The sequence below is a fragment of the Mytilus edulis genome, chromosome 13 (assembly GCF_963676685.1).
Source record: "Mytilus edulis chromosome 13, xbMytEdul2.2, whole genome shotgun sequence".
NCBI lineage: Eukaryota > Metazoa > Mollusca > Bivalvia > Mytilida > Mytilidae > Mytilus > Mytilus edulis.
This window is the reverse complement of record NC_092356.1, coordinates 36842813-37122026: the sequence shown is the minus strand read 5'-3', so window position 1 is coordinate 37122026 and position 279214 is coordinate 36842813. Positions and strand designations below refer to the sequence as shown.

The window sequence follows — 279214 nt, the reverse complement described above, 5'->3', positions numbered from 1 at the left end:
AACTGATAGAAATTAAACTGACAACGCTATAACTAAAAAAGTAGAAGAAAAAAACAAACAATAGAACACAACATAGCAAAATAAAGATTAGGCAACACTTACCCCACCAAAAACTAGAGGTTGTCGGGTATTCTATTCCAATCAGAAACTGTTCTTACAAAGAATGACTGTTGGTCAGATTTATTTGAAACAATGACTTTTGTTGTGTACAAATTTATCTACAATGTTTATTGTTTTGTAGTCACTAAATTGTAATTGCATTCTAATGCATTAATGTCCTTGATTAAATTCTAGCAGCGACAGGAAATTCTCTATAAAGGCTTTTTTCCTTGCATTCTTTGGACGGTGACGGAGGTTTCGTCACAAGAAACATAAAGTTGAGTTAGCTTTCTTCCCTTTTTATCAAAGTGGATGGCCTATTTTAGATTTAGATCATCTGAAATCATAACATCATATTCTGTTGTACATGTTGCAAGATGGTGTTGTTTAGTTTGTAGAAATGAGATGATTTATTTGCTGACGCTCAGCACGTTATATTCTAAGTATTAAATCTCATACTTAATTTGGAGACCCATTCCACCAATGATACAAGATCAATTTGTAGTTGTTGGTGGTCTTGCTTTGTTCGGCCCTTCCTGTATACATGTAGTAGGCAATCGTCGGCGAATAATCTGAATTGAGATTAAACAGGTTCAGGTATAACGTCATATGCATTAATGTTACATAAGAAAAGCAGCAGTCCAAGTACTGTTCCATGAGCTGATGCTACACCCAAAGAATTTTCATCATCTACCAGGACTGTCATAGATCGTTTCGGAAGGAACATGTTGAGAAAATCTATAGAATTGGTCCACCATTACCCGAAATTTCGAGGTTGGATAACAGCCCTTTGTGCGGGGCCGTGTCGTAAGCTTTAGAGAAATCTAATATCACAATATCGGCCTAGTGGCTTTCGTCATTAAGTTGTAGTAAATTGTTCATAGTTAACGTTGTTATAAGTTAAATACGAGTATACGGTTCCTTTTTATGTGATTAAAGATATGCTTATACATAAACTATGTACAAGTAGCTTGCAAGTAACGAAGGTAAGAGAAACATGATTATCTTGGGTGTTAAAATTTCCTATAAAGGAGTGGTGTTTGTATCTAACAAAATATTAGGTCGGGTGCCTGAGTTTACGGATTGCTGAAAGATGTGTCTTAGCCCAGGTGCTATTAATCAAAGCATTTTTTTAGGACAATATTCGGTAAGTTGTCTTGTCCAATGGCTTTTAAAAAGTTTTGTTCTTTAAAAGTTTTTTCGACACCTCTGTTATTAACGTCAGTGGTAGTATTGGCTGGTCGACTTTCTTGGATTTAACATATCGCCAGTTGACATTAATACGTGCCGTTTAACTGCTGCATAGGTACAGTAAGCATATTGCTATACCTAATTTTTGTGATCTCTATGTTAGAGTGTAAATTTTGAGTTCGAAAGATACACAGCTACTTTTGCATAGGTTCTATTTTCTGTACCCAAAATCTGTAGCACTGGAGATTTTTTTTAAAATATTCAGTACTATTTTGTTACTTTAAAATTATTGTAATATTTAAGTACCTGTATTTTAAAGTACATGATTTGTACTTGAAATTTAATTACTACACATTTTTGGTTACACCGTTACATTTTCAGCATTTTGAAAGTTTGTCTATTTCAAATCTCTTTCAGTTATGATGTTTATAAACATGAATTATTTAGATCACTATTGGTAGAATTTCCGTACTAAAAATATGTTTTACAATAAATACAATAAAAAGTACTATAAATTACAGGTCTCTAAATATTACAATATATCTAAAGTAATGAAATAGAACTTAATATTAAAAGTGAAATCCTCTGCTGGTGGAGATTTATTTCCCCGAGGGTATCACAACCCCAGTAGTCAGCACTTTTTGTGCTGACATGAATTATCCTTGATATAGTTACATTTATAAATTAACTGTAACAAAATATTGAATTTTTGAAATACTAAGGCTTTTCTACCTCAGGCATAGATTACCTTAGATGAATTTGGCAAAACTTTTAGGAATTTGGTCCTCAATGCTCTTCAACTTCATACTTTATTTAGCCTTTTTAACTTTTGGGATTCGAGCGTCGCTGATGAGTCTTTTGTAGACGAAACGCGCGTCTGGCGTATATACAAAATTTAGTCCTGGTATCTATGATGAGTTCATTTCCAGTACTTCATATTTTTAGTACAGACATAGTACCTATGCAAAAGTACATGTAGCAGTGTACATAGTGTATGCCCCCCTACACAGTTTTTCATATATGACCAGTGTTGTAGAAACTTAATTTGCAACAGCGCCTGCATATCAGTAATATAGATTTTCTATCTCAAGAATAGATTACCTTAGCTGTAGTTGTCAAAACTTTTAAGAATTTTCATCCGCAATGCTCTTCATCTTCGTACTTTATTTGGCCTTTATAACTTTTTAGCATTCGAGCGTCACTGAAGAGTCTTTTGTAGACGAAACACGCGTCGGCGTAAATACAAAATGTAATCCTGGTATCTATGATGAGTTAACTTATATCAGAAATTACTTGACAAGGTTGCTCTCTCCTAATGGTAGAAATGATGTCAGAAGTCTTCAGTTTAAAAAGAAAATTTCATGTACGCCGTCATGATTCAGTTGAATTATGGAATTTGTGTCTGGGTTGACCACGAATATGTTCTTATTCTTGTAGTCACACTTTCGACTTTTTTCATCGTTTAGAATATTTACTTATCATTGCTCAACACCATGCACGGTAGAGCAGGGTCTGGCTTCTATTCTAGAATACATGAGGCCCTCCCGGCTTGTTTTGTGGGGTTTCTTCTTCAATTTGTAGTTTTATGTTGTCTTTCGTATTTTGTTAAGTTATCGACTGTTTTTATTACTATTTGTTATCGACATGTTTTTGTTATCCTTTTCGTATCTTCTGTTTCTTTTTTTCAGCTTTTCAACCTCAGAAATGTCAAACAATTTGTGTATTGATTTAACACGTTTAAAACATAAACCATGTAACTCATACGCTTTTTTTATAATTTTAAATGTAGATGTACACACGCATGCTTTAAAAAGGAAGTTTTAGAGGATTTTCTTCTTAGTTCTCAAATATTTTGAAACGGAAAGCAACAGTTAACTTATCATTACACTTATTGTAATCCTTTTGTGGTTCATCTTTCTGTGTTGAAAGAAAAATCTGGCAAACAATTGAAATTCTCTGCACTCTAGGCTGACATCCAAGATGTTGATCAATATAACAGTGTGGGATTGAACCAGATCTGAGGTGTGATGTATATGTTTTTGTTGTAGTATGCAGGAACCTATACCTTCATCCCTAGATTTTAAGTGTATCAATTTGATATTGGATACTATATTCAGACGTCCTTGACAAATTTTGGAGTAACCAGAAACTATTGCAATATTTAAATGTTTCTAATGTTATGTAATATAATAACAACTATGTGTAAGAGTTTACACTAAACTTTTGATGAAATGACACCTGGTTTTGTTTCACTGTTGTACAATCAAATGTAGCGATATTTACATGGGATAATTGTGCAACAAAACTTTAGCCTTGCGTTCACATTTTGATCGACTAAATGTCAAGCGTTTTACATGTAGCAAGGATTTGAATAGTAAGAGTGTCTTACTATACAAGTCCTTGCATGTAATGCACTAAGTTTAAAAAAAAAATACCAAGCATACTCTAACGAGGGGGAGGACAGGGGGGTACCCTTCTCCCTTCTCCCACCCCTCTTCTCCTTTCTCCTACCCCCGATCTCCTTTCTCCCATTAGAATAAAACATCTCCTTTTGAGATATTTTTTCTTGAAATATTAGAAAAATTTTTAAAAGGAGAGATATTTTATTTTTTCTCCTTTCTCCAACTTTTTCTCCTTTCTCCCAGCCTTCCTCTCCTTTCTCCTACCCCCTTTCTCCTTTCTCCCACCCCCTTTCTCCTTTCTCCTACCCCTTTCTCCCTGTCTCCCTTACCCCTGTCCTCCCCCTCTCTAATGACGAAGCAACAATTATTTTTTTCTGTTTTCAAAACAAAAAACAGTTTTAAAAAATAATGATGCATTATTATTAATTTCTAACTTCATGGGGAAACCTGATAAATTGTTTCTTGTAATCTGTCCGATAACAAATTGTGTCTTACTTTTTATAAATCCCTTAAATAAGTGACTGTGGTATACAACTATTATCGACACGATTTAATGTCCGTACCTGCAGTCTGATCCGTGTCGAAGAGCTTCTCTTTGGCTTTGTGTCATGTAGGCATACGTATAGCAACGGCTGATCGAAACCTCCGTAGGGTCTGTAGAAGTGTTATTTAGGATCAACAGCAGTCCAAAGTCCATTCCGTACTTTTCACTGTGTAGAACCTAAAATAAATGAATTATTGATCAATTTTCTTGTTTTTAGTGTTGATGTTGTGTTGAAAATAGCCATGGTTGTAAATTGGATAAGCAACAATCAAATAAAAGATTAATTTTATTAAACCACGAAACTACAAACAACTTAATGTCAACAGATATCATTACGCACCAAATTTACTTATAATAAACTTATAACAACAATAGAGAAGTACCGAAATAATAATAAAAAAAGTCAGTTGATGGATTTCAATTTCATTTGATGAGGCATAGAACTGAAATGATTTTAATGATTATCTACGGGTCATTAGTTAAATCTGTTAGAATGATAATAAAATGCATAGTATGAAAACATTGATGGATAACTATTTTGGTAGCTAACTGACAAATCTGTAGGTGGCAATATGATCAATTTTGCGAATTAAAAATCATTTCGACTCACTATATCCCAAGATTGCAATATATCAATTTTTTTCCATGTCCGCATTTCCTCTTAATATTGCTGTTAAGTTAAGATATTGCAAAATCAAAGGAAAACAATTCGTCATTAAACAACAGATTCAGACAATCACATCTTTTTAGGGAGTCAATTTATATATACTTCATATGTTAACCAAACATTGTATAACATTTGTTAAAAAATAACTTATGCGTAATATAAAAACTGACTGGTCTTCCAGGCAATTTAGCCATTTAAGCCGACTTCATTTTGAAGATGATAAACTTCAAATAATCGTTGCGAATTTCAAGGAGTATAAGACTTATAAAAAGTTCTGGTTTGTATGCCTTAGTTATATTCCATATTGACTTTATCTTGTAGTTTGTTCCATATGACCGTGATTGGTGATTCCCTTTTCCTCTTAGTCTTTATCTCATCCTAATACATTGAGATGGTATATCTTGTGTTGGGATACAATTAAAATGAAAATAAAGAATGCGGTATAGTTGTATATGGATAACTATCCACCAAAGTTCAAATGAAGTGGATGTTAACAATTATAGGCAACCGTACGGCCTTCAATAACGAAAAGCCATACTATATAGTCGGCTATGAAAGGCGCCAACATAAAAAATATAAAACTTTTCAATTGAAAAAAAAATAACGGCCTAATTTTAAAATTTGACAAATTACGAAAACAAATCAGACATGAACTAACAACAAACAGTCAACTACAAGCTCCTAACTTGGGAAATCAACATACAGAATTTTGCGTTTATTGAACAAGTTTGTTAGCTCTATGGTACCGTTAAAGTCCACAATTCATCTTAAGTCCACAACACCGCTTAAGTCCACAACAAATTTCCGTTAAAGTCCATAACGTCGCTAAATTCCACAAACTTTCCGTTTAAGTCCACAAAATTACCTCAACTAAAGTCCGAAAATTTAACTCTTCAGATCGATACAAAGAAAGACATTAAATAAAAAACACAGACAGGACATGACAGGGTATGTATCTATCCATCATCCCAAACAACAAAAAGTACCATTAAGTACAAATCTGAGAGTACTCGCAGTTACTGACAGCTAGTTCAAAGCTAGTAACAACTAATAATAAAAAATCATGTATCCAATACCTTGTTTGTTTTCCCTCGTGAGACATTCAACAACGGACACAACCAATTGCACAGAGCAAGGTATAAGCTTTCAGACATGTAAAAGGTCTAACAATTCGAAAGAGGAAATTCAATGGACAGATTTATGCACAAAATAATAAACGAATACGAATTATGGTATACAGCAACGCACAAATGCCATGCACTGAATTACAGCCTCCTGACTTAGGATTGCAAAAAACAGAATATGACAGGATTAAACTTGACTATAGAAGTAAGTTTAAGAGCCCTTACTCACCAGATAGTCAAAAACACAAAATACAATAAAAAAGGACTGAAAAGACACACATTGCAGACATGAGATTACTCGCAGTAATCCTGAAAAATAAATTTCAAAGCCAGCAACTAATCGGAATATGATGTTTCAAAGACTAAAATATCATTCATTACCAATCAAATGGATTTTATGTACAGTCGTCATCTTATATGTTAAGGTTGCCTTCTCGTCCAAATTATGTTCAGTTCATTGTCTCCTATTTCTAATATTCTAACACATTGCCGCTCCTAATTTCACATATATGCAGATTTCGATTCCAGCAAATTGTGGATTTCACAGAGTTCTTTCTTTTTATTCATACCCGATGACGTTTAAGAAACAATTGTTTTATGAGCAACCACCTGCGCGTGTTTTTATGTTTCAAACTTCGAAAGTTTATCGTTGGCGGAATGTTTTATTATTGTTGTGTACGAACATTTAAATACCAGAAATGATATATAAAAAAGAAGATGTGGTATGATTGCCAATGAGACAACTATCCACAAAAGACCAAAATGACACAGACATTAACAACTATAGGTCACCGTACGGCCTTCAACAATGAGCAAAGTCCATACCGCATAGTGAGCTATAAAAGGCCCCGATAAGACAATGTAAAACAATTCAAACGAGAAAACTAATGGCCTTATTTATGTAAAAAAAAATGAACGAAAAACATATATGTAACACATAAACAAACGACAACCACTGAATTACAGGCTCCTGACTTGGGACAGGTACATTCATAAATAATGTGGCGGGGTTAAACATGTTAGCAGGATCCCAACCCTCCCCATAACCTGGGACAGTGGTATAACAGTACAACATAAGAACGAACTATAAAAATCAGTTGAAAAAGGCTTAAGACTTTACTTTTTCTAATAGTATTTTTAAACTCAGTACGTCTTGTTTCATCGGCTCTGAACTATCTTACGTATAGATAATTATCCGTTCATCTATGTATACAAGATTTAATCGAAAAGCTTCAGCGTTACCTTTGTATAAAACATACTATTTTACCCTTCCCATTCTTATGGTATATTCACCTTTGCTTTAAGTGATATTACAGATTTTGTAGATTTCAATTTGAGGTTCGCTGTAACTAAGTTATGTACTATCACTAAGAATATTCAAAGATATATATTTTAATGGCTTTGAAATTATCTATTTATGACATTTATATACTTATTTTAATTTTCATTTTTGAATCGACCACCTAGGCACAACAACTGTTAAATTATGAAATCATCTTGATAAAAAAATCTATATCATTGATCAAATATGCTTCAATAACAAATTACCACTGGAATTGCGCTGACTGAATTAGAATCAGGAATAAAAGACTATCAAGATTAATCATGTTTATGGTACAAATTTTGGCTACAATGTTATACAAGTTCATTATTGTATCATTAGTTTTAAAGTTCATGTCGTTTTGTGTTACTTACATTGAGAGTTTGTTCTTAACATTTGTCTGATTCTGTCTTCAATTCTCTAGCATCAGACGATATATAGATTGTTCAATCAAACTTTCAATATAAGTTTAATATATCATGCTAAAGGTATGCACTATTTATAGTACAGAATATTTTGCTGATATTAGTAGATGTTGTTCTTCGGGTTGTTATTACATTATACTAAACACTAAATATCATAATTGTTTAACTGTCTTTGTTCATACCGTTAATAAAATTGCCATTATACTTTTCAAAATCTAGCTCGAATAACATTTAAGAATTCCGCCGAGCTGAGGCTAAAACAATTTTGACATTTGTATGCTAAAAAATATATATTTTCCAAACAAAGTGATGTGTACGTCCCCTATGCACCCTCAAAATGAAAACGCCACTGTAAACGAACATATATGCCATATTCAAATTTAAATTAAATACCGGGGTTTTGAAAGTACCATGGATGAACCTGAAAATATTGAAATATCCCAGATTACAGCTTCATCTTATCAGTGGACAGTCGGGATGGATCCAATTAGTATGACTATTACAAAATGTACTTTTTTTTATAATAGTTACATTATATAGTATTGCACCAAAATTCAAAACAACAACAACATAATAACAGTAACCGCATCTTCAAAATGTACTAGTACAACGTTAAATAGAAAACATTTCTACGTCTCAAATGAGAATGTATTATGCCAGACCAATTATTTAAGTGTTCAATTAAATCTACAACATAGTACAAAAATATAAAAAATTGAATACAAAGACATTAAACTCGAAAATTCATCAACAATGTTTATCGATGTCCAGTATCTTTATCTAAATTGTTATGACTATAATGGATTAGTTTATAAACAACTTACTGACCACACGAGAGGAGAACTCTTAGTAAAAACAAATAAATCTTGTACGTCTATAATACCCATCCTTGTATTAATCTGTAATCTTTAATAAAACTGTATTTTTTCTTGCTAGATTTATTAAATGATAACAAAATAGACTTAGAATATTAGTTGATGGTTATCAGTAAATTAGATGATGCGGTCTTAATAGAGTACTTTACCTCTCACACTTTATTTTATAGTGTATACATTTGACAACTTTGAAAAAGACTTGGTGTTTTCTCCTTTCTTATGGTTGACATGGGTATATTAATACGGTTATCCTTAGTCTTCTGTCTGTATGTCAGTAAAACCTTCATCTTTGGTAAGGCGGTTTCCGTTTATGTGTGTTGGATGTATAAATATGAAGCAACGTTCGATAGGAATGTGGACATAAAATCAGGTTCTTTATGTAGGGTGATTGCCACGCTCTCTGCACATATATGAAAACTTGCAACAGCTCCCAAAAGGGTCCTGTTCTGAGGCAAACTTCCTGGTCCTATCCAAACTATCATATTTTTCTGTTGTCATATCGTGGTTTTGTGATCTTAAGAATAAATTCTAGTATGATCATCATAATTACAAATTAAATATGTGATGCCTATATGTATTGTTTTTCAAATGAAAAAAGTCAACGCTTTATTACATAATAACCATTGAAAATGGCCTTAATGCGAACATAGTATGTAAATGAAAAATTTGTCAGATACATAAACAATTTTAGATAAATGTCAGAAAAATATAAACTTTTAGAATGAGGCTTAGAATATAGGAAAGCGCAATATTTACACGAATCAAAGACAAGCTCACAATGATATAAATGTATAGAAAAATAATCAAGGTATAATTTTTCAGCAATTCGTGATAATTAAAGTGGTAACGTGAATCATATAATTATTTGTTTAGTGAAAAAAGAGAAACCACATAATAATGCATGTCAAAATTGTGGATAATATAGTTTGCAATTGCATGCATTTATTGGTTAGACCAGAAATAACTTTAAATATATATTGAACGTAAGAAGAAAAGTTGCACGTCAGTGTTTCTGTTTTTTCGTTGTTTTCCTCTTATAGTTGATTTGTTTCCCTCGGTTTTTACTACTGTCGGTTCTATATATGGTCATAATTGTAAATAAATAGTTTACAAAACTTTTTAATTTTTCGAAATACTAAGGATTATCTACCCATGGAATAAATTAACTGAGCTCTATTCTCGGCTGTAGCTGGCAAAACATTTCAAAATTTTGACTTCTCAATGCTCTTTAAATTCGTACTATTTTAGACTTTTAATAAAAATGTTTTAAAAAAGACGTCACAGACGTCTTTTTAAGACGAAACGTGAGTTGGCGTACAAAATTTCAAGACTTCTATCTATAATGAGTTTATTAGCACAAGAGAAACAATATAACAGACTTAACGGGAAACAAATAGAAAACGTTGAGGTCCTGGTATAGAAATATAAGGATAAAGATAGGTGTAAAGTTATACATCAATTATATAACAACATAAAATAAAAAAAAACCAGGCAGCTAAAAGGTAACACATTGTCTTTAATAATAGTTAGGTGTTCGTACAATATGTTAATTTCTTGATTGGTATATTCCAAATCGACTTACATGCGTTTGACTGTCCCTTTTGGTATCTTTCGTCCCTCTTTTACAAGTACCTGTGAAGAACACCTGTTATTTATTGTTGTCTATTTTCAAATGAAGCAGGAAAATAAAGGAAAATAATTAACAAGTAGATGGTGCATTGTTTGTTTTTTTTGGTGCATGTTTATTTATGAAGAGACATGTTAAGGGAAGACGACCAAAATCCAGTTTCCCATGTTTTAGTAGTCGAAAATGTAAAGCTACCTAACAAGACACAAGGTTCAATAATAAATTGACATGCAGAAATTGTTGTTTCGAGTTGATACTATAGGGTTATTGCATGAATATTGGGGAATATTGTCCCGAGTAGAACTTTATATTGCACGAGCTTGCGAGTGCAATATATGTTCTACGAGGGACAATATTCCCCAATATTCGTGCAATAACCCTTTTATTGTATAGCAATATAATATTTGAAAGTAAAAAAATTGTTTAAACTAAGATTTTGTCGTTGATGACGTCATGAATTTTGAAGATTTATTGCACTAGTGCAATATTAGAATTTATTGCACGCTAACTTTTGGTTACTTTCTGTGGGAAATATTATATTGCTATGCAATAAAAAGTTTTATATTGAGTACATTGAAAGAGTATGTAAGAAGACGGCAGTTTTTTTTATTTGACAACTAATCTACAAAGCAGTATCAACATAAAGTTGATATCAAGTTAGCATTTAAGAGAAAGGAAGAGGAATAAAGGAATACGTTTAACAAACTAAAACCGAGGAAAACAATGAAACAACACAAGTGCAACAAAAAACTAACGACAATGCAACTTACATAGAAACGAAGTTATAATCTTCAATGGACCAACAAATGGGAACTGTTCTAAAAAGTTAAAATCATGAAGCATTGAATGAGATCCTGTAGATCATATATTAACGCCGAATAAACAAATGCCTTTGACTGTTGGAAATAGCCTTACAATATGCTTGATATGAAGTAAAAATTGAAAACGATTTCAGAGTTTCTGGATGTTTTGCATCCTTATCTACTTGTTTATTGTATAAGATTTAATATTTTCTAGGGATGCAATAAATCAGGAGAGCCTAAAGAGAGGCCGTCATCGACAGTGACAAAATAGGCGAATCATACGGATACTATGAAATGGTGTGTATTTCCTTCTTGAAATAGGTCAGTGTATAACCAACTATAGGTCACAGTATGACTTTTGACAGTGAGTAAAAATTGGATCGATTGAAGAACGCAACAATTGCTCAAACAATTTACTGCAGTTATATTTGCCTATGTTTTGAATGCAACATAAAAGTCCATATCAAAGGACACAAAGAAACAACAAAAGATATAAAAACAAATAAACGTTACTGTCTATAGATACGTTAACGTCTTAAGTATGTCATCCAAGTCCACGTGTGGCAGTTTGCTACATAAAACCAGCTTTAACCAAAGAGCTGTATATAGTTCTCTTAATACACGTCTGTCTAAAGTCATATGACAAAACATTTCACGATGAAAATGGGGACAAGTTCAGAGTGAATTCAATAACTGACAATTAGATCCACTGACATTCTAGTAAAAGGATATTACATTTTCCTCGATTGGCATGGAATAACTACACCGGCAGTTATAAAAAGTACTAAAAATTCATTAAGATCTCACTTTGATGTGTTAAATCTATTGACAAACACTATACCTCCAGTAGAATGGAACGTCACGTGTTGCATAGCACCATACGAAACCTAAGTTGGTAAGTTATTTTACATAAACGGAATTACGTTAATAGTACTGTAATTCCACAGAGAGAAATAGTTGTGGTCTCTGCTGATGGTAACACATGTGTCTTACTTTGTGTTTTGAGAAGGTCGTTGAAATCTGCTAAGCAATCGGAACAATTATTTGTTAATGAATCTATTTACTTTGTAACAACACTAATATATTTGTTGATGACTTTTTTGTCTTGTTACTTAGTAACGGAAAAAGCTTTTAAACGGGTAGATACACGCATCTGATGGACCTGGAGTTAACACCTTACACAGAGTTACATCAGATCCTTGCTTATTTTTCGTTCGACAGTACCGAAGCAAAATATATATACTACTGATTGAATGGAAAGAATTATTCTAAGACAACTCTTTGTTCTGAATACTTAATCCGGGTCTATTCAATCAGCAACACTTGCTTTGCGTAGGTACTGTCGAACAAAAATAGGTATTTCACCTAGATTATTTTGTGCAGAAATGCCTGGTAGCAAAACGTATTTGTAGTGATAAGGCCTTCTCGCATTTTTATAATACTGAATAGTCTTAAATCCACGTTATTTTATACAGTTGAATTAGGAATGCAAGAAGTAGCCCTACAGAAATGTGTATGACAGATATCATACAATATAAATATACAGTTATTTGACATTGAAACATCTCATTGACATTTGAAGGATATAAAAATAAAATCACAAAAATACTGAACTCCGAGGTAAATTCAAATAGCAAAACAAAAAGCTTAAACACATCAAACTAATGGATAACAACTGTTATATTCCTGACTTTGTACATTTATTCAAATGTAATGTAACACAAGGTGGCTGTAGCTAGCCTACTACTTTATAGCTAAATAATACGTGAAACAAAGAAACGCGCATCACAAATTGTATTCAGCTTTTAAAAATTCACGTGTATTAATCTACTATTTCAACGCAAATACACTGATTCATAGCTATTATCGAAACTCATATTTTGGAATTTTCTTTATTGATAACTTGGCTTTTAATTAAGTATTAGAATAACAGACTTACAAAGCAACTCGTGAATCAAGCTTGTCACTGTCAGATATAACGTCAAATTATAACTAATAAAACATTCTGAATTTAAATACATTTAATGCAAAACTGCAGTGCAAGATCAGGGCACTGATTATTAAGTATTATATAGCTTTCATGCACAGCATATAATAATCTATTGCTTTTTCTGACATGAAAATGTGAGAGAGGTTATGAAACACACAGTAAAATAACTTAAATTATAGTTATGCACACAAGTTGTTGTATTGATAATACACTTCCATTAGTTAAATTACAACTAAGATATTACTAAATTGTCGCAAACTTATGACATCTTTTAACTATATAAAAATAAGAGGGTGTGGTATTCACTAAAGAATAATTAATTGAATGATTGGTATTTGGCACCACGTTCAGCATGCACTATATGTGTTCGCCATATGGCCTTCAAAATTAAGCAAAACCCATACTAGATAGAAACCTTTAAAAGGCTTCGGTATGTCAAAATAGGAACAATTCAAAAGAGAGAACATGAGGACTGTGGTGTTGTGAAACATGTTTTCGAGCGTTCAACCCTCCGCTAATCTGGGAGTTTGTTGCAACAGCAAAACTTTACAACAAAATTAAAAATTAGTTTGAAAGGACCCGATTCATCGAATCGTAACTAATCACAGCATAAAACGTTATGAATAGACAGAAGACAAAAATTATAATAGATTAAAGAAGAGCACATGCAGTTACTGAAAGCTAACTTAGTCCAAAGCCAAAATCAAATGATATACAATAAACCAAGTGTTTCCACATCTTATTTCTTATAAGGTGTTATCTATGGCAAGCCGTTCTCGTCAAAACTATGTTTAAAACATTTTTCGAAATTTTACACACTGAGAATTTTAAAAAAACCACACTGAGATTAGAAAAACCTAAAAACACACACTGAGAATAAGAAATTACACACTGAGATTTCATAAAGACGCACTGAAATTACGAAAAATGAAAAACACACACTGAGAATTGAAAATTACACACCATGCACACTGAGAATTGAAAATTACACACTGAGAATTGAAAATTACACACTGAGATTTCAAAGAGACACACTGAGATGAAATAAACTGAAAAACACAAACTGAGAATTTTAAATTACACACTGAGATTTGTGCGCACTTTTTATGCGCAAATATCTAATTAGCATACGTAATCTTAATCTATTACAAGCTTAAAACAATTAGGGGACATAACTCGTTAGTCCTTCAATCTGGTGCCAAATGTTTTATCAAATACATTAGCAATACAACGTTAAAGACTAATAGAACAAGACAAATACCCTCTTACTCTCATTACAAAATATAACCAGAGACATGTATTATATGTCTCTGACATAACCAAATGTTGAAAACTTTATAAAAATTTATAAGAAATCAGCGGATCAATCTACAAAAAGACAAACAATGCAATGACCTGTTCACCCAAGTGTCTATTATAACATATAAACGTAACAACAAAAATATAAAAGATTACCTTGCGAAATCAGGGTAACAGTTGAAAGATTTTAAAAAAAGGACCTATGCTTAAACAGTTTTAAGCAAACAATCCCGATACACCGTTAGCAATAATAGTATTCTAAATCATATTGATAAATAACTTATGAATATTAGTTAGCAAAAAACGATGTTAAGTCTTGAAATTTATTATGAACGTTGGTTGAAGGAACCGCATTTCATTATAATGACAAGAGTTCTAGAGACCATGATATTAATCTGTTGAATTATTCATCTCATGAATATTCATAAGTAGTTTGCATATTAATCTCAATGTGTATTTTTGAAATCTCAGTGTGTAATTAACAATTCTCAGTATGTGTTTTTCAATTTATTTAATCTCAGTGTGTCTTTTTAAAATCTCAGTGTGTCATTTTGATTTCTCAGTGTGTGTTTTTCATTTTTTTTAATCTCAGTGTGTAATTTCGATTTCGCAGTGTGTAATTTCGATTTCTCAGTGTGTTATTTTAGGTTTTTTAATCTCATTGTGTAATTTTTTCGAAAAAAAAGGGTTTAAACATAGTTTTTGACGAGAACGGCTTGCCATAGTTATCTTCATTTTCAATTACAAATATTATATATATATCTTTAAAATAGATAGCAAATCAGTCTGCTGTATGACAACTTTGATAGGATTTATTTTACAATATAAGAAATTCTGATACTATTACTTTCCTAATATGAAGGCATGAAAGAACAGTTATCAACAAATATAGAACGCCTAGTTTTTACAACTCTTTTAGTAATGCTGGTGTGCCTACTTAGTAGATTAGTTTCATGAGTTGTAGTTGTTTGCATGTAACGTCCATGTTCCATGTATATTTTAAAACAGAAGAACTAATTGAGCAATTAAAATAAAATAGATCAGTTTTAAAAAGGTTCAACTAGGATGTAGGAGAAACTAAATATAACGTTTGAAGGATAATTTAAAGTTTGTTTTAATACAACGCCTGCAAATCCACAGAATGTTGCCCATGGGAAATTTTAAAATTGTTTATATAAACATTGAACGACAAAAATATGTGACGTACAAAATTTTCTGACGTCAGACACGGGAAGCAATGTATTTCCTTTTAAAATTGTAACACGATGATGACTGCTGTACCCATATTTTGACTATAATATTTATTTTGTGTGTTCACGCATCATTTGTAAATATAACGGAATTTGATGAGACTGTCGTACAAAATGAGAGGTTTAGCGCTATAAAACCAGGTTTGCCATGTGATTAGGGACTTTTCGATTTGATCTTCCTCGGAGTTCAGTATTTTTGTGATTTTACTTTTTAATACAACGCCTGCGAATCCCCAGAATGTTGCAAGGAGCGTCGCACTTTTCCCGATACACCGGATGTTGGTTGGTTTGAAGTTGTAACGAAAGTAATAAAAGCGATTTTTATAGCAGTTAAATTCTTGTATATTTGAAATTCAAATGATGAAATGAATGTAACACTTCTCAGTGTACTGTTATTTATGGATATATATAAATTTTATCAAAATGTCATATTTTGTATATCGCGTAAGGCTATGAAAATGACACGCACAAAGTACTATAAGCACCTTCTAAAATGCTTTTTAAATGACAAATTGTTAAATTATTCAAAATTATTGATGCTAAATGAAAATTAAATGGCATGCATTCGCTATCTAAATCTTTCATCATATGCACTGAGGCGAATGTTTGTTTGCTTGCCGTAAGAGAACTGCACTTAAAAGCTCAAATATGACAACAAACAATCTCTTAAAATGATACAATTTAAAAGAAAGTTTATTTTATTTTTATTGCCATTTTGTCCATAAGTTCCATAAATTTTCACTAAAGTGTTCGTTATGTATTTGGTATGTTATATTTAAAACGGTATAATGTTGTTTATAATATTTAGTTCAAAGTAAAACGTATAAGAAATGTTAATGTTGAAATACCGGCAGGTGCACATTCCTTTTGAAAGGAACTGCAAAGATTCTGCTTTTGTAAGCACTAACTAAGGGTAGTCACGGGATTTGTTTTCACATATGATCTCAATTTTTTTGTGACATAAATATTTGTTTTGCTGTCACATGTTTAAAAAAAGGTTTTGTGTACAAATTCATTCACCACAATTATTTTATTCACTCATATGTTGGAAAAATAATGTTGCTGAAAACAAACCAGATGTGCACCGTACTTCATTCAAAAATGTGAAAAAAATATCGTATTTGTAGCTCTAAGAACACTACCCATATAACAAAATGTAAGATAACTAACTGCCTAATTTATGTTTAAAACAATAACCTAAAATCAAATATGAAAGAGAGCAAACCAACGACAAACACTGAATTCCAGGCTCATGACTGTGGCGAGGATTTATATATTTGCGAGCGCTCAAACTGGACAATGGTATAACAGCACAACATAAGAACACAATAAGACAAATTAATTCAAGTTAGTTGATGGTGTACTTTAAAGTATAATGTTACAACAGGTACTTGTAGCAATACTGTCTACACCAACAATGTATATAGTGCTGGATAGGATTTTGATTTATTGAATTTGTTTCTAAAATTGTTATAAAATCTGTTATGTATATGATTAGGTTAGGATTCAAAAGATTTTATCTTTGATATTCTAGTTCCTTTAGGTTTTAACAACTACCAGATTTTAACTCTAAGTAAATAAAATAGGGGGAAATGTGTTTTCCCTAATACGTATATTTTTCAAATGAAATGCAAGTATTAGAAATTCATTATATTAATTGATATTTGTTTGTTTTACGTCATGTGGTAAATATTTCATGCTTTTTCAGTCGGAGAACAAATCAACGAATGGGTCTTCCGGGATGAAAACCGAAAATTTGGTCCGTCACAGGAAAATGAGTGTACATTGGATATGGACAGAAATTGTGTTGCGAGGGTCGTTCTTAATGTTTATAAGACACGACAACCTTTATACGAAGCATCGGTTTAACATCCAAACTCTGATCTGACATGACTGTATATTCATACCTCCTACACAAACAAACGTTTGACCATTTTTGGAAAGGGGTTAACTGCCGATGGGAAGATGACAACAAATTTTCATATATTTATTTTACGTTCACTTTTGTGCGGAAATATATCATACAAATGTCAATTAGCTAATAAATAAAGATTGCGAATTCAGTTTATTCTCAAGTCGCGACCTTCCAAATAGATATGACAATAACGTCTGCCCTGCAAATTATTGAAGTTGATTAAAACACACAGTACATATTTTTTCTTATACTTTCTTTTCAATATTGGTCAGAGTGTAACCATTTTTGGACACCAAACTGATAAATTAGCATAAAATTGCTAATGAAAGTTTATCCGATAACTTTAACAACTTTCATCTTAAGAAGATTAATAATGTTTCATAATTATTGATTCCGTCCGGAGCTATTTTCTGGAGTTACCTCCATTAGAAGCGCTTAAACCGAAAACGTTGAAAGCCAGGGATTTATTAATACATAGACTAGTTCACATATGTGTTAATGGGCTAGCTGAAGCCCGTCTGCGGGTGTGGGATTTTCTCGCTGTTTTGAAGACCCATTATAGGCCTTTGTCGTTTTCTGCTCTTTGGTCGGGTTGTTTATCATATTCCCCATTCCATTCTCAACTGTATTATACTTTTAAAAATTATGCAGTCGTGGTAAAAGAGACAAAGGAATAAGAATTTGTATTGCATCATTTATGTTTTGTCCCCTTAAAATCATAACAGATTCCTGCAATGGCATTTGTTATATATATGTGTGTGTGTGATTTTGAAGTCTATGCTATTACCTCGGCAAAACTTATACATTATTCATGATATTCATTTTCTCTCATTTCACATTTTCTGAAAACTGCTTGAGATTTTAAAAATAAATACTGATGACATCAAACTTTGATTGATTGATTGCTAGGAAGTTGCTTAAAAAGGTTCAGTGGCAAATATTTCATATATGTTAAGAACAGGACGATATCATACAAAGTAATGGTGGCAAACATGAAGCGTTTATCTAATCATCAGTGATTTCTTTAAAACAAATAATTTCATTATGTTTTGAATGAGAATAAAAGTAAAACCCGAAATAACCTGCCATCTATTCCTTTTTGACAACGATTTATTTCTGGTCATATTTCACAAATTATGAGACGCGTAGAAAGTCATATCTATATCGAAAGCGATATTTGGATAAGTGCCTCGCTCTCTGCACGCGAAGAACCCCGCAACTTTCAATGGGATGACACTAACTTAGAAACCTTATTGTTTTCAGGAGAAAAAAATCTTGACATACACATTTCCAACAAAGAAAAACACATTGTACTTAATTTCTGCCATGTATCGTTTCGCAAAGCATGTTTGCGAAAGTTGAACCAGGTTCCAGTACGTTTTTTTTCAAAAAGGAATATTATTATTATTCAACAGTTTCTTATAACTCGTTTACAAATCAAATTTCAAACAAAGGATTAAACTATCTTTTTAATGTACACCTTTATTTTTACTTTTCTAATCAAATTGATGAGGAATCATTTGTATGATGTATATTGTACATATGGGTTTCAAATCAAACTATTTTAGAATCAACAAAGAAGTTCTCTTTCTTAGGATTGGGAGTTACATAACATCAATCTTTGTCAAAAAACAAAGAAACTTTCAATTTATAAATGAATTTACAAAAGATTAAAAGTTTTGTGGGTGACCTATTGAAACCTCTACCAGTTCTTGCAATACACAATCTCATTTAAGAGGTGCAAGTAAGAAGAGAAAATAGCATGATATTTTGACGAGCCAAACATGCGATCACCTACACTTGTAGAGGCAAAAACTCTCCAAAGTACATACGGAAGAACATGTATACATATAAGAACAAGATTTGATATATCAGCACATTCTGTATTAACTGTCCCAAGCCTGTAATTCAGTTATTCTCTTTTTTCGTTGTATGTCATATTTGTTTTTCGTTTATTGTTTTGTTCATAAATCAGGTCGTTAAGTTTCTCGTTTGGTTTTCTTAAACTTGTGAGTTTTTTCTAGATGCACTATGGATTTTGCTTATTATTGAATGTCTTACAGGGATCTACAGTTGTTAACTTGTATTTCATTTGATCTCTGGTGGAGTGCTGTCTCATTTGCAATTCTATACCACATCTTCTTATTTATATATATTTCAAAGATCCATCACTAATCACCGTACATCGACAGACTAAGCGTTTACAATATACATGTATAGGTGAAGCAAGTCTATTCTTTATGAAGAAAATACAAAAGGATTACCAAATTAATCTGAAAAGAAATTATGTCTTTGTAAAATTTGATTTTAGGAAAGCAGAAAACCAATGTCAAATAAAGCAGGTTTGTTGTCTAGATTTGATTTTAACATTACATGCATATTTAACACATGGAACCTTTATTTTAATTTTTAAAAAACTTTCATTGTCAGTGCTTTTGCCAATTGCACTGTGAAAATCTGTTTGCTTACATTGTATTTTCTGGCTTAATTTTCTTTATCATTATGAAATGTTAAGAAATTCGTTACACAATGACGTAGGCTTTTTTTTTTATCTGTCAGCAAAGACTCAGAAGGTCCATACCTGACATGTTGATATACAGACTCTGTTCGTTTACTAATATCAGTCCGGACGTAGAGACCTCTCTCAATTTTATGTTGAATTATCATTGTCCTGTATTTACAAGAAATATTTGCCACTGAAATCTGACCGAAAGTATTCAACACAATGATGCATGACCTTAGTTTATTTAACTGTTTCTTTTTTATTTGTCAATGAATACTTACTTTTTTAACCATGTGACATAGTTTTGCACTATTTGGTTTTCAACTTATGAATCAGATTATATGAATTATGTTAAAAGTGATTTTTTTAATTCACTTGACGACCTAAAATATTCTCCAACGATTCTAAATGAAGACGAAATTTAGGAAAATCATTTGTTTTTGTGCCTTAAAATATTTACAATATAGATAATGAAATTCACCATACATGACTTCTTCTTTGGATGTATAAATGTCGTTTGGAACTATTCGGTGTTCTAGTGTCTGCAAGATGCCCTCCGGAACATCTTTCAATATTATTCACATCTATAATGTTAGCAAATACAATTAGGCTTTCTGAATTTCTGTAAAGATACCTAATATAGCGATGATGTGAAATATATTCCGGTATCACAAAATTAGATAGAGGGTGACATACGACTTAATTCCATTCCCATCGTTTAAACAAGTATCATTCTGTCTTGGAAGTATACAGTCCCTCCGTGTATTATAAAATGAAAGACCAAATTAGATATAGATCTCTTTTTCTAAAATAGGGACAAATTATCGCTGTTTTGACAAAAAAGTTATGTGAAATGGAAATCTTCATGAATCTATATAACTTGATTGACATATATTTGCTTCCATTTGTGAACATGTTTTTTTCAGCAAACAGAATTAGAAAAAAAATTACCGCAGAACAAGAAATTAGAAAGCACAGAACTAGAAACAAAAGAAACCACAGAACTAGAAATCGAAAAACCACAGTACTAGAAATTAGAAAAAAAACAGAACCCTAAACTTAAAAAATAGAACAAGCAATTAGAAAAACACAGAACTAGAAACAAAAGAAACCACAGAACTAGAAACAAAAGAAACCACAGAACTAGAAATCGAAAAACCACAGTACTAGAAATTAGAAAAAAAAAAAACAGAACCCTAAACTTAAAAAATAGAACAAGCAATTAGAAAAACACAGAACTAGAAACAAAAGAAACCACAGAACTAGAAATCGAAAAACCACAGTACTAGAAATTAGAAAAAAAAACAGAACCCTAAACTTAAAAAATAGAACAAGCAATTAGAAAAACACAGAACTAGAAACAAAAGAAACCACAGAACTAGAAATCGAAAAACCACAGTACTAGAAATTAGAAAAAAACAGAACCCTAAACTTAGAAAATAGAACAAGCAATTAGAAAAACACAGAACTAGAAACAAAAGAAACCACAGAACTAGAAATCGAAAAACCACAGTACTAGAAATTAGAAAAAAAAACAGAGCCCTAAACTTAAAAAATAGAACAAGCAATTAGAAAAACACAGAACTAGAAACAAAAGAAACCACAGAACTAGAAATCGAAAAACCACAGTACTAGAAATTAGAAAAAAAAAAAACCAGAACCCTAAACTTAAAAAATAGAACAAGCAATTAGAAAAACACAGAACTAGAAACAAAAGAAACCACAGAACTAGAAATCAAAAAACCACAGTACTAGAAATTAGAAAAAAAACAGAACCCTAAACTTAAAAAATAGAACAAGCAATTAGAAAAACACAGAACTAGAAACAAAAGAAACCACAGAACTAGAAATCGAAAAACCACAGTACTAGAAATTAGAAAAAAAACCAGAACCCTAAACTTAAAAAATAGAACAAGCAATTAGAAAAACACAGAACTAGAAACAAAAGAAACTGCAGAACAAGAAATAAGAAAAACATTGAACTATTATAGAAGTAAAAGAAAGGTATCATGACCTTCAAGTATAGATTGTCCGTTTAGGTCAATTAGAAAATGCCAATTTCTTATTTTTATGTAGAACCGTTCTGGTTGCACCTGCCTTTGTAGGCTTTGCCTCCTGCAAAGTGATACGATATTACAAGGCTTGCATCCAGTGCACCGTTTCCCAGAAAACACGGAACTTTACTCAAATATACATTTTTAATTTTTTGTTAATTGGATTCTTTTATTTCGGTGTTTGCCATAGCACATAGTCTGGTGACACTACGTGTTGGTGTTCCTTGTTTTATTATTCTTATATATCTCTTTATATTCATAATATAGAGATATATACACTGAAGATGTAGGGAACTCTACAAATTAGTGAAGGGTTTCGGGAAAAAAAATCATGTAGTGGCTAATCTTAATAAATAGAAAGTTGCTACTTAAACGGAAATTGTTAATAGATAGTTTTGGTAGGGAATTAAAGTCATCTCTTCAAAGGTTTAACGCGGACATGATCATGATTTGAATAAATATATTGAATAGCTGTCTCAAAGGTGATATTATGTTCCATTTGTGGTAACCGGAACCCCTTGTCTCACTTCATCTTTAGGGACATCACCGGATTCTGCCTTGTCATAAAAAATACACGATGGATCAACTAAAGGAGAAGGAACAGTTCTTTCCACGCAGGCACCTGAGTTCATCTATATAGTATAGTTCGTGTGGGGTGTTATTTAAACCCTATTTGTCTTTTCATTTTCTTTTCTTTCGAAAGATACATAGGAACAATCAAAAACCAAAAGTTGAAGAAGATACACAAGATCTCGGATGTTTCATTGTTATTGATATCTTTTACTTTTTGACTTTACATCAGACATAAGCTAGATTCACATATCTTTCTCTTGTAATTTATAAATCTCCACATGTTAGAACATTACAAAAGTATCGCATCAGCCAGAAGAAACAGCTGTAAGACTCATTTATATTATTCTTCGTTGATACCTCATTTCTGTTAATCCATAATCCATCGTTCTTGAATAAACATAGGAAGGTCGTTAACAACTGCGTGCTAACTCTTCTGCTGTAGGCTTCAAGATGCAAACGAATTATTCAATTGTAAACAAATTAAGAATTCTAGCTAAAATTATTTCATCTAGAGAAAACAACATTATGAGATTCACTGATGTTTCAACCTGTAATTTACGTTTGTGAAGACAGACAGGATGGAAACTAACGCGTTTTATAGACTATTAGAATACATTTCTGTACGTTGGTGAAATTGGTGGAACTTTGATCTTGATAAGCAAAAGGACTGCTGAACAGAAATAAGAATGTAATCAATGGGTAGGTATGGTCAACATATTTCTTAAATCAATTCAATGTCTTAATAAGAACTATTCCGTACGTCGTATGATTACTAACATTAAGGATACCACTGTCTTTTTTTTTATCAACAACCATGTGGTTTTGATTAAATCTTCAAGTAAGACTTGTTTTAAATACTGACAAGATGGAAAGTAAAGCGTTTTATAGACTACATGTATTAGAATATAACTTTGTACGTTGATGAAATTGGTGGAACTTTGATCTTGATAAGTTATAGGACTGTAGAACAGAAAAAGTATGTAATCAATGGGTAGGTATGGTCAACATATTTCGTATTTTTCTATCAAATTCAGCTTCCTAGAGAACCTTTCAATTCATATCAGCCTAGTACTGGTGTTCTTTTTTACTTGGCCATTATGAACGAAGTATTGCTACTAGCAAATTTAACTTCCTAAAGAACCTTTGAATTCTTAACAGTCTTTTACTTGTGTCCTTTTAAATTTCAGCATTATAAAAAAATCCACAATTTTCTCAGCTGCTAATGAAATATGGTCCCCAAAAAGATTGTTCTGTACAATTCAGTGTTTTAATACGGACGATTCAGTATTGTCCGAAATCGAATGATTGCTGTTGAAGCTAAAAAATTATGCCACTTTTTTTTATCAACAACAATATGATATTCATTAAATCTTCACTAAGACTTGTATTAAATACTCAGTACTCTGCAGTGGCGGATTCAAGAGGGGGTCCGGGGTTGGAACCCCCTTTTTTTGGACAATCAATGCGTTTGAATGGGAGCATATAGTTGGAACCCCCCTTTACTCTGGGTACCGAACCCCCCTTTTTAAAATGACTGGATCTACTCTGTACATGTGCACGTCAATGTTAATTGTGAAAGCCGAAACGGATCATTTCACCATCCTAATTGTCTCATAAACTAAAATCCTTACAATTTAAGGTAAACAGTTTTGTTTTAATAAAGTTCAAAACTTTCTATTATGACCTTTCCCATTCTCGTGTGATTCTCTTGTTCTGTTTGAACCGAATGAAATAAGGGGACCAAATCCAATGAAGTTACAACTATAATTGTCTAAGCAGTGTGGAAATCGAACGGGTGACTCTTAAAACCGTAAAAAGATATGGAAACACAACAAGCAATAAACTTAAGAACAAACTTTCGTACATGCATGCAGATATGAATATTCCAATCTTATTTACTGCTAGCATAATACTTATCTTCTCTTTAAGCATGCAGTAATCCATGAAAAATAGATAAAATTGTACATTCATAAGTTTTAAACAGCAACAAATTATAGTAACTTAATTTCTTATGTATTACAAAATATCAAAGTTTAATGCGTTGGTATGAATAAAGGGAGATTTTGTGTTCGCTTTATTGTTTTCTTTCAAGTTTGAAGTGGAAACAATCAAGTCTGTCCATATTACCGCCTAGATATTGATAACTTACACCCATTTACTATCATAGTATTACAAAAGTGTGATTTCTAAAACAAAAGCAGTTAACTTTGATAAAATATGTGCAATAAAATAACTTTAAAAAAAGTTTTAATGATTATAACTTACACACCGATATTAAAAAAGTTAACTTGACGACTCAAAGCCAAAAACAAAAACAAATTTCACAAAAAGATATCCCCCAAGGTTTTGTAGACGTTAGATTTGGAAGTATTTGTGAAATCTTTCAATGGGTTAAATGTTTATTCGTCGTGATAATTGGGGGGTGTATAAAGCCGGGTAGTATCCATAAAAGTCCGTGTGGAAATGCCTTTCATTGTCAATTGACATAAATGTATACTCCAGCTAGTTATTTATCGAGATCGAGATGTAAGTAAAGGATACAAGAACCTTCAAAACTTAAAATATAGGACGAACAAGAGAGCAACCTTGACTTCTAATGTGACCTTGACTTCTAATGTAACCTTGACTCCTAATGTGACCTTGACTTATAATGTAACCTTGACTCCTAATGTGACTTTGACCTCTTTCATTCCTTTTAAGGTATTATAGCCAACAACACTCGCTTTTTACATTGTGATGATTAAATTAAGAAGATCGTCATTGAGACCGCTGACTATACGCCCGAGACCATCGGCTTTGGTGTAATAAAATATTATTAGTTATCGTACAGCCTTCAACAATGAACAAAAAAGGCACTCTGTAATCCTTTATCGGGTCCGACATGACAAAATGGAACAACAATACGAGAAAACCAAGTCTGTTTATGTATAAACCAGGCAGTATTGTGTGTTTTTGTTGTGGCTTTTGTTTTAATTTTGAGTCATTGTTTTTTTTATTAGCAAAATGGAGAATGTGTCAAAGGCACAACCCGACCAAATAGCAGAAAACATGTTTGTTATTCCCTTTTTCAAATAAAATTGGTTTTGCTAAAGGAACGTGTTCGGTGTATTTTTTTTTTTTTTGTATTGTTCTCGTGATATTTTTACAAGCATTTGTGCGGTTTCTTTGTAGTGATCGTTTTTGGATGCATATAATCAACAAAGATAATAAAATATCCTCCATATATATACATGTAGTGTCAATATAAATACTCAACGGAGGAAATAGATACAAATATAACAAAATAGATATATTTTATTTTTTCTATATTTTTTAACTTCATGAGACAATTTTACAACAAAAACATATCACATGTTTCAGAGGTATATTATATACCTACATACTAATATATAACAGCACATTTGATAATGATACATTTTGATTTTAATTGGGAAATGCTGAGATTTTGTTTGGCCCTGTCAACCTTTGAACATCTAAGTTAGAAATAAATGAATACAACTTATGAAATGAAATTCTAGATCATGTAGATACTTATACAAATTTATCAGTAATTTCGAGTAACAAATTTCGTGGAAATAATTTTGCTGTTTGGCATTTCTGTCAATGACAAAGATGAATGCATAGGATTACGAATGTTATATAGTGAAGTTATCATTAATGTATTTCCTCTTTTAAATTTTTATTTTTTTCACATTGTTTTTTGAAAATTGAAAATTTGTTGAAAACGAACGAACTGTTTAGGTATGATCATATACTGGATATTATACAATATTATGAAAAAAACTAAATTTCTAAAATTTTTATTTAATTTTCTATAAAGGAAAGAATTAATTTTGAAGGCAAGAAAAGGGCAGTGTGCTGAAACATACTTAACATAAATTAACATAAATATTAACATTTTTAGTAATAATCACCACCAGTGTCACAAAAGTAATCGAAATCGGCAGTATATGAAAGCTAACTGATGTTACGAAGAAATAAGTATTTTTACATACATAGATACTTTGTAAAAATTTATAAAACAAAGTTATCTATTTTAGTATAAAGATATCTGTAATATGGTATGATGATGGTTATTGCAGATCCGAAACAACCGTTGTGACACTGGCGATATATGTGTTACCACAGACAATAGCACTTACAGTGATAAGTTATTGATAACACGTGAGTGGTTTCACGAGATGAACCGGAAACCACTTCTGTGCTACGGACGATAATAATGATTAAGGTGAAGACCAACCTACAGTCGCACATGATACATTAACAATAAGGCACATGTATTTAATATCTACAGTATTAACATGTTGAACATAATCAAAACACATTTGCATACTGTCGAGGCACATGTGCTTAAGTAATATCGTATATCATTTACAGTATTATTTACGAATATTGTGTATAAAAGTCGTACAATGTTATTTCATTTGACTTTTCTTGTATTCGTAAATGTACACAGAATAATCACAGCCTTTTTTAGTCTTACTGTAAATGATAAGAAATTGATTAACCTGAGATTTCTTAAAAAGAAGACATTTGATCAATGTTCCTTCCATCTTCATACTTGTCATACTCGGAGCTCCTCTTCTTGTATCGATTGCATACATGTAAATACTTTTACAAGCACTTTGTGTGGGAAATGACTTTATGACTCGTGATATATATAATGTTTGGATTTCTTTTTACTGTAATATCATTCTGGTGAATTTTGTAGTTCCTTAACAGCCGATGATTTTGATTCTTTCATTTGCAATAATGTTCCTCGACTTCGCGCACGCACTCCTGACATGATACGTAACAGCACCAATGAAACTTGCAGTAACATCTTTCTACGATTCTCTTCTTCCGGGATTCGTATCCTCGTCCGCAACACAACAGATCACAACCGTCAATTGCTTTGGAGTTTTTATTACAAATTCTGCCTTTTGTTCCCAAAGAACCTGACTTTGGGTCTGGTTCACAAAAATCGGGAGAAGCAACTAAATAAACTAAGTCTGAACTTGTATGTGCTTTGAATTCTGGATTAACAGGCACAAGTCTTGGTAAAGTGTTTGTATAAACTAATTTAACTTCTGTTGCTCCGTCGAATTTTTCTTTTATTTTGGAGCCGACTTCTCTAAAAGTTGGCATAGCTCGCCAACAAGTCCGTAATTCGCACGATCCTGACACACCATGACACTTGCATTCTATTCTCATGTTGTTTTCGATACTCTGGAAATAAAAAAAGACATAAAACCATTAATAAATCTTACAAAAAAGTATCAATGATAAAAATGTAAAATTGAAAGCATGTACACTGTCTTGTAAGTCGTCAAAAAATGTTATGTATGCATGAATGCGCGGTCACTGTAATTTTCACGACGACAGCACTATATTTTGTCGGATGGCATGACAGGAATTTGTTTCTTTGTGTTTTGTATAGGTCAAATATACAACCATGTTTTAGCACTTTTTCCAGACATGGAAGTGAAATACTCCGGAAGTCATTAATTCTGTTGTTTCGTATAATCTATGCTTGATTTGATAAACATTTCGGTTTGAAATGTTTATTACAACAAAACACGATATCAAACCTTCTTTGATAAATTCTCGACATATTACTGACGAAACATTTTTCATATCCTATTTTTTTTTTACTTTTTACATATAGTTTATTTACAGCTACTGACAGATATGATATAACCTTGAAGCTCTTTTGCACCTTAGATTTTGGCTACCGGTGATAAAATTCTACCATATGTCATATTGATAATTTATAATAAATATGTATAGGTAAATATATAAATAATATGTAAAATTTTGACCTCAGTTTGTTATTTATGTGTCTTATAATGTATCCAAAGAAAAAAACATATAAATACACTTTTATATATAGTGCGTAGAGATTTGCCATGATAGTAGAAAGTCATTACTGACTATTAAGTTTCTAAGTGCTGAGACAAGTGTAATTCTAAATCATATGTTTAAAATGCATCGGATTTAAAAGCTACAATGTGGTAACTCTGCGGCTTTCATTTTTAACCACGCTTTCCCGCTGAATCTGACTTTCATGAAATTCAATAAAAATTATACACAGAAAAAGCTAAATGGGTACAACAAAATGTACACTTAAAAAATGTCACCACCTTTCCCCCATACACATAGCAAGCAAACAGTAGCTTCATTGCTATTATTACACTTCTTAGTTAGAATCAAGACTTGCACATATTCTTCCTCAGACTGCTGCCCTTCAAACGAAGTGCAACAGCGTGCTTTGTAACAGTATATGACGATAAAGGTACAAAATAAATGATCAGATTGCAATTTGTTTATATTGGAATATAAAGTAAATCAGGTTCAACCTTTGAAGATTTAACAGCTAATCAATTAAAGTCGAAAACATTTGGCTAGCTAGGTGCAATATTTGAAAATTATTAAGAGTATGAAAAAATACAATTAAAAGTAAATACGTCCTTTGAAAAGGAAATTGAAATTTTTAACGTGTATATCACGGTCATTGAATATAACATGTTGCAATATGAGCGTTAGAAAAACTCCAAAATATGCTGGCGTTGTTGTCTTTGTGTATAGTAAGAGATACCGATTCTATTAATTTCTCTTTCAAAACAACTTATACTTAATCATTGTATAAATAAACTTTTTTCAATTTCTCGTCAAGTGCACCCAGAATTCTATTATTAATTAAATATAAGGAAAGTTTGGATTGACAATTAAGAAATGGTGCCAAAAATATAGAATTATACGTATAAATATTTGAATTTGTATATCTCCAGAAAAACACTACTTATTGTTGATAACACAGACGGCGTTCAGCTATGATGATTACGATTTAATGATGATTGAAAAAACAGACTTCACTGAGAATCGATGCCAACTTGATGTACCCACAGTTAAAAAGGGTCCTTAATCTAGTAAAGAAGGGGGGATAATCACGCAAATCCTGACCGGATTCTGTGGTTGCCTACCGTTTTACCCTGTATCAAATCTACCCTTCAAATAGTTTTGATGTTAGATGTAAACGGTTTTAACTTTATTTAGTGGGGGGATTTTCCACAAACGACAATTTTACCACAGTGCAATATATCACTGAATAAAGGACGAGGGTATATATACTATTTAAGGACTAAAACACCGTTCACCCGGCATTCAAGGGGTGTACTTTTTTAATAAATAACTATTTCATTTCTTTACTTTCATTATCAGAGTTCTCAATAACGTACTAAATGTACTATACTAGTATTACTCATTGTTGAATAACATCATACAATATCAATGAGTTTCATTTTTGATCGAAAGTGACAATGCAAAAAAAAAAGTGAAAACAATAATAATAAAGTTAACTAAAAAAAATCTTTCAAAAAATTTCAAAACCAAGGCCTTGTTTCAAAAGTAATTATTAATAATTTTGCCATTGAAATTTTTTAAAATACACATGTCAAAATGCTTTATATTAACCGAGTGCATGTCATATTAATAACTATACGACACGTATAACCCAGTGATCACCTATCAATTTATCTTTGCCATAACTGTTAACTTTGATTTCCTTACTGCGGTGATTGGCATCTAAGTGTGAATCGAAAGGTCACTTGAAAAGGAAGTCAAAAATGTATTTAATCCAAAACAATTTGTCACATTGTTGTGTTGACCGACTAGTACAATTCATGGCATATTTTGTAAAAAAATATTTATAGATCTTCATTTTGAAATTCTTGGTATTATTTACCCTTTTTTCAACGTTCGAACGGAATGTTGAGAATATGTTAGGTTACTGTCTCATTGACGTTAACCCACATATATTTTGCCTCATTCATAAATAATTCATGGCATTATATTTTGTAAAAACTTATTTATAGATCTTCATATTGAAATACATCGCAAATATGTTACCCCTTTTTTCAACGTTCGAAAGGAATATGGAGTATCTGTTGGCCGGTTGCTGTCTCTTTGACGTATACCCACATATGTTTTGTCTCCTTCATCATGTTTTAAAGTATATGTTTTACGTGTCAGTGTTTGTGTTTACAATCGATGAAGACGTTTTTCTGTGTCATAATTACTATTCCTGACACATTTTTGGAATTTACATTTCAACACATATTGAGCAATGTTTATAAATATTTCACTACTTACAAACATAAACTGACCCTGATCACGTGACCTGACATCAATCAAGATATGAACGTAATAACTAAGACTGGTATCATAACATCTTAGAATTGTATAATTAGCTTTTATAAATATGTCTCCTGTTCGCTCTACTCCTAAGTTAATATTAGTTTTTTCAAGAATTTGATTTGATTGGAGTAAACTTCAAGTCCAGTGGCAAATATATCATCAGTATCTAAGACAACTGCTGTTTTTTCTCAAAATTTTAATTTGATTGGTGTGTATTCAATGTCCAATGACAATACATATGTATTTGCAGTGTCCAGTGACAAATATTTCAGCCATATTTAAGACAATTGACCTTTTTTTCAAGAATAAGATTAGATTGTCAAATTTTTGAAAGTTCAGTGGCAAATACTTCCATCCATATTTAAGATTTCTTCTCGTGGGAATTTCTTACAGAATTTTTATAAGCATAGTTCAGGACGTGTCATTAACAAAAGACATTATCAGCCTTGGCGAGGCGTTGTTATTTGGACAAAATTGCATTTTTATCATAATGTTAAACCCCCCTGTCAACAAATCGGAATAGACATACACAAGATGATGAATGGAATAGAACTGAAACGTATCGTCATGTATCTAGGCAATTCTTGATAATCATAATATAAAAAGAAGTGTATCTATGTGATACTATATAGTATGTTTGTAGAACGAATATTTATGATCGAAAATGGAAGTCGTAAATCCTTTCACTGAATGGACCTCGATAATCCGTCCATATTCAAGAAAATGAGTGTAGAATCATTTACGATGTAATTACTGCGTGTACATACTATCGGGTGCGAGGGAACAGTCTTAAACAAGATAATAACCAGTCTGTTGGTACAACTATGTGACATAAATCTTTAGATTAGTCTAATAAGGAAAATATATATCTAATATGTTAGACTAACTTAGAGATAAACTTTTATTTGAATATTTTAGTAAATGTGTAAGGCACTTATGGATCAATGTTAATAGTTTTAAATTCCTTCACTCTACTTTAATGATTACGTATTTGAGCTGAAGAAAAAAAGGTTATTTTGTCTAAAAGTCGAACAGTTTCACGAGCATGACTCGACAGCTCAAATAAGTCTTACATCGAAAATTAAGCATTCCATAATAAACTTCATTTGTTTAATTCTGATAAAGCAGTTCAATTATATGAACAGATGCATTTTTAATGGAACGGTAGAGATGAAAGGATAGTACAGTCGTAATTTTAAAAATATGTGTTTCGTATATAAACATTCTACAATTTCTAATCAACCCCGTAATTCAAAAAGCTCTTGCATTAAAATTTAAAGAGAGTAGAGACCTTAACTTTTGACATTACTAAAAAATAAAATTTCAATCCTTCGAAATAAAATTCAACATTAAAAATTGAATTTTTAGAATTTTAAAATTTGTTTTGATATTAAATTGCCCGTAAAAGCCAAGTTAATCGGAAAAAGTAATCTTTTACATGCTTCATTACGTACAAAAATATCAGTTTTTATACGTTTTGTTAGTTTGAAGTAATGTAACTTGAAATGGAGTTTATATAAATTACATTCGGATCCATTGAAAGTAATCATCCAGCGTTGTACATTAGACACAAAACTACCATTGACTGCCACCAACATATTTACTTGCTTGAAACACGGGGGGACATGTAATCAAGTACTTTGACGCCATTACCAAGATATAAAATTGTCAAGTTCATCCCATCAAATTGGCATATATTGTAATTTTATATACACGAACCACGATCATAATATTTCAATAAGCCCCTAACATAACATTCGGAACCTCTTGCATGGCATCGATGTGTTGAATGTTACGTAGTGTAAAGAAGAACCTCTCCTAAAGCACGAAACGTTCGTCCCTTGTTTTGGGTAATTTTCGTCAATTACTCTGAGAAAATTTTAGTACATCAAAACTTATCCCTAATCATTTGCATGGAAAAGAGTATAAAATCTTTTTCGTTCATACATTTTCCTTCCTCTTTATTCTGTTTATATTTGTTTAAAAAGACATAATCTATTATATATACATTGAAATGCATTTGAATGGAAAGTAGAGTAATATGTATACTAGTAAGAAATGTTGTCTAATATAGACATCAGGCTGACAGTTGTGGGTTTTAGGTGTAAAGTCCTTACATGTAAATAAAAATCGACAACAATACGACCATGACATAAAATATATCGAGTGTATTGTATCCTCTAACATTAGTCGTAAGATTTATGTTAGATTTCGTATTATTATTCCACCTGGGAAACATCCCAAATTTGATTGAAACGGAAAATGATGGGGGTAATGTGTCCAGGTATCTAATAAATCATTCGCCCAGTCTCATCTTAATAAAGGCTTGGTGGTATTAAACTTTAATCATATTGTATTAAGAAATCGACATGAGGCCATTAAATTGTGCTTCACTTGTTCAAATTCAATGCCTGAATTGAAATTCCTTCATATTATACTTTTACATTTTAACCTCGTTTTTGTGGTTCAGAAAAAGTAGTTTTCATCAAAGAAAGTCGTACAGGTTGCGCAAATCTTGTTATAAGTAATCATGTTTATTTAGGATGTGCAGATGTTTGCAAAAGTTCAATATATATTTAATATTATGTTAAAATAATATTATGTTAACCTTATGTACATTTCATTTGTGACAGACCTAAGCTTTGCATATATAACCTAATCCGGAATGTTTTTTTATACTCAAAAAGCTGTTATATATTTTAAATATACGTATGAATATGTGTTATGTATGGATGGTATTTACATATTTAATAGTACATTCGATATAAACTCACCTTTCTTCCAGCTTGATTATTATGAATATTCATTAATTGTCTTCCTATGTTTTTATTGTTTTTTCTTTTGCGCTTTTCTCTAGCGTCAACAAATGTTTTTGCAAATGCTATTCCAAAAGCAATATTGTCTGAACACCCTGACCATTCAAATCCCTGGTCACTGGGCCCACTAACTGTTCTATCACAACCACATTGTGTTAAGCGACCACTACTACAAGCCCTAGTAACGGCATGAGCTACACCTGCAGACGACAGCGCGTGCACAAACGATGCTTCTCTCGTGCCTGAAAATATCAAGATGAATATGAGGAAACTAAAAGTATATGTATTAAAATGATACAGTAACCCAAATAAACCAATAACGCCCAAAAAAGGACATAAAAATAGCAAATAAACTATCGTTCTAATGAAAATGTGGAGCTTTGAAGCGAACCAACCTTGCAAATCTTTATAAGAACCAGGATGTCTCTTAAATTTACAACTGTAAATATTCTAGTTTAAAAATCTATTTTGAAGTATTAATATGTTTAAGGATTATCAGTCCACCTTAGCCAAAAGGCGAGTTGAAATACAAAATGTTATATATAAAATGCATTTATTATCGGAGTAGACTAAAATCTATTTGTCGTTCTTGCTTTTGGCTAAAATACAAGTTATATCGTGTGTTCTGAATAACATAGATTGATTTTAAACACGATAAATGGCAAATTTTAAGTATCTTATGCTTAATGTAAGGTGTTCCTATTTGCAAATTCACGAATTTGTGAATATATCTGTCTTTTCATGACGAATGTATCATCCAAAATCGAAATACTGTAAAAACAAGACCACAAAACTCTAATAAAGTCCAAATTAATGATAATATATTAACTCCCCCGCATACACCCAACTACTATTTACAAATTTACGTCGTTTAATTGTGCAAATATTTACACGATTAACTAACTATTTGATTCTGGTTTAGAAAACAATGAAAGTCGAATGTTACTTTTCAGCTTCATTCTGTCTGTTTTAAAATGTAACTAAATCCATGACGTTTAAGAACTTTTTGATAGATGTTGTCAACACCTTTTTCCTTTGATCTTATTTGGTATTTATTTGTTTTAAAGGTCATAATCATACGTATGTGGGATTTGTCAAATCCTAAAGTTTAGAACAACTTTTCAATCAAACACTTTAGTTAGAAAAATGAATGTAACGTAATTTTCTCGTATCACATTTATGTATAGCGTATACGAAGTCTTAAAAAGCAGAAGAAAGGATATGAAATGATTATTGAAAATACAGGCATTTTTTATTGTGTTGTGTTCGTCGTCTATATGTGCTTTTGAGTTTTCAACACTCTTTGGTCAGTTTCATATGAATTATTACTCTTAAGTACAAGAAACATACATAGAAAGGAGGTAACACCTACCTAATTTTAAAACATTTCCAAATATATTTCTTGTCTCTACCATGCTGCAGTTCCATCGCCTATTTCTAAATTGATATTGACACTCTAGTATAGCGTTATTAGCACCGTTTTTAACACTGTCCATAATTTCAATATTTTTACGACAAATTTTTCTTTGTCTTTTAACAAGTCCTACGAGTGAATCACATGTTTCTGGAATCTGTATAGTTGAAAGACTTGACATTTTGGCCAACGACCTGTAAAAAACAAAAATTAAGAAATTATAATTTTACTAATGACAACACGTTAAATTGAAACGAAACGATACAAAATAGTACAGTTGAGGATTTTCAAATTTCAGCTTCTGTTTTCGCTCTTAAAACCTACCCATAGTTTTCATAGTCTATAAGTGGCTTATCATTCTAAGCTATAATACCAGTTAAAACTCCTCATGAAAATCAAATATTACGAATATATCAGTATTTTTTGTAATGAAATGAAATAATGAAAAGATCTTGATACATCTATTCTAAGACTAATCTTTTAGAAGATCGAAAATCAGGACAGTATACAGTATTAAACTATGCAAGTAGTCTTTGACGCTTCTTATGAATAATCTGGAACCTCACATTGTGAAGTTCTGAGAAGGGGGGGTTTTAAAAAAAAAAACGGTTAGACAGTAATCGTCTTATAAAAGGACTTGTTGAATTGTTTGTCTAACATCTTTTAACATGTTGTTTCTTTGGCATGTTGATGTTAATAGGTCGGGTGTCTCTTATGCTGCATTATAATTTGTAAGATCTATTTATAATTAATTGGTGTTGTCAATCAGATGAAATTGTCAGCAAATTTCACGCCATTAATATCTGATAAATGAAGAACTTATTTCAATAGTTTGCCAAATGTATGACCAACATTTGTTTACAACTGTCAAGAAGTAATTTTTAATGTGCTATTCGGACACCTCGGTTCACATTAAACGCGTAATAAATGGCGGGATAAATTATGATTTATATGTCGTCTGCAAACAAATGTGCAATTTGCTGTTCTGACAAAATAGTTAGCTGTTTACAAATGTTATCCCAAACCATTAAATCATATAATAAGTTGTGATTTGTCTGTTAAAACATTTTTCTGCAAGGCTTATATAATTTCTGTTTGTCAATCACCGCTAACAAAATACGTTTTATGGCCGTGCAAATGTAGAAACATTATGTTGTCAGATTTTATTCTCCATTACTGTATCTTCAATAGAATATCACTATCGTCAAGTATATAAAAATACTGACTATTGGATTTTTAAAACATTAACCAATCTTCAATAAATACATGATTTTGATACAGAACTCGAGACGATACTGGACAAAATTAAAGAAAGACAAAAAGGGTGATATTTATAAAAACAAACTTAACAAATTAAGATGACAAACTTTTAAAAAAGGTGTTGATATTTTATGAAAAACGATTTGTCAAGATTTCATTTCTTGAAGGTAAATAAAATAGTAAAATTTCAAGTGTCGATATCAGTGATACATAGTTTGCTGCCAAATAATTCCTTCTGGTTATACAATTTGATTGAAAATGTACAATTAACAAAATGTAAAATCTATTATCTGTTTAGTTTTTGTTTACTCGTTACTCAAATCTAATGACAGATACTGACAAAGTTAATTATATTATTTATCAAAAGCCTTTGGTTATTATTGTAAAACATAATTCATATCATTTAATATCCTTAGGACAATGTGTTACACAAAATTTTCTAGTTTTAACACCATCACTTCAAATATGCCGTCTTGTTGAGGTCAATGTACATCTGTAACTTTCATTTATTATAGTGAAGGAAATTTGGATGAAAACGGAATAATAAAGAGCACCAAGCTTTTGAACACAAACATTTGTAATGTCAAAAAAGTCATAAAGTTTTTAAATACAAATAACTCAAATGTCACACGTCCGCCTTTCCCAGGGCCTGTACATTTTTTAATTTGTATTTGGAGCCTGGGACGCTGTCGCCATACTTTTTATTAATAATTTGAAATTGTCACTAAAACATCATTTTATTAATATCTTATGAGTTTATTGAAAAGTTTCTCCCAGTTCTAACTGTCAAATTTCAAGGGTGTGTTAAAATAAAGTCGGGTCGGTCGACAGACTTGAAAAGAACCCGTCATGTAGATTTCACTATTTTAATGCACATCTGTGTTTACAAAAAAATCTGTTTTTCCTGTATTTAATAAAAAGTGACATCAAGTTTTGATACGACGCCCTTTTTTAGCTGATTGTTTGTATTTTTCTTAAATTCATCTGTACCTTTGTTATATTTTAATAAAGCAACAAAATTTGAAGTATTTTCTGTGTTATCTGACTATCAATATCAAACAGCCCTATTGATAACGTGTTGAATTGAAGGGGGGATAATTCGATGAAATATCTTCATTTAAATAAGCCTGTCAAATCCATTTTACATTCATTGATTCATGCTCTTACTGATTAGTTTTGTATGTAAAGAAATTCTCCATATCATTAAAGGAGAATACTTCGATAATCAACAAACAACTATTTAAATCAAGACTCCACGACATTGATTGTGGTTCGCCGAAAAGAGGTGTTCTTTCGTTAAGTGCGGAATTAAAAACTTTATTGGAAACCTTGTAGCTTTTGTTAAATTAATGCTAAGTTCTACTTTAATTTTAACAAAAGCTCTTGATTTATCTCCCTTATCAATAACCCCTCATTGTCAAATCTATGATAAAATACCAAAAATATTTTGAAAGAATAGTACAATTTTACGGTGCACATTTCAACAAAAAGTTCATAAAGTAATGGGTTAATTTAAAATTATTAAAAAGACCAACATCTGTTTTGTTGATAGAAAAATGTATTCAAATCAGGTTAAAGTTTGATTTTCTTTGTTAATAAATTTTAATTTGAAAATAAATCTTCAGTGGGATATTTTTGAGATTAAAAGTGTGAGAAATTTTGAGAAACATATGTAAAGATACCGAGACAATTCCAATAATCAACCAACAGTGAAAACAAGCGAAACCTCTTGTAAATTAAGTACATTATCATATTTATGTTTAAATCAAACACATGTATCGAAATGAATATATGCTAATTCCGAATCAAGTACTAGTAGGTTAAAGAAAGTTGAGTCCCTATCTAGGAAGAAAGAAATTGATTTTGTTGAGTGTCTAGCTTGTTTAATTTTTTCAAATTCAAAATATGAAGAATCACCTAACGTTTAAAGGAATGAAGCTCTTTTATTGTGTTATGAGGGATCATAGTAGAGGCTCACACTCATTCTATCTCTCTATCTCAGTTTGTCTAGTAAGACTACCGGCGAGACTAACACATTTGTAAATAGCATTGTTTCATTAGTAGGTACATCAATTTAGTGGCCTTAGACAACCTGACCCCTGTGTACACTATCTGAATAAAAATATATCAAAGTCAACCGTTATTAATCAAGAAACTGATATCTACATCTCTTATCCTGGCTAGCTTTCGTTCTTAATAAATGATATTTGTTTTAGTAGATACGAATGTGTACCTGTTTTTCTGTGGTATTTGTAAGCTTTAACCACCTCTTTATTCACAACTGAGCAAAACTTGTCAATAAAATCTAAGTTTGTGGCTTAAAGCTGTAGGGGTAGAGATTTCAATTTTAATGCCTGAAAGATTAAAGTATCAATTGTATGTCAGCTTGTATATAATCATTTCAGATAAGTTGTGGAATGCAGATATAAGCTAGTAAGTATTTAACACTTCTACAATGTATGCTTAGAATTAGTTGCATTTTAGTTAACAATTTGTGAACCGTTGTGTTTTGAAATCGTATACGCTCATTTGTTGCAGTCAAATCTATACTTATTGAGAAACTGGTACGTACATGTATGTAGATGCCCTCAGAATTCGTCAGTTAGCTTCTGCTACATAAAGTTTAATAAGTTATTGCAATACTTTTATAAAGAGTGCAGCATCCACTGTATCTTTAAATTGTTTTAAAAATCATTGCAAAATTATACAAAAATATAATACTTACAGCCACTGTATTCCACCAACAAACGTTAAAAACTGTAACAGAATACAAAATCCTGAAGAAATAGTGTTCATATCCAAACGGGTCATCCTTTTAGCACTTTTGATAAGAATCACGTTTCTTCATAAGAAGTATATTCTTCACAATTTACACAAGTTCCATATAACAAAGCTTATTTCTATCTAAGTGTTTCTGTGTAAAAGCCTGCAAGTCTACATTTTCAGTTCGATAAAGTTGTGTGATTTATATAGTTTTCCATCGCTATATTTCGAATAAATACACTTATTCCTCTATTGAAGTTTTACTTCTTTTTCATCACATATTGTGTTTCAGGATTATATAACCAACACGTTTCCTGAAATAGCACGGACGATTTGACAAAAATAAATAACTATTTCACTGAGGATATCGTATACTATGAATGAAAGAAAAAGTAAGGACATACTTTATCACATAATCGTTTTGATTGCTCGTCCTCTTTACTCAATCGCTCCGCCCACTTGACAAAATATTGACCCGTGATTGGCTCAACTCAACCGGAAAACAATCACCGTCATGGTTGGCCGGTAATGGATGTCGACAAATTGAGTAAAAGTACAATTAAGAAGTCGATGTAAAAATGTAATTATACAATAGATTTACAATTAGATAAACAGTTTCCGTGAATATTTATAGAAATATGAATGAATGACAGATTTTTATCTCATAATTGTACACCAGAAACAATATCAATTATGAGAATTGCATGACATTTAAAATTACGTCTGTTAAAATTTAGAATGAAATAACGTTATCATATCATAAACAACTATTTCATTTTTGTGATGGAGAAAAATCGACATTGTATATTTAGAAACACTTTCTTTCGTGTCCTTATTTATATTAATCCCTTTAAAATCGATCTCAACAAAGTTAGCATTCATTTCAGTTATATTTGCATAGCAAATTTATATTGAATTTTTCATTCAGAGGCGAGCACGTTGTGTTAATATTCGCACATTCAAACAAAGTTATTTAAATATTCAATATGTTCAATGTGTTATATTTTACATCCATTTGATTTCTTAAAAACATCCAATTTAATTAATAGTGTATACAAAATATAGATTATAGACTGTGTCAATATCAACTGTCTATTCCTAGAGTCCAATCCGTTATATACATTTGACCCGATGTCAAACACTCAAAAAAATCTTTAATGCAAAACAAAGAAATTTTATGCGAAAATTATTAATTCCTATGTGTCTGAGATAATGACATAAAAAGTGAAATCACTATTTACACATCATATGATATGCACTATAATTCATTCCATTTCGCGTAAAGAATTTATATCCTAGATCCTGATCTAAATAATTTGTGGTTATAACATTTATGCAGCACTTCTCCTATATATCAATATGTATATCAAAATATGTATTTTCTCCTGATCTACATCAATATGTACCACAAATAAATTGATTATATATTACTTGGATGTTAGACTACGTTTTGTGATTTTTCTTGATATGATCTGCAAAGTAAATAACCAATTTTTCTTTTAAGATCACACGAATTCAACGTATGTTATTGTAATTATAATAACTATTAATATTATATGTTTTTCAATTCCCCATCTGTAATCTTGATTGCAAATATGAAAAAATAAACTACAGTAGGAAATCGAGTGTTCGTCTGAGGAGGTTCGATAGACGGCTAACGAGTTATTTTCCATGTCTACGCCTATAGACATGATAGATTGAACTTTTTCTGTAATGCTGAATTCACACGTAATTCGAATTCGATTGGCATTAACTAATACGAATTAGTTTAATTCGCATTCGAAACTTTTAACGTCCATTGTAATTCGAATTGCAATGCGCATCAAATTCGCTAAATTACTGTCCAAACGACGTTAACTTTTAATTCGTATTAACAAAAGCGTATTTCTAATGCGAATTAGATAATTCGAGTTAGCCAATTCGAATGAAAAAAGAAAATTGTGTGAACGCGATAAGGGAATTCTATTCGCATTCGATTCGAATTCAATTCGAATTAAATGTTCTTGTGAACGAGGCACAACACTTGAGAACTACACAGTGATATTCAGAGTGTTCATATAACCAGGAATGAATACATTGATAGATATATACTGTTCCTAGATCGAACGTAGTTTTTACTTTACTTCTAAATATCTACATGTTTCAATAATGAGTTCTGTCGACATCTAGATATCAAAAACATTATCATATACATATATTGTATACAACTCAAAGATTTTCCCAAAGCCCTATGTAGTTTAAAACTACAATTACGTACTCTGATCATCCTCTGACGAAAAGATATCTCAGGGTACGACCTATTTCCTAAAACTCGATTTTTGTATTGCTTCATCGAAAGTTTGTAATTATTTTCCGATTTGTCAATTTTTGACTAAAGATAATCTGAGAGTTGTACAAATATGCAGTAAACTTTGTACAAAGGTTTTATTTAAACATCACGAGCCCTGTTGAATTGATTATAAACAATATTGTCATCTGTGTTTACATTCAAGAAAAAGGCTCGACGGTCATGTACCTCCTATAACTTTATTTTTCAAATATTTCACGATTCGAAATGATTATGTCACCCCGTTAAATTTTGTGGTAGAAATCAGAGTTCGTTGTAAAAAGTTTATGTCATTTGGGTAGAATAACTTGGAACGGATGTGTACTTTCTCAAAGTAACTAAGAATATATATATATATATTTTCGCCATTCTTTCATTAATTTTTATTGCTGCTGAACATCTATAGTAATGCTTCTAGTAATTCTTCGTTTGATATAGAAAGGGAAATAAGTTCATAAACTCTTCTACATCATTTCTTTTCTTTTTTTCTAGCATGCCATAATATGGGTGTCGGAAAAAAGGAAAAAAAAGCAGTTTACTCATCGGATTGTTAACTTTGAGAATCACTTGACTTCTTGCATAATAAAATAATGGGTATACAACCATGCATTACTGGAGTGTGACATTCTTTAAGATGTGCGGTACATATCGGCATAAATACACACCAACGTGTCGTCCGTCCAAAATGGAAACGTTAAACCCGATGCCTTGTATTGTTTCAGTTTCAAGCTTTCAGCATAAAAAATAATCTTTGCATCCAGCTCCTTTTACTACCTTTTTTTTAGTGGAGATTCAAATTTTCTGTCCTTCACCACGGTCGAACTTGCAGAACATACCAGTATTATTTTAATAAACTCGTCATAAATATTCATGAAGTATTTGTCACTGGACATAAAGCACGACACAGTCAATCAACCTACTCGAAAGTAGACGTGAAAACAGGCCTTGAATTAAAGTTTTAGGATACAAGTCAAGTACAAGCAATCATTCAAAATATAAAATTTTAAACATCCATGCTACTTCGTTTTTAAAAGTTCTCCGACGGCCCTCCGTGAACTATCTCAATCTTATTAAATACATTTTTTAGTTAACATAAAACGTCTCAGCGCGACATCTTTAAAAATAAATTTAAGTCTTCATAGAACTCATGCCGAGTTGTCGTTCATGATTAATAGCCCCGTACTACATAATGTGCAAATAAACTGTGTGATGTTTAGAAATCTCAACCATTTTAAATTTAATTTGAAATTATGAATTTTATGGAAAAACTTTTTCTTTTGACTTCGCTTGGGTTCATTCTTTGAAATTCTTCCCAGCTGCTGAAAGACTGGGAGTTAATAGGTTATATTGTAAACTAAATTTAAGAATTTGTAAAATACGGAGACCTGAAAATAATTCAAGCATGCATGTTAATGTATATTCAACCGAAATTTTTAAACGTTTTTTTTATGTTGATAAATATGGTAATATATACATACATGTAAGAACTATAACAAGTAGAAAGAATGGAAAACTTCAGAAAGATGACAGTCTTTTTAAAATTTCATTTGTTCAAATCGGCCCACTTATGATACGGTAATCAACAGTTCAGTGGCAGGTATTTCTGATTTGATAGTGACTGCAAATTTCACTCTTGACGTCTAGACTAGAACAAGAAAATCGACTCGAAATTTTAATCAAATACATTGTTTTAACATGTTGGAGATGTCAAACAAATTATATGCGAAAGACTTCGTTTGTCAAAGAAAATCACATACTTGTACATGAAATGTGGAATCAGGGTCGCAGAGATACGAGCAATAAGAATGGAAATGTGAATTATTATTGTTATGCATTTATTGCTCAAATCTCCTGTTACTTATAAACGAATTTCGTCTTTAAAGTTAATCTACAGAATCTAATGCAAAACGTTAGTATTGGTGAATTTAGTTGTTGTTGCAGAAGTCACCTTTATGTATTTATGCATGGATGTAGTATATAAGAAATCAAACTAGGAAATAATTAGCAACTTTGGTCAGTCAGTTTCATACTTCACAGATTTAACTGATATGTTCATTTTCTTGGGACTTTTTCTCTCTTCGTTTTTAATATAAGAGTTGTTCAATGGAGGGGACCACAACAAAAACACCAAATTAAACCTTGTAATTTCTAGATTACATCACTAATTTACATTAGTTTAAAAAATTAAGAGTAAAACTTTTTTCTCTATTTTCATATTTACTTTTTTCCCATGGAAGAAATGTTCGCGTACATGTAAAGTGACTAACAGGTGTAAATTAATTAATTGGTTTAATTAAAGGTGAGAAAAAGACATTGATTAAAGAAACAAACAAAAGAACATATGTTGATTTCTTGTATTGTGTGATTGTTATTAAAATCACAATATTAATTAATAAACAATTTAATTATCAATACTCATGAATAGGTTAATCAAATCATAAAGGTTACCGCGCTAATTCCCCTAGCTTACGTTATGGCCTCACTCTAGAAAGGGAAATCACAACTCAATTTCATTAGAAGAGTACTCAAAATTTATTATGGGCGCATGCACCTTTGGTGTTTTCAAAACACAGATCAAAGAAAAATAAAATACATTAGCTCAATAGAGCAATGCTTTCTTTTTTCAAATTAGATGCACTTATTTAGCTTGTTAAAGTAGTACTCAAAAATAAAAATAACGATCCATTCATATATTATGCATTTCTTACGCTCTTAAGCTTATTTATTTTTAAACAATTGTTGTTATTGTGATATACGGTGCATGTATTTAATCACCTGCATAGGTGATACAAATTTGAAGAAGTGTGAAAGTCCATTTATACGACTCTGAAAAAACAAGTTTTAATAATGATTTATACTAATAGATGCCATCGCCTTGATAAAGTAAAAAGCTACATGTAGCTTAATACTTATAATCATTTTGAGCACTTTATAATTTTATTTGAAATACAGTTGCAAGTCTTATGCAAATGATACAAATGACAATTAGTGTCAAGGCATGTTGCAATAGTCACTATGCAAAGTTATAAAAGTAAATATCACCAGCAACATTTTGGAGAAAACCATTAGAATTCATATTCATATAGCTTAGGATACTTTGAGTGGCACCCGAAATAAATAAAAAAAAATATTACGAGTCAAAAATACTTTGAATCCAAATTTTTCTTTATCCCAAAGAATTGAAAACCTTCTTGTGTTATGGAACTTTCATCAGATTTAACGGAATCTCAAAAGAAGATAAGACTAACACGAAAAAATAATACACCGATCTTGTGATATTCAAATCTGGATTCACAGTCATTTTAAGTCAGCTAAATATTTTAAACAATTTAAAATACGAATTTAAAATCGCTTTGTAATTTTAATCCAGTGATATTGGTATGGTTGTGTTATGTTTTTGCAGATAGACTACTCAATTATTCAATATGAATTAGCAAAGATTAGTTATATACAGACACCGTTTTTTTTACATAGAAATATATGTCAGAACAAGATGACACTAATGATTATCTAAATAATTAAATAAATGATAATAATTGTATAGTGTTGATACATTATCTAAAAATCAGTACATGTATTATTAAGCAGGGGGGCATAATCCAAAGTAATTGTTTCTACATACTAGGTAGACAAATTAATTAACTACGTCTGTATAGGTTCCGTTATACCTCGTGACACAACCGAGTAGTTTAAAATATTCCACGAGAAATAAATAATTATTAATAATAACAAGAAAATAATAATAGTAATGATAATGAATTAGTTTTTGAATTCCTAACCACATTTTTACAAACACAAATTGAAAAAAAACCAGAACAGAATGGGGAAAAAATTTAAAAAAAAAGACAATGATAACATTAGGGACACAAGAAAATGATGTTCTTATAAGACCCATAATGGTACACCAACCTACGTTAATCATTTGAATTACTATGGTAAGGCCAAAAGACATTTGCCAATGAAATGCAAGATAAAACAAAAAGAAAAGTTCGTTTTTTGGTGTGCGGGATGTATAAATACGCAGCCACGTCTGTCCAGAATAGCTAGGACGACGAATGCAATGCCTCGTGTAGATATATATGAATAGTTAGCCCATGTTCCCTCTGCAAGTTAAAAAAATCAATGCCACATCTCGTTAAATACGTGGTATGTTACAAGGGAAAATATCTGCCCCTTTGAAACATACCATATGTAGTATTTGCATCCCTTAGACATTAGTCGTTTTCAAACCACCTTGCAACACCTTATATTGCTTTATTGCTAAATTGTTTCGTGTTGCACATGCATGAGATATTTCCCAATGGATGCAAACAGACAACGATAAAAACTTGATAGTAACCCCCTCTGTTCAAGATCTATGAATGTGAATAGACTTTGTTTAGAAGTCAATAATGAGAAATATTGAGTATATGAAAACGTCAACAGGGTAAACGCAAGGAGTAATACTTGAAAGGCGGATTTAAAGGATGCTGGATTTATATATTTATCTTTTATTAAATTATTAGTAAACCGTTCCCTGTCACAAGATCTGACATTGCATAAAGTCAATTATTAGAAATATTTAGCAAAAGTTAGATCCCCCTCCCCCTTTCTTCTTTACTGGTGATCTACCATTGCTCATTCAAGAAAGAGACGAAAGATACCAAAGAAACATTCAAACTGACCACGCAAGGGCTGAACAAAAAACAACAGCAGACAAACATAGAAAGCTAAAGACTGAGCAACACAAACCCTCCCACAAACTGGGGCTGATCTCCGGTGCTCCGGTAGTGTAAACAGATCCTGCTACACATGTGGTACCCATCGTGTTTCTCATGTAAGTACAGACCCGGTAATAAGTCTAATTCCGTTGGGTCACATCGGAGAAAAGGGTTTGGAATTGTAGGTACGACATTTGGAACATATCCGCTATAATCTTTGGAACGGATATTCCATAACGGTCTATCAACTTTTGATGGCGTCCGTAAATTTTACAAAGGGCTGATTTCAGCTTCATCACTTGATACTCAAATATTGTCATGATTTTGTGTGAAATATTTGCAACTGGTTGTAAAAACAATTTTGGTTATATCAACCACATTTGTACAAGTTTGGTCTTATTATATTATATATTATTACTTTTATAACTTAACGAACAAACAGCTGGTTAAGTTATCTTCTCTTTGGTTGGGTTGTTGTCTCTTTGACATATACCATTCTCACTTTTTACACTATATACTTTGATCTTTTATTCGTACCATCATCCTAAGGAACTACAAACACAAATAACCATTGTAGTTAAAAAATAGTTAAAAGTAAGTTTCTTTGTTAAAAACTTTCCTCAAGATGATAGCAGATCTCATTGGAACAGATCTTAATATAAGTTCAACGCTTATATCGACCAGAATTTATGAGAACTTTACTTCCTTTCAATGTTTACAAAAGTTTGTGACAAACTGTCTTGTTTACAGCCATCAATCACATAATAAGGCAAAAACCCAATATCGAAGGTTAAACACGGATCATGCTGAGTATTCAAGTGGTGTCAAAAATAAATGAAAATTATTTCACGATTTCGGTTTTCATAAATATGTCAGATTTATGACCAGGAACAGGTGACAGCCAAAAGATCAACCAATAACAGAACACTTAAGTCGTTCCAGTATGTTATTCCATGTTTCCCTGGAAACGAACTTGATGTCTACTAAAAAGGGAACATACGATTTTACCGATGTACGATACAGATGTTTAAGATATTTTAAAGGAAGATGATAAAGTTGTTAGTTTTACAACAGTTAAAAGAAATAAAAAAGCCCAAGAAGATTGCCAATGAGACATCATTTACATGTGCTATCCACAAGAGACCAAATGACACCTATATAGGTCATCGCATAGACTTCATCAGTGAACAAAACCCATACAGCAAAATAAAATTAACAAATGTATAACAATTCAAACGGGAAACTAGCGGTCTGATTTATGAAGAAAACAATACACAACTAAACCAAATATGATAGGCAATTGTGAAAGTGTAAATTAAATACTTTGCTGTGTCTATATGTGTCTTGCGTACTTCGACAATTCACAGAACTGACAGGAACCTATCTACTTAATTAAATAAATAGGGACATTTGTAAAGAGGTCAAATACAAACAAGTGCATATTTACTGCATTTGTTGTTTTGTACTAATACTGGAAGTTCTGTGGTTACTTAGGAAATGCATATTTTTTTTAGGAATCCAAATTGCAGGTGTTAAAACTGAATTATCTCGCTGCATGTCCCGTTTGTAATTGACTCATCATTTAAAAATCATAGAACAATTCATCATGAACAAAAGAACTGGAACCCGCCTACACCGCCATCTTGAGGAACAAATGTCACCGCTATTTTAATGACCTACCTAAGTATTTAATACCCAATTCCACAACGGTTTGTGAAACATTTAAAATACATTAATATAACGTTTTATTGACTTAGCTTTCAACGTTAAGATTCGCCTATGTTTAGTCAAGATAGTTATAATGAAGAAAGTTCTGATATAAGAGATATTTTAATGTTTCGTTACGACACTAAACGACTTAGCGTTTCAATAGATCAAAGATGATGCACAATACAGAGTTGACTGGTCGATCGAAAATCAATCCGCGACACAATAAAACGGAACAAATATTTCATTGATGAATACATTCTTACGACAGTTTTAATGTACCACAGAATCTTTTCTTGTTCAAAAATTTTAATTTTGTTATCGCGGTTCGTACTATATATTTACGTACAGAAATACTTGAAATTCATTGCTTATTATAACGCTAATGCACTCGGATCGAATTTGGACGTCTGCTCTACACATTAAATGAAACGCAATAATTCAAAAGCATAGAGGAGACATTAGACCATATAAAACAGTTTTGGGCAATTGATTATTTAATGATGCACTACCAATTTAATTTCCTTAAGCGAACTGTGACACTGCAAATATTTGACAAATAATGTTATCATTAACCAATAACTACTTCCTTTCTGGCTCCAAGGAGTTTCACTAACGCGCCTATGTGTACATTCATTTAAATGTAAGATTTAAAAAAGGTTATATAAAACTATGATACATGACGCTTACACATAAATTATTAATCATCAATGGCAACATTTTAAAAAGGAGTTTCTTTGTACTATATATAGATACTTGCATCTCTATTCTTCTTTTCGGATAGCTTTGTTGTGCAATTATTATATATTTCTTAAGTAAACGTTCAATAAAGTTAGAAACTATTATTATCAAACAAAGTTCATCTTGGATGGATTTGGCTATTTTTTAATGTTTTCTTTCGGTCATAATTATAGCTTTCAAATTTTTTGGTTTTCATACATCCTAAGTCTTGTATTTCAATCATTCGGCTTTTTGAGTTCCCGATTAGGGCAAATTTAGGAATTTAATTCGAACGTATGCAAGTTATATTTTTTTGTTTCCCATTTTTGGACTCTGTCTAAGTCTAAGTGAATGTTTTACCCACATAGAATCGGTAAACGTTAATGTCTCATTTCAAGTTAATCTTCTATCCATGGAGAGAGATAGTTAACTATAACGTCTTTCTTTGTCTGTATCTTTCTTCTTTTGAATTTAGTACTTGAAAAAATAGTTTTTGTTCAAAATGAGCATTTCGGTACATTTTAACTGATCAATGTCTAAGATTGGTTGATAAATCTACTGATTTCGTTTTCATTGCTCCATTCAACTTTTGATGATAGTTGCATAATTCAATATAAAAATCACTTTTAAGAATCAAGAAATGATTTTGATATGATCTCAATCACTATAGATCAATTACCATTTGAAGTGTCTGATATACAGGAACATTTCTCTTTAAACTCCAAGTACTTGGTGGTATTCCATGTTAACAGGGTGCATTCACACTAGCAAATGCATAGTTTAATGGTAAGAAAGATAAATGTAAAAACCAATCATGAAAAAAATCGGACGTAAAAGAACATTATAGGGAAAACATAAAGAAATGTGTCCGACCATTGAGTTTAATTGGTATGAACATCAGTAGATGTGGTATGATTGCCAACGAGACGGCTTAACACAAGATATCAAAAGACACGGATCTAGTGTAAAAAACGATAGGGCACTTGATGACCTTCAACACTGAGCAAAGACTAATACACGGTTTAATCTAAAACAAATAAGTCGTACTACTTCATTTGGTAACAGTTCACTCTAAAACTGGACACAATATTCTAACTTCGAACCGGCTTATCTTTTCCGCGAGCTGACATGTCTTTGCTCTCAATCCAAAAATGCCGGACCTACATTTGTAAGCGGAGGAACATCATATTTACCCATGTTCGAATCTGTGGTTTTTCCAAGACGAGGATTTAACCCACGACCACCAGCACCCATAATCGAGCACTATATATATATGAAACTAACAAAGCTTTTTAGTGTGAAGTCGATGTAACGCCATAGTTAACGTTTTTAGCTGCATGCATCTGTTATGATTTGTGACTAGTCATACTTGATAAACACAGTGGTAAATGAAGTATGTTTAAAAGTTTAGAAATCCATCTCCGAATGTTCACGTATTTGTACATGCTTATTTTAAGATGTGATAATCGCCGATTACAAATATATTGAGACTAGAAGATGGCACAATTTACCAAGAAGTGGAAGAGGATTTGGCTCAATAGATACGGTGGTGCCACTATTTGGATAATGGTAGATATTTTTTACCCAATTCTGTCACAAAAATGTAAACATCTTGAGTTAAGTTTGATCAACTATTTTATTCGAATAATTTAATGATATTAAAAAAAACAAGAACGTCTAAGAGAAGTTCGTTTCGTTCATGTAAGAACCTTTTCGTGTTAATTATACATGTATATGCAATTCACGATTGATGCACTGGATATTTCTAACTGTTTTTGCTTTTTTTAATGAAAATATAGTTTTTATTCATTTATTATAAACTAAATCGAGTTCAAATTAACGCAATTGTCAGAATTCTCGAGTCAAAGTCGAACTGAAAGTTAAAGTGGTAATCTTGAGTGTTCGTTAAATCTAGAGTTAAAAGTGTACCTCTTGAAAGTTTCGAGATAGCATTTAAATTGCTAATCTGTTATTTAAATTTTAAAAAGAATACCGCCATATGAAGAAAAGTTCAAAAGTTCGCTACAATCAAATAAATGCGAAAATAATACGCAAATACGTACACATTAAACAAATTACTTTTATGACGGAAGCTTGGTGATGCCCAAGATTTATGTGAAGCGCAGATTTAAAGAAATATGTACAATAATATACAAGTACTTGGCGACATTCTTTATACAAAGAAGCAGGCGACAAAGTAAAACATTTAGGTAGTTGTATTTTTATCGTTCGCCGGAATAGTATAAATGATAAAAGCATCCTGTGGGTAATTTGAGATAGTGAGGACTATTATAGTACTTTTAAATTGATAAACACTGTGCAGAGACTATATATATTGCGGTGCATTTCTCTCTCAGATAAGTTGACCATGATAAATACGTCGGAGTCAGCTGAAGTGAGCTGTTCCATGAAGCTATCAATGGATGGTGACTGGACAAGTACCACAGGGAGATGGTTCCACTGTAGTATTGTATACGGAAGGTATGAATGTTTGTAGGAGTCCTAAGATGTATGAATGTGCCTTTATAAGAGTTAATGGTTTTGTCTTGCTCTTGAGTCTGCTTTAATGAGTATGATTGATGGAAACACAACAATATGATATGATATGTTATGTATCATTATTAATCTTGTGCGTAGCCTACGGTCTGCTAGTGATGGTAATTTCAATGTTGTGAGCATGTTTGTAACGCTGTACGCGTAATATAGTATGTATTGCAGACATACCGAGCAGCTCTTCGTTGGACCATCTCAATTTTGAATACAGATTTAATCGATTGTGTGAGGGTCCCAAACAGAACAAGAATATTCCAGTCTGGGTCTGACGAGTGCTTGGAATGTCTGGGATTTTATGTATGGGATTGTTGTTTTTAGATTTCGTTTTAGAAAACCCAGTGATTTGTAACCTTTTGGTGTAATGTCATTTATATGTATGTCCCATTTGAGGTTTGACTGTATTGTGACACCAAAAATGCAAGGTACTTAGCTTATGTTACTGATTCAAGTGTATGCTCTTTCTAGATCTTCTAGCCGACCTTTATTACAGAATATACCATTTATGTACTCGCGTCCTCAATATACATGTAAAATTTACCACCGGACGTTATAAGCAAGCAAATAACAATCAGTATGTGTATCAATTGAATCTCTGCCATCTTATTGACGTGCTGCGCATAATAGTTTTTTTTGTGTGTGAAAAACTAAAACGTTTGATAATTGATTAAGGTTATAAATAAAAATCAAGCTATCAATGTTCTTAATTGATGTACTCCATTTATACAATTCCGCTAATAACCAAACATATTCAAATAAAGGTTGTATTATTAGATATGATGCATCTTCATATTCCTTATGCTAATAGGGCTTGTTTGTAGTACAATAGAATTTAAACATTTTTTTTAGTTAACTTTTAAAAATTATCAGGATTATTTTTTTAGGCCAGTATCGTCTACAAAAGTCTCACAAGTTCCGCTCGAATAAAAAAGTCCAAAAGGGCGAAATAAAGTTGAATAGCATTGAGGACCCAAATTTCGAAAAGTTTTACCAAAATAAAGCTAAGTTATCTAGGGAGTATATATGTATCAGTCAGTTACTGTATGTAAGATTTACCGTGAATTCCTATAATATGGAATTTTTTGATAATCATTAGTTTTGTGTTTCTTATACTTACAAAGTTTTATAAGAGAGGGGCGAAATATACCAAAGGGATATACAAACTGGAATATCGACAATAAGCTGACAACGCCATGGCTAAAAAGAAAAAAAGACTTAACACAAAACAATAGTACATAAAACACAACATACAAAAATATAAACTAAGCAACACGAACCCCACCAACTAACTTCTTCATTTTCTAATGTTTGAATTGGTGAAATTTTCGCTTTCATCATTTTGATTATCTTTAATGATTTTCAGTCTAGAAATATGAAATCCGGAAGCCTATCCCGAAATAAAATGGACTATGAAGTAAATGTGTGTCTAGTTATCTGGAATGCGGAAGCATGTCCCATTATAGAATTGAGTGTTAAATGTATATGTTACTACGCAAAGAACGTCAAGGATTCGTTCACATGCAATAAAAGTTACACGAGTGTTATTACCATGATAAAAAAAAAAGAAGATTTGGTATGATCGCAAATGAGACAAATCTTCACAATAGACTAAATGACACAGAAGTAAAATCTTCATCGGTTAAGAAAAACGACCAACGCGTTATATACACTGATTGATTGCGATAACAATGACAAAATTGTGTTCCGCGGAAACATATAGTACAAAATTAGGATGAACAAGATGAACAGAAACATTCAATGAGTGAAACAGAACAATTGCATACTATTGAAAAACCCACTTGGATGTTAATCTAAGATAATTAATTGCCCTACAATCCTTAATATATAAAATTACTAAAAAAGGATGTTCGCTTCTCTTGTTTTGGGGTTTTGCCATACATTCAGAATCCTCTGGTTTTTTTCTACGTAGTGCCATTTCAAAATTTTACCCATTAACCCCTCACTACCTTTTTCTTAATAATATTACAAATAGTTTTAAAAGTCGTATTTTTAACTTTTACAAAATCCTTGTTAATTTTTCTAAGTTGTTTTTTGAAAGAAAAAAGGTGCCAAAGTTGAAGGAAAATCTAGAGAGAATCAATTCCCACCAAATTTTCAATGGCTTATATATCGCTAAAACAAGCACATGGACCCTAAATTAATTGTTTCTTTTTTTTTTGTTCCTTTATTAACATACTATTAATTTATTACAGTGTTTACAAAAGCTTGTTATTTTGAAACATAGCAGCGAACATCCATAATTTCAATCTATTTAAAACGTAAAAAAGAGTTTGGAGATTGCATGTTTACCAACTGCTTTTTAAGTATGATATAATAAGTGAGCAATAATGACAATTAATTTACAACTATATAATTGCAATCAGAATAGTAAATAATGATTCATGGCCCTTTTATTTTCCACATTGAATAAAGAAACGAAAAAAAAGGTCTTAGTTCCCCTTGAGAAGGTAAATTGGTTAACCATTCCGCGATCAATTTCTCTCATTTTCCAATTAAACAAATTACTTTTCTTGATAATAAGGAACACACCCTGTAATTGTAAATGTCATCTTAAAACTGTACGAAATTTAAATGCCATTTTCAAATTGATCAAATTAAATTGAAAGTAATCAGTAAATATACATGTTCTAAAACACAGAAACATGCTTTTCTGACAACTACGTCAAAAAAGTCCGAGTTGGCATAAACATGACGTAATTATTACAAAGATAAATTAAGCATGCTTATACTTCCGGTAATTTAGTAACCGATATCTCAGTTTGGAAGGTAATCAGTCGAAGTAATCAAAGAAGGAAATTGTTATTAACCTGTGATCCAGATTGACATGTAAATAAGCATGGCATCTATATTGTTATTGGTTGTTGACTTGGACATCCTCGGTGTGGATGATGTCGTAAATATATTTTGCTGTTGAATTTTTTTCTATAATCGTCCGTCTGCTTTTACAAGATTCTATATTTTGCCATTTGTTTTATGTATTTTGCTCCGTCATAACTTTAATTTGTCTGGGAAGAAAACAGATCAGAATGGTTTCGGTTTACATGGTGCTGACTGAGCATTTCTAAATATAACTATAGGTCACTGTAGGAAAACTCGAACACTGATACCCTCGCCTCAACAGCGGGAGTTTAATAGTATGCCGTCTATAGTACGACTCTTACTTAGGAGCCAGATGAAGCCCGCCTCTGGATGCGGGATTTTCTGGCTGGGCTGAAGACCCATTGGTGCCTTTTTTTGCTCTTTAGTCGGGTCCCCATTTCCATTCTCAACTTCAGGAGTGAAGAATGAATGATTTGCTTAGGTACACCCTCCCCTTTTCCCCCAATAAAAATAAAATCAGAGGACAAGACAAGATGAGAGGAGCACACAAATATTATATTGTTACGATTGTGAGAAGGGTTCAATAAATTCTAATAAAGCGTTTAGTAGGAGTGGATTAGCCCCAGATAAAGCAACGAAAAAGTCCACGATTTGCTAAAGTAAACCCACAAAATCAGAATTGCAAATTCAGATTGATTTGATTAGTTGTTGGTTGCTTTACGTCCAGTGGCAATATAATTTTAGTTGAAGGGGACAGCAATTTTGCTTTGCAACAGGCCACATACGGACCCCTCATGACCGGACGTGGTTGCGTACTTCTACATCCCGCACAGCCAAACGGACACATTGGTAAGGGTTTGACTGTCGATTGGAAGAAGACCAAAGTGACTACTATACTATAATTATATTCCCAGGTCATCGACACAATAAAGAAATTCCATTTTGTATCTTTCGCCTCTCTTTTAAGATGTGAACATTCTGAAAAAGAAGATCGACATTCATTCCAGATCTTCCAACCTTTTTGAGTGTATTTTCTGGAGATTTAACAATTATTCGTTATACTATATATATTATGATATTATAAACCTACGATAATGAAAATTCAGACTTTTTTTTTTATAAATGTGTTGCATCTGAAACGTTTCTCTTGATTTACCTTCATCGGGAAAGCTCACACCTATCAAGTTAACATATCAAAATTCTCAATATAGGTCAACTTTGCTTGAGGGAGTTTGAAGTTAGTTTCTTACAATGATTGCAATATATAAACAGAATTGTTTTGCATAAAAATAAAAAAGAGGGTGTGTAGATACCCCAAAAAGTGATCTGCAAACTCATTAATTGATGGCAAACTGATAACGCCATAGTAAACAGTAGAAAAAGAACAAACACAGTGTAAAAAACACAAAGACTGAGCAACACAATCCCCTCCAAAAACTGGAATAATTTCATGTGCTCAAAAGTGTTAGCAGTTCCTGCTCCATATGATACACTCATTGTGTACTATGAAATAAGTTGACAAGTTGTATTAGGCATCATGCGTAGAAGTAGAATACTTGTATGAATGAGCAATCTCAACAAATAAAACGTTTACGTTCTGCAACTTCTTGTTGTATTTGAATACAAATAGCGTTTGTTTTATAAATATTAGTAGAAGTTATACGAGGATATCTTTGACTCAACATGTTCATTATTATAGATCATCAATAAGATAACTTAACTTTAGAACAGTCTGCTTTTATGAATACTCGTCAGAATGTGACAAGATGTGTCAGACTGCACGTTTTGGGCTCATCTAAAGTACCTTTAGTAAGGGATATAAAAGAATATGGAATATGACACAAAATCACGTCACACACCACAAGAAAAAATAACAAAAGATATTTAGTTTAAACATATTTATTTATAGTGGATTGGGAAACAAGTTTTGCAACTTTTTTTAATCCCTTTCCACTTTGCGGGTGCGAGTGCTGCCTTGTAGCGGCATTAGCTTACTCTTTTTCGAAATCTACAAGGGTGTCTTTAACGTGCGAGAGATATGGCTCTTTCTTAACACGGGTCAGCCATTTATCGCCCCCTTCCGACGGACTATAATCGGAAAAAGATATTTAGAAATGTAATAATGTAATCATGCGAATTCTTTATACAGAGTATACTTTTATTTACTGACAAATAAGCGTATAGTGTATGATAAATCATATAAGAGACACTATATGAAAAAGTCTAATTTCCATGTCCCACCCTTCACCAGCAATTATTTTTAATCGGGCATCTTTTGGGAAAATTTTAAGTTTCAGTCTTAACTGAGTATATAATGCACTAACTGCAACCAATTAAACACTCTTTTTAATATTTCGTCTAATAAAATATTATAATTTAAATGGTCACTCCCCCCCCCCCCAAAAAAAAAAATAATCATAATTGTCCCCTGTTATTTTCTGAAAATTAACTCATTCAAAAAATATCTAAATTAAGTAAAGAGCCTTCCGATTTTCACAAATCTGATAGATTATATAAAAAAAAACTTCTCCATTACTGGTATGATTTTGTTGTAACTAAAGCATGTAAGAAAATTTAGCATTTTTAAGGGTCTTTTAAATGTTGTCCCCAAGGGTAATTTCCCTCCTTTAACCGCTGGACACGTTCATAGACCAACAATTTATTTCTTGTAATGCAATGTGAAGAGCATCATTTCCTGAATGTATGACTCCATATGTTTATGTGAATAGCAGCCAGTTAAAAAAAACTGAACCAGAATTTGGAGAAAAATAATTTTGTTGTTCTCTCCTGTTACAGCTTTTTTGTGTACCTTTTGAGAATATTTCCTTGTCAGCACTATAACAGTTCATGTGTTTTTTTTGTATCTTATCAAATTAATATGTAGATGGAAGTAAACTTCTACACAATTCGAGTAACTGCGTAATTCCTTTTTGTTACGTTCTGTCATATAACCTGATAAAAAAAGTAACAGCATAACCATAAACAGTAACAGGAAGGATGTTCATAACAATTTCACTGATGAATTGAAAAGTTAATCTACTATATGCCAACCATTTCATTTAATATAAGTTATCATCACCATATTAAATAAATTTCAAAGTAAAATACAGTATATTGAATGAAAAAAAATTTTTTTTTACTTTTGATAAAAGCAGAGAACATTGTGCAATTCTAGTATAGTAGATAGTAACTTATTTTAGAATTTTTCATTATCTAGGCAGATTTTTCTTCTTGCAAATACAGTTTCAAAGGATAAATGACATTGTTTGCTGTTATCTTCCAATTGTGACCAATCTGAAATGATGTATTTTTCTTTAACTACAAAAAAGGCATTTTTTGGAGAAAAAAATCACTTCTGTTACCAACTCTGTCCTGTTACCGTTGTCCTGTTACTCAAGATTCTTTCATGTTACCGACATATCTGACTATATTTTAGTATATTTCTAAACCCTTTGTATTGCAAATGCTAAAATCAATAATTAGCATTTGAGAAACTATTACAGGATATACTAGTAAACCACAAATAGTGTCTTAATAAAATTGAGAATGGAAATGGGGAATGTGCCAAAGAGACAACAACCCGACCATAGAAAAAAACAACAGCAGAAGGTCACCAACAGGTCTTCAATGTAGCGAGAAATTCCCGCACCCGGAGCCGTTCTTCAGCTGGCCCCTAAACAAATATATACTAGTTCAGTGATAATGAACGCCATACTAATTTCCAAATTGTACACAAGAAACTAAAATTAAAATAATACAACTTATTCTTAAACTTATTCCTTATTTCCATTAGAAACTTTTTAAAATTGATTCACTTTGGTAACATGAAAGAACTGGATTTTTTTTATACCATTTTTTAAATTTGCCATTTTTACCACATTTAACAATGGTTTGAATTACAGACAACAGTTCCTAGATCCTCAATGTGTGTTCTTCGATTTGTGCTATTAAAATACCGGGTCTAAAGACATTTTTTTTATTGCCAAAAATTAGACTTTTTCAGATATTGTCTCATAAGCATGAAATGTATTGAAAATGATCTTGCATGGGGCTCATGACGTTTGTTATAATTTGCAGGATACACCTGACGTATGTTATATCATAATGCACAATAAAAATGAATTTTTAGTCAACATCAACAAATAACGTTCATAGTCAAAATTGAATGCAGTCAAATAATTTAATCAGCTTTAGATAATGACACTATATTTGATTCATATTTCATACTATCATGCAATGTCAAAACATTGCCTCCTGTCAAAATGATGTTCTATTTATGAGAATTCATCAAAATTTATAAACACTATCTGGTGGTCTGGATGGGAGAGTCCTCATTTATTTTTTCTTTAAATTTGTAGGCTTTTGTTCTCAAATTTTTATATGCCTCATTTATTGGCATTATGTTTTCTGATCTATGCGTCCGTTTGTTCGTCCGTTTATCCGTTACGCTGTTCGCCCGTCCGCCTGTCCCGCTTCAGGTTAAAGTTTTTGGTCAAGGTAGTTTTTGATGAAGTTGATTTCACAAGTGAAGTTCAAGTAATAAAGAGCTCTGATTAAGTAATAATTGAACTGAACAGTGATAAAGCCTCTTTCTCAAATCTTTAGAAAATATACACATTTTAATGTGCTACCACTGAACTTTAATCAGTGGTGACTCAGTTTTGATGTAATTTTTATCAAAATTGTGTAATCATCAAGAATCGGAATAATGTTGTAACATGTGCAAGTGTTCTAAATCTTTTCAATGACAATGTCTTGGAATATCTAAATTTATATGGGTAAACTGTTAAAAGTTTGTAGTCAACGAATCAAAAGTAATCAGACCTAGCATGTTCTTTCTTATTTCATTAGAAATTTGCATTTTTCATCTCTAATTTGAGAATGTTGATTTTTTAAATTTCATATATAAATCAACTTGAAACTTAGTACACATGTTCTCTGTGATATGATCTTTCTACTTTTAATGCAACATTGGAGTTTTGATCCCAATTTCACGGTCCACTAAACATAGAAAATGATATTGCGAGAGGGGCATTCGTGTACTATGGACACATTCTTGTTATTTATATTTTAGCCCCTATTATACTTATTTTTGTTTATTAACATGGACTATTTTTTCTCTATTTTATTTTTTCCCCATTATTTTCTATTCTGTATAATCAGCCCTATCTTTGCTGTGGTTGATTGGTATTTTACTCGCATGCTCGGTAAAAATTTGGTAATAAAAGGGATAGATACTTATACTTATATCCTTGTTTCAAAATTATATAGAAGATCTTCACTTTCTCCGTAGAATGAAAATTGATTGCATCAGCCATTTTACAATAAAAACAAAACAACATGTTGTGATATTATTTGTTTTAAAAAAAATAGTGCATATTTTACATGTTCAAGACGCAAGGTTATGTCGAAGTTTTCAGCTGATTTCCTTATAAGGTCAAAGGCGATATTTGTGATATAGACTAATAATATTTCAAGTTTGAAACATTAAATCAGTCTATCATATGATAATTAAACGTATCATAGGATGGAACTATGCTTCAGTATGTAACTTCATAGAACGTTTAATTTTTAAGTGACACTTTTATGTTTTTAAAATTACAAAGTTATATATGTTTTAATGGCTAAGTGAAGATATTAGAATATTTTAGTTTTGTAAGGTTAGACACATTATCAGATAAAATTGGCAAATTTGGCTCATAAATATGATTTACCTTTTCCCACTTAATGCACCCTCATTTAGTTAATATATAAATATACTGAATTATGGGATTTCGACATGCCTGAGATGGTATTTTTTTCGTATGCGTACGTATATATGCTTTGTCTTATTTAGCACGTATGCTTTTGTATATGTTTGTCAAAATCTACAACTAGAAATTTGTTTGTTTCTGCTTTTGTACTTTGGTGAGTTTTTGGTCGGTGTTATTAACGAATCCACATATGTTACTTCAGCCTTGAAGTATAATTTCTCATGTCATTTAATCTAATATGGTATATGGAATCTACTAAACTGTATAGGTATAACACAACAGCATTTATATTATTGTTCTGATCAATTATTATTGATACTCTTACTTCCGCTTATTAAGTTCAACTTAATAATACTTTCTCTTGTTTCAATCAACGAGATTGGTAACACTTATCAAAATGATTACCCTAAATACTCCATGGATCAGCTATTGACTCGTTGTGATGACTTTGATTACTCCATTGATCAAATATTGATGTTAACGATTACTTTGATTACTCTATCGATCAAAGTATGATCCTAGCGATTACTTCGATTACTGATTCGATCAGGTATGAACACTAGCAATTTATTTACTATTTCATTCTATTGATCAGAAATTGACTCTATCGATTACTTTCTTTAATTTGATCAGTCATTTACCCTAGCGATTACTTTTAATACTCTATCGATCAGCTGTTTACCATAGTCATTACTTTACTGTATTGATTATATATTGACTCTTGCGATTTCATTGATAACTCTTTCGATCATATATTGACCATATTGATTACGTTGTTAATTCGATCGATCATATATTCAACCTAGCGATTACTTTCATTAATCTATCGATCAGATATTGACCCTATCGATTTATTTGATTATTCCACCGATTAGATACTGATCTTTTTGATTAAGTTGATTACTATATTAATCACACATTGTCCCTTTCGATAACTTATCACGATTGTTCACATTTTTTAGGCGGTATTTTTGTCATTCTTCTTTTTGGATGAGTGGGTAGGAGTCATAGTTAACTTCTAATAAGTTGGCCTTATTTAAAGCAGCTAAGACGACTAAGACATTAAATCCTCCATTCTATTAGTGATCTCTAAAACGAATTGGATCGGGAATGCTTTCTATATTGATATTTGCAAAGTTTCTTATCATGAGCTAAATATCTTACGGTATTTTATACTGAACAGTGTTGCTGTTGGATGCTGTTACAGAAACACGAGTTAGTAATGTTCTTGGTGAAGGTTGTTTCTGAAGTACTTGTTTGCAGTGTTTATGATGAAAGTTGCTCCAGAATTACGTGTTTGCAGTTTTCCCGATAAAGTGGTTCCGGAATTACGTGTTTGGAATGTTCCTGATGAAGATGTGTTCATAATCTTGTGTGTGTAGTGTGTGTAGTGTTCATGGTAAAAGTTTGTTCAGAAGCAGGTGTTTGCAGTGTTCTTACCGACGTCTAGTCCAAGAACACCTTAATGTCGTGTTTTTGATTAAGTTTAGTTCATAAGCAGGTGTTTTAGTGTTATTGAACATGCGACTCTTGTGTTCCTAATGAAGGTTAGTCTCTTAGTTTTTTAAGTGGTTCTGCAGGAATTTAGTACAAAACATATGTCTGCAGTGTTCCTACATGATGTTATTGCAGAAACATAGTTTTGTAGTGTTCCTGCTGAAGGTAAGTTCAGAAAACACTTGTTTGCAGTACTGTTCAAGCAGAATATTAGCACACGTGATGTTTGCACCGATGTCATATCATGATATGGATGTTATGGTCATAAAACACAAACAGCGGTACCTTTCCGGTTCATCTGTCAAAAAAGTGTCCATTAGATTAACTATTAACTATAGGTTTGTCCGCAGTGAAAGTGGTATTACAGAAATACTGTTACATTGTTTACTCGTATAGTGGCATTAACCATATTTGGATTCTTATAACCTCAACATGCTGAGATATATACAACCAGCAGTGTCAATCAGATGTTGATACTAAAAAATTCTAAAGATCTACTGCTTAATGTCAGGCCACAATTTCTGCCATTCTAAACCTTCGATTTTTTTACGCTTTACACTACTATTCCCCATGGTCAATCTAAACATCGACTTCACAATCAAACAGAGATTTTTTCTATAAAAATGGGAATTGAAAATATAAATTTCTTGTTTTGGGGTTATAATAATTCTTATTTTGTGAAGTTCCATACTGATAAGATGTTAGAAAATACAGTGAAGATATTGTCAAAATGCTGGACTTTTAAATCGAAAGTATATTTTTGAGTCTAGAGGATTGATATTTCAGCAGAACGTCGGTGTTCCAATGAGTACTAAATGTGCACCCCTTCTGGACGACTTGTTTTAGTACTCGTATGAAGCAGAACTCACTCAGAACCTTCTTAAAGACAAAAAAGAAAAAGCACCTTGCAAAGTTCTTTAATTTTACTTTCGGATATATTGATGATGTCCTATCACCGAATAACCTATATTTCAGTCCGTACTTGCAACTCATATATCCCAGTGAACTCGAAATTAAGGAGATTAAGGATACTACTGATATATTCAACAACAAATCTGTGGACTAACCTTGTTTGTATTGGATATCAGAGGAACAAGGGATCAGTATGCTGGAGTTTCTTATTGACAACATATGTATTGAATTAGGAGGTAGACTTTTTCAATAAATTGTCGGCATTCTTATGTTAACAAATTGTGTGCCTCACCTTGCCTACATCTTCTTTTTTTCATATGAATCGAAGTTCCTTCAAAAACTTGTCAAAAAAAAAGAAAATCAAAGAAACCAGGTCATTTAATTTCACATTTAGATATATTGAAGATGTTCTTTCCATAAACATCCGACCATTTATGATAGGATTCAAACAATATATCCCCCAGAACTAGAAAAAAAGAAACAAAAGACACGACTTTCTCCACCTTGACTTATACCTCGAATTTATTCGGAATTCAAAAGCACGCAGCTCCTACTTAAACTTTGTAAAACTTCACCAGAGTCTGAGCAGAAAGTTGATGAACCAGCGGTATGTATGTCAAGAACGTCTCGTACTTTCTAAAAAAAAGTTCATCGGAAGATACTAAGACCTTGTTGATGAATATTCCGTATCAACTTTATCATCGTAATAACGTTTTATAGTATTCTTTTATTTGTCTTTATGAATATTACTTTTACTGTTCAGTCTGTTTTTGTTAATGTATCCATTTGACTTTGCTCTGTACTTATACACCCTGTCATTGTGTTATTGGTCTATGGTTAATTTTGTATCATTGTCTTCCATTTTTGTTAATTTGCTTTGCCTATTTCACTTTTGTATTTCTTTGATACATACATAGCTCTGTTTTCATTCCGTCATTCTGTTATTGTGCTATTGTGAACATTTATGTATTATTGTCTTTCATTTTTACTAATGAGCTATTGTGAAAATTTATGTATTATGGTCTTTCATTTTTACTAATGAGCTATGTCTATATGTTTTTTGTGCTTCTTTGTTACATATTTGTTTGATTTAATAGTGCTTAAGATTATAACACAATGTTGACTGCTTTACCCCTAATTTTTTTACATTTACACCTACTATGTCTTTTTGTTTTGTTCACACATCGTTTTCAATATATGGAATTTGATGCTGCTGACATACAAGTGAGAGGTTTAGCTAGCTTAATAAAACCAGGTCTAATACACAATTTTCTACATAAGAACATTTCTGCACCAAATCAGAAATATGACAGTTATTATCCATTTGCATGATGTGTTTGATTTTGTCATTTGATTAAGGACTTTCCGATTTGAAATTATCCTCCTTTTTACAAGATAGACTACTTCATGTCTTGATCGTTTTCCACAATAGAGATAGACGACTTCACACTTTAATCTAGGACAAACGGGTGATTTTAACTTCCGAATTATCAATTTCCCATTTCCTGGTCAGTCGTATAATGCGTACATATCTCAATTGATACGTTATGCTCGTGCAAGTTCACACTATACTGACCTCATACACAGGAGTGTGCTCCGTACGCATAAATTGTGTTATGAGGAGGAAAGATTAAAACTGACTCTCCGTAAATTTTATAGGACATAACTGAATATGGCAGTTGGTATCATATAGTTCGTTTCTATGTAGGATGGTGTTTGTTTTTGTTACACTTCGGTGTTCTGTTGATTCTTTGTTTTCCTCTTATAGTCGATGTGTTTCCCTTGGTTTGGTTTGTAACCCCGGATTTGTTTTTTTTTCTCCATCGATTTATGACTTTTGAACACGGGTATATTACTGTTGCCTTTATGTAAAACTAGGTTATTCTCTGAAATCAAAGCCTGTTATTTTTCTATCCTTTCCACCATTATACCACATGATAAAAAAAAATGATTAACAATGCTTTCCTCCATAAAACATACGCTATACATTTATTTTGGATATAGTACGGCATATTTTGTTAAAATTAACTCGAAAATAAAACGTGCTATACTGACGAACAATTGATCAGTATGCAGGAGTTTCTCATTGACAACATATTTTTTAAGTTGAGAGTGGAATTTTCCAGGAGTCTAAAACATTTCACATATTCTAATCACCCGTTTATTCTTGAAAATTAATGCACCTCTCCTGGCCGATCTTTTCCAGTTTTAAGACACTCGTAAAAAAATAATTAAAAAAGCGAGATCCTTCCATTTCACAAAATCCCTTTGAAAAGATATTAATGACTTTATTTCCATTAACAACACAATTTTTCTGAGGGTGTCTCATTAATACATATATTTGTACTCCTGAACTAGAAAAAACCGAAGATACAGCTTCCATTGCCTTATTTCTAGGCATATACCTCGAATTAAGTCACAGGGGTCAATTCATTATCTCAGTATCCGGGTTTGCAATAACAAGAGCATCACGACCGACGGGTGCCACACCCGGAGCACCTGAGATCACCCCCAGTTTTAGGTGGGGTTCGTGTTGCTTAGTCTTCAGTTTTCAATGTTGTGTTTTTTGTACTATTATTTTTCTGTCTTATTTATTTGTAGCCATGGCGTAGTAATTTTATTTTCGATCTATGAGTTTGACTGTCCCTCTGGTATATTTCGCCCTTCTTTTTCAGTACATCTATGGCAAACGAGACGATTTCGATTTTGAAATTATAAATTCTCTCACCTTAGCAGCAATATATAGACCAACTTCAACAACGTATGAAGTATGTCTCCACGATATTCAAGAGCATTCATCTGCTACTAAGACTTTGTAGAACGTCATCAACGTCGAAACAAAGATTGGTGAGCCAGGGGTTTGTCAAAAGGTGTCTAGTTCTTTTCCAACAAGTTTATTGGAAAGTTTCAAGATAAATATTCATTGTTTATTTCACAAATAATACAAGAAGGTCTCGAGTTATCGTTTCTAGAAGCTGAAGTTGTGTATAATTCTATTTACTTTTATTAAGCCTTTTTTGTATTTGTGTTAATATGTTGTTTTTGGTTGTACGACTATTGACATGACTCGGTATATATGCATCCAGCTATCGGATTTTAGTCTATAAAGCGTTCCTGGAACAGGTGATCCCGAGTTGCGATTCGGACGAAAGAGGTTTCAACGGTGTTTGGTTTTTTTTTTCATTTTGTTTACCCCTGTCTATATTTTAATTATTTGTACACTGTGGATAAAGAGTACAATCACAAAAATACTGATCATGAACTCCGAGAAATATTCAATACGGAAAGACCTTCAAAATCAAAACCTCAAGCACACCAAACAAATGGACAACAATTACCTGTCATATTCCTGACTTGATATGGTATTTTCTTATGAAAACAATGGTGGATTATACTTAGTTTTATAGCTAGCCAAACCTCTCTCTTGTATTCTAGTTGTAGCGTCTCTGTTTGACGTCTTTGTATGTTTGTTTGAATTTTTTTTATCAGTCGTGTTGTATTCTTATTGTCTATTTCTTGACTCTCTCTAACTGATCTAGATACTGTCCACACGCCAAGTATCATTTATATCTTTAAAATATATAGGAGACGTACTAAATTTTATACTTTTAAAGTACTTTTTTTAAATAACCATAAAGAAAGTTGTTTGGAACTACTAATATTAAATTAGCCTAATGTAACAATCAATGTAAATGTAAAATCATCAAAATACTGAACTCCGTGGGAAATTCAAAATGGAAAGTCCCTAATCAAATGGCAAAATCAAAAGCTCAAACACATCAAACGAATGGATAACAACTGTCATATTCCTGACTTGGTACAGGCATTTTCTTATGTAGAAAATGGTGGATAAAACCTGGTTTTAAGGGTAGATAAACCTCTCACTTGTATGACAGTCGTATCAAATTCCATTAATATATTGACAGTGATATGTGAACAATACAGACATAACAGGTAAAAATGTCAAAAATAGGGGCACAGCAGTCGTTATTGTGTTATAATCTTAATTTCTATAAAAACAAATAAATATGCAACGAAAAAGCACAAAATAACATACATGTTTAAACCAAGCATATTGGCAAAAAGTAAAGACAAGAATAGGTAGCAATACACAGTTAGGAGTTTAGTTTCGAATTTTGGCCCCTGTGGATTTTTTAAATAGGAAAGTTATTGTGTAATAAAATTCATTTTTAGACAGATGGGTGCTAATTTAGCCTTCAAAGATGGTTTATAAGTGCATCAAGATTATTTTTTTACATGTTTTATGGGCTGTTTTCTGTTTGACAATCCGTATTTGCATAGCTTGACCGGCCATCGGTCCAGAAATTAATGTACTGTTTACAAACACTCTTTTTCTACACGAAGTTTTTAACGCAATTTTACAAAAAAATGAGACGAAAGACATATGATTTTCATTGGATTTGCTGAATGATATATGTACACAGTTTCAGAAAAGGTATTACTTCAAGCGATTGAAATTCTACTTTTAGCCAAATTTTGGGGAAATATGTGACATCTTTCCCCCCTTTTTGCAATATTTTATAACAAATAAATACAGATTGTTGCCATGGATACACCAAAAAGAAATTATATTTTACCATTTTATATACTGGATATCAAATCTATGGAAGATTCTGATTACATACATATGCCCATATATGACACAAAGAGTATTGATATTGCAAGAAAGCAATGAAAAGGGGATGGTAAAATTCATAAGGGCAAATTTTAGTATTTTTTCCTAACTGTTTATTGCTACCATACACAAATTTACAAAAGTAAAATAACGCAATGACGGGATGTATAAGTACTGAGCCATGTCATATCTGTACTTTAAGTGTATATGGTAATAGTTGAATCACATAGTGAATTGCTTTAGAGTTACGATATGGACAAAAAAAAGAAACCTCTGTATCTAAAAGTTATGTATGTAATTGAGTAATGAGAATGCATACATGTATATCCATCGACAAGAGGTAAAACATATCGAATTTTCTGCTCTGCGTTTTTCTTTACCGGAAGCAGTGAATCGGTATTTTACTGTCTTATAGTTTTTCACCTATTTGGTAAATTTAATTCCAAGACGTCCTAAGTTTTGTATAATAATGTATCACATCATAACAAGATATTTGCTATGATGTGATACACCATAACAGATTTTCGGCTCTCCCTTGACCCCATTTGCGAGTATGGTCTTGAGGAAACGATGATAGTTCGTCGGAAGGGGACGATAAATGGCTTATCCGTGTTTAGAGAGAGCCAGATCTCTTGCATGTTAAAGACACCCTTGTAGATTTCGAAAAAGAGCAGGCTAATGCCGCTACAAGGCAGCACTCGCAGCCGCAAAGTGGAAAGGGATTAATATAAGTTTAGAAGGGAAAAGAAAGGGTACTTGATATCCATCCATGTCATAAATATGAAAATAACCAATAAAAAACACAAAAAAGCAAAGGAACATCGCTTTTCTTCTTGTTCGTTATCTCAAAACCAAAGTGTTAATGAGACCTTCAACCTGGGGCAAATGCTCTCATTTCACTGTATTAGACCGCCCCTATAGAAATTGATGTCAAAGTACTTTAGAGTCGAGTAAGAAAGCACTCATTTCAGGTTATTGGAATCGCTTTTGATAGTGTGAACATTTTTTTGGATAATTAGTAGTGGCAACTGTGATACTCACTTTGGACATGTTATCGGTTTTATAAAATCACTTTAAGTGGAACATGTTTAGATTCATCTATTTGCTTGGATTTTTATGCCACACCTAGTAGTTTTTGATGAAGTTGAGGTCCAATCAACTTGATACTTAGTACACACATTCCCTATGATATGATCTTTTAAATTTTAATGACAAATTATATTTGTATGCCCCATTTATGGGCAGTATGTTTTCTGGTCACATTCTTGTTGATCCCAATTTTACGCATTTTTTCCCAATGTCCACTAAACATAGAAAATGGAATTGCCAGTTTCAGGTTAAAGGTTTTGGTTAAAATTTTTGGTCAAGGTATTTTTTGAAGAAGTTTAAGTCCAATTAACTTAAAACTTAGTATACATGATACATGTTCCCTGTGATATGATCTTTCAAATGCCAAATAAGTTTTTTTACCCAAATTTCACGGACACTGAACATAGGAAATGATAGTGCGTGTAGGGCATCCGTGCACTATGGAAACATTCTTGTTTTTCATTATAGATGTTCTGTTTTCTATTCGTGGTTTTCAACAGTAACAACCATTAAGGGACTTCAGTCTTGTTAACCCTCTAATTACATTCCTTAGCTTTAAGAAACGAATTGAAATGATCGAATAATTTTGTTAAATTATCTACATTTCAGATACAACAAAAATGCCATACATAAATACTCTTTTAATCAATTTTTGAAATGCGTATGCAAATCAGGTAGAAGTACGAATTATTCTGATTGGTCGTTTCCGGTTACGTTATCGTGTTACCACGTTTTATAAAATACGTAATATTAACGTTCAATGAGCGATTTGTTTCATTCTACATGACAATATAATTTTCAACAATAATCCCTTCAAACAAAGAATTCTTACATCAGATTAAGCAATACTTTTCGGATAGTTATTGTGTTAATTCTAGATTAATCATAATGTTGTTGATGACGTGGAATGAAGTGTGGGAGAAAACTGACATTTCGTGTGAATTGTTATGTAATCAGTAACATTTAAACATGATCAGTTTTTTTTTGAAATTGCATGTTCGGTATCATTTTTGTCCTTTCAAAAATGTACAAAATAAATATAGAACTTTAAATTTATCTGTCTTCTACTTCATTTCTTCCATTCATTTGTTAAAAAGTTCTTTTGCTGATAAAACATGTATTAATTTCCTGGGATTGTCATTCGGTCAACTTAACTGTGATGAAATTCCCATGGTCGGATTGCACAGATTGATTCTTAAACAGTTGAAAAATCTAAAAGCTAAAACGTATTTAGGTATTGTTGAATTGAAGATAATTAAAAATAGAGGGGAGATATCTTCATCGTGGGAGTAGCATAATTTTAATCGGTGAGCGATGTAGGAAATGAGGAGCAGGTTAATACACAAGATTACCGTGGCATCAAATTGGTACCGTCAGTTGTTAATTTTGCTTAATACTGCTTAGGTTATCAAGTCTTAAAAGAGAGAAAATCCTCAAGAATTTCGTAATGATGGGTTTACAGCTTCAATATGTGTGGAAAATTTCTGTGAAATGGTAACATGGTCCTGTTTGTTCTTTGTGTTGCGCAAGATTGTAAAACTCAGTACTCTGGTAGTAATGGAGTTAATTGTTTCCTGTATTTGATTATTTTTACCGCAGACTAATCCACAAGGGTGATTGGGGAATAGAAATATGGTCACTACAGGTCTTCTACCAATCGACAGAAAAACCCTTATTAATGTGAGGCGTTTAGCTGGTTGAATTTCGGGATGTACATGTACACAGTCACGTCCGGTCTGAATGGGGACGAGGCAAAATTTCTGTTCCTTTTTCACTGTGCCCTCATTTTCCCAGTAGCAGTCTAAAATTCCCCGGCCTTCATTCTAGACGGCCTCCACGGCATATTTGTTTCAATCAGATTGTCAAATGTCAGCCATCATCGCCATTCTAAAAAGAAACTAATATAATAAATACAAAAGCATGTTACGTGAAACAACCACTGACGAGGTTCATTACATGCACAAGTGAATAAAGCTAACAAAATATATGATTTGAGGTAAGATCTGTCTATTTGGTTTTGATAAACTTTTGGATATAAGTCTTGTACCTTTTTGGAGGAGAATCAAAAAGCTTATTATAGTGTGATAAAACTATGAAATTTAAATAACCCCGCTTTGAAGTTTTACTTATGTCTGTCTGTGTCTTATTGCTCACAGTACATCTTGTTTTTCTGCATTTAAGTGTTTTTCTTACTAGTTTGACATTTTCACAATATGATGTATTTCTTATCACTCCAAGTTATGCTTGGTAAATAAAGGCAACAGAAGCATACCGCTTTTCGAAATTCACAAATCGATTGAGAAAAAGCAAATCCGGGTTAAAAACTAACACTGAAGGAAACACATCAAACATAAGAGCAGAACTACGACACAATAGAAACACTACACTAAAATGTAACACACACAGGAACGCACTATAATATATCAATAGCCATTTTCCTGACTTGCCACGTTACAGGACATTTTAAGAAACAAAATGGTGGGTTGAATCCGGTTTTTTTGGCTAGCCAAACCTCCCGCTTTTAAGGCAATGTTAAATTCAACATTTAAATGACAATATTACATGACAGGACTACAATGCAAATCCATATAGGACAGATAAACACACAACTTTAGCTATCAAAAGGTACCAGGTTTATAATTTAATATGTCAGACGCGCGTTACGTCTCCACAAGACTAACCAGTGACGCTCAGATAAAAAAAAAGTTCGAAAGCCAAAAGAAGTACTAAGTTAAAGAGCACTGAGGACCAAAAGTTCCAAAAAGGTGTGCCTAATACGGCTAAGGTTTTCTGCCTGGGATAAGAACATCCTTATTATTTAGAATAATTCATACTTTTGCAAACAGTAAATTTTTAAAAATGATTATATTATAGATATACATGACAACACCGAAGTGTTGACTAACTACAATATAAAAACAAGTACATAAAACAACCTAAACCAGCACATAAAAAGTCACAGTCGAGTTAGCCGAAGAGGTCGACGCAACTAGTGACGTCGCATTTGAATTTCTAAACATTTCCAAAAATAGGATAGCATTAGGATATAATTCAAGATTAGGTTTGTAAAACTGATATAACATTTATCAATAACAATAAAAATTACAATACTAATTAATATAAAATTGTGGTAGTAATTAGATAATGTATGTCGGTGTTTCTTCTAAATCAAACTGTAAACCAAATATATCGTATAAATTTAGTTGACCCAAACTAAAATCTAATTAATGAACTGGGTGATTAATTATCTACAAACGATTAAAAATTTGACAAAATCCGATAAGAATAACAAATATATCATCGTAACTAAACACATGAATTTTGGATAGAAAAGTACCGTGACACGTCTTATAGCTAACCAAACCTCTCGCTTGTATACTAAATACTGTATATACAATCAACTACAAAAACACGTGTTAGCGTCTCCGTTTGAAGTCTTTGTATGTTTGTTTGAATTTTTTTATCAGTCGTGTTGTATTCTTATTGTCTATTTCTTGACTCTCTCTAACTGATCTAGATACTGTTCACACGTCAAGTATCATTTATATCTTTAAAAAATATAGGAGACGTACAAAATTTTATACTTTTAAAGTACTTTTTTTAAATTACCATAAGAAAGTTGTTTAAAACTACTAATATTGAGATAGCACATTAAGAAAGCCTAATGTAACAATCAATGTAAATGTAAAATCATCAAAATACTTAACTCCGTGGGAAATTAAAAATGGAAAATCCATAATCAAATGGCAAAATCAAAAGCTCAAACACATCAAACGAATGGATAACAACTGTCATATTCCTGACTTGGTACATGCATTTTTTTATGTAGAAAATGGTGGATAAAACCTGGTTTTAACGGTAGCTACACCTCTCACTTGTATGACAGTCGCATTTCATTGTATTGACCATGTTTTGATATGTGAACAATACAAACAGACATAAAAGGTAAAAATGTCAAAAATAGGGGCACAGCAGTCAATATTGTGTTATAATCTTAATCTCTATAAAAACAAACAAATATGCAACGAAAAAGTAAAAAATAACATACATGTATAAACCAAACATATTTGCAAAAATTAAAGACAATGATACACAAATTTACAATAGTACAATAACACAATGACGGGATGTATAAGTACTGAGCCATGTCATATCTGTACTATAAGTGTATATGGTAATTGTTGAATCACAGAGTGAATTGATGTAGAGTTCCGATATGGATAAAAAGGAAAGCTCTGTATCAAAAAGTCTTAAATATTCTACAGAGAACTTTGAATTCAAAGATTAGATACTCAGTTTTTTAGGGTTTTTTTTTATAGACAAATAGCACATAATTGAGTAATGAGAATGCATATATTCATCGACAAAAGGTAAAATATATCGAATTTTCTCTATGCGTTTATCTTTACCGGAAGCAGGGAATCGATGTTTTACTGTCTTACAGTTTTTCACCTATTTGGTAAATTTAATTCCAAGACGTTCTTAGTTTTGTATAAGAATGTATCACATCATAACAAGAGATTTGTTATGATGTGAAACATCATAATAGATGTTTGACTCTCCCTTGACACCATTTGCAAGTATGGTCTTGACGAAACAATGATAGTCCGTCGGAAGGGGACGATGAATGACTGACCCGTGTTAAGAGAGAGCCAGATCTCTTGCACGTTAAAGACACCCTTGTAGATTTCGAAAAAGAGCAGGCTAATGCCGCTACAAGGCAGCACTCGCACTCGAAAAGTGGAAAGGGATTAATATAAGTTTAGAAGGGAAAAGAAAGGGTATTTGATATCCATCCATGTCATAAAAATGAAAATGACCAATAAAAAACACAAAAAGCAAAGGAACATCGCTTTTCTTGTTGTTCGTTATCTCAAAGCCAAAGTGCCAATGAGACCTTCAACCTGGGGCAAATGCTCTCATTTCACTGTATTAGACCGCCCCTATAGAAATTGATGTCAAAATACTTCAGAGTCGAGTAAGAAAGCACTCATTTCAGGTTATTGGAATCGCTTTTGATAGTGAGAACATTTCTTTGGATAATTAGTAGTGGCAACTGTGGTACTCACTTTGGACATGTTATCGGTTTTATAAAATCACTTTAAGTGGAACATGTTTAGATTCATCTATTTGCTTGGATTTTTATGCCACACCTAGTAGTCTTTGATGAAGTTGAGGTCCAATCAACTTGATACTTAGTACACACGTTTCCTATGATAATATCTTTTTAATTTTAATGACAAATTATATTGGTATGCCCCATTCATGGGCATTATGTTTTCTGGTATGTGCGTCCGTTCGTCTGTCCCGCTTCACGATAAAGTTTTTGGTCGAGGTAGCTTTTGATGAAGTTGAAGTCCAATCAACTTGAAACATAGTACACATGTTCCTTGTGATATGATCTTTCTAATTGTAATGCCAAATTAGAGATTTTCCCCATTTTCACGGTCCACTGAACATAGAAAATGATAGTGCGGATGGGCATCCGTTTACTATGGATACATTCTTGTTGATCCCAATTTTACGCAATTTTTCCCAATAGAAAATGGAATTGCCAGTTTCAGGTTAAAGGTTTTGGTTAAAGTTTTTAGTCAAGGTATTTTTTGATGAAGTTGAAGTTCAATCAACTTAAAACTTAGTATACATATTCCCTGTGATATGATCTTTCAAATGCCAAATAAGCTTTTTTACCCAAATTTCACGGTCCACTGAACATAGAAAGTGATAATGCGAGTAGGGCATCCGTGTACTATGGAGACATTCTTGTTTTTCATTATAGATGTTCTGTTTTCTATTCGTGGTTTTCACCTGTAACAACCATTAAGGGACTTCAGTCTTGTTAACCCTCTTATTACATTCCTTAGCTTTAAGAAACGAATTGAAATGACCAATAATTTTGTTAGATTATCTACATTTCAAATACAACAAAATGCAATACTAAAATACTCTTTTAATCAATTTTTGAAATGCGTATGAAAATCAGGTAGGAGTACGAATTATTATTAATTCTGATTGGTCGTTTCCGGTTACGTTATCGTGTTACCACGTTTTATAAAAGACGTAACATTAACGTTCAATGAGCGATTTGTTTCATTCTACATGACAATATAATTTTCAACAATAATCCCTTCAAACAAAGAATTCTTACATCAGATTAAGCAATATTTTTCGGATAGTTATTGTGTTAATTCTAGATTTATCATAATGTTGTTTATGACGTGGACTGAAGTGTGGGAGAAAACTGACATTTCGTGTGAATTATTATGTAATCAGTCACATTTAAAAATGATCAGTTTTTGTTTTTGAAATTGCATGTTTGGTATCATTTTTGTCCTTGCAAAAATGTACAAAATAAATATAGAACTTTAAATTTATCTGTCTTCTACTTGATTTCTTCCATTCATTTGTTAAAAAGTTCTTTTGCTGATAAAACATGTATTAATTTCCTGGGATTGTCATTCGGTCAACTTAACTGTGATGAAATTCCCATGGTCGGATTGCACAGATTGATTCTTAAACAATTGAAAAATCTAAAAGCTAAAACGTATTTAGGTATTGTTGAATTAAAGATAATTAAAAATAGAGGGGAGATATCTTCATCGTGGGAGTACCATAATTTCAATCGGTGAGCGATGCAGGAAATGAGGAGCAGGTTAATACACAAGATTTCCGTGGCATCAAATTGGTACCGTCAGATATTAATTTTGCTTAATACTTCTAAGCTTTTCAAGTCTTAAAAAAAGAGGAAATCCTCAAGAATTTCGTAATGATGGGTTTACAGCTTCAATATGTGTGGAAAATTTCTGAGAAATGGTAACATGGTCCTGTTTGTTCTTTGTGTTGCGCAAGATTGTAAAACCAACTACTCTGGTAGTAATGGAGTTTATTGTTTCCTGTATTTATTTTTGTTACCGCAGATTTATCCACAAGGGTGAATGAGGAATAGAGATATGGTTACTATAGGTCTTCTGCCAACCGACAGAAAAACCCTTATTAAAGTGAGGCGTTTATCTGCTTAACTTTTGGGATGTACATGTACACAGCCACGTCCGTTCTGAATAGGGAGGAGGCAAAATTTTTGTTCCTTTTTCACTGTGTCCTCATTTTCCCAGTTGGAGTCTAAAATTCCCCGGCCTTCATTCTAGACGGCTTCCATGGCATGTTTGTTTCAATCAGATTGTCAAATGTCTGCCATCATCGCCATTCTAAAAAGAAACTAATATAATAAATACATTAGCATTTTGCGTGAAACAACCACTGACGAGGTTCATTACATGCACAAGTGAATAAAGCTAACAAAATATATGATTTGACGTAAGATCTCTCTATTTGGTTTTGATAAACTTTTGGATATAAGTCTTGTACTTTTTGCAGGAGAATCAAAAGGCTTATTATAGTGTGATAAAACTATGAAATTTAAATAACCCCGCTTTGAAGGTTTACCTATGTCTGTCAGTGTCTTATTGCTCACAGTACATCTTGTTTTTCTGCATTTTTAAAGTGGTTTTTCTTACTAGCTTGACATTTTCACAATATGATGTATTTCTTATCACTCCAAGTTATACTTGGTAAATAAAGGTAATAGTAGCATACCGCTGTTCGAAATTCACAAATCGATTGAGAAAAAAAAAACAAATCCGGGTTAAAAACTAACACTGAAGGTGTCATACCACCAATTAAAAGTCCCTATCTGTTCAACCAAATTTTGCAATTTTCACAGCTTTCTAAATATTTTACCTTAAGTTTAACTTCATAGAAACTAGGTATATCCTGAATTGTACAGGTGTCACCTTTCTGCATGCCAATTTTCAACATACATTCAAAATCATATAAGAAAGAAGAGAGCTCCCGAAAGGAGGTACCACTAAAAATAACCCCTGGTTTTCTGGAAATCTTAAATTAGTATACCATGGAGCGCATTGATCCTCAATTTTAAATGCAAACTCCTAGACAGGTAAAAATGTTGCTCAAAATGGTCTTAATATATTTCTCTTTCAACAAAAGTTTCATTTCTGCAAATTTGTTGGTTTGTTTAGGTGAACAATGACATCAAATGCACTATTTTTTGTCCGAGTAGGCCTACTTTCACATACGTTCTAAGTTTGAGGGAGTAATTGGTGGTATGACACCTAAATGAAGGAAACACATCAAATATAAGAGCAGAACTACGACACAACAGAAACACAACACTAAAATGTAACAAACACAGGAACGCACTATAATATATCAATAGCCATTTTCAATAGCCATTTTCCTGACTTGCCACGTTACAGGACATTTTAAGAAACAAAATGGTGGGTTGAATCCGGTTTTTTGGCTAGCCAAACCTCCCGCTTTTAAGGCAATGTTAAATTCAACATTCAAATGACAACATTACATGACAGAACTACAATGCAAATACATGGGATAACATATAGGACAGAGAAACACACAAATAATAGCTATCAAAAGGTACCAGATTTTTAATTTAATATGTCAGACGCGCGTTTCGTCTCCACAAGACTAACCAATGACGCTCAGATAAAAAAAAAGTTCGAAAGCCAAAACAAGTACTAAGTTGAAGAGCATTGAGGACCAATCCTCCCCCCCCCCCCCCCCCCCGAGAATATCAAATGGTCGTCCCTTTATTTACTATTTCTATTTACTGTTCTGATAAAAAGAATTACTATCATTATAAAAACGTTAGAAATTTAATTTAGTATGTACAAAAGAACAGACAGTAGTCATTGGATATTGTAGATCATTTAAATAGTCTTGACCTGTTTATTAGTACAAAAAAACAGCTAGTAGTCATTGGACATTGCAGATCATTCCAGTATTCTTGACCTATTTATTTGTACAAAAAAAACCAGCGAGTAGTCATTGGATACTGTAGATCATTAAGGTAGTCTTGACTCTTGATCCTATTCATTTGTACTAAAAAAAAAACAGCCAGTTGTCATCTTAACTTCACACACACACATACGAATATCAATTATATGCTTAGGAGACATGTTACAATGTTAAACTTATTGCGGTATGTGAAAATTAAGACTTTCATGAATATATCCCAATATTAGAGGCAGTGGCGTCATTTTTCTTCACAGCTTTCAGCTCTTTGATTTGCACTGGCTGGTGCTTGCTTAACAGTTCGGATTATATTATCCATTCCCGGATTAGGGCTCGATTTAAAATTTTCAATATGTCTGCGCCCATGGATTTGATCTCTTATCAGTTGTCGAATTATCTTTACATTTAAAACTGAATTTGGTATCAGTTAAAGACAGATTACGAAAATGAAAGCTTCTTACGCTTTGAGAAGACTGTTATCAAACAATTATAGTTTACAATGTCAAACTAAAAGGACATTTTATCGCTCATTTCTACGTCAAACAGTTCCACTAACAAGTGTACGTTATCCAAATCTAAAGCGCGGTGGTTATTCAGCACTAACTGACAAAGACCTTTCAGTATTTGAGAAATTGATACCTGGGAGGGTTCTGACTGGGTCATCAGAACTCGATGGATACAACACTGATTGGTTAAAAACATGCAGAGGTAAAAATTTTAATCCCTTCTGGTATAATTTCTTTGTCCCGAGTTATTCTCTTATTCGGATGCCCACATCAGTGCCACCTAACTACCTGTAGCAGTAACAATTCTGCTGAAGATTCGGGGATGCGGACCACAGCTTGATCTGGTTTGCAGGTTTGTGAACTGAATTGTACGGAAACGACTGATGCCAAATGTGATGCGCTAAAATAGGAAGCAAGTTAACTCGTACCACGGAAAACTCGTACCACGTAAACTCGTACCAAAAAAGTTAACTCGTACCAACATAAACTCGTACCACTGGGAAGTCGTACCATTAAAAATATATTAAAAAACATGAATGTTTTATGTTTTTTTTTTGTGAACTTAATAAAAATAAAGTTGAATTACTCGAATTTTATACTGGATTTTAAGGAAAGCTTAGACAAAAATACGAATGTTTTTTTAAGCTTTATTTTTTAAACTGATCTTTCAAACTAGTTTTAATCCAGAAGAAAGTAAAAAAAAACCATTGCTTTAACTGTACCTTAAGTTGAATATCTATATTCAATTAAATTAATTAAAGCTGTAATCCATTATCACAAATCGAATGCTATGTTTACAATTGTTGGAAGCCATGTGCTTTTTGGCGGGAAAATTCGGGAAACCCCTTAACAGGAAACAGTTACATTTTATTGTTATTTATAGACAGTAAGAATTTCATTTTGGAAATCATTTTGATTAACCGTTTTAACTGCTAAGATTTATTCATGAAAAATAAATATAGTTTTATTGGGGTGAAACTTTAATAATATTACAAATATAAGTAATTAAAAAACCAGTCTCAAGTATTTTCTATCCAGGACCAATAGACAAGGAACATTAGCTACAAATTGGTCATTGTACTTTCAAATTATATATATTTTACAGACTCAAGAGGTATTGAGTAAAAGTAAAGTATATTTTCTTTATTTAACACCATTTAAATGCATTTAAATAAGTTGGTTCGAGTTAGCAGTGGTACGAGTTTGCATTGGTACGAGTTTTTTTTTAGTGGTACGAGTCGACGTTGGTACGAGTTTACAATGGTACGGGATAACTATAATTCCTAAAATATATCTAAGTAAATGAAAACGAAAAACAGTGAAAACAATATATAATTTAATCAATAAAGTACAACTTTTATCATGTAAAGTCAAATAGTAGAAATGAAGCATTCAATGACTTCAAATTACCCGTACTTAAGAAGGCATGTAGCTGATGCACTAAACGATGGATGGAAAGCTTGGCTTTCCTTGGTTTGACTGAAAGTCAGTCCTCAAAGGATTCAACAGAATAATCTAAAACCAGTTATATAAAATATATAAGTTTCTCGCAGAAGGTTATCAAAGGTTTTGCGACGATGCAAATATTAAACTTTACAATATAAATATATATCTTTAACCAATGAATTCAAATAGCAAAAGCTATGCAATTTAACAAATATATACTGAATAAGCTTCATCCAATTCATCAAATAAAGAAATATGAAATATATAGTTTTAAACAAGGGAAATAATAATGACATGATAATTCTAACTGCCACATTCCTCCCCCCTAAGACAAACAATAAATTTCATAAATAAAGTCTGCACACTTAAATGTCTATCAAATCGATATAACTGCAACACTTATCACGCAAAATCCAATTGTCATGATCAAACATCAAATCAAATATACATCAGTTAAAGTTGAATCACGAGAATGTTCAAGGAGACCACAACACCAGTCTTGTTTACATCATGTACATTAATGATTACTTGTAGATTACAAATTGTACTGTATATGTATGAAAATTGTTTTTATATACAACTTACAAGCATAAAAAAAACAACTAACTTTCAGTATAATTAATCATGGTTCAACCACACCAACACCTGACACTTAAAAAAAATATAGCTCCACAAGCAAGTCCTGTTACAGACATGACAGATATAAACCTGATTTTTCTATTGTACTCATTAAAGTTTGTTAAGGTTAGATTAAAAAAAGAGACAACTCCTTCAGATACATGTAGATTGTTGCCTGTCCAAACATGTGATAGATTTAAACAGCTTTTACATACAAGGGCAATCCTCTTTACTCCAATAACAATGAATTATACATGTTAAAAATTCATATATATACAGTAATATACATGTAAAATTATAAGAAATATGTTAATTTTATATATTCCTATATTTTATATACAATTTAAGGATCAAGTCAGGTAGTTTTGAGACCAAAGACCACAGAGGAAGTGTCAGCCATTTTGAAGTATTGTAATGAAAGGAAACTAGCAGTGGTGCCCCAGGGTGGAAATACAGGATTGGTTGGAGGAAGTGTTCCGGTCTTTGATGAAATTGTTGTTTCTACCCAGTTAATGAACCAAATTATAAGTCTGGATGAGATTTCTGGTAAAAACTTATGGAAATGATAACATTTTCAAAAAGAATCAACAAAATTATTCAACATCTATAATATTACCATGATTACAGCTTGGTGTCTTTTGATGACTTATATTCTAGACAGTCATGACAGTGAAAACTATTTTTAATTTTTTTTAAATTAAGTAACTTAAAACCAGATTCAATAAAAATTTGATAATCTAGAATATTTTTTTTTAAGTTCATATTAAAGTTAGTGTTAAAGTTCAACTAAATCTTGAGATAAAAATCAGATTATTGATAAAGTGTAAGTAGAAATGTGAACAGTAGTAAAATTCAGAGATTGAATAATAAATTAGTTACAATGTAGTCAATTTCTTTGGGTCAGATTGCATATTTCATACAAAAAAAATCATTTAAAACTTAAGAAGTCTATGAAGTTTTGGAATAATAATGTTGTTCATGTTGTTTGCATGAATAATCACTTTGTGCTAAATATGCACATCTCATTCTTTGCATGTTAAATACACAAAACAATTAACCATTTTAAAAAACTCAATAATAGAAGTTTTAATTAATTTTGAGAAGATAGCCAGCCCCTTAGAAATCAATGAGAATACTTTTTTTGTGTTATATGAAAAAATAAAAAAAATAATTACAATACATTTTTTTAATGAAAATGAATTATCTAAGTTATTTCCCCTTCTTTTAAATTTAAAATTTTTGATTGTTCTTTTACTATATGTTATTAAAAGTTATTGCCATATGATATTATGAAATCAAATTGAATCAACTGTTTTTTAAATGAAAAGACATAAAAATAAAATGCATTCAGAAAGTAAAATTTATTCAATAAAAATTCATTAAACAAAATCTTTATTACATTTAACAAAACACATCCATGGCAAATGAGCAGTACATTTATTAGTGTCTTACAAAAAGAAAACATTTTTTTTTCTGTCTTGAAACTATGAACATCATTTATAAAATAATCAAGAATTATCATTATTAAAATAAAGAGATAGTCCAATATATATTTAAAAGTTGTCTCCCTATTTTCAGGAACATTGGTTTGTGAAGCAGGTTGTATTCTTGGTAATCTCAGTGACCATGTGGCTGAAAGTAACCTTATTATGCCACTGGACCTTGGAGCCAAAGGAAGCTGTCATATTGGTGGTAACTTAGCAACCAATGCTGGAGGGCTCCGACTATTACGATATGGATCATTACATGGTAGTGTGCTAGGTCTGGAAGCTGTAAGTCACCTGTTGTTTTAAATATCTCAAAGCTGATGAAAATATTTTGAATTTCTAATTTCTATGTAAAATTCCTGACCTACAGGTTTTTATATGATGAACATACATTTAAATCAGTTAATTTAATCAACTTGATAAGATGCTTCTGGCCATGGGAATAAGATTACATTGTAGATGTCTGATGATGAAAGATAACTCTGTATGAAATGAAGGACTTTTTGGAAGTAAATGCATCAAAGAAAATAAATTGATAAATATGTATTTAATTTGAAGAAAAAAAATAGTTACATATTGATTTCTGACAAAATGGTTTAAATTGAGATATGTTAATCATGTTCTATATGATGGTTTGCTGCTCAGTTGATACAAAATGTTACAAATTTTTATACAACCACAAAAATATTTTGAGGTCGTATATTGGTATTATGTCATCTTACGAAGACACTTGGTTTCCGGACAATAACTTTAGTTTAAGTGAATGGATCTCTATGAAATTGAAACACAAGGTTTGAAACCAAAAAGGAATGTTAGGATTGATTTTGGGGTTTATGGTCCCAACAGTTTAGGAATTAGGGGCCCAAAAGGAGTCAAATGAACATTTTTCTAGTTTCCACACAATATTTATAACTTGTGTGTAATTGTATGGATCTTTCTGAAATTGTACCACAAGGTTCCGTATCACAAAGGGAAGCTTTGGATTGAGTAATAGGGGTAATTGCCCCAAAGGTTCATAAATTAAAGGCAAAAAAGGGACATAAAACAAGCAGTTTTCTAGTTTTCAAACAATAACTTGTGTTTAAGTGAATGGATCTCTCTAAAATTGTAATGCAAGGTACCCAACACAAAGGGAAGGCTGGGATTGAATTTTGGGGGTAATTGCCCCAAACATTCAGGCATAGGGGCCAAAAAAGGGCCATTTAAGCATTTTCTACTTTCCAGACAACTACTTGAGGTCAAGTGTATTGATCTCTCTGAAATTGTACAGCAAGGTACCATGCAACAAAAGGATAGCTGGGATTGAGTTTGTGGGTAATTACTGAAAGGGGGTTAAAATTATAGCTATAGCACAGAATTGCACATAAGCAAGAAATCTTCAATTGAATAGTATTGTGCAATAGCAAGAAATCTTTTTAAAATTTCACAATATTGTACAATAGCAAGAAATCTTCATTTGAAAATTAATACAAATATTTCAACCCATTTCAAATTTTTATGATCTTCCACCTACATTTATTTTATTTTGAAAATTTAATCACAATCCAAATTCAGACAGAATCAAGATTGAATATTGTGTCCAAACTTGCACCAACTGTTCATGGTTGATCACTGCAGTCAATTCAGGCTGCGCTCACGGAAGCATTTTATTCTGTCTATGCTCAAGGAAGCATTTTATTCTGTCTATGAAGAAATAACATCACAAATATGGTTCCCCCTTTAATTATGTGGGTTATTTTAAAGAGTGCACCAATTTATTTCAAATAGACATTGCAGTCATTCCTTATGATTTAATTCTAAATTCCTTTTTAAACTTTTGTAAATCACAAAAAAACCTGACGTCACAGTCACATGACAAAGTTATGTCTATGAGATAATAGACAAAACAGTGTCAGTCAATCAAAAAACCGTGCTACATCCAAAATTAAATTATTGAGATATGAGTGTACATTTTTTGCAGGTACTTGCTAGTGGGGAAGTGGTAGATTGTTTATCAACGTTGAGGAAAGATAATACAGGATATGATGTCAAGCAACTATTTATAGGATCAGAGGGAACTCTTGGATTGATAACAAAAGCTTCCATACTTTGTCCACAAAAGCCAAATGCTGTTAATGTGGCTTTCCTAGGTAAGACAGGCTGTTAGATTTAAAAGGTAAATGGTTCATCACTGAGGTTGTAGTGGACACAATTTGGTTTAAAAATAGATTCCGTGTCCACACTTGGCTTATAAGGATCTGAAAGCAGTTAATTCTAGTTATTGCTTGAAAGACCTTTTGGGATCTTCTGGTTTTATTGTAATGATACACATGTTCAACAATTTGGAGGCAGACTTTTCATGGGCTAATAAATTAATTACCAGAACAGAAAGTAAAAAGTATTGTTTTGAGACACTTGTAAGCAGTTGTCGAACTACTGTATCACTAGCCTGTCAACACTGAGGTTGTGAGTTAGAGTCCTGTACTGGGCAGGTGCACTCAACTCCAATCTTAATTGACAAGGATTGTCAATTTCCTACCTAAGGTCAATTGTTCACTTTGGGCACTGCTGCTTTCTCCACCATGAAAAAGCACAATAATGTTGACATCAGTCTGCACCAAAAACTTTTTCAACTACTAGTCCACAGACCAATATTCTGACATTTTTCTTATTGGTCCAAACAGAGTTTTGCAAAAACTTATTAGTCCAAATGAAATTTTACTAGTCTTGGGCATCATACTAGTGGCTAACCGTGCAGACTTTTTCAAAATTCATGATGCTCTTTGCTGTAGATTTCCTATGTCACAAAGGTTATGTTTTTACATCATAGTTAGAAGTTAGAACCGATTATTTGATGACCTCGTTTTATTAAATACATAAATTCATAACAAATTCATAAAATACAAGAGTGCACACGCTGAAATGTCTTGCCTTCTATATATAGATACTAATCATTGATATTATGTTGATAGTCCTAAGTATAAAGCTAAGCTTTATTACAACTGTCACATAAACTTAACATTAACCAAGATAACTAAACAAAGACCATCTGACCTTGACCTCATTTTAAAGGTCAGATGAACCATGCCAGTCAGACATGTACAGCTAACAATGCTTCTATACAACATATATAGTTGACCCATTATAGTTTAAGAAAAATAGACCAAAACACAAAAACTTAACACTGTGCAATGAGCCGTGAAAATGAGGTCACAGACAAATAAAACCTGCACGACTGACATAAAGATCATAAAATATTTCCATACACCAAATATAGTTGACCTATGGCATATAGCAGTATAGTATTAGATAAAAAGACCAAAACACAAAAACTTAACTTTGACCACTGAACCATGAAAATGAGGTCAAGGTCACATGACATCTGCCCGCTAGACATGTACACCTTACAATCATTCCATACAACAAATAAAGTAGACCTATTGCATATAGTATGAGAAAAACAAACCAAAACACAAAAATTTAACTATAACCACTGAACCATGAAAATGAAGTCAAGGTCAGATGACACCTACCAGTTGGACATGTACACCTTACAGTACTAGTCCTTCCATACACCGAATATAATAGCCCTGTTGCTTATAGTATCTGAGATATGGACTTGACCACCAAAACTTAACCTTGTTCACTGATCCATGAAATGAGGATGAGGTCAAGTGAAAACTGTCTGACAGACATGAGGACCTTGCAAGGTATGCACATATCAAATATAGTTATCCTATTACTTATAATAAGAGAGAATTCAACATTACAAAAAATTTGAACTTTTTTTCAAGTGGTCACTGAACCATGAAAATGAGGTCAAGGACAGTGGACATGTGACTGACGGAAACGTCGTAACATGAAGCATCTATATACAAAGTATGAAGCATCCAGGTCTTCCACCTTCTAAAATATAAAGCTTTTAAGAAGTGAGCTAACGCCGCCGCCCCTGTAGCCGCCTCCGTCGCCGGATCACTATCCTTATGTCGAGCTTTCTGCAACAAAAGTTGCAGGCTCGACAACAACAGATTGGTTATGAATAGTTGATTGTTGTTTAATCCACAATCATACAACATAATTATCTTTACTTTTTGAAGTGAAGTTTTAATTGTACCTCCTTATCATGCTTATTTTCTGCCAAACATGCACCAATGTGACTTTTGTTGATGACTTAGTACTTTTATACCTTTTGAGTATTGGTTGTAGAATACTATAAGTCTGTTGAAATATTTAGATACAAATTGTATGAACTTTAGTGAGATTAACATAATTGAAGACCATATTTTTACCTTGGTTTTCTTATTATTTGTTTTGCATTGTTGCGTAACTGCATTATCTGAGACAACGTGGGGCCAAATGACATACAAATATATAAAGTAAGAAATATTTTATTTGGCAAAAGTACAAAATTGTACGGCCACGGCTTGGCAAAGAATGGGACTGCCGAGAAACATAATTGGCAAGTCCCTAGTATATATAATTAAACCTTATAGTCCATTCCTTATTCCTTATTTCCACATTATTGTCCATTCCTTATTCCTTATTTCCACATTATTCTTATTCCTTATTTCCACCTTATTGTTATTCCTTATAATGTCATTTCCTTATATATCAATATAATATCCTTATTAACATTATTGCTTCCAAAATATATCGGATGCTGGCCCTGGGAAACAGAAGCTCAGCGGATACATAATTCCATTATAAGAAGCATAATATATTTGTAGATGTTGTGTCGCTATTTTCGCCATTAAATGGTCGGAGTCTTTGTCTGAAGCCGTGACGAAGGATTGGGATTACAATGGTCGGAGTCTTTGTCTGAAGCCGTGACGAAGGATTGGGATTACAATGGTCGGAGTCTTTGTCTGAAGCCGTGACGAAGGATTGGGATTACAATGGTCGGAGTCTTTGTCTGAAGCCGTGACGAAGGATTGGGATTACAATCGGAATAAGCTACCAGTTTCAACCTGAAAAATAGAACAAAAACAGCAGAAAAACGAACAACATGATATAACATAATATAACATTTAACACATGTATATTAACTACATTTTAGGAGTATGTCTTTTATCTAAGTGGTGGGTGGGTGGGTAACTTTTGAAACAAACATAAGTTAATTCATACGGAACCCAATTTTTTGCGTCTTCCCTCTGCTGTATCGTACGTGGTAAAGAAAGAATGATGACGTCACAGTTATCAAGGTTAAAATAATTAACGTGACTCATAATACATAACAAGTTCCACCACGTGTTCAAAGCGGGACAACTCCCAAAACGTAAGCCCACTTTCCTCCGATAACCGGATTTATTCTTCATAGGAATAAATCTTATTATCTGAGACAACGTGGGGCCAAATGACATACAAATATATAAAGTAAGAAATATTTTATTTGGCAAAAGTACAAAATTGTACGGCCACGGCTTGGCAAAGAATGGGACTGCCGAGAAACATAATTGGCAAGTCCCTAGTATATATAATTAAACCTTATAGTCCATTCCTTATTCCTTATTTCCACATTATTGTCCATTCCTTATTCCTTATTTCCACATTATTGTCCATTCCTTATTCCTTATTTCCACATTATTCTTATTCCTTATTTCCACCTTATTGTTATTCCTTATAATGTCATTTCCTTATATATCAATATAATATCCTTATTAACATTATTGCTTCCAAAATATATCGGATGCTGGCCCTGGGAAACAGAAGCTCAGCGGATACATAATTCCATTATAAGAAGCATAATATATTTGTAGATGTTGTGTCGCTATTTTCGCCACATGGTCGAATTCAGTGGCTATGCCAAGAGTTATTGGACACTGAGTTCGACCACCGCCACAAATGCGGTAGCGACGCAACACACCCGCCGTGACCGTACTTTTAAATGACCACACACATATATTTATATTTAAATTACCCTGTAATGAAATAAGAAAAAAAAAAAACAATTGCCCACATGAGATAAAGTAACGCCGTCAGATGTGAATATATCGGGCTTATTATATATTTCAGGCTATTTTATGTAACAACCTCCCAATTGTATATATAGCTAAGCGGCAAAGGTGTACATTCTTGTGGCTGCTTTATTCATGCTTATTGGTTTTTACCATATCTCCGATTCCAAATGAAACTGAATCCATTATTCCTACATGTATTCAAACTTTTAAAACTTAGAACACATGAACACTGGTACTTGTCACCAAAGTCAGAGAATAAGGGGAATTTAACCTTTGGTCTTTGCATTTCATATTTTTTACAAATAAATTAGACAATATTCTAGTTTAGTTTCTGTTATTTCTATACATGTACCATGACAACATTGATCCGTTTTTGAGAATGGGATAACAATAATTAATAGCAAAATTTTGCAACGTGATCTTTCTTTACGGATAACAGTTAGCTGTCCTATAAACCCATTTAATTTGTTTCAAGTGACATATAAGCAATAAATATAGTTGCATGCAATAAAAATGCCTTAAGTGATTCTAAAAGTGGTGGCCAAATGATATCATAATTATACAATTTACGGAACGGAACGCTTCGAAAGCCACTAGACATGTACACTATGTTTCTGATGTATCTACTTGATACAAATCAAAAATACTAAAAAGGAACAATTTACAGACACTGTGTCCTATCAATGTATCTACTTGATACAAACTAAATTATCCTTATCAGACACAATTTACAGACACTGTGTCCTATCAATGTATCTACTTGATACAAACTAAACTATCCTTAAAATACACAATTTACAGACACTGTGTCCTATCAATCTACTTGATACAAACTAAATTATCCTTAAAATACACAATTTACAGACACTGTGTCCTATCAATGTATCTACTTGATACAAACTAAATTATCCTTAAAATACACAATTTACAGACACTGTGTCCTATCAATGTATCTACTTGATACAAACTAAATTATCCTTAAAATACACAATTTACAGACATTGTGTCTTTTCAATGTATCTACTTGGTACAAACTAAATTATCCTTAAAAGACATAATTAACAGACACTGTGTCATATCAATGTATCTACTTGATACAAACTAAATCATCCTTAAACGACACAATTTACAGACACTGTGTCTTATCAATGTATCTACTTGATACAAACTAAATTATCCTTAAAAGACACAATTTACAGACACTTTGTCCTATCAATGTATCTACTTGATACAAACTAAATTATCCTCATAAGACACAATTTACAGACAACTGTTTCCTAACAATGTATCTACTTGATACAAACTAAATTATCCTTAAAAGACATAATTTACAGACACTGTGTCATATCAATGTATCTACTTGATACAAACTAAATTATCCTTAAACGACACAATTTACAGACACTGTGTCATATCAATGTATCTACTAGATACAAACTAAATTATCCTTAAAAGACACAATTTACAGACACTTTGTCCTATCAATGTATCTACTTGATACAAACTAAATTATCCTTATCAGACACAATTTACAGACACTGTGTCATATCAATGTATCTACTTGATACAAACTAAATTATCCTTAAACGACACAATTTACAGACACTGTGTCCTATCAATGTATCTACTTGATACAAACTAAATTATCCTTAAAAGACACAATTTACAGACACTGTGTCATATCAATGTATCTACTTGATACAAACTAAAATATCCTTAAAAGACACAATTTACAGACACTGTGTCATATCAATGTATCTACTTGATACAAACTCAATTATCCTTAAAAGACACAATTTACACACACTGTATCCTATCAACATATCTACTTGATACAAACTAAATTATCCTTAAAAGACACAATTTACAGACACTGTGTCATATCAATGTATCTACATGATACAAACTAAAATATCCTTAAAAGACACAATTTACAGACACTGTGTCCTATCAACATATCTACTTGATACAAACTATATTATCCTTAAAAGACACAATTTACAGACACTGTGTCCTATCAACATATCTACTTGATACAAACTATATTATCCTTAAAGACACAATTTACAGACACTGTATCCTATCAACATATCTACTTGATACAAACTAAATTATCCTTAAAAAACACAATTTACAGACACTGTCCTATCAACATATCTACTTGATACAAACTAAATTATTCTTAAAAGACACAATTTACAGACACTGTCCTATCAATGTATCTACTTGATACAAACTAAATTATCCTAAAAAGACACAATTTACAGACACTGTGTCATAGCAATGTATCTACTTGATACAAACTAAATTATCCTAAAAAGACACAATTTACAGACACTGTCCTATCAACATATCTACTTGATACAAACTATATTATCCTTAAAAGACACAATTTACAGACACTGTCCTATCAACATATCTACTTGATACAAACTGTATTATCCTTAAAAGACACAATTTACAGACACTGTGTCCTATCAACATATCTACTTGATACAAACTATATTATCCTTAAAAGACACAATTTACAGACACTGTGTCCTATCAACATATCTACTTGATACAAACTATATTATCCTTAAAGACACAATTTACAGACACTGTATCCTATCAACATATCTACTTGATACAAACTAAATTATCCTTAAAAAACACAATTTACAGACACTGTCCTATCAACATATCTACTTGATACAAACTAAATCATCCTTAAACGACACAATTTACAGACACTGTGTCTTATCAATGTATCTACTTGATACAAACTATATTATCCTTAAAAGACACAATTTACAGACACTGTCCTATCAACATATCTACTTGATACAAACTATATTATCCTTAAAAGACACAATTTACAGACACTGTCCTATCAACATATCTACTTGATACAAACTATATTATCCTTAAAAGACACAATTTACAGACACTGTGTCATATCAATGTATCTACTTGATACAACTATATTATCCTTAAAAGACACAATTTACAGACACTTTGTCCTATCAATGGATCTAATTGATACAAACTAGATTATCCTAAAAAGACACAATTTACAGACACTGTGTCCTACCAGAATATCTCCTTGATACAAACTAAGTTATTCTAAAAAGACATAATTTACAGACAGTGTCATAACAATGTATCCGCTTGATACAAACTAAATTATCCTAAAATGACACAATTTACAGACACTGTGTAAATATTCGTCCTGATAGATATGCCTGAAATATTTGCCACTGGACATTAAGCAACCAACAATCAATCAATCCTATTAAAATATCAACTTAGTACAGAGAAAATTTGTGGTCTAATAAATTATCTGAATTAATGAAATATATTGGAATACCCTTTAACAAGCATTGTAATAGTAATTTCAAACAGAAACTAGAAGATTTCTACAAAATTAAATTAAATTTTGAACTATCTAAGATAAAAGATGGAAACTGTGGTTAACTTTTTATTTATCACTAAATTAAGAATAAGTGCACACTCATTATCAATAGAAAGTGGTAGGTATGCGAGACCAACAATACCCTCTAATGAGAGATTTTGTAAATTTTGCACTGGAAACACGGATACACAAAATATTTTAACATGTATGTATTCGGTTAAGTTAGGTGCATCTTCTAAATGTACACCAACATAAATACTTATGTAAATAAGGAAAGCATCTATCCATGTGTTAATATCAGTAATCGTTTTACTTAGTCTAGTTTGGATAATCAGCTGTCCATTTGTATCTACTGTTCTGTGCCTGAATTTGTATTAAAGCAATATATACCTAAATCTACATATTCACCATTAATTATTTTGTTCCGAGTTTTGTGAAACATTTAAACATAGATTATCATTTGCACTAGTTATTGGCAAATATTAGAACTTTGTGTTATACCTGTATTCGATTGTTGCCTTTCATTGACTGAGTCAGGAGATGTAACACTAACAGTAGCTGGAGAGTGAATAAGGGCATTGCCATTGACAATCTGAACAACTTCATTCCTAAGTTCTGGAGTCATCATACATGTAGCTAAAACTTGCGTGGAAGTATGCTATCCAACGACATTGCTAGATCTGTTTCCCAACGGTGTCGGTACGCCCCTCTGCTGTACCCTTTGCCTTTGGCTGCATTTATAAGGACTTTTAGAGGGCCTTTGTGACATACGATCTGCTTTCCCGATTTCCATAAGATGTTTGGTTTTTAAAACTGAAAAATTACTACAATAATATTAGTGAAACGACCGTTGAAAAGTTATAATATCTATACAACTCGTCTAAACATCAACCCAACAATGTTAGATCTGTATATTTTATAAACTTCATACATTTATTCATTATTGGTTTCTCTTTAAATTGCTTGCTGTGTAGCAGATGAAACATTTCATATACGATAGTTTTAAAATCGCAGACGTCCATGCGACACGTGTCTTTAAAACCATGTGCGCAGTTTTAATCTGAAATTACGGGTCTGTTAAAATTTCTATTTTTGGAAATATAATTCATGATTTCCACTGAATTAAACCAACAATTAAAAATTTACAATGAAATATTTAGAAACTCTTTACAGAAGAAACAACAAAAGATATAAAATCTTTAACACTATTTTATACTGGATCAAAACCATGTGCTTTTCCTATCTTTCAAACTTTCCGAACCTTTTCAGTAAAATAAGATTTTTTGAAAGACATCCATTTCATATACCAAATCAAAGAAATATTATTAACTTTGTAACTTTTGAAACAAACATTAGTTAATTCATACGGAACCCAATTTTTTGCGTCTTCCCTCTGCTGTATCGTACGTGGTAAAGAAAGAATGATGACGTCACAGTTATCAAGGTTAAAATAATTAACGTGACTCATAATACATAACAAGTTCCACCACGTGTTCAAAGCGGGACAACTCCCAAAACGTAAGCCCACTTTCCTCCGATAACCGGATTTATTCTTCATAGGAATAAATCTTATTATTTGTTATATACTTCACATTATCCATTTATTGAAAAAGTACATAATTTTCTTTTTTTCTGTTTTAGGTTGTGACAGTTTTGAAAGGGTTCTTGACATATTCAAAGAAAGTAAAATGAAACTGGGAGAAATTTTATCAGCCTTTGAATTTTTGGACGCTGATGCCATAGCAGTAGCTAGAGACAATCTTAAACTGTCCATACCTATTGATGACTCATTTCCATTCTATGTTCTAATCGAGTCATCAGGATCTGATGGAACTCACGATGAGGAGAAAATGAATGGATTCCTAGAAGACATGATGAATCGAGGATATGTCATTGACGGTACAGTGGCATCTGAGCCAGCCAAAATTCAGGTTTGTAATCAATAATTCAAAATTTAGATGTAAAATGAAGAAGTGAATAAACCTCTGTTTGATGTTAGAGCTTTGTCTTGAAGACAAAAACAGTGCTGCTCACTTTATCTACATGTAGTATCTATAAATCTAGAAACAAGAGAAATAAAGGAATATAAAAGATAACTATGGGAAAAATGAGATGAACATGAGGAGTAATTTCATTGATTAAAAGGACAATTTTGTAAAGCAAGCAGTCACAACACCAATTCAAAATAGCACTTATTTTCTAAAAATCTGAATAAGCTTACCTATTTATCATTATACCAAAAAATTGTGATGCAGATTCATACTCACAAGTAAATTTGTCGAAATATTTTCTCATTCATAGAAAAAAAATTCATGTGAATTCAATGTTTGTCAGAGTACTCAGTAGCGCTTTTATGTATAATAATCGTGATTGAGTGAATTTGTGATACGACACTAAAACACCTAAAAGTCCTCTGCACATATAAGGCCACATTGCTCTCTTGTATGTCCTTTATATAAAGTTTAAGTCAATCACATTTCGTGATTTATAATCCTTCCATGTCTCATTTCAGTACATATGGTCTGTCAGAGAGAGAATAGCAGAAGGACTGATGCATGATGGGTATTGTTACAAGTACGATGTATCTATTCCTTTATCACATTATTATGGATTGGTTGAGGCAGTAAGGGAGAGAACTCAAGGCAATACTACAAGGGTCATAGGTTATGGTCATGTTGGAGATAGTAAGTATAAATGACATGCAACAGTTTTATATTATGTACTAAATATCCTGATTTTTTATGTGGAATTTTCCTATATATTCAGACTACAATGATTTATAAACTGTTTCCTTTCTTTTGCTTAATTTCATAATGAAGTTTCAACCGGAATGAAAAGTTATTGTGATATATTTTCTGTCTACAGAAGATTAAAACTTATTGCAGAAGACAAGGAAGCCTCTATTTCACGTCTTCCTAAATGGGGGTCATGATACACTCTGGGTTTCCTTCTATATTCTAAATTTTTAGAGCATTTTTTTTTTTTTGAAATAACATATTTCTAATAATAAAATTGAGAATTGAAATTGGGAATGTGTCAAAGAGACAACAACCCGACCAAATAAAAAACAACAGCAGAGGGTCACCAACAGGTCTTCAATGTAAATGGTTTAACTATCCACTGTTCAAATAATAGATTTTGATATTTTGTACATTGTATGTACTAAGGTAAATGAATCACAATATTTATAATGGCATGAATTTTATAGAAAACTAGGGGAGATAATTCACAATAATAACCTATTATATTGACATTCTTCTTAAAAATGTTATTTCTATAGCTATTATTCTGTGTTTTTGTACTCTATATGTAACTAGATTTCAATTACATTTGAACTTTTTTAGGCAATTTACACTTGAATGCTACTTCACCAGAATATAGTCAGACAACAATGGACTTACTAGAACCTTTCCTGTATGACTGGGTAGCTAAACGTCATGGAAGTATTAGTGCTGAGCATGGTTTAGGGTTCAAAAAGCGGGACTTTATTTACCACAGTAAATCAGAATCAGCTGTTAGAATAATGAATCAGATGAAACTAGTCTTAGATCCTAATGGCATATTAAATCCTTATAAATTGTTACCAACTGTTGTTAGATAATCATGAAAATTTAGTACTTATCGTTTACAGTTGTAATAGTCCTTTTGTCTAGTCCTTGATATACAATAAGTCCTTTCTTGTTTTATTTTTCTGTTGGGTTGCTGTCTCATTAATATGTAACCCACATATCTTTTTGATTTAATCATCAATTAATGTCCCAAATTGTAGGGAAAAGTTTATTGAGAAGTTTTGAAAGTGTGTTATAAGTGCAACAAGATGATTATTAAATTTGTTTAAATTTCATCATCAATTTTCATTTTATTAACCGGATTTTTGTGACAAAAATGTCGGTTATTGATTTGGGGATGTACGGCGGGCGGGCGGGCGGTCGGGCGGGCGGCAATCAAATCCGTGCATTAACTCATGAACCGTTCAACCAAAGCTTTTAAAATTTTAATATGTTATTCCTGACAACTATACGAAGGTCAAGTTCAATAATGGCGATTTTGACTTTTACCGTTCAGGAGTTATGGTTCTTGAAAGATTGAAAAATGGAGTTGTCCGTGCATTTACGCATGAACTGTTCTACCAAAGCTTCCCAAATTTTAATATGTTGTTACTAATGAAAGAATGGAGGTCAAGTTCAATAATGACGAATTTGACTTTTACCGTTTAGGAGTTATGGTTCTTGAAAGATTGAAAAATGGTTTTTCCCGTCGTGTCTGTGCATTTTCTCATGAACCATTCAACCAAAGCTTTTGAAATTTTAATATGTTGTTACTGATGACAAAATAGAGGTCAAGTTCAATAATGACGATTTTGACTTTTACCGTTCAGGAGTTATGGTTCTTGAAAGATCGTAAAATAGCGTTTCCATTCAGGTTGCATTTACTCATGAACCATTCAATCTAAGCTTTTCAAATTTTAATATGTTGATACTGATGACAAAATGGAGGTCAAATTTGAAATTGACGATTTTCACTTTCACCATTCATCAGTAATGGTTCTTGTGATATTGCCAGGACACAAATAAATGTTAATAAATCCGGTTTGCTGTCGTTGTGACAGCCTCTTGTTTTTACTTATAATCCTGTTTATATGAATGTCTTACTTTTGTTAACACTTACAATTGTATTTAAGTAATTAACTTTCAATTTAAAGATTCTAAATTATTATTATATTCATTTGATATCTATATTATTTGATGAGTGTTTAGAAATTTCAAGTACTGTTAATTCAGAAATTATTGCAACATTTTTAGCTCACCTGGCCCGAAGAGCCAAGTGAGTATTTCCAATCAATTGGCGTCCGGCGTCCGTCGTCGTCGTTGTCCGTCGTCGTTACCTTTTACAAAAATCTTCTCCTCTGAAACTACTGGGCCAAATTAAACCAAACTTGGCCACAATCATCATTGGGGTATCTAGTTTAAAAAATGTGTGGCATGACACGGCCAACCAACCAAGATGGCCGCCATGGCTAAAAATAGAACATAGGGGTAAAATGCAGTTTTTGGCTTATAACTCAAAAACCAAAGCATTTAGAGCAAATCTGACAAGGAGTTAAATTGTTTATCAGGTCAAGATCTATCTGCCCTCAAATTTTCAGATGAATCCGACAACCCGTTATTGGGTTGCTGCCCCTGAACTGGTAATTTTAGGGAATTTTTGCTGTTTTTGGCTATTATCTTGAATATTATTATAGATAGAGATAAACTGTAAATAGCAATAATGTTCAGCAAAGTAAGATTTACAAATAAGTCAACATGACCAAAATGGTCAGTTGACCCCTTTAGGAGTTATTGACCTTTATAGTCAATTTTTAACCATTTTTCGTAAATCTTAGTAATCTTTTACAAAAATCTTCTCCTCTGAAACTACTGGGCCAAGTTAATCCAAACTTGGCCACAATCATCTTTGGGATATCTAGTTTAAAAAATGTGTGGCGTGACCCGGCCAACCAACCAAGATGGCCGCCATGGCTAAAAATAGAACATAGGGGTAAAATGCAATTTTTGGCTTATAACTCAAAAACCAAAGCATTTAGAGCAAATCTGACGTGTTGTAAAAGTGTTTATCAGGTCAAGATCTACCTGTCCTGAAATTTTCAGATGAATCGGACAACCTGTTGTTGGGTTGCTGCCCCTGAATTGGTAATTTTAAGGAAATTTTGCTGTTTTTGGTTATTATCTTGAATATTATTATAGATAGAGATAATCGGTAAACAGCAATAATGTTCAGCAAAGTAAGATTTACAAATAAGTCAGCATGACCAAAATGGTCAGTTGACCCCTGAAGGAGTTATTGCCTTTTATAGTCAATTTTTAACCATTTTTAGCTCACCTGGCCCAAAGGGCCAAGTGAGCTTTTCTCATCACTTGGCGTCCGGCGTCCGGCGTCCGGCGTCCGTCGTCCGTCGTCGTCGTCGTCGTCGTCCGTCGTTAGCTTTTACAAAAATCTTCTCCTCTGAAACTATTGGGCCAATTTTTACCAAACTTGGCCACAATCATTATTAGGGTATCTAGTTTAAAAATTGTGTCCGGTGACCCGGCCAACCAACCAAGATGGCCGCCATGGCTAAAAATAGAACATAGGGGTAAAATGCAGTTTTTGGCTTATAACTCAAAAACCAAAGCATTTAGAGCAAATCTGATATCGGGTAAAATTGTTAATCAGGTCAAGATCTATCTGCCCTGAAATTTTGAGATGAATCGGACAACCCGTTGATAGGTTACTGCCCCTGAATTGGTAATTTTAAGGAAATTTTGCTGTTTTTGGTTATTATCTTGAATATTATTATAGATAGAGATAAACTGTAAACAGCAAAAATGTTCAGTACAGTAAGATCTACAAATAAGTCAACAGGACCGAAATGATCTGTTGACCCCTTTAGGAGTTATTGCCCTTTATAGTAAATTTTTAACCATTTTTCGTAAATCTTAGTCATCTTTTACAAAAATCTTTTCCTCTGAAACTACTGGGCCAAATTAAACCAAACTTGACCACAATCATTATTGGGATATGTATTTTAAAAATTGTGTCCCGTGACCTGGCCAACCAAACAAGATGGCCGCCATGGCTAAAAATAGAACATAGGGGTAAAATGCAGTTTTTGGCTTATCACTCAAAAACCAAAGCATTTAGAGCAAATCTGACATGGGGTTAAATTGTTTATCAGGTCAAGATCTATCTGCCCTGAAATTTTGAGATGAATTGGACAACCCTTTGATAGGTTGCTGCCCCTGAATCGGTAATTTAAAGGACATTTTGCTGTTTTTGGTTATTATCTTGAATATTATTATAGATAGAGATAAACTGTAAACAGCAAAAATGTTTAGCAAAGTAAGATCTACAAAAAAGTCAACAAGACCAAAATGGTCTGTTGATTTCTTTAGGAGTTATTGCCCTTTATAGTAAATTTTTAACCATTTTTCGTAAATCTTAGTTATCTTTTACCAAAATCTTCTCCTCTGAAACTACTGGGCCAAATTAAACCAAACTTGACCACAATCATTATTGGGATATGTATTTTAAAAATTGTGTCCCGTGACCTGGCCAACCAACCAAGATGGCCGCCATGGCTAAAAATAGAACATAGGGGTGAAATGTAGATTTTGGCTTAAAACTCTGAAACCGCAGCCTTTAGAGCAAATCTTACACGGGGTTAAATTGTTTATCAGGTCAAGTTCTATCTGCCCGAAATTTTCAGGTGAATCGGACAACCCGTTGTTGGGTTGCTGCCCCTGAATTGGTAATTTTAAGGAAATTTTGCTGTTTTTGGTTATTGTCTTGAATATTATTATAGATAGAGATAAACTGTAAACAGCAATAATGTTCAGCAAAGTAAGATTTACAAATAAGTCAACATGACCGAAATGGTCAATTGACCCCCTAAGGAGTTATTGTCCTTTATAGTCAATTTTCAACAATTTTTATAAAATTTGTAAATTTTTACTAACATTTTCCACTGAAACTACTGGGCCAAGTTCATTATAGATAGAGATAATTGTAAGCAGCAAGGATGTTCAGTAAAGTAAGATGTACAAACACCTCACCATCACCAAAATACAATTTTGTCATGAATCCATCTGCTTTCTTTGTTTAATAGTCACATAGACCAAGGTGAGCGACACAGGCTCTTTAGAGCCTCTAGTTTCATAAATCTTAGTAATCTTTTACAAAAATCTTCTTCTCTACTGGGCCAAATTAAACTAAGCTTTGCCACAATCATCATTGGGGTAATTTGTTTAAAAAATGTGTGGCGTGACCTGGCCAATCAACCAAAATGGCTGCCAAAGCTAATAATAGAACATAGGGGTAAAATGCAGTTTTTGGCTTATAACTCAAAAACCGAAGCATTAAGAGAAAATCTGACAGGGTTTAATTGTTTATCAGGTCAGGATCTATCTGCCCTGATGTTTTCACATGGATCGGACAACCCGTTGTTAGGTTACTGTCCTGAATTGGTAATTTTAAGGAAATTTTGCCGTTTTCTGTTATTATCTTGAATATTATTATAGATAGAGATAAACTGTATACAGTAATTAACTTTTCAAAACACTAGTTTATATAGATAGGGGATTCATAAAGGAATCCAAAGAGCAAAAAAAATATATAGGTCACTGTGTTTATTTTCAAGATAATAGCCATTGAAATTTTGGCGGGAAAATATTCTCTTTTGACTTTTCATAGCTTTATCATTGACATGTTAAAGTTCTCAAAAACTGTTAAAAAGTAATTAAAAATTTATCAGACTTTAACAGATGGCTTATCATTATACATGTAAAAGATTTACAAAAGGAAAAATGGGGGTCACCAGGCAATTATTTTTAAGGCATTCAAATAGATAAAACTAGAGGATTCCGAAAATCTGACAAAAAATATATAACATGACAAGCCAGCTTCCTTAAATTCTAGGGAAAAAATTCACTATAGAATGGGAAATAACTCATGTAGGAATAAATTTGAATATTAGGTGATTTTTGTTTGTATCTACAAAGGTTTTTAATTTCAGTACTTTTTTATTGAATGCATGTACACTGAGTTTATTCTGTTGTGCATTTTATTTCAATATTATGTCAGCTTCATGCAAAACATTTTTTGAAAGAGTTACCTAATTCAAAATTTTATTTTCGAAGGAGTCAACTTATTTGAGTCTATCTCAAATTTTAACACACCAAAGATAATGTATTAACTGCATATTTTCTTTAGCTACTTAAGAAAAAGTGTTTCTCACCAAAATTGAAAAAATTGAAACTAGTCAATGACCCAATAAAGCTTTGTTTATGATAGAAACAATATATTTATATAGCATTTTATTTTTCACTTCACAAAGCAAAGCAATATTTTTACATTGTCTATTTCATTTACAATTTTCACCAAATTAATATATATTTTAGATTTTGCACCATTGTAGTATTAGAAAAATAAGCATATATAGCAAGCATGTTTTGTTTCTAAGCTTGTGCATTTTTTTTCATTCCAAAACAAGTTTAAATATATTTTATATAAAGATACCTTAAATGTTTTTATATTAATATACAAAGAGATAGGGACAATCAATTACCACATACATGTTGATATTGCACATACCAAAAGGTTAAGATATGTGCATAACTCAAAGTAAGAAGGAAGAAATATTCTTTCCATTTTACCATTTAGTACTTATTTGTTTAAAATGTTTTAAACATCCAAAAGTGATGTTTATTACTTTAAATTCAGAAATTATTGCTTGCATTTATTTTTGCGATTTAAAAAAAAAAGGACAAGAATGAGAGTTTAATTATTGCGATTTAAGAAAAATCTACATACAAATCTATGTTTTTGTTATCTAAATGGGAATTCTTATTATTGCTATACTCACCTAGTAGCATTATTCGCATTGATAAAAACCTCGCAATAATTTCTGAATTTAAAGTAACGTTGTTGTATTTGTATATATCCATGTGGATACAATATAATAATGGTTGAAGGTACATAATTTGTAGTTGCTATTTAATTAATTTTAATTTAAAATTTTGATTTGTTGATTTAACCACCGAATTGATAATAATGTGCCATAGATTTACAAAAATTATATATTCTAGATTGTACATTGTTAATCAGAATATAATGTAGATTCTTTCTTGCCAATCTTTTAAAAGATGGGTATTTGTTAAAATAAAATATGATATCCTGAAAAATGCCTTTCTTTGTCATGCCCATGGTTCATTATTCAGAACAGAAAATTATTGGTTGCTTAAAAGGAATCCTGGAAATAAGTAAATGTAAGTAAATGATTGTACTTTGCATAGGTAATGTGATTGCCTCACAATAAAAGAAACTGCCAACTATTTTGACATACAAACTGGAAATATACAAAATAATTTATTAATTGATATTTGCTTTTTGTCCAGTTGCAAATATTTCAAAAAGATTGAACTGATTATGTAGTGTTCGAAATAGGATTGTCTTCACATTTAAATCTCCATTGAGGGGTAATTTATATTGGCAGCCTTAGATGAATTTTGTTCTTCCATAGCTATGTTAGAAAATGATAATTTGCATTTTGCAAAACAGCTGCTGATGTGAATTTGAACACAATGTTACTGCACATTTTACACAAGAAAAGTTTGGGAATGATGCTATCATGGTTTCACTTTTGTCTCACATGAGTTATCCCCCTTGAAAATGCAGTACTAGCTTTTCTTTGGCTCAAACAACTATAAACTAGGTGCTCCACAGGGCGCAGCTTTATACGACCCCAGTGGTTGAACCCTTAACAGTTGGGGCAAATTTGGTCACAATATTCAAGCTTGATTCTGTCTGAATTTGGATTGTGATCAAATTTTTGACATAATATAGGTTTTTGTCACAAAATTAAGTGGTCAAAGATCTAACAAATCTATTGCACAATACTGTGCAATTGAAGATTTCTTCTTGAAACTTTTCAAAATTCTAAATTTGAAAAAATTTGAAAAAAAAGGAAGCCCTTCAAAAAATGGTAACCAAAAAATCCCCCCAAACTTTTTGAAACCCCCTTAGAGCAATAAACCTTAAACTCAATCTCATGCTTTCCATTGCAGTATCGAACCTTGTAGTACAATTTCAGAGAGATCCATAAACTTAAACACAAGTTATTGTCATGATTGTTTGGAAACTAGAAACATGCTTCTTTTTGGCCCCTTATTCCTACATATTTTGGGCAATTAACCCAAAACTTAATCCCAGCCTCCCCTTTGTTATATGGTACATTGTGGTACAATTTCAGAGAGATCCATACAATTACACATAAGTTATTGCCTTGAAACCAGAAAAATGCTTGTTTTGACCCCTTTTTGGCCCTTAATCCCTAAACTTTGGCCCCATAACCCCTAAAATGAATCCAAACCTTCTACTTGTGGTTTTAAACATTGCGGTATGATTTTCAGACAATTGAAATACTTCTACACAAGTTATTATCCTAAAACTAGAAAAATGCTTGTTTTGGGCCCCTTTTGGGCCCCTAATTCCTAATTGGTTGGGACCATCATCCTCAAAATCATTCCCAACCTTCCTTTTGTGGTTTTAAACCTTCTGAAAAAATTTCATGAAGATCTATTCACTTAAACTAAAGTTATTATCCGGAAACCAATGTGTCTTCGGACGACGACGCAGACATACCATTATACGATCCCAATTTTTTTTTGGGGTCGTATAAAAATTAGACACCCCAGTAGCCCAACACCCAAATAGTCAGCCACAAGCTATAATTGAAAATCTATTTCATGTAAGAAATGGAAAAGACAATTGGCTTCTAAACTGGTACAATGATTAGATTAATTCCATTTGTATAGGGTAGAAATGCCCTTTATTGTTGAGTTTCACATTTTTTTGCTCCCATTATTGGTAATATTTTATTGTGATTCTTCAAAATATCCTAATCATGATTTGTCATTGGTCACAAATATTAGCTATTCCCCTTATCTTTGGAAAGAATTTTGTGTGCTTTGTCAAAATCATTCAGTTGTGTTATTGTCAATGATTGTCAAATAGGAATTGTACATTTTATCGTCATTCACCAAAAATTACAGTTAACGTCATTTTGCAGGTTATTTACTATCTTCGTCAAGAAGGTACGCACTTAATAACCATTGAATATGAAATTATGATAATCACCAATTGAAGTTCTCAAACTTAGGGGTGAAAAATGCAAATTTCTAATAAAATTAGAAAAAAACATGCAAGGTTTATAACTTTTGATTTGTTGACAAGAAACTTTTAACAGAATACCCATATGGATGTAGATGTTAAAAAACATTGTCATTGAAAATTATTCATTTATTACATAATTCAGATTCTTGATGATTGATGATATAATATTGTTATTATATGAATTATGGTGTGAACATCTTTAGATCTTAAAAAGAACTAGTACTCACTCAAGTGAACACACATTTTTGATAAAAATAACATCAATACCAGGTCACCACTGATGAAAGTTCAGTGATAGCATATCAAAATGTGTAATCTTCTGAAAAAATCGAGAAAGAGGCTTATCACTGTTTAGTTCAATTATTACTCAGTCAGAAGTCATTAATTGCTTGAACAGTTATAACAGTATTTGACCGTTGAAAGGTGTCTTACCCATGACAAAATAGACTGAACTGTTCTGGCAGAATCCATTTTAAGTCCATATTTAGTACCTTGAATTTTAATGGACTGAACTGTTTGGGAAGAAACCATGTTATACCTACTATTTTAATAGACTAATCTGTTAAGGAACAATTGTAGTATCTACTTATTTTCATGGACTGAACTGTATAGGAAGAAACCATTCCTAGTCCATATTTAGCACTTTAATAGATATATTTGAATGGATTGAACTGTACTGGCAGAAAAAAAAACCATTTTATATATAAAAAAGATGTGGTATGATTGCCGAAGAGACACCTCTCCACAAGAGACCAAAATGACACAGAAATTAACAACTATAAGTCACCGTACGGCCTTCAACAATGAGCAAAGCCCACACCGCATAGTCAGCTATATATACTTTATTACTACACATTTTTAATGTACTGAATGCGATATTCTCTTGCTTAATATTGTGCTAATGGAGAAAGTTAGACCCCCTTTTTACCTGTTCATACAGGATCAAACACCTGAATGCACATTCTTGGGTAGTATTCTACAACTTCAGAAAATGTTCAACAATTGAGGTTCTCAAACTAAAGGCCATAAGTGCAAATTACAAATAAAATAAGAAAGAAAATGTAAGATTTGTATAAACTTTTGATTTGGTGACTAAAACTTATAACAGATGTTCAAAATCATTGAAAAATGTTCACTTATAGTTAAAACTAACATAACATTTTAGTCAACATTATTCAAATTCTAGTTGAATACTCAATGAACATTGTTATTATTTTGGATTATGGTGTGAACATAGTTTGGTCACATTTAAACAGAACATGTGCTCACTCATAATTTTGATAAACTTAACATCAATATCAGGTCACCACTGATGAAAGTTCAGTGATAGAATATCAAAATGTCTATATTTTCTTTAGATTTCAGAAAGAGGCTTATCACTGTTCAGTTCAATTTTTACTCAGTCAGAACTTATTTCTTACTTGAACAGTTATATCAGTACTTGACCAGTGAAATGTCAGTCTTACCCATTGCAAAGAAGACTGAACTGTTCAGGAAGAATCCATTCTTAGTCCATATTTAGTACCTTGAATTATAATGGACTGAACTGTAGAGGAAGAAAACATTTCAATCCTTATTGTAATACCTGCTTATTTAATAGACTGATCTGTTTAGAACGAAATTTAGTACCTACATATTTTAATAGACTGAACTGTTCAAGAAGAAACAATTTCAATCCTTATTGTAATACCTACTTATTTAATAGACTGATCCGTTAAGAAAGAAATTTTGTACCTACATTTTTAAATGAAGAATCCATAAAAAAACATTTTAGTCTTTGTTTTTAAATTATTGGGATGTTTTTATTATTGAGTAAAATGCGAAGGGTTATATTCACAATAATTTAAATTGCATTTTGAAATTTTATATATGAATTAAGCTGGATTTTAACCAGTATTGCAAATTTTAAAATCGCATTCTAGTGTAAAATAACAAAATCGCAATAATAATTGCACGCATTAATTTCTGAATTTATAGTATATATTTTTAATGGACTGAAAGGAATATATTATTGCTTAATATCGTACAGTGAAGCAAGTTTGATCCCCCTTTTTACGTGTTCATACAGGATCATATACCTGAATGCATCTTCTCAGGTAGTATTCTACAAATTTCCTCAAGAATTGTGCTTTCAAAGTTATGACCCAATATTGTTAGAATAATGAAAGGATATTCAATTTTCTCCCTTTAAGGATGTAGGAAAGGGATATAATTTTAAGCACACCATCAGTAAGTGTTCAACATGAGTGTAATATTCGATTAATATCGAAACAAAATGTTTTCCTCATTTTCTTCAGCGTTTGGAAATGTCTGCTCAATGGGATGTTGCAATTTTGAAATAAAACAAACACAGACACACAAGGAAAACAAAAGGTTATTTTTAACATCTAAGATTTTAAAAAGACAGAAATTCAGTACCAGTTGAGCTTCACTGACAGTAATGAGAATTGTGTTCAATTACATGTATATCCATGTTAGAATCAGAGGCATAGATCATTTCATATGTAATAGAACATTTTACAATTTAACCTCTGTAAATGCATTGTAATGTAAAAGTCAAACAGACTGATTAACAAGTGAAACTGATGAGCTGCTGCTCACTGATGTAGTCCAGTCAAACTAAGATTTAACCTCAAACTAATTGCAACAGAAAATGTTTTAGTTCTAATCTATAGCATTATGCCCTTTTTATACACAGAAAAAAGTCCCATTAAATCTAACTTGAGGAAAACTCAAAATCAGCATTTTTATTTTCCTATGGAAATTAACATTGGAAGGGGAGATAACTCTTGCAAAAATGAGTCTTTTTTGGTCAGTTTTTGGTTGTTTTTCTTGAAATTTATGTAATGTATGATACTTTGATTGGGTTATAAGTTTGTTTTTGACTAAATTATATGATCTTCTGCTCATGAAATGCACAAACCCGAAGTGTTATGGGTAGTTTTCTTTTTTTCTAGCATTTTTCATTAAAGAAATTGCAAATTTAAAGCTTTGTAACCATTTTGAAAAAATAATATGAAGATTTGGTATTGTTTATATCTGTATATGATATTTTTTTCAGCAACTTACTTATCTAAAGAAACTTTAAACCACAAAAAGAAGAATACATGCTTAATTATTTTTATTAAATTTGAGATTCATCACCTTGACATGTTGAAAAATTCAATAAACGGTCATCTAATGAATTACGAAATCTAGATTATAGCTTGATAAAATATATGAAAACACCTTTGGAGTTGTTTGTTATACTCTGAAGACCGCTGAAAAACCAAGAATTAATACATTCTGATTAATAGTAGCGGTAAAGTTATAATTTTGTATCAATTTTTATCGATATTTCTGCCTTTTATGCAAGAGTTATCTCCCTTTTCAATGCAAATCTCCATAGGAATTTAAAATGGTGATTTTTTTAGTCTTCCTCAAGTTAGATTTTATGGGACTTTTTTCTGTGTATATTTGGGGTATAATGCTAAAGATTAAAACTTAAAAATCTTCTGTTGCAATTACTTTCAGGTTAGGGTTAAATTTATGCTAGATTGACTGGACTAATGATACCCCTGTGAATATTTCGGTAAACAGTGAGTTGTTGAGTGATGAATCTGAAAAAGTTTCACACATCATAGCTGACTATAAACACTGAAAACAAATTTCAAAAATCCTTGTATTGTAGTTCCTGAGAAAAATGTGAGGAAAATTTTCAACTTGGCTATTATGTGTAAAATAATACAAGTGTTCGGTAAACAATAAGTTGTTGAGTAATGAATCTGAAAACACATCACAAAGTGTAGCTGACTTATATAAACCCTGAAACCAAATTTCAGTAATCCTTGTATTGTAGTTCTTGTGAAAGATGTGATGACAATATTCATGGGACAGACAGACGGACGGACACCAGTAAAACAGTAAACCCTCACTGTTTTAAAGTGGTGATATAATAAACTAAACTATTGTGAGGTATACATATTTATTGAAATAGGGTGAGTGTACATGTATACCAATATGGCAATAGCCAAACACCATAAAATGTACTGATTATAAATTACACAACACCACAGACTAGTTAAATTTTGAAATAAGCTGAAAACTTTTCTTTCTTCCGCTGTAAACTTCGTCAAAAGTTTTAAGATGAATTTGGTAGATATAAAACCATTAAATTTCAAATATGGATAAGAATAAAAAGTTTCAGGGGTAGACAATTTTTTAAGAAATCCCAAAGTGTAAAATTCCAATTAAAAAATGTCAAAAGTAGTTGTATTAAGGTGGTACCTAACACTACAGGGAGATAACTCTGTAAAATCAGCTAAACGTTTTAATTACGTTGTGTTGTACAAGGAATATTAAGCTTCTCAATGATCAAAATTGATGTTTGTCAAATTGCTATATAACCAGTGTAATTTTTCTGACAAAACGGTTAGTTCAAAATTTTTTATATTTGAATATTTTTGTTAAAGGGTCAAAGTAAATACTTTTACAAAATTTTATGAAAATTAAACGAGCCAAATTAATTTTAGTGAAAGTGTTGGGTACCACCTTAATCATACACAAATACAAGCTACACTAAGGAGATGTGGTAGGATTGCTATTGAGACAACTTGCCACCAGAGTTAAAATTAGTTTTATTTGATCATTTCCATACACAACCATATTTTATCTATAATGCAAGGAAATGTCTGAGCAAGAGAAAAAGTATAATTTTACATATAAATACAATCAAGATAAAATAATGTAAGTATGAAATCCATGATCATGTGAGACACTCTGATTTAAATATAAACAAGATCCAATACAAAACATAATTGCCTGTTAATTTTATGATTTACAATATAATGTTAATGTAATAGACAAGTGGGCAATTATTATTAGCATGATTAAGAGGGTGGAACAATTTGAAAATTTGACTATTATTATTAATCTTTATTAACTGGGTGGTGTGGTAGATATAAATAGTTATCAAAGGTACCAGGATTATAATTTAGTATGCCAGACGCGAATTTCGTCTACATAAGACTACATATAAATAAGAAAAATTTGGGATGAGTTCCAATAAGACAGATCTCCATCCAAGTTGCAATGTATAAAAAGTTTACAATTATAGATCAAAGAACGGCTTTCAACACAGTAGAATCTATGTCATGCTTTATCCTAGGCTTAAATTAAAATATTGTTTGTTTGCCCTTTACCGACCGACCCTATCAATTCGTTCCGCCTGAAAATCTTTTATTTGTATTTACCAGCAAGATTTTATTTTATTTTATTTTTTCGTTCCTACCAAAAATCTTATATTTGTATTTCCCACTCAAAACTTTTTTACCGGAATCCTCGGGTTTTATCTTTACGTATAAGGTCCAGTCCGTTTGGTATCACCTGAGCGTTTGACATGAACACTTGCATTTGAAGTTTCAAAGCATTTGTTTGAAATCGATGTTGAACGCTTTCTGAAATCATGATATGAAGTACGTTATTCTGTACCTTTACACTTAAAGAGCAGGGTTCATTTACAAAAAAGTTTGTTTGATACAAAAGTATTAATGTGTGTACAAACTAATTTGTAAACGGACGTTGTATTCTATGTAGGGATGGCCTTTTGTAATCCGCATATCAGAATGATTATGTTAACGATGCCGCTAAATTATTTATATCTGACATGAACCAAAAGTGACAAAACCCTGTAAAGTGGAGAATATCTGGCAGTAAAATCGCCAAGTTTTCCATACAAATCATTAATAAATGTGATGCAAAATATGTGACAATTGAGTTTTAAGTCTTATAGCATTTTTATTGGAAAAAAAGGCACACACGAAATTTGTAACATTCTTGGGACTTTTTCTACTAGTAATAATGTCTGCCCGGACATTATCGTACCAGTACAAAGTTATCTCTTATATATTTTATTTTCAAAACTAATAGTCTCAGCGGAAAACTTATTTGCAAAAACAAAACAGACAAAAAAATGACATTATGCAGATTTTGTATCTATAAAATAAAATATTTTACCTACCTGCCTACCCATGACAAATAATATACCGAGCCAAGTTATTTTTTTGGGGAAAAAAATAAAATATTTTACCTACCTACCTACCCTGTTTCAAAACATAGGGTCGGAAAAGGGCAAACAAACAATATTTTAATTTAGGCCCTATAATAAGAGTAAGTACTTAAAGACATCTCTTCTTAGCTTTCAAATTGCATAATAAAAACATTGCAGACATACCTAATCAGGCAATTACATAGCAATTTCAAGAGTACATTCATTAAATGCTTTGAAAAAAAATGAGATATGATATTATAATAAAACAGTATCATAGAAAATAAATGCATTGCAAATATTATAATAGTGGACTTCAACTTTTTCTAATCATTTTGTATTCTCTCTGGAGTTTACCTATGCAATGCATTGCAAATGCCCAGCAATCCCTTTATAAATCTGTTTAAAAACATTTTTCACAAGTACATTCTGGATAAGTCATTTCTATTATTTTCATCACACAATTTTTCAATCAAATCCCTTTATACATTTCATATGAAATTTTAGTTAATTTATTTTATAATACTGCTGAAATTCTTATTTTTAAAAATATGTTGTATATCAGAAACCAAATCATGAACCAATCTTATTTTTTGTATATGTTTTTCATCCGTTATGCATTCTACATTGAAAGACTTCATTAATGAAAATGTATTCAGAATTTTAAAATTTACAATTCTTTATAGATGTACATACAAGTAATCTATTTCAAAAAGTCAATAGCAGTAACAAAAGTTTACCTATTACTTTAAATGCTCTATTCCGATTTCAAAAATCCAAAATACTTTCAAACTTATCAAATCATATTTATCTTAGCCTTCCTCTAACTGACAGATATGTTGGTCATGATACAACCTATATGTTAAATTTCCCACATGCCCTTTATTGTAACTATTCCATTTATCATGAGTTTTTTCAATATTTTCCACCAAAAATTAAGTTCAAGTTGACCCATTTTTAATATACAAAATTATTTCATTTGCTGTTATTTGTCAAAATGGAACCAACATTTTCTGTACATAACTAAATCCCTTTTAGACATACAATTAAAAATGTTTTGATATAAGACTTTCAGCAAATAATTGAAAAGTCATTTAGTTTTAGTATGACAAAGAAAGATGTCATGGAAAATCAATTTCTAAACTTATATAACACAACATTTTTTCATAGATATGCATAATAAATTCAAGCAAAAAATAAGAACTTAAGATGGAATGACCTTGAAAATTGATGCTGGATTTCTTAAAACACGTATTACAACAAATTACTGTTCTACTATGCTCTACTGCATAGAAAATCACATATAAAGTCATATCAGCTAACATTTAATGTATATATTTACAATGATAAAATTAGTTACACATCTTATAAATCTCTGAGTAATTCAACAATATGTATATTTAACACTAACACAAAGACTACACACAAAAAATCTTAACTCAGGACTATGCCATTAAAATATACCAAGATATCAAAGAAAGACATTTTAGTAGAAATTTTAAATTTTCATGCGATAATGCACTTGATACCCGTTCAAACCTCAAATACAAATCAACCAGGCCTCCAGGTCCGTTTAACACTAGATTAACTATCTTGTCTCATATAAAAAACACAGTTGATAAAAACCAAACATATTCAAAGCATAAATTTACAAGAGTCTTCCCTGGGTCTTGAGTATATTTTATGGAAAGGCCTTTACCAACAGGAAGATTTATACACCTACTGTTAAACTGACTCTTTGACTGTCAAGTATCGCAAATCTAAAAGTAAGAAAAAGACAGTACATGAAACACATTCAAGAACATGTAGTGATGCTTAATAATATAAAGTTTGATTATGATAAGATAGGAATTTATAAGGTAGCCGGCACATGGGTTCAGGGAAATCATATTTCAATACATGTATCAACTCTCTTCCTAAAAACAAACAGAACTAAACAGACAGGAAAAACAATGACACAGTCATATATCACTTAGTAATTATATACAACTTATTTAAGGAAGTGATTTTTCTAAAGTAAAAAATACAGTTATATTGATTCAGCACAAATGATTCAAATGCTCTGGCTTTTAGTATAAATATTTAGAAAAAAAAAAGCTTTATTAAAAAATAAGTTGACTGGAAACTATTGCTCATATTTTGCTTTTTCAAGTCAATTTTTTTTTTATCAATCCAAATATCCTATTCCCTGGTATTGCATTAGTGACATTTTTTACAACCCTGCCTTAATGACAGAGGATGAAAAGATCTTTTTTGTTAATTTAATTATGCTGGATTTCTTAATAGCATCGCTATTATTTTTAGTAAAACATACACAAAATTGCATTAATACTAACTAAATAATTAAAATTATTACTTTTCTGTTTTGTTTCATTAGCATGATCAAGTTAGTATTTGTTATTGCATAACCCTTTTATTCAACATCAAATGTTTTGGAGCCTAAATTTGGTGCACATTAACTTGTTCAATGTTTTCAATCGTCATGATCGTTACAAAATGTCCAGGGGTAAAAAAGCGATCTGGGTACACTCCAATGAGACTGCAACTCAACTACACAAATTGCCAAATTACATCTTAATATTGTCAGACATATCTAAACAAAAATTTTTGATTTTGTAAAATGCTGCCTTCAAGTATGGAATTTCATCAAAATAACAAAATACTGAACAATCTAGTTTCTTGTTATTTCAAAATATTTTCGAGTAAAACAGATAAAAAATAAAGCTGAAACCATATAAATGAATATCTATTTATAAAGAAGGGATATAACTCTATATGCAGATTAGCAATAAGATAAGACCAGCACTATTTGAAGAATGACAGCACTTTTTGAATATAAATTCTTTTTAAAAAAAATCTTGCAACTTAAATTGTATGAAGTCATATTGAAATGTTCACGACTTGTGCATACACTTACTCATTAATACTTTTTTGAAAAGAGTGGCAGCACTATTTATTTGTAGAAAGAAGCTCCGACTATTTTTTTTAATTATGTGAAAGATACAAAGAGGTCCTGTACAGTATACAGTATACCTATAACTAATAATTCAAATAATTAATCTTTAACAAAATAATAAATACACAATTTGAACACAAAATAAAGATACATGGCACACAACTATGCTGTAGAAAATAAATAAACTTTACCATTTAATTACTAGAGCAGGGAAACTAGAATTATAATTTGTTTAAATTATCATTGAATCTTAGTTTACTTAGATTTAAAAAAAAGTTCTTTGATATGATTATCTTGAAACCAGTCAATTCATAATATTTTTCACAATATATTTTTAATCTACTTTACAGAGACAATGTTTAGCTCAAACCTTTAAAAATGATGTTTAAATTATGCAATTCAAATAATACAATTTATTTATTAATATTAACTATAATCATTGTGATAAACACTCAGATAGCTTTAAAATGTTTAGAAAGCTGCTACAATTTAAAAGTAACAAACATTTACACAGTCATAAGCATAAAAATTCATATCACACTGTTTTGACAGAATGTCAAAGGTGTAATTATAATGATTATCAGGAATGAGTTGTCCAGCAAATAAAAATGAAAGTTATGATGAAATTTCATATAATTTTTTTTTGTACATGTAGTTAAAATTTGGTCTACATGTTGATTGCTTTGGGTGATTTTCTCATTTTTTACTTTCCATTTTCAGCTGAATTAATGTTTTTATGGTTTCTCTTAATTTTTTCAAACAAATGAAGGAACTGAATAAATAAACAAATAAATAAATATATGCTTTACAATCTAAACAATTAACACTGATATAGGCATATGGCCATATTTAAAACGGCTATACATTTTTTATAAGTACCTTTATAATGGGTTACTATTATCACTTAAACCCAATGTACTTTTAAAAAATGAGAATATTTCTATAAATTATTTAATTAATGACAATTATTAAGTGTACATGTATATCATACCTATACGATTAACAGCTGATCCATTTTACAGCATGTGGCCTTAATTGCATAAAAAACCTGATTTCATACAATTTTAATTCAACTATTAGACTCTGTAGCATCTTGTGTTATTAGATGCTGGTATTAAATTGGAAACAGCAATGAAAATATTACATATAAACAAAAACAATCAAAACAATACATGTCTAGAAACAGATCCCGTTCCTGTCCATGAAGAACCCGAGTCCACTCTGGTTGTAGATTAAAGATGAAATACTTGCGTAGCTTTCAATAAGTATAGGACCTTCCAAGATTGTCACTTTCTCTCCAGGTCTTTTCTTCTTGTAACATTCGCTGACAGCTTGGACTAAATGTTCATAAAACTCATCTACGTTGTACGTTACTGTTTCATTTTCCTGTAAAGATATTTTCTTATTCATTTTCTGATTACTTTATTGATACTGAACTCTTATTGTCCTTTTGATGTGTTGTGTGTTAATTCTTCTTTTGTCACATGTGTGTGTGTGTGTTGTGTTTCAATGTGTGTGTTGGTAATTGTTTGCTGAGTTTGTTTTCCTTACACAGGTTTGTACTGTGCACTGATAGTTCATTGTAAAAATATTAGTTATCTGTTAAACAACTGTGCTTACTGTTAATTAATACCTCATGTTTAGTAATTGTTAATAAATGAGTTGCTTCTAATTATGTTCTTTTCACAGACATGGCAGTAAGGCTGTACATATTGTTTGTTTGTAATTGCACTTGTCATACAGATGTGTATGTCTTCTTATTATGTTTTAAACACATGTTTTGCCATACAGACAGATATGTTGTTTGTTATTAATCATATTTGTAGTGCATATATGGAGTCAATTGTGTTTGACATTATTAAGAACACCTACATCTACTTTTGTCATATTTGGTCTCTAGTGGAATATTGTCTACTTGGCAATCATACTGCATCTTTTTTTTTTAACTTTCATCTTGTACTGTTGATTGTACATCACTTAAGTGTGTGTTAAAATAAAAAGTATCTGTATACACATAATTAGAAGTTACTACATTATTCCTACCTTTGGATTATACAAGACAGGGTGATGAGAAAATGTCATGTACGGCAAAGTTGTACAAAATGGATTCCATTTCTGTGCCCAGCCTGGTTCCTCATTTTTGTTCCACCGAATCTGTATTCCACCATGTTCTCTGTCCCTGAAAAGGAGACTAAAGGCAGTGAACTGCCAGGCTACATACTTTGTGAGTGTTACAACATAAACTTGCATATAGATATGGTTAGCATTACCTCCATCATAACATATATATACCAAACAAACATGCAACATTGACTAACACTACACAAACTTTGTAACAACACATGTACATGCCTGTTGATAGTGCATGGTGAGTGGTGTTACTACATAAACATTGTGCATGCAACATCATCTGACAGAAACCTAACAAGTATTGTTACGATGCACAGATGTGACATCAACAATTTCCAACTGCGTCATGCAATTTGTGTTGTTATTGCAAAAATCTATTTTCCAGTCAAACTTGATAAAAAGTTTTTGCCTTTGGAATACATGTACCATGTCAATGGATTATTTCCGACATGTAAATGTAGTTGAGGACAAAATAATCTTCAGTCTCTGCAGTAGTTTCATCTGATTTTCATGATAAACTAATTGACAGTACTTTACTTTTTGTCAATTTTAAACTAATTGACAGTACTTTACTTTTTGTAAAATTGACAATCAAATATTTGATAACAATATTTCTATAGAGATCAATATTAAACGCAGCTTTTAATAATTAGTAGTTGTTAAAACTTTTTCCATCTAAAAGTACTATCATCAGGGTTCTCTTTAAGACGTGTATACGCGTCCTTGAGGCATGGAAATCGAGCTGGACCCGTCCTGATTGTATCTCCTGATTGTTTTGCCTAGAAGATTTATTGGTTTGACAAGAAACTAAACTGGAAGTCGATGTTGAAAAAATTAATTGACGTATGATAATAATAAAGGTTCCAATTAAATCAGCTATTTTCAACAATTAGTAGCTCATCACACAGACAACTTGTTTAAATTCAGAGATTCTAAGTTTCTGTTGTAAGATCATGAAACTGCATGAAGGTATCTTTTTACATAGTTAATTTGTTTACACATACACATCATAAACAGGAAAGTATGTATACTGTTGATTCATTACTATTCGTTGGATACCAATTTTCGTTGTTTCCATGAGTAAAGGTGAACCACGAATTCAAATGTTCAACGAATTAATACTTTCAAAAGGCTTGGTTTGCAGAAATTCGCAAAACAACAAATTCAAATATCCACGAAAATGCAATATAACTACTATCCACGAAAATTGGTACCCACGAAAATAAATGAATCCACATACTTCATTTGTCAGACTATATAGCTAGTTATGATTAAAGTCTGAATAATATGTTTGACTTTTGTCAGTAAAAGGTTGGTTGTGTTTATATTTCATGTATTTTACCATGTTTTCATGAGAACATCTTTTTTAACTTTTTAAACTAAGCTTACGGCATAAGGCTTTTGTCAGGATATTTGAAATCTCCAATAGCAATGTGGTCAACCATGTGTAGCAATAGTCGTCGCCATTCTTCTAGCTTGTTTAATATGAAGTTGTACTTGAATACTAAAATAGATCCTTCAGTTAACAATATAATTTTTTCTCTTTCGTTATTCCAATGGTCAATCCTGAAAATGTAAAATGTACTTAATAGTATTACTCTAATTCTAAATTTTTTTTTACTTTTCTCAACAAGTAATGAAGTTGATCATTTTTTTATAATCAATAAGAAGTTTGTTTGATCTCAGTCCTCCATTTGATAAAATTCAATTAATATTGTGAATTTGTGACAGTCACATTTGAATTTTAACGGACAACAAATTTTCTTGCTATCCTCTGATTTTTTTAATTGCGAGTCACTAAAAAAATGACCATGCTTGATGAAATCGCTTTGGAAGAACATGAAGATTATTCAACAACTGAACAAGAAAGATATATTGGTTTACATGTAGTATAAAATCATTGGACACATACATTTGTAGATTCCAAAACAAACAAGAGGCTGTCAAAGTGACAGTAAACCAGATTTTCCTGCAGAGGTAGAACCCTGAACAGTTAAGCTACTGAATGGTCAACAACTCAACATTGAGAATAGCTAAAATCATCAAAATTGAACTTGTGCTTCATTTAGCATGTTTAGTCACAGGAAAGTCCAGTGTTTTCATTAAGAACCGGCCGCCGGCCATTTTGACCTGTTCAATTCAATTTCTGGCCGGTTCAGTTGTCCTGAATAAAAAAAAAAAAATCCTATTTTTTTTATGAGATCTTTTTATATCAAAATCATGACAACGGAGTTCGAGGGAGTTCGAAGATTTGTGTATATATTTTAAACCGACATGCGGTTGCAACGACGATTTTCATTGGCTGTTATTTCAGACTTCCTGTTTGACACACGTGTTTATCGTTGTTATGATTGAATGAATAGTATGTACCCTCGCAGCTCTCGAGTCTTCATTATGTATGTATGTACGTAGATCCCTCCGTTTACGGAGCACCCAGAACACTACATGATTTTTTTCACTTTAACAACTACCACGTCAAAGAGTAGAAAAGGTTTGGATTACTATGTAGTTTGACAAGATTTGGAACAGTTTGAATGACGTTATAGTTTTACTGTTTAATTGATGTCTACAACTGGCCCCGTCGATCTACCGGCAACTACAGAGCATCCGAAAAGGGGGCAGGGTACATCGATGAAAAGTTGCATTGACAGGTCCCGTTCCAAATCATAGATATATTTCTGGCCATAATACTTTCAGTTGTGAGGTATGTAACCCTTTTAAAAGCTATCAAATGAAATTAAGAAGAAGTGGAAGCTCATGTTTTCTTATAAATGAGCCTGACCAGCACTTCTTCTTCTTCTTTCTTTACACATCTTTTCATACCACCGGGATAATGGGAAGGGGGATATTTAAAACTGCTGCGTGCAGGGGAAGTGCTGTCCAAATTTTTTAGGGGTCCTCAAAGGTAGGACAAGAATCTGGTTTTAAATGTAAATAGCACCATAATTTTCTTATTGTCCCAAGTCCCTATCTAAATAAAATTAACCTCTTGTCAGGTTCAGAGTTTTTGCTACTACATGTACATGTAACCTTTTATCAACAATATAAAGCCAGAAATAAATTATGATGCTCAATGTAGTATTTTTTTATTCTGAGGATGAATCAGATTTTGAGGACGATTGTTGCTGGTGAACTCTATTTTGGCATGGATAACAAGTTGTTATACATAAGTGTCATTGAATTGTACCCATCAATCATTATAATAATTAATCTCTTATTAAAGTGATAAAAATGAAAATATTTCAATATTATACTTTCTGACTTGGTGATGTTAGATAATAATTCATTCATTGACTTAGAAAAACTTTAGGTTGCCTACATTAACAGTATTACTGTAAAAGTGACATTTTAAGAACAATAATAATTTTATGCCATGGCCAGAATTCAGGATTTTGTGTCTAATTTTTTTTTTAAATCATTGAGGGGTAGAAATGACATTTTAAGAACTATAGTTTTATGCCAGGAATGCAGGTTTTTAAGCCTTTTTGTTTAAAAAAACAAGGGGGCTAGTGGTAAAAGTGACATTTTCAGAACTATAATTTAATGCCCAGAATGCGCCAGAATGCAGGATTTTGCGTCTAATTTTAAAAAAATCGTGGGGGGGCAAGCCCCCCCAACCCCCCCTTTTAGGCTTGGGCCTGCTTAAATCTCTAATTGGCCCCTTCAAACAAAATGAAGTGAAACCCCTGCGGAAACAATACATCTAAACTTGAAAAGATTTTGTCAAATGATTTTCATTTTAATGAACAGACACTGTTTGACAGCGGCCTGCCTGCCTAACCATGCTAACATCTCCAAATTAATAACTGATTTTTCATTTTTATGCAATTTTTCCACTCTTTCGTATTCAATTTTGAAATTAAAAATCTTGGCAACCATTAGGGTAAAGTAAAACATGAAAATTTAACGATCATCATCTCCATGAGAATATATATATATTGTATCACACTTAATATTATTTGTTTACAGTCTTATCTGTAATATCAATGAATATAGCCAAACTCATTTAAACTGTTTTTCACATGATTAATGGCCATTAAAAAAAGTTTTGATCCTTAGAATAATAGAATTGAATCAGAAAAAGTCCAGTAAAACAGTTTAAAGTTTAGCAAATGTCATTGCAGAATAATGAGACCAATAGTTATCGAAGGTATCAATACATGACTTTCAAAATATACCCAATCCTTTTTTTGTTCATTTTATTTAGCTGCTTATAGTGTGGTCTGTACATATACATGTACACCTATTTATACTGACATGTGTTTATGTTACTGCATTGCCTTCTTGGGATTTTCCTCTTAATATTTATTTTGCATGGAATAATAGAACACCTTTAACATTTATTACATGCAAAACCAAATATATATAGTTTAACTTAAAATGTTATGTAGCAATGCAGTGTGAAAATTAACATTACAAAATGTATGTTATATTTACATTTGTACTTACTCAGTCAAAAGATACTTTCCCAATATCTTGCCATCTAAATCGTCTTTCATAACTTCCTTACATTTGTCAATAGCCTTATCAAAATTTGACTCCTGAAAGAAAAAGAAAATGCACATACATGTACATGATGACGACATAGAATAAAGATGTTACACATCATACATTTTAAATAGAATCAATCATTCAAGCATATAGCAAATATCAAATATATATTCAAGATGATATACATGTAATAGTGCAGTCTGCACCAAAAACTTTTTCAACTACTAGTCAAAAGACCAATATTCTGACATTTTTCTTATTGGGCCAAACAGAATTTTTCAAAAGCTTACTAGTCCGAATAAAATTTTACTAGTCTGGGGCATCGGACTAGTGGCTAACCGTGCAGGCTGATAGTGTTTCCTGAAGGATGTTTTGGCTTGGTATGGGGCCCTGCCATGTTTTATTGATGTCCTGTACCCATTCTGACCTGACCATGGTATCAGGTCCGTTCGTGCCCAATACACTTTCGCATCCTACAAGTTCGCACCTCGCACCCAAGGTTCATTCACACCCTACATGTTCGCACCTCGCACCCAAGGTTCATTCACACCCTACATGTTCGCACCCAATTTTAAAGCAAATTCTAGTTGAATAATTAGAAAATGATGATTGTTGTTTTAAATTGCTTTGATGTAAATACTGCATGTATTAAGCTTGGTATGAGTAAAAAATTGAAGATTTTAAATGAAAAACACAAAAGATGATTGCTTTTAACAGCTTGACCCCTTTGGGCTGAAACCAATGAAACAAAAAATTATAGCAATACATGCACTAACCAAAACATGATTAAAATGTATTCAACACATCAACACAATTTCACAAAAAAAAAAACGTTGTCAGAATCTCACTTTATATATGTCATGTACATTTATGTATGTTATCATGGTTATTATGCATGTATTGAAACAATGAAATAAAGTTAATTATACACTAACCAAAACATGATTTAGATTTATTCAACAGACAACACAACAACAACAAAAAAACGTTGACAGAATGTCACTTTATTTTTTTAACAATTCACTATCCATGCTATCCAGACTATCCAAAACATGATTCAGATTTATTCAATGTTCACAAAAAAACGTTAATGACAACAAATTACACTTGAAGCAACACTTGCCAAAACTTGAACGATGCATGACGTAACGCCATACTGCCATAATGTCCATAACCCGAATAGATGAAACGGCCACAGTACAAAAACGACCATACTTTGTAAAGACATATCGTCCATGTTTTTTTTTTTAATATGAAATATTTTGATATTCATCATTGCTTATAGATTAATATTATAACTTTTTAATAAACTATACTGTTTTTACATTATTTATCATGTTTAATTTTGTTACATCATTTGTTTAAGCATTATATATATACATAAAAATGTATCATATACATGTAGGAATGTGTATAATCTTATAAAATATTTAAAAATTCATATTGTTTTCTAACTTTTTTTTTGATACCTTGCGTATAACAAACAGAACAAAATGCACAAATATGTTTCCGATGACTAAGTATATCTGAATGGGAGACTAATATCTGTCAAAATTTATAACTATCGGATTAGTTATGAAATATAAAACAAGGTAATCAAGTAATGATTAAGTTTTAAATTTAAGAAGATTTTTAATTGCTTATTTTTACTTCTTTGAAGAACACAAACTTGTATTAATTATGGTTTGGTCAAGAAACTCAATAGGAATCGAAATACAATTCAAGATCACTATAAAAACACAGCACCCAAGCTGAGTTCAAGCGGAGTGCAAACATACATTGATTGGGTAGTGAAATTCTTGTAAAAATACAAGCTGTTTGAGCAGTCTAAAAAGTAACACAGGCTTTGCAATACAGGTATTTACAAATTTATTATTAATTTAGTTTTTCATTTAAATCATATTTCGTACTTTCGGTCATATTTATTTGACATTAGTTTCCACTGTGCAGAATGTATCCGCATATATGCAGTGTATGTCAGTGTTCCAACTAGGCCGTTTTCAGAGGGCGCGGCGCCCGCCCTTTTCCGAGTGGCGCCCTGTGCCCTTTTTACAGTTTCCAGGGCGCCCTGCCTTTTTTGAAGATCGATTGCATATTAATTTGCGTATTGATATGATACGCTAATTACTAAATTTTACCTGGGGAAAAGATTATGACTTTGTTTACCACCCCAAGCTAATCAATGGTTACAACTGGTGTCATAATCTGTTGTTATAGGTAATCCGTTTATCGGATGGGTCATTAATGATCATCAACATTAATTCGTTCAAATAGAATCGGTCAGTCGGCAATTATTTTGAAGAAATGTGCTTACAACAACTTGGGCACAATTTGCGATGTTTACCGTAGTTTCATGGAAGAAACGTAATGACAGAAAGTTTGAAAACCATTATAAACTCGTTGAAGACATTGTTTTACTTGTTTTCTGTAAAATAAACAGAAAATTAAGACGTATTTGTCATTGACTGCCTTCATTTTTGATACGAAAATAACAAAATCGGCGGCCATATTGTGATCATATTAACATCATATTTACGTACTGTTTATAATCCTCCAAAGAAGGAGCACACCCGAATAAAGAAAGATAACTCAATCTGATTTTTTTCCTAGCATTGAGTAACCCATTTACATATTCTAAAATGTGTCTCCATACTTCTTGCATAAGAATATATATGTTTAGGTATTTATTTTGAGTTATGGGAAAAGTTAAAGAGGGTCTTAGTAGCAGTGTTGGTAGGGTGCCTTGGTCATCTTTTTCTGTATTCTTTATTTTTGATACTATTTTTCACTGTTGCTTTATATCCTAAAATTGTGAATTTACTGAGCACAGCTGTTTTGTGCTGTATTGCCATCAAGCACAGCAGGGGTAGAAAGGTGAAACTGGTAAAATGTGGTAGACCATAGAAACAGTATGAAACAGATCTCCTTTCAAAACATACTGCATATAAAGTTCAACTGTGCCAAGCAATGATAAAAAAAACTTGTGTGACAAGCTGCTTGACAAGTTTTTCAGCCTTAAAAGTAGAAAGATAGAGTTCTATATGGGCTAAAGATGTTGTTCTTGTATAACCTGTGATTCAACGAATAAACACAAATGTTTGATTAACATCTTTTATTAAAATATGCCCTTTTCATATTATCATATCGCGCGTTAAATGCCCTTTTTCAGGATTGGCACCCTGCCCTTTTGAAAACCTAGCTGGAACACTGTATGTTATTTATATTAATAAATACTTATTTTATTATTATATTTTATGTAATAACCATGATAACCTTAATAAAAAAAAAATTTAAAGTGTGGACGATACGTTTCACAATGTCTGGCCAAATGTCCCATGGAGGATGTGGCAGTATGGCCGACACATCCTATGGCCGTCGCGCCTTGAAAGCAACTTGATTACATAGACATAGTCATTAAACACAAAACGAATAAAAAATTGATTTGTAACTTTTATTGTCAATAGAAAAAAACGACAATGTCTCCGTCTCTAATGACACACTAATGCGATTGTTGGGTGACTTTATTTGCGAGTCACGCCATTTTGATTAATGAAACATTAATTAATATTTATTTCTTTTCTTTTAAATTTTCTATATTTTTAATTTTTGTCAAAATATGTTAAGCACAGTTGCCACAAAAAAGTATATATTTCAAAGTACAAGTGAGTTGTTTACCAGAGTGATTCTGAAATATTTACATGTGAGACTTGAATATTTACAAGGGAGACAATCCAATGTCAACAGCGACACCTACAGAATACAAAAATTTAAGGCGAACATGTAGGGTGCAACATAATTGGGCGCTAACGGACCTGGATTTGGGTTTCATGGCTATTCTGAAGAAGACCAAAGTAACAATATTTCTGTTCACAAGTCAGTTTAGGAAGGTTTGGGATGGAAAAGAAAGAATTTGTGAATAATTTAAGACCTCTATTTACCTTGTAAGAGAAGTATTGATCAGACATGCGCTCAGTTTTAATAACACCTGGTCTCATTGAAGTTCTGCTTGCTGTGCTTCTTACACTCTGTCTACCAATCACACTACCTGGTCTATTTCTGTTGAAGTTGGATCCGGGTCCAGCATAGCCAACGCCTGGTTCTTCGCCGTTTTGTGTGGATGGAGCATCTATTTGCAGGGTTGCTCCTTTAAATTCTTTGCCTCCTGGTGGCTTGTCATCGTCAAGGTGCTCATCAACAAAATTACTCTGTGGATTTATGCCGTCTGCCATTTCGAAATTGTATGTGCAAGATTTGCGATGCCAAATTTATTTGTATCCTTGACGTCAGAGTCACACTTCCGCCGGAAGATTGTTTACCTTTCAAATGCTAAAAGATGTTTCACAATTCCGTGATCATTTATTTTAGTCCAAGATATTTCCCGCTTGAGTTCTATGATTCTATGTCATCTTAAAAAATAATTTTGAAAAACAAATATTTGAATCACGAACTTCAATTAGCACAATGATTTTCAAAATCCGACAATATTTGTCATTTTATTTGCTAATTAGTGAGACCGATTAGGTTCGATCGTTATCTAGCGGGACTCCTTCGTAAGTTATATAAAAATAATATTAGTCTTATCAGAGGTGGATTTAGATGTCCAGATTGTAGGGTATACATTATCCTGACTTGTAGGAATATAGACAAAGCACTTAAGCAAAAATGAATGTCAAGATTTTTTTTTATAATAGCACAATAACACAATGACGGGATGTATATATATATAAGTACAGATCCACGTCATATGTATCAAAGAAAGACAAAAAGGCAAATAGACCAAGCTCATAAACAAAAATAAATGACAAGAATACAAATATTCTATTATCACAGAACAATAACACAATGACGGGATTTTTAAGTTTAAGTACAAAGCCACGTCATATGTATCAAAGAAACGTAAAAAGGTATATAGATAAAGCTCATAAGCAAAAATGAAATACAAGAATACAAAAATTAGCATAGAACAATGACATTGTGTCATTGTTGTATGATAATTTTTGTATTTTTGATTGACGGGATGTACAAATACAAATTCCTGTCAAATGGATATCACCAAAGTACTTTAGCATCAGACAAAATTGATATCCTTTATGTTTTTAGATTTTGTCGGTTCTTTACCTACGATGAGATCAATCATGAAAAGAAAGCAAATCAAAAGGCCTACTTAAAGCCTGCTGAACTATTAAAGTGAATCGAAAACTAATGACGGAACATCTCATACAGCGGGGTTTTTTAAATGGCGAAAAGATACCACAGAAGCAAGGAAAAAAGAAAAGCTTCTATTCATGACTGATCAACAATGGTCCTCAAAATCTAAATAAAAGCTAAAAAAAAATTGTGCTGCACAAACCCAATCAAACAGATAGGCACTCCGAAATGGTATATTTTTTGGTATAATTCGTTGTTGACTGAGCTTTTCAATTCACATTTTCAGTTTACTGTTTAGTGACTTTGCGTTTTGCATTTACTTTCGTTTCTATTTATGAAATTATTAAATGTGAATTCAAGAAAGTCGGCTATCATGTAAAGTTCAAGATTAGGTTAAGGTCAAGGATCAGTAAATACACCAGTCCATAGATTTTTTCAAAATTTAGAACTCTATTAGATATTGAAAATATACATCAGAAAATGTAAAAAAAAAGTATATGTCACCGACTTCGTTTTCAAGAAAAATCCAGTTTTAAAATGGTCCCAGAGGGTACTAAATTACATTGAATATATAGGGTAAATCTATATTTTCCTTCTACAATTTTCGGTTTCTGGTATAAATCACGAGAACCGCTCCATAGAATTTTTTTTTAAATCAATACTTTTTTCTTCTTTGTCTTACGAATTAAATGATATTAAAAAAAAATATGGTCACCGACTTCGTTTTCCCTGTAGAAGCGACGCAAACACAACATTTTGGCCAAAAAAAACCCATCAAAATTCGTGACGTCGTAATTTTTATTACATAACGTCAAGTTATCATGCTTATAATTTCCAACGTTCTTCGTGTTGATTATGCACGATGATTATGTGTTTCGTATTGATAGATTCTTTTTATCATAAGAGTCTGGATAATTATCATAAATTTTTATTTAGTATTACCAATATTCTTTATTCTTTATATTTTAGCACCCCATTAATCACTTTTTATTTTTATTTTATTTTTTGCATTTTATTCTGCAATTTTTGCCCATTATTCTGTATTCCGTAAACCCCTCTTTTATGGAACATGTTAAAAAGAAATTATACGTTGTAAAAAATGTGGTACATATATGTTCATTAATAATATACATACCTAAAACAATTACTAATTCAGACAAAAATACGTTTTAAGTACATGAACGCAAAAATGGTAAAAACTTAAAAATAGAAATCATCAGGGTTACTGTCAACAAGTTGACGCAATAAAAGATGTAATTGAAGCTATATTTTTTATGCCCCCTTCAACTACCCTTGTACGTCTATCCGTCCGTCATTCCATCTGACCGCCCGTCCTTCCGTCCGTCCGCCCCTTCAGGGGCGGATCCAGCCATTTTAAAAGGGGGGGGGTCCTAACCCAGGACAAAGGGGGGGGGGGGGGGGGGGGGGTTCCAACTACATGTCCCCATTCAAATGCATTGATCGTCAAAAAAAAGGGGGGGTTCCAACCCCCTGAACCCCCCCTCTGGATCCGCGCCTGCCCTTTATAATTTAAAGTTATTCCGCAAAACATCTACAGTTTGTATCATGGAACGTACTTTGCTGTCTGTTTGCATGTGGTCAAGGTTTTGATCTTTTTTAATATTTGCTGTAATGAGAGACAGTTGAACTTTGTCATTTTTGGGTAACGAATTCATAAATCTCTTAGACTATCTTGTAAGTCATCTGTTTACACTTTTTATCCGTTCCGATAATGATTTGGCCACTTTTGAAAAAAAAAAACGGATTTTTTAGCAGCGGAACATGTAATAGCTTGTGTTTTGGTACTATATCAGTACAGAACGTGTTCTGTCCATATACTGCTGCTTAATATCGCATATATAAACAAACATTATATCAATGATTCTACAAATTCTTGAAAGAGTGTCGTGTAGTTATTAATACATCTTCAAGTTAACAAGTAAAACACGCAGACAAACTGTCATCTTTGTTATTATCTTTTTTTCCAGGACAAAGGGGGGGGGGGGGGTTCCAACTACATGTCCCCATTCAAATGCATTGATCGTCAAAAAAAGGGGGGTTCCAACCCCCGGAACACCCCCCCCCCCCCCCCCCCTCTGGATCCGCGCCTGCTATAGTATATTTGAGATGCTACTTTCAGATAGGGTACATTTTTTTTTATTCGGTTAATTTTTACCCAAATATATATATATATAACAATACCTTTGAGAAGACAACCATACGAATCAATACTATTAGGATACTAAGCCATGTATAAATCTTCAAACCATATACTATTTATACATTTATCTATTTAAAGATTTGTGTTCTATTTTTAACATCGAAATTGCGGACGTGAAAGAAAACACCATTACAAGAAAAAAAAAAACCGTTAGAATACAAAATGTAGCGATGGATTAATGATCGTGAAACATCATTTTTGTTTATTTTTAATTTGTTATAGTCTAAAAACTGTGTATGAATATTAAACTATTGTTCCAGCCGTGAACAAGGTTAATTGATTTAAGTGTATTATAGTTTAGTGCCATCTATGACTGACTGACAGCAGCGGCGAATTTATGACCAGTATTAGTTTGTGTGGTTCATTTCCTTTTCTCTAATTTGAAAATATTTTTACTTGTTCCGACTGGTGTGATAATTTTCAAAATATGGGATAAATAGTCTTACCGTACAATACTAAGTTTTTGAATCTTTAGTATTAATGTCCCAAACTTGCACCCCTTCTGCTTATTTTCTGCTAGACGATGTCTTTTCCCAGTGAATATAAGGTTTTTGAAAGGACAGTTTTGACATACAACATATAGAATACTTCCGAGACCACACTGTTTTTTCTCATCACAATTAAGTAGTGAGCAACAGTTTTCACACTTGTTTTAACATGTTTAACTGGTCGGCAGATATGGGCGTTTTTCAATAAAAGCGTACATTTCAGACCTAAAAAAAAATGGAAAATCAACTTGTCTAAAATTTAATTTCAAGAGTTATTTTGAATACCTCTATAATAGACCTGTTTGTAAACAAAAAGTGCAATCTTAAATATTCTTTAAAATGATATTATTTTCATAATTTGTGTACTGTTTCGTAGGGGACTTTTGTCTTTGTCCCCTACGAAACTTCTTCTAAACACACATATTTTTTGCAATTTTAAATGTCTCCTATAGACATTCCAGTTTGTTTACTTTAAATACTAGAAAAATATAAAAAAATTTCTGAATTAGAAAATCATTTTCATCGATAAAGATTAGACAGTACTTCACATATGAAGGTTCAACTCATGTTACGTAGTGGATATTTTGATGCGTTTCGTAGTGGACAAAACCATTTCGTAGTGGACAAAAAGTTTCGTAGTGGACATCAACCCTATTATATGTTAATAAAAACTTAATAAAAATTACATGAAACTAACCCTTGTTATTTGTTTTGCACGAATATAATTGAAAAAAGATTAAAAAAAGACTCCATGGTAGTGGTAGTGTCCACTACGAAACGTTTTTCTCCCATACTTGTTTCGTAGGGGACCGTTTCGTAAGGGACGTATTCGCATGCTTTATTTTTTCCCCACAATCCCTATATTGTAATAGTAACAAGACTGATTGTATTCATCAAAGCATTTATCAAGCTGTACACTGATATTTTTTTCATAATTTTAAAACCAGATACTGAAGGAGATTTGACCCGTTTCGTAGGGGACATTATCAAAAATACGGTATCACTCTGGTCCATTTGATGTGCTCAATTTTTCTTACCAACAATTTAATTGCCGTTATAAAAGTATCACTTCTTTTGTAAGACCCTAATGTTTATATCTCTTGCAAACAAAAATTACATTGATTTTATAAACCTGTTTATTGGCAAATTTTAATGACTTCGTTTCGTAGTGGACAATTTGTGAGGGACACACCTTCTCAAATTAAAAAACCTATATTAAAAGCTGTTTATTAGAATATGTTGGCTCTGAACATACTTTTGAATTATTAAAGAACTTATGTAAAGTAAAAAAAACATTAATTTCTAAAAAAAATTACGATATTTTAGAGTATGAATGTTGGACAGGCGGTCTAGGGACATGCCATTTTGGTTGTTTTGGACCATTCAGGAGTCAATATCTTATCAATCCCTCTAAAAAATAAACTGTTTCTTTGCTTAAAAATGTTAAATCTAATTCAATGTACTGACTGCACAAAAAATTACTTGCAAAGATCAAACACATTTTTTTTAAAGTGGCTAGGACAAGAAAATACGTTTTTATTGAAAAACGCCCATATATACAAACTCTACCACCATACGTCCTGATTTTCATTTTGAAGATCGTCTTCAGGACTGTTTTCATATTCATTTTCAATTTTTAATTTTAGATAAACAAGTTCATTCTCATAGAAGTTACATACTTTCCGTCAAAATCGTTGACGTTGTCCCATCGAAAAGTCGCCGGGTGCAATTTTTACATTGCAAATCTGGTCAAAGGGACGTAATTCGTACAAAACGTCGCAATATTTCGCGGAATCCGCTAGACGGCGTTCATTTACTGTTACTTGACCTTAAAGATCAACCGTACTAAATTAACTCAACATAGATACCAGGATTAAAATTTTATATTTACGCCAGACGTGCGTTTCGTCTACAAAAGACTCACCAGTGACGCTCGAATCAAAAAACGTTTTAAAGGCCAAATAAAGTACGAAGTTGAAGAGCATTGAGGACCAAAAATTCCTAAAAGTTTTTCCATATACAGCTTAGGTAAATAGTTATCAAAAGAACCAGGATTATAATTTTATACGCCAGACGCGCGTTTCGTCTACATAAGACTCATCAGTGACGCTCAGATCAAAATAGTTCAAAAAGCCAAATAAATACAAAGTTGAAGAGCATTGAGGACTCACAATTCCAAAAAGTTGTGCCAAATACGGCTAAGGTAATCTACTCCTGGGGTAAGAAAATCCTTAGTTTTTCGAAAAATTCAAAGTTTTGTAAACAGAAAATTTATAAAAATGACCATATAATTGATATTAATGTCAACACCGAAGTGCTGACTACTGGGCTGGTGATACCCTCGGGGACGAAACGTCCACCAGCAGTGGCATCGACCCAGTGGTGTAAATAGTTATCAAAAGAACCAGGATTATAATCTATTCCTGAGGTAGAAAATCCTTAGTTTTTCAAAAATTCAAAGTTTTGTTAACAATTAAAATATATATAATGATGAACATATCAATGATAACTCAAGTCAACACAGAAGTTCTGACTACAGGGCTGGTGATACCCTCGAGGAAATAAATCTCCACCAGCAGTGGCATCGACCAAGTGGTTGCAAATAAACTCATCATAGATACGTGTACACTCTGTATCTTTCTCTTATTGTAAGATTGATCTATAGTTTCGATTGCCCGTAAAACAGTTATGTACACCCTGGTCCATCGAATAGGTCATTAATTTATTAATTTCCACTTTAGTTATGTTGATATCGTTAATTTACACAGTTTAAAAAGTAATGGATATCAAAATAAGACACAGGAGTTCTATGTACATATGAAACAAAGAGCAAATCGCAGACTTAACAAGCTGATTTCATTATGAGTGTCAAAGGATGCCTTCGACGGTGGCGTAGGCGAAGGAAGCAACTCAATTTACAAAAAAAACCCCGAAGATATTTAATGTCTGGGTTGTTGGCTCTTTCCAACGAACGAATTTTAAACCGCTATCATTCTACAACTAGTTATGTATTGATATATCTAGCGCAGGCAAACATCCGTCCAATTCACATTGGTCCCACTACCGCGCATGAGAAACAAAAGTATCCAGCTACTTTAAAGTATTTGTTTGACCTCATCCTTTTAACCAAACAAGTCCATCACGAGAAAAGTATGTTCTACTGCAGAAGAAGTGTATAAGGACATTCTACAGCACAAGACATCTTTAGAATAAATACGATGAAAACGGGCAAGTAATCAGCATCCACCCTAACATCTATCAATTCAAAATTAAACTCTATCCGCAAAACGTGTATTATTCTTACGGGTTCTACAGATAATTGTACAAATTCGATCATAACTGAACTCCAACTGAAGGTTAATTCAAATAGGGGAAGTCTAGAAAAACTGACAACATCAAGCGGTAACAACGAATGAAAAAAACCTGTCATATTCTTGACTTGGTACAGCATTTCCAAAGAAGAAACATGTGGATTAAACCTGCTTAATAGCTAGCTTGACCTCCTACTTGCATGACAGATATTTATACAGTTCCAATATATTGACATACGTGTCCGTTGGTTGATTATGGGAACTATATCAACACCATGTTGTTTTTAAACATTTTAGTGTGTCTGCCAATTATTTTGAAAAATTTAGAGAAGATATTCTCCAATTGTATTTTTTTACATTGATGGTCATATATAACATTATATAAGATAGAGGCAAGAGTAGATAACCGATTTTAGAATCTCACATATCAATTCAGAATTATACAAATCAAAGTAAAAAAAAAAAAAACCTGAGGGAATCGCTGAAATTTCAATCAGATCAATCGAGACCGGGTACACGAAAAATAAGGATATTAAGACAAGTGCGACATTTTATGAGTCAAAAGAAGATCATTTCACAATCTCCTATTTCAGTCGTTACAAATTGTAAAAACACTTTTTAAAAACAGTTATTAACATGATATATATAAGTGACAATACAGAAGTCCGGACTTATTTATACTGTTCTTACCTATCACTATCAAACATATAAGTATAATTACATTTTTCAGCGCCATGCTCGTACGAATTTAAAGCATTTCTGTACTAAATTCATTAGTATAAATAATGACAAACTCTAACATAGATTCCGCTGCTCACATTGACTTTTTATTTTCCCTATCAAACACTGTGTATACGTATTAACATCAGTTTAATATAATGTAATTACAACATTCTAATTTAATTTTTCACACAACAGATTGCCAAACTCATCATTTGAGGTAAACATGAATAACACTCTATATTATCCATATTTATCAATATGCCACTAAACGAAACATAGTTCTTTGTTGTTACTGTGATCCACTTCAACGAAATTGAAAGCTTAAACATTTCTTTTTCAAGAGGGACGAAAGATACTAGAGGGACAGTCAAACTCACAAATCGAAAATAAACTGACAACACCATGGCTAAAAATGAAAAAGACAAACAGACAAACAATAGAACACATGACACAACATAGAAAACTAAAGAATAAGCAACACGAACCCCACCAAAAACAAGGGGTGATCTCAGGTGCTCCGGACGGGTAAGCAGATCCTGCTCCACATGTAGCACCCGTCGTGTTGCTCATGTTATAACAAATCCGGTAAATAATTCAGTATGGCACATTCATGAAAGGGAAGGGGATTGTAGTGACGACGTAAGGAACATATCCGATATCATTTGTGAAACGGTTATTTCATAACGGTCAACCAACTCGTGATGGCGTCCGTAAAATTTACGAAGGGATGATTTCAACTTCACCATTTGGAACTCTTGGTTTTAATCGCTTCCTTGTGAGCAGCAACCCTCTATCAAGAAAATCACGATAGGAAATGCAAGCACAGGAATATTGTATCAATTGGGAGATACATACCCCGTATGCAGGTGCTGCTGGAATGTTGCTACCTAGAAATGGAAAGTTCACAATTGGAAAGCTGAAATCATCTCTTTTGTCGTAAAGTTCTGTTTTCAACCGACACTCATTGTCAATTTATAGATGTAAGTCAAGATATGAGGCCAACTTATAATTAACTGTATCTGTTGTATCCGTTATCTCTAGTTCGATCGGATAGATGCATTCAACATAGTCACCGAATTTTGAATTATTTAGTGAAAGAACATCATCTATATAGAGGAAAGTAGAGTTAAAGGATATTACTATCTTCTTATCTTTCTTCCTAAGAAATTCCTGTATGAAGTCAGCCTCATAATAATAAAGAAACAAGTCAGCAAGAAGAGGGGCACAATTGGTTCCCATTGGAATGCCAACAGGATGTTGAAAAATACGTCCTCCGAACGTAACAAATATGTTGTCAATCAAGAAATCAAGCATCTTGATAAAATCAGTTTCAGAGAATTTTTTGTTTGAATCAAAGTGATCCTTTGCAAAGTAGGATTTATCCCTCCCTAAGACAAGATACTTGTACCTACGTTGGTCAGTCTTTTTAATGAAACAAAGCAATACCAACTCTTTCGATTTGTCTTTTAGTTTGGAATGCAATACTTGTGTAAAGTGTAGAAAATCAAAAATGTTTTAATACTATTGCAAGATGAAAGAGAGTTATATTGTATGTACTCTAAAAGATCTTTGGAATTTTTTAGTATCCACATCTGATTCACGCCACCTCTAGAATAGGCAGTTTCACAATAACTTTGAAGCCCAAGTTTGATTGCTGATAGAGTAGATGTTAACAGTTTAGAAAGAGGTTTCGTGGAGCACTTGGAAGACCCAGCAATATACCGTTGTTTGTAAGGACATTTATGTAGTTTAGGTATCCAATGCAGTGATGGAAGATCCCGTTCTTCATCTTTAGTTGAAATTCAAGAGGAACATAGAACAGACCAATGATTATCCAGGATTTCCTCTTTGGTAAGTGTCGTGAGGGTATTTGTTGAATTTCCAAGTGAATTGTCAATAGCTAATTCGTTTATCAAGCAGTTAATGTAATGAGTTTTACAGACAAAAACGATGTTGTTTGGGGCTTTATCCGCGGGGACAACAACATATTTGTCATGGAGGTACGATAGGTGTTTTGCAACATTCTGGTCTTTAAAGATTGACTTAGCAAGGGCATTGATAGACCGATTCAGTCTCTAAATTCTGATTTCTATCAACGACCATTCGGAAAGAGTGTCTACGTCTTCCTTCTAGCACATAAAAGAACACCACATTTGATCATCAAAGGATTTCACGTGCATGTGTTATCCCTATAACTAAATATTAAACCACAAGAACTCGTTTTACAACAAAATACTTTTATATTTAAGACAAGGGGATTCCTAATTTAAACAAATATTTTCATAAAAAAGTAAAATAGCAAAAATACCGAACTCTAAGGAAAATCCAAAATCAGAAAGTTCTAATCAAATGTCAATAACAAAAGCTCAAAAACATCATACAAGGGCACATTTCAAAATATATTGCAGTTGTAATGAACGATGTAATGTTTTCTGGTAAATATAAGACATTTCCATCAATTAATCATCCTTGCAAATGTATAAAATGTAATGATATAGTATTACTTAAAGGGCCACTAGCTGTCAAATTCATGTTCACCGTAAAACATTTATCAAAAATTTTAAAAGTCTAAAACAAACAGTCAACAGGGCACTGACATGAATTTACGTAGCTTTGTTTCGTGTGTATTTTAGTCTAGACGCCATCTGATTAACTATCGAGTTGACCTCTAAAGTCATCCGATGACCATATAAGCGATGTTAACATAAATATCAATATAACTAGATTAAGCAAACTCGTGCTGTTGGAATTATCTAGGTCTATTTTATTTCATATTATAGATGAAAATAAATGTTTATCATCGTTTTTACCTGTATAAGAATGATTTTTTGTGGATCGAATCAGTCAATCAAATGATTTACCTTTGTTTCACTTTCAATGTTGACATTCTTTTCCTTTAAATAACTCAACACATACAATTCATGTGTTATTCATCTCAAGCTAATGGGTTAAATCGAAGTTCACATGAGTACGGATTCAATGAGGTAGAATTATTCACTTGTAAGTGAATAATTCACAATCAATGTTGTTTAGCTTATTTTGACAAAATTTTCCTTAAGCGAATTATTATTTCACTATTTGCATTTTATTAATGATTGAGCAAAAGAAATAATATATTAGATTGTTTATATATCTCGTAGCTAGTGCCCCTTTAAGGTCCAATATATATGAAAAGTTTGATTTATTTCGAAAGTGTAAACGATTATTTCAAGTATCAATTTCATTACAATGTCTTTATCGATGTTTTAACAAACTCATCGATTTTAAACATCCATTAACATGTTTAAGGCTAAGGTGAAATGCTGGTCCAAGGTAAACAATAGAACACATTAATTTATCACTACTATAATTTGCAGAACTCAGACACATTGAATCGACATTTTGACAAAATATGATAACTACCACTGTTTACTAATCAAAGAGAAGCAATACAATTGGTATTATTATCTTTTCATATGGGATTTCATAACACCTACAAAATTATACTGATGATTTAATTTATTAAACGTGTTGTTTTATATTTTTAATATACCATTTCAAAATTAAATGTCGATATGTTATATACTCAAAATATTTAGGCCAAGGTCTACACAAAATATACAATTAAACGGGTCTTAAAAAACCCAATTATCTACCTGTGAATGTTTGTGTCGTAACTATACATATTTGATTTATTGTATACGTATGTTTTGTTCCATTTTAGTATATAGTTAAACGACTAAGGTAAGAGTCTACAAATATAGTGAAAAGTGTTTGCCTTTTTCCCTAATCGAAAATGCGTTAATATTCATACAAAACACATTTTATTTACGTCAATTTAAAATTCTAACGCGATCAGCCATTTTTTTTAAGATGATGTTTTCGCTATTGAAATCCATTTTTTATATTATAAAATGATTGTCTCTCTCTTTAAAGCTATGCTATTTCTTTTCGAACGGATCTATTATTATTATTATTATTATTATTATTATTATTATCATTATTATTATTATTATTATTATTATTATTATTATTATTATTATTATTATTACAATTTTTCTATAGCGCTAAATCTAAAACAATATTACTCAAAGCGCTTTACATCACATGTTAAACGAAATATACACACAGACAGTGATAAAAATATAAAACATGAACACACAAAATAAATATTTAAGTGTTAAAACTTTCCTAGATAAAAGGATTAATAATGTGGAAATTTTTACAAAAAAGTGGAATATATATATCAATGAATCAAAATAAAATTATACTGAATAAAGTTGGAAAAATAAAATAGCCAAAAAAGTCTAAAATAAGATTGCTATTAAAAATTATCAAATATAAGTTAAAAATTTGAAAACGTATTCAAAAGATGAAAAAGGAATATTACCATGTAAAAATATAATTACTGAAATGAAAAAAAAATATGTGTGCTACTAAAAACATACAATGTACATATTATAAATGAAACATATCTCTATTATAGCTAATGAATGCACCAAGATCACAACTGTGAGTGTGCTTAAGAAGAAATTATGTATAGTACAATATCTGGACTAACAAGGTAGGGCCTGTAACATAAAACTAATAGGTAAAGATGTACTTCCTTGATTTCGCGCATTAAAGCACATATAAAATATCCAGAAAAATATGGTTCAAATAGATTGACTAACGTTTCACTAAAATGATTTTTCATTGATAGTTGAAAAATAAAGATAAGTCTGGCTAACGTATTTAAATGTATATCCATACGTGTTGGTATCCACATATAAATACATTAATTACACTTCCAAGGAGGTGACAATATAAAAATAGGGAGATGCGGTACGATGCCGAGTAGATAACTATCCAACAGAGTTCAAATGACGTGATTATAAGCAATTATGGGTCACAGTAGTTACGGTCTGTAACAATGAGAAAAACCAAAAACTGTAAAGTCTTCTATAAATTTCTGCAAATATTGTTTATAACAAGAATTGAATTATCTATAATTCAGTTACAAGATAAACATGTTTAGCTTAGTAGGAATACGGTAATGTGTAAGTGGTATAGGCCAATGACCAAAGCTCCCAAATGATACAGAAAATTCGCTCAGTTTTTTCTAAGAGGTAGATATAAAACAATAACAGATATCCTTTGGCCTGGGTTAAGCTACTATTTCCTTTAAAAAAAAACAAAGACTAAACCGGCGGAGGAAATTTTAGCGCATTGATAGGATTTGTGAGGGGGAAAAAATCGGACGTTTAAGCGCCAAAGTAGAACCCATTTTAGCGAAAATTAAAATTGTCAATGCCCATTTTAGCGAAATATAATTAACCTATTGTAATATATAATATATAGATCAAAATAATAAAAGACTCAAGACAGCACAACAGAAAACATATGATCCATAAAAAACAGCACTAAATGTCGAAAAGATTATATCAATTACAAATGCTGAAAGTCCGTTCTAGACTGGAATTTATATCCTAAAGAACGTACGTAATGGGCTCTGAATATATCCCCTATACAATACTGTTGAATTGCATTAGGAACTGTTTTTCTCTTTATCTTGTCTAGTTTGTGGTGCTCATTCGTCTATACTTCGTATTTTTATATATGTTGTTGTAAGCAATTTTATAATAATATCAAGAAAAACGCAAATGACTGGGTTACGACTATATATATTTAACATTGCTCATTATAGTGGGCATTGAACGACTCTGTACCATTATTTGTTCGCTTTGAATTACACAAAACTTCTGCCCAAATAAAGCTCAGTTAGTATTATTCGGGCAGGTTAGTTTTCGCTAAAATGGACTATCGAAAATACAGGTGAACGGATTAATCCGGCGCTAAAATGGGTTCTAATGTCGGCGCTAAAATGTCCCCTAGTAGTTCAACATTTTTCGCTAAATCGTCCTGCACCCGACTGAACACCCTCAAAGGATAGAGAAAAGGAACATTATTCTTCCATACACAAAAAGAATGGTTTTAGGAAGTTTTGGAAGTGTTGATGTATCCATATAATTCATATTCGAATTGCAAACGGATGATTACATCCTGATTTTTATGATGCTGTTGTCTACAACCCATAAATGTAGAAACGCTCTATGTAAATTCATTGGTCCTTTCAGTAAACATACTCCAAAAGATATCCAGATACCAAACACGGTAATTAGCTCGTGTAATATTATGTTATCGTTTCTAACATTGATTTTTTTTTATAGAAAAATACATAATTCGATATATGTTTTTTTATAGTCATATGGTCCTACATATTGTCTGTCATATGTACTCATATTCTTGCATTACTAATCTCAGATTGTTCATCACGTATTTTCCTTTATAAGATAAACATGGTATCACATCTTAATTTCGTAACATTCTTCGTCAATGCTTCATCAACCTAATTTAAAATAGCATTTACATTTTTTAGTAATGCTGATCATATCAACATAATGCAATAATAATTAGGTTTAGCGAAAACCAATAACTCAAATGAGGACACATTTAAAGACAAAATGATCAATGATTCTACCTCGAACAACTTTATTGCGTAAACATGAAACAACCATATCATTTATAGCGTCAAAAAAAGCATACCATTCGATTTCCCCCGAAATCATTGAAAACAAGGAAGTTTCGTTTGAGTTATAAGAATGGAAACATACACCGCTTACGTCTTGTGGCTCCCTGACTTTAAAACCGCTATGTTGATGGTGAATCGACAAAGATTACAGTAGTAATGTCATACAACACACAATTAGTACCGTTAACATGTTTGTAGTAATTCATTAGTTGTAACATCCAAACCATTTAGTCTTTGATGATATTTGTCATATAAGCAATCATATCGTAACTTATTAACTAATCAAACTTATTAAAAGTCACTTTGATTTAACTTTTCTCAATGTTGCAAATGTTTGGTGAATATTTTGTACAATCTGACTGAAATGAATATCATGAGGTCACGCTTTGCTTCATTACACCGATATGAAAAAATCAGGTCTACTTTCCGTTCTGATATATTTTATATCATAAATGGAATACCTGTCTCCAAATTGTTGAAAAAAAGACAAACAGACAAATAATAGTACAAAAGACACAACATATAAACTAAAGACTAAGCAACAGGAACCCCAACAAAAACTGGGGGTGATCTCAGGTGCCCCAGAAGGGTAAGCAGAGCCTGCTCCACATGTGACACCCGTCGTGTTGCTCCTGTTATTACAAACCCGGTAAATAGTCTAATTAGGTAGGTCACATTTGTGGTGAAAAGGGAAGTGGATTGTAGTTAAGACATAAGGAACATATCCGATATCATCTGTGAAACGGTTATTCCATAACGGTCAACCAACTCGTGATTGCGTCCGTAAAAATTAACGAAGGGATGATTTCAAATTCACCATTTTGAACTCTTTGTTTAATAGCTTCCTTGTGAGCAGCAACCCTCTTTCGAGGAAATCATGATAGGAAATACAAGGTATACGATACTGACTAGAAATTCATCTAAAAGTATCTGACGTAATGCGAAAAGGGTACTTATCTTGATTTCTACACATTATTATTTATTTTAAAGATAACATTTATTTGAAATGGAGACAGTTCCTCTCGACGAAGATGAGAGGTATTATATGCAACTTCTGACTTTTACACTTGGCATTGGAATGGAGGTTCTACATCTTTATTTTGAACAAAAGATTTTAAAAGAAGAGGAATTTTACATGTTTTTAGAAAGAAACAAACATTATCTGTTTCACGATTTTTATTCTTATATTGAGTGTTGTGAGTGTTTTAAAAATTCGAATGGAGTGCCTTCTAAAAGAGGATGTTTAAACAAAAGTCAATTTCTAAAATTGTTTGATATCAATCCTCTAACAGAACAGGATCATTTCAAAAAAGGATCACATGATGAGATTATCAAGGATTGTTTGTGCAGGATCAGCGCGAAATCGTCCAACGATGTTGACTGTATGGACATACCTTTGATGTATGAAATTATCAAGTCATGTTTTTTAAACAACAGGAAAACATTCTACGGAAATCCAAATTTTCTCAAAACTATAAAAGACACGAGAAATTTTTTGGCACATGCACCTGGCAAACGTATTTCTAAGACTGACTTTGATAGTTATCTAGCTGAAACTGAAAAAGCGATCTTAGGGATAGCAAGCGCTGTTGGAAGCTTTGTAACTAAAATGTACAAAAGGAAAATAGATGCATTCAAGAAAAACGACTTATCATTGAACAAAGTAAAAGAAATCATCGAGAGCAGTACTGATGAAGTTAAAAAGGTAATGATTATATTGCAAATAAATCTAACTACTTTTCTTAAGTTTTCTCTTTACAAATTTTGTACAACAATAAAAGATGTTGTGTGATTGCAAATAAGACTGCTATCCATAACATGACTTTGATGTAAGCTATTATATATCATCGTATGGTCTTCAACGGTGAACAGAACCGATTGTACAAGGTATATGCAGATATTGAACTTGGTATTGAAAAAGAAAAATAACAAAATACCAAACTCCAAGATAATTCATAATTGAAAGTCCCTTCTCAAATGGCAAATTCAAAAGCTCAAACAAATTAAATAAACTGAACACAACTGTCATATCCCTGGCTTGGTACAGACATTTCCGTATATAGAAAAAGGTAGATTTCACATTGAAATGTTACTTTTTGGTACCTAGAATTAAGTCCTCTTTTTATCAATTATGACTTATAACTGAAAATCACTTATCATTTCTTTTGTATTTACCATGGCAACTAAAATCAGGAAGGTATTAACAATACACCAGGAATTGATGTTTAGGTCTTATTGTGTGACAACTTTGCATAAGAGTGTAGTGAATTTTTGTCTTTGTTCGTCTGTTTCTAGATCATATATTTTCTTTAAGTCATGATGGTGTCTCTCTTTTTTCTTCTTCGTCGTCTTATTATTGTTTCGATTTCCTATCTAACGTCTCCAGCAAACAACTGGGGAGAGGAATACACCGTTTGCTTTATACTTTTAAAATTGTAGACAAAATGCACAGACAAAAACATGTAAATATAGTGTTGTTACAATTGATCAAAAACGTGTAGAACTTCCTTTTGTTTATAACATTAGTAATTGAGATGATTCGAAATAAACATCGTTCAAAATTATTCGGTACTTAATGTTGTGAATTCAGCTTGTCAAAATGTTTCGATGTGACGGTATGAAACTTACGTTAGTCCAGGAGCGAGTAATTTGGACCTGGTATGAACATATGGATATTTTTAATTGACTTTTACTATTATACAATTTGGAAATAATTTTAAATTCAGAAACTTTATACATATGACAAATTTAGAGTTAGATAAAAAAAAAGTATAAATAAAGAAGGTCCCAACTCCCTCAGAAAAAGATAACCTAAGGTAGATTTGGCTGCTATTTTTCTCTTTGGTCGTACAGCTCTTCACTGTTTTCGGTTAATATACATCACGGGCTTTCAAATGTTCAAGTCAGCCTGATACAGGTAAGCCATGAAAAAAGGAAAATAATAAAATAACAAACTTCGAAAAATATTCAAACGGAAAGTCTTATCAAATAGCTAAATCAAAAACTCATCACATTTAAACGAATGGAAAACAACTATCATAACAGGCATTTTATGATGTAGGAAATGTTGGATTGAACTTGAATAAAAGCGACCCAAACGCATAACATTTTATGAAATGTTATTTATGTTTTTTAATTTATTATTAAATATCTATTCTTCAAACATTTAGAACCTGCAACTTCTGATTGACGATCAACAGAAAAATGCAGCTTTGGTGAAACAGGTTAAAGATGAGCTTTTAGAACAGCTTATAAAACACAAAGGTAAATAAAACATAATCATTGCAGCGTGAAAATTCAAAATGTTGCTATTAATTATGCTGCATCTTTACAGATATTGAAATCAAATATGTTTCCCTTCGATGAAAAATCTTTTTCTTTGGTATAAATTCATAAATATTGCTACACAAATGATATTGAACAACATTTTTATTATTATTCGATTGTTTTTCTGTTCATTCATCGACCTATTCCAATATTTTTCTGATCGTTTTCAAAATATTTATTAATTTTGATCTACGGTAATAATTTGCAAAAATCTTTATTTGGAATGTATTATTAAATAGCTTATAATTCACAACAAAACCGGGAATCCAACATATACTCCTAAATCAATGGCAAAAGAGTAATTTCTAGAAATTTACAAAATCACAACTTAACAGCCCTTCTCTCCTTTGGTATATATCTCCCAATTGATACGATATTCCCGTGCTTGCATTTCCTATCATGATTTTCTTGATTGAGGGTTACTTCTCACAAAGAAGCTATTAAACCAAGAGTTCCAAATGGTGAAGTTGAATCATCCCTTCGTAAATTTTACGGACGCCATCACGAGTTGGTTGACCGTTATGGAATAACCGTTTCACAAATGATATCGGATATGTTCTTAACGTCGTAACTACAATCCCCTTCCCTTTCATGAATGTGACCTACCGAATTAGACTATTTACCGGATTTGTAATCACATAAGCAACACGACGGGTGCCACATGTGGAGCAGGATCTGCTTACCCTTCCGGAGCACCTGAGATCACCCATAGTTTTTGGTGGGGTTCGTGTTGTTTATTCTTTAGTTTTCTTTGTTGTGTCATGTGTACTATTGTTTTTCTGTTTGTCTTTTTCATTTTTAGCCATGGCGTTGTCAGTTTGTTTTAGATTTATGAGTTTGACTGTCCCTTTGGTATCTTTCGTCCCTCTTTTGGTATTTATATAAAAAGGAAAAACACATTTTTCTTCAGAAAACATTGTAACGAGGTTTATTCAACAAGCGGTATCATTCAAATGTAGATTCTTTAAGATAATCTAAAGATCTTCTAAAATATCTCAAAGACAAAACCAAAATATCTTTTTAATTTCTGTAATATCCCTTTCTATCATTTTGATGCATGTCTGTAACTAAATAACTTATTTTTCGATGAGTTTTTCATCTTATATATCCATTGAACTTGCGTTTAAGGAACTATAAAAAGAAGGAGGTCTTGACATACCTTTATCTGTTTCTCGCTATTGACAGTTGCACAAACGTGATGATTTCATTTTACAAATGTGAATTTCCCTTTTCTCAGTTGTTACATACATTCTTTTTTATCGTATGACGTTACATTTTCTCAGATAATACGTTAACGTTGTGTTTCATGTGTAATGTAGATTTTTGCAGGGTTGTGCCCTTCACAAAAACTGCTTTTTCGACTTTACATTTTGTACATAATTTTTACGGTGACCATTACGCACTATATACGATGTGTCGGTGTTTTATCGCATAAGCGACATATATGTTTTCGTAGTCTTAGATCTTTATCTGGATTCATATTTCGTCATTTTGAAATTTAGCAAAGTAAAAATGCTACAGAGTAACACAAGCATTTCCAATAATGGCACAGTTATCATCCAAGACATTATGATGATCTGATAATTGTTTTAGGAGGATAACAGGGACAATAAGAAAGTCTGTGTATCATGTTTATCATTAACTTTTGACTTTTGCAGATTGATGTGTTATCTATGTTTTCTTTAATAACCAGATCATTATAGAAAAATAATTGTGAGCAAATATATGAAATGAATTTATAGTATGCTGGCCTATTAGACAACTATGAATCAGGTATTAAATAAATCATGTAAATAACAAAAGTTACACCTTACAATTTTGGAACGAGTTTCTTTACTTAAATTTACATTGAAATTATATCTACATCGCAAAATAACATAACCAAGACCGGGAACGGTTCTGTATTTAGTTTGACATATTCTAAAAAAAAAATAAGTGATAAATTCATACAAAAAATTATTACAACCTGTATATTCTCATTATGTTTTTCAGATGAATTGTCGATTGATATAGGGAATCTTAGATTTGACATTACACAATATAATTTGGCAATGTCAACCTCCTCCCAAAAAGAGACGTTCAATAGTCAAGGTAGTTCAAACACTATGAAATGTATTTATATTTGAAATTGCTATACACTACTAAAAGCACAATGGAGGCTGGCGCTTTCATCTAGGCTGATGTTAAAAACATTAACATAAGCGAGTGAAATATTTGCTTGTGAAAGTAGTCTATTCTAAACGAAGAAATCACAGCAAAACCACTCATCATATAAACATAAATGAATTATTTTTTTTTACTTGAACAGAAAGTAAAAGTATTTTCATGTGAATTTGAATATGATTAAAAAAATTTAATTTTATCCTAAGATTAATATTCTAGCAAATATGTAAATACTTTTATTATCATATTTAATAGATCGTATATCCCAAAGAAATACTGCCTGCAGTTCTGAGGTAAAAGTGACAGAAGAAGGTCAAAGTACGTTCACGTATTTATATATGTTAGTCTAGAATTTTACAGGTTATTACATCTTCCCAGTTAGGTAATGTGACTAGTTTTACGTTTACATATGCGAAATAAGATTAAAAAAGAGACTAAAACAGAAAATTCAGCTGGCGACCGAAGTAATGTTTTTCATTCTAATTTATATGATACCAGCAGTCAAACTTTGAGAGTGAGTATTGTGTTTTACCACCAAAATCGTTTATATATGTTATTACGGTCGAGGGTTTTGGTATATTTGTTAATAAACAAATCTAAAATGAATTTCATTACACATTGAACAACTCACAACTCTTTATAATAACTAACAGGATAATCTTTATCTAAATTGACAACATATACAGTAAAAAGTGAAATAAGAAATGTCAAGACATTATAACTGTTTGATTAGGCATTAATTTGTGTTAGCATAGGTACCATGCGTATTAATTATAAAAGCTATTAACAAACTACACATGGTTCAATTATCTAGCTCTGCACCTTTTTACTTCAGAAGTAAAAAAATGTCGTGTTGAATGGAGACTCCAAACACCAGACACGTGGAATTTGAATGAAATAAAAGAAACATTAGAGAAATTTTCAGGAGTATTAAGACCATGGTTCGAAATAGAATTTGTTCATGTCGGGTCCTTAGTTATTAAAACATTGGTTCCAAAAGAAGTTCTGGATAATCGAGATCAAATGAATAAGTCCATACAAGCATTTTTAGAAAAGATTGTTGAAATTTGCCAGATCAATACCGAGTTATCAACAGTTATTAAAGTCGATTTAGTAGTGTCTGATGAATCTGATGATACCACAGGTAAGATAGATAAGAACAGACTCCTTTAACACGTAAATATCCAGTACTCCATAACTCATGGCGGTTATCTGTAAATGCCAGTTGTTAACTAATTATGTAATTTTTAAATGCAAAATCTTGGGATTTTTTTACACCAAAATATGGTTAAGTATCTGTTACACAGACATAAAACTTAAAAGAGCGGTGAAAGATATCAAAGGGACATTCAAACTCAAAAGTCGAAAATAAACAGAAAACGGCATGGCTACAAGAAAACCACAAAGACACCCAGACAACCAACACACAAAATACAACAAAGAAAACTATAGATTGAGCAATATCAACCTCAACAAAAAAAAATCGATTAGATCATCGTTTTAATCAGAAAAGATATCGTCTGTTAATAAAGCTCATTACATTTATACATGTTTTATTTCAAAATATTTAGGTTTGAGCGATCATGATTAAGGTTCATACAAAAACCTCTTCATTTATCAATTATCTATTTATAAAACTTTACACTTTTGAAAAACTAAGGCTGTTCTTTCTCCAGAATAGATTACTTTAGCTGTTTTTGGCAAAACATTTAGGATTTGTTGGTCCTCAATGCCCTTCATCTTCGTACTTTATTTGGCCCTTTTAATTTTATTTGAGCATCACTGACGAGTCTTTGGAAGACAAAATGCGCGTTAGGCTCAAGTACACACTTTTAATCCTGGTACATTGTGAAGTGTTATTTCAAAATTCTAATATTGAAAACATTTATAGAATAATACCGTTTTATCCTGTCACTCGAATGTTTCAAAGTTTTACTTATCTGTTATTAGTACGTAGTGGAATCATAATTTGAAGTAAAAAAAATATTTCAGTCAAAGAGACGGATATCCAGCCTGAGATAGTTCAACAACCAATGAAATGCAATGAATGTGAGAACTGTCAGCAGAAAGATGACATTATTTCAGCCTTAAAAAAGAAAATATATGGCAAGTACAGCCATGTGCATACAAATTTTCATTCATGTTTATTTCAAGCGTACAACATTTGTTTCAGGAGTATTTATTTTTTATGGAAAATTTTCTTCATGAACGATATTCTGTATTCTTTAAACTTCCTTATTATCCCAAAATCTGTTAGTGAGGTTCTGGATTATTAGTTTAAACATTTGCCATTGTCGATATTTATATGCAAATACCTACATGTTATATTAAGATTCAATTATTGTTAATGAAACAAGCACATAAAAAAGCAAGTTTGGGCAAAAGTATATATATCGATAAAACAATCGGTCTCAACAAAACAATTAATTTAATTACACAAAAGCGCTGTTGCATAAACAGAGTTAATTTATAAGAAAAATAACTAACTTCCTTTCGGACTACTGCATAGCAAGAAAGTGATTACTATATCGACGTGTTAGATGCGTATAAACTATCAACGAGTTAGTTGCCCTTATCGTTAGTTTTATTTATGTTCTCTTTATCTGACATCAGTGTCTTCCAAAATGTTATATTTTTATTATTTGGTCGTGATTATCTATCCTTTTCATCCGTGATTTCCGAAAGAGTAAATAGTAATTCAGTATATGTCTACAAAAGTAATATCTCGAATCCAATGGATCATAATAAACTTACTATTTTGCTTTAGAAATGAGTCAAGAATTATCAGCGTATCATTCGGTTGCATGTGGTAAGTACAGATTAAGTTTTCTTTGCATTGGTGCATCGTCAGTTATGTTTATTTTACTGTCCGCTCATAACAGTACTAAGTATTTAAAATTTGAAAAAAGCACCAAAAAAAATGTTGTACATAAAATTGGAACTCACCAGAAACTTTTCTATTTTTTAAATAAAAATTATACTTGCATACTTTAAGGTTATATTATAGTGGTTTGGAGTTTTCACATTATTAACGACCAATGAATTCCTATTTTCGTACAATAGAAGCCCTATTGAGCAAATGTATCTCTTTATAGAATGTCAAAATGTATTCATGTCATGGAACAAGAACACCTTGAAAAAAGTGACAGATAGTACATTGTCTTCATTATAGTTTCCATATTATCTAATGTTCAGTGAAATGAAAATGAAAACGATATCTGCATAGTAATACAATACAAGATTTCAATTACAAACACGTCCATGTACACTTATTATTTAAATTTGATATTCCACTTGTTAAAAAAATATAAATTTTTAATATTAAACAAAATATCTTATTTCCATCTGAACATCATGGTAATCTATCACGACGTTGTACATTGTTAATAGAGCTTTTCAACGATTTTCAATAAGTGCAGTTGTTGTTAATGTCATGGTTTAGGTATTCAAAGAAATAATAAAGCCAGAAAACATATTTTTGATAAACTCCTCATATATATACCAATTTAGAAATTTGTATTTGCGCCCAACACGCTTTTCGTCAACTAAATACTCTTCAGTGACACTCTAATTAAAAAGTTTTAAAGAGTTCTCAGTAAGAATTGTGTCCTTTTATGCAATATCATTGAAAAATCAAGGAGAAGAGAATTTTCACTTACCTGAATATTCAATTTGATAAACGAAAAATAACTTAAGGTGGTATGGGAGTCTAAATTAAAAGTGATAGAATTTGTTAATACTTTGTTTGCTAAAACCTAGAAAATACTGATATGTGTTCAAAAATGTATCACAAATGAAAGGTAATCGCACATTTTCTCAAGCTATAGGTTGTGACAAAATGCCACATTTTGTATGGATTATACAGGTAAAGCACCATTATGTGATAGGAATTTAAACTAAATGGTAGAATTGTTAAATAAAATACGAGAAGATAGCTTGTTGACCATGCTTTGAAAATATCAAAAGAAAAGATAGGGTCACCGTACGTATTTTTTTCGGCTAAAATACTAAATAGGAATAGTCCGTGTAGATTCCTTCAGAAAAGGCAATATTTAGGAGCTACCTCCTTTTAAAATATAAATTCAAAAAACATTAACAATGAAGCAAATATGATCTACATTTGTCAAAATATTAATATTTATAAGTTGTAATCCTATAAATTTGTTCTTTTACATGAAAATTCACATTAGTTATCTGCATTCCTGCATTTCGGTAACTTGATTGAAAATCTGGACCTAAGGTTCTCTGATTTTTACAAACCAAGATGGCGAAAGACATCCATTTCAACTTAATGCAACAAAACAAACAAACATTTCCCAAGGGATGTCCTAGTTGAGCAAGATTCACCCACATTCAACCGAGCTGTTTTTTTTAATTGTTTCTTCGTATCAACTAGAGTCTTGATGACTGTTAATGCATTGCTATCTTATGTATCTTTAATACGGTTTACCTTCACCCATTTGTTTTTAATAAAATCGGCCCTTGGTAGTATGTCATACCTTAACATTAATGCCATATCCAAATACAACTTTTGAAATGTGTTAACTGTATTAAACGCATTAAGACAATTCTAGCAGAGTCTTCAAATGTAGAAACGAACGTTCTAAGTAGTAATGCTTAAGTAATCTGCTTACTCTTTCGGATAACATAGGACCCTCCGATATTTGGTGGGGTTTGTAAAGCTTATCGTAAGTTTGCTATGTTGTGTTTTGTGTACTGTTGTTTGTCTCATCGTCGTTTTTCCTGCTTCTGCATGGCGTTGTCGATTTTTTTCGACTTATCAGTTATCATATGGAATATTTCGCCTTTCTTTTATAAGTAATTAGAATTAAAAATATTTCTTAAATCATTGTACTAAGACCAACGAAAACAGTAATGCTGATTATCCTCCTGAAGGTTATTATACGGTGAACACATAGTGTTCTTTGATTTCATTGGTCTTCTAAAATTTACCCAGTCTACATAATATATAGAAATATATGTTATTGGCAATATGAGTATTTGGAACATACGCGTATTTAAATAATAAAAAAGATTAACTAAATAAAAAATAAGCAGTTTGACACAGTTAATTTTATTAATAATTTGGAAGTACAATAAGAAGATGTCAAAATCAAATGCACAAATGGTAAAGGAAGTCTTGTTACTTTACGTGTACCGGTGATTTACCACGTTTGTGTAAAGTATATGACCTCGCTGGCAAGGACCATATTTTTTTAGGTTGTCTCGTTGGGATATGGGGTACTGCAGTTAAATTACGATGTTGGGAATTTATAGCTTCTAATAACACCGTGTAACTGAACAGGATCGTGCACATCCAAGACGTGCAAATGGATAAAAGCTATAGTACCGTGTGGAAGTAAATGTCACCCAAAGCATACATACAAGAATACAGTACGCGATCAAAAATAAGATCAACTGGCCCTGGCATCTATTTTTAATGTGTATATAGCCTTTGAATGATAAAATGAATACTTTTCTATGTAACCATCATTGTTTTTTTTTTAAGATAAAGGTTATTGTATTATTGAAACATTTCGAATGTAGATTTGAAAAAAATACCTATATGGTCCAAATACTCATATAGTCCGGCCCGTTGATAACCAAAACTTTTTTCTTGTACACATAGAGGAAGACTCATCCAAAGTCTTAAAGTGGAAGGATTTGAACTATTGAAGTAGAAGCTAGTATAAAGCTAGTGGAGTTGAAACGTGTTATTTTCATTTCTCAAAGTATAAGAGTTCTGTCTTGGAAATCATTACTAGGCTAACTGATATATGTTATATGTGTATATTTGTTTATTCAAGGCCATCGAAAATAGTGGAATCAATTACTTTTGGAGTGTTAAAAAAGCTTTAGAAATTGATAAAATTGCATGCTCATATTGGTGATTTCGAATCTGTTCACCATTTTAATTCTTCTGCTTAGCTTTGATAAGATAATTGCACTTGAAACATTTGCATACAATTTATGACTAAAATCAGCAAAGACCAATTATAAACAAAATCTGAAACAAAGATTAAATAATACTTTTAGATACTTGGATAAAATATTGGCTCTCAATAATGAGCACCTAAGTATGTACACTAAAAAGATTTATCCTGAACTGACTCTGAATAAAGCAAATACTAACAATGAAGACTATACTTTTTTTGATCTTTGAATCTATATCTTGAACGGGTAGCTTAATACTAACATTCTCGACAACTGAGATGATTTTAAGTTTACTATTGTTGATTATTCATTTCAATTGGCACCATCATATAGTGTTGATATACCCCAACTTGTACCATTCGTCTATTTACCAATGTATTTGATTTTAAGGAAAGAAATCTCTGTATAACTGAAAAATTATCACACCAGGGGTTTTACCATAACAAACTCGTCAAAAAATTTACTTAATATTATCAATAGGAATGTTGGCCGCTATTCTATATTATTCTCTCCAACTGATATTTTTAGGACTTATAACCATTTGTAAATTATATTCCAAATTGCATTATAAGCACATCATCACTGATTATTATAAAACTGCGTAGTCAAACTCTCTTCAACTAAGTATATTACTTAGCTGTTATATTATACATTTACATCCCTGTTCAAATGTAGGCTCCCTCAAAAAGTTTTTCTTTTGCAATATCAATTTATATAAAAGTTAAATTATGAATCCAACAAATACACTATAATTGCCCAACAATAACATCACTACCTCCATATTCATTTATGTTACTATTTCCTATAGAGGCATTTTGAAACATTGAAAATTTGGAAGAGTTTTATTATCATTATTGCTCCATGTCTGGTGATTCATAATTGTCAACGGAATTTGTTAGCAAGTACTTAACTATCCCGACAAAAGTTCCCGTAAATTTTGACGTCGTCATAAAACATATCTGACGTCACAATGGAAAAGTAAACAACCAATACAGGAAATACCGGAAGTAGCTTGCACGAGATGCACTAATATGGGTTTTGCGCACGAGATCCCCCTGATAATTGGGTTATCAGCCCTGGTGGGAAATTATGGCTTGTGTACTTCCGCTCATACATATATGCAAAAGCTATCATATCAATACTAAGTATATGATAAACAACCTTATAAAATAATATATTATCATTTGTAGAAAAAGACGATGATAATTCGTCAGCAAGAGCAGCTCAAGCAGCAGTTGGTTTGTATATACTATTGTTAATTGCAAATGAGATTACCATTGTTACCTAACTTACCTAGTACTGCGCATATCGTTTTTCATCAATACTCTATTTCACTGATGAATAAAACATTTGGTGTTAGTTTGTAATTTTCTCTTTTTTTCCAAAAGTGCGAGTCAAGTTCCGTCTCTGTGTGATGCGGGTGCTCCTAGAACAGAGAAAATAATTAAGAGAAGACAATCTAGAAATCACTGATTAGTTGAAACATTTCTACAGTGGTTCGAGATTTTAGTATTTTTTTCTCGAATAGACCGAGTTATGTCTCTGTGTGAAGGAATTTACTAAGAGAAGAAGAAAACTATATAATTAGGAAACACATTTTTCGAGATTGTCATATTAATTTTTTTAGTGATGTGAGTTTGATAAAGTGATACAAGTTGTAATAATCCGTGAGTGTTTGAATTCGTCGAGCTGGCCTTGTGCCGATGTGTCATCAATTCAAATCATATTGAATACAAAACCGCAACATAGACAGTAAGGAACAAGCTGCAGAACATTATTTGGAGGTTAATTAATTAAAGTTCGCTAATAAAATCAATAACTTTATGAAGTTATAAAGTACATTACATACATTAATAATGTACTATCATATAATACTTATCGTTCGTTTGCCTGGAAAACAACCGGCAAAAATATCTTGGATTCCAAATTTAATAGTAAGATAGAGAAACATATATTATACACTTGAATATACTTCATGGTAAATAATTTAATTTTCCATGTAATATTCAATTGAAAAAATTTAAATGATAGAACTTAATTCATGGGTCTTCAACTTGCATTTTATTATCTGGGTTTCTTTTCAAATAAGATATGTATATTGATATAAGTCAATAATAAGAAACATAATGTTCCACCAGAAAGACAGCCAGAATGGATGCAACTTCGGAAGTACCAATTGGAATTAGCAGAAATTGCATTAAGTGGTGAAAACACAATCATTTGTGCGGAATCAGGTGCTGGAAAAACATGTGTATCTTTCTATGTGATAGAGAGACATTTGTTGAACAATCCTAAAGGTAAAACATTAAAATTGATTATAACAATACAGGGATATAACTCTTTAAAAATCAGCTGAACGTTTTAACCACGTTGTATTGGTAAGGAAATAAATAACTTCTCAATGATCGAAACTAGTGTTTGTCGAACTGCTATATATTCAATGAATTTTTCAGATAATTGATGTTCCTTTTTTAGGGAAATTTTTAGAATTTTATTAAAAGGTCAACGTTAATTTTGTTAAATTTTTATGAAAATCAAACGAGCAAAATTTATTCAAGTCAAGGTTTTTATCTACACATGAAAAGGCTGAAAATATTACCCAGTGTAAAATAAAATGTTATGTAAAAATATGTAATACATCTTGAGAAATATTCACGCCATCTTTAAATGGTAACTCAACACCTTCTGCGGTTCTGATTGATTGTTTTCTGGTGTGGCTGAGATTATAATTGAAAAAATGTCCCGGAAAGGAGATGATATTGAATATTGGAGATGAGGAATAAATTACAGTATAGATATGCAAAACCTAATCAACAGTTCTTGCTTCATGATAACGTAATATTTGATACAGCGAATTAATCAATACCTTTATCAAAACGGTCAAACTTCTACAAGTATTCATTTAAGTATTCATTTATAACAAAGGTTGATATCATAACTGAAAGAAAAGACATACAAGTTTTTTTATTGTATGAAGGCTAAATAAAATTGACTTAAAGGTTAGTTTGAACATATTTATTTGTCTTTATTTAAAAAAAATAAACTTCATACATAAATGCAACATGACAGTAGGATTCAGAAACAAGCTGTATATAGCTAATATTAATTCGTTTCCTTGAGATGCCAATCCAAGATTAGCGGTTGCAGTTTAAATGTTAAAATGTTTCGACAGAGATGAAAAAATATAAGGAGTAATATAACTAAGGAATATCAATAATAATTGAAATAATTGTTTTAGCTATTTAATTGGTTATCAAAGGTACCAGGGTTATAATTTAGTACGCCAGACGCGCGTTTCGTCTACATAAGACTCATCAGTGACGCTCATATTAAAATATTTATAAAGCCAAACAAATTCAAAGTTGAAGAGCATTGAGGGTTCAAAATTTCCAAAACGTATTGCCAAATACAGCTAGGTAAAGTTTAAAGTTTTAATAAAAAAAAAAAAAGTTGAAGATTTAGTTGTAAAATATACTAGCCTATTTCATTTCGAAAGAGTACTTAATATGTAACATTGAATGTTATACAATTCACAGCTCAATATTGAAATATTCAGATAAAAAAAGAAAAACACAATTAAGCAAAGCTAAATTACCTATTATGTCTGTTTGGTTCACGCATCGTTGTAGATATAATGGAATTTGTCGCACCTGTCATACAAGTAAGAAGTTTAGCGCTATAAAACCAGTTTCAATCAACCATTTTCTATATTTGAAATGCCTGTACCAAGTCAGGAAATGACTGTTGTTGTCAATTCGTTTGATGTGTTTTATCATTTGATTTTGCCATTTGATTAGGGACTTACTGTTTTGAATTTTCCTTGGAGTTGATATTGTTATTGATCTTTTCTGCTGTTTATTAATAATGTTTATTAATTTATATGCAGGGAAAGTTGTGTTTATAAGCAGTACTAATATACGACTAGGGAAGCAGTACGATAGGGCATGTGATACTTTATTAACGCCTATTAGTCAGGTAATTAGTTGATTGCCGATATCAAACATATAATTTGTGGTAAAAGCAAAAATGGAAACCCTACACCAACAAAAGCTTTGGTTATTTGAGGTGAGATCGATTCATTTGTAGAATGTTGAGTATCTGTTGTATACCTTTTCAAAAACTGAAAGGCACTTCGTCAATCACATCACTGAACAGTGACTACACACGAGATGCATAAAACGAAATGCCGTTAAGAAATATTTGAATAGTTGAAATTTAAAAAATTAACTCGTAACAAGGTACACAACAAAATGTTATATATTTTTAGGATCCAGTTTTAAATAGTGGTTCGTAATGTTATGATCACAAAAAACAATGCAGACTAAAATTTATTAATCACCTTCAAGTTTAGATTTAAGCGCATGAAAACACAAACCATATGTAATGACAGAGAAAATAAAAACATAAACTGGCATAATGTTTTGATGATATGCATTAAATAGTCTCAATAAAAGAACTGTCAAAGTTTTATTGTTATTTTTGCTTTAGCTTTTAATTTTTTTCTGAGGTTCTGCATCTCCGTAGTAGGTATATATACATGTATGGGGATAGCCATATCTGAGAAACGTGTTACAAATGCCCTCCATTCTAGATCTAGAATCCATGTAGGTATTTTGGAATTTTCCGAATTATCAGTGAATTGAGTGTTCAATTAGGCAGGGTTTCCGCTGATAATATTTGTGGCGATTAAAATTCAGCATTGAAAGAATTTGGTGAAAGAAATATACTTGATTTAATAAGACGGTGTTACTTCTAACAAAGTCTATCCCATTTATTTTTGCAAAAAAATCCGCTAAAGCCTGCACTAGGGACCGTCTCAAACTTGCAATGCTGTGAGATTTTGTTTGCTTAGAGTTAAAAACTGCACTGGTTGGGGAACAGCAATAAAAGCGCTTTTTTTGTTATTTTGTTGTGCATGTACTGATTTTGTGCTATGGATAGATATCCCATATCTTTCGTTTTTTTCTATAATAAAAATTTATTCCTATGCATAACAAAATAAGGCTATTTGGCACAACTTTTTGGAATTTTGGATCGCCAATGCTCTTCAACATTGTATTTGTTTTGTTTATAACTATTTTGATATGAGCGTCACTGATGAGTCTTATGCAGATGAAACGCGCGTCTGGCGTACTAAATTATAATCCTGGTACCTTTGATAACTAAGACCTAAAATAATTAAAAACACTTATCTGTTGGTTAATGTTGTTACAAATAGCGGATGCCAACTTTACAGTCTCCCGATTGTCCCAAAAAATTAAAAAAAAAAATCCGTGCGTTTCCGTTACAATATTGTGATAGAATTATTATATATATACCATAGACACTATTTCGACCAAAGGGTGACTGTGGCTTAATAATATTAATACCGTCACAAACTAGAGATGGGCGCTTGTTTTTGGGCTGGTATGAATGAACTTCCAATTCCTTTCAGAAAAGGGAATCTCAATACAATGTCTCCTAAAGAACAACTGGCATGCTCTGCTCTCCTTGTGTTAAATAACTTTAACAATAACTCGTTAATGGGTTTCAAGGTGGAAAGTTATATTTTTTACCATATGCAAAATACCATTGTTTTCAAGTGGCAGTATGAATTTCACTAACGTACAAATATACATATTTAGGATAAGAGATGAAAGATCCCAACTGGATAGTCAAATAGTCATTAAATGTACCAGGATTATAATTCAATACGACAGACACGCGTTTCGTCTACATAAGAAACATCAGTGACGCTCAGATCAAAAAAGTTATAAAGCCAAACAAGTACCATATTGTAGAGCATTGTAGATCCCTTTTTTCAAAAAGTTGTGTAAAACTCATACGTTGAAAAAAAACTACAACGGCATGGCTAAAGCAGAAAAAAATGAAACATGCAAATAACAGTACATAAAACACACACAGAACACTAAGGTCTGAACAACACGAACCCCACCAAAAATTGGTGATGATCTCTGGTGCTCCGGAAATGTAAGCAGATTCTGCACGACATGTTGTGCCCTTAGTGTCACTTATATTAGTATAAACCAAGTAAACAATTCTTATTCTATATGTCACATTCGTGGAAAAAAGAACCGTATTGTACTTACGACAAATCTGAAAATATCCGCTAAAATCTGCAAAACGGATAGTCCATAACGATAAACAAATTCTTAATGACGTCCGTAAAATGTATGACGGAATTAACTATTTCACCACTTTTAACATGTTTCACTCTTTGTTTTAAACCTCCTCTAAGAGCAGCAACGTTCTATCAAATAACTTATTGTTAATGGTTACTAGTTCTAAATTTGCATAATAACATAACTGACATTGACAGTTAATCAAATACTTGTCAAGCCATCTGAAACAATACGCACAGTAAGATGTAGACAAAAAAGGACTGTTAACGAGGATCCTAATGTTTATCTGTGTTTACTTTTAAGGGGCTATGTAAGAATGACATATTTTAATTTGGGGGCTTTCGTTATCTTGCTTTTATTACACCAGCCCAATAGTCATCGCTTCTGTGGTGATATAAATTATTATTGATATGGTCATAATTAACTTTTTACAAAACTTTGAACTTTCGACAAACTTAGACTTTTTTACTTCAGGAATATATTACCTAAGCTGTATTTGGAAAAACAAAATTGATCTTCAATGCGCTCCATTTTCGTACTTTATTTGGGGTTTTTAACTTTTTTATTCGGGCGTCACTGATGAGTCTTTTTTAGACGAAACGCGCGTCTGTCGTAAAATACAAAATTACATCCTTGTATCTATGATGAGATTATTTACACATTTGGAGGACCAATTCAACATAAGTTTTATACTGTTATATATGTTCTTAATGTAGCGTAAATATACTTTATTTAATTTCAGGGCTCAATAAATATATTGGAAGCTGAAGATGATGATAATGATCTTATAACGAAAATACAAAAAGCCAACTTGATATTTGCGACTGAAGAATCTGTCTGCAACCATTTGATGGATGCTTCAACAGTTCAGTTGTCTATAAGGACATTTACCCTGATTATTATTGACGAATGTCATCATGCATATGGTAAAAGTGTCTACAACGAACTAATGTCATACTATAGGATGGCAAAATATGGCGAAGAGATGGGTAGCCTTCCACAGGTATAAACAACGCCTATCAACTACACGTGTCTAAGACGCACACAGTATTTACATATCAATTACGGACACAAGTCCAACTACCAGTAAACAAGACAAAAATAAGAGCAATATAATAATTATAATAAATCACAACCCAAACAATAAAACTTCACCATCCTCTCCCCACCCTCAACTACTTGCACAAAACAAAAGCGAAAGCGAAACTATGCGAACCGGAAGTGTATGAATTAACTTTATTTGTTAATGAGCAATAGTTTAACAAAATATAGAACAGGTATGCCACAAACCTAGTATTACTTTAAAACTCAACTGAATGTTTCATCAAGACAAAAATGTTGACATTGCATTTTGGTAATTATATTTGTAGCAGCTTTTGATTAGAATTTGCAGTACATTAAATTAAACAATGAAACTACTTTTTAAGATCATTTTTCAACTTAAATATGATAACGAAACGTTAATACGATACTTAAATATTGGTTAATTAGTTATCAAAGGTACCAGGATTATAATTTAGTACGCCAGACGCGCGTTTCGTCTACATAAGACTCATCAGTGACGCTCAAATCAAAATATTTATAAAGCCAAACAAGTACAAAGTTGAAGAGCATTGAGGATCCAAAATTCCAAAAAGTTGTGCCAATTACGGCTAAGGTAATCTTAACTTGGTATAAGAAAATCTTTAGTTTTTCGAAAATTCATAGTTTTGTAATCAGGAAATTTATAAAAATGACCACATTATTGATATTCATGTCAACACAGAAGTGATGACTACTGGGCTGGTGATACCCTCGGGGACGAAACGTCCACCAGCAGTGGCATCGACCCAGTGGTGTAAATAGTTATCAAAGGTACCAGGATTATAATTTAGTACGCCAGACGAGCGTTTCGTCTACATAAGACTCATCAGTGACGCTCAAATCAAAATATTTATAAAGCCAAACAAGTACAAAGTTGAAGAGCATTGAGGATCCAAAATTCCAAACAGTTGTGCCAATTACGGCTAAGGTAATTTCAACCTGGTATAAGAAAATCCTTAGTTTTTCGAAAATTCAAAGTTTTGTAATCAGGAAATTTATAGTGTCGCCAAAGTAACATATATACATATATCTACGGAATGTTAGTGGAAAGATGATTTTGTCATATTTTTTTCCAGAATATGTGTTTAGTATACATTATATGTATTAAGAGTAAAAGTTACATTTGGATTTTTATTCAATTTTTATTTTAGCTAAAACGATTCTTGTGATATGTAGTATTCAAAATTAATCCTTATTTACTTCCTTGTTTTCAGAATTTAATGTATATTTTATGTTTTCAATTATTTTGATCAGGAACTAGCTCTCTAATAATTATACATCTCTTATTATTTCAGATAATTGGACTAACATCATTATATGGTTTACACGAAGCTAACGATTTGAAATCAGCAAAGGATTACTTAAAGCAAATAATGGCATATTTAGATGTATCAAAGTTTTCTGTTGTCAAACGAAATAAAGAAGAACTACTTCAGTATACTGCAATTCCAGAGAAAGGTATATTATATCAATGGTGTCATATCAGCCGTTGCAATTTTTTTTAATTAAGAATACTCATCTGATGCTAACAAACAACTACATATCGGGAAAACGGTAATATTTATTCTGCAATAGGCGACAATACTATATTTTCTAAATGTACCACTTCTTATAATAAAAAAACTGGACAAAACAATTATGTGTGGCGTTAGTACTTTATCATTTTAATTCAAAAATTAAAGCCAAATAGTATCATGACCAACTTCATACGGAGCTTGTTTATGTTAATCCATTCTTACCATCATTTTCGAATTATTCACTAGAAGATTTTTCAATGGGTTTCAAGATTTATATTGTAAAATTTGCACATTTATCCTTAGATGCTTGATTTTTTTTTATTAATTGTAGTGGCTTTGAACTAGCTGTCAGATAAGTGCGAGTACTCTTAGAACTGTTCCGAGTGTCTTTTTGTTGTCGGGATGTACAAGTACCCGGCCACGTCCACTTGTATGTTTGTCCATCTGATGAGTTAAGCCTTTTTCAACTGATTTTTATTGTTCGTTCTTATGTTGTACTGTTATACGACTGTCCCAGGTTAGGGGGAGGGTTGGGATCCCGCTAACATGTTTGACCACACCACATTATCTATGTATGTGCCTGTCTCAAGTCAGGAGCCTGTAATTCAGTGGTTGTCGTTTGTTTATGTGTAACATATTTGTTTTTCGTTCATTTTGTTTTATATAAATAAGGCCGTTCGTTTTCTCGTTTGAATTATTTTACATTGTCATATCGGGGCCTTTTATAGCTGACTATACGGTATGGGCTTTGTTCATTGTTGAAGGCCGTATGGTGACCTATAGTTGTTAATTTCTGTGTCATTTTGATCTCTTGTGGATAGTTGTAAGTGTAATACAAAATACACAAAAAACTATGGATAGATTTAGACGTTAATGTAAGTATTGTTCTGTGAGTCTCAGACTGACATATATGCATAATTTTGGTTAACTTTCACTTGATCTGCTTATAGAATAATCAACATATGCCAATAAATTTTTCTACCTTTACTATCTATATATCAATATATTTAAAAATGTTGGCATAGATTGAATAAACCTTGTCGCATAAGAACCATATAACTGAACAGAGGACATATAAAGCCATTAAAAATGTTTATAAATAGTAAAATCTGATATGAACATTTTATAATCAACAGATTTATTTCAATGATATTTGTGAAATCTTAAAGATTCCAACAGTGGAATCAATCATATCAAGTTCTCAGTTTCTATGATGAATTGCATTAATTATCGAAAACAAAAATAAGCTGGTAAAATACCAATATCTATCTTCAAATGTAGACAATAACAAAAACATATTTGATGCACAGGTGTTCATGTTTTGTGTTTAATAAAATTCAACGTATGTCAACCTTATGTGTATTGAAATCTAGAACTGTAACTTCTTTGATCAAATGTTACTCATTAAATGAATACAATCGAATAAATCTATAGATATAGAAAGATGTGGTGTGAATGCCAATGAGACAACTCTCCATCCAAAATAGCAATTTATAAAAGTAAACCATTATATGTCAATGTACGGCTTTCATCACTGAGCCTTGGCTCACACCGAACAACAAGCTATAAAGAGCCCCAAAATTACTAGTGTAAAACCATTCAAACGGGAAAACCAACGGTCTAATCTATATACAAAACGAGAAACGAGAAACACGTATAAATTACATAACAAACGACAATTACTGTACATCAGATTCTATGTTTAGAATAAATGTAACTTGAAGCAATGAAAAACATAATGAATTTTCAACTGAAGTATGGATGTGAAGTTAACAGCCGATTCGTTATACGATATTTGATAGTGAATATCCAACCGGCTAATAGCAGTCGGTTCGATTGATAAAAAGACATCAAAGATTTACTTTTATGTATGATACTTCCAGAAATAAAAACAGTTATGGAAAGCCAAATTAAAAAAAGAAATATACAGTGAAAACCTACCTTAGACCGCTCAACTGACGGTGAGAACCCTGGTCTTTCAATGTCTATAAACATCTTTGTTTTCGGAGGTCTAAAAGTTACAGTTTGATATTCAAAATATGCAGTTAACACCTACTGGAGACCGTTAAACGACGACGAGACCCTCTAGTTTTTAAATCTTTATTACATTCAACGAAATCATAGATTCGTTAGATATAAAGGTTGTTAGTTTAGGATATCCCAGAATAATGTCATCTTCGATATCTACGGAGGACTAAGATTGTCACTTTTCAGCTATAAACAATTTGTCAAAATTTCAGGACAAAGGACACAGGGCAATTGTGAGATCCCCTCTGTTTTCTCAATCTTACCTATATTATGCAGACGATTAGTAAATATGTAGAAACAAACGTAACTAAAAGGAAATTATGTAGACTCCATGTTTTTTTTTAATGAAATTTCGACAATTATTTGCGGAAAAGTTACAATCTTATCACTCCGTGATATCGAAGATGGCATTATAAATCAATTTGATACAACCTTTATATTTGCAGAGACTATGATTTCATAATCAGTCTCCGGTAGGTTTTCAATATTTATTTTTTTGGCGGGGGGGGGGGGGGGGGGGCTATCCATAACTATTTCTATTTATATTTCTAAAGGTTTTTAGAGTAATCGGTATTTGTTTTTGTCTTCTATATTATATATAAAATTACATCTTTGGTTTTTTTTTTATACAAATCTATATTGCATAAAGACAAATATGCAACTTACATAAGGATTTATATTCGAAAGCTTAAAGGAGTTGACTGTTTATCTTTTTACTCCTCTTTAATATGAAATCTTGCTTTTAATGTTATCAATTTTTGTTATGATAACTAAATTTGAATATTTAACCGAATGCTAGCAGCCGGTTGGATATATATTAAATACCGAATATCGAAAAACGAACCGGGCGCTAACTTCACATACAATACAGAAGTTGTGTCAGCCTGCATTCATTTTTCAATAAGGTCATTTCATACATATTCAAACTTTTCACGAAGATTATAAGATAACATACTTAATTTGTTTTCAGTGGTCTTATCGTCTACAACCAGACAACACGAACCTGTTACACACATTCTTCTTGGAGCAATGGAATATGTAGAAAGTAAAATGAACTCCCGGATAGGTAACAGAAAATGTTTACATGGATACATTGTGTTGCTTTTATTTTAATCCATATATCGACCTTTTATGTGCTCTTAGATAGTTTTAAATTGTCCATGTGTTAACAACTAAAATTATCGCTAACAAAACGAGCTAAGCAGTTTTGTCCCTCCCTAAACATGACAAAGATAGAGAAATCAATCATTCTTATATATTTAATTTATATTTTATGTAATATAACTTTAAAATAAATGTCTAATTAATATTATATATGTGTATATGCTCAGAAACGTTCCCTCTAATTGGATTCATCAAATATTCTTATTCTTATTCATATACCAATTATGAGCAACATAACAAGAGATACTATTGGAGGGGCATATTTTGTAAATTTTAATATAATTATATATTTTGAATTATGAATAGGGGATTACTTCATGCACTGGTAATGATAATCAAATTAAAGAATAATCGATTCAAGTGTCTAGACAACTCATTGTTTAAAAATGAAGTCCGAATCATCTTACCAAAATCATTATTTCAAAATGTATCAACTGATCTCTTAGAGTAAGAAACGTAATTTGTAATGAATTTATAAGCTTAAAATGTGTTCGAGCAAACTCGGAAAGCTTCAGTGACCAACTTGCTACAAACGATATTCATTCCTGAAACTATTTTCTATTTTTTTTTAAGCAAACACACAAAAATGTCTGTAACGCAAGTCAAACAGATTGAGATGAATTGCCGATAATTTATTATTATTAGCAATAAAAATAAAACGAACTGATCAAAACATGATTGTCTACTATTGTTAAAGCTTGTTCAGTCCTTCAACTATCGCATGTTTATTTCATGATTTTTTAGTTTTAAAATGTCTGGCTGAAAAACAACAGGATATCCGGGATTTACATGACGCAATAGGTAAACTACCAATACCAAGGACGGACATCCGGTACTTGAGTTGGATTATAGAAACTAAAAGAAAAGTGGAGCACGTATTACATAGAGATCCGAAAGTACCAAGACTACTGCATGCATGTCTACGACACTTAGAGGTAACACATTCTATTTTAATAAAATTGTTTTGAACTGCCGATTCACTTTTGTAGAGCTACATTCTAAAACGCTAGGAACAAAACAATTAAAATAAAGGCTGAAAAAGTACTCTCTTCATTTTTATTTGTACATTAGTTAGGTCATTTGTTTACTAGTTTGTATTGAGATTTCGGGGCCTTTTATAGCTGACTAGGCCTAACTGTGACCTATAGCTGTTAATGTCTGTGAGATTTTATCTCTTGTGAAGTGTTGCTTTAATGGCAATCATACCACATCTTATTTGTTTTATACTCAGTCTCCTTCTGGTAGTTAAACTTTCACATACGTGAGAAGTCCTATGGCTGTGCCAAAACTTCAAGTATACAATCACTTAACCAAAATTCCTGGTATTTATGATGGTTTTTTTTGGTCAGAATGAGGACGTTTAAAACAGAGCATCGTGCACGTGGAGACAGACAACCACGCTTTCTGCACGTAAAGAAACCCTGAAACACCTTTTTTGCGAAAAGGGGACAATTTTTAGCCTGTTGATATGCTTAACTTCTGTCCTTGTCCAATAGAATACCATTGTCAGTGGTAGTCCGAATTTTCCCGACCTTTATCCGGACGGCCTCTTTTACAGGAACTACCTATTGTTTTAGTTTATAATGTTTTCCCGGAAATTATTATTTCATTCATAGATTACCGTATAGGCGTTGTAATAATGCTATAACTGATACACAATTACTACACAAATTGTGAAAAAGAGAATAAAGCGCTTTTAAACTGTCAGACAATTCAAAATAATAGCGACAATTTGAAATCTGTCTAGCAATTTGAGCTTAATGCAAGTTCAATGTGTAAGTCCGAAAGAAACAATTATCTATTTTTCGATTTTACCTTTTCACATTCATCAGAAAACATATTTTCACCACGATATTAATAAGTGCACTTTAATTGTCATCTACATATAACAAATACCAGTATATATAAATGATCAGCAATCTACAACGCAGATACTTTAAAAATATAACTATGGGCAACCACGGATCACATACAGTGCGATTATTTTGAAGCCCATAATGCATTAATAGAGCAATAGTTTTGGTGAACTGCAAAAATATTTTGAATACAAAATTTATACAAGGGCACATCAAGTGCGATTACTTGACAGTGTATGACGTTATAAATGGAATAATTAGTTTTATTAGAATGCAGAAATATTTTGATTACAACACTTATTGAAGGCAAAAGTAAAAAGTGACACAACTGAAAACATATATGAGCATATACATCGAGCATAATAACAATTAGGTAGAAGATATTTCCACAGTTAAGACTGATTAAACTCACATTAAATTTACTTTATGATTTTATGATACAGAATAGAAGCTAATATGCTTCTGAATGAAATTACACACGTTGAACACTCCTTTTCAAAATTTATTTACATGTTTTTGCAAATCATCTAGATAAAAAGAAAAATAACAAAAATACCGAAATCCGAAGAAAATTCTAAAAGAGAAGTCCCTAAGCAAATAGCGAAATCAAAAGACTGTTAATAATGCATCTGAGAGAGTATTTTACTTTGCATTCTTTCAGCTGCTTAGATAATTATATCTTTCAATAACATTTTATGAAGATTAACACCGATTAACTTTTCCTCTTTGTCGGATTTCTGATCTCATATTTAAGTGCTTAAACCAAAACAGATTTTTGTAAGTCACTTTATCAAATGTATCTAATGGAGATATGTACAAACAAAATGTAGCCACTGCTGTTGGACGTTTCGTCCCCGAGGGTATCACCAGCCCAGTAGTCAACACTTCGGTGTTGACATGAATATCAATAACTTGGTCATTTTCATAAATTTCCTGTTTACAAAACTTTGAATTTTTCGAAAAACTAAGGATTTTCTTATCCCTAGCATATATTACCTTAGCCGTATTTGGCACAACTTTTTGGAATTTTGGATCCCCAATGCTCTTCAATTTTGTACTTGTTTGGCTTTATAAATATTTTGATATGAGCGTCACTGATGAGTCTTATGTAGACGAAACGCGCGTCTGGCGTACTAAATTATAATCCCGGTACTTTTAATAACTAATTAAATGCATATTTGGCAGATTAAAGAAAAAAAAGTTCAAAAGCATATCAAAGTTGAGGATATTCTATATACTTTTATAGTATACGTTTACTATAAAAGAAGTATACGTAGACTGTCATGTATAAAATAAACCCTTTATATTAAAAATATCTTCCCATTGAGCAATTCTTTCTACTACACTAAATCGTCTATATTTTACTTATGTATAGACCGGAAATACGAAGTCTTGTTTTATAACCTCCGAATCAGTCACCGCACACCGCAAGTGAAAGGTGAAACCGTGATGGAAATCTTAACAAACGAGACCTGAAAGGTAAATATAGATTCAACAACTGCAATAAGTGTGTTATGATATTTCTCCATTGAAAACAGTTAAATTTTAATATTTAAAACGCGAGGCTTGCCGAGATTTTTAAATAATAACGTTAAACTGTTAAAAGTGGAGAAATATCGTAATACACGAGTTCTAGTGGTGGGATATGTTTCTCCTATGATTTTTATCATTCCTTTTTAAAGATTTGACGAAAGTTGTGTACTTTAATTCTTATATGACGTGATAAGACATGGTCGACTTTTTTCATGACTTCACACTAGGAAAAGTCAGAAGAAACCATGGTTATCATTATTATTATTGCTCGAGTGTTCAACGTAATATGTGTTGATGGCTTAACATTTTCCAGATTCGATAAACTTTGGCAACAAACTCGAAAAGTAATTACCTTACGATTTACAAACACTGAATAAAACATAATTTTTTGATAATACGTTAGAGATATATGGTGGTTTAATACATTCGTTTGATAACATTGAACTTACAAGGACATCGTTTACATGACTTAAGAGTTGATAGATAATTTGGAACACATCAAAACAACTGTCATGTTTATTATGTAAAAAAGAAAACGATAATTAAGTTTCATTTGTTCATTTCAGCTGTATGCAGAATGTCTCGAAATCAATGCATTGCTCGGAATTGATCAAGTTCGTGAAGTCATAATGCAAGGATATACAGATAAATCATATGAAAATGAGAATGCAAATACAGATGAAGAGGCGCAAATCTTAATCAAGCTAGCAGGTAATTTGACACATTAGGGATACATTTAATTAAATTTCATATAAATGGTTCTTATCTGATGACTGTCTGTACCATTCTCTATCTTCTAGTCTATCTAGGAGAATCCACTGTAATGAATTCCAGAATGCATTCATATGTTATTTCTTCAATAATAAACTAAAAAAAAACTTTTTGCATCTAGACATCTTCTGTTCGTCATATTTTGTTATTTCTAGGCGGAAAAAGAAGCAGGCGTAAAACGCAAAGAAAATAAAACACTTTTCTGCTGAATTTTCGTTTTATAATATTTTACAACGCAATGATTATCAAAATTAAATGACTTCTTTATTTTACATTACAATTTAAATAAATATATTTCAAATGTCTATTTATTTGCTTATCTAAAGTTTTACCTTTTTATTTTGTTATGCCCCAATTACGATTGTAGAGGGGCATTATGTTTTTCGGTCTGTGCGTCCGTTCGTCCTGTTTCAGGTTAAAGTTTTTGGTCAAGGTAGTTTTTGATGAAGTTGCAGTCAAATCAACTTGAAACTTAGTATATATGTTCCCTATGTTATGGTCTTTCTAATTTAAATGTCAAATTAGAGTTTTTACCCTAATTTCACGGGCCAATAAACACAGTAAAGGATGATGTGAGTGGGGCATCTGTGTACTATGGACACATTCTTGTTATTTTTAAGTAAAAAGCAAAAATCACAAAAAACGTTGTAAAAGAGGGACGAAAGATACCAAAGGGACAGTTAAAAACAAACTGACAACGCCATGGCTAAAAATGAAAAAGACAAACAAACAACAGCACATACGACACAACATAGAAACTAAAGAATAAATAACACGAACCCCACCAAAAAACTAGGGGTGATCTCAGGTGCTCCGGAAGGGTAAGGAGATCCTGCTCCACATGTGGCACCCGTCGTGTTGCTTATGTGATAACAAATCCGGTAAATAGTCTAATTCGGTAGGTCACATTCATGAAAGGGAAAGTGATTGTAGTTACGACGTAAGGAACATATCCGATATCATTTGTGAAACGGTTATTCCATAACGGTCAACCAACTCGTGATGGCGTCCGTAAAATTTACGAAGGGATGATTTCAACTTCACCCTTTGGAACTCTTGGTTTAATAGCTTCCTTGTGAGCAGCAACCCTCTATCAAGAAAATCATGATCGGAAATGCAAGCACGGGAATATCGTATCAATTGGGAGATATATACACCATATGCAGGTGCTGCTGGAATGTTGCTACTTAGAAATGGAGAGGTAACAATAGGAAAGCTGAAATCATCTCTTTTGTCATAAAGTTTTGTTTTCAACCGACCCTCGTTGTCAATTTCTAGATGTAAGTCAAGATATGAGGCCGACTTAACTGTACCTGTAGTATCCTTTATCTCTAGCTCGATTGGATAGATGCGTTCCACATAGTCACCAAATTTTGAATTATTTAGTGAAAGAACATTATCTATATAGCGAAAAGTAGAGTTAAAGGATATTGCTAACTTCATATCTTTCTTCCTAAGAAGTTCCTGCATGAAGTCAGCCTCATAATAATAAAGAAATAAGTCGGCAAGTAGAGGGGCACTGTTTGTTTCCATTGGAATGCCGACAGTCTGTTGAAAAACACGTCCTCCGAACGTAACAAATATGTTGTCAATCAAAAAATCAAGCATCTTGATAATATCAGTTTCAGAGAATTTTTTGTTCGAATCAGAGTGATCTTTTACAAAGTAGGATTTATCCCTCCCTCAGACAAGATACTTGTATCTACGTTGGCCATTCTGTTTTACGAAGCAAAACAATACCAACTCTTTCAATTTGTCTTTTAGTTTGGAATGTGGAATACTAGTGTACAGAGTAGAAAAGTCAAATGTTTTAATACTGTTACAAGATGAAAGAGAGTTAGATTGTATGTACTCTAAAAGATCTTTGCAATTTTTGAGTATCCACATCTGATTCACGCCCCCTCTAGAATAGGCAGTTTCACAATAACTTTGAAGCCCGTCTTTTATTGCTGATAAAATAGATGTTAATAATTTAGAAAGAGGTTTCGTGGAGCACTTGGAAAACCCAGCAATATACCGTTGTTTGTAAGGAAACTTATGTAGTTTAGGTATCCAATACGATGATGGAAGATCCAGTTTTTCATCTTTGGTTGAAATTCCAAAGGAACACAGAACAGACCTATGATTATTCAGGATTTCCTCTTTGGTCAGTGTCGTAAGGGTATATGTTGAGTTTCCAAGTGAATTGTCAATACCTAATTCGTTTATCAAGCAGTTAATGAAATAAGTTTTACACACAAAAACGATGTTGTTTGGGGCTTTATCTGCGGGGACAACAACATATTTGTCATGGAGGTAGGATAGGTGTTTTGCAACATTTGAATCTTTAAAGATTGACGTAGCATGGGCATTGGTAGACCCGTTCAGTTTCTTAATTCTGATTTGTATCAACGACCTCACCCCCTTAATCCATTCAGAAAGAGTGTCTACGTCTTCCTTCTCGCGCTTAGCCCATTGCCTGGCATAATCCTCAACTGAATCCATCAAAATTTTAAAGTTGTATTTCCAATTGAGGGATTTAGGCTCACGATATTTCGGACCTTTCGATAACACATTTCGTAGAGAAGTGTTATTAACAATGTTGAGGTCACCTGTAATAACGTGGCCAGCAGGATTATATGTGAATTGTAAAAATCGACATTGAAGGTCAATAACTCTAATAAGGAGTCGACAGCTATATTTTTGTGTAGATCTTGTCTCCTGTCAGATTTTCTGTATTCATAACAGTTTTCAAAATAAAAATAAAAAACTTTCATTTTATCCTTATATTTTATTTTAGTCATATTGAATCATCGGACAAATTTTATAAAACAAATATTACCCCAATAATGAAACGGCTACGTTTGTTTTGAGGAGAATTGTTTTTAAATGTTAACATACGACGAAGGATGTTTAGTAGTGTTGTCAAATCGTACACTTTTGCCTAACCGGTTACTCGGATAATCGTTCGACCGATTTACCGGTTAACCGGTAATTTAAGTTGGTGTTTGAAAGCCTTATCAATAGAACCCTACACATAGATATAAGATGTGGTATGTTTCAATTTGAAATGATTAATTATAAAAAAGAAGATGTAGTATGATTGCCAATGAGACAATTCTTCACAAGAGATTAAAATGACACAGAAATTAACAACTATAGGTCATTGTACATGCTGTACGACCTGTTTCTTCACTGTGTTTGCTTTTTTCTTTAAGCATGCTACTCGTACTTTCACGTATACATTGAGTACATTCACATTGGTTTGCATTTCACAATTTTTGAATTTAAAGTAAGACTAACCCTTGCACTACGAGGTTGCACATTTAAATGTAGGTTTACACAATATTAGATCGAAAACGAAATAATGAAGTAATTAGTAAAATTAAATCTCATTACTAATTTAAAGTTACTGTTAAAAAAACATGTTTACTAATTTTGTTTCTTAAAGATCCTGCCCCGAACTCTAATCAATTTTATGTTTTTATGATTAACAATAGAAATCAATATACTGGACAATTGATTTGTCAAACTAATTACCACGACGACAATTTTTAAATAAAACATAACTATTTAATGATTTGATTTTCAACACAAATTTATATCAAATCTATCGAAATTGAAAAAAAGTCCGGTTAACCGGTTAGCGTTTTTGGTATTCGGTATTCGGTCGTTCGACCGATTAACCGGTTAACCGGTTAACCGTTGACAACACTAATGTTTAGTGATGACTAAAAGCAGAGATGACCCTTTTAAGCCAAAAATCAATTTATCGCATTTTGAATTTAGTTCTACACTTATTTCGGTTGTATTAAAACAGATTATTAGTTAATCCTATTTGTCTTTATGCATATATGCCAAATTAAAGTTGTACCCTTCAAATTGTCGAAAGCCGGTATATCGATGAGAAGACAAACTATGTCCAAACAAATTGAAAATGAAAAGATAAGTAGATTTGTATACTGTTTTTTTTCTTTATTAGAAAATGTAAAAACGTCTTCGAAAAAAAATTAGTGCTAGTTACAATATTACAGTCTTAAAAAAAGTAAATTATGTCAAAAGGACATTCAAAACTCATATTTTATTTGTTTTACTTTTTTAAGTGTTTTATTAGAATTTTGGACATCATAAATACGCTTATAAATTTGATGTTAACCTAGGTTTTTCGATAACTATTGTTTTAAATCTTATTTACTCTTAAACAGACGTGAATGCTGAAATTCGAAACATTGACAGAAACATTGAAGCCGAGACAGATATACAAGCTATTATTCAAATTGTCGAAAGCGAATTTCAACGCTTTAGAGAAGATTCAAGGTTTATAATAGGTGTGAAGACCAGAGCAACAGCAAATATCTTATCAAAGAAACTTCCAGCCTATCTGCGTTGTACTAATTTGACTGGTTTATATAGATCTGCAGAGGAAGGAGGTAATACGTTTAATAATATATACAAGTTATATGATTTAGTTTGTGTACGTCTGGCTTTGCAACAGACGCTATTTTGACTTCGTTTTGTTAAAACGAAAAACATGCACATTTTTAGCTCACATGGCTCAAAGGGCCAAGTGAGCTTTTCTCATCACTTGGCGTCCGTCGTCGTTAACTTTTACAAAAATCTTCTCCTTTGAAACTATTTAGCCAAATTTAACCAAACTTGGCCACAATCATCATTTGGGTATCTAGTTTAAAAATTGTTTCCGGTGACCAGCTAAACCAACCAAGATGGCCGCCATGGCTAAAAATAGAACATTGGGGGTAAAATGTATATTTTGGCTTATAACTCTGAAACCAAAGCATTAAGAGAAAATCTGACATTGGTACAATTGTTTATTAGGTCAAGATCTATCTGCCCTGAAAATTTTAGATGAATCGGACAATGGGTTGTTGGGTTGCTGCCCCTGAATTGATAATTTTAAGGAAATTATGTCCGTTTTCGGTTATTATCCTGAAAATAATTATTGATAGCGATAAACTGTAAACAGCAATAATGTTCAGCAAAGTAAGATCTACAAATAAGTAATAATGATCAAAATTGTCAGTTGACCCCTTAAGGAGTTATTGCCCTTAATAGTCATGTTTACCAATTTTTCATAAAATTTTGTAATCTTAAACAAAACTCTTCTCCCCTGAAACAACTAGACCAAATTTAACCAAACTTATCCACAATCATTATTAGGGTATCTAGTTTAAAAATTGTGTGCGGTGACCCAGCCAACCAATCAAGATGGCCGCCATGGCTTAAAACAGAACATAGGGATAAAATGTAGATTTTTATAACTCTGAAACCAAAGCATTTAAAATTTTACAATGGGTTAACTTGTTTATCTAGTAAATATCTATCTGCTCTCAAAATTTCAGATGAATTGAACAACTGGCTGTTGGGTTGCTGCCCCCAATTGGTAGTTGTTAAAGAAATTTAACCGTTTTTGGTTATTATCTTGAATACTATTATAGAATTTGAGATAAACTGTAAACATCAATAATGTTCAGCAAATACAGATCTACAAATAAATCAACATGACCAAAATCATCAGTTGACCCCTTAAGGAGCTATTGCCCTTTATAGTCAATTTATAACAATTTTCATTAATTTGGTAAATTTTGGTAAGTTTTACAAAATGTTTTCCTCTGCAACTAAAGTGCCAAATTCATTACAGATAGAAAAAATTGTAAGTAGCAAGAATGATAGTAGAGTATGATCTACAAACACATCACCATCACCAAAATTTTTTTTTGTCATGAATCCATCTGTTTCCTTTGTTTAATATGCACATAGACCAAGATGAGCGACACAGGCTCTTAAGAGCCTCTAGTTAAATAATTGTAAGCTTCTTGTTATAGCAAGCTGGCAACAAATCTCCATTAAAATATAATACTTGCAATATTGTAAAAAAAAAAAGGAAGCCAATATTTATAATAAAAAGTATATACAAATACTAAATTCTAAGGTTAACTAAAAAAGTCGATAAAGTTTGAAGCAATCACATGATATATCACGTCGACCAAAGTAACAAATGTATAATAACTGCACGGATTGATAGTTATACGAGTATAATTAATGTGTCAGTGACTTTTTAAGGAAATCGTTAGCCAAACAACAGGTGTTTGTAAATATGCTAAAAAGTTACCGCTGTTAAAGATTATTCTTCTGACGTCTCATTCGCGTTGAAATCTCGTTCTGGATTTATTTCCAAATCATGTGATACAAGTGGAAAATATCAATGAATTTAAAACATGTTATAATCAAATTTCACACTGTGAAACAAAGTGTGTATTTACAATAAGTAGTTTTTTTGAGAAATATTGCTCATCAGGTCAGTCTTTTTAGCCACAATTTTGAGAAAACGGTGCGGTTCTCAAGAAATGATTTTATTAGAAGTATCCTTATCACTTTTTTCTTTTCAAATTTTAATCATTTATAATAGAAGTTGAAGTGATATGTATTTTGTTTTTTAAACAGAGAAAAATCACAAATTTGCAAAATTGACAGCTTGGTTAATTTGACACAAGAAAGCATCAAAATATAATAAAACTTTATTAAAGAACCTTAGTGAGCACGCTCACATACCCCACGTCCCCACATTGTCATTGGAGAAATTAAATAAGTATAAGAAAAAAAAATGTATAAGAAAAAATACTGAATAATAATTTCCTGTCAATATACACATCTACATAGTATGTCCTTATTATCTAAAAAATTTCATGAAATTCTGTTGTGTGTTTTCAGAGGAGTTGAGATGACAAACTGTTGCAGAAGTACATTGAAGCAAATAAGTTCAAAGGGGCATAACTCCTAGAAAAAAAATTGAATCGTAATTTCCTGTTGATATGCACATCTACGTAGTATGTCCTTATTATTTACAATGTTTCATGAAATTCTGTTGTGTGGTTTCAGAGGAGTTGAGATGACAAACTGTTGAAGTAGTACCTTAAAGCAAATAAGTTCAAAGAGGTGCAACTCCTAGAAAAAAATTGAATCGTGATTTCCTGTCGATTGCACATCTACATAGTATGTCCTTATTATCTGAAAAGGTTTCGTGAAATTCTGTTGTGTGGTTTGAGAGGAGTTGCGATGACAAGAAACAGGACTGACGGACGGACTGACGGACGAACGGACGGACGGACGGACGGGTCAAAAACATTATACCCTCCGCAACTTCGTTGCGTGGGGTATAATTATATTAACACATACCTATAGTTTGTTTTAAGTTTAATTTAATTGAATTGGTCCACTTCATCTTGATTGAAAGTATGAAAAAAGATTTAATTGTGGAACTGTGATTTTGTTCACCATTAAATCCCAAAAATGGGTAAAAATTGATGAGATTGTGAAATCATCAAAATTGGATACTTTCAATGGGCCGTAGTATGAAAATAAGTTTACCACATGTGATTTCTTTTATTTACCCACCAATCAAACCAAAACCCAAAATCAGATTTAAAAAAAAAGTTTAATTTTAGAAATGTTTGGCTCCTTAGACTAAGGTGTAAATCAATAAATGTACATAAAAAGTTGATCGCTATATAAAATATTCTTAATTTATATCTTTATTATTTGGTTTATAATAGATAATTGTTAAACACTACCACATTTAAATTCCTTGAAAATGATCATTTTTTGTTTCCAATCTTTATTGTAACAGGTCCGGAACTCTAGATTTCCTGACGTCAGAATAGATTTGTATATTAATATCCCATACAAAAAACTGACCAATCAACTCATTGAAATACAATGTTTTGTGCGCTATTACGAGTTTACTATCACCTAAAAACACGCGAAATTGGTGGTAAAACTTTAAAAATATATAATGTCTGGGACTCTCAATGTTTTTGTTCGGCGAATGTGTTTAATGTAAAATATATAACACAATCTTCAATTTGCACGCTCAGAAAAAAAAATGTTTACTGGCTTCAGAATTCGACTTTCTTTTTTGCCTTGTAAAAGTAGTTGAACAGTTTTTTTTCCATTGTTATGCATTGTACCTGTGCAATAATTTCACAACCAGAAACAATGAAATTTCCAATGAAGTAACCACTGTCTAGTATGAAAATTATTTTGAGCTCTTTTAAACATGTATTATACCATTCCAAAAACATTTCTGTTTCAAAAAACAAAAATAACTGGCACATAAACACTACTATCTGTACTGGATAAATATATATATATAGAGGAATTTTATCATTCAATTGCTATCTTATTGACTTATGTGCAATATATTCACTCATTTAAATCCTCTTAATCATAGTTGGTGCCATATTGCCCATTACGGTGTTCTAAAACGTGCTTATGTATATATATATATATATATATAATAATATTTTTAAATTTGCAAACTACATTTCACATCAAATAATAACAGTTCGTTAAAATATTGTCACTAGCGCTTTCATGCCTTCTGGCAATCTTCAGGCGACGTTTTAACAATGTCCTTGACGACACTGCCGTTGGTAACGTTTATTACGTTACAATAACGATAAGGGGAGATAAATCAAACGTGTTTAAGTAGATCCGTTTAATTTTGGCTGAAAGTCCTTTATAAAGTGTGCTTCCTTTGCCAGTCTTTTATATTTGTTCGATTCGTTCATTTTATAGAACGGATATACGGTAAATTTTCCACTACTGCACGTTTCGAAATGCAAGATGTGAGCGAACATTTCGAAACGTGCAGTAGTGGAAAATTTACCGTATATCCGTTCTATAAAATGAACGAATCGAACAAATATAAAAGACTGGCAAAGGAAGCACACTTTATAAAGGACTTTCAGCCAAAATTAAACGGATCTACTTAAACACGTTTGATTTATCTCCCCTTATCGTTATTGTAACGTAATAAACGTTACCAACGGCAGTGTCGTCAAGGACATTGTTAAAACGTCGCCTGAAGATTGCCAGAAGGCATGAAAGCGCTAGTGACAATATTTTAACGAACTGTTATTATTTGATGTGAAATGTAGTTTGCAAATTTAAAAATATTATTATATACATTCTGTACACCGTGTTTATTTACTTTTGCTATATATATATATATATATATATATAAAAGATGAGGTATGAATGTCAAATGAAATATTTTAACATCCAAGACATAATATATTAAAGTAAGAGATCATAGGTTCAACGCTGAAAAGTAAGCTATAAAGACACAGTTTACTTGTGAAAAACAATTCAAACCAACGAAAAAACCAACGGCTTTATTTATGTACAAAATGAGAAGAAAAATTATCCAATAAATAAAAGAAATATAAGAGGTTTAGATCTAACGCTGCAATTGTCGCAAAACATATCAAAGAGCACGTCCTTGACACACCTACACATGGATAAAATCATAAATGATTTTATTTTTAATGATGGCAAATATCCGAGTCTGTTAAAATCATAAAAAATCCAATATCTCTATCAGAAAAAAAACGAACTTTTCAAAGACGAAAACGAAATGAAACTACAGCTGCTTGCTTTGTTACCTTAAGAACAAAGGAACAGTTTGAAATAGTAAAAAAGTCCAAAATACTGAAATTTGTCCAAAATCAATACTTATAGATTTTATAAACATTTTAAAAAAAGACTTATAAAAATGTCATGTGCAGTTTTGGTGAAACACGATGGATGATAAAGGCTTTTATGCATTGTTCTGTACCTGTCAAATTCTTAATATGAAAGTCTACTTAGTATTCTTTAGTAAATATCTCATAATGGAAAACCAATCTTTCTAAAAGCTGTTTGTATACTAAAAAAGGAGATGTAGTATGATTGCCAATGGGACAACTATCCACTTAAGTTCAAAGGAAATGGATGTAAGTAATGATAGCTATAGGGAACGGTATTTTCGTCAACAATGAGAAAAAAAACCATACCGTATAATCGCCTATAAATTGCTAAGATTAATGATTGTTCGTTGTTTTGTCATAAAGACAAATGAATAAACACATTAAATTACATTTTTAATCATTAGAGAAGGTAAATTATCTGAAAATCAATTTTGAGAAAAACTGTGAAATTTAAAAGCCACCAACAGATATTTTATACACTCTTAGTTTTCCCCTTTTAACGAATACAAAATTCAAGGATCCCTAATTTTATTTTAATTTTCTATATAAAAGTTGCTGCCCTCATGACATTAGCACTGACTGTTATCGACGATTAGATTTACACTAGAAAGTTTGTTTTATGGGTGATTGTGTTTTTCACTGTGGTTTCGGTGCTATCTTATGGACAAATACCTGACATCTCCGTGTCATCATCAGTCATATTTATGGCTTTATATCGGATAATTCAAAAAAACGTGTTTTGTCATAAAAACAACTCTTCATTTATCTGAGTATGAAAAGAATACTTTATATTACGAATTATTAATGTGATACAGAAAGTTAAAAACTAAGTGGAATTGTTAATTTCGCAATGCATGAAATACTGTGTTGTATTTCAGTAAATAACACATGTTCGTGGTTGATTGTAGACATGTAGTAGTCTATCATGCATTGTTACTCATTTGATTAATTGGTCAGAAACCTATGTTAAAATAATTTGCGTTAGAAGTAAATTAACTATAACATGTGCGAGGACATAACTATGCTAATTCCTGCATATCCATAACAGGTAGTGTTCCCGACCTGTTTAACATTTTGTCATTTAGACTAATTTTGTTCTATGAACTTTCAGTTAAGGATGAATAGCTCTGAGGAGCCAAATATTTCTAAAATTAAAACCTTTTCTTATCATGATTTTAAGGTTTATATGACTGTAAAAATAATAGGTGCATAAAAACCCATATGGTGGTGCATTTCTTATTTTGCTTTTTTTATACTTTCAATTAAGATGAAGTTCAATTAACTGAGTAAATTTAACTTAAAATTTTTTAGGTAGGGGATTGTTTAAGAAAGTTTTATAAGGTTCTGTCACTTTCCCGTGTCAAATTTACCATATGCTGTCAATTTTGTCAATTTTGGTTTTTACCCTTTTTTTGGGAACAAAAATCATATTATTTTTCCTAAATTGTTATAAATGTTTGACAAAATAAATATCTAAGAAATTTCAAAATAGAAAATATTGATATAGAGTGAAACTGTTGAAATAATTTCTTGATCCCCTCATCCATTTTCTCAACATTTCGGATAATAAGACTGACTTGAAAAAAATAGCATTTGAAAACTTCATTACTCAAAAACTTCTTATTGTAAAAACACATTTTTTCAAAGAGTTCAGTTTGATAATAATATATTTTGAATTCATTGATATTTTCCACATGTAACCCATGATTTGGAAATAATCCCAGAACGAGATTTTAACGAGACTGAAAAGAATACATTCCTAATTTTATCTTTGAAAAGCATTTCTTTTTATAAAACATGATAATGTTTGAATAATGTCGTATGTTGTTAGTTCCTTATTCAGTATCTATAGAACTGAATTGTAACCATTTCACTTTCCAAATAAATAGTAGACAGTAATCATTTGATATTTTCTTTTTATATTCCGGTTATCGAGTAGATAAACACATAAAAATTTTGGAAAGATTTAGAAATGGTGAATACTTATGCCTTGCTGCAGCATCAGTAGGATGTATAGAACCCAATGTAAATGCTCTACGTGGTAATATGATAATTAGTTACAAATGTGATACGCCTGATGAAATAAGTACCTGGAAACTGCGTGGTATGTATGTTGTTTTCTAATTTGCTAATGATTCCGAATTGTCGCATTCTATATATATATATATATATATATATAGCAACGGGATTAATAAGATGATACATACATTTAAAATGCAAACAGCTAAAATTATTAATTGCATGCAAAAAAGAAACATTCTATTTATTTTATAATTGAAGAAATTGAAAAGACAATTTTTCAATTAAAGAAGTTGTGCTTTGCAAACCTAGATTACTTAAAATTCAATGAAATAAAAGTATGCATACATTTGCTAACATTTTTCAAATTCAGCGAACGCCTTGAAATAAATAAATTAAAAAAAAAAAACACCAAAAATAACAAAACAATACAATATTGTCATTTAAGTAGATTCGAACAAATGATACATACACAAAAACATAAGGTGAATGCAGGATGATAAAGTAATGGATATATATATATATATATATATATATATTAATTATATTATAGGAACTGTAGATAAATACGCAGGACGAGACCCTATAGATGGTTATTCAACGGATGTTGAAACTGAAAAGCAAAATATACAGCAACAGTATTTGATGGCACAAGCATTAGAAGACATTTCAAACCAGAATATTGCAAGAGATATAGCCATAGCAGAAAAAAATATATTTGAAACAGAAAAAATTGAAAGGATGGCAGTAAAATTCAAGAAAAGGAAAGGATATTTTTCCGTTCATTGTAAATTTTGTGGCGTTGTCATTACCGACGGAAATCTAATGCGACATGTGAATAAGACATTCTACTTTGTTTGTGACAAACAAGTATTAGCCAGAGTTGTCCGGAGGCCAATTTCTACAAAGAAACAATTAACAATGGATGGTTTTCAGAAGCTTGAGGGAGCATATGGCTTGGAGTGTAGACATCACTGGGGTTCCATACTTATGTACAAGGCGTCGGAATTTCTTGCTTTAGCACAAGACGATGTCAAAATATTTGATCGTCAAACAGGCAAATTTATCGATTGTCGAAAATGGAGTGATCTGGTATTCAACATAGAACAGATGTCTGACGATGACTTAGAAAGTTACAAACAGTAGGAGATAATTTCTTTTAAAGATCATCTAATTTTGTGGAATGTTCAAAATATGGCATACACATTGTATTGTACCTTTAATATTTATATGAACCACATATTTTCATAACAATTGCTAAATCCATATAACTGTGTAAACCTTTCTATCAAAGTTGATCCTTTCAACCAATTGTGCCGATGATTAGACTTTCATAATTGTATCCAAGAATCCATTAGAGTTAGCAAAATATTCTGATCTGTTTTAAACAGCTTAATTAATGAATCACAAATTGTTATCAATTAAAAAGTTAAGACTCATAGATGGAAAAACATTGGACATAGTTTCACCTCATTTGTGTACTTTGGTTGCAAACAAAAAATCTGACGTTTCTTCCAAAAATGTTCAATAATTAATTGATAGTTTAGCGTCCGTTGTGGATTGAAGGAGGATGGCATAAATATTGAAGTGATTTAGCAATGATTATTTTATCTTCTGATGAAAGAGTGAAGCCGAATTTAAGATTTGTCACTTAATACTAAATATCTCACACGAATCTATACTTACCATACTAACTATCCAAAACTCCAGTTTTTAGACATCTTAACTATTAAGGAAGACGAGAAAATAACGATGAATTTATTTTGTAAACCATCCGTTATGTGAACTTCAGGTCATGCCATCCGTCACATGTCATTCGAAATACTCCTTTCAATTTATCCATACTTATATGTATTACTTGATTTATTTCACTCGACTGGGTGAATTTTACACGGGTGCTCATCAAAGACCAGTAAATCTATCGACAAGTGGTTTTGCGAAAGACTCACCCGGCCACGTCCACTTGTATTTTTGTCCATCTGATGAGTTCAGCCTTTTCATCTGCTTTTTATAGTTCGTTCATATGTTGTACTGTTAAACCACTGTCCCAGGTTAGGGGAGGATTAGGATCCCGCTAACATGTTCAACCCCGCCACAATATGTATGTTTGTATGTGCCTGTCCCAAGTCAGGAGCCTGTAATTCAGTGTTTTGTACATAAATAAGGCCGTTAGTTTTCTCGTTTGAATTGTTTTAAATTGTAATTTCGGGGCCTTTTACAGCTGACTATGCGGTATGGGCTTTGCTCATTGATAAAGGCCCTACGGTGACCTATATTTGTCAATTTCTGTGTCATTTTGGTCTCTTGGGTCACCCCAAAAGTTTATTATTTTGTCTTTCATCGTTATCAATGTGAATTTCAAGTTATTAATTCAACAAATCAGACGATTTAAAGTCCAAATATCTATAGAAAACAGAAAGGAAGAGTCTTATAACACCCCACTTTTTGAACTCCGCTGACCCTAGCTCATTGACACCGCAAATATACTTTTTTCCATTTTTTCTTCTTCTAACTCTTCTATAAAATAGTTGTACCAATAATTATAAAAGAAAAAAATATCAAAATCTAACCAATGAACAGAGATCCAGGATACTTGAACTGATTACTAATTATGACTATATTTGAATTTTATAACACACACATTGTAATCCGGAATGTGTGAATCCGGAAACGTTTTTTCTTGTATTGATTTTCGATTTTAACATAAAAATGATGCCCATAAACATCGAAAAATTGATTAAATTATATGTAATTTAATTTATTTTATCGTTGTATTGTATAATATCAAAGTTTTTCTTAGTGGTTGGTGGTTTTTCAGGTGTTCGGTGGTGTGCAGTGGTGTTCTGTGGTGAAAAGACCCACCCCTTGTGGAGAGTTGTCTCATTGGCAGTCATACCACATCTTCTTTTTTTATATCAAAATGAAGTGATCAGTAATGACAATGAGGGTCGGTTGGAAACAAAACTTTACGACAAAAGAGATGATTTCAGCTTTTTTTTGGGGAACTTTCCATTTCAATGTAGCTACATTCCAGCAGCGCCTGCATACAGAGTATATATCTCCCCATACTATTGTTTGTCTGGGTCTTTTTTAATTTTTAGCCATGGTGTTGTCAGTTTATTTTCAATTATGATTTTGACTATCCCTCTGTTATCTTTCCTCCCTTTTTAATGGTCAATGAACTGGTTTAAATATTTTAACACTATAATAGTTGTATTCGCAAAATATATGACGAGAGACATTTATTTTCTTGGAAAGTGGAGTTTAAAAACATGTACATTGTCCCATTTTTTAATTTGTTATTAAGAAAGTAAAACTAAGATAACAGCAGATGCAAAATATGCATCTTCCGTTGTTCTACAACGTTTTCCAATAATTTTTGCACAGGATAAGTTGAACATAGAATTGGAATAACAATTGGACAACCCGTTTCTTAGACATTAGTCATTGGTGGACAAAACCTTGCTATATTCTTACTTCTGTTATTCGTTGAATCGTTAAGTTGTTTCCATTCGTTGAATGTGTTTGAGATTTTGATTTTACCATTTGATTATGATCTTTCCCTTTTGAATTTTCCTCAGAGTTCAGTATTGTTTTTTGTGATTTTACTATTTTCCACCTTGAACGTTGTAATGCATCAAATATCTGTACGGCACATAGACGAAACGAGGCTTCCAGTATGTTAAAAACAAGCTTATAACAATTTTAATAGAATCTTCGAATAAATTGAAGAAACGTTCAGTCACCAATATACACGAAATAGTTGTTTGTGTCCTTGATTTTTAAAGTAAAAACATAATTCCTATGGTTTAAAATGTAGTATGCAAGTATATCTATGTTTAAAAACAATGAAAATGTTAGAATGAAGTACTTTGTTTTTAAAGCACGAGACAACGTAAAACCAAATTGATTATGCTGTATAAATCTTAATGCTAATGTATCGATATTGATTTCATACAGTAAATATTTCGACATGGTAACAATATTTAAGTGAGCTCAGACATGTCGAACTGAGACGTACTTTCAATTAATGTGAGAAGCGGCTTAAATATGTAAAATGCGTTTTTCACAGAAAATATATACTTTTTGTCTTGATGTTAATATTAGGTATCTTGGTGTAATCAGAAGTGTACATAATTTTACACCGTTGCTGAAAATATATACACTTTGAGGCGCATCCGAAGGTCAAATGCGTTTTCAACGCACGTGTGAAATTTTGTAAACATGTGTACTAATATTCAAGTTGATTGGACTTAAACTTCATCAGAAACTACTTTAACTTTAACCTGAAGCGGAAAAAACGGGATAACGAACAAACGAACGGACACACAGACCAGAAAACATAAGGCCCCTATCGTAGGTTGGTGCTAAACAGATCTTATGCAGTCGGGATATAAAGATAAAGAAATATGGTATGATTGTCAATGATACAAATATCCACTAGAGCACATGTGAAGTGGATGTGAGCAATTGAAGATAAGGGTACGGACTTTAACCTTGAGAAAAACCCATACCATCTATTCGGCTATAAATGACCTCGATGTGGAAAATATGAACCATTTCAAAAAGGCAAACCAACGTTGTATTTCATAACATTTGCGAAGAACGAACGTGACAGACACGAACCAACGACAACCACTGTACTACAGGCTTCTGACGTGGGACAGGCACATATATTATGAGGCAGGTTGAAAAATGTGTGTCTTCAATCAACGCTCCGCTAAGATGGGACAGTGGTGTAACAGAACAACATAAAAACAAAATGGAATGATCAGTAGAAAGTGGCGTAACTCAAAAGATAGGTACAAGGTACAAAAACAACCAACATCTAAACAATACTGATGGTTCAGTTATAATCCATGGTTATTGCTGTGTAGTTTGAATGAAGAAAAAACACAATAAAATATATTGATAGAGATCAACTGCAAAAAAAACAATATATACATTTTTATTTGTGTATATAAAAATATCTAAAAATCACAATGAAATAATACAAAATACATTCAATGGAATTCAATGATTTTACAAACAATAATTTACAACAAATCAATACTTATTCCTGATATAATTTTTTTTAAATACTCCGTATTTCCTAATAATCATTTGCATATTTTCAATAAACAAGTCATCAAATATCATAACATTAACAATCATCCAATAACAATCGATTTACCATACATAACATTTCTTGTAAGGATTCATGTAGCTTCCCTGTTTGCAGCTGAAGGCATCAGAAAAGTCTTTAGAATTCTGAAGGGTTCCTATAACTCTGAAAATATTTTTGAAAGTTTAAATCGTATTGTTATCCAGATATCAAATATGCAACCATATCAACTTTATCACAAAATAATTAAAAAGTACATGTAGCATGATCACTTCTGATTTCCCATGTGACCACCTTTGTTTCTGTCAATAACACCATATATATTTGTATAATAACAAACAGTTGAAGGTAAAATTTCTCCATTCTAAATTGAATTCATTTAACTTCTTCCGAGTGCCGAGGTTAGAAATAGAGAAGGATTTGTCTTTATCGTAAATATGAAGCTCACATCTTTACATTGGATTGGAAATCAGACGATGTACAGACACTAGACAACGTGAAGAGCTATACACACGTGCAAAAGGAATATAACAAGAACAGTATCATACTCTAAATGTTTAACCTTACCTGATTAAGTTTAAAACTATCAATTTTTAAACTATATCAACGGAAGATCTAGGAGAGTCATTTTCTTAATGATGTCAATACCGTAGCATTGATTTAGACCTATGCTGGTCCATATATTTCAATTTTTTCCCTAATATTTCTTATTTTGTTAATTTTATAGAATGAAATGATAATTTACAAAACAATGATTTTTTTATTTGGATGTGCATTATTTTTCAATAACAGGTCGGTACTCATAGAAAAGAGTCTCATAGCCATATACATTTTCATGTTGAGTTATTAATGTTGAGGGAATATATTTGTTATCACTGCGCTTTATGGTGATATATTAACTAGCATTAGGAAGAGAGATAGGCGAAATATACCGAAGGGATAGCTCATAAGTTGAAAACAAATTGATAAAATATGATGTGGCAAAAAAACCTCATTAAAAGTCAAACAACAGTTCACAAAACACAACATAGAAAACTTAAGACTGAGCAACACGAAATTCGTAAAAAAAAATAACCCAGCTTGAACTGAGTTAAGTAAGTAGATCTCTCTCCCCCTCCCCATGTGGCACAAGTCGTTCTGTTAAAACTCATTCATAACTTATCCTTTTCTCAGTTCCGTTTGTATACATTATATACCAGTATATTATGTTGGTTCCTGATCATCCTGCAAAACCAACGTTTCTAGTTGATGATTAATCACAAAGTTGACATAAGATGAATTTGGTTATTCTTTTTATACCACTTTTGGTCATATAGTTCATGGATTTCAAGGTGGATGTACATACCCGGATTCTAAAAGGTTGTGTTTGATGTCAGTTCGCAATGAGACAACTATCCACAAGAGCCTAAATGACACAGAAATTAACAACTATAGGTCACCGTACGGCCTTCAACAATGTGCAAAGCCCATACCACATAGTTGGGTACGAAAGGCCCCGAAATGACAAAGGTAAAACAATTAAAACGAGAAAACTAACGGCCTAATTTGTGTACAAAGATGAACGAAATAAAGGCAACAGTAGTGATCCGCTGTTCGAGATTCATAAAACAAATATGTAACACATCAACAAATGACAACCCCTGAATTACAGGCTTCTGACTTGGAACAGGCACATACATACAGAATGTGGCGGGGTCAACGTGTTAGCGGGATTCCAACCCTCCCCTTACCTTGAACAGTTCATTTAAATGCATTGTTCGACTCTATATTATATTGAATTATCACAAGTTTGTTTCAGATATTATTGTTTATTCATTTGGAAGTTTATTTGATGAAGACGTCGTAAAAACCCTTAATTGAACGGTTGGTCAGAGCGAAAGAAACGATATATTGAAATATAAAAAAATACTACTTTATTATCACCGAACTAGTATACATATTTGCTTTAGGGTCAGCTGAAGGACGCATCCGGGTGCGGGAGTTTCTAGCTGCATTGAATACCCATTGGTGAACTTCGGCTGTTGTCTGTTCTATGGTCGAGTTGTTGTCTCTTTGACGCATTCCCCATTTCCATTCTCAATTTTATTAGTATATCAATTCTTACCTAAACCTCCCTGGACTGTGTACACCAGTTAATATTCTATTTATTGCACTCTCCCGTCTCATACTTCCACACCAAACCTGACAATATTGAATAGGTAATGTAGATGAGTCAACTTGATATGTTAAAAGATTTGAAATAATATCATGTGTCTTTGTAGTTTATAAGTAGCTTTGAATAACTTTGCGACGTTAAAAGATTGCGTTACTATATTCTTTATCTTAAGTAATAGATAATACAAAAAAACTATTGATGCTCTCTACTAAATTGCTCTGAGATTTTATAAATATAATAAGTAATCAGATAATTACGCTGGTCGGGTTTGTATTTGATAGTTTACGCGATAACCGAAAACAGGAAGACATGTCCACTATCAACTGATTTGACTACTAGCCAATCAAACTTTGCTTGTACTATGTAATGCTGCGTGCTTAGTTTGAATGCAGCAAATAAGAACTTTTCATTGGTTTGATCCAATAATGTATCGAACCTCCGATCTCTATCCCGTTCTCAAATCGAGTTCGTTACCACGTGACCACTGAGGTGGTTTATACATTACAGAACTGTAGAAGGTATTCTAGTATTTTGTATTAACTATCTGCCATTACCTGTGCAAAACCAATAAAGAAAAGCTGGTCATGATTATATTTTAATCCTGGAAGCTGTTTTTCTTCACCATTTTCTTTTACCCATCTTTTGTAAGCCTATATTTATACAAACAAACTAGACATTTATTGAAACTTGAATTTTTTAAAGTGTTTTTCATACAAACGGCGATATAAATGAACGTATTCGTCGAAAGCATTAAGATAAAAATGAAAATTGCACATATCTTAATGCCTATCTAAAATGATACTGTGTTTGAATTTACTGTTAACAAGTGTCCAAGGTTATAGACATAGTGATCGAGTTTCGTTTTTTAAATGAACCAGCTAAAAACATAATCTGAAAGTATACTTTATTTGTTCTATACCTTGAACCGTAGAAAAATTCTTAAATTCTAGAATCTTTTCATGTAAACAATTTGATTTAAAACTACTAAGGATTAACTTTTTTCGATTTTCCCATTACTTTTATTTTAAGAAAGTACATTTAGAATGCAAACAGCTATAACTCAGATTGACGAATCTAACGAATACTGTACTGAAATATGTGAAAGTTTTTCCGAAATAAGTTATTCTAATTTATCATATTCAAAATCAGATATTTCGAAATATCGTAGTGTGATTACCCTGAAACTTTGCTTCAAACCACCATTATCTGCAATATTCTCTCCCAAAGTGTTTATGCCATTCACCTGAAAATATATAAATGATTCTGTTTATTTGACTACCAAACCATATAAATTTTCGTTTGTAACAAATATTCATCAAAAATGCATTATAAGATAAAACATAAAATGCTTAAACGATCATGGTCTTATAATGCAATATCAATCTCTATTTAAAAACACAAAATGGTGCATATTTGACTCATCAATAAAAGCCGAAAAACATTTGTCTTATATGTTTACTTATCTAAATGTACTGAATACACACATTTAAACCTTCAGCCACCAACTCTGGAAGGGTAAAATTACTGTACTGGTTTACAAGGCACTTTGTTTGTGTATCAAATCTCCTTATCACTTCATCCGACCACCACTGGACAAGGTTGCCATCTTTGTCATATTGTCTTCCTGTTAAGTAAATTTAACAAACCTTAAATTGTAGGAAGAATCGTACAAAAAATTGCTTCAATAAAATTTCTAGACAATTTAATTAAATCAATTAGTTTATGCAATTCATCATATGTTTTGAACATTTGTCTTGTGCAAAATAAACAAGGGATAACAACATAACTGATTCATTTGTCATTACGTCTTCTCCTAGAGATGCCATGACATTTTTTGTGATGTTTTTCCGTTCATTTATATTTTGTGTGAGGATGATGACATTTGAAATGTATGATAAATTACTTCAAACAACTGATTCTAATGATAATACGTGAAGTAAGCAAATGATCAGTTAAAAAGAAATATAACTACAACATATCAAACCTCTATCATCAAAACCATGTGTTATTTCATGACCAATGACAACTCCTATTCCTCCATAGTTCAAGGATCTACGACAAAAAATGAATAATTATCCGAATTGAAATTAACCATAACATATAACATTTGTATAACAAAGAAATATGAAAGAAGATTCGTTGGACAGACTTTTGAGAAGAGACTAAATTAAAATCATAATTGCTGTTTAATACTTTTTACTATATTTAATTGCAACTTAAATAAACTCATCATAGATACCAGGATTGAAAACTTATATTTACGCTAGACGCGCGTTTCGTCTACAAAACATTCATCAGTGACGCTCGAATCAAAAATGTTAAATAGGCCAAATAAAGTACGAAGTTAATTGCATCTTAAACACATTTCATTAAGACTACCTGTGTAAGAAAGGAATTTGTCATTTGGCACAATATGTTTCCTAGATTTGTACTTTGACTTCAGCTGTCTAGAAAATAGTTGAAACAGTTCTACGAATTACACTTACTTTGGTCGGTCTTTGCTGTAGAATGGTGGCTGAAGTATTCCTGCTGGAAACACTGTAAAGAAACATTTACATTTTATGATTTTTGACATAATGATTAAGGCATACATAACACATTTGCACATTGTATATTTTGGTAATGATCTTCTCTTTAGATATTTTCTTCATATTCACATTATCTTCATTCGGAAATAAATTACTTAGTATATATGACAAAAACTATGTAAATACAATTGAAATAAATTGTCAAGTGTATGCATGCACTCTTTAAATATACTGAAATGGCACACAAAAATGATTGAAATTGATCCTGTATCTTTAATGAAGTATTTTCTGTCACAAATCTTGTTGCTGAGATAAGACATTTGAATTTTTTTCGTGTGTATTGAGTAAGATACTTGCTTAGAATTTTCGGGTTGCTTAAACGTGTGTGATTTGAATGTTTAAAATGTTCATTAAATAAAATATAAAACTTGACAAAAGACACAACTTACTTATTCGATTATAAACAGAGTTATAATATGCATTCACTGTCGCAGGAGCCGTACTCCACCTACAAAGTATATATATTCATATAATTATGTAGCAATAAGCATCATGATTTCTTCGTATACTAGTTATAAAGGATGACCAAAGGCCCATTAATTAATATATGCATGTTTAGAATTGGTAAAGGTTGCATGGATACAAAACAAAAGCAAATATGTTAGTTATAAAAGGATTCTAAATGGAAACAGTTGCGAGTTTGGTGATACTTCGATATCCTCTACTGTTAAAAATGTATTAAATCAATAACATTTACAAGCATCACCATTTCATCATTGTTCATGCCTGGTTACAAAATTCGTATCACTAATATCATTGTTTTTTTTAAAGTTGTTGAGTAAACGTACCTGAGATCTCTTTTCTTTGTTCATTTATAGAACTTTATAGGTTTTTGTTTGAAATCTCTATATCCTTTCTGCAAATTATTCGCGTCCGACTCCTTGTTCGATTTATGAGATTTCAACATTGTTAAACTATTGTTGCCTATATTTACGTATCTCCATATTTGTATTGGGGCTAGCTTAGTGACTTTCCGTTTAGAATTTTCCTCCGAGTTCTGTTCGTTTATTATTTGAATTTTAATATTGAAATCAAGGCAATCACAACTTTTAACAGTTTTTTGAATGGTTAAATAAAATTATATACGATAAACATCGTAATAGAGACATTCACATTGTAACCTCTACTAGCAGACTAGTTTCGCATTCACATAAAACCAAATTTATACAAAGTTCTATAACCTAAAAAAACAGAAAGGCAGTTTGCCCAATTTTTTCACGTTTAGTCCTGGCGCTCTGTTTCAGGCAGTGTGTGCATCTCATACACATAAAGCACTTTGAACTTGAAAATGAAAAATTAACTGAAGTAAACTATTGGCTTTATATCTGAATCTTATATTTGAAATTGACAAAGATGTAGATTTCAAATCAGGGCCTATAAAAAAAAACGTAAAGAATTCAGATTTTCATTTGCCAACTTTTCATTTCTTATTTATGACTTACACTCTGTTCCATCATATAAAATTTACATATCCAAATAAAATCATTTAAGATTACGTACTTCATTAACGGCCGAAACCATCGTTCAGTGTCTCCACTCTCGGGAGACATATATGCGCGTTCTTAGGTCTCACGACACAAGAATAGTTGTCGAATCCGATTTATTGATGGTTGATATATTCTATAATCTAATTCGTTTTACTGCCTTTGGATTCGCAATTGGTTTACACATTCGGAACATCGGTAACTTATTATTACCTTCATCTTTCTTGTTACTGTAGGTATTGCCATCCTTAGACATAAGTCCTTTTTTAACAGCATTATTTTAACCCTAGCGATTTTTCAATACATACACATTCTTGTTGACTGGCTCCCTTAGGAATAGGAAACTGTCAGCAGATATAGAACTGATTACATTCAGTACATTTACCAAGTATGTGTCAGCATTTATGGTAATCTGAAAATATATCAATTTGCATACTAATAATTGAGCTTTAACCATTCAAGTTTAAAACACACTGCTATACTCAAAGAAAAAGCATTATAGTTTTTAACGTTTTTTAATAGTGATAACGCCGATATTGAGGAGAGCTGAAATACATGTTTGAACATTTACAAAAGTACCATTGAGTTTGAAATGAATGGTAAATATAAACATGTACTACGAAGTTGACCTGAGAGTAACGTCTGTTTAAATAAGTACGTTTTTGTCTTGGTTTTTGTTGTTCCGGGGTGTTTCGTCTTTGATTAGGTTTTATACCTTTTTTTTAATAGATTCTTTTATCTTACTATATGATTTAGATCATTAATATAGTTCAAGATCTTTTGAATAAACCCGTCATATCAATCCATATATGTGCTGAATGTTCCATTTCGGATATAACTTACGTTCTGGTAAATTTCATTCAATATCTCATCATCCATAATGTCATCTTGGTATCCAATCTTCTTTTGAATAAAATCAGCCTATGTAAGAAAAATCAATGTGTTAAATGTATAAATAAGATCACAGTGAAACTTAAATTCCGTTTCTGATTTGTGTAATTTTCACTATTTCATTGAATGCAAAATTCAAATGCATAGAACCTGCATAAGTGACCAAACTTAAGTTTATGATTTGTTTATGGTATATGTTAGCAAAATTGTAAAATGAATATTTTCTCTTTTTCAAGGATCAACTTCTTTTTTTAAATAAAAAAACAATCGTTGCAATAAAAATAGATGGTGCTTTACTTTAGGCGGACTGTATATTAACCGAATGCAAATAACGCTATTTGTATATTCGTGTTGTTAGTCCGAAGCGCTTTTTTTTTAGTTTATACTCCACCAGTAAAACACGAACCCAAAATTTGAAAGCCAATGATGTATAAGTACTTCGATACACGAGGCGGTATTTGGCAGAAAGGGACATACAAATAAGGTAAAAATCCCTCGAATGTCAATTTGCTTGAGTGAGTTCTAACCTAAATTTCTAAAACATTTCTTGATTTATCAATATGATCAATGGAAAATTTATTTACAAAAATATATGTGTTAAAGTATATGTTCAGAACGCAGGACATAATTTCCTCCAGGCGATCCATTACTAGACTTTGCAAATACTGATCTATACATCAATTCATATAAAAGAACTGTGTCATTCTAGGAACTCAAAAACAGTTTGATAAAAAGCAAGGTTTTTTGAGAAACACAAAATTATTACATTATTCATTTTGAAAAATCATGGTCAACATTTTTCAAAATACATATATATATATGCTAATATTTACCTTGATATTATGCCAGTCATGTATCCTTCTTCAAGGAAAATTTATCATTCATCCAAATAATTTCAAAACCAAAGAAAAAGATATAGTACACTCATAATTATTATTGATGGTAAAATTTCTAACAATAAACATCATTCACTAAAATCTGACCTTTTCTCGAGCAACAATACGTGTAGCATCATCCATCCAATCAGCATGTTCTAATAGTTCATGAAAAGACTCGAGGAGGTTACCAATCAATTGTAAGGTCTGAAATGTATCAAATTTTGTGTACAAAATAAACATAAGATGTGGTTTTCTTCTTTGTTGGGAATGCTTTTTGCTTTACAAAAAAAAATTAACTCTCCATAAAGATCTCAACTTAACTTTTTATATCTATATATTTTTCTCTCTATTAACTGATCAAATGACTAAATATTCTTGTTGTCTTTCGATAAACAGCCATAAACATCTATAACAGAAAAATATAACAGAAAATATAACAGACAAATATAACCTAAAAGTAAAAGTGGACTCTTTCGAAATACAAAATAAATACTTGTATGACTATTTACTCTAAAGAAGCTTACATCATTTTTAGCTGATTCATGAAATGATACTTTGACAAATAGTCTACCAGTTGCCAGACCGAAATTAGTATTCACATATGATGTACAGTCTCTCCATCGAGCGCGTGGTGATGAGGTTCCATAAAGGATCTGTTGGTGAGGGAAAAAAAAGATATATTTTTTTTCAAAAATTAATTGTAAAAGCTGTAGATGATTATAAACATTTGATACGAAATTGTCTATAAAACCTAAAATTGATTGCATTTGTACCATATTTTATTATTCTTCCGGCATATAATGTTTTTGTTACAAGTCAACACAATCAATGCGGATTTCAGAGTTCCAAGGACGACTAATGACTCCTGATATTTCTGACGTTGCTGCCTTTGTTGTGGCTTTAAACTAGTCGAAAACATTTGTTACCTTTGTAGACGAACTTTGTGTCATACAATCAAATATGATTATATAGATCGTACTTTGACCTATAATGTTTAACTTTTATAAATTGTGACTTGGATGGAGAGTTGTCTCATTGGCACTCATATCACATCTTATTATATCTATATACACAAAAATGTTCTTTGAATATTACGAAGAACCTTGAATATTTTGCTTTTCACAAAGGAGAAAACTATTATGTTTGCTTTTCTCTAAATTTGTTTGTAAATGGGAATAGAAAGCTGTGTCTGAATAATCACTTCTCACTTTTCCTCCTGAGCGAATGATACTTAAGTTTTATTTGAAGCGTAAGTGGTAGCTAATTCACCTATAGACATTTACTAACCTGATTATAATTTTGAATGAGATCTTTAAAACGCTGTGATAGATTGTTAGCTCTGTTCTGCATTATTCTCCATATCATAAAATTCGCTATTGTCCTTTAAAATAGATAAAATAAAGTCATTATAAACTTCTTCTATGTAGTTCATGTTGTATTGAAACAGAAATGCAACTTGTAATTTGAAATATATTACATAATTGACTAATCATTTTCTTTTTGCTATACTGATCTATACTGTTTGTACATATTCGTTGACGAGAATATAGTTGAATTCAAGGAGATGAGCACAAGGAATCAGTTTGTCCCGACATTGTTATAAAAACACGATGTGAAATAAAAAAATAAGGTTTATTCATACTAATTTTCAATGACATATCATCTCTCTTTCGACTTAAATTTGGCATGCTATAGTTGTAATCACGACGGGCGCCACAGTTGGAGCAGAACCTGCTTATCGGAGCACCTGAGATCCCCACCAGAATTTGCGCTTTGCGTAGTCTTTAGTTTTCTATGTTGTGTATTGTGTACTATTATTTGTCTGTTTCCCTTTTTAATTTTGGGCCATGGTGTTGTCAGTTTAATTTCGATCTATGAGTTTGACTGTGCCACTGGTATCGTTCGCCCCTCTTTTCTATGTCATTTGGTTTCTGAAGGAGAGCTGTTTCAATGGCTATCAAACAACAACAAATTGAAGTTTTTAACGACCTTGACTGGCTAATTTAATTTTTACCGTGTGGTAACTTATATAATTTGAATGACAAATAAAAGTAAATAAAAGTAAAAAGTAGTAAAAAAACTCATAAGTGAATCATAAATAATAAATAAATAAATGGATGATTAATTTAATTAATAAATAAATTGATGATGAATTTAATTAATAAATAAATTGATGATTAATTTAATCAATAAATAAATTGATAAATAAATATAAATAAAATAAAATAAAAATGAAAATATGTATAGTTAACCAAAAATAATAGAAACGCAGCCACGAAGAGTAGGAACAGGAGGAAAGCTAGGACAGGCAAACAGCAGTGAACGACAACAACGTACACCAGCAGCCAAGTAAAGAGGAGATAATTTTGAAATGCCAAATTGTGTATGTGAATTTAGTTGCCAGATATTTGGTCTAAAACGGAGTAAAATGCCTAAATTTGTGTATGTGAGTTTTGCAAAAATAATTAGAAAATGTTTTGTATTATATACAACAAAAGTAAAAAAAAAATTGAAAATGAATAAAAACCCAAAGGGTGTATGTATAATGTTGACTGCTAGCCTACCGTAGTTGCAGGACTTTATAGTGCTATTACACTGGAACGCTACCCGCAGGAATGCAACGCCCCGTGCTAATTAAAACTGAGCTAGCGCAAACCATATCTTGCCAAATACCATTGTTTAAGTCTTAGATTTGACTTATGGCTTTCATACATCATCTTCTTTTTTTATATACTATAATTAATGAATGTTAAAAAAACATAAAAAAAGATGTATTTAATCAATAACTAAGAGTTTGCTGCATATTTAAAGATCAAAGACATCTCCATTCATACACGTATGGTATTATTATATATCAAGTACAAAAGTCTCTGCAGAAAATCATGGTATCTAAAGTTTTTAAAATTTGTATTTAAAGTTTTCAGATCACTTCCTGTGACAGAAAATAAGTCGCTTAAATCACAGTTTTAGCTGACTTACCTATTATCATATTTACTAAGTGTGTTAAATAGACGTTCAAAGTAAAGAGGTGCTCGTACAATTATCGGTTCATCAATAGGTATATCTATTTGTACCATCTCCGAGCCTAATGCTCCTTGTACGTAGTCGATCCAGTTGAATGGCAGCTTTTCAAATAAATTTAAAATTATTTAATACATATAATTACAGTTACTGATTTCCAAACATATAGGTTTATAATTGAAAAGAGAATGCGTTCTATATGGGCCGTGCATTTTATGGAATGGGCTAGCACAGGGGCGTTGATGTGTATAATTCACGAGCTTTGACATTTGCGAGTCATATAATTACTTAAGAGATATTCACTACATATAGGACATCCCTTAAGCCCTAACAATATATCTTCTAATGCATTTACCATATTGAATCAAAATTCAGTATGCATTTAAATGACAGCAAGCATATAAATATACCTCGAAGATATAGCGTAATGATTTGTTCAAAATCATTAATTGAATAATTTAATTATCTATCAATTATTACAGTAGCGGCTTTTAACATTTGCATACAAAGTAGAATTGATTCAATTTTTTAACTGAAATTGGTGTAGTTTTTGTTTAAAATTGAAAACAAACTCATTGTATTCTATTGCAAAGATGAAGTTTTCCTTTTTTAATTTTTGACAGGGTTGTATAATCTGTATTTCCTCAAACTTGTTACAAATAAAATTATGTTTATATGATGGGCAGATTCAGCAAAACATTAGAAAACAGTTTAAACATTGCTTAAAAACATATATCAAACACGGGTCATTTTTTCAAAAAAAAAGTATCATCTCAATTAACAATAATTGTGTTATGATAACTTACGTTTGCAGTTGTAAAGTTTTTAGGCAGGTCATGAAGAGGCATTTTGTTGTATAATGCCTCATTATCCCGACGATCTTCTTCTGGTACAGTTATCTATATAAAAAAATCAACCTGATCTCTTATCATGTTTAAGTTTAGACACATTTAAATAATCATTATAAAGGCATTCAAAAGTCCAGATAAGATTTTTTAGGGAAAATAAAGACAATGGGTAGTAATTTCGTACGAAAGAAATCTCCTTTAAAATATGAAAGATAATATAAAGAAAGTGTTACAGAGAAGACGAACAAGGTTGGTGTTATAATAATCTCATCAAAGATACAATGCTAATATTTTTGTACGCCAAATGCAGAGGACACATCAGTGGAGCCCATTTGTGATCAAATAACCTCAAAGGTCCTTTTGTATCTATTGCATCTCTTACGCCCAAAACATATGTGCAGACTCTCTTAAAAACCTGCATTATTATTGAATTTTGTCTTGTATAGGCACTTATGATTGTTGAAATTTCTATGTAAAAAGTAAAATAACATAAGTATCGAACTCCCAGGAAAACTCGGAAAGTTCCTAATCAAATGGCAAAATCAAAAGCTCAAGCACATCAAACGAATGGATGACAATTGTCAAATATCTGACTTGAAACATGGATTTTATTATGTAGAAAATATTGGATTAAACTTAATTTTATAGCTTAAACAAATACTAGTAATATAGTACTAAAATTGGCCTCCTATCTTAAGGTCTCATTTCTATATTTAAATGAAATAGAGGCACGTTCTTGTATATTGTTAAAATGCGGCAAAATTACACATTGCATGATATAACATTATCGGTGCCAAATTTTAATCAACCGATGCGTATTATGACAAAAAAATGGTTCTTCCGTGATTATCGAAACTAAAATGTTGGAAAGGTCAAAACTTGGTGCAAACGATAGAGGGCTTATAAATTCAAAATACACAAGCGTAAAGTCAAACTTCGACATGTAATCAGAGGTAAACGTAAGGGAGAAAAGTCTGTAAATCAAAATGATAAAGAACTCTTATCCGAAAAAAATTAAATTAAACAAATGAGGTTTTTTATAATATTATTAAAAATGGGCCATGTTAATCATTACTGCAGCACCTTTCTCTGACATGCTAGGTAATTGGGGTGGTTTTTTTTTTGCTGTTATTCTGTGGTTTACATGTTAAAACATACTATTATGTTGATTATTTGTGTATTCCTCCCCTTCCTGAATGTTCATTTATTTGTACTGAATTCCTGCCACGTAATTTTGTCATTTAAGCGGTATTTTAACATTTACATATAATCGGGAGTTTTGGCTAGCCATAAACCAAGGTTCAACACATCATTTTTTCTTAAAATGTCCTGTACCAAGTCAAGAATATGTCAATTTTTATCAAATAGTCCATTTCTATGTATGTTGGCGTTTGTTTGTTCAGTGTTTCTGTTGTTCCACTGTTTTCCTCATATAGTTGACGGGATTTCCTCGGTTTTGGTTTGCGACTCGGATTTGTTTCAGTTAAATCAATGTATGGCTATTAAACAGCGGCATACTATAATTGTCTTTATTTTTGCACCTGTCCAATGTCAGAAACTAAATAAATCGTCGTCTTTATCAACATAGTGTAGATGAGTTTTTTTCAGTTTTTTCCATGGCATTGTCAATTAATTTTCGTCATACGAGTTTGAATGTCCCTTTAGTATCTCCGCCTCTGTTTTGATCTTTATGTGTGTCTGTTGAATCGTTACTTGTGTTCACAAAAGGGAAACAAAGAGATGATGATATAACTAGAGGCTCTAAAGAGCCTGTGTCGCTCACCTTGGTCTATGTGAATATTAAAGGAAGCAGATGGATTCATGACAAAATTGTGTTTTGGTGATGGTGATGTGTATATACATCTTACTTTACTGAACATTCTAAGTGCTGCTTAAAATTATCTCTATCTATTAGTTTCAGTGGAAAATGTTAGTAAACATTTACAAATTCAATGAAAATTGTTAAAAATTGACTATAAAGAACAATAACTCCTAAGGGGGTCAATTGACCATTTCAGTCATGTTGACTTATTTGTAAATCTTACTTTGCTGAACATTATTGCTGTTTATAGTTTATCTCTATCTATAATAATATTCAAGATAATAACCAAAAAGAGCAAAATTTCCTTAAAATTACTAATTCAGGGCCAGCAACCCAACAACGGGTTGTCCGATTCATCTGAAAATTTCAGGGCAGATAGATCTTGAACTAATAAACAATTTTACCCCATGTCAGATTTGCTCTAAATGCTTTGGGTTTTGAGTTATAGGCCAAAGACTGCATTTTACCCCTATGTTCTATTTTTAGCCATGGCGGCCATCTTGGATGGTTGGCCGGGTCACCGGACACATTTTTTAAACTAGATACCCCAATGATGATTGTGGCCAAGTATGGTTTAATTTGGCCCAGTAGTTTCAGAGGAGAAGATTTTTGTAAAAGTTAACGACGACGACGGACGACGACGACGGACGACGGACGACGACGGACGCCGGACGCCAAGTGATGAGAAAAGCTCACTTGGCCTTTTAGGCCAGGTGAGCTAAAAAGCAAAGATCGAAAGATAGACAAAATAATCGAGAAACGTCAAGAGATAAACAATTTGACTTACGAAATTTGGTATACGTAGGTGATTTGGATGAGTACTTGTTCTTGTTAAACAAAGATAACCAGTCATGTGCAGAAGAGGAGCGGAAGATTCCTAAGGCATATGAAAACTCATAAGTCGAACTTACAATGCCATTTCAAAAAAAGAAAAGTGGGATTTCACGCATGTGTCATACAATGAGTTAATAGATCATGTTTCACACGTGGCATCTGTCGTGATATAAAGTTTGAACGATAGTCTTAATTTGATGATTATGTGCTAATGTCTTTATTTGTTTTTGAATTGTTGAACAACCGTCTCACAAACATTTGGTTTATCTTCCTTTATTCAACTAATAGTACCGAGACCTAGGTGTAAAGATGTGAGAAGATGTGGTATGGGTGCCAATGAGACAACTCTCCATCCAAGTCACATTTTGTAAAAGAAATCCTTACTTTAGCCAGATCTATTTCTAGGTCCACCACTCTTTCCATATCGTTAGCAGCAACATCGGGATCAGCTCCAAGTTGTATGGCTATAGATTTTCCCAGAGTTTCGTATGCCATTATCATAGTATCGTTTCTTTCTTTCAAATAATATTTCCTCCCAGGCATACCAAAATCTGCTTGGTCAATCTAAAAAAAAACATGATCATAAATTTACTAACTTTAACTTATCAATCAATTTCATACTTGATATGCGATGATACAAACAAAAATAGTTGCAAATACAAATGAACGATTTTTCGATTTGTGCCTAAAATGAGCCAACAAAAATCATATTTTGACCGGTTTTCATGTTATGGAAATTTATTACTATTTTATCCAAGTTATTAGATTTTATATTATTTGGTCCCAACCCCTCTCAGATGGGTAAAAATACTGGACAGCAGTAGACGAGATTGTTTGAAACATGACAGGTCAACGGTAAAGAAAAAGTCGAATTAGTATTCTCAATTATCTGGAATGTCCTATTATTGTCTGAACGCGGTCGTTTTAGTTCGTAACAGATTCCTACTGGTCGGGAAGGGTCCGAATAGTTCGGCACAGCACCCCGACAGTTATGTGCATCCCGTAACATTCGGGGAAACTCAACCGATTTTGTCTAGTCGGATTACAGTCGTGCCTATGTCGTGGCAGATTCTGCTTATCGGATCGAATCCCTAACAATGTTCTGTGTATTCGGGACGGTGTCCTGTGGAACGGGAATGATCTGGAGAAATTTTTCATTGCTGTTTTTCTTCCGATTAAGTCCAGATTGCATCCAGATCTTGTCGATTGCGAACCGTTTTTGCCGAAACCGTTCCGAAACAGTCCCGTTATTAATTCTAGATTCGTCAATGATACCCACGTCAGAGTCCCGACAATTACAGAATATAATACGACTGAGACCAGACAAAGCCGTTTGCAATGCGATAGAGCGGACCGTGATAGGATTACGTTCCGACAGTACCTGATCATCCCGAGTATGCCGACAGTTTTCGAACGGATAACTTCCGTCAGTACGTGTCGGTTCACTGTCTTGTCACTATCTGATCTCTGTCGGATTACATTCGGTAGAATCGGGACGCAGTCGTGACAGACTCGGTCGAATTTTACCTGGCGAAAGATACAAATCGGATTAAGAAGCGGATTTAGAACGGGATTATCGGGATAAATTCGCTTGGAAACGGTTGAATATCGACGCTTCCTGAACAATATCTGATTGTTTTCGTGATTAAATTATTTTTTTTACAAATTTAATTAAAGTTTGAATTTCCATCCACGATTCATAGGATCTTGATCAGACTTTTAATAAATTTTAATCGGGAATGGTCCTGTCAAGGACGGCAGTAAAAATCGTGAATGTGTGACCCCAGCTTTAGTGAGTTTTTAATATGTGGTACTGTAAATTTACAATTTCAAAAAGTACGCATCAATTAATTCAGGACGGTTTGGTAATAACTTTATTCTAGCTGTGTAGTCAACAGCATACAACAGACACAAAAGCACTAGTTACTAAAATAACAAAACACATAATAACACATCTTTATCAAATTGTATTGCACTATATGCGTTATTCGATAACTAATGTCTTTTCATTGATACTGGGGGCCAAAATATTTGAAATTCAAAATTTAATACAAACTTTGATTAGATGGTAATTAGATATAAAAAGATATGGTATGAGTGCCATTGAAACAACTCTCCATCCAAATAACAATTTATAAAAGTAAACCATTATAGGTCAATGTACGGCCTTCGACACGGAGCCTTGGCTCACACCGAACAATAAGCTATAAAGGGCCCCAAAAATACTCGTGTAAAACCATTCAAACGGGAAACCCAACGGTCTAAGGACCATAAGTAAAACCATAACAAGAAAATATGTGTTGCAATCCATCTCGTTTTAATGATAATGTTTTAACACTTTGCATCAAGTGAAAACAAATAAATATATTGAAAACAAATAGCTTAATTCCACCCCTTTTTAACGTGTTCTGTCCCAAGTAAGTAAGGGGTGTGAGCCAAGGCTCCGTGTTGAAGGCCGTACCTTGACCTATAATGGTTTACTTTTATAAATTATTATTTGGATGGAGAGGTGTCTCAATGACACTCATACCATATCTTCCTTTATCTATGTTCGTACTTTTCTCTTTACCATTGCTGTTTTAGTTTTGCACGAAATAAGTTGAATTCAAAATCTTCATTATATTCTGCTTTACAAATACAATGAAGCTTTTTCTACTGGCCATAAATAAATTCATCAAAGATACCAGGATTGAAATTTTGTATTTGCGCCAGACGGTCGCTTCGTCTACAAGAGACTCTTTAGCGACGCTCTGATTAAAGAATTACAAAGGCCAAATAAAGTACGAAGTTAAAGAGCATTGAGGACCAAAAATTCCTTAAAGTTTTGCAGAATACAGCTAAGGTAAATAAAGGCAACAGTAGTATACCGCTGTTCGAAAGTCATGTATCGATTGAGAGAAAACAAATCCCGGTTACAAACTAAAATTGAGATATACACATCAACTATAAGAGGTAATCTATTTATTAGTTAGAAAAGCCTAAGTATTTCAATAAGTTTTGTAAACGAACAGATAATTTATAATTATGACCATACCAATGAAATTCATGTCAACACGACTTCTGGGATGGTGATACTCTCGGCAAAACGACTAATGATAATGAATTAATATTCATTTGATATCAGACTTACAAAAAGAATTCTTGTTGAGGAGTTTTTACTGTCTGTGTATGCATACATATCCATTAAAATTCTATTGTTGTATTTCAACAGGCCAAGCAAAAGGTTGGTAAGGTTGAAATTATCCGGATTCCATTTAACACCATGGAAAGTACCAATCATCGGCCATCCTCCAAGTTCAGCCATTAAATCTTTTAGAACTGCTGCACCGTGTTGTTCTATCAATTCTAAAACAAAGAAATTGTATTTATCAACATGGGTGGATCCAGAATTTGATGTGAAAGGAAAAATCTATATCAAATTGTTCTTTTTTTTATATAAATAAGGCCGTTAGTTTTCTCGTTTGAATTGTTTTCCATTGTCATTTCGGTGACTTTTATAGCTGACTATGCGGTATGGGCTTTGCTTATTGTTGAAGGCCATACGGTGACATATAATTGTTAAGTTGTTAAATGTGTCATGTTGGTCTCTTGTGGAGAGATGTCTCATTGGCAATCATACCACATCTTCTTTTTTACATTTATATCAAAATCGAACCAACCCCGGGCCCAACCCATATATCTATTAGTAAATACTTTGCGTGCCTAATTTAAGAGACATTGTTCTCTTAAACTGGCCGAGGAGGTTCTCAAAACCTAGCAATTTTTGTTGAAGTTTTGATCAACAGCACATATACGAAAACGCTGTATATCTGTATATAATGCTGTCGTTCTGTTTGCATGGTAATTGATATAAATGTAATTTTTCCACCAAACAGTATGAAAAAAATACTGGTACACAGGTATTTTGCTTTGGTAACAGCTTCTCACCTTGATTCACACAATACTGGTACAGGCATGATGCTTTAGTAACGGCTACTCACCTAGATTCATGCAAGACTTGTAAAGGTCTTTTGCTTTAGTAACGGCTTCGGGTTCATTGTCAGGACTGTCTTCTTCCAAAAGATCTGTAAAAATGAAACAAAGTTTTAATATATATCAAATTTTATACATTACTTATGGTACATACAAATAATACATTACAAGTCGACCAACTGAATATATCGTTATATAAGATATGCAGATACTAAAGTCAAGTGAGACCAATGTGAAGTGTTTTCAAAAGTTATTATGAACCTAGTTAACGAATTATTCAAATGAATAAGAGGGAAAAGTTGAGTAAGCGACAGCCATCCACTAGCACACTTACAAAAAGTGTACCTATATAACAATTAATATAATTTTTAACAACATGTCAAGCTATTTTATTAGTTTACCCTCGGGTCAGTCTAGAAACAAGAATGTTTCCATAGCACACGGATGCTCCACTCGCACTTTCATTTTCTATGTTCATTTGACCGTGAAATTGGAGTAAAAACTCTAATTTGGCATTAAAATTAGAAAGATCATATCATAGTGAACATGCATACTAAGTTTCAAGTTGATTGGACTCTAACTTCATCAAAAACTACCTTGACCAAAAACGTTAACCTGAAGCGGGACAGACAGACGGACGAACGGACGGACGGACGGACGCACAGCCCAGAAAACATAATGCCCCTCTACTATCGTAGGTGCGGCATAAAACCATAAGGTACATAGACAGAACCTACCCTACCAACCGTGCGTGACCCTCTACGGAAGTCATAGTGATAGTCGTTTAAAACCCCAGTAGTAGCAGAAACTATCACAAACTTGCTAAAAATACTAAATTCCCCGAATTTCATAAATATTTCCCTTTGAAAATGCATATATACTGTTTTTTTGTCCCAAATTAATCAATGGTATTTTTGTCGTAGTCGTTGTAAAAATATATTATAATCAAAGAAAGTGCTATATGAAAGAAAAGTTATTTCATTCAGTTTAGCTATCATTTTTTCAATATAATAATTACGACTGCAGACAAGTGCCTGCTAATTGGTGATACTTAACTATGTTGTACCTACTCGTACGTGATTTATTGGTAGATATATTATACTTATACAATTATAAGACATATTATTCCATGATTTACACCTTCACAATAAATTGAATTACTAAAGTTAATTGATGGCAATCAAATCTCAGTTATCTACAGATTTCATCGTAAAACAAAATTAGTTTTTGTATATAAAAATAAATATTCATTAGAATGAGGCAGGATCCTGTCATTCAGTGGTTGTCGTTTGTTGCTGGTAATCACATTTGTTTTTCGTTTATTGTTTTGTACTTTAATCAGGTAGTTAGTTTTATCGTTTAAATTGTTTTACATCTGTTAATTTAAATAAAGATTCTCGTTTGAACTGTTTCACATTGCCATTTTGGGGTCGTTTGTAGTTTACTAGGCGGTATGGGTTTTACTCATTGTTGAAGACCGTACGATGAGTTTGACATATATCTTCTTTTTTATATATAGTCGTTAACTTGAATGTCAGTTTGTCTCTTTAGCAGAGTTGTCTCATTGGCGGTTCCTCATTGGCAATCAAGATGATGGAAGTTTTTGACTGGCTAGACAGTCCTCGCAAATTTATATCAGGTTGTATTTATACTGGTCCAATGGTTTACTTAAGGTTATTTATCGATTTTATGTTCGGTCAACATAAGTATACAAAATACAAAAAATGCTCGTTAATTCGTGGCCACGAGTTTCTAATTAAAACAACCTTTCATAAGAAACATATGAAAGAAACTAAATTTATAATAATTTCAGATTAACATTATTTGGCATGCATGAAATGCGAATCAAATTTAAATGAATATAAACGTTACTTTGGAATACGTACATGTAAATACTTAACTGGGTTAAGAGTATAATCAATTTATATTCTGGGAGTGAGGCATGAGAACTTTTTTACGTGTTGATTAATTATTTTGCTCTAATGCCACCCCTTGGTTGTTTTTTTTTTTGTGGCTTCACTGCGCAAAATATATTTTCACTTTTTTACATAATTATTTCTTGCATGATTTGTTGCAGAAAATTCGCTTTATAGTCAAGCAAGGTTATTTATTTCACCCCCCCCCCCCAAAAAAAAACAAAAAAAAACTCCACCCCTTCCATTTCCCCCAAAAAAGTCATTTTCTAAGTCAATGACAATACTTGCATTTAATCGTGATCTCTACTTCATCTCGGACAACCCCAAACATATCTATACTGGACCGGTCCTCCGATATAATGGTCTTCTTTATCCATGTCCCACATGTAAAGTCGTAAAAATTGTCACAGGGATCAACAGTCTCATCTAAAGCAGCAGTAACTCTAGCAGCTGAAAAATTAAACAAAATGTATTTGCAGAAGTAACCTACAAATGTATGTGTTTTGCTCTTTCTTCGGGTTGGCGTCTCTTTGACACATTCCCCATTTCCATTTCCATTCTCAATTTTAATTTATCTTTAGAGTGGTTATTTATACAGTGGATCATGGCTCACTGTCAAACACTAGATCCTATGTACCGCGAATAGAAGTAGGACTAGAATTAAACCGGTCAGCAATAACACATTGAAATGACAACAAAAACATGTTGTTACTTTTACTTCCGATGGGGAGACATAGTGTTACTTTTCTATCTATTTCTAATCTTCATGTTACATTTGTGTTCGATATCATTGTGTTGTTGGTTTTTTTCTAGTTTATCAAAACTTCAAAATATCTTTAAATTTGTACATAATCGTTTTTTACGGAAGCCGATAAGGGCCATTCAAAAAAAAATAATTATGTCGTAATTACGACATAGCATGTCGTAATTTCGACATAACATGTCGTTTAAACGACATCGCTATGTCGTAATTTCGACATAACATGTCGTTAAAACGACATCGCTATGTCGTAATTACGACATAACATGTCGTAATAACGACATCACTTTGTCGTTTTAACGACATAGCTATGTCGTAATAACGACATCGCTATGTATATAAAAGAATATGTATTATGATTGCCAAGAGACTAAATGACACAGAAACTAACAACTCTAGATCATCATAATGCCCCCAATAATTAGAAAAGCCCCACATAGTCAGCTATAAAAGAGGGACGAAAGATACCAGAGGGAGAGCCCCCGAAATGCTGGGTGGCAGACAGTGTTATTAATTAATTATTAGCTCCCTTGGTAAAACTCCAAATTTCATATTTAATGTATTTCATTGTTAAATAATTTACATGAAGCTTAATAAGTATATATTTGTTAATTGCATAGCTTTTGCTATTTGAATTAATTGGTTAAAGATATTATTCATATTGTAAAGTTTGATAATTGTATCGTCGCAAAATCTTTGGTTACCTTCTTTGGTTACCTTTTGTGAGAAACGTATATAATTTATAGATCCCATTTTAGGTTATTAAGATACCGTCCGTAGCAGGGGTGTCGAGCCCGTGAAAGTCTAGTAAATCTTCTAGTTGTTGGAAGAACTATGTGTGGAATTATTTAAGGACTTATATTCAGTCCCCCCAAGGCAAGCCATGCTTTCCACCTCCCTAAAAATAAGCACAAAAGACATGCCTTCTTGTCATAAGGATGAATTGAAGTATTGATTGCTCTTTTTCTACTTTAAAACGTTGGACACGATGTTCCTACAACCTCTAGGATTTAAAACAGAATCTTCGAAATTTCATCCGCAAAACAAAATAAAAATGTTAGAAAACACGAACCAATATTAAAGCAAATTCAACATATTATGTTTCAAATTATGTTTTTACAGCTCTTGATTATATACTAATTAATATCTAGTATATTTGAGGATTAGACAAAGCTATGTGAAAAAAAACGGATGTCCAACGTTACATTTATGAAAAACTGTTTTAACTCTTATGTATAGTGATCCTATTTCTTATTCTCTGATCTTCTTCATTCTTGGCAGGAACAACGACATGTGTCGGTTCTTTGTGGCGTTAAAGCCGTTATTTTGCCAAATTTCATTTGACTCGGTGGCTTCATATTAAGCTGGAATAAGAAAAATGTCCAGCGACGTTTTTCGTTAACTCAACGACTGAAAGTGAATTTTGTAAGTAGATATAGCAGAAAATGAATAAATAGAGTAAAGGCAATTGTAATATCTAACAAAAGTACAAATATTTGCCTCATTGTTCATTATGAAATTTGGAAAAAGAGGTTGATGATTGCTGCCGAAAAAAAAAGAATAGCGCATATTGCTATAGACTTCACCCGGAGACATAGGTTCGACACATGTTAAATTTTGCAATTTTTATTAATCGTTTGTAGCTTTTTACGATTTATTTAAAAGAATGATGAAATGGGGAAAAAATCTCATTACATGAACTTCTTCCAAGTTTTGCAAAGACAGTCCTCTTAATGTATAATGCGAATGTGAAATTTATGTTGTGGAAGTACTCCGAAATAGATCATTTAAAGTCGTCACTTCAGTAAGGTGCAATCACCAATATTAAAAGACTTATACCAGTTCAAGGAATGTTTTACTTCGCAATTTGTTCTGCTATTCATGTTATAACCGTCGTGATGAAATTAATTCCTGTACTAGCAAAGCCGGAACTTTTCGTCAATATAAACTTGTGCATGAAATAGAGGTAATTGAAAGACAAATCCCAAACCGCGACGAAAACCGTTTCATCGAATTAATAAAAACCCGGGATTATACAAGCCGTTTTCGCGAACGATCCAGCAGTAGATTACTATATTTTGAAATGTATTTCAGAAGTTAAACACTATAGATGACTTGGGGAAATAATTCTCAAGCCAATGTTCAAATTATTGAAGGGGTGTATTTCGACAACTTATGTGCTAGGGAAAATACAATTTTATTCAAATTTAACCAAGGGTAAAAATGTTCGATTTACTTGCAGAGTATCAAATATATTTGTATTGGGGTTGAATTAAGATATAGAAATTTTACAATGACAGATGATATGCACCTTGAAAGTTACACATCATATGACAAAAGTTTTGTACATCTAAAAAAAAAATTGTTTATGGAAAACCGTACCACATCTTCCTATATCTATTTCCGTCCTATCTTTCCTTCCTACATTACTTGCGACAGTAATGCATTTTTAGTTGAAATAACTTAAGGGTAAACATTATTAAATCGGTTTCCACAACTTGAGGTAATTTATGATAAAATGACATCACAAAACGAACAGAAGCAGAATCAACCAACATATAAAAAAAAACGAATTAAAAAAGTCAAAACCCTCTTCGACGCCGCTTTTTTTAAAGTGTAACGTCGTGTTGTAGGAACATCGTGCCCAACGTTTGACAGTAGACACAGAGCAATCAATACTTAATTATTACAACAAGCCATGGAGTTTTCGCTAATTTACAGGAAGGTAGAAGGCTTGGCTTCCCTTGGTAGTACTCAAACTCGATCCTCATATAATTCCATATATTATTAAATCCATATCGGCCATGATTGACTGTACCACCCTTCCACAGTAGATAACGTATTACTGTGAAATGGGATCTGTAAAATATATAAGTTTCTCACAGAAGGTAACCGAAGAAGGTGACCAAATATTTTGCGACGATACAAATATTTAACTTTACAATATAAATAAATATCTTTAACCAATGAATTTAAATAGCAAAAAGCTTTGCAATTAACAAATATATACTTATTAAGCTTCATGTAAATCATTTAACAGTGAAATACATTAAATATGAAATTTGGAGTTTTACCAAGGGAGCTAACAATTAATTAATAACACTGTCTGTCACACAAAATTTCGGGGGCTCTCCCTCTGGTATCTTTCGTCCCTCTTTTATAGCTGATTATACGGTTTTTTTCTAATTATTGGGAGCATTATGATATGACCTATAGTTATTAATTGCTGTGTCATTTAGTCTCTTGACAATCATAATACATATTCTTTTATATACATAGCGATGTCGTTATTACGACATAGCTATGTCGTTATTACGACATGTTATGTTGAAATTACGACATAGCGATGTCGTTGTAACGACATATTATGTCGAAATTACGACATAGCGATGTCGTAATAACGACATGTTATGTCGAAATTACGACATGCTATGTCGTAATTACGACATAAATTTTTTTTTTGAATGGCCCTTATCGGCTTCCGTAGTTTTTCTTCCTTTTTTATTTTGGAGGGAGGGGAAACTGGTGTAAATTGCCCTTGCTTTTGATATCTTTTAAATGGTATTCATTTACCTCCTACTTGGAATGTTCTTTTGATAAAAATGGAAAATGAAAATCCCATACAGCAATATTATTAGCCAAATAAATGGTCTGCATTATTTACAATTTTTGAAAGTGCTCATCAATGTGAGATCTAAAGAAAGTATGAATCAACAGGTATCGAAACCAATTTTCAATAATCTTAATTTTTGTATTTGTTTTATGCGTGTGTTTTCCACTTTCTTTACTTTTTTGGGTCTCTCGTTGAGTATAATATGATATAAGTCTTTATCTATTGTTTCCAGATGCATTACACTAAATGCTGCAACATTGTTTGGTGCAAAATCAGCTTGCTTGTTTATTATGGCACCATCAACGGAGTTTGGGGGACATATTGTTACTCTTCGTTTCTTTTTGTTCTTTCTATTATTTTTCAGATTTGCAATTGGGAGTTTGCTCTTCTATACGGCCGCAGTTACCATGGAAACAGCAAAACTGTCCAAAATATCAAAATGCTCAAAAATTGATGAAACTTCATACACATATCAATTGGAATATGCTGCTATGAAATTTGACTTCGGAATTTCCAAAATGGCTACCGTTACCATGGAAACAGCAAAAATGTCCAAAATTTCAAAATGCTCCAAACTTTTACAAATTTCACGGAAATGATATTTTACATGTGTAGATGCAGTCTTTGACTTTGGAATTTTCAAAATGGCTGTTGTTACCCTGGCTATGAGGGAAGGGTGCCATCCGTTATTGGTAGCAATTACAAATCTAGTTTATTTTGCTCTTGTCTTGAACGACATTTTCAAATTTCGGTGTCTTCCCGATTGTCCCACTTTTTGAAATTACAGGTAAAAAGGTATTGAAATGTTGTGGGACAATCGGGAAGATGTATGTGGGACAATTGGGAAGTTTAATTGTGGGACAATCGGGAATTGTTTTTATTGTGATTAATCTGTTTTTATAGTGTACAATAGGTAGTTGCAGGTAACTAATCATTTTTCTTGTAAAATATGGAAAAAACAAGAACTTAAAATGATTATTAAATATTTTATTTTGCACATATTAATATGAAATATCATCAAACATATAATATAATGTAAAAGCATAAAATATCAGATATCAAGCAGTTTTTTTTCACAGAAGGGTCAATTTCAAAAAGTGCCGACAGAAAAAAAATTAAAATAAAAATGCTTTTTGATCAATATCTCGATTTACATATTATGATATGTGTGATAAATATTAAATTTAACCCTCAAAAAGGATGAAAGTCCAATATGCGGAATTTGGAGGTGGGAAAAACAGGGAATCCCCAAAGAAGGACATTTCAAACCCAAAAAAAGTTATGTAATGTTCAAGACACGGTTACATATTTTGTCGGATGTTTGCTTAATTCATAGAGTCATTCTGGTTCATTTTGACTATATAGTATAAATCATTTTATTAAAGAAAAAAAATACTGTATCGCTTATTGTGTGCATTCCTATGACTGTCCATACTCTTGACTTACTTTCTATTCATGTGTTTACATTTATTACATATATGCAAGGAACAACCGCCGGCAAACAGATGTAGGTGCCTGTACATAACCAATAACACGAGAATTGATTCCATAACAATGAATCCCAAGTGTTGCGTGTGTAATATACACATAACATGAAATAAGGCCATTTTATACAAGTTTCATTTCCCGGGATTTATACTTTTTTTTTTTTTAATATATATGCATTATTTTATTTATCTAGATTTTAAACAAAAAATATAATCATAAATGTTGGTATTTAAATTTGTTTTATAAATAAAAGTAACATTTTAGATATATTTTTTTAATGCTTAATGTTATATTATTTAATGAAAAGTGCATTAATTTCATGATTTAAAAAGAAAAATCATATTTTATATATAATCCAAAAATTATACTTTTAATAGGTAATAATCAATTCTTGTTATTTTAACAAAACAAACACCAAGGCTACTGTTTATTTAAGAACATTTCACATAAAAAAAATAATGTGGGACAATCAGAACTTTTCATGTGGGACAATCAGAACTCTAAAATTTTAAAAAGTGGGACAATCGGGAATAACCCAAATTTCAGGTGTAACGTATATATGTTGTTTTGTGTTATATATTTAAATTAAGTCAATTAGCCCCGACACTCACCTGCCACTGTGCATTCTGTTGACGTACACACACCAATTGTTTCTGAAAAGACATAGTGTAATCAGTGTGATCTACAGAAATTATTTTACCATGGAACTAAAAACAATACAGATCGTTCTCGATGATGTAGATAAAGCATGGTTATTAAAATGGCTAGAGTTCATTCAGATCCAATCTAGAAAACGTGGTAATGCCTATAAGTTCAAGAACTTTTTTGTCTACGGCTGCCTCAGTATATTTATCAAATTGAATATAATAATGAAAATGTATTTTAATTTCTAGGATAAGTAAGGAATCTAGTGTTTTAGCTTATATATAATGTATGTGCGGACTTAAGTTTTTATATGTATCCTGGCCTTACAAATGACATATTTGTCTCAAAATTAAGACCAACACTCCGATTCTGAAGCATAGTTAGTGTAACATAATAGTAATAAATAAAATTGAGAAAGGAAATGGTGAATATGTCAAAGCGACAACCACCCGACCATAGAGCAAACAACAGCCGAAGGCAACCAATGGGTCTTCAATGTAGCGAGAATTCCCGCACCCGTAGGTGTCCTTCAGCTGGCCCCTAAAATATGCATAATAGTACAGTGATAATGGACGTCATACTAAACTCCGAATTATACACAAGAAACTAAAAATTAAAATCATACAAGACTAACAAAGGCCAGAGGCTGCATGTATCATAAATTCACCTATGTATGAGAAATGACACAGTTAAAGCATTGGCGTCACTCATGTTGCCCAATGTTTTCGTTTTTTCATCAAATCGCAAATACTTAGATTTTTTACTAGTATCCTGCATTGTTCAAATATAAAAAAAACAAACTTCGAGGTTATTAAAAGAGGCGTAATTCCATGAAACTGATAATATAGTAATACGCAAGAATATGTTTGACGATTGTATGCTAACAAATAAAAAAAATAGCGAGAAACAATTATTTTTTTGTGGCTATCTCTACGCGCCATTACGGGATCTGCCACTAACTCAAAAGTAGAATCAACTTAATTATAATAATTACCCGACTCTTTATCATTTTTCCTGATTGCTGCAACAATAGCCAAAACAATAATAACAACAACACACATTAATACAACAGCAATAAGAATCTTCTCTAATGCTGTTCGTTTACTTTTGTCCTGGAATCTACAAATATAAAGATACCGTCTAGAAAAAAACTCCCTTACTCCTCAACTAAAAGAAAGATATATATACATGTAGCCTTTGTGGTGGAGTGGTTCAGAGATACCAGGCTCAAACGTGTATATATCGCTAGACATGCTTTTCGTATAGATAAAAGACTAATCAGTGACTATCGTTTCAAAAAGTTAAAAGGCCAAATAAAGCATGAAGTAGTGCAATTAAAAAGATCCACAATTCCGAAGAGTTTAGCTGAAAATAGCTGAGGTGATATATTCCTAGGGTAAAAAAAACCTTAGTGTTGTAATTTGTAAATAAGTTCATGTAACTACACAGATTTTGAAATTATACTCTTGTTTTGATATTTTGAACATTGACACCTTTTAACAATGTTAAAGAGAATTTTCATTAATACAAAAAAAAATTGTAATCCATTTTAAAATCTAGACCAATATCTTATCAAATATCTCGTTTTAAAAATCTTCATTGTGTTTTCAATGTTAAATTAGGTTTTAACACCTGAGATCACCCTCAGTTGTCGGTGGAGTTCGTGTTGCTAAGTCTTTAGTTTTCTATGTTGTGCTTTGTGTACTATTGTTTTACTGTTTTTCTTTTTCTTTTTAGTAATCCATGGCGTTGTCAGTTTGTTTTCTATCTGTAAGTTTGAGTGTCCCTCTGGTATCTTTTGCCCCTCTTTTAGAACGTCAAAACTGATATATTTTGTATTCTTCAAAATCATTCGATAAAGATGATAGTAATTGGCAACTTATTTATTTTTTCTAGTATAGATAATATGATATTTTGGAAATGATGTAATCGAAGGGTTGCCATATCAATCATGTATCTTATTATTTCTGTCAAATCAATTTCAATCTTCTTTATCTTTATTTTTCGTTGATTAGAGCCTAACATAATAAAAACAAGCAAAACACGCAAAAATACACCTTTCAGTAACATCTAACTGTGATGTTGAGATGTTAAAGTTGTACTTGATTATTTGTTTCCCTACAAGAAAGTTAGGGAGCAACCATTTAACTGAAAACGGACCCCGGGGATGGGGTTGGTATGATTTTTTTGTCGAATTTAAGTAAGATTTTTTGTCGAATTTAAGTAAGATTTTTTTGTCGAATTTAAGTAAGATTTTTTTGTCGAATTTAAGTAAGATTTTTTTTCACTCAAAGCGGGAATATTATTTTTTATTTTTTCAACGTTATAAATCAAATCATTTTTTCTTCAAAATTTAACACCATAAGGTGTATAAGGGTAAATCTAGATTCAGAACAATTTTTGTTGTCATCTGCTTGACCAGAATATTTTTTCAGCAAATTGACCGTATTTTAAGATAAATGGTCGTTCTCTTATTCAAAGTTCGAAAAGTAATGTGGTAACAAAATCGACCTTTTGACGATGTGCTTTAGTTAGATAATTATGAACACTCAAAATAAAATTGCATTCAAAGCATGCATATACATATAACATATACAATTTATACCTGTGAATTGGTATCTACTTGTAAGATAACATAGTATTACAAAATTTATTGAAGTCTACTTAGTGTATGTGGTTGAAAGAAAACAACGGCGCCGTATATTATGACAAAAGACGGTAGCCCGGTCATATCTTTCGCATAGACATGATAACATTATTTTGAAAATCTATTGAATCAATACTGAACAAATAAATATTTTCTAATATCGGTGGTCATAAATTAAATCTACGAGCGATTGGTATTGACCATGAACATATCTAAACACAATTGTAATTCATTTGTGATATTATTCAATTTGAAATGATTTATGTTTCTGCTTTGGACCGACAAAAATCATGATGTAATTTGCAGGATTTACACTAGAAAATATTTATAAATGTAGTTTTGAAATTTTGCCGTGTTCGTTAACTTGGTTGGATTAAAATGTTCTGGGTTAAGTATGTTAGACTGCAATGCAACCCCCCCCCCCCCCCCCCCTTTCCCAAACAGGAACACGTTATTGGCCAACTTACACATAGTCGGGAAATTAAAACAAGCTCTCAGACTTTAGTTCTAGGGGAAAAGTGTACATTAGGTATACTTTTTATCTACATTATTCACAAAAGAATGTATTTTATAGACAAGACACAAGTATGTCAATAGGTTGTTCAAACTTTAGTATAATATGAAACGGACGTATCATGCGTTCATGGCACAGCTCTGTATTTTAATCAATCTAGTTATTTTTTCTAAATATAAAAATAACAAGATTGCCAATTATATGAACTTCAAAAGGAAGACCAAAATGAGGTAAAAGTATTAAGCAATTGCAGGTCACCGTACGGCCTTCAAAAATGAGCAAAACCTATACAGTATAGCAAGCTATAAAAGGCTTCACTTTGAATTATTTTAATAATTGAAATGGGGAAAAAGATGGCCTGATTAAATATGTACAAATCGGAACATGATATCAAAGGTGTATCAGGACAGCAATAATATGTACATATTATGTTTTAATTAATTGATAACAAAAATCAATGTCTGTACCATAAAATACCACAATACAAAAGGATCTATAATTTCACAAGGATCGTTTCTAAATATGCAAGCTTTATAAACAACATCCCGTAAAAATAGTTGAGATATCCAGTGTTCTACAGGTATATAGACAAACTTTCAAACCAAATATGTGTATTTAGGAAAAAATAACGCTTAAGGTTTTAAGTAATTTGTGGTAAAATTGTTACTGAATCCAATGGCATGTTAATATGAACAACACTAGTTTCGGATCTGTGACAACGAACTAAGTCAGTATTGTCCCTTTTTGGATATGAAATTATAGTCATTTAACGAGGACATATAGTTTTGAATAACCAGAATCTCTGTCCTAAATTGTCCATGTACAAATATTGCTGTCATCAGGTATATGTAAAATACCTCTGATGTATGCAACAGAGAAATTAGCAAATGTAGGGCACTGGGATAGTGGTATTCATATCTGTAACGCTCCTGTTATATATACTAACACCTGAATAAACCCTTCATTTACGATGTTACGAATTATCTTCGAGAATCTGAAATGCGTAAAATATTTTGTTTTTTGTTTTTTTATCAATCTTATTGCGAAATCGGGCATCAAAATAGCACCCAGAATCAGTTTTCTCTATATATTTAATTTGATCTTTTATTCATGTTTATATTTGTGTTTGGATGCTGATTGCAGAAACGATACAAAACACGCAAGTCAAATCAAATCAAATAAAACAGACATATTTCATTTATCATTATCAAAACTAGCGATGGATGCTAATGTTGATTTGACAAAATAGTTTAAAAAATTCCACAATTACGTATGTTCTTATAATTTCAATTGTTTTCTGATGTACATGTATTCAATAAAATAAAAATTGATACAGATGTCAGAGAATGTGAGTATCTTGTACTGATTCAATGCAGTTTATTGATATATGTGTGCCTTTATATATACAAAGAGTTTTAACATATATAATCCTTGTATACTAGTCAACAAAAGAAACGATCGATACACAAGTTAAAACTCCAATTTATCAAAAAATATAATAAACTAGGAAAAACTGTTAAATTATCCAATGAAAAGCATTCGTTAACAAAGCAAATGCATTATTAAAAGAATCTGACCAAATATTATCGAGTTATTGAACACAGGGGTCAAATTTATTTTGCGGAAAATTATGTTAAAAGTCGGCATTTTATTTCGAAGATGCGAATTAAGTTTTCAAATGTCTGAAAAGGCATTCAAAATAACACTCTGTAAAAATAACAGCAATTGGGCAATTATTTACCATTGTACAATGTATTATATTTTATAATTTATGGTAAAAACATTGCCTTGTATCGTTTCTTTTGCTGACTATTTTATTATCCGAATCATTTAAAATCTTGTCGATAATAATATCAGTCATATCGTGGCTTATGTTGCTTGCATTTATTAACACAGAAACGACAATGAATTTTTGCCATTTATTAAAACATTCGAAATAGATATAGTTTTTTTCTGTTGTATTGTTAATATAAATTATGTTTAAACGCCATTATTTTGTAAAATATTCACGTGATAATATTTTCATATAACTGGTTAGCATTACATGTCTGTAAATAAGTAAAATTTAAATTAAAACACAAGTGAAAAATGAGCAAAATACACAAAAAGTAGAAAATAATAGGGTTTATCTATAGTGGATTGGGAAACAAGTTTTGCAACTAATATAAATTCATTTCCACTTTGCGGATTCTTCAACACTGAATAAAGAAATGAACGATGTAAATTATACAGAAATCAATTCATCACAAAAAAAATAATAGTAAAATTAGATTTTTTCGGAATAAACGTTAGGGATAGAGAAGCATAGCGTAAAAAGAATACAGAAATTAAGGACCCCTCCCCCTCCCAAATTTATGAGCATTATGTAAAATAAGAAACTGCATAAATAAATTTTAAAGTACTTACTGAATTTCGACATCGCCTGAGTGTACAATTTTAGTATCTCCATTCTTTGCATTATCATATTCGTATGACTTTTTTTCTGACATTTTAGAGAAACCTCTGCTAACAAAAACCGTAAAAACACGTGGAAAATGTCCAAAACTAAACCTGCCAATAGTTGAAATCCCAACGCTCTAGTTCAAATGAAAGGTGTTTTTATCTTTGAGTTATTCGGTAGGACAATACCACATCTTGAAACAAGTTTGCATTAGCGGTAATAAAGTAATGATATGATAGTTACATCGCAATTTAAAGGTCGTTGATTATTTGTAATGAATTTCGTCCACTTTGAATATTCTCTTTTCTCTAAATTCTTTTAATATAAGTATGAACTGATAATTGTTTTCAGTCAATTAGACATCCAATTGATCGCTGTTGTGTTTTCATCATTACCCCTGTCTAAATATGCGTAATTCATTACCCTCAGTTATTTCAAGTACTATCTAAGAATTACCATTCACAATATATTTCATTCAGAAATATGTTCTACTAAAATTACAGTATTTGATTCATTTCACAATTAAGTAAACGAACATTTAAATTATGTGTAATCAGAAATTAATTCTAACATTTGAAATTCATTTGGAATATTGTTTTGAATAGAATTGAGAATGGAAACATTGCATGTACCAAAGACCAGAGGGTAGCACAAGGCCACCGATGGATCTTCAACGTAGCGAGAATATCCACACAGAATTCCTAGTATGTGAATTATGGTAGAGGGTATAGAGGGAACAGTTCCTAATCCCAAAATGGCACCCGAAGTGTTGTTCTTGACCAATGAAATTTATAGATGATTCGCATCCAAGGGTAAATCATTACGAGAAAAGGGGAACAGAATATCACCTTCAAAATTTTATCATATCCTTTGCCATATGTTATTCCATAATAGTCTAATAGTCTCGTGTATCCAAATCACAAATATCAGAAATGCATATGTTTGACAAAACAACTTTTAAGATACAAATGTATTTAGATCAGACATAAATAACAAAATGACGACCAATACTATAAGTATTACATTTGATGAATATAACAAAATGCATATGACTACCAAAGCATTAATCCAAATTTAATAGACAGGCGTATCAAAAAGAGAACCAATGCATTATAGTTGGAAAGAAATAACAAACATATAGCTTATGTATATATAACCCAGTAAACAAGAAAGACAACTAAAGTATATATAACCCAGTAAACAAAAAAGAAATGGCAAAAAGACAACTACAGCATACGCTATATATAGGCAAAATAAAAATAATTTAAAAGACACACAAAATACTACACAAGACCTGTAGAAATCTTATTACCAAACGGGATATCACATCAACATTTTTACGGTGATATTATTTATAGAGCCCGTAAACTTTAGATCTGCATGAGTAAACTTATCGATCCTTGAAAATCATTTTTTTTCTGAAAGGTTATCAGTAGAACTCTGTTATACGATCCTTTTGATATTTTTTTATCGGCACAAAAAAAAATATTTTATTGCTATAATCTTTCATTATAAATATGTCGTTTTAATATAAATATCATTGTCTGTATTTGTATCACGCTTCTATTGTGCTCTTTCCAATAAATATTGACTTGAATTGAATTGTCTATACAGCCAGGAAAATTTACATGCAGTCCTTCAAAAATTCGATCAAATGATTCTTATAATATTTGGAATCTCACAATATATTATGTTTTTATCTGCCTGTTTTGAATTCTTTGTACTGAATCCATATGTCTCGATTTTAAAAAATCTTAGATGCAGCATTTTGTTTTTATTTAAACAAGTGCGGACAGAGGTCAGTGTGGATAGTATGTTTGGATGTTTCATGAAAACAATATTTATTCAGATAAATCTTCACATAAAGATATAATACAATTGATATAAAATATTTAGGATTCTGATAAAAGCAAATCTGCTCTTGTATTTTTTGGTGATTTTTTTTTTAACTAGCTTAAGTATAAGTAGCTGTGAGTACTCTCGGATCTATAATTTGTGTCCTAATTAGCAACGTCTTTTTGTTACTAGCAGTTGTTTTTCTGTGTGCTATGTGTTGGTCTGATAAGTCCAGTATCAACTGCTTTTTAAAAAGGGTTTGTTCTTGTGTTGTGCCGTTATACCACTGTTACGGGTTAGGGGATATGATTGACGACTGCAAATATGTGCACTATCTCGAATAATGTTTGAAATGTTTCAACCTTTGTAGTTCCTACTATTTAGAATAGCCCTTTCCATATCCAGATTTGAAAAACATTCATTACATCTTTAGAGGTATAACATTTTCATGTTTGTGGATAATGCAAAAAACACTAAAATGCATAAGGATTAATATCTCGAACACTTGTGGTTTTAACTTTTCCATATTTCGGTAAAGACTTGTAGGTGTTTTGATTTTTCTAAGGAACTAGTTCTTTCAGTAGATATTCAATCTAATTACATAGGGTTTAGTATACATAAGTGCTATAGATTCATTTATGAGTGAAATTAAAAAAAAAAAAAAAAAAAAATCTACATAATATTAAAGTTATATTTTGAAAATTGAAGTTCTGAGACGAAAGCCATATAAAATTCACACCATTTGTGAGACTCATGGACCGAGTATAGGGTAAAACAATTGCCCCCAATATTTTGAATAGAGAATGTGTTAGACGGTAAGCTTTTTAGAAAAGCTATAACTTGTACCCTATATGCTTTCGATGGATATATATAGTCTACCAAATGTGTAAATTATCTTAAGGACGAGTTTAATTCTTGTTTTATCGGTTTATTGTTGTTGTGTTGTTTTCTATTATTCAAGATTTCATAAACAAGTTAACAAAAGTAGGTTCACCTGTATTTGATTCTACAAGTTTATTAAATATATCTATAGGTATGAAGTGTTTATGTCATCGGTGACATGTTTATTGCTATTGACATATTTCGTATTGCACTGAAATTATTTGATAAAGAAAAATATAGGCACCATGCATACTGAGTGTAGAGGATTCAAACAATATACAATAACTAAACATTTAGAGCCTCTAAAATTACCACATAAATTACATGTGGAGCAGAAAATGCATACCCTTCCGGAGCACCTGAGATCTTCCCTTGTTTTGTTTAAGTAGTTAATGTTGTCCAGTCTTTCTTTGTTGTGTTTTCTGTACCGTTGTTTGTCTTTGGTCGTTTCGACTTTTTGTCATGGCTTGACTTTGCTCAGTTTATTTTCCGTCGACTATGAGTTTCAGAATGTCCCGTAAAGTCAGAATCAGATTTAGGGGGAGGGGCAGGGGGCCCGGGACCCCCTTTTGTGGGGAAAATGGGTTGCTTATAGTTACATGTCACTGGGTTTCCTATCCTTGCCTATTCTTTTAGTCACTATCAAAAGTTAACCTAGGAATTTCATAGCTCGTATTTCAGGGTGTTAATGGTGGTTTACAGAATAGACTAATGGCCAAACTTGAATAATAAAGAATTGAGAAAAATACTAAATAATTATAGCTGGGACTATAATAGTCCCAGATAATAGAGAATATTCCAGAGGTGCTAAACTATGAAGAATAGAGAATAATACCCAAAGAGTATAAAAAATTAAAAAAGGCCTAAAAAATTAAGAATATAAAAAGGGACTAAACAATTGAACTATTATATATACTACGTAGTTAAACTATTAACATTAATATACTAAAGGCTGAGTTCCAGGTAGAAATGGCCCCCTTATATAGTCTTAGCATACTAAATAAATCCTTGGGTTGATAGTTGCAGCCTATTTAATTACTTTGTAAATTGTTTTGTTCTTTAAATAGCACAACGTATATATTCAATGAAGATACAACTGGAATTATGTTAAAAGATCTTAAAAAATAGAAATGAAAATAAATACGGAAAATTCTCTAGTCTGGTCCTAACTTTCATTTATTTAGACACTTCACTTAGCTTCCGGGAATGACTCGTTTCCTGCTTTGATTTGTTGACAAATTTTTCTTTGATAATTTCTGGTGTGTATAGGTATAAACCATAAGGTTATGTATTTTGATCTTTTGTGGCAACAAAGCATATCCTCTCTCGCAAAAGGGTGTAACAATGATGCCATTGTCTTTTCTAAAAATTTAAATAAAAGTTTACCGGCAACTGTTTCTGAAATTCTGACAACCACTAACCTAACAGCTGGAATTGGGCTAATCCAGAAATAATCCATACCCCCCCCTATAGAAGGTTAAGGATTTCCAGAAAAAAAATCTGTCAAAATCTCAGATTTTCCAGAAAATATTCTGTAAGTTGTCAATAATTTCCAGATTATTTCAAAAATTCTAAAATATATTCCAGGAAAAAAATGAGAATAATACTAAAAATTCCAAGAAAATATCCTGTGGAAATAAATATTTCCAGACAAATTTAATTTCCAACAGAAAAATTCCAGATAAACAATTTTCATGAAACATATAAGTTTTAATATTGTTTTTTTTGTGTCATACATGTAGATGATTAGATCAAACTGGCATTCATTCAGTGTATGGTAGCTGTATGCTTACTTGTTTTTGTTTAAATGTCTTTGTGATCAAGTTCATCCATTTCAAATATTCAATCATTCAATTGATAATTTATCTTGGGTCTTTTTATATTGTTATGATACATTACGGTCTCCGGTAAGGGTGGAGGTTGGCTCCTGTTGTAATGTTTAAAACGCTACATTTTTTTTATGCACCTTTTCTAAGTCAGATGCCATTGACGTTGTTCAGTGGTTGTCATTTGTTGGTGTAGTAACTTGTTCATGTTTCTGGTTTCTTTTTTTTTCATATAGATTCCACAGTTGGTTTTCTGTTATTTTTGGGGCCCATTATAACTTGTTGCTTGGTGTGAGCCAAGGCTCCATGTTTTTGACCTATACCTGTTAACTTTTTATGCGCTGTGATTTGGGTTGAGAGATGTCTCATTGGTATTCTTACCACATCTTCTTGTTTATACATATCAACTAATTTATGCAATGACTTTGTTTTAAAGATACACGAGGAAAAAAATGTAGGATGACTTAAAAGATCATTAGGGCTTTTGTTTTTGTATGCTTACATGTTCATCATCTTAAACAGTTATTTATGATTAAATATCATCTTTAACAGTCAATAAACCTTATTATAATATTGCTATTTGGAATTAGGAATGCAACACTTGACCTGACAATTTGCAAAAATCAGTGACAAAATGCCCCCCCTCCCCCCTTTTTGAGAAAAAACTTGGTTGCCTATATAGGGAATCACTAAAGCGTGACTGGAGCGGGCCCCCTCTTGGTGTTATTGTATGCAGATGATACAGTATTATTTTTCGGATAATGCATCTGATCTACAGTTGCAATTAGATATATTCTTTGAATATTGCAGTACCTGGAAATTAAAAGTTAACAAGTAAAACTAAGATTCTGGTGGTAGATTACCCAAAAATATTAACTTTTTATATGATAGAAATGCATTGGAGATAGTCAAGGAATTGACATACCTTGGGTTGAATTTTTCAAAAACAGGTAGTTTTATGAGTGCTAAGAAAATTTTAGTTATAAAAGCAAATTAAGCAATGTATGAAGTATTGAAAAAGGTGAGGTTGCACAACTTGTCTGAAATCACAATATGATCTATTTGATAAAATTGTGATGCCAATCCTCCTGTATGGGTGTGAGATTTGGGGTTTCAGTAATACTGATATTATGGAAAAAGTGCACTTAAAATTTTGTAAACTACATGTATTATTAAACCTTAAGAAGTCAACACCGAAATTTATGATTTATGGTGAACTTGGTATTTATCCCATGTCTTTATACCGGTACAGTTGTATATACAGCTGTGTATGGTTAATTTTTGGTCAAAAATGGTTAATGGGGATGATAACAGGATTGCTTAAATATTATACAAATACATGTTCTTGAAGAATTGTGACAACCAATTTAGGTCAGATTGGTTGAAATACGTTAAAGATACATTTTAGATAAATGTGAATATAGCAATATATGGTTGTCACAAGGAAATTTTGATTCTAAGTGGTTTGGCCTCCAAATTGTTTAAAACAAAATTTTGAATTTGTGGAATATCTGAATATTTAAGTGATAAAGATAAAATAACATATTGTAGATTTCGAACGGGTAACCATAAGTTACCCATCGAAACTGGTAGATGGAATAAGATTGAGCAAACCTTAGATATTGTCACTTAATTATGTCATTGTAACGAGATTGGTGATGAATTTCATTACACTTTGCAGTGTAGTTCTTTGGCAAATTTTCGAACACAATATTTGGATACTTTTTTCTTGCACAAATGTAGCATACTAAAATTTAAAAAAACTATTTCAGTTAAAAATAAAAAATACATGTAAGTTGAAAAAGCTGTGCAAATTTATCACGGTTTTAACTTTTCAAGTGAGTCTTCCTGGTTAATCACCACTCTTCGAATTCGCTACTATACTGTTTATTTTATTTCATTTCATATTTTCATCTCATCTTGTCATGTGTGTTTGTGTTTTGTTATATAACATTTGATGAACTTGACTGGCCCCCACTTATGAAAATTTCTGGATCCGCTAATGAAGATTTTGAAATGCAAATTCGTATACACTTTACTTCATTAAAGAAAAAGAAAACTTTTCCAAGAATGAAACAAAGCCTTTTAAAAATTGAAAAGGTATTTACAACTCAAAACAGTTACATTATGACCAAATGTTTTCCAGTGGCTTAAAATAAGGAAATATTTTTTTCTTCTTATAGTTTTATTGTAACTTCACTACCATTTATTAATGATAATTCAAATCATAATTGGTGCCTATTATAACATTATTTTCTGATATCTATTGTTTGGACAAAAACCCTATCTGAGCTCTGATTTTCAAGCTGTATACATCAGTTATAGGACAAACACCAGATTTTGAGTTTCTTCAGCAAAATAACCAGAACATTAACCAATTAACAGCTCATTGACAAATCATTAATTTCAAACTTGTTTATTTGACATCACCACAGGAAATCTTCTGATTACCATGACATCTTAGATGACTGACCAGAAATGACCACATGTGTACTATATATTGTAAAAGTATTGTTCAACATAAATAGATTGTTATATTGGTTATCAAAATCAGCTAGTGGCAAAATCTTCTGAGTTTTGAATTTTATAAGCTCCAGACATCCCCCCCCCCCTTTTTTTTTGTAAAACAAAATTTGTGTTTAGTATGTATGTTATCTTTATATTTATATTATAAAATCTTCAATATAAATTTGAATAAGAAATGACTGATTTTCTACAAAAAAAAATTGTATACTGGAATGAAATTTGAGAAGTTATCAAAGGAGTAGGTTCAGTAAGACCCCTTTTTGGCTCCAAAATTAAGCAGCTTTGCAAAATTGTGAAAATGTAATCTTTTAGCTATTTTTTGGAAAGTAGAATGCTTCTGCTACATAAATATGTGCTGTTTTTGACAATACAATGTACATATATCGTGTACTAGCATCATAAAGTCATGCTAAATTACTGAAATCTTCACAATTATAGCATTTTAGTTAAATTTTAGACAGTTTCCGTCTTAAATGAAAGTGGCTGCATTCGTGTTCATTCATAATATTGAAATGTAAGTTGTATTTGATGATAATACATAACATATATAAAGGTTGAGGATGAACACGGATGCGGCCACTTTCATTTTTGACGAAAACCATCTGAAAAGTGACGTTTTTTGGCATATTTGTTAGATTTTTCATATTTAAGCTTCAATCGGAGCGTTTTTAATGACTGAACAGTTAAAATCTTTTACATAAACTAATCGAATCAATTGAAATAGACACTTAAGTGTTTAAAAAGTGTCCTAAATATCTCGTTAGATGAAACTGAAATTTGGGGCCAAAATCGGCCCTTACCAGACCTACTCCTTTAATGTTCTCAATTTGAAAATGTTTTCTCCAAATACAAATGGTTTTTAAAAAAATTATAAATTAGTTCACTATACATTACAAAATAAATGTGTCTCTAATCTCATATAATTTCCTGTACATGCAGTTTTACAATTTTCTATTTGTCGCCTGCAACTAAAGTCGCCAAATCTAGACATCTAACAATCCTTCTTTGAGGAACGATTTATATAATTTCTTATTGTTTTCAAATTCCTGTATTTCTTTACATGTTATAATTTCCTAAAACATCATGAAATTAAAGAAAATTACAAAACTTTTAAACAATTGTTAAACTCTAAATTTGTATAATATGAATGACATTTGATTTTTTAAATGTATACATGTTTAACATTTTTAAAGTTAAGATAAGTTATGGAACTGAAAGATGATACATTATGTATATATATTCAAAACATATTCATATAATAGATGTAATCATATTAATCCACTTATACAAATAGAGTCAATTTATTATAATGATTGATAAATAAACGGAAAAAAATAACAATTTAAATAATAAAAAAATAAACTTTTCTAATTTTAAAACTGAGACTAAATATTTATTTTTGCAGAGCAAGGGATTGTGGATACATAGTTCCTAGTATTTATTTCCTTTGTCTTATAACATGTGGTTCAAGTAATTGCATGTAGTATATTATGATATAATTAAAGTCCACAGAAATGGCCATGTGTTCACAGTGGGACTTCTTTAAAGCTTTTTAATTACTGATTGTTTGTCAACTAGATGGCTAGATAAAATAATCTTCAACCTCAACAACTATGAAAAGCAGTAGGTCCTCACAAATTTCAATACAAACATACTTGTAGAGAACATAAATAAAACCCTATAAATCCAGATAGTGAACTATGATTTTGTTTTTATTTTAAAACCATTAAAACACTGACTTGTAAATAGTTGTAAAAATCTTGATTTGTTATCAACATCCAGTATTTTTACTTAGTCATTTCTTTTGATTCTTCATTTCTTAGTATGGATGTTTTGCATTTTTTATCATAAACCTTATAGCTGCATTAAAATATGACTCCTTCACAATAAAAAACAAACTTGAAACAAAAAGATAACTATGGGTCTATAATCAAGTTTGATTACAAAATCAAAAGTTAAATATAATTAGTGGAATTTGGATGTTAGAACCATTTGTCATGTTTATAAAGGTTTTTTTTTATCATTTTTGTCATGAATAAATTATAATATGCACAGTATTCATATCAATTTAATTTCACTTAGTTCTAGAAATGCAAGTTTCAAAATATTTTTTTTAATCACAGGCATTTATTTTCTGAGAATTTTTTCCCTTATGCCATGTATAACACATGTTTGATGAAAATGCAAAAAAGCAAACAAGTTCTATAATACCAATATACTGATATACATGCATGTACATGTAACTTCCATGGTAAAAGAAAAGAGGGGGAAATATTATTATCTCGATCTCCAATTAGAAGTTGTGAATTGTCCCAATAAGATTAATAGTAAACATGTCATGTGGTGTTGAAAGTATGCATTTCTTTTGAAGTATTATCACTATCAATATCTACATGTATATCATATCCCCTGAATGTTATGTTAGAAGCTGAGGTACATGAACAAATGTACATTTGTTTTTTTTTTAGGTCCTATTGCAAACAATTTCAAATTTACAACTCTCAGACTTAAGTTCAGTACTGACAACTCTGGCTTACAACATGTATGGACACACTTTATACATGTAGTATTAAAATAATAAAATGTGGTATCATTTCCAAATTGCCAATAAGACTACTCTCCAATAGTTAAGATATTATCATGCCATCTGCTGTGGGTATTTTTCAATTTTCACATCTTTTGATCCACTGGAAGGCGTCAAAGCAAAAGCTTAAAATAGCTTTCCTAGACATCATAATTATTTGTACTAACTCCCCACCAGAGATCAAAAGATACAAAATTAACCACTTAAGAATATCGTACAGCCTTCAACAACGAGCAAAAACCTATTAAACCACTTTAAATTTCTGGTACATTGTTTGTAAAGATACATAGGGCTTTAGAATTACCTAATGAACTACAGATATACATACAAGCACAAATTTATCTTAAGTTTACTGAAAGCGACTAGAATCCAGATTTTCCATGGAATTTTTAAACTTTTATTGTTGCCTTCTATAGGATGCTCTGGATTTCCAGAAATTTTCTAATAACAACAGCATAATTTTCCATGGAATATTTTAATTTATCTTTTTGCCTTCTATAGGACCGACATGGAATTCCAGATTTTTTTCTGAACCACATCCCAAATTTTCCATGGATTTTTTTCTGAACCCCATGTACCTTCTATAGGGGGGGTATGGATTATTTCTGGAATAGCCCATTATGTTAGTCTTAATTAAGATAAGATCCAGATATTTTTAAAAGGGGAGTTCAACACCCAGGATAAAGTTGGGAGTTAAAACTATTTATCCTAATTCAAATGCATAATTTTGGGATACTGAGTTCAGAGCAATTTTTTATTTGTCCACCTCATTAGAAAATTCCTATATTGATTCAGAACACCAAAAATGGGTAAGTGCCACAGACTATAAATTGTGTCTCAAGGTGACAGGAATATTTATTTTACAATTTACATGCATTGTTATGAATGCATACAGTTGTGTCTGTAGTAGGATGGCGTCCCAGAATTTTTTTTAAAATAGCCTTGCTAGACGTCATAATTATTTGGACTAAGGTAACTCCACATTCCCACTCCTTCCCTCTACTTCAATGTGTGTCTCTTCAGAAAATATTTCACCTGCTACGTATACACATTGTATATTCATAATTGTTTTAACAGGTGAGGGATATACCTTAAATGAAGTCTGTCTGGGACTCCCACAGACAAGAAGGGGTAATTTTATTTTACTGTTGACCATGTTGACAAAAATGGTTGAAGAAAAGAAAAAAGATTTTTTAACCTGAAAGGAATTCATTATATTTGGATCATCTTTTCTAAAAGGAGAGGTCCAATTATTTTCAATATTAAAGAAGATCATCATGATTGATCATGAAGATAAAGTCCAGGGATATTACAAAATTCTTGGACATGTTTTGATCATGTACAAAATGTACATATGTACATTGTAGTTATTACCTGATACATGTAGATGCAAAGTTCTTTCATCTTTGGGATTTTTTTTTCAAATAAAATTATTATATAAAAAATTGTTAATTTGTACTGAAAAGTGTTTTGAAAAAAAAATGTATCACTTGAAATGAATCTCTCATAATCATGACAATTACATTGAGGGATTACCCCACATTTAAGGCGTTGTACTCAACCTGTTTAACTTTGGACATGTTTGAGAAAACCATTGCTTACATGTACACTCATGACAATGATGTACATCAAATCTAAATCAAAGGCAGACAATGTAATCATGGTAATTAAAAAAAACTAAGGAGAGCCTTTCACATGTTTCACAATGTTTTCATACTGTATTACACGTCATATCTGTTTGAAATACCAACAAAAACATGTTCTTCAAGTTCCAGTATCATTTAAAAAATATATCTACATGTACAATGCATCATGTCTATTGAAAAGTTTAACATGTTTAACACAAGTTTTCTGTATCTTGGTGAAAAAAATAAGATATATTGACTCTGAAATAACCACTTCATACATGTATATATGTAAGACTCAGATCAACGTCCAGTCTCTAATCGACGTCCGCTCATCAAATCGACGTCCAAATGTGACGTCACAATAAAATAACATTCCAAATCGACGGCCTATTTTATTAAGCTTCTCTAATCAATGTCCGTTTTCGACACAAAATACAAAACTAAACTGAACCGAAAGCAGCTGAAACATTTAGACAGAAGTCCTTTAATCATATCATATTAACTGAGAGTGAGACAAATAAGATCTAGCAGAAAAACTAAGTCCAGTTATAAGTAAAACACGGAATAAATAAGAAATGTGTGGGTTTTTTTAGACTAAGTATGTAAACAGGTTGTGATTTTTATTTTACAAAGATTGGTATGATTTTCAAAGGGACAACTATACACCAGAGTTCAAATAAAATGGATGTGAGCAATTATAAACCATACAGCTTTCAACAATGATAAAAACCCATACCTCAAAGGCTATAAAAGGCCACGACATAAATAATGTAAACAATTCAAATAAGAAAATTAACGGTATATATTAAAAACAATTCCGAAAAACAAATCTGACATATAAACCATTGAAAACCAATGAACTGCAGGCCCATACAGAATATGCCGGGGGTTACACATGTGTGTGAGCACTTGACCTAGAACAGTGGTGTAAAAGCATAACATAAAAACAAAATGCCAATTATCTTGCGTTAACATTTTCACTCCTGGTGCAAAACACAGAAATTTGTTAAAATAAAAACCCGAATTATAATACTCTCAAAACACTTGGCTGTGCTTCTTTATTTTGTCTATTGATGAAGACTGAATAAAGCTCCTACATGTCGTTTGGTTTTCTTAGTCGTTGGGTTGCATTACTAATTGCCTAATTATTATGAATAGGAATGACACACGCTCCTTGATGTGGATCAATTGGATTAACTTTATATCAAGAAAAACTTTAATATGCATGATACATTTGTACCTATTTCAGAATGAATACTCTTAATGTTCATTTTTCATCCGTAGCTGAAAAACTTATTGGAAATAATACTTCAGATATGGATTTTTCTATGCTACAAAATTTTACTAGTGAAAAATTAAAGAAAACTGAAAATTTTCATTTAAAACTCATTTCCGTTGGAGAGGTGTGTTCTCAACTAAAACATCTTAATATTAATAAATCCGCAGGTTTAGATGGAATTGGTCCCAAATTTTTAAAGCTAAGTGCAGAAATAATATCCCCATCATTAACTTTTTTAATAAACAAAAGTATAACTTCAAATCGTTTTCCGCAAAAATTAAAACTTGCAAGAGTAACTGCTATACATAAAGGAGGACCAAGAGATATTCCCTCAAACTATCGTCCAATTTCTATTTTGAATACCATATCTAAAATTTTCGAAAGACATGTATGTACACAGTTATATGAATTCCTAAACAATAATAAATTGTTACATATCGCCCAGTCAGGTTTCAGACAAGGTCATTCCTGCCAAACAGCGCTAACTAAACTAATTGACGAATGGTTAAAATATTTAGATAATGGAGAAATAGTTGGTACAGTGTTTTTAGATTTCAGTAAGGCTTTTGACCTTATTAACCATGCCATACTTTTAGAAAAGTTAAAATTTTATCATATCGGAAAACATATAATAGATTGGATAAAATCATATTTGTCTGACAGACAACAAGAAGTCCAATACGCTAACATTAAATCTGATAAATCGTTTGTAAAGTATGGAGTGCCTCAAGGTTCTATTTTAGGTCCGCTGTTATTTTTAATATATATAAATGATTTACCACTTCATGTTAAACAATCCAATATGGATTTATATGCTGATGATTCAACATTGCATTTTCATGATAAAAACATTGAAAAAATAAACAGCATATTGCAAAATGATTTAAATGCTATACAATCTTGGTGTAACAATAACAGTATGAAAATCAATGCACAAAAAACTAAGTGTATGAAATTGGGTTCAAAACCAAAACTTAAACAACTATCAGAATTATGCATTACCGTCAACGAAACATGTATTGAGAATGTCCATTCGTTCAAATTACTTGGAATTGACATTGATGAAAATTTAAGCTGGGAAGATCATGTTGATCGTGTATGTAAAATAATCTCTTCTAAAGTATCACTTTTATATAAAATTAAAGTATATTTGCCAATACACACAAGGCAACTATTTTATAATGCATATATTCTACCATATATAGACTATTGTAGTTCAGTTTGGGGAAATTTATTACAAAAAGATTCAGATAGAATCATAAAACTTCAAAAAAGAGTAGCAAGAATTATACTGGAATGCGATATTTCTATTCCATCTAATTTCATGTTTTCTTCTTTAAAATGGCTATCTTTTACCAAAAGAATAAAATACCAAAAGAATAAATGGGCTAACACCTGATTACTTAGCAATTCTAAATATTGATGATGTGCAACGCCACAACCTACGATCTGTCTCTAATAATGATCTTTTTGTTCCAAGGCCAAATACAAATTTTTATAAAAAATCTTTTCATTACTCTGCAACCAAAGTATGGAATAATTTAGCACTCGAAATAAAAAAATGTCCTAATGTGGAATTATTCAAGAAACATAGTTATAATCATTTTCTTGAAAATTATATGCAAGTCAAATAATTTGTTATTCTCTAACAAAACTATATCAAATATTGTCATTTATTACCCTTTGTATATTTTAGTGATTGAATTGTTGTATATACTAGTAATATATATTGTAATTTAATGTATCAATGTTAACTGTATGCATGTATTTTGTTTGAGGGCCTCAATGAAAATTAGAATTTTTCTAATTGAGTTACCCTCTTTAAATAAAGAATTTATTATTATTATAATTTATTATAATGAAAAATAAATTAAGTACATGTATAAGTGTAAACAATTGAAATAAAAAAGATGATGTGGTATATTATTGCCAATGATACAACTCTTCACAACTATAGGTCACCATACGGCCTTCAACAATGCGCAAAGCCCATATCGCATAGTCAACTATAAAAGGCCCTGAAATGACAGTGTAAAACAATCATCAAACAAAAAAACTAATAAAAGCCTTATCTGTGACCAATAATGTATTATTTATTGATATTGGACATTGATTTAAGACGACAACAATCAATCGGGCGTAGTTTTGGCAAGTATTGCCATCTCATTGGACGTAAATAAGAGTATCAAAATATTGGACGTCGATTTGAGAATGTGAAGTCAGATTTGGACGTCGATTTGAGGAACGGACGTCGATTAGAGGCCGGACGTCGATCTGAGTCTAACATATATATTACACAGACTTTAAACCTATGACAAAGATGATGGTGTGTCCAGTCAGGGGACTTACTTAAATAAGTGATTTTCTAAATCACTGATTCAAGTAACATTATTTCCATAAAGGTTGGAAGTTAGAGTTGTCTTTCTTCAATAATCACATATTTAAGTAGTACAAATTAATCACTAGAAGCAGTGATTTAATTTTATTGTAGCTTTAAATATAGAATACTAATGATCCAGGGACTAATTATGTTTCTAAACTTATCAGAACCAACATCTGGGTTGTCTAGGATGACCAGGTCATTTCAGGTGATGACCTTGTACTAAATCTAGTAGGATAATGACATAAAAATCACTTGTTTAAGTATCAGACCTCAATTTCCTTCCCAAAAATCACTTCTTTAAGTATCATTCTTTTAATAACCCCCACTAATTTCAACACCCCCGAACAGTGAATTTTTTATCGCGAACAGTAGAATTTTATTAATAATCTGAAAGATGAAACCTTGAACTTCACAGGAAAAATACCACCACTGCTGAGAAAAATCTTTTAAGAAAGTATCAGTTGATTATGTAAAGCCATTATTATAGCATTTTTTCAACTAAAATAGAATTTTCAGCTAAATGATAGCATCAAAGTCATAAACCTTGTTACTTAAAAGAAGCAAAAAGTTCATTTGTTTTTAATTTTACTAATTAAAAGATATTATTTAAACCTATGAGTTTAAAATTTTGAAAAATCTAAAAAATCCCAATTTGTGACAAAACCTTGAATTTGCTACTCAAATAAGTGATTTAAAAATCACTTATTTCAGTAAGTCCACTGACTGGTGTCTTAACTGCATTTCAGAAGACTAAATGATGGAAAATATGTAACCATGCTGTTGACATGGTTGACATCATGTACAGTCTTGACTATTTCTATCATGTCTATAGTCACATGTTTTACATGTACACCTAAGTTCTTTTTTTTTCTGTTTAACACCTTCCAAAAATTCCACATCTTGTGTTGTTGTGAAGGAAGCTTATCCGAGATATTAATTAACTTGATCAATTGTAATACTTAGCACCCCCCATTACCTTGTAATTGATTTTGCACATAAACTTTTTTGTTAACAAATCAACATTGCAATGCAATCAGTGATTTTTATCCACAAATTTCTAGTGGTTCACCAGACCACTAGCTGACATAATCTACTGATCTGAAGCAAATTCTACTGGTCTCAGACCACCAGAACACCGCTAATTTTGATCCCTGCTAAAGAATTACAATTTACCATGTATGATATAAAAATGTAGAGCAACAAACCATTATCACTGCAATTCAGGCTCTTGACTTTGGACAGGTACATACACAATTTGGTGGAGTTAAACTACATGAACATGATTATTCTGGACACTTAATGATATGTATGTTAAGTGTTGCTATTTATAGGGAATTATTTTATCCACATGTACAGATATATACATTCACACATGTACAAAACTCTTGTAATAATTTTATCCTTGTCTTTTTCAGCACCCATTACAAATGAAGAACTGTAGACATGTGACAATTTATACTCAATATGGATTTGACTTCAAACATCTTATTCATTTCCAAACAAGAACTATTTGCATACATGTATATGAGTTAATAGGAGCTTCCACTAAACTTCTGTGATGCTAGTAACTAATGATTCCAGCAAATCTGAATAGTGAATCCCAAACACCAATTCAAATAAACAACATAGTATCAAAGTAAAATCAAGAGAAACCAGAAGAAATATTTCAATAATTAAAAATGGGTATAATAAATCTACGAATTCCAATGGACCTTTGTTACGGGTCTATGTCCTTGTTCTTAACAATTTTACATAATGTCTTTCTATTATATCACGTTGATATGTTTGTTACAGTTTACAAAATCGACAAAACCTCATTTTGGATTGGAGAAACAGTTTTCCTGATTTGGAATTCATTTAATGATCCACTTTTTGGTTGGCTCAGTGATAGTAAATATCTCAGCAATTCTGTTTCCACAACTCAAGACATTGTAATGCAACGGCTGAATAAATTATCTATAAATGGTCCCTTGTTTACATTGACATTTTTAATGTTTTGGTTTCCATGGGGATATCCATGGTTACAGTTTATTGTTTGTTTATGTTTGTATGACACGTTTTTAACCATGATTGATCTCCATCACTCAGCTTTACTTGCCGATCTTGCAATATCGTCAGAAGCCAGAACTAAGTTAAATGCCAAGAGTTCATTATTCAGCGCTCTAGGGTCAGCATCTGTGTTCTTGTCCTACATTTTATGGGACAAATCTAATTTTACCTCCTTCAGGATATACTGTGTTTGTATATCTGTTGTTTCCTTACTTGGATTTACTGTGATGGCCAGTGCAATGAAACTATCTTATTCCAAAGAACATCATGTACATACGATGACAGCCAGAAAGACAGAGTCTCATGAAAGGTACACTGAAACTAGATCTAAGCTTTTCAATTGACAAAATGCTTAAATTTTATGTTTTAATCAAAAATGATAGACATATAATTAAAAAAAAAACATTGTTACAGGTACATTATTTTTTAGCATAAAAGATAACCTGCAGTTCTTATTTGAACCTCTTTAATATATATTTAATTAAGTCATAAATATATTGGTTGTTTATATACATACATTGTACAATGTTGTAGGACAAACAAATAGCCTTAGATTTCCATTCACAACACTTAAACACTAAAAAACAGTAAATGCAGCACCAAACATACCAAGAAGTGGATAATCATAAAAATAGCTTAATCTAAAATGTTTTTAAGGTGGTACCTAACACTACAGGGAGATTACTCTGTAAAGTCAGCTAAACGTTTTAATTACGTTGTGTTGTAAAGGGAATAATAAGCTTCACAAAGATCAAAATTGGTGGTTGTCAAACTGCTATATAACCAGTATAATTTTTCTGACAAAACGGTTGGTTCAAAATTTTTGAAATTTTTATACTTTTGTTAAAGGGTCAAAGTAAATACTTTGTCAAAATTTTATCAAAATTAAACAAGCCAAATAAATTTTTTTTAAAGTGTTTAGGTACCACCTTAAAAAATTTATATTTTTATTTCAGACAAGAAGAAGCAGTTTTACCACAAAGCAAGTCTATACTAGTCTTCATCAAACAGCTTATGAAACACAAGAATTTTAAATATTTTTCCGTGATGAATCTAATACAGGTACAGATTTTTAATTGATATGTGTTATGATAATATAAAAGGCAATTTACATTTGTAGTTATACATGAAATATTTGAAGATGTGGTATGAGTGCCAATGAGACAACTCCATACCTGCCAACTTTTCAAAATGCCCATAGGGGCTTTATGTTGCAGAGGTCTCTTATAGTCCTAAAAAACCTTCATGGGGGCCTTCAAATGTATTTTAATGTTTTTTTTTATTCTTCATACTTTTTTAAAGCCATCATCCATTGTAAAATTAACTTTTTGTTCAAAATTGTGTCCCAAATTGCTCTTTCAAAATTTCCATTTGGGAACTTCCATGGGGGAAATCCCCCACAAATAGTGACAGTTGGCAGGTATGCAACTCTCCATCCAAATCACAGTTTGTAAAAGTAAACCATTATAGCCTATTAGGTCAAGTATAGTCTTAAACACAGAGCTTTGGCTCACACCGAATAGCAAGCTATAAAGGGCCCCAAACATGACTAGGGTAAAACCATTCCAACCAGGGATGGGGTAATTAAAAATGTAATGGTAATTAAGTGTAATGCATTACAATTTTCCATGTAATTGAATGTAATGTGTAATTGAGCATTTTTTTTAATTACATGTAATGGTAATTTAATTAATTACATTGAAAAAAGCATGTAATGCTCAATTACTTTTGAATTACATTTCAATTACATGTACTTTTTATGGTGTTACAGTTAAGGATTTGTGTTTAATAATATAAATTTTAAAATTATATATATTTTTCAAATACTAATATCAATTCTTTTTTAATATATGAAGTCTGTATTTGTTCTGAAGTTTGTATATCATTTATTTGACCTACAGATTTTTTTTTAATAGTCTTATAATTTAAAAAATGTGATAATCATATATTTATGGGTTGTTCAGTTTTTAAGAAAGATCTTTAACTAAATAAATTGATAAGTAATAAACACCTTGTTAACAAAAACAATAAAATGTGTCACTGTGAAACATCTTTCTGAAACAGTTCATTTAGAATTTAAAACCACTGCATACAATCATTTTGTCAAATTAGTATACACAAAAGGATTATAGAATTAAAAATTAACAGCTGTAAAAACAAACAGCAATTAATCAGATTAAAATGTCCAGGGGCAATGCCACTATTACTGATATTTTATCTAATTAGCAAAATATTGCTAATATTTAGACATTATATAAATTGTTTGTACTAGAAATTATTTTCAATATTGTGACAAGCACACTTTTTAATATTTTTAAAGTACAATAAAAAAATATTTTAAATTCATTTATAATTTCTTTATTCATATTATGTTTAATTTAAATGAGTTCATTTCTGAGATGTCAAAATACCCCTTGATGTATTGACAAGTTAATGGGAACAAATTCCCTCTCCTATCAATATAATGATCTTCTAATCATAAAACTTCCATGTCCTGATCAAGCAATATCTTGCACAACATTAGCTCCTGTCGAAAGACTATTTACAATTGCTGTTTTCAGACAAGAAGATTCAGACTAATTGACAAAACCTTAAAATAACTATATTAAATGATTTTCAAATGCAACGCTTCAACTATGCTTACATGAATATTTTAGACATGCATTATATAAACATGTAAAATCTTGTTAAAAAAAATCATGATGAAATGTAATGTGTAATTTAATTAATTACTTTAGTAAAGTAATTGTAATTTAATTAATTACATTTCAAAAACTGTGTAATGTGTAATTAGTGTAATTGACCATTTTTGCAATGTAATGTGTAATTTAATTAATTACATTCCAATGTAATTGACCCCAAGTCTGATTCCAACTTGAAAACCAACAATCTGATCTATATAAAAAAAACAAAAAACAATATGAACGACATCAACAAACAATAACCACTAAACATGGTGAGCCATTTGTGTGTAAGTTGGTAACATTCAATAATCACAGGTGTTTGATTATTTTTTTGCAGGTTTTCCATTGTCATTTCAACAGCAATTTTTTCCCTCTGTTCCTAGAGAACCTATTAGGTGGTTATAGTTCTGGTTTGGGAGCTTTCCTTATAGGTATGTAAACAAACGATATGATGATATGGCTGAAGGTTATAATATTAAATTTCTTAGAACTTTGCTTGTAACACAATCTGATGTTTTAGTTTTGAAACTTTGAACTTAAATTAATTACGGTAGATTAGTTTATTTGAGCTTAAATAGTATTTGTTCTTGCACAATGTTATGTACTCATTTAACTCAAAGTAAGTTTCACCTCAGCTAAATTTCAATTTGTTTGAACATTAAATTATACCTATTGGTGAGAGAAAGAGAAGTTTTGAAGTAACTGTATTCCACAATATCGAAGTTTTGAAAACCATTGTACAGAGAGACATGAACATGCAGTGATTTTGTTCTATTTCTTGATTGCCAGGCTTATACATGCATGTAACTCACTTCATCCTGATTTGAGTTTGGAAATATTATGAAATTGTGTAGAATTTTGTGAATTGTAATTTATTTGGAAGATGATTTTTTAAATTCTTGAATTGTAGTATTCATTTCTTCTCATTTCAGGAATATCCTTTCTAGCACCACATATCAACAATTTATATTTCCTGTCCCTGTGTAGAAGGTTTGGAGTGTATAATGTGATAAATCTGCTGTTTTTTATCAAACTGTTGATCAGTATTACAATGTTTGTTGCAGGACCAAAAAATATATGGTTACTATGCCTGTTTGTAGCTAGGTTTGTAGAAATTATCACATCATTTAAAATTTACTTTGCAATAATAACATTGCATGTTTGTTTCGTTAGAATCCATAATTTTGATTGGTTAACAACAATCATAAGACACTTTATATCATATTTTATTATGCCCCCTCCCTAGCGGAGGGGTCCTTAAGTTTTACCCTTGTCCTTCTGTACGTATGTCTGTCTGTACGCCCTTTCCTTTTAAAAATACAACAGCTATGACTCCACATGCTTTCTGTGACAATGTTAAAATAATGCATTGAAAATATTGTAAAAACTTGATATGACTATTAAATTCATGTTTGTGGAATAAAATGTATTTATAAGAATTGAATGCTTTTATTTCATTTTTGTATTTATAATTGCAATGTATATATGGTTGTATAAGAATTTAGCGTGCACATATGTCTAATATGAAGCTTTTCTTCCCAATAAAATGAAAGAAAGAAGCATTCAATTTTTAAATATTGATTTTCAGTCGCCTCATTTTGAAATTTCTCATGAGTCCAATTAATTTGTAGGACCCTTCATTGAAAAATATTACTTTACATAACTTTTCTCCATTCATCACTTGAACTTTGTCTACTGTAAGAAAGTATAATAAACAATAGAAATACATGCATGTTGGTTACATCAAAATATTTCACAACTGTTAAATATTCCCATTGACATAAAATGTCTGAAGTTAACTAATTGATTATATACATGAAGCTATACATATATGTATATGATTTTTTTACTAGTGTGGCCTTTCTTTTAAAATAGTCATGGAACATATAGTCCACAATCAAACATGTATCTCGCTTACATTTACCCCCATCCAGTTTTACTTGTTCTGTTTTTCTTTTCTTGTTAAATCATTGTCCTACCATATACATGATATATTTTTCCTTTTTAAATTAACAATGTTTGAACAGGTTTTTAAACCAATTCAGTTTATTATTTTTTATGTCTATTACAGTAACAGAGTGTTTACAGAGGGGACGTGTAAATTATTAAATCTAGTCATCAGTGATTTAGTGGATGAAGATTTTGTATTACATAAACGTAAAAAGGCTGTGTCAGCGTTAATGTTTGGTACAGCTGCACTCGTCTCTAAACCAGGACAAACATTTGCTCCTTTGCTTGGTACATGGCTGTTAGCTTTACAAACAGGTAATATTATCATGCGCAAACTTTGGAAAATCACCATATAGGTTTTAGTATGCAACAACATTTATAAGGGTTGCAACTTCATTGCTTCGTTTTTGCATGTACAGTTTGTAGCTTTAGAAATAGTGTCCTCTATTGCATACTATGCAAAACACATGCAAGATCCTTATTGTTGCATTTTTCTTCTCCTGGGAGCTAAGAACCTTCTGGTCATGATTTCTAAAATTCTGATATACAGACAAGACAAGATAGACAAGAAAAATACTTTATTAAAGTCTCAACACTTGTTATATATAAAATATACAGCTTTTTAAAACACAAGTTAACAAGAGCCACATGCACTCTATTTAAGGAATGACTGTAATATTTTTTCTGTCTATGAAGAAATAACATAAAAAATTTGGTGCACACTGAATAACGCGTGTAGCGGGTTATTTAACAGTGTGCACCACATTTTTTATGTTACATCGAATAGACAGAAAAAATATTACAGTCATTTCTTATAATTTAATTCTAAATTCCATTTTAAACCGTAGAAAACCATGAAAAAATGTTGATGACCTCACGGTCACATGACTAAATTATGTCTATGGGCTCATAACAAAATAACGTCAGCCAATCAAAAGACGCGCTACATCCAAAATTAAATTATAATGAGTTATGAGAGACTATCAAACATTTTTTTCTTAAATTACAATACAAATACAAGTCATCTATCATGAGTATAAAATACATTTTAGCTTTATTAAAATTTCAAAGCAGATTTTGGCAGTAAAAAATACCATATTTTCATTTGTAAAAAGAAATATATATATAAATTTTTCATTATTAGACATATATGTAAACAAGACATGAACTAGACTAGCATGGTTAAAAATACATTACGAATAACTGATTATACAGGACAGTTTAACAAAACATGTTTTTCGTCTTTTACCTCATTAGTACAGTTTAATACATACAAAGTAATACAATTGAAAAGTTATTATTTACATAGTCAAGTTAATCAGGAATTAAAAAACTCGATCACAGGAAATCCTAGCCAATAAACATTGCCTGTCACAAAATAGACATAAGTGTGGATAGTGGAGTGAAACACCAAAAATTAATCAACCTTTCATTTCTGATGGATAGTCAACAATTGTTATACCAAATCTCCCTATTTCTGTTTTAGGTCATGAAATTTTTCAACAAGGAAGTAGTGTTAGTGGTTTGAATGCAGAAATAACCAGTCCAAACCCGTTATTTCTGGATCAGCAAAGATGTGGAATCTTTAACATGCTTGTCTATGTACCAATTGTTTGTGCCTCATTGCAGCTGTTTATTTGGTCTAGGTTTACACTGAAGAATGATAGACTGAAATGGGTGAAGTCTGCTCGGTCAGGGGCAGAGCATTCTATTGTTTAGATAGCTTTTAAAATGTTTTTGATGTTTGGGTATACTCATTATAGGTGTTCATCAAAAGAAACATTTAAAATCATCTTGGTGCTTTAATTGAAGAAATCGTGATATTAATTTATTTTCGCATGTTTAGTAGATTAATTTGATGTCTTATCTTTTGCTTGTTTAAAAAAAAAAAGAAGAGAAAATAGTATAAGAAAGAGTTAACATGTTTACTCTAATTGTAATTGAAGTCGGTAAAATGCATCGAAAAACCTTGTCTTTTTTAATCATAATTATAGCTATTATTTGATTTTGATTGGTTGAAAGCTGACCAAAAATGAAAAACTGACCTAGAAATATATATTACTAATACATATAGTCTATACTATTATAACTTGCAATTTTCTCACAGTGCTTTTAGAAACAAGTTATTGTGAAAGCAAAATATATCTTTTCATTTATAGCCATATATATTAATATCAAATCAAATTGTGTGATAAAAATACCATTCATTGGTGATAAATATTGATAATTTTGTAGGTTAAATATTTACTATAAATCTTATATCTATTTCTGGAACAATTAACTCCTTATGTTATTTTGAAACATTGATACAGAAATAAAGGTTTAGAATGAAATTATCAACAGTATTTTGTATGCTAAACTCTTGTGAGATAAAATTATCTCCCTTGTCTATAATTTCTTCAGGGTCTTTTATAATTAATCAAAGATTCAGTAATAAATCTTTGCATAGCGTAAAAAAGTTTCTTAATTTTAGATTTCCAATAATCTGGATATTGTACAATTAACTATAGAACACTGAATTGAAGAGATTGATCATGTTGATTGTAAGCCTCTATTTAAAAAAATATTTCTTTTTCTTTTTACTGTACATCATGCTTAAAACGGTATTTCAGTTATAAAGATGAAATGGCCAATTAGGGTTTGTGTTATAATTTTTTAAGTTGATTGCTGTTGAATCAAATGATAGTTTTGTCTGATAACATATATTATTTCCATATGATTTTGTTGTATACAGCTTTGCCATGTATTACTGTGATAAGAGTTTTAAAGTATATTTATATATATACAGACTTACTGATTATGATGCCTAATGCTGATGGGGTAAATCAGGGATTTTAATTTAAATGATAGAAATGTTTAATAATTTACCAAAATGTAGTTTGTATCATGTTACTTTATGTCCCATATATGGGCATTATGTTTTTCAGTGTGCTGTTCTGTTTCTTTGTCTGTCTTTTCCTCTGTCGGCCCCGCTGCAGGTTAAAGTTTTTTTGTCAAGGTAGCCTTTGATGAAGTTGAAGTCCAATCAACTTGAAACTTTTGTACACATTTCCCTATCATGATATGATCTTCCTAATTTTAATGCCAAATTAAAGTTTTGACCCCAATTTCACTGTCCACTGAACATAAAGAATTATAGTGCAAGTGAGGCATCTATGTACTATGGACACATTCTTGTTTTAAATAAACAATAAAAAATATGGGTCACAGATTTTTTTTAAGCAACAGGCTGTATAGATTATACATCATGTACATGGACAACCCTTTTTTGTGTGATAGAAATAAATTAAACAATAGAATTTTAAGATAGAATATGAGAAATATTTTTATAATGTGCTTTCACAAAAAATAAAAATAAAAATGGGGCTAACATGATTTGTTTTCTTGCTTCAAAACAAGAGGTTAATTCCCTACAGTTTCTTTAGTTTAGTTTATAAAAGTAAGGTCATCTTGGTTATTTCCTCTTAGAATCCAAACTGAGTAACAAAGAATCAAATTGTACAAAAATTGTTGTGTATCTTTCAAAAAGAATTGTATGAATGAGATAAAAATCATGATTTTTTTTCTTCATTCATCTAAAAAGTAACTCAAATGAATTCCAGTCCTTTCTCACAATTTGTAGATTTTATTAAGGTGGTACCTAATACTACAGGGAGATAACTCTGTAAAATCACCTTAACGTTTTAATTCTGTTGTGTTGTGAAGGCAATATTAAGCTTTTCAATGATCAAAATAAGTGTTCGTCAAACTGCTATATAACCAGTGTAATTTTTCTGATAAAATGGTTGGTTCAAATTTTTTAAAATTTTTATATTTTTGTCAAAGGGTCAAAGTAAATACTTTGTCAAAATTTTATGAAAATTAAACGAGCCAAATTAATTTTAGTGAAGGTGTTGGTTACTACCTTAAGATCTAACCTAATTAAGATTTTCATTTCAAGATGGCATGTGACACCTGATCAACCTAAGTACAGAAAGATTTCAGAAGCATTATTGTTGATTGTTACGCTTGTAAAATATGGTCGATAATTTATGGAATATGAAAGGTTTAAACTCATATTTATTTATCCCTCTTTTGTACTTCTGTGAAGTATTTATATTTATACATCAATGAATATTATTAAGAAATTGTTCATAATTGGTAAATGATTTAATTTTAAATGTACTACAAATGTATTCTGAACAACAGGCTTAACCTAATCTATGAAAGTGTATTTAATATGTAACATAGTTAAAGCTTATCAGTTTACATGGACACATAACCATTTATACTAGTTAAGGGGGTAGACCTTGGTTCAAGGAGATAACTCTTTAAATCAGTTAAGCGTTTGTAAAAGTCAAGTTCATCAATGTATTTTAAGCATTTACCTGAAACAGATTGAAAATAATCTATGTAACCTAGAAGCTTAGAATATATTTTTGAAAATGATTGACACAAACGTACTGATGATTTTAAGAGTTATTTCCCTTAACCTAGGTCTACCTCCTTAATTATGCAGTTTTATAAAATCCCACCAATCTATAATAGTAATAAATCTATGTAAAATAAAGAAATATTATACTAGCCTTTGAAAAAATATACATGTATTTACATTTTTACATCTGTGGTGTATGGTTAAACAATTTGCCATTTGAATACTTCAGTAGTGAAGTATTTGTTAGTCCCATTTACATGTAATTAAGATTTGCATTATCCTTTTTTATGAGTTTATCTCACATATTATATTTGACTTAAGATAGAGTGCTTTAATAGTTCAGACTTAAACCTTGAACAACGTTTTATGCCCTATCTATTAAGTAAAACTGTAACTGTATATAGTTTTACCTGTACTTTGAATATTGTAAAATGAGTTTCAGGGACTTTTTTTAATGGTGCCTGTTTTTGGCATGAAGTTTTTAATTTTGATTTTGAGTTAGAAACAAAGTATATTTTTCTTCAGGAAAAATATATGTAAATCGTCAATATTTCAGTTTTTGATGAAATTTGAACTCATCTGAAAACCTAAAAAATATAATAGTATTGGCATTATTTTCAAAAGATACTGATGAATAAAGATTCGGGAAAGCATTTCAATGAATAGAATGTTTTTAAATATAGACATAACATATATGCATTAATTCACTTCTATATAAGTGTGATTTCATTTAAAAATGTCCACAGAAATTTGTTTAAAAATGAGATTTAAGTCATGAAATCAATGAAAAATATTGAAGGGGGGGGGGGGGGGGGGTCATTGGATTTGTTTTTACTGATTTCTTGGACATTATTGATTTTTTTTTTAATCCTTTTAAAGATAAGGCATTATAAGCCTTGCATATAAAATCTGAAAAAGAAAAGAGTCATTGACACATTTTCCACCTCTCCTTCATCATTCAGGGTAACAATACAAATTATAGGTAAAAAAACATGATTCATAATTGTGCATGTTTCATTATTTGATTTGGAGTAAATTTCTTTCCATTCATTGTCAATGAAGTCCCATATATGCATTGAATATTGAGCAAAAAGTTGAAGAAAAAAAAAAGGTTGCATTTTCCTGATATGTTTGTAAGAATTATATGTAAATGATATTTTTATTTATTGGGTGGTTTGGGACTAACAAAAGTGCCTCCCTTTTTTCATGCGCTTAATTCTTAACCAAAATTATAAAAAAACATGCATGATTATTGGTTATTCATACATTTATAGATAACACACAGTCAGTTATCGTAATGTTCTTTTATATATATTTAATAAACGTTTCTTTTTCTTTTCTGATTTCTTAAAATTTTATCATTGTAAGAAATTTTTTGGTGGTTTATTGTGATGATTAAAACGTAGTAACGCAATAAAATATAATTCATCAGCAATTTTATAAAGACTTAAAACCAACCTTTATTTTCTAACATCGATCAATTATTTATAAAATAACATATAATTGAAGATTCAAGATTATTATTAGTATGTGTTAATTACCTGGAACTTTAGTAGAAATATTTTAAATAATGTTGGTATGGGAAAAAAATGTTTCTGATACATTGTGATATATATTATATTTTATATTGAAACCCCAATTTTTACAATGTTCTACAACACATTTTATGTAAAACTGCTATGAGAGTGTTTATAGAATTTGCTCTTCATTAATGAACCAATGTTAAATACAATTTGAAATATCGAAGTTTCAACCAAAAAATGAAAACAATTACTGACTTTAGAAAGGATAGTTGTACATTCCAATTCAAGGTGCTACTGAACATTTATCAATATGTCAAAATATTTATTTTTTGTTCACTAATTTATTGTTGTACTTTCAATTGTTAAACGAAATAAAAATGTTTCTTTATGTAATTTGTTATCTATTTATGTCTTGATATTTAAGAACAAAAAAAGTTGAGTCTGGTAATTTCATTTGTTCTGTAAGTCTGTAAGTATGTCCATTTGGTTAAAATTATATTTAACAAGACGGACTAATGAGAGTAATGAATACTAAAATATAAGAGTACTTAAGGAGATCTTAAATGATTGCCAATGTCTAAGACATGAACCTTACCAAATTATTGGTTATCCATCATTACCAAGTTTTCTTTTATCCTCAAATTGTCTCTAACCTAATAAAATCCTCATACTGATTAAAACTGAGGACTAAAGTAGAAGTAGATACACTTGTATGGAAATGTTACAGTTTGCTTAACAAGTGCAGACGCTGAGATGTGTCGCCTTCTTTATTAATCACTGATATTATGTTGAAAGTCCCCAAGTATAAAGCTTAGGACAACTATCACATAAACTTAACATGATCCAAGAAAATGACTCATTGACAAATAAACCATGAAAATGAGGTCAAGGTAAGATGAACCATGCAAGACAGACATGTACAGCTTACAATTCTTCCATACAACAAATATGGTTGACCTATTGCTTATACTAACTTATAGTTTAAGAAAAACAGACCAAAACACAAAAACTTAACACTGACCACTGAACCATGAAAATGAGTTCAAGATCAGATGACACCTGCCAAACATGTACACCTTACAATCCTACCATACAACGAATACTATAGACCTATTCCTATTGCTTATAGTATATGAGATATGGACTTGACCACAAAACATTAACCTTGTTCACTGATCCATGGAATGAGGTCAAGGTCAAGTGAAAACTGTCTGACAGGCATGAGGTCCTTGCAAGGTATTCAAATACCAAATACAGTTATCCTATTACAGTGTAACCTGCCTTATCCGACACCCGAGTATTCCAACATCCTGCTTTAACCGACACATTTTCATGGTCACAAAATATATCTATCTTTGTAGAAAAAAACTCAAGTATTCTGACACCCTCCTTAATCTGACATTTTCTGGTCCCTCAGTGTGTCGAATTAGGCAGGTTACACTGTACTCATATTAAGAGAGAAATTAACAATAAAAAAATCTTAACTTTTTTCAAGTAGTCACTGAACCATGAAAATGAGGTCAATGGACAGGTGACAGAGGGAAACTTCATAGCATGAAGCATCAAAATACAAAGTATGAAGCATCCAGGTTTTCCACCTTCTAAAATATAGACCTTTTAAAAAGTAGCTTACGCATCCGGATCACTATCCCTATGTTGAGCTTTCTGAACAAAAATTCAAGTCATAATTAAGTAATGAATTTTGCATGACGTTAGGATATTCAATAGAGATCTACGGTTCTGAGACAATTCAGCTAAATACCCCAAAATGTAACAAAATACAATTAATGATGAAATTTCACTGGATATTGGTTGCCAACAGTTGTATGTATAGAAATACCTCAAAACATGATAACGTGTTAATAGTTACTAAAGAGATGTTGAACAGAGTCAATGAAATATAATGAATACTGACAGCGATAAACAAGTAAAATGAGAGTCTCTGATCAAAAGTAGTTAAGTTCCTATTTATTATTTACATCAAGATTTATGAATGTAAGTCATTAAGTGTTGGAGGACTCAATTTTGACAAAAAGTGAAGCTTTGTCAACGACTCATTCTTAATTGAACTGTGGTACAATTGCCAATGAAACAACTTTCTAGCAAAAACCATATCACACATAAGTTGGAAACCTTAAACACCATACTACCTTATATAATGAGCAACACCTATGTTTTCTTTTATCAGTTTTGCATTGTATAAAGGATTGGATCAATTTAAACAATATTTTGATTAATATTGGAATTACAAATATATTTTTCTTTTATGTTTAATTGTAGGTATTTGTAGAACAGAGAGCGCAACACAGGTTTCAATATTCATATCCAATTCACATGACGTTCTCGCCCTATATATGCATTAAACTTTCTACTGGACATTAAACAGCCATCTATCATCATATTAATTTCCCCCAAAAAAGTATTGATACACTCATTCACCCACTTTAGATGTCCCTCCATCTCTCTTTCCAGTTGTTTTAAAAGGTAAAATCACAAAAATACTGAACAAAATCAAAAGCCAAACACATCAAACAAATGAATAACAATTTGTTCCTGACTTGATACAGGCATTTTTAAATGTAGAAAATGGTTGATTAAACCTGGTTTTACAGCTGGCTAAACCTGTCACTTGTTTAAATTTTTCCTTCTCTTTTCCTGTTATTGCATCAACAGTAGAAATTTATGCCCCTAGTTTGTATATCCCGACTTTGTGTACCCCAATATCCCATATCCCAAAAGGGTTCAATCTCCAACTGATACTGTCCTGAATATTACTGTGGATTCATTTATTTTTGTGGGTATCGATTCGTTGATTGAGGAGAACTTGCATTTTTGCGGGTATATGATTTCGTATTTTTGCCAATCTCTACAAAGCCTAAAAAAAATGTGAAATTCGCTGAACATCTGAATTTGAGCTCACCTGTGACCACGCAAAATGGGTATTCAACCAGTAATAATGAAACTACAGAATTGGGTATAAAAATATATATTCCGTCAAGACAGATATTTCTTTTATTTCTTTAATACAGATATGCATCAACTAGTAAAACAATTTTCTGCTTCTTCATCTTTCATGCTTCATTGCATTTCCAATATAAGCACCAGTACTAGTAAAACATTTTGTAAGTCTGTTGTTTGGTCTTTTGGTTGGTCCCTGCGGTATCTGACCAACAACATAGAAACAGATCCATATACATGTGTACTGAATTAAATCAGACAATGTTGTCTATAAAACTGATGGTCATAGTCATTTCCTGTTTCTGATCGTCACATTTCTCCACATTGTGTTATTACAACTGCTATTTTAGGTTTATTATTTGGTCCTGTTGGAACATTTTCTATTTTCCGCAGAATTAACAGTCCATCTACCACTTTTCCTGAAAAAGAAAGAATATTCATATTTACTTTAGTTTCAGAACTACTATTATATAAAACATGCTTCATAAAAACAAAAGAATTTTTAAATTTATGATAAAAGTTTCCATTACATCATCCAGGTATTCATGGTAATATTCTGTCTCCCATTGAACGATAAAGTTTCATATGAATTTATGTGAACTTTTCCTTCTTTATTACTTATCTTGGGAAATTTCATAAAAAAATGTTAGTTTATGCTAAGGGCTATTCCAGAAAAAATGTATGGAGGGGGTTGGAAGGCAGTTTTTGTCAGCACCTGCCACCCAGACAATTGTAATTGAGAATTATAGTGCATTATAGTGTGAAAAGTTGCTCTGATACCCATCACCCATGTATTATTAATATAATGTGCCTTCCAACTCCCCCCTCCCCATACATTTTTTCTGGAATAGCCCTAACAAGATCAAATCAGACAATACTGTATACTTATGATTTTGTTAGCAACTACAGTCTATCATAGATGTAAACAAGTCTATTATAGAAATCAAATGTATGTTGAAAATATGTTTAGAATTTTGGACTTGTCAAATCTAAGTAAACAAATGAAAGTCTTGCTAAAGTCAATTATGCTTAATAAATATAACAGGATGAAAGTATTTAATTTGACTTTATGGCCAATATTTGTTTCCTATGACAATGAAAAAATTTCTCTAAATATTAAAGTACCTGAGCTTTCTCCATGTATGTAATGAACTCATTGAACATTTTTGTCCTCCAAATTTTTAAGTTATTTTTCAGTTATAGTGGTATACAATAGTTGCATTTGAAGGTAAATAAACATTATCTCTGAACAATGTTGTCTTAATTTCATGTTACTACTTGACCTTTTCATATTTCTACATGGGTCTTGAAATTAGCCAACTTTGGTATTAACATGATTAATAATATTAATAACTTATCAACTTGAAGAAGACAATAATAGCAATATTTTGATTCATGTCAAATAGTTTTTGCTAAACATTTTTTGACTCCTTGCAGTAATATTTTGTTTAAGAAATAATTCATGTGAGTCATAGATTTGTTGGAAATTTTCACATAGCCTGAGCAGATTATATTCCATTTTATCCAGACCCTTAGCGAGGGACAAAAATAATGAAAACAAGAGGCTGTCACAACGACAGCAAACCGGATTTATTAATATTTATTTGTGTCCTGGCAATATCACAAGAACCATTACTGATGAATGGTGAAAGTGAAAATCATCAATATCAAATTTGACCTCCATTTTGTCATCAGTATCAACATATTAAAATTTGAAAATCTTAGATTGAATGGTTCATGAGAAATTGCAAGGACACGACTGGAAACACCATTTTTCAATCTTTCAAGAACCATAACTCCTGAACGGTAAAAGTCAAAATCGTCATTATTTAACTTGACCTCTATTTTGTCATCAGTAACAACATATTAAAATTTGGGAAACTTTGGTAGAACAGTTCATGCGTAAATGCACGGACACGACTGGAAACTCCATTTTTCAATCTTTCAAGAACCATAACTCCTGAACGGTAAAAGTCAAAATCGCCATTATTGAACTTGACCTTCATTTAGTCGTCAGTAACAACATATTAAAATTTTAAAAGCTTTGGTTGTATGGTTCATGAGTTAATGCACGGACAACATTTGATTGCCACCCGCCCGACTGCCTGCCCGATTGCCCGGCCGCCCGACCGCCCGCCGTACATCCCCAAATCAATAACCGACATTTTTGTCACAAAAATCCGGTTAAAAATGGCGAAGGCAGTGAAAATTAATCTAAGTAAAACCATTACTCAGATAATTCTGAACATACTTCAAATATTTAAATTCCTTACCAAAAACAACATGTTTTCCATCTAAAAAGTCACATTTTGTTGATGTGATGAAAAACTGACAACCATTACTGTCTTTTCCACTATTGGCCTGAAATAAATCCCAAAATTTTAATATATTTGCAGTCATTATAAAATATGTAGAGTTTTAGTTTTAGAAATACCATAATACTTATAATAGTTCAATTTACAATACCTTGATTTCAATTATTCTTAAGGTGGTACCTAACACTACAGGGAGATAACTCTGAATACTCAGCTAAACGTTTTAATTACATTGTATTGTTAAGGGAATATTAAGCTTCTCAATGATCAAAATTAGTGTTTGTCAACTGCTATATAACCAGTGTATTTTTTCTGATAAATTGGTTGGTTCAATTTTTTTAAATTTTTATATTTTTGTCAAAGGGTCAAAGTAAATAATTTGTCAAAATTTTATGAAAATTAAACGAGCCAAATAAATTTTAGTCAAGGTGTTGGGTACCACCTTAAAAGGTGTGCTGATTTTGATTTAAGTCTTAGATAATATATATAATATAGGAGTTTTTTTATAGGTTACCTGTAATATTTGCATTGAATTAGCTTCAGTAGATTGTGAGTTAGTGCTTTGTATTGATATGATGATTAAGCCTTTTTGACTGATTTTAATAGTTTGTTCTTGTGTTGTTGTATCACTGTCTCAGGTAAGGGAAGAGTTCAGCGTCCTCAAGATGTTTAACTTGCCACCTTCTGCATGTGCCTGTCCAAAGTCATGAGCCTGCTATAATCAGTTGTTATTTGTTGATGTATATCATATTTGTTTTTTTCTTTTATTGTTTTGTGCATTTATTGGGTCTTAGTTTTCTTGTTTTGAATACATTTTTTCGTAGCTATTTATAGCTCGCTATGCTGTCTAGGATTTCCTCATTGATGAAGACATTTACAGTGACCTTATTTTAAGTCATTTGGTCTCTGGTGGAGAGTTGTCTCATTGGAAATCAAACCACATCTACTTATTTGTATAAAAAAGAGCAATCAATTATGTCAAGTGTTTTATACCTGCATGTAAATGAAGGTTTCAAAAAGATCATTGCCAATAAAGTTTCTATGACTTGCTTGAGTCATATACAATTCTTTTTGCATATTTTCAATTAGAGTTACTAATGTGACCAATATAAATTGTACATATGAAAACATTAATTGCAAGATGGAGCTTCTTAAACTCCAGAGAAACTCCAGCGAACAAAAATACATAGATACTAACCAAACATTTTATTTTTGCAAGTAGTACTAGTGTACAAAATGGTGTATCAAAATGCACTTTGTATAACATATGTAAATCAACTTTGGGAAGATTTGTACTCTATATTTTTTCTTTAACATCTTAGTGAAATTGTCTCTATTTTGGCAAACTTATTTGATCTTATTTATTGTGTATCATGTATGCAAAGAAAGTACCAGTATTTTAAACTTAAATATGATTGGTTTAGTAAGCACAAATATTCAACATTCAATTCAGCATTTTGTAAAAAAAAATAGATTTATCTTTTTTAATACTCAAGTCCCAAATTTGTCTCCATTCCTGTTTGATTTATATATATATATGCATATTTCTGTAGTCTTTGCGGTGTGTTTGGAAATTTTAAAATTGTTCCAGCGTTCGCTTAAATTGTATAAATCAAGATGAATCTATATATATATATATATATATATATATATATATAAAAAGAAAACTTTCAAATTGTCAATAAGTCCTTTTCTACATTAATACCTGGCAACCCATAGAGTAAAAACTGACTACTTTTGAACCATACTAACCATAGATAAAATACCAGGTCCAACATGCTTCATTTTAAAGTTTTCATCAGAAAAGGCAATTCCACCATATATACTACAAATACCCGTTCCATCACCCTGTAAATATAAGTCTCTGCTAGTATCAATTGTTTCTTAAGGATTACAGTAAGAATTGATTCATCATTGCTATGAGTATGGTGCTTGTTCTGTTTTAATTATTTTCTACTTATATTTTTTCCAAGGATTTTTAGGAGTTGACAAAAATGCATGAATATTTACTGTGATATCAAGGAAATCTGCCTACTGATCATGCTGATATATGCATCAGATATTGAAATGCAAGTTAATATTAATTATACAGATACTCACACTGTCATGTCTGTGACATTATTTGCATTAAAAACAAGTGAAACTGCGAGCTACTTCTCACTGATGATACCCCCGCCGCAAGTGGATAATATTAATAGTGTAAAAATATGCAAGTGTTCGGTAAACAGGAAGTTGTCGAGTGATGAATCTGAAAACGCATCACACGGTATAGCTGACTTATAAAAATCCTGAAACCAAATTTCAGAAATCCTTGTATTGTAGTTCCTGAGACAAATGTGACGAAAATTTTTAACTTGGTTATCATGTGTAAAATCATACAAGTGTTCGGTAAACAGGAAGTAGTCGAGTGATGAATCTGAAAACGCATCACACGGTATAGCTGACTTATATAAATCCTGAAACCAAATTTCAGAAATCCTTGTATTGTAGTTCCTGAGAAAAATGTGACGAAAATTTTCAACTTGGCTATCATGTGTAAAATCATACAAGTGTTCGGTAAACAGGAAGTTGTCGAGTGATGAATCTTAAAACGCATCACACAGTATAGCTGATTAATATAAATCCTGAAACCAAATTTCAGAAATCCTTGTATTGTAGTTCCTGAGAAAAATGTGACGAAAATTTTCAACTTGGCTATCATGTGTAAAATCAGACAAGTGTTCGGTAAACAGGAAGTTGTCAAGTGATGAATCTGAAAACGCATCACACGGTGTGACTGACATATATAAATGTTGATACCAAATTACAGAAAGGGTGGATGTGTAGTTCCTGAGAAAAATGTGACGAAAGTTTCATGGGACGGATGGACTGACTGACTGACTGACGGACGGACTGATGGACGGACGGACGGACTGACAGACAGAGGTAAAACAGTATACCCTCCCTTTTTTAAAGCGGGGGTATAAAAACATTGCAATAATTTCGGAATTCACAAGATATATGCATTATGGTATATGTGTAGAAATAACTGGAAGTACATTTAATTTGCATTTACATCAGTACATATGTATACTTACATTTACAAAATCGCCTCCTTGCACCATGAAATCTTTTATCACTCTAAAGAAATAAGGGGAAGAAACATGAAAAGATTAAAATTAGGTTAATCAATATCTATTTCAACATGTTCAAGCTTTCCTTACAAAAGATTATATTTTTGAAAATATATACTGTTTGCAATGATCTTATATAGGATTGTGCTTGATATTCATATGATGAAGACATAATCATTCAATCAGTTAAATTGAGGTCTGGTGCTGGCATGTCAGTAACTGCTAGTACTCGTTTGTTATTTATGTATTATCGTCATTTTGTTTATTTTCTTTCGTTACCTATTCTGACACCAGACTCAGACTTCTCTTAAACTGAGTTTTACTATGCATATTGTTGTGCGTTTGTTTTTTCTACATCATGTACATTGGCTAGAGGTATAGGGGAGGGTTGAGATCTCAAAAAACATGCTTAACCTAGCCGCATTTTTGTGCTTGTACCAAGTCAGGAGCCTCTGGCCTTTGTTAGTCTTGTATGATTTAAATTTTAGTTTCTTGTGTATAATTCAGAGTTTAGTATGACGTCCATTATCACAGAACTAGTATACATATTTATTTAGGGGCCAGCTGAAGAACGCCTCAGGGTGCTGGAGTTTCTCGCTACATTGAAGACCCATTGGTGGCCTTCAGCTGTTATCTGCTCTATGGTTGGGTTGTTGTCTCTTTGACATATTCTCCATTTCCATTCTCAACTTTACTCATCAGTAAAGAAGCCAATATTAAAATATTAAGACAATTACAATTAGATAGGTATGAACACCTGTTTATTGTTGAAGGCATGTTTCTCTCCAGATATCTTTTGGTTACTTTTGCTTTACATTGTTGTAAGGCTGATGGCTCATTAATGTATAACCTAGGCTTGCATTGTACATGTTGTACATCTCCTTTTTTATGTTTATGATGTTACAATATTCCCTGTGTTCAAGAAAATCAACTACACAATTATAAGACTTACCTGTGAAATGTACATCCTTTGTATCCCATTGGAATGCCATCTTTTTTGTATTCCCCAGTACAAAACTGTCTGGAAAAGTAAATTAATAAGTGGAATGTTGATACATACATAAATTACATGAGACAAAAGGTTTGCATTAGATCTCGAGCTGTTCTATTTATAAATAGAGAATATCATATGGCTTTTTCAATATTATACCTACATATCTAAAATGATAAAATAGCAATAATAAATGCATGCAATTATTGCTGAATTTACAGTATGTTTACAGAATTTGTTATAAATTTATTATTAAAACTCACCTGAAATTTTCTGCCGATTTTGGTACGACATCTGCAAATAGTTCAATCTTCAATCTTCCTTGTTCCTATAACAATTATAACAAAATTGTAAAATTAACAACAATTAAATATGAATTTGGTTTAAAATATATATCACTTTCATCTTACAATACAATCATGACAATGTTATATTTGAATTTCAATCATGATGCTCTATCAGTCACGGTTATCAAATGGTTATGAATACTTATACAAGCATTTATTTCCTGGTACATTTTTGTACATGTACAGAGTAATTATTTCGGAGGTAGAGTCATCATGGTCATACCCCTTATACTTTCAGAATACTCATATATCTGCACCAATACATTGATTAAAAGTTTTATCAACTTACCATTGCTTACGATTTACAATATAAAACAAATCATGCAAATGAAGAAAACAATCAAACTTTAGTACTATCATGACATGCATGACTGCTTCACTAAATAGAAAATGTTTACACTCAGGTCAGTGAAATTGGTATGGTCATGATAGTCAGATGGTGTTATAATAATTACATGAATTAGGATTGAATGGATTAAACATAACTTTTCTGGAGTATAGTGGGAAATATTCAGTGGATAATATGAATAAATCTGGAAGAACATGATTTGTTAATCATTTCTAACCTTGGTCATGTTGGTAATTGGCTTTGAATAAGCTTTGAGGAACTCAGATACCAGAGCTCCAGATAAGAATTCACAAATTGGGGTTTTTACCCACCATTTTTTTACGTTATTGGGTAATAAAGATTTTTAATTGCATTATCAATATTGGGTTTTTAACCACTAAGCTCCTTTATGTATTGGGTTTTTTCATCAACACAATATTGAATATTCAGGCATAATCACATTTTATCAACCTCAGATGTTTTTCCATCTTAAGTATGTGCTAGCTGTTTTATTTAGTTTATTCACTAGTACTGACGAGCAATTGTACATTTTATTTATGTCCCGTTTTAAACGTTCTTCCAGTTTTTTATTTTCTCACAACTTATATAAACTGCAACTGGTGTCACTAGTTGGACAGTAACTTATTACCTTTCTAGATCCCATATGATAACCCTACAGTTTAGTTGGGGTAGGCGTGGTCCGGTTAAGTGTTTAGATTTTTATGTGAAATTTAGGTGCTGTAAGGAAGTTTTGCCAGTACTTTCACCCATTTGCCAGACCTACTTTTTAAAAAAAAATAATAAGTAGTTCCCAGATTTGAGATATACCTTTCACTTTACAACTGATTTAGTTTTTGACGTAACCCTGTGTTTATCTATCTAGCAATGTTCTCGTTAAGGTATGCAAACACGCACGTGTGTTTGATGGATGCTTCATAAAAACACTAGCTGAGTTTTGTTATTATCATAACTTTCCCTAAGCTATCAAAAAGAAAGAAGATGAAAACATGCGGACATTTACTTTCGTTTTAAATCATTGTATGTTATGATAAGTCCCGAGCAATTCGAAAAACTTCTATTTTTAGAACGATAGAATTTTTCCAATTATAAATATTATAAAATAGATTTACGCTACGACTGTGATCAGATAAGGTTAAATAACACAAATGATAGCGAGTAAAAGCGTTAAAAACTCATGGTTTTGGCATATAATTGGGTTTTCCTTTGAATTAATTGGGTTATTGAACCCTGCAATGGGCAATTGCATTGGGTTTTTAATAATTTTTATTGCGTGATCACGCAAATATGCAGCTTATCTGGAGCTCTGAGATACTCTATGTTTTTATACAATTCCTTGTTTTCATATCCGGTGTTTGGTATCTATTGTTATTTTGATCCTTGGAACCATAATTTAAGACAAGCAACTGGTATTTAAAGTTTGTTCTATTATTGTGATGTCACATCCCTGTCCAAGGTTAGAGGAAAAATGAGAGCCTACAAAAATATGGTTAACCCCACCGCTTCTCTATCATTTCTATGTGCTTGTTCTATGTCAAAAACCTGTAGTCATGGTACTTCAGTGGTTGTAGATAGCTCATAGTCTGGCATAGTTGTTTTTCATAAATGGTTCTGTTATAAATTAGGCTGTTAGTTTTCTCATTTGAATTGTTTCCATTTTCATGTTCATGATGTTAGTGCCTTTTTAAAATTTTATAGTCTATACTTTAGTACTTACAAATGTAGTACAGATCAAACTATCATTAAATATAAATATAGAGGTTTGTAATTTTTTTCTTTGAATTAGATTCGTCATAACACAGTCAGGGGTACTACTTATACAAGTGTATTTTATTTACTTGAAGAAGTAAAAAAAAATATACACATATAAGTAAATTTGTAGGATACTTATACAAGTGAATTTTATTTACTTGTATAGGTAAAAAAAAAATTGGCTTAGTTATGTCCCTTAGGCATTCAGAATTTTTTACTTGTATAAGTAAAAAAATCATCCTTTCTTCTTTTCTTGAATTCTTAAGATTTCTTTGCTCTAATAGAATTTTAAATTGTGTACCCTTTACAGATGTCTTTACTAATCATTTAAGTGTAATTTCATGGACAATGAAAGTCCCATTTGTTTGTTATCTTCTTAACACTGCTCATTTACAAGCCCCAAAGGAGCAATTTTTGAAGGCCTTGCGCAAATATACAAGATCTTTGCTCAATCAGTTTCTTTGATGAATTAATGAGATGAAACATTGATCTTTAATGAAAAAAATTGAGCAAACCTGGGAAAAAATTTTAAAGGCATGATTTTACATCTCAAAACTTGAGGATATTTGTTGGATTGTAAGAAAAATTTACTTATACAAGTAAATTTTTCAGAAAATTAAGGGGAGATTATTCAAACATTATTTATTTACTTATATGTGTATATTTTTTTTCACTTCTTTAAGTAAATAAAATACACTTGTACAAGTAGTACCCCTGACTGTAACAAATGGACAAATATGGCCGTATTTACACCTCAAACACTACTCTTGTGTACAGACTTACCTGTGCTGTTTGGAAGTTTTTAATGCCTGGCATCCACTAGATATTTAAGATTTAGACGCATTTTGTGATTCAGAAAAATAAATCATTCCTGGATTTTGATGGGCATTTTTTTCCCTTCCTGCAGAAGGTGTAAAAAAACCACCTGAATTGCATTTGATACTGTCCACTCAATTACACCCTTTAACTCACCTATAGTTGTGTAGATTTCTATTGTCCATGACAATCAATTTAAATAAAAAAAAGAGTTGTTTATACCTGAGAGGGAACATCTCCAAGTTGTAAAATCACTTCGTTTATTTTTATACCTTGTGCAGGAATGAAAAAAAATGCCCATTAAAACACAAAAAAAAGATTTAATCTTTCTGAAATGAAAAATGCATTTAATTTTCATATATCTATATAGTGGATGCCAGGCATTAAAACATTTCCAACTGGACAGGTAAGTCTGTACACAGAGTAGTTTTTGAGGTGTAAATATAATACAGCCATATAATATTTGTTATGATAAACTAAGATTATAGTCATAGTGTGAAAATGCTCATATTTTGAATACTAATAACTGTGATAGTTGTCTCCTTGGCAATCATACTTCAAGTTCATCCCCTATAAATGCTAACAGCAAAGCCAAAGAACAAGAATCATAAATGAAAACCTCAAATGTTTAAGCCTGAAAAAGGATACATTAAACAAAGAGTAATCCATGACACGTCTATGCATATAAAGAGTGCCCATTCACCTCCCCGTGTTATTTTTTGTTGTTTTAGAACACCGCCTCCATAAAAAAATTCCGCCAAAATAAGTTTTACCCCCCCCCCCCCTTTTTTTTCTAAAATCGTCACTATGTTCTATTTAAACCATAACATGTCGGTCGCGTGTAATTGTGTATTGAAGATATTCAAATGATCATACGTACTGTGTTTCCAATGGAAATATCAAAGAAAACAACGGGATTGTTAGTGTTATTTGGTTTTTCTGAATACGACATGTTGTCGGCTTTTTATTATCTCCCTTTACGTACTTTTAAGTTGGGTAAAGCTAAGTTAAATCAGACGGACTTCCGTATAATTGAAATTTACACACGCTTTTTTTTTTTACTTAAACAAATATGAGTAGAAAAAAAGGGAGTGTATAAGAATTGTTCAATTCACATAAAAAATAGTAATATAAGCATATATATAGAAGTATTAAACTTGACTTGTACAACCCAAGGTAGCCTGGTATTATTTTTTTTCTTTTTCAACATTTGGCTGTGTTACTGTACATTCACTATCTTCTTCTCTTCTCTTCTTTTGTTACAGAAAACCATCAACGTACTGATGTTTACTTTCCGGCGCATGCTATAGATTCACTATAAAGTCTACATGTTATCTTTTCTTATTGTAAAATGGTCGTAATGGTAAGATAAATCAGTTTGACACAAAACACCTTATTCAGATTTTCTTTATCTAAACAAAAGCTTATTTTAATACCAGGAACAAAAGTATAATTAGATATAGCCTACTGTTCCCATTACAAACATAGACAAACTAACATAGTATATGTCTTCGCTACTAATGACCGACTATAGCTAACATTCAGGCTAGGTCTGCATGCCCCAAAAGTATTGACAGATAAATTTCAGCTATTTTATTATCAAACTGATGGCGATACATGATCATAGATTCAAATACCATCCATATACCCGTTACGTACGTGGTCTGTGTAACGTGACCGTTTTCTTAAGGCAGAGAGATTTTAAAATTGTATCAATGAAATATTACTATAGTGATTTTGAAACTAGTTAAAACATGGTGGCTTTACTCGTGCCACGGCATTTTAATCTAAACAAAATCATATTGCATTTATAGCCACTCCTAATTTGCAGCCAACATACAGGTTCAAAATCGGTGCACTAAATTACCATAACCATATACTAGTAAACAAATCATGGCTTAACATGCTTAAAGTCAACCTAGATTTGGCCTTGATCTATGCATAATGTAGAAAAAATATTCACTATCACTCCTTGATAACTTGAGTCACGGCTACCACCGAAAACAAATATACAGTAAGAAGTGTTAATAATGGTATTTGATCTTACATAAGGTAAATAAGCATACACTATATATTGTCATTCAAAATGACATCAAAGAATGACTTATTCAATGATGATGTCCATACAATAGATAATGGAATGATAATGAACAGTGAAGGAATTGCACCAATCTATAAGACTCAGAATAAAGACACAGAGGCGTTAAAAAATGAGGAACTCCAAATGACCAAAGAGCGGTCAATAGAGAACTGTGATTCAGAAAACCAAGAAGAGTACTGTCTTATTCATTCAAATCTAAAGGAAAAGAAAGACCCTGAATCTGACTCTGTTGTGATAGAAGACCAATCAGCTAAATTGTTGTATAAAGTAAGCGACAGACCGGCTTTGCAGTCCACCCTTTTCTTTGCTTTTCAGGTGAGAATCTTTATATAGTTCGATTATCTTAATATCCATTTCTATATATAGTATAACTATTATAATTATATTTAAATGAATAGCTCTAAATTTAAAATGCCTGAGCCTATACTCATTGTGCATATAATTGTACAGAGTATATATATTCCGAAATGATATTTATCTGATAAATTGTGAACATTTTCCCTGTCAATACTTTTTCCGTATCAATTTTGTTACTTTTTCTGCAATGGTTTATTGTTTTGCGACTATATATATTTCCGTTTTGGCCATGTGGTGTGGTTTACATTTTTTTCTATGTAAATTTGTGCTGTTGTGTGTCTAAAGTTTTCAACATCTGGTTTACCTGCATGGCACATGTAACTTTAATGCAGGTACAAGTTCAGTCAACAATGGTATAAAGTTTGGAAATAACAATTGTATGAAGTTTGGGAATAACAAATGTATTTATTTTGGAAATAATAATTGTAGTCTGAATTCGAACAGTATTGAACACTAAAGAGTTTGTTTTAAAACATATCAGAAAACAAAACCGGTACCGTATTGCTGTGACCATGATGCAGTATTGTTGTGACCTTCAATCATATTGTTTCATCTGTGATGCTAGTATTGGATATATATTCGTGGTCACAGAAGTTTAAGTTCAATTACCTTGAAAAAAGTTTATATCACAGAATGAGATTTAATTAACATACCTCGTCCTATATTTTCACCAAATCCTGCTGTGAATTTGGAACGACATTAACGGATAACAAATCAAGACCACTGTTGTGCTGGACAGTTTCATTTTTTCTATATAAAGATAGTAAAAAAATTAACTACACATGAATCATTTTGTGGGGAAAAATGAAAATAGACTTATCTGAATTAAGAATTCAGTGAGTCGGATCTATCAATACTCGTTTTGCGAGCATGTTTAAATCAAAGGGTAGCTATATGTAAATTAACTAACTAAAGATTGAAACTAAGCTTCTTATCTTAATTATCTGCAAAATCAAGAGACACTTTTTTCAGGAAAATACTATGTTTTACTTAAATTGTGTAGTCCGCATGCTTCTTTGTGCACTCTACTAAAAGACAAAGAGCAAATTTTATATCTGTACAAAAGTAAAGTGGATGAATTCAGGTTAAATCATTGCAATTTTGTGACGTGATGGTGAATTTTCTTGGATTCACGTAAACAGACCGAAGTCATTTTCGGACATCATCATATATCATCTTTTAGCTTTGGTTGTATTTTTAGAACACACTGTTGGCATTGCCATGGAATCTGACACTTGTAATATTGGTAGCAGAGGTAACTTGTGCTCGGGATGATGACGAATTGAAAGCTAGATTATTATCAACTACAATTTTATTGAGTGGTTTGACAACATTTGTACAAGTTACATTTGGTGTAAGGTAATAAGCTGAATGTACCCGTAATGGATCGTTTACGCAAAGTATCAATAGTATGTAGTCAATCTATTTAGGACGAGTTCCAATTTATTCTTGTGTGTTCGGCATATAGAGACAATACCCCTACTGTATATGGTTAAAAACCTTCAACAAAGACCTGGTACCAATACCCATACAGTATATTGTAACATCCTACAACTAATACCAATATACTCACAACGTATATGGTACCAATCTTTAACAAGACCAAAAAACCATATTGTATATGACAATTACAACCTACAACATAATGGACCCATTCCAAAACTTTTTAACAATCTAATTATTCGGAAATGGGTTCATCGATGATGCGATTTCGGTTATTGTGATTTATTATGCTTGTTCCTTTATACACATTATATGTTATTCAGGTCTCAGACAGGGTATATACTGTGACATTCCCGGCTTAGAGTTTATATCCCCTGAGCCGAAGGCGAAGGGGATATAAGCCCTAAGCCGGGAATGTCACAGTATATACCCTTTCTGAGACCTGAATTACACATATATTACGGATTATACCTGACTTAATGTTATTTTCCAGCGCAGGTATTTGTTGACAACACATATATATTGAAAAACCTGACCTGATATGTTCGGCATACGTGAAGGATTTTCTAATTTGCTGTGAACATAATTTATCGTGTATGTAATAATTTATAATAACACTTTTAACATTAAATTTAAGTATTAAAAGTGTAAATTGCGTGATTTTGTATCAAAAATGTATTATTGACTGAAGCATGTCATTATTTTCCCTCTGTGAGCCTCTGACAGTCTGAAAGCTTTTGACTGCGTCACATAGTAACCGGTGTTATGATGACGTTTTTGAGGTTCCAATTGGGGATAAAAACGTCGTATATACCCCGGCAGTTTCCTGAATATATACTGACATCTCTGTGTTGTTATCCAATCACAAACCTCGACACATTTGTAATCCGTAATATATTCTGATATCTACCTCTATTGCTTTCCACTTTTGATGGATTCAATTATCATTACTGATTACACTTTCAGAATGCCTGTATATCAAGGACCAACCACAGCCTACATTATACCGCTACTAGCTATAACAAACCTAGAAGAGTGGAAATGTAACTCAGATCACAATAGTTTTCTGAACAACACAGGCGGTAGGTTATTTTTCTCCATCGAAAGGTAAACTTGGAGAATTTAATGCATGAACTTTTAATTTTTACTTGCAACGAATACGGGTGCCTTTTTTTGGACTGCAGGAGGTTTAACTCTACTTTAGATCTAAATTGATTGTTATTGCTTCTGCTTCTATATATAAGTTTGCATTGTGTTTTTTTTTACTCTTTTAGTTTTAAATGGCTGTTTTAGTTTTCAAAGGCTGTGTTATTGACTTCGTCCTGAAAACCCATGCCATAGAATCTGAAAAATAGTCACACAGATACAGAGCGAGTAATTGTGTCTGCCACTTGAAAAATAGTTTTTTCAATATACAGGCTCAAAACTGCCATGCAGATCTATCTTTTACACTCATGGACGCATTTGAACACCAGACCGGACGTGGCTGAGTACAGTATTAAAACATCCCTCATTATATAATTTGTTATCACTTTTAATATAGATTCTAAAAAGTGGTTACACCCATAAAAACTATGTTTTGTCAATAACTTGGTTTATATCAGGTTAATTAGTGTAAATGTGTATTCATGTGGTTTTTTGTTTAAATGTACTTTAATCATTTTCTGTGCTTTATTTTGTAATTCATTTGATTGTATAGCTCAAATTTTGGGCACCATGATTGGTTAATAAAATTATCTATCTATCTATCTATCTATCTATCTATCTATCTATGTCTTTACTATATATAAGTTTGTCTTAAATTGATATCTATGCATTGGGTGTTTCAAAACCATGCATGAACTATACATTTTAATGTTCCTTGTTTTAAATCTTGACAAAAATTCACATATAACTCGATCTAAGTTTCTTCATAGCAATAATATTTTGTTTACAAATCATCTATTCTAATTCAAAAATGTGTTGATTTTAGTAAACCAAAGTTTTGCATATTCTAACAACACAAAAGAACATATACGAGAGACGATTATATATCCAAGGTTTACAATTGTGAGTAATCATAATGAAATGTGGTATTTTAAATTTGAAAAATATGAACGGTTAATTGAAATGAATATCAAAATACACAAAGTAGATAGCCAAAAAACATACTTAGTAAGATAATTAAATTTAATAAGATGCATCTGTTATCTGCATGTCTTCCACTTGCATTATCAAAAGAGCATAGAAAAGATGATTTGCAATAAAGATTATGAACAAGTAAAGTTTTCTCTAGATCTGCAAACTCTTTCTATAAAAGCAACAAACATTAAGGTACTCTTAGTAAAACTAAAAAATAGCTTTATTTTTCAAAGCAGTGCATTTCTGTAAACCCACAATGATATAGCACAGTAAACAGTTTCAGTTTGATCTTGCTTTGTATCAAAATTGAATAAATGTTGGCAATTTGAAGTGACCGATTATGTGCTTAAATGGTTTATTATTTACAGCTTACAGGATCCTTAATTGCAGCAGGATGTATTCACGCAATTTTAGGATTGACAGGAATGGTAGGATTTCTGATGAGGTTTATTGGACCAATCACAGTCATTCCAACCATTCTGCTCATTGCATTGGCCGTTTTTAAAATAATGGCGAACTTTTGTGCTATACACTGGGGTATATCTAGCATGTAAGATAAATACTTCTGTTTGATTGATTTTATATATTTGCTTGTTTTGAATAAGATTTCAGGGTGAGACCATGGTTTTCTAAGAAATACCTATTTCAAATATGGTAGAGTTTCAGTGAATTCGGCATGATATCAAATGATTTTTTTTGTATCGAATATAAAAACTTATACAAAAAAGTAGTATAATAATAACATATCCAACAAGTTTCTACTAGGCTTACCACGACCACGGTGACATGAACGTTTACACGGGGCCCCTTACGTTGGGGTTTATGTCTAATCTCAAACAACGGCCCATATGGCACAACTCTCTATGGAAAGCTATTGGAGCGCCTAGTTGTAGTTCAGCAGCAAATAAAATTAAATCTGGCATGCAAATAAATAATTACAAACAGCAAAAACCTAGCACATATTAAGAAGCTGACATAAAAAGCAAGTATACGCACTAAAATAGTTTATTAAAATAGTGGAAAATGGCAAAATGGTCAAGTCTTAGATCTTTTCAGTAATTATCATATTCAAGAAATTTAAGGCATATGTCATTTTCAAAGAGTCTTCCAATCTTCACTTCAAATTACAGTGTCACAGTTTATTGTGTAGACTATAAGATTCTAACATTGCTAAACAGATCACCAAATTAGGAATGCTTGAAGATATAGCTCAACAGCGCAATTTTGATATTTATTCATCCAAAATATAACAAAACATCGTAAACTAAAGCCTATTAACATTGCTGTTCGCTAAACAATAAAGTAGGCAAACATGAGGCTCCATTTGTACAATTCCAATTTGTATGTATATATGTGGTACATGTACTATAGTTGGCTAATTGCAGGATAAAAAAACAAATACATAAGCGCACTTTTGTTTTACAGGTCAGTGATAATTTCCTTGATCACATCTTTATACCTAGCTGGATGGAGAATGCCATTACCTTTCTGGACAAGTGACAGAGGATTTCACATCGTTAGATATCCATTACAACAAGTTTTATCTGTATGTAACTTTTATGTCATTTGATTCACATATCTACAAATATTTATTATAATAATGTGATAGGTCCGTTTGGATGTATTTTCTTAGTATTTACTCTTCATATGATACCGACACTAATTTTGTTACCCATGTAAAAATCTAGGTATCATCTCCCATTAAGAAAAAAAAAACATGAACAAATGAACCTATCTTGCGTTGCTCTCCTAGCTACAAAATGTATCCAAAATCAAACATGTGGAACATATTCTATCATAATCATTTGGTAAGTAATGTAATTACTGTCTCTTCCATGCCCGTCTTTAGTATAAAAACTAACTATTAAATTAACAACACTTCTTATGCTCAGATTAGTTGTCATCGTGCAACACAGTTAATAACACCATAAAGGAAAAACATAGAACTCCTTTTGTCATAAGACACTGTCAAACATCCAAACATACTATCCACACTCATCTGTGTCCACGCTTGTTACCTATGTAATAAAGTTCTATGTCGAATTAGAAAACAGGTTTTCCCCACAATTAATTAATATTAAAAACTGAAGTATTCTGCTTGTTTGTTGTGTGTTGTCGTCTCAAAGTTTACTTGTAAGACAAAAAGTTATGTTTTGATTGCTTCTCACATCCCATCTCAATCATGTTATAATTAATTCTAAATTAGTCTGTTATATTATGCAGATGTTGATCGCCATATTGGTAGGCTGGAGCATTGCTGCAATATTTACATCAGCAGGAGTCCTATCAAATGATAAAACCCAGAAAGAATACGAAGCCAGAACAGATGCTAGAAGTCATGTTATTGAAACAACGCCTTGGTTTTATTTGCCCTATCCAGGTACATTTAAAAAAAAAACATTCATTGAAATGAAATGAAAAAGAACTTTCAACACACGAACAACAATAACGACAAAGATTGAGGTTAAAATAATAAGTCGAAAAAAAAGACAAATCAACATTACGAAGAAAACTAGGAAAAAAATGACAATCAGAACCATGAAGAAAATAAGAGAAAAATGACAATTAGCACCATGAAGAAAACAAGGAAAAATGACAATCAGAACAATTAACAAAACAAGGAAAAGACAATCAGCACAATGAAGAAAACTCGAAAAAGGACAATCGGCACCTTGAAGAAAAACAACGGAAAAAAGGACAATAAGCACCACGAAGAAAACAAAGAAAAATGACGATTAGCACCATGGAAACAACTAGGTAAAAGATAATCAGAACCTTGAAGAAACAAAGGAAAAAATGACAATAAGCACCATGAAGAAAAGAAGGAAAAAAGAAAGATGAAAACATTCCACAGAAAATGGAAGATTGTAATTTAACCGATTTTCTCTTGTCTCGATTGGAAAGTTTTGACTGAGTCATGATTCATACGGCAGGCGAAGCAGGCATGGTATAGGTGACGCTAGCCTTGGTGACTTATGCAGTCTAGCTCCATTTTTTTGTTTGCCTGGGTGTATTTCATCTTTATTAATTCTTGATAATTGAACTAATGTTGCCCTAATTTTACGATGAAATTTAATTTAGAAGTTAGGCTAAGGAAAAAAAAAAGATAATGCACAAGGAATATATTGCGCGCTATCTGAATGTTATCTGAAACATACCACTTATATATGGCTTTTAAAAATGAAAGAACAAATATATCTTCAATATTTTTTAAGAACTAGGCGGATAATAAGATATTCCGTTGCTTTATTGATTTTTTGTTCGAATCAAAACAATATAACGACACCAAATTCAACATTGGCAACTGTCCTCTTTAGAACTGTTTAAGTCTCCATAGTATGTTTTAAATGTTCTTATTTAAGTGTTTTTATTTCTTACAGGGCAATTTGGTGGCATCGGTTTTAATTCTGGAATATTCGTTGCATACTTAACTGCAACATTTACATCGGTAGTAGACTCGATTGCAGACTATTACGCATGTGCCAAAATGTCACATATCCCTCCTCCACCCGTGCATGCAGTTAATCGAGGAATCAGTGTAGAAGGAATTATGTGTGCTGTTTCCGGAATCTTCGGAACTGGACATGGAACAACAACATTTGGGTCTCACATCGGCTGTATTGGTATAACACGGGTATTTGCTTTGATAAGGCTACCAATTTGATGGCCATTATAAAAGAATTGTTTTAGATTTAATAAACTCCATGAATTTATATTATGATAATTATGTATAAGTTATGTGATGGAGCAGGTAGAGAGAGTAGAGTAAATAAAACTTGTACTTGGATACCGTCCGTAGAAACGATAATGGAAAAATGAACAAGAAATAAACAGCTATATTAAATCGTTACAATTTGAAAAAAAGATAATTAAGCGCTTAAAAAAAATAAAAAAATGTTATTCCATAAAAGATTGAGATGGGTCAGGCATTAGAAGGTTATCTATATCCTTTTAGTGTTATTCTTCTCCTGTTAAGATATGATGTTTGATGTCGTTTTTATATCTTAGCGCTATAGGTTTGATTAAATTAACATTTTAAAAGAATATCTATGAGAAAATAAATGAGTTTCGTCTGAGGAAGCAATATACAGTTGGGCCGAAAAACAGTAGCATTTCAATCCACTTGATTGATTAATGATTGATTATCGTCCAGTTGCAAATGTTTCATGCATGTACAGGAGGAGAAAATATCGATATAAATATATGCGTCCTTCCGTAAAATAAGAAAATATGCAGCATGTCGTTTTTCTCCGAAAAGCTCTTATGTTTTGTGTAATATACTAATATACCGAGCCGCATGGTACATTTTAACAATGGAGAAGTTCATAAAACCTGACTAAATCAAACGATCGCCGATATCAATCAATGGAACGAATGGATTGCGATTGTCATATTCCTGAAGAAAATAGTGGGTTAAACTTTGTTGTTACATAAAACTTACATTGAAGTTTTGTTTTCTAGGTTGCCAGTCGTTTTGTATATCAGGTATTTGCTCTGATGCTGATCATTTGTGCGATTGTTGGTAAATTCGCTGCTGTGTTTATAACTATACCTTATCCAGTATTAGGAGGAGTGCAAGTTTTAGGATTCGGAATGTTTATAGGATTAATCATGTCAAATGTACAGTATATAGACATAAATTCAAATAGGAATTTGGCTATTATTGGCATTGCCATAATGATTGGATTGATGATACCGTTCTGGGCTTCAAATAACGTGGCTTCTATAAAAACAGGTGAGTAGCGCACCTACATATTTTAAACACACTACTTTGTAGTATCATTTAAAATGAGACAACACTCCACCAGAATGAGACAACCCTCCACCAGAGGTCAAACTATATAGAAGTTCAGTAACTGTAGGTGTGCACCATAGTGGGGTGTTTAAAAATAAAATGTATAGTAAATTTTACTGAATTTTGTTTCACTCGCAGAGTCTTTAAATTCATCAAATGCTTCAACTTATAACGACTATCTTTATGTGAGGTTCATTTTTCAAATATTCGGATTTTTGTCTGTTTTTGTATTTCAGCTCATGCATGTTCATTTTAACTTTATATCATATATATATATATATATATATATACTCTTTTATATATTTTACTCGAGTGAACATTTTTCATATTTGTGCTTCAGGAATTCAAGAGCTTGATGGATTTTTGGAAATGGTACTGAGCAATCCTAATCTTTCTGGTGGATTTACAGCATGTTTTCTTGATAACACAGTTCCTGGTGAGTATAAGTGTCCATTATTTGCTATATGGTAAGAAGTCTGGATTGGGAGTTCTTCGTGTTTTTTCTTTAAATTTTAGACCATCACATTTTCTATTTTTTATTCATTTTCGCCATTTTTCTCTATTCTTTATACTTCAGAACCCCGTTATCCCTTATTCATTATTGGTTATTTTCAGTTTTCTCTTTTCATAATATTTCAGGTCCTTTATTCTATATTTAATCCTATTTGTCTCTATTCTGTAAATCCAATTTATACTCTCAAATGTAGCTCATACGAAAAACATAAAAAAACACCTCTCCGGGGACAATATCCGCTAATCAGTCAATGTTTCTATAGTGGCCTTGACCAGTTTCGGGACCTTTTATAACATAAATATATAGCTTACTGTGCGGTGTGGGTTTTGTTCATTGTTGAAGGCCACACGCACGAAGACTATATATTTGAAAGATTGGTATACAGTCTCCGTGTTGAAGACCGTACCTTACCTATAATGGTTTACTTTTATAAATTGTGACTTGGATGGAGAGTTGTCTCATTGGCACTCATACCACACCTTCCTATATCTATTAGCAAAACTTAACATGCAAAATAAAGTTTATACTATAAATTATGGTTTGAATGATGAATATACAAATCAATATAAGAAACTTTTAATTTAAGGAACTTTGAAAGAGAGAGGCCTGGTGGGTTGGGCTACAGGAGGAATAGACGAAGAATGTGAGGAACCAATGGGAGAAATAGAAGATTCAGCGGAGGTTTATGAGATACCCGCCATCACTCGCCTTCTTGAAAAAATATCTTTCACGAGGTTTATACCATTTTCACCAACATTTAGAAGACGGAAGTAACAATGACTGATCGTAGCCTATTAAACTGAATTGGTTTAAAATTGTAGACAATCAAGAGCATAGGAAATCAAAAAAATGTTCAAAACATTATAAATTATTTAAGTAAAAACTGTACATTTTTACATAAAAGACACAGTACTTATAGTTTACATTCATAAAACTGTCAGGAACTATATTTATAGACAACCAATATACGAGTGACCAAACAGGTCGTTTTTGAAGAAAGAAAAACATCCTTGCTTTTTTTTTCTATTAAGTCCTTTGGTCTTCTCCTCTGCATTTTCTCACTATATTATACATGCAATAACATTTTTTTACTGCATGTTTGCAAATATATAGTGTGCAACAAACAGATTGTGGGGTAAACGTCAATGAGACAGCAACCTAGCGACAAAAATATGCAAAAGACATGTGCACGCTGAACGGAGAAAAGGAGATGCAATGTTTTGCAACACATACATGTACTATCTTCTTGTATTATGACTGATATATTTGTCGCTGGACATGATGCAGATTCATCAATGATTAAAAGTTCTTCTTGAATGCTTTGTATGATCTATTAACTGGAGTTTTAAATTAACTAAAGCAATGTTTTGCAACACCTATATGTTACTATCCTTTTTGATATGTGACTTATATATTTGTCGCTGGACATGAAGCAGCTACATCTAATAAAATGTGTTCATCAATGCCTTGTAGTATTGATTGATTTATTAAGAAACATAAATTATAATATCAGTTTGTACTTGTTTCAAACAAGTATATGACTAAGAAGTGTCAGAAGATTTGAAAGAAAGGAAGGGAGGGTACAGCATCAGTAATAGAGGGCCTGTGTTTAAAGGTCTTTGTGTCCATCACTATTTTAGTGTGGAGACCTTTAAGTATAAACTTTATAACGTTGTTTAACTTTAGGACGACACCTTTATATATAGAATTTTTTGTCTTACTACGAAAGGGTGTGGTTTATGACCAAGGATTGCAAAATTTCGGAGAATGTATCGCGCAGTCATTATTTGGATGCATCAATCGGTAGCTAAGTAGACATGTCGTTGGGAAGCACAATTGTGGTACACTGACTGTGTCTGTAAAGATTCTATGCGCAAAATTGCATTAGAGTTACGTCCCTGCTAAACTGAAGTCTGTAGGTTTCAGCTCTGGAGTTCCTAGTGAAGACATATTTTTTTTTTTTTTTTGGCAAACACACATTTTTTAAGATTTACAGTTACTAAATAAAACAAAAGTTGAAATCTGTATTACATCTCAGCTTACTTATTATGAACTGCTTAATGACATGAAATATAAAGTCATTTAGACACACGAGAAAAGTCGCACTTTTAAAACAACGATTTTTACGCTGATTAAGTAGACAGAGTTGCCTTTCATACATTTTTGACACTTCATCCCACAATGCAATCCGAAAAAGTTCCAATTTCAAGAAATGATGATACATATCACTATCAAACAAATAACTTATAATGTTAAGCTATACATTTTCACATAAAAGACACAGTACTTATAGTTTACATTCATAAAACTGTCAGGAACTATATTTATAGACAACCAATATACGAGTGACCAAACAGGTCGTTTTTGAAGAAAGAAAAATATCCTTGCTTTTTTTTTCTATTAAGTCCTTTGGACTTCTCTTCTGCATTTTCTCACTTTATTGTACATGCAATAACATTTTTTTACTGAATGTTTGCAAATATATAGTGTGCAACAAACAGATTGTGGGGTAAACGTCAATGAGACAGCAACCTAGCGACAAAAATATGCAAACGACATGTGCACGCTGAACGGAGAAAAGGAGATGCGAGTTCCCCTCAATGAGACAGCATCCCAACGACTACAGATATATATGAATGACATATTTACTTTGCTGATGCTACCATTTGTTTGGGTTTATTTCAAGCTGGTTTTTTTTTTGCTGATAAAAAAAAACTGTCCGCAATGACAAAGCCAGTGGTGATGAAAGTGGCATTAAACACCAAAACAGCAATAAAATAAATCAGGGTTTATCAAGACCCTTTCCTACACCGTATTTGGTTTGGTAAACAATTACCGTTGAAAGGATTTTAAATTGACTAAGGCAATGTTTTGCAACACATACATGTACTATTTTCTTGTATTATGACTGATATATTTGTCGCTGGACATGATGCAGATTCATCGATGATTCAAAGTTCTTCTTGAATGCTTTGTACGCTCTATTAACTGGAGTTTTAAATTAACTAAAGCAATGTTTTGCAACACCTATATGTTACTATCTTTTTTGAAATGTGACTGATATATTTGTCGCTGGACATGAAACAGCTACATCTAATAAAATGTGTTCATCAATGCCTTGTAGTATTGATTGATTTATTAAGAAACATAAATTATAACATCAGTTTGTACTTGTTTCAAACAAGTATATGACTAAGAAGTGTCAGAAGATTTGAAAGAAAGGCAGGTACAGCATCAGTAATAGAGGGCCTGTGTTTAAAGGTTTTTGTGTTCATCACTATTTTAGTGTGGAGACCTTTAAGTATAAACTTTATTAAGTTTTAACTTTATAGTTTAAGTTACACTAGTTAGTTCGTTGTTTAACTTTAGGACGACACCTTTATATATAGAATTTTTTGTCTGACTACGAAAGGATGTGGTTTATGACCAAGGATTGCAAAATTTCGGAGAATGTATCGCGCAGTCATTATTTGGATGCATCATTCGGTAGCTAAGTAGACATGTCGTTGGGAAGCACAATTGTGATACACTGACTGTGTCTGTAAAGATTCTATGCGCAAAATGGCAATAGAGTTACGTCCCTGCTAAACTGAAGTCTGTAGGTTTCAGCTCTGGAGTTCCCAGTGAAGACATATTTTTTTTGTTTTTGTTTTGTTTTGGCAAACACACATTTTTTATGCCCTCGTCACACTGTCCCGATTTTTATATACGATGGACACCCGCATGCGAAAATTGTAAGTTCGTACGAAGTTGGTCCCGATCTCGTTAATATACCAAAAAGTGACCGAAGCAAGTACGATGAATAACGAAGTCTATACGATGGTGCCGAAATTATATACGATAGCAAAAGATGGACATACGAAGGTTAACCGAAGACGGGTATTTAAGCTTCATATCTCAGCCGAAGCCTACATGATTGATAACGAAGGCTACACGATGGTTTACGAAGGCTACACGATGGATTACGAAGGCTACACGATGGATTACGATGATGGCGCGATGGCCATACGATGTCTAAAAGACGTCGTGTACAGCTTACGATGAATTTAAATTATACTAGAACACACCTGTGATATCACGGGTCCGTGACTGAATTAAAGTATATAACTATGCGCAAGCCTTATTTTAGTATTAGTATTGTCATCTGATAAAGTCATGCCGATTATAAGATCCACAGTTTTTCTCTGCTTTCAAGTCTTTCTGTTTGAACCCGTCGAACTGAAACAATAATATTAATTATTTGGAAAACAAAAGGTCCTGGAATGGAGTATTTTTTTTAATCAACAGCATTGTCTTATATAAGTTATAAATAAAGTTGAATTCTTTGCTTCGCGGTTTTACGTCATGCCCACTAACGAATTGAAAACTGTACCTATACGCCTTATTTTTAGTCCAGATTTTTAGTATTCGTATTGTTATCTTAGAAAGTCTTACTGATTAAAATACTACAATAGGTAACAATTTGACAATTTAGTAGTGTCAACCCTGTGGTTATGATCCGTGTATATAGCATATTAATCCTGAATACAACGTTTGGTGGTGCGCCTGTCAGATGCGGAACGTACAGATAAGGTAATAGGTAACAGGCGAATATACTATTGGTATCGGTAGCGGACTCGACCCGGAACTTCTTAATTATTGTCAATATCAATTACGTGGAAAACAAAAGGGCCTGGAGTGGTGTAATTTTTAATCTACACCTTTGTACTATATTAGTTATATATAAAGTTGAATTCTGTGATTCGTCGTTTTTACGTGATGACGGCTGACAAATTGGACCTCGTAATTTTAGTATTATAGATGCCGAAGGCATCACACGTTTTAAATTGTTTGATCAATATTGAATATATATTATATTGTACATTTAATTTCTGGTTTAATCATAAGACGGAAGACTGTGGGCTTGAAGGGTAAAACTTGACTCTTTGACTCTGAGTCTGCATATAATGCCACCAAAATCAGGGAGAGGGAGAGGAAAAGGAAGAGGGAGGGGTATATATGAGTCTAGCTCGGCATTGCCTTGTTTGAACTGTAAAATGTGTGCACTAGTCTGAATAATTACCCATAATTATGCCCATGTTTACTGATCTATCGTAAAGGTTCGTTGATCACTTTTATTCAAAAAGAGCTCTTTCCAGGAGAATATCATAATAATATAGACAAAGGAAGGATGTGGGGAAAGCAACAAATGCGGCAAAATATGACATATAGAAAACAAAATGGTTATGGAGTAAACTTTCGTGTGACAACAACTCAGACGATACATAAAAAATCAGAATAATGAAGAAAAAGTTAAACTTTGTTTCCCTATATACGTGTACCTGCAGTGTTGGTGTACGAGGCGCGTTTATGATTTTCATTATGTTACTTGATATGAAAAATTGACAAAAAATAATATTTTACTTGTAAAAGTAAATCCTGAGCCTGTAATAGCTGCTCTTCTTGTTCCAATTGAATTAATAGAAACAACGCTGTCGCGTTTCTTGTTCTCACACAAGAATCATATGATATGAGATCCATGTTTTGTGAACGTCTTTCTTAACTGTCATATAAGACTAACCAGTGCATATCGCGCATGGCACTTTAAATGTATTTTAGCGCGAAAATTAACTTACATTTAGCTGGATTTATTGCCGTCGTAGTTCCATCTTGTCGCCTTCGTTACTTTTATTCGATGGCAACACGACTGGATTACGAGGTCTTCACGAAGTCGTGTTGCCATCGTAAGACCTTCGGGTAGCTTCGTGATTCATTCGTGTAGACATCGTAAAGTCAAAACTGCCCGATGGAAACGATGGAAACACGAATTCAATACGATGTTCAAAGATGCATTCCCGGTGACATTACGATGGTGAGGATGGTGATACGAACTCAATACGAACCCTTAACATCGGACGCACCTTCGGGGATTTTTTAACATGTTAAAAAATTTAGAACCCTTCCCGAAGTTGTCCCCGAAGGCTAGAAAAAGTGGCCGATGGTTCTACGATGGTTAAAGATGGCACTACGAATAGCCCGATCTGGATACGATCAGTCCCGATTTTGAAAATTTCCATAATCGTGTTGCCATCGGCGTAAAAATCGGGACAGTGTGACGCGGGCATTAAGATTTACAGTTACTAAATAAAACAAAAGTTGAAATCTGTAGTACATCTTAACACAAACACGTGTGCTTACTTATTATGAACTGCTTAATGACATGAAATATAAAGTCATTTAGACACATAGGAAAAGTGACTAATAGGTCCATTGGGCCGGATGTACATTTTTGTAATTTAATTGAAATATTTCAATATTTTACATATTCTTGTAATGCACAATGTTACTATTATAATAAACTAATTTGTATTGTATTATTGTATTGAACTGTTCTATTGATAATGTCTCAGTGTTGGGGTTGTCTCTGACGTGTATTTTAAAATTCAATTGACTCCTACTTTTTTTTTTTTTTTTAACTTTTTTATAAATTTTGCTTTGACATTTATCTTGTTATTCTTTAATTTGCAGCACTGCTAAAAAGTGTTTTGCTTTCTAAATTTGAAGTATTTGGATTAAAAAGTGGCGAAAGATACCAGAGCTAGGGACATTCAAACTCATAGATTGAAATTAAACATATTTCTGTACATGTACCGTGTAATTACATTTTCTTTGTTATTTTATCACAAACATAACAACTGAAACAACTGAAAATATGGATCACTGCTTTTTGTTTGTTAAATGCGGACAAAGTGAAACCAGGGTCATTTGATCAAGAAAGTAGTCATGTAAATATTAGCCATGGTGACTTCTTAAATTATATCATTTAATGGTTGTTCAAGTTCTAGAAATAGGTTATCCCTAGACTTCTCAGACACTCAGGCACAAACCCTTACCAAATTGAGGCGTCCCTTTGATTTTGTGGATTTTATAATAAACGCATTCGATTTTTGCATGCGTTGGAATTTTAAATCAGATGGGATATGAGTGCAGCAAAGCCTGAAGAAATAAATAAATTAAGGTGGTACCGTAATTAAAACAATAAAGGTTTACTGACACATCGCAATATTGAACAGCCACTGTACAGAAATATTGTATTTAATTTCGCGATTTAAAAACACAAAACAGGAGTCCAGTTATACAGCAGGACGATCGCCCCCACCCACCTTTCCCCATAGCCACCCTTGTATCACAAACGTGTTTTTGCAAACAAATATAAAAGAATGTGGACTCTTTTTAAATCAATATATTCAACAAAGACACATTTAACTTCGGCAACATTATAAAGATGGTCTGAGGACACAGTTATCGTCCTTTGATTTTCGAGACTGCAAATTTTATCTTACACTTTCTAAATGTGAGGGCCCTCATGGGGTTTTTGATTATGTGATTACTTGACCGTTTTTTTTAAAGATTATTTGATTATTAAGCCAAATATTTCATGATTATTTGATTACCTAGGACTGTATTTTTAGTTTATGATTATTTGATTACTAAAGATAAGCAAATATTTAATGATTATGTGATTATATTGGCAAAAAAATTGTGATTATGTGATTACTAGGACCCCCCCCCCCCATGAGGGGCCTCAAATGTATATTTAATTTTATCAAAAATTTTTAAGATGTATTTTGAGGAAAAGTAGTTTGTCCAGTTAATAAAAAGGTAAATAATTTGTATGTCTGATGATCTGTAAAACTGAATTATAGACCCTCTCAACATAGAATTATCCATCTCTTGAGGTTGAAAGAATTTGTCCCATTAGTAATAAACTACATTGTGAAAATCTTTCTGAAATGATTTTTATTTTACTTGAATTCAGTCAGTCGGTGATGTGTGCAAGAATCGATCTTACACCTAGACCGTGAATAGTTTAAAGATGCAACGGTGTATGATAAAAGATGACCTTGTATGCAAGTCAAGCGTGAATGTTATAAACGATACACTATATGACTTTAAAATTCATAAAATTATTGATAAATTACATGAATATACAAGTGAAAGGAATACTTAGAATAAGGATATGACAGATAAACATTTTGTGCATGAACACAGAATTATTCATTTCGATTTCTGGTATACATATATTTTGTTTGGTTTTACTATTGTGTTCTTTTACATACTAAATCAAATCATTAAACGTTATGGTACACCGAAGACATCGAATACAGTGTACGACTCCTGGTTATGGGCGAATTTATGTGTATCACTAGTCCATGGATTGATTGTTGGTATTTGGAGCATTATAAGGTATGATTTGACACGTTAAGTTAGAAACGATGTTTTTTTTTCATGTCACTTTACTTGAATACCAGGGTCGGAACTAGCCATTTGAAAAGGGCGGGGAGGGGGACGGTGTCCCAACCCAGAATAAAAAGGGGGGGGGGGTCAAACCATAGGTCCCCATTCAAATGCATTGATTGTCAAAAAAGGGGGGTTCCACTGCTGGCCCCCTCTCAGTCTGGATCCGCCACTGAATACAGCCTTGATATCGTGTAAAGACGATGCTGGCTCAGGACAAATGAACTCGCAATACTGCGTTCAAGTTGTTGGTGTATAATGTGTCGATTTGATGCAATTTTTATCCTTGGTTATAAGGTCAAAGTTACAAGCCATATATAGATATTTATTTTACTTTTATTATTTTTCTCCAGTCATTTTCCATCTGTTTCGAGTTGTTCTTATGGTATGCTGTTTTGCCCATGTACTAGATTAGGGTGCGAGCTGTGGTCACGCAAAAACGTTTAGCCTCGAAATATCTTTATAATCCTAGTTAGGAACTTGTATTTTAGTGGTTGTTGTTTGTGTCAGTTACTCAAATTTATTTATAGAAATGAGACATATATCCATTAAAGACCATAGGCAGACAAAAACATATATATGTGAACAGTTATAAGTCATTGTAAGGCCGTCAAAAATGAACAAAACACACGCCGTATACTGACTCACGGATTAACAAAATGTGAAAACATTTAAAAGAGAAAATTAATTAATTTTTGTTAAAATCCAATACATTGTTACAAACACGAGCGAATCGAAAAAGTTGAGATACGCAAACACCAAAAGATATGGTGACAAGGGAACATCACCATCTAAAATGGAAAATTAATTAAATGGGAAATGAAAGATCATCTCTTTTATCGTAAATGGTATATATAAAGGCTCCCGTTCAATATATAGATATCAAGAGCAAGAAAGGACAGTGTTCATTGTTAGTTTTAGCTGCAGTCGATTCTTTGGCAGTTCAGTTAATGGGAAACATTTATGGCATAAATCTGTGCAAAATGGCATTCAGCAATTTGATTAGCAGTTGACGTTGCGGCCGTAGGTCTGTCTCGCAAATGACCTTGCGTAATCAAATTCCATTGACGTTGCATTGTCACTACATGTTGATCTGGTCATTGATGGTCTTCAAGAAATCCCTTCTACCGGTATCATTGTCGAAAGGACAGTAAGACGAGTTTCTGACGTTAAATTGTCTGGTGGCAGCACTTTCACGTTTTCCTGTTTGCAGTATTCTAGTGAGTTGATTCCGTTTTTTATTGCTCAGTCTTGGCAATATGGAGATGCAACATTTTTTAACTGATTTAAGTGTGGCCAAGGATTGAAAGAACTGTTTCAGAAAGAAAAAATAATGAAAAAATCTTTTATCGGTTCGAAATTTCGCTTTCTGAAATTCGTGCCATCTCAATAATTCGGTAGGTTTAATAACCATAGGTAAGTCAGATGTTGATATTTTCGAAAGAGAAAGAATTATGATAAGCAAGAATAGTTGTTGTATAAGGATCAAAGATGATTTGGTAAATTTTGATTTTTTTTTTTATGTATATTATTAGCTCACCTGGCCCAAAGGGCCAAGTGAGCTTTTCTCATCACTTGGCGTCCGGCGTCAAGCGTCCGGCGTCCGTCGTCCGGCGTCGTTAACTTTTACAAAAATCTTCTCCTTTGAAACTAATGGGCCAAATTTAACCAAACTTGGCCACAATCATCATTGGGGTATCTAGTTTAAAAACTGTGTCCGATGACCCGGTCAACCAACCAAGATGGCCGCAACAGCTAAAAATAGAACATAGGGGTAAAATGCAGTTTTTGGCTTATAACTCAAAAACCAAAACATTTAGAGCAAATCTGACTCGGAGAAAATTGTTTATCAGGTCAAGATCTATCTGCCCTGAAATTTTTTAGATGAATCGGACAACCCGTTGTTGGGTTGCTGCCCCTGAATTGGTAATTTTAAGGCAATTTTGCTGTTTTTGGTTATCATCTTGAATATTATTATAGATAGAGATGAACTGTAAAAAGCAATAATGTTCAGCAAAGTAAGATTTACAAATAAGTCAACATGATCGAAATGGTCAGTTGACCCCCTTAGGAGTTATTGCCCTTTATAGTCAATTTTTAACCATTTTTCGTAAATCTTAGTAATCTTTTACAAAAATCTTCTCCTCTGAAACTACTGGGCCAAATTAAACTAAACTTGGCCATAATCATTATTGGGGTATATAGTTAATAATATGTGTGGCGTGACCCGACCAACCAACCAAGATGGCCGCCACAGCTACAAATAGAACATAGGGGTAAAATGCAGTTTTTGGCTTATAACTAAAAAACCAAAACATTTAGAGCAAATTTGACCTGGTAAAATTGTTTATCAGGTCAAGATCTATCTGCCCTGAATTTTTCAGATGAATCGGACAACCTTTTGTTGGGTTGCTGCCCCTGAATTGATAATTTCAAGGACATTTTGCTGTTTTGGGGTATTATCTTGAATATTATTATAGATAGAGATAAACTGTAAACAGCAATAATGTTCAGCAAAGTAAGATGTACAAATAAGTCAGCATGACCGAAATGGTCAATTGACTCCCTTAGGAGTTATTGCCCTTTATAGTCAATTTTTAACCATTTTTCGTAAATCTTAGTAATCCTTTACAAAAATCTTCTCCTCTGAAACTACGTGGCCAAGTTAATTGTAGATAGAAATAATTGTAAGAATGTTCAGTAAAGTAAGATGTACAAACACATCACCATCACACAATTTTGTCATGAATCCATCTGCGTTCTGTGTTTAATATTCACATAGACCAAGGTGAGCGACACAGGCTCTTTGGAGCCTCTAGTTTTTTAACTTCTCTGTAACCTTTGTATTTGCATGGTTCGCGCTCGCTCTCTCTCTCTCTCTCTCTCTCTCTCTCTCTCTCTCTCTCTCTCTCTCTCTCTCTCTCTCTCTCTCTTTCTTTCTTTCTTTCTCTCTTTCTTTCTTTCTCTATCTAAAGTCAATTCAGAATAAGTCAATTCAGAATAATTAATCTCTTTAGTATACATACTGAAGTCGTCATTATTGAGAGCCAATATATCATCCAAATATCTAAAACTGTTATTAAATTTTTGTATCAGATGTTATTTCGATTGGTCTTTGTTGATTTTAGTCGTAAATTGTAACTCATAACAATACATAATTGTAAATTTTTACTATTTTCAGCTTCCTTTATCATTATGAAGATCATCCGGGGCTTTTTGAAGATCCCTTTTTATTTTTCAATACATCTTCATTCTTAATGATGATAGTCTCAACAGGTAAGGCTAGTAAAAATACTTATAGAACATAGTATTTATGAAACTATAATCATGTACACATTTGAATTGCATATTAAAATAGTAGTATTGCGAGAACCTAAAAAAAAACCCAATCAAACCAATATATTTTAAAAGAGGGGCAAAAGATACAAGAGGATCAGTCAAACTCATAAATCGATAATAAACTGACAACGCCATGGCTAAAAATGAAAAAGACAAAAAGACAAATAATAGTACACAACATAGAAACAACATAGAAAACAAAAGACTGAGCAACACGAACCCAATCAAAAACTGATAAAGATATGAATATTAATTTTAAGATTAGAAAAAAAGAATAATACTTATGGTAAGAATCAAGATAATCATTATTGAAATCACAAGCTCTGTAATCCAAATGGGAAACATATTCTGCATATAAAATGGCACAGCAAAATTTGCAGCAGGGATGGGGTTATCGTAATCTGTAATCGTAATCGATTGTAATTGATTACATTTTTTCAAGTAATCGACAGTAATCTGTAATCGAAGACATTTTCGATTACATGTAATCGTAATTTAATCGATTACAGCCAAAATTTTGATGTAATCATCGATTACTTTTCGATTACATTTCGATTACTTTAGTAAAATAGTTTGATGAGATATAGCCTATTTCAGAGGAAAATATGTATGTTATCATCACGTTGTAGTACAGATTAAATTGAATGTCTTAACTATACTGGAGAGTTTAGCAACTATTTCAGAGGAAAATATGTATGTTATCATCACGTTGTAGTACAGATTAAATTGAATGTCTTAACTATACTGGAGAGTTTAGCAACTATTTCAGAGGAAAATATGTATGTTATCATCACGTTGTAGTACAGATTAAATTGAATGTCTTAACTATACTGGAGAGTTTAGCAACTATTTCAGAGGAAAATATGTATGTTATCATCACGTTGTAGTACAGATAAAATTGAATGTCTTAACTATACTGGAGAGTTTAGCAACTGCCTTATTTTTATCTTATGTCTCGACTGCACTGTGAGCAACCAGATCCCCTACCTAAATTTACTTTATATCTACCTTTTGAAACAAATGGAGCTTCAATATTAAAATAAGAAAATAGATTTAAAATAAGAAAATAGATCTGAAATAAGAAATGTGTCGGTCTTTTGTTAAGTTCATACTACATTTAAGTAGTAAGCTTATTTGTATTTAATTTCCTGAAAACATCATGTTTAATCAGAGTTGAAATTAAAGCTTAGGATAGATAAACAGTTGATTTCTTAAATGTTATGATATACATGTATATAAATTAAATTAAAAAAGAACACAAAATCCTTTTTACAATGAAGCAATGGCAATGTATTGCAATTCTTTTTAGAAATAGATACATGTATCCCTTTGACACTATAAATATATTTTGTATATAATTTGATTGGAGAATTAAAAAAATCTTAACATTCTTGCCTTAACTAATGAGATGACCAAAGTCTTCTAATCAATAACAAACAGACTTTGTTTTTGGGGAAAGACGGCTTCAAGCCGTCAATCCCCTATGGGGTTGACCAGAGTGACATTCCCTCACATCATTCATTTTGTTTTTATAGTGTGGAAAAACCCCAACAAATCTTACTGAGATTGATGAGAAGGAAACACACAAATAAATAGATTGACTTTTAACACTTTTCTACACATTTCCCTTCTGTTTCTAGCGAAAGTATCGTATTTTGAGCTCTTTTTTTACACTATTTACGTTTCTTTAACAATCCGGAAAAATCAGTATGACGAGATATTCTAAATATATCCAACCTACATTATATTTTAAAATGACGTCATTGTTGGAATGCCACACTATGCAGAGGGTGGTAAAGGGTTATTTTCGTGCAACGTGATCGCCGTTTTTTGTTATACGTTCAACGTGTTTTTACTTTTTTATTTGACGTTCAGTCGTGCAAGACGGGTGCCTCGTTCAACGTGTTCTGCTTATTTAATTTTACGTGCATCGTGATTTTCAAAGTCTTATTTTGCGTGCTCGGTATTTTTCAAATGAAATTCAAACACTTGGCAGGGATAGTCAAGAAATATTTTTTTAAAAGCCGTAAACCAATTATATCATAAATGTGTATACTAAATCGGGAATATCAAGTAAAACAAAGAGTTACTATATAAAAGAAGACAGTGACTCAGTCACCAAAGGTACAAATAAAAGTATTTATTTTTCGTGCAACGTTCATAACAGAAATTATTTCACGTTCAACGTGAAATTATGTCATATTTCACGTTTTTTTCGTGCAAGCACCCCCCTTTACCACCCTCTATGCAGAAGCAGGGATATCCTTCACTGGTTATGTAAATCATTCTCAGAGTTAGTGCACTAATTATAAATTGTTATTTGTTAAATTTAAACATAATTATGTTTGCTATAGATGATTCAAACATCAACATGCAATACTTTAATTTGTAGGTCAACAACTCTCAAAGTAAACAAAGTTCGTGGAAATACATTGTACATGAGATTGGGGAAAGAAACGATTTTCTTCATTTTTTCTGTAAAATTCTGTTTTGTGAATCTTCCTCCAAATTAGGAGCACCTCAATTGATGAGAAATTATCCACTATAATAAAACTTGAAAATGTGACATTTAGTATATGATTAGTAGTCTTCATTAAAAACTAAATTGTGTGTACCAACAAATAAATCATTGTAATGGTAAAAATTTTTTTTTTTTAAAAGTTGCATTTTATAGCTTAAACCTATTTATTCCATGAAATTTACAAATATTTCAAAATGTAGGATCTTGAAACAAGCTTCACACAGTGTACACCAATCATATTATTTTTATTAGTACCTGTATTCCTGTGATGAGAGTTGTAACTGGGAACTTTATCAATGGAAATTTAAAATAAAACTAACTTTCTTAAGAAAAAAAATAAAAATCTTAGAGTACTGTCACAAAAAATGGAAAATGTCCTATCCTGCAGTTCAGTGGTACACAATTAAGATTTCAGAAAAAATTGTAGTTGTTGTTAAATGACAAAAATCAGTTGAATTTTACATAATTAACTATCAACTTTAATCGAATGTCTAGATTTAGAAGATGCAGATCTCTTGGTCCAAATTGAATCCTAAACTAAGCAAACAAAATTAGATTAAACAATAGCAATTGACTTCAATATTGTCAACCTTTCTACATGTTCCAGCTGTTCTTTTTTTCATTCTTTATATGAAGACTATCAAAAGATACCCCCCCCCAAAAAAAAAAAAGAGAGACAAGGGCCGTCTTTCCCCTCAGAGCTATTCAGCTCTTTGATTATTTCAATTATCTTAAGTCTAATTTAGAAGGAAATTTACATTATTTAGCCCCAGGTAATAAATTGTATTCCAGTGGCAGTTTAATGACTTTAATAATCTGTAACTATGGTGGTCATCCAAACAAAAGGTTTAAATCATGCATGTCATTATAAAAATAAATTTTGATCTTAAAAATTAGCTCAACTAATTAAATGGGCAATTATTCTACTTTTTTATATTTCCTTAAACATTTTAATGAACTAGGCTAAAAAATATTTTTTTAAAGAGTAAAAACAAAAAATCTAACGTAAGTCAGTAAGAAAGCACAATTTTCGAAAAAAAACAATTAGTTATGAATAAGTGATTGTTGCAATTCGATGACATCTTTCATTC

At 31.7% G+C, this 279214-nt stretch overlaps 9 protein-coding genes across 10 annotated transcripts in view; 5 read left to right on the top strand and 4 right to left on the bottom strand.

Moving 5' to 3' along the window:
* Positions 1-25938: 25938 nt before the first annotated feature.
* LOC139500064 (protein Wnt-4-like) lies at positions 25939-40566 on the bottom strand. Its single transcript, XM_071288794.1, has 4 exons — positions 39053-40566; positions 35026-35261; positions 33612-33895; positions 25939-27870 (listed from the first exon to the last, which is right to left on the bottom strand). The coding sequence occupies exons 1-4, from the start codon at positions 39136-39138 to the stop codon at positions 27403-27405; spliced, it is 1074 nt and encodes a 357-aa protein (XP_071144895.1). The 5' UTR covers positions 39139-40566; the 3' UTR covers positions 25939-27402.
* Positions 40567-77001: 36435 nt separating this feature from the next.
* On the top strand, positions 77002-93846 carry LOC139501759 (D-2-hydroxyglutarate dehydrogenase, mitochondrial-like). Its single transcript, XM_071290903.1, has 7 exons — positions 77002-77358; positions 79569-79766; positions 80799-80992; positions 82668-82836; positions 91679-91968; positions 92550-92721; positions 93382-93846. Exons 1-7 carry the CDS (start codon positions 77097-77099, stop codon positions 93636-93638), a joined length of 1542 nt encoding a protein of 513 aa, XP_071147004.1. The 5' UTR covers positions 77002-77096; the 3' UTR covers positions 93639-93846.
* Positions 93847-105696: 11850 nt separating this feature from the next.
* On the bottom strand, positions 105697-121668 carry LOC139500925 (tumor protein p63-regulated gene 1-like protein). Of its 2 annotated transcripts, none has more exons than XM_071289825.1 (7): positions 121287-121668; positions 117307-117398; positions 114247-114423; positions 112771-112918; positions 107882-112113; positions 106303-106888; positions 105697-106012 (listed from the first exon to the last, which is right to left on the bottom strand). In XM_071289825.1, the coding sequence occupies exons 1-5, from the start codon at positions 121575-121577 to the stop codon at positions 111904-111906; spliced, it is 918 nt and encodes a 305-aa protein (XP_071145926.1). In that variant the 5' UTR covers positions 121578-121668; the 3' UTR covers positions 105697-106012; positions 106303-106888; positions 107882-111903. The 2 variants fall into 2 exon arrangements, with proteins under 2 accessions (XP_071145926.1, XP_071145927.1); XM_071289826.1 differs by having other exon boundaries at positions 112771-112906.
* A 12034-nt stretch (positions 121669-133702) lies between these two features.
* Positions 133703-176126, top strand: LOC139500592 (antiviral innate immune response receptor RIG-I-like). Its single transcript, XM_071289347.1, has 19 exons — positions 133703-133782; positions 136780-137494; positions 138960-139053; positions 141109-141207; positions 141535-141597; positions 142115-142423; positions 143272-143385; positions 144047-144088; positions 148404-148451; positions 149352-149510; positions 151100-151188; positions 154078-154338; positions 155714-155876; positions 158934-159029; positions 159872-160062; positions 163083-163227; positions 167472-167696; positions 174754-174918; positions 175387-176126. The coding sequence occupies exons 2-19, from the start codon at positions 136796-136798 to the stop codon at positions 175977-175979; spliced, it is 3555 nt and encodes a 1184-aa protein (XP_071145448.1). The 5' UTR covers positions 133703-133782; positions 136780-136795; the 3' UTR covers positions 175980-176126.
* Positions 176127-179767: 3641 nt separating this feature from the next.
* LOC139500705 (membrane metallo-endopeptidase-like 1) lies at positions 179768-212681 on the bottom strand. The gene is made up of 22 exons (XM_071289532.1): positions 212420-212681; positions 207847-207971; positions 206819-206860; positions 200635-200796; positions 198439-198522; positions 197589-197803; positions 194843-195022; positions 191761-191853; positions 190913-191058; positions 189221-189314; positions 188458-188586; positions 188039-188137; positions 187008-187085; positions 186473-186576; positions 185070-185128; positions 184579-184630; positions 184077-184144; positions 183577-183716; positions 183270-183335; positions 182647-182742; positions 182042-182118; positions 179768-180102 (listed from the first exon to the last, which is right to left on the bottom strand). The coding sequence occupies exons 1-22, from the start codon at positions 212500-212502 to the stop codon at positions 180003-180005; spliced, it is 2292 nt and encodes a 763-aa protein (XP_071145633.1). The 5' UTR covers positions 212503-212681; the 3' UTR covers positions 179768-180002.
* Positions 212682-216350: 3669 nt separating this feature from the next.
* On the top strand, positions 216351-240404 carry LOC139501467 (transmembrane protein 180-like). Its single transcript, XM_071290542.1, has 7 exons — positions 216351-216430; positions 228813-229756; positions 230403-230508; positions 232468-232561; positions 233063-233234; positions 234202-234395; positions 235567-240404. The coding sequence occupies exons 2-7, from the start codon at positions 229077-229079 to the stop codon at positions 235797-235799; spliced, it is 1479 nt and encodes a 492-aa protein (XP_071146643.1). The 5' UTR covers positions 216351-216430; positions 228813-229076; the 3' UTR covers positions 235800-240404.
* A 2607-nt stretch (positions 240405-243011) lies between these two features.
* Positions 243012-253647, bottom strand: LOC139501466 (peptidyl-prolyl cis-trans isomerase H-like). Its single transcript, XM_071290540.1, has 7 exons — positions 253536-253647; positions 249658-249722; positions 249356-249424; positions 248368-248410; positions 247043-247138; positions 245249-245336; positions 243012-243394 (listed from the first exon to the last, which is right to left on the bottom strand). Exons 1-7 carry the CDS (start codon positions 253605-253607, stop codon positions 243285-243287), a joined length of 543 nt encoding a protein of 180 aa, XP_071146641.1. The 5' UTR covers positions 253608-253647; the 3' UTR covers positions 243012-243284.
* An 890-nt stretch (positions 253648-254537) lies between these two features.
* On the top strand, positions 254538-265016 carry LOC139501465 (solute carrier family 23 member 1-like). The gene is made up of 11 exons (XM_071290539.1): positions 254538-255071; positions 256315-256472; positions 257523-257638; positions 258529-258605; positions 259046-259227; positions 260103-260223; positions 260901-261057; positions 262058-262311; positions 263139-263412; positions 263813-263908; positions 264573-265016. Exons 1-11 carry the CDS (start codon positions 254742-254744, stop codon positions 264758-264760), a joined length of 1953 nt encoding a protein of 650 aa, XP_071146640.1. The 5' UTR covers positions 254538-254741; the 3' UTR covers positions 264761-265016.
* A 6833-nt stretch (positions 265017-271849) lies between these two features.
* The window catches only part of LOC139501464 (TLC domain-containing protein 2-like), a 10504-nt gene continuing 3139 nt past the window's right edge, over positions 271850-279214 (top strand). The window contains exons 1-2 of the mRNA XM_071290538.1: positions 271850-272212; positions 275445-275539. Of these exons, the coding sequence (XP_071146639.1) occupies positions 271986-272212; positions 275445-275539 (322 nt within the window). The 5' untranslated portion in view covers positions 271850-271985. The remainder of the gene's footprint in view (positions 272213-275444; positions 275540-279214) is intronic.

Excerpts from the sequence above, each read along its gene's own strand:
- LOC139500064 (XM_071288794.1), bottom strand. The coding sequence starts at position 39,138 with ATGACCCGTTTGGATATGAACACTATTTCTTCAGGATTTTGTATTCTG. Across the intron at positions 33,896-35,025 it reads TGGAAATGTTTTAAAATTAG|GCACGAGAGAAGCATCGTTT; the intron begins GTAGGTGTTACC and ends TGATATTTTCAG. Across the intron at positions 27,871-33,611 it reads ATAATCAAGCTGGAAGAAAG|AGTATCGAAAACAACATGAG; the intron begins GTGAGTTTATAT and ends TTTTATTTCCAG.
- LOC139501759 (XM_071290903.1), top strand. The coding sequence starts at position 77,097 with ATGAAAGCTTCTTACGCTTTGAGAAGACTGTTATCAAACAATTATAGT. Across the intron at positions 77,359-79,568 it reads TTGGTTAAAAACATGCAGAG|GATCAAGTCAGGTAGTTTTG; the intron begins GTAAAAATTTTA and ends ATACAATTTAAG. Across the intron at positions 91,969-92,549 it reads CTGAGCCAGCCAAAATTCAG|TACATATGGTCTGTCAGAGA; the intron begins GTTTGTAATCAA and ends GTCTCATTTCAG.
- LOC139500925 (XM_071289825.1), bottom strand. The coding sequence starts at position 121,577 with ATGGCAGACGGCATAAATCCACAGAGTAATTTTGTTGATGAGCACCTT. Across the intron at positions 114,424-117,306 it reads GGAAAGTATCTTTTGACTGA|GATTGACCATTGGAATAACG; the intron begins GTAAGTACAAAT and ends TTACATTTTCAG. Across the intron at positions 112,114-112,770 it reads CTGTCTTGTATAATCCAAAG|GAAAATGAAACAGTAACGTA; the intron begins GTAGGAATAATG and ends ATATCTTTACAG.
- LOC139500592 (XM_071289347.1), top strand. The coding sequence starts at position 136,796 with ATGGAGACAGTTCCTCTCGACGAAGATGAGAGGTATTATATGCAACTT. Across the intron at positions 148,452-149,351 it reads AGCAGCTCAAGCAGCAGTTG|AAAGACAGCCAGAATGGATG; the intron begins GTTTGTATATAC and ends ATGTTCCACCAG. Across the intron at positions 154,339-155,713 it reads AGATGGGTAGCCTTCCACAG|ATAATTGGACTAACATCATT; the intron begins GTATAAACAACG and ends TTATTATTTCAG.
- LOC139500705 (XM_071289532.1), bottom strand. The coding sequence starts at position 212,502 with ATGTCAGAAAAAAAGTCATACGAATATGATAATGCAAAGAATGGAGAT. Across the intron at positions 189,315-190,912 it reads CTTAGTAAATATGATAATAG|GACAATAGCGAATTTTATGA; the intron begins GTAAGTCAGCTA and ends TCTATTTTAAAG. Across the intron at positions 183,717-184,076 it reads ACATGGTTTTGATGATAGAG|GAAGACAATATGACAAAGAT; the intron begins GTTTGATATGTT and ends TTTACTTAACAG.
- LOC139501467 (XM_071290542.1), top strand. The coding sequence starts at position 229,077 with ATGGGTATAATAAATCTACGAATTCCAATGGACCTTTGTTACGGGTCT. Across the intron at positions 230,509-232,467 it reads CCGTGATGAATCTAATACAG|GTTTTCCATTGTCATTTCAA; the intron begins GTACAGATTTTT and ends ATTTTTTTGCAG. Across the intron at positions 233,235-234,201 it reads CTATGCCTGTTTGTAGCTAG|TAACAGAGTGTTTACAGAGG; the intron begins GTTTGTAGAAAT and ends TGTCTATTACAG.
- LOC139501466 (XM_071290540.1), bottom strand. The coding sequence starts at position 253,607 with ATGTCGTATTCAGAAAAACCAAATAACACTAACAATCCCGTTGTTTTC. Across the intron at positions 249,425-249,657 it reads AAATCGGCAGAAAATTTCAG|ACAGTTTTGTACTGGGGAAT; the intron begins GTGAGTTTTAAT and ends TTACTTTTCCAG. Across the intron at positions 243,395-245,248 it reads TGGAAAACATGTTGTTTTTG|GAAAAGTGGTAGATGGACTG; the intron begins GTAAGGAATTTA and ends TTTCTTTTTCAG.
- LOC139501465 (XM_071290539.1), top strand. The coding sequence starts at position 254,742 with ATGACATCAAAGAATGACTTATTCAATGATGATGTCCATACAATAGAT. Across the intron at positions 256,473-257,522 it reads CAAGTTACATTTGGTGTAAG|AATGCCTGTATATCAAGGAC; the intron begins GTAATAAGCTGA and ends TTACACTTTCAG. Across the intron at positions 263,413-263,812 it reads CGTGGCTTCTATAAAAACAG|GAATTCAAGAGCTTGATGGA; the intron begins GTGAGTAGCGCA and ends TTTGTGCTTCAG.